This window comes from Mastacembelus armatus, chromosome 14 (genome assembly GCF_900324485.2).
Source record: "Mastacembelus armatus chromosome 14, fMasArm1.2, whole genome shotgun sequence".
NCBI classification, from domain to species: Eukaryota; Metazoa; Chordata; class Actinopteri; order Synbranchiformes; family Mastacembelidae; genus Mastacembelus; species Mastacembelus armatus.
The window spans coordinates 12,457,719-12,728,655 of record NC_046646.1 but is presented as its reverse complement, the minus strand read 5'-3'; the positions used below and the strand labels follow the sequence as shown (position 1 = coordinate 12,728,655).

Below are 270,937 nucleotides of genomic sequence, written 5' to 3'. Positions count from 1 at the left end.
GCTTGAATTTCCTAGTGTAATGTGTTATACATATCTCGAGAGATAATCCTGTAGGGGCTTAACTCAAGGTTAGAGAAATAACACCAACCGCAGCAGCTCCCCTGTGCTAAAAACAAATACTTGACTATTTGACATTTAAGATATCGGTTTTATCTAAAAATACCTTAATCAACATCAGTGAAGTGCTTCCATGAACTGTTGAGCTAACCTGAACCTCCAATTACAGTTACATGAAATTTCCATATAACTGTTACTCTAAGTTAACCTGTGCTAGATTTCAAGAAAAGACTGTAATTAGCCCCAGCCTGTGACTGCTGGCGCCACTCTCCCACGCTCATTTATCTTGGGTCTACCTCCTCCTCATGTTGAATAATTTATCTGTTTAATGGAGGCATGCTCTCATCGCCGGTGTTCCTATGGAATTAATTATGACAGATTAAGCCTGATCAATGAATTAATCCCTATCATTTGGTCTGCCAACTGTGTGTATGTGCTGCAAGTGTGTGTGCATTTGTAATTCATAAGTGTGGTCAAAATTTATTGATACATACAGCCAGCATCCATCATCATCTGCCCTTGACCTTTTTAATAGCCATTGATCTGTTTGCCTGGCATAAATATTTATAGTGAAATCCCTGTCTCTCACAAGTTTTCACACACACACACACACACACCAACAGTCTCAAATCTTATTGCTTATTATCTGCTTGATTAAGCAGCAGTGCAAATGTTATGAACTACAGTACAGTGTTGTGTGCAGCCTATTCTTTTTATAATATAGGTCAGTCCCTACCAGAAGATGGCAGCATAGGCACAAGACACAATGTGGATGAATACAACATATAAGGAAATGTGTACATATTAACCTGAAAATTAACTGTTTCTGGGTCTCTAGAGAGATTATATTACCTACAGAGACTCTCTGTCTAATGTTGCTTTTCACATATAGAGTAATAGTTTTGTAAAAATTTCATCTAAATAATTAGAGGAGAATTTTAAATAGGAATTATTAGGGTATCCCATAGGAATTGTTAATGTGCCATCTTTAATTACTCAAATTAATTTGATGAGTAAATTCAGTCACAGTGTTGAAACCCATCTGATGTGACAGCTTGAGACTCAGGTTAAATGTTGCTAATATGCTTAACTGTGAGAATATAAATAGATTTCTATGGAGGGGTGCCAGTCAAAATGGAGATCAGTGACTTCAGCTATTCTGAAAATGATGAAAACTCATAATAAATAATGAAAATATCAATTAATTTCACAAAATTTTAATTTCTCTGCATGAGATTTCAGATATGTTGCTATCAGAAGAAAGTGAAATCAGAAGTCTAACTTTGTTTTGACCAGGTGATTAAAATTTCTCTCTTTTTTTAGTCAAAAGCAAAGATTCAACATCCATGTCTGAAAGTGCTCGAGGTGCAATCCCTCTTTTAGCCAACTAGCCAAACTTACCCACTTGCATTAAATTGCTGTACTAGTACAAGTTAATTAACAGCAAACCTTTTCTACAACCAGTCAGTTCACCAGCCTTTCTGGCCTTTGCACCTGACTGGTGACGCTTTGTTACATCATAATTAGCCAGGCCCTGACCCATTTCAAAGTCTCTAAGCGTTCCACACCTTTTGTAGGAAGCTGGCCCCATCCCAGTTGCACCACTGCAGGCAACTGTTCTACTCTGACATGACTTTGAAATTGTCCATGTGCATGTGTGGCTTGTGTGCATATACATGTGCAGCCTGTTAGTTGTATTATATCTCTGTTGATATTAGCTGTATTGAAATGAATTCATTTGCCTACCCAGCCTCCTCTGTGCCTTTCTGCCATGTTCCCAATCTTATAGCGCACAGGGTGAAATTAAACACGGCATGCAATCAATATCTGAATTTGAATGTGATCCTGGGAATAAATCAGGTTGAATTATCCTAAACCAAAGCAGGAAACTTTACAATTCGATCAGGTAAAAGGAAAAACATTTTTACATTTGTTGTTTTCATATAATGAAGGTAATAAACCATGATTATTGACCTCAGTCTATTGGCTCGTAGATGTGCATTTGTATTAGTCATTATATCTGAGAACGGCTGCCTGGTCTGCTACAGTTTAAATCTACTGTTATTACTCTGTCATCTTGTACAGGTCTTTTATGGTTTTCTATTACTGCCGCCATGTTATAGCAGCAACGGAGGACACTGTGGACCAGGTGGCTGAATGTGCTGTTTTCAAAAGACTGTGATTCAAAACCAAAGAGAGAGTAGATTTAAAGAAGAAATTCAACAATTTCACATTATAGAAATATAAACCAAAGCAAGTCAATAAACAGAAAAATATGCATGCAAAATCATTTTTATTGCAGGATGTGAGGTAACAACAAAAAGATGGGGGAAGGTCTTATCTATATGGTCTATTTGTATGACAATTTTAAATATGCATTTTGGTCAGAATAACTGCAAAGAGGTGGATCCATCCAGTATCTTAGAATCATAACCACACAACTAATGTGCACAACTAACCCTTTTTCTCATGATGAAACTTAGTAGCCCAAAGGGCAATGCATTGCAAAGGATTGTTTCAGTATTCTGAAGCTCTGCCTAAGCTCTGAGTGCCAGCAGCACAAGCAGCTAATAACATAGGGTGTCTACTTTTTTGTCCTACAAGAAAAACCTTCTGCATGTAGTTTCAGTCAACAAACTCCGAAGTGGAGCCCTAGTCTACATGGACAAAACAGCACACAAAGCCTGGAGAAGGAATCTGAGCATGACCAAATCATTTTAGATGCAACTAGGACAAACACATGAGTGGTACTCCCTGAATATTTTAAGTTGAGCGTGGTAACTCCTGCACATGAGCTAAATACAGGCAAGAAATACGGGCAACAGCGAGGCTTTACACTTTGAGCAATAGCTCACCGTGAGTTAATTTTACAGTGCTATTTTTACACAAAGTGGCAGGATGGTTCTACTGTGCACTCTTTATGACTCACAGTGCAGAGGTAGCAAAAAGTTCACATAAGATACACCTCTATCATCCCCCCTTCCCTAAATTTAGAGAAACCCACAGGCATGTCCATATATTGCACAAATACACTATATATTTTGATAGACGCAAAGAAAATGGACTTCAATTCCCTGTGGCAAAATTTGATTTACTGTTCTATTTAAATGGCCACACTCTTTTAGAGGTTGGTGTTTCCATAGCTAAGCCCAAGGGTGTTTAGATACATCATGCTGTAAAGTAACCAGACATTTAACATGCTGCACAGAAGCTACACTGAGTAAAGGGGGAAAAAAAACTGCACTTAAGTCACCAAAATCACACTCTGCCAATATTTTGATGCTATTTAAATCCTCGTGATCATTCTTTCCATCATGCAAACTTGTCATAACCCAATTTTACTCAAACAAATTCCATCAGTTGTTTTTTACAAGGTGAAGAACAGATTTTGAGAGTTGTCTTCCATGAAATCAGAGGTTCATTTGTTTCCAGTCCTGTTGTAGCGGCATGGATCGGACAGTGACAATACTGCATGGTTGGCTGGTCGATCCACAAATTAGTTCCAAATTGAGACTTCATCGGTTACATGATTGATTTGCATGAACATTTGCACAGATACTGTGGTCAGAGGATGAATCCTGATGACTTTTGTTATCCTGTCTGGTGTTTCCTCTCTTTTCCTCTAGCGCCACCAGGAGGTTGAGGTTTGTGGTTTGACTCCTGTAAAAATGGTTCAGCTATTCAGAAATGTTAAAAACTTTAGTGAATTGTTCATATTGTGGCATCATTATATCATTCTAGCTCGTCCATTACTGCCATTCTTATCAGCCTCTTTGTGTTTAGTCCTAACTAACAAATATTAACATGCCAAAACAGTAAAAAACAACAATAATAATGATGATGAAGAAGAAGAGTTGTCAGTTTGTTGCCAAGTCCAGTATTTCTTGGCCCTGATTGGTCAGTTTGGTAACAAGGTGTTTTCTAATTATGAGCTGCAATGGCGACGTCTTGAGTGAAAACACACAGGACTTTTCAAAAGGGCGACAAACCAATATTGTTATCATGGTAGTAACGGAAAGCACCAGAGAGACCACAAAGAGGCCTCCTTATCAAAACATGGCAACCATGAAGAGCTCAAGTACTGCCGGGGGCGGACACTGACTCGGATGCACCTGAACCAGGGTCACCTGTCCACGGTAACAAAATGGAGCTTCTGGAAAAACCGCTGAAACCAGATCCGCATAACGCTTTTCGACGCATTTCTGGCTTAGATACCGCTGGTTCAAAATGGGCCCGGACACAGACAGACATGGCGCTACTCCATCCAAAGACTTAATGCGTATCCCCCCTCCAGGAAAACCAGGCGCAGACACCCCCACGGGTAAGTAACTATTTAATCTCAATGTTTACTACTGTTGCACTGATGTTTTCTCAGCTGTGAGCAACTTGAACTGCAGTGCTGTGTTGTTGATGGTGTTTGCTGCTGTGCTGACGCTGTGTGCTGCGTCACGTCATGCTGGTGGACAGAGATGTGTGTGTGTGTGTGTGTGTGTTATGTCAAAGAAGAGATGAAGTAAAACCGAAGAGACTTGTTGTATAAGACGTTTGTTGTTGCCAGGTTTGTCTTAGCAGCATCACAGTGTGCTGTGGTAAATCGGTTTCTTGTGGTTTTTGGGGACCGTAAGGGCCTATAGGCTTAGTCAAGACCAGATGACTACAACAAAACAAAGCTTGTCATAAGTTGCTGGACTGCCTGTCTCTCTCTGCTTCAGCTGTAGCATTTACTTGGGTAAGTATATCAAAATCTGATCCGGGCTGGTTCTGCTTGTCTGCCTCCATCATCACAATGGGCTCGGCTTGAAAAAAACAAAAGTAGCGTGACGTGGCCCCTGTGCAGTGCCACAACCTGCTTGATAAAGCATCAGATCTTTGAAGTTTCACACAATTAAGGTAAATCCTAATTGCCAGTTACTTTGATTTGTAATCCTAAAGGCATTTAATGGGCTCATTTAATGGTGCCATGAAGCATGATAGAGTATGGTAATTGGTTTTTATAAGAAGTGCAGAAATCAAGGTGTGCTTCTGGTTTGGGTGGTGCTGCTTATTTGCCAAGCCATTATGTGGCATTAGGAGAAAGTTTTCTACAAAAGAAGTGGAGGAAAGAATGTACCAATCCCAGCTGTAGTCCTTCAGATAAAAATAGACACAGATGCAGTTTTGAAGTGAGATGTTTTGGTGCTGGCAGCTCTTTTTTTTTTTAATGATCATCCCCTGTTGATGATGTGTTTATGTACATCCCTCTTCAAGGGAAAAAAAAAACTAAAAGGTAAAGAAAAAAAAAAGTAATGCAGCTGCCCTTGCAGCTTTTTACAGCTGTGTAAAAAAAAAAAAAAAAAAAAAAAAAAAAGGACATCTCACTCTCCAGTTCTAACAAGGTCGAGCTGTCAGGAAAGAGTGAGGCCGGGGAGCAGAGTCATCCCTCATGCACACGGCAGACGGAGGAGAGAGAGGAACAGTGTGAGACCGAGAAAAGAATGGATATGAGTGAGCAGAAGCGAAGAAGGCGAGATTAGGACAAGTCAGACAGGGAAGACAGAGAAAAGAGACGAGATACTGGAGAACTGGAGCAGGGAGTGGGGGATGAAGGGTGGAGAGGAAAAGAGAGAAGCTGCCTGCCCTACCCTAAAGCAGTGTTGATATGACAGTTGTCTGAGGCCAAATCTGAGGCCAACTCATTCCACTGATAAATGCCTCTGGCTTTACCAACCTTCACACTGAGGGATGCGTGCACACTACTTTTCTCTCTCTGTCTCTTTTTCTATAACTGAGAGAACAACTCTTTCGTAACACTTCAGTTTTAGATAGCCTAAGTTACATCTGAGCTATCATTAGAAATTCCCTACAAAAGGAAGCCATTATTGGCTGATCTGAAACATAATTTATTCTTGTTCAGTGTTCATACACGGCCTTTATCTTCGTGACATTAGCGCGGTTCAGTCATGCTGGCACTCATATGCCTTGCTTATCATTTTTGGGTTGGATTGGATGTATTCAGCTAATGACCAATAAATAAAACTAATTAAGCTTATGATAATGGAATGATAATGCGACATCAATTACCCACTCACTGCACAACTAGGACGCCTTGGTGTTTCACTGACTGAATGGAGAGCAGGGAGAGAGGAGAGAAAGACACCTGAAACCAGTGCTGCCTATTGGCTAACACACATATTATGTCTATGTTATCTCCCTGTGCAATGGCACCATATCAAGCCCCGCAAAATAACAAGGTAATCAATTAAGTTAATCATGCAATTAAGTTAATTAATTGCCTGTATGCCCAGGAGTTTTCTAGGTCTTGTGCTGTGGACTGCATTAGTACACTGGCCGGTGATTTGATTACGGATTTAGTAATGCCATTTGAGGCATAAGTGTGAGCATGGAGTCAAACTGCTTGCTGAGAGCTTCTATCTCCAGATTAACAGTGTAATGGATCTGACTACATCAGTTGTTTGATTCCAATGGATTGAGATCTTTAAGTTAATGTCGTGTTGAGTTTGGGCCCTTTTGATAGTATCTTCATAAAAAAAAAAAAAATAATAATTTCCCTGCATTTGAGTGTGTTTTTGTTTGCTGAGAAGGAAGTAAAGCTAAATTGCTTTGGCATCTAACAGAAAAGTGCATTAGATAGTTTGCTTAGTGGGTGCGGATAAACAGCTGATGGAACCAACGCAGCAGGCCTTTCAAGCCCCACGAATCTATTAGGAAATGTCAATGTTGGGGATGTAGTTTATTTTGCGTAGCCTGTCATTGACTTTGTGAGTTTTTTCTGTTTAAACTCTTGGTCAGATTTAAAAGGTGGTGATCATGCTGTGATAACTATGAAAACTCACTCTGGCAGTCCAGACAAAGACCCTTTATCAAACCTCAACAGAAAAGAAAGAAAGAAAAAAAAATTCCCTGAACATGTACATGTGCAAAACCTGTCCCACATGTAAACAAGCAATTACCAGATTGTGGATTTTGTATGTATTGTTATCAATGATCCCAACAAATACTTCAAAACACAAATACTTCAATAAGGCTTTATTATTCATAGAGATAGATAAGCTTGTCTGATGTTATGAAACACAACTTAAAGATTATAAATAGCACAACATGTGCTAAAGAAAAATTCCAGCCGTACGCTAACACGTTCTTAAACATGCTGCTTATTTTGACACAGAAATAAGTTGTGTCCTTGATTTCATTATGTTGGATTCACTGGCTCAAGAGAACAGAAAATTCTACACTGCAGAAAACCACTTACTGTTTTTTTTTTTTCCCCAGAGTGGATATTTAAGTGTTTTACCTTGAGATACATGAAACCAAAACACTGTTGTGTTTCCATCACTTCAGGGGGCATTACCGTCAATTGCATTAATTCGCTGGAAACATAACCTATTTGCTCTAATCCTTAGACCCAGTGGTCACTCTCAAATGTAATGGTTTTGTGAACGTGTCCCAATAAGGATACGGAGTCCAGATAATATGTCTGCTCATCATGAGCAATTCCAGCCCACATTAAATGCACAATACATTTATTTGTAGTCATTCAGATTTGTCGTCCTCCATTTGACTGCCAGCGATCTTGTGCTGTTTCTTCATGAAATACTGAAGATAAGAGAGACAGTCATTACTGAATTTGTGCTGTATTTGAGCACCGTGCTACTACACCAGACATGTTGGATTTTTTTTTTTCCCAGGGCAAAATGTGTCTCTGTCCCATTTTATTATAATGAATATGTTGACAGTTGAATTAGCATGGTGTCACTGTGGTGGTATGCTTCAGCGACATGGCTGCACAGCTGTCCCACTCTGATAGCACACCACACTCTGTTCAGTGATCATAGTACAGCCAGTGAAACATGTAGGATGGTATGTAGTGAAATAAGCTGACTGTACCTGCATTTAGATTCCACTATTGTTGGGAACGGCTCCTTCTCTCACTGCAATCTATTCACTTCATTCAATTTTTAGGATTCTGAGCACCTTTTTTCATAGTACGAGCGTGGCATTGCCTCATTTCTGCCACCTTTTTTACAGGATTAGCAACACTTAATTTGCTTAGTGCATGACATATACAGGAATATCTACAGTGATGACACCCACATTTTAAGTGACCAAAAGGGTTTTAGAGAGGGTCCTTTAGATGTAAGGGACCATTGTGTGTGATGCAGGGGTGGCTTTCATACAATCAGTAACACATTTTATATCCAGGAATGTTAAGTCCATTTATATATGTCACACACACACAAACATGCAAACACACACACACACACACACACACACACACACACAAATAGTGCTTGAGGCCTGCCTCTAAGTCCTTGTACTGCAGGTAAAGGAAGTAGGGAAAAAATTCTCATTTGAATTGTGTCCCTCTGAGTAAGCCGGAGATGTTCTCCCATCACTCTTAACACATGGCTCCTATTTTTAAACACAGGCACACACACACACACACACACACACACACACACACACACACAGACACAGACTGGAGAGACCTGCTCTTTAATAGGCTCCCCTGGGTTATAATGTTGTTGATTTCCATGCAGAAGACACAAAGATGTACAAATTCACATGGTGAGCACGCACAGACACACTCGGCACACGTGCACACATTCATCCATACATGAACACCGGCAGAACCACAAGCAGCTACTCCTTTCTTTGTCTCTCCTCTCCATACCTCACCTGCGCGCGCACACAATATAGGGTATCTAGACTTCCAACATAATACTGTCAAATTAGTCCTCTAAATGTGGATATCAACCAAAGTCTGAGAGAATTTAAATGGGAATACGATTCCAGAGTCTATTCATTGAATAATAACAGGGGTATTTTAAGTGTGACTGAATAAATCTTTACTTTTTCTTTTATCAGAGGTAAATGAGTTAATAAAGTGGTTTAATGCAAACAGTCAAAATTTTTCTCCTTTTTAGGCACTTTATCTTGTCCAGTCAGCATGCACTTAGTGAGGCGATAAAAAGCAAGTTTATTGTTAGTGTCTGTTTCCTCCCCATCTGATTCATTGCAAGAGATATTTTTATGGGGGAAAAAGTATGTCTGTGCTGGTAAAGGTTGAGTAAGGACACTCATACACCATTATTTTCTGAGTTTAGTATAATGCAATTATGTTGTTGATTATGTACTAAACCTTTAATATATTTTGATGATGATGATGTGCAAATAGTGCAGAGAACATATGGTATGCAGTACTTTTATGTGTGCAGTGTCTTTTTAGCCAAGAGTTTCTTTGACCTTGTGTGTGTTGTTGTAAACATCAGTAATGGTAAGTCCCAAAGAATAACTCAGAGCGTTTTTGACATGATGAAAGAGTGCACTGCACGTTACTAGCATACATATGTATGTCGTATTAAGTCAGGAACATTGACTTTGTATGTCTTCGACAGCAGGTCTGCTGCAAAATATCTGATAAAATAGGTCTATGGGAAACTAGCTGTTTGATCATATATGCATTTGGTATTCATGATTAACAGATTTTCAAAAAAGATAGAAACTATTTTCATTGCTATGCAGTGACATAGCATAATACATATTTATATAGGGTTACTCAAAACACACACAGAATATGTCAATATATTTACATATATATACAATTTGGAAAAACCTTTACAAGATACAATACTGACTGAGCTTAAGAGTCTAAAATCAAATTATGATAAAGTAACAGCATGAAGGGCAGAAAATAATCAATGCACAACTGGACTGAATCAAATGCTCATTAGGACAATTTTGCTTTCAGACATTCCACTGATCAATAATGGGTCTATGATGAAAACTCTAAAAAGAAAAAAAAAAAAAAACTGTGTTAGGAATCTCTGATGTTATAAAATAAAACAGTAAAAATAAACTGAAGCGTGATCACAGATAAACAGACATGACAGCCAAATGCTGTCAGTCAGCTTTGTATATATTCATCAGTTGACTGCAGTATAGTATGAAATGGTCATAATTGACTCTGCTAAGCTTGGATGTTTGTTTTTTTTTTTTTTTTTGTCTGTGCTATTGCTCAGAGTTTACTTGTGGTCACTGGGTTTTAAAGATTTTTACCCAGAAAAGTAATCTATGTTTAAGTTTGGGTGCAAATTGGTGTTACTTTTATCTTTGTCTTTTATCTGATGTTAATATTTTTTAGTTTTTCCTTAAGAAAACCAATTTCCTATCCTCTGGCATCTTCTGCTAAAGCAGAAACTGACAATATATGGTTTTTAGAATCCATTCGAGTGATCTGTTTTCTAATCTTTTATAAAGTTTCTTTTTCTTCCACCTGCCGAATGGAGCGCTACTCCATCAACTGTTTTACCTTGAAGTTTTTAAATTACAAATCAAGTGCTGTTTATTTTTATGTGTGTGTACTCCTTAATGCGGCTTTTGTTGAGTGTCCTTGATGGTTTTACTTTGCACATGTAGCACGCAGGTTTTTATACCAAGTACTAAAACTGTACTCGCTAAATACATGTAGCGGTTGTGATGTGTTTAAAGGAGAGGGAGCAGACAGCAGATGCTTCTATGAGGATGAACGGGTCAGCTGAAAGCTTTACAGCCACAGTCGAACCCTGTTTCTTAAAAGAATGAAACAGATTGTAAGAAACTTTGTTGCTGAAGTTTGGAAATACAGAGCAAAGTCATTATAGCTAGTGAGTGCTTGCAGAGTTACACCAGTCTACGTTACAGAAAGACTTGTCTGTCGCCAAATGGCTCCTGTCTTGCCTTCTCTGACTCTCTCCATGGTGCTGAAATAACCAATCATACTGCCTGTCTTTGTGTCCCTACCCAGTCAAACCTAGTGTCTCTTCCCCTAGTGTTTGTCAATTAATAGAAATTGACCACTGACATTATTGGTGCACCATAATTCGTCTACCTGTTTCTCTTAGGTTTTACTCATAATGGTTGATATATGTTGTAGATGTTTATGGACAGACTCCAAATGAAATATGTTTTTATTTTTGCTGTGCCCCAGACTTCAGGTTTAGTAAGGTTTAGGTGATCTTGTAGGCCAGATGGGGGCACAATTTCCTTGACTTCATTATTGTACAATATTTATCACCCCTGCTGTGACCCTCCCTTAGCCCCCTCTAATTTGCATGTCCCTGAGACAGATGGACAGATGAGGTAATCATTTTTCTCTTCAACTACTTTTACAGGCATCAGGAGGGCTATAAAACACATCAAGACTTGCCTGCAGTCTTGTCATTAGTATTCATATTGCTGAAAGATAGAAAGAAGTTTGGACTGGACTTTTTTTTGCATGTCTGCATGTGTGAAGGGAAGGTTTCATATCACCAGCTCTGTAACATGATTCACTTGTGTTTTAAAGCCACAAAAAACTGACTTCAAGTTATACAGAAACGGTGCAAGCACAAATTCACACAAATATTGTGCTTTTTGCACTAGTACATTATAAATAATTCAATAATAATAACTATTGGCACACAAAAGACAAATTTTAAGATGCTTGGCAATGTTTTATAGGTGATGTTCTTGATCTTTGCTCTATCAGCCAGTGGTTTGAACCTTTGTTTTGGGTCAGAGTTAAAAACATGCTCAAAGTAGTTTTTCTGCAAGTTTTTCACTTGTTTCACCATCTGTCACAGTGGGAACCTCTGCTTCATTTTTTTTTTTTTCTGAAAGTGAATTCCTTTGGTGTTTTAATCCAAAGTTGTGTTCAAATTTGAAGGTCACTCCCTAAAGAAGGCTGTGAATATCAAATTTGAGTTGAGATTTTGCTGTAGAACGTAGAATGAAAAGTCGAAAATGTAATGAAAGGTCAGCGTTTTCCCAGACGGGGTGCCAGTGACTCACAGAGATAAGACATTTGACATCCAAGTATCCCTTTCTCAATTTCTTTCTTCCTTTAAAGTTGAGTCCACCACTTGTGTAGTATGAAAGTGACCCGAATGTTTTAAAAAGGATTAAGTGCTCTCCTTGACAGTAGCATGTCTGTTGTGAGGAAAATGCATATAAACTTGCATTTGGAATATTTTCAAGTTGCAGCCATTTTTCATGGGAATCAAGATTTTTCAAAGAATACAAAAAATGCCATTTGTTACTGTACCCAATGTCCAGTTTATACTTTTTTTGAGTTAATCATGTTTACTGCAAAAATTTGGATTCTGATTGCTAAATATGATAATGTCTATCCACAAAACTGACAGAATGAAAGTAGCCAATGTTTTGATTAGGTAATTACTAGATTGCACAGAAAATTAAGTTCACTTTGATGCTTTTCACCCGTTTGTTGATACAATGTCAGCTTTTCAGTGGAGGAGCAGGATGCCAAATTACATGCTAATTTAGCCATATGGCAGTTTTCAAACTCCTGCATCACAATCGCATGATTAAATTAGCTGTACAGAATGGACATGCTGCAGCTCTTCATGTAAATAAGTGGCAAATATAGTGCTTTTTTTTTACTTATTTTGAACTAAAATGCATGTGATGGTTTGCCCTTGTGGTCTTTATTGATTTTAAGTAATGTTCTATGCTTTTTGATTTACATTTAGCCTTAAATCTAGTTGCTCTGACATTTGCATTTTGATACCTCCCCTGCACTGTGCATAATTATATGTATCGATGTGTGGATTACACGATAATCATCTGCTTGATGCTTTGACATCCTTTTTGCACTTTTGAACTACAGAACTCGAAAAAAAAAAAAAGGAAACTTTGATGTCTGTGTCACTACAGCTGCTGTAAATGTATATATTTTTACTTCGTCATGTTCCCTCGGAAGTATAATTTAGTAACAAATATAGGTTGGTATAGTTATTTATGTACTGATCTTCTTAAAGTAGCTAGAAATTTGTCAAAAGGGCTTCCTTCTTTCTGTCAACTTAAAACCTTTTCATTAAACCATCTAAATTATTCTTGTTTAAAATCACATTTTGAATTTTGCACCTGAATCAAAGTTTTTTTTTTTTTTTTTTCAGTATTAATGCACGCACGCACGCACGCACGCACGCACGCACGCACGCACGCACGCACGCACGCACGCACACACACACAATGCACTCAAATGCATGCACGAAGGTACAATGACACACTGAAACACATAGTTTCACTTTGGCAACTGATCTAAACTGGGCCAAGCAAGGCCTTGGAGGGAGATTGAACCAGGACAGAAAGTACAGCAGCCAAATTGAGACGTGGAGGAGCCAGAGGTCTGATCTGAGTGGGGAAAAACGAAGAAATAGCAAAAAGGTTATAGGGAGAGACTTGTTTGTGTGTGTGTGTGTGTGTGTGTGTGTGGATTGGGGAAAGAATTTGCATTGTATGCCTCTGTAACTAAAACCCTGATGCCTGTACTACTGAAAGTCCCAACACTGGTATTTTATGTACACTACACTGTGTATTCTTATAATAAAGTAAAATCTAGTACTGTTTATGTTTAGACCCCGTCATGGTGCACCTTTTGTTCAGAATTTCAAAGCCATTATTAGATATTGAAAACATTTGAGATCATACATCACTTACTATGCTTCTTATATGTCGCAAGGTTTTGAGTTTTAAACAGGTAAATCAAAGGCACCAATGACTAGACTTGTGGCTGTAAAGTGGTACATTTGTCCTTACATGATGCTGGAGCATGTCCGCTCTCTTGCAGCGTTTGCTGTTTGGATTCTAAACTAGAAGTGTATTACAGACATCAAACAAAAGGTGTTTGCTTTTGGTTGAGCGCAGGATCCCTTTTGGCCCATCTTAATGGTACATCTTTAATAAATATTTATAGGGCACACTGAGGGATATTAAAAAACATGACATGCTAAAATGGCTTTATTCTAGAGGAGACAGAGATGTACAGTATGTTGAAAAGGAAGTGAGAGAAGGCTTTGTTGCTGATGGCAGACTAGCAGATGACTTTGACAAGGGCATGTTTGATAGGTGTCAGTTATAGGCCTATACAAAGGGGGGCAGCTGTGATTCAGGTGATAGAGCAGGTCGGCAATGAACTAAAGGGTTGGTGGTTTGTTCCCTGGCTTCACTAGTCCATGTGTCGAAGTGTCCTTGGGCAAGAGACACTACACCCCAAGTTGCCCCTGGTGGCTGTACTATTGTTGTATGAGTTTATGAGTGATCGTGTGTACGAGTGGGTTAATGGCCAAATACTGCTTTGAGTGCACTTGAGTGGTGAAAAGCACTGTACAAGTACAAGACCATTTACAAAGACTGCTTCCTATGGAAGAGAACTGATGAATGCATTCAGTGATGTTTCCATCAGAATCAGCTATATTGGCCAAGTATGCTGGACACTTAGTGTGCTTTGTAGTGCCAAGAAATTGAATTTAAGCAGAAAACAGCAGAGTCAAAACAAGCTAAATATACACATAAATAAAAACAAATGAATTGTTCAGAGGAAGAATGTCCAAATAAGTATTGTGATATAGTCAAGTACTTACAAATGTACAATTATTGCTCTGTGGACAGAAAGGACAGCACAGTGTTCTGTGGCAGGTGCAGAGGGGACGAGTTCAAGCAGTTTGCATCTAGGATGCAAGAGGTCTGCAGAAATCTTCTGTGCTCTCCTCTTGACCTATGAGGTGTACAGGCGCAGAAAGGACACGTCTGCTGTCCCTTTCCTGATGATGGTGCTGATGTTGGTCGTCCACTTCAGCATGTCCAGCTCCAGGTTGTTGTAACCGCAAGACAAGGCCAGCTGTTTAACCTCCTTCCTGTACTCTGTACTGGCCGACTGTTTCATCTGTAAACTTCAGGATTTTAACAGTGGGGTCCCCTGAGGTGCAGTTGTTGGTGTCTTGGGAGAAGAGCAGGGTTGAGAGCACGCATCCCTGGGGGGCTCCTGTGCTGATTGACTGGGTACTCGATGTAGTTTTCCCTAGCGTCACCTGCTACCTCCTGTCTGTCAGGAAGCTGGTTATTCACTAACAGGTGTAGGCTGGCACAGTGAGCTAGGTGAGTTTGGATTGGAGGATGCCGAGCTGAAGTCCACAAAAAGGACCTGTACACTGGTCCCTGGGGATTGGAGGTGTTGCAGGATGTAATGCAGTGCCATGTTGACTGCATCCTCTACTGACCTGTTTGGCTGGCATACAGACTGCACTGAAATCCTGAAAGAACTTGTTTTAGTCCTACACATACAGCTAGTCTAAGAGACATGATCAATTGTTTCAGTTTTTAAATACATTGACGAGATTTATGATGTGTTTTGATCATCCAGAAAGCAAAATGATATTGAATCTCCCTAGATTTAACATTATAGACATCTTTTAATAAAAAAAAGACATTGATTCTTACATACTTTATGTTCACTAGTCTGATACAAAACAAAAAAAAATTTAATTGAAATGAAACAGATTTAATCAAAAACTTTGTTATATTTCAGTCTTTTGGTTGATATTGCAATACATCAGTGTAACAGAAGTTGTGCTTTATATATGAAAACGTTTTGATTGTATCACAGCACTCAAACACTCAAACCTTTTTTATTATTATGCCTTTAAGGTTTATTTTTAAGAAATTACATAACAAAATAAATTTTCTTTTCTGTGGGTAAAATACCTGTGTGCATCTGTGTACTTTTCTTTTTGATGTAATATGACAAGCATCACTTCACACAGTCAGCCTAACATTAGGAGACAGTCAGTTCCTATAAGGTAAACAACAAAATTTTAGGCTTAAGGTGTGGATTTATGTTTAGTTCAGGGTAAGGGTTGGGTTTAACTATTTAGTGGTTATGGTGAAAGGATAAATCTCCAGGGAATGTATGCAAATCAATGTTCAGTGAAAATGCTGAGTTTTCAGAAATGGTGTTGGAGCACTCTCTCTTGAACCTGTGGTAGTTTGGACATCACTGTCAGACTTCTACAAACAAACAGGAACTCTGTTGATGCAGCAGGTTTTCCACATATAGTACAGGATATCATATGCAATAACACACCAAACCTGATGTCAAACCACAGCTTTAATGAGACACTAAATGTGCAGAGCTGAGCGGAGTGTATCTTTATTGATGTGCATAATTCAGGTTTCCTACTCTACACATTATTTTGTACTCTTTTCATAAGTGCCATCTCTGAACTTGGTAGAAATAGGCATTCCTCTGTGTTATTAATTTTGAAGAATTGAAATTCACATAATGTAGACTCAGATTTTCTATCTTGTCAGATGAGAGGTAAAGAGATTTTATTTTTTTGTGTTTATCGAAACAACGAGCTTGTGTTGCTTATATTCCTATATACTTGTGTATATTTATGTTTTCAGGAAAGAGTTAATCCTCTAGTTATCATGATTCAGATTAATGGGTATGACTAGGAGCCAGTTGAAATAGTTTTGTTGCAGCATAACATCCCACTCACTGTGCTCCATATTTTTGCACAATCTAAAGCAGCCACTGCCATCGTCTTTAAGACATCGTGGTGCTGTGTGGTATTTAATGGCACTTATGACCCTGCAGAATTCATTAATATTAAGATGCAATTCTGATTATGTTTAACATCTGCCTCACATTATAAGATGTGCTCCCAGGTCACAAACCTCTAGGGATACTCTCTCCCATGATGCTAAGAAGACATTTGGCTGATAGAGATGGATTAAATTAAGATCTCTGCTCCATAACAACTAGACTTGAATAAAATATAATTTTCATAATCATAATTTTCATAGTTTTTTAAAAATATACTTTCTACAGTCTAGTGTTGATCGGTGATGCATGCTTCTTCAGGTTCAGTCTTAAGGTTCTCCTAGCCTCCCCCACTGGAGTTGTCTTTTATCTCCTCTATTAATTCCCTTATGTCTGGAGCCCATTACCAAAGCAGTAGTGTCTGTGGGCATCCAGTCAATCACCATTTATGATACTTCCTATTTTGTCTGTCTGTCTGCTGATGACATCTTGGTTTTCATCCCTAAAAACATAATGTGTAAATTCTAGTAAGATCTGTACATAGATGTGTCACAGCCTGGCCATCACAGATGTGTATGCAGTGTCATTGTTCAGACGATTGCACATAAATCTAGTCTAGTACGCTTTGACATGGGCATGAGGGGGCTGAGCGACAGAACCAGCCGTTTAGTACTTTATCTGAGATCTTCTGGGGAGAATTTCCCTCCTCAATAGGTTCCCTCTTCTATGGATGTCTCGGCTTGGCTATTAATCAAGTCATATCAGTGAAATGCCTCAGAAGTTTGCTGAAGCTAAATGCAGTTCATCCATCACATTAGTGAAAGGCTTCATATGTGAGTGATATGGACATTTTTCTTTTTTATCCCTTGTAAATGGTGGACATGATCTATATGCAAAGTCAGGTTCTCCCCACACTTGATTAGTTTGTGAGGTCCAGAAAGAGCGCAGAGGGTTGAAGACAGAGGGTAGAAAAACAGTGAAAAGTGCAGGTGGAATGAGGGTGGAGGAGTGGGCCGGGGACTGGCGGTTGAAAGTAGAGAAAGAGAAAGGTGGAGAGGGGCGGAGGACATAGAAGGAAAGACAGATGGAGAGGCGAGGGGGAGATTGGGTTACTTGCAGATAACATCGCTGTGTGATAGATTCTTGTGGAGACTAAATTGGGCTCGTGGGCTGAGAGGGAATCAGTCTAAGTCCTGAGTGACAGCCAAGGAGAGTGCTTATCAATGACTAGTGAGGGGAAATTGGACATGTCCTGAATGGCCTCATGATAAAGCTGCTCATTTGACTGTGTTTCTTGAACGGCACGCTGCGCAGTAATCGATATTTCTTTTACATCAGTTCAGGATGCACCATTTCATTCTTTGCCTAATCTGTAGTTTGGCTGATGTAGATATTAGTCTGACCATTACAGCTGCACTTTAAAAAATGAAAAGCAACCCCTTATATATGGAGCCTTTGGGTGTAATGTTTTTCTCTTGAGCTTGAGCATAACATATCAAATGCATACTCTAGTTAAGACTCAACAGAGCTTAATAATAATAAGAAGAAGAAGAACAAGAATAAGAACAGCTTGAGATTTTCTTAAATACAGAACACTTAGTAACTTTCTTAATAAGAGTTAAATCTGCTTTTATATCTGCTACTGCTATCAGTCATTTAGCTTAGCACACAAGAGGTTGTCTTATTTTATTAAACTCATATTTGAAGTGTAAAAATGAAATGAAATAGTCTGGGTCATAGCCCCTGGGAAACCACAACCAGTTGAATTTAAATTTTATGTTTTAATTGCTGTGAGTGGTAGGTTCGTATTTACCACCATGAAAGCGGAGTTCTCTCATGTTACTCTTATCAAGAAAATGTATGTATGTTTCCCAAAAAGGCAAGCTATTCCTTTTATAAGGCATCCTGAAATTCATGACAAGGTCACTAGAAAGTCACTGAGGTGGTTCTTGTCTCTGAGGTAGTGCACTTATCCCCACGTTCACCTCGCTCCCCCTCTCTGTCTCTTTCTGTCTGTGCTCACTGTCCTACTAAACTAGCTTTAAAAGCTCCGACCAGATGGTTCAGGAAAATGAATGGCTCTGCCTGTCTATGTGAATGTGTGCATGTGTACACAGTGACAGATTCAGGGTTAAGAGGGACATTAGTGAAAAGTGATTTCGACACCCAGAAATTTCTTAGTCCTTCACCTCGTTCATTCATCTCTATCTCTATATCTATCCTTCACTTATTCAATCTTGCCTTTGCTCTCTATATTTTGCATGAGCATCTATTTAGTTTTCAAGTAGAGTTTTTTAAAATGCTGTCTGGCATGTCTTAGTGCTTTGAAGTAAAATCAACGCTGGGAAGAATGTGAAGGACATAAACACCTACTTTTCCAGGCTGAATGGAAGAAATATAAGCCTCTTCACTTTTCATTGGTTAAGATTTGTCTGGATTTGTTATTTCTGTCATTCTGGGGAAAAAAAGCACTTATTTGCTTTTAAAGGTGCAATGTGTAAAATGCAAAAGATTTAGTGGCATCTAGTGGTGAGAGTTATACCCCACTCTTTCCAGGTGTGAGGGAGGGTACAGTGGTGATTCCCTGTCTAGAAACAGTGTTTGAAATGTCTCTTCTGGGCGGTGCAACATGGCTGCCTCTGTGTAAGGAGACCCGCTCCCTATGTAGCTTTAAAAAGGTTATTATAAGATTAGGGAGATGCAGCAGTTGGTTTTTTCCAGTCCACACACTAATGAAAGCATATTTATGAATACTGTATTCCATTTCTGCTGATAGAACACCCTGAATATTACACATTTGTCTCTTAAGGTTTAATGGTGTTCATTTAGTGTAGTGTAGGTGAAACTGCACAGTAATTGTCATTGTCTTTAATGTTTTCGTAGAGTCAAGAAGAAATTAAACAATTGTGGCCTAATGGATCGGGAGTTGGACTTGTAACCTGAAAATTGCAGGTTCGAGTCTCAGGAAATTGTCGGTGGCTCATAGTGAATAGCCAGCGCCCTGTCCACCTTTAATACCATGACTGAGGTGAGACCCTTGAGCAAGGCAAATGCTCCCCGGGTGCTGCAGCGCTGGCTGCCCACTGCTCTGGGTGTGTGTTCACGGTGTGTGCGTGTGCACTTTGGAATTGGGTTAAATGCAGAGCACAAATTCCAAGTATGGGTCACCATACTTGGCCATATACTATTAAGCAGTTATTGTTTTCACTTAAGGGAAATGAAAACATAATATCTTACATTCATGAAATTTCTTTTGCTCATGTTTAACAGAGGACACTAAAAACTGTACCTCATATTAGACGACTGCCTTTGTGTGTCCCTTACAAATGTATTTGGTAAATAGTGTGTATTGAAACCTTGATGATTGACGTATTGTGATATTTATATGTCCTCTATGCATTACTGAAACTCATGTATTGTATACAAAGTAGAGCCTGTTGTGACTGGAAGAACAATAGTAATTGATTTTTCATCTTATACGTATACACGGAATGGATAAATGATCAAGAGGATTCATATTGCATATTTTTCCTGAGGTAATTCACTTCTCTTCTATGCCACAGACATATTAATCACCTCAAGGAGGGACATACAGCATGATAGTTTCTTAAATTAATAACCTCATGCTATGAAATGGAGCCTTCTGATTAAGCCAAATAAGGGCATAACTCAGTTGCATTTGTTTGCAACTAGTTGCACATGTACTACATATGCACATGCATGTACAAAAAGCTACTACCACTGCTCTATTATATCATTTTTCACTGAGCAGATGAGCATGATGTTAATACTTACTCCGAAACAGTGGGGAGGTGTCGGGCTCAGCAGTCTGCCCCCTTTTTAATAAACAGCACACTGCTGAGCTGTGTGTGTGTCTATCAGCGCATGTGTTTGCATGAAAGAAAGAAAACAAAGGAAAAAAAAAAAGCAGCAGAACAAAAGAATTGGTGGTTTTACAAATTATAGTAACAGTTCTATTGGGTAATTGAATTGGATTAGTTAAAAAATATGAAGACATTTTAATTTTAAATTGTGAACATTATGAACTCAGTGCTGACTTTCTTGTGCTTCTGTGAGAGAACAGCAAGAGCAAAATGATGAAACACTTTATTTGCAATTGTTCCCACAGTCATAAGTATTGTGCTGCATACTGCGAAGAGAAGAGATGAATTCTGAACAAATTCAGCCTTGAACAAAAAAGTACTTTTAAAGTCAGTCAAAAATTGGAGAACTACCATGATTGACTAAGAATGAGTCAGTGCAGTTAAATTGGTGACCATGTGCCAGTCAACTCAGTTATGTTTTTTTTTTTTTTTTTTTTCAAAGATCATGCCCACAACCATAGTTTTTCTGTTTGTTTTTGGAGCTATGGCAAAATGATATTATGTCATTGTTATTGCGTTAGTTCCAGGTGGTAAAAGCTCTTTGTTTTTAAAGACCAAGCCGTAGTCACATGATAAAGATGATTTTGTTTTTATTTAGTATCTATGAGGACATTCAGAAATGATAGCCCATCAGTAATATTCCTTGATTTTGTGTAGAATATGGATAATGTTGGCATTTTCTTTGGTAAATATGATCAATAAACCAGCTATGTGCTTTAAAGCTACTGAGAGAGAGAAAGAAATGTAAACGTGTTGAATTTTCATAATACAGGGTCTGAATTATTTCCCACAAAACTACTGGCTAAAGGTGACATGGTCCCCACACAAACATTATAATTTATACAGACACTTTATGACCTCAGCCTCAGGAAACCAAAGCCTATCATTTATTCAGTGTTATCAGGGGCATAATGACACCTGTACATCTGAGCACAATTCAGTTACTTATTTGCTTGTAAATAGCTTCAGGAATACAAAGCGCTTAATCCTACAGTGGGTTAGCAGTACACATGGTGAAAGGCATTCTGAGGTGAGATGTGTACTGTGAGGTCTTAAGTTATGGTTTTTAATTGAAAATGTTGTGAGATGCTTCTACTCTTTACTTTTCTTCAGCTGATCTTTGTCCCCATAAGACAAACATGGTCTTATTGCTTTATTTCTACAAATGGAAAAAAAAAAGTAGAAACACACTTCTACATATTTATGTTGCCACAGACAGTCGGACAGGACATTGTTTTGCTATCAATCTTTTGGTAAGCATATACTCAATATTTACTGTTGTTTTCTGACAGTATTGCTGCCAGATAAACCTCCTTCCTAGGTTGTTAACAGGATGTTAGTGGTGAGTTGTGTGGAGGTCAGCTGTCACCGTCTACATTCAAGACTTTTAACTGATAATTTAAATGAATTAAATCACTTCTGATTGTTATAGGTAAAATGTATTGTTCTGTTTTAACCCAGTGCAGTATTTAAGAGGCATACTGCTGTGCTGTTTTACTGGAAACACTCAGCATCAGTTTAATTAGTTGTCATTCCCACAATTGCACTAAGATTGCAGTATTTTAACAACCAATGTGGAAATGCATTTCACACCCTGCTAAATGAGCAGACATTTAAAAAAAAAAAAAAAAAAAAACACGGAAGAAAGTTTCCAAATTTAAAAAAAAAAAAAAAGATCAGTTTCATACAGTTTATGTGTACTCTGTGTCAAACTGAGTGCAGTTTGCTGTTATATGGTGTAATACCAAACTTCTATTGGGCAAGATATATGCTGTGTGGAGAAATATTGATCACCTCAACAACAGATCGGTTGACAGTGGCTGACGGACATGAAAGCAGACAGTCAAGGGGCTGCCTGTCAGGGTTCGATGGTGTTTTCTCACAATATGTAACGTCAGCAGCAATTTCCTTGCAACGCCATGGCAACAGCAGAAAAGCATGACTGGTGCTATCTCACTCACAAGCAGGGGGTCTCTTGACAGAGACTGCAGCATTTAGTCAGCTCAAAGAGGATGTGGCATGTTAATCCCTCCTGGTCTGCAACATCTGCTTAATACTGACCCATGTCCCTATACACTGGCAGCAGCCCCTGCCATAACATCTGTTTAAAGGTGACCCTGACCCCTGTGTAGTACCTCGGTGTAAAGTCGTACCTTTCTATCGACATAGATCATTACCTCTGGCCAGACCAGAGGGGGTAGTGTATGTGAGATGAGAATCATGCAGAGTCGGAGCTCAGTGAAAAACATCTGGTTCACAGTGACCCTTTTGCCCCCCACCTCTGATAGAGTTGCACCTTTTTCACCTCTTTTTCATTCTTACAGTGGGTGGTGTCTGCCTGCTGGGTCTCTATACAAGGTGAAATTATTGTTGTCATGAATTTTGAAAACTGTACAATGACTTTAAAATGATCTGCTGCTGTCAGAAGTTCTCCATATTTCTGGTGAGTTTTTCAAAGTAGGTCACAATTAAAAATTGGCTAATATGAGGTCACAAATTTGTAATTTTGTGACATCAAAATGGGTTCTCCATTACTTCTGTTGTATAATTCAAAGTGCCTGTGTTAAGAAAGAAAGAAGTCTGGTAAGAGTAAAAACTAATACACAATCTTAATATATGAATACAAGACAGGAATCATGCAGCCTGGTGACAAAAGTATTACATTCTTTAGGCTCAGATACTTTTAAAGGCATTTAGAAAATGTAATGTGGTATTGAAAAATATCTGAAATCATTCAATTAGGCAGCATAAAAAGTTATTTTAATAAGTGTTTTGGCCAGTGGACTGATTGCTAACACTTTATTCATGATGGGATTCAGCAAAACAAAATTCGAAATACAGCACAGTGTATGTGTGGATGAATAGGGACAAAAATACAGTTCTAATAAGCGATGATACGTCTGCAGCTATTTAATGAGGCACCACCATTCACGCCAACTGAGAACACGCACACCATAACTGACACGGAAGTCTCTTTTAACACTGTGCTTTCTCATCATTTGGAGCTGTGCCCTAAAACACACATACTGGAATCTACAAACCTGAGGCCTTTTTATATCCTCCATTAGTTGAGCAGCAGATATAAATTAGCAGTATCACTGCAGCTATAGCAGTATCCAGTCAAAGGCTGACTAATGCTTTGGCTTCTTCCATAAAGCTCACATTCCACCATGATGTACTCCTACTAAATGGGGGTCTGTGAAAAAAAAAGAGCTTTGTGGTGTTTGGACAGGCGTACAGTGATGTTTTGGTTCTGTGCTGTTATTACTTTAGATGTGAAAAAGCACAGCTGCTTTTAGTTTCTTACCCTGAGTGTCACCTTTTAATGGATATGTTCTCCTACATGAAATGAGCAGCCAAAGAACTTCTGCCATGTTTTGTCAGCTTTACACAGTGCCAGCGCACCAAAAGCTGTGCAAAGAAAATAATAAAACCAATAGGAAAACCATTCTGATAATACGCCTGTTTTCGGTGGTAAATTTGTTAAAGAACAAGGCTGATGATATTCAGTTTTGCATGCAAAGACTAAAATGTGGATCCAGAAACTGGTTTAGCATATTGGGTGACATGTTTCTACCTTATGAAATGCATTGGATACATCTTATTTGAAAAATAAGACTTTAGATGTCTTTAAATTTTACGTTTGTCTAGAAGAAGCAGTCTAGCACATAAGATCTTAAAATGTTCCCTTCTTCTGGGTTAGTACAGCTGACACTTCTGTCCATTGTGTCCACGGTTAATTGTTCTTATATCTGCCATCAAATGTTAATGTGTTCAGGCTCTTTGACAGGTATAATAAATGAACCAGAATTACTGTTTTCCCTCAAGCCCAGCCATTTGAGGCACAGTGACATGTGGTAACACATCTACTTGCAGAGATGAGACACTTAACCTTTAAACAACTGTATATCTGGATTTTATTTAATGTTTTCTCCCACCACATGACAGATGTCTGTATTCACCACATGTCTCCTGGACACGCGCCAGTAAAAGATCTTAACTGGAGGTCACCTGCCTGATCACCTCTGAACTTTGGCCTGAACTTCAGAAGTGTCAAAAAGGTGCTGCTTGAGGAGCTCAGTGTGTTCATGGGCTCATGTGGGGAAAATTCCCTCAAAGTAAAGCCTCTAGACATCAAAGTCTTTTTCTGCCCTTATTCTCTCTGATGGCATCTTGAGGCACAGCAAACGGGTCATGGTGGGTGCACACCTGGACTCTGTGTGAGTGCAGTTGTGTCCACTCATGGTCAGCACAATTACCGAACATCTCTGCTGTCTGTCGCCCTTTGTCCGTCCTTCCAAGCTGAATCATCCTTAAAGGTAAACTGAGATCTTGGTGAAGGGAAGGGAGGAATAGGGAAATGAACTGAAGTTGAGGGGTCTGTGTTGAAGGCAGGTGATATAATGCAGAAGAGCAGCTTCGATGAGAATTGGTAGAGGGGTGGAATCAAGGGAAGGAGGTGACCAGACATGCGGGTAAATGAATCCACATCATAAAGAAGGGGAATGTATTTGCATATGGAGCGGCTGATACCTTCGAGATGGCTCCGGCTCTCACAGCTGGCAGACTGACAGCACTGGGCAGGTGTGAGCCTCGGCACCACGGCTCGTTCAGAAAGTGACACTTAACGAGAGTTTTGCGGGAGTGTGCGCGCGCGCGCGTTTGTGTCCATGTGTGTGCAGCGGGCACCATTCATTTAAAAAGCCCTTTGTGCAGCAGCTTTCAAAAATAGAGATATACTCTATCAGTCCTCTCTCTTTTCCCCAGCACATCCATCTGCGTCTTTCTTTCTAATTGCTATTCCTCTCTCTACAATTTTCCCTCCTTTTCTCCCAAAGTTAAACCAAGGGGCAGGAGAGTGCTTTATCGTCTGAATTGAACGCTTATGCAATTAAATTATTTGAAAACCTTAGGTACTCTATGTGCCTGCACTGATGACTGATTTTAGGACTAATTTCATTGTCTTTGGATCTTAGCTTTGCATCAAGACGTCCTTCACGAACATGTTTAACTTGGGCTATTCATTCTGAAACAGTCTTGCACTGACAAACTTAAATGAATGCATCAATCAGTATTCCCCCTTGCTTCCCATCCTGCTTTATTCCCTTGTCATTTCGCTGCTGGTGACAAAGTAGTAGAATTTAAACAGGCAGCACAAATTGGCAAGTTAAGGGCAATATAATTTGTGATCTCTCATCAATTTAATATAACATTTCCTGTTTTGCTCTGGGGCTTGTTGAACAGCGGTCAGGTTTTACCTTATCAGCAAATCACTTTTTTTTTTTTTTTTTTTGTGCAAGTTGAATTTGAGGTCATTCATTATGTATTTGAATGTTGAGGCGAAATAACCAGATGTTATTCTTTGTGAAAGGAATGCTAAATAATGGCTTCAAAACTTTGAGTAAAGCCGCTTTATCCTCTTTTCATTAAGAAACTTAAAAGCAAATCCAATATTTATTACAAAAAGTAAAATAACTGAGAGCAAGAAAAGATAAATAACTTTAGAAAGCTTGCGTTTGGCAAAAGTTTAAAGCCGTAAAGCTTCTGAGTTTCTCTGTGATTTTGAGGTATTTAGGCTAATTGGAGGTATGTGTTGTTATAGTAATATTTACTTTAACATTACATTTAGGGTGTGATTGGCCATGAAACATCACATTGGCAGGGCTATTGACATACGAAAATACAGTGGTGGGGTTGGGTTTTGTGACAGCTCATTGGACTATGATGCATGGTATTTATTCATCGCATGGCTTCAAATCCATTGTTGTCTTCCATCCCACCTGTCTCTTCCATCTGTCCTGTCTCTACCGTCTAACAAAACTGAAATATAATAAATGAAAAACTTTAAGCAGTTTTGGAAAAGTTTAAACATCATTTTCTCCAGGGAACACAAACACTGGAAATTACTGGCTGCAAAACCTGCTTGACAGTAAGTAAGAATGAGAAAAAAAAAAAAAAAAAAAAAATGCATTAATGCAAAAAAATTCTGTCTGGTCTTCTTCGACCTTCCTGTCCCAGCTCACAAAACTGCTCTGATGGATTGAGTGGTAATTGAGTTTTTCACTGACCCCTCACTTTTCATCAGGAGAATCATCACACCTTAGCTGCAGACGTGCAGTGCTCCTCCAGGTTGTATTTATTCCAGACAGGTGGGCTGATTGCAGCTGCTTTCTTCAGTCTAACATGACATTTTATTGCCATTACTTAATTCCCCCCTCAGTCATCATCTTCTGACTCAGTGAAAAAAGGTGGATACCTCTCGCTCCTGTCTATCAAGCTCAGTTGCATCCCGCTTCTCCCCGTCTCTCGGTTTTCATAATCTCACATCCCTTTTTATGTGCTCCATCTTTTCTTACACTTATGTACATTCTGCACTTGCCTGATGCTGTAGGAACAGAGACGATGAAAGGCACACAGTCAAGATCAAAAGTATTTTCACTTTACCATCACCAGATATAGCTCTATTCTCAACAGGTACCTGAGATCTGATCTAAGGGCTTTTACACTTGATCTCATTGTTGACCTATACAATGAAAGCTCAAGTTTAGGGGTTTACCGTAATGAAATGTAAAGCCATAGGAAAAGTGTAAAACTGAAGAAGATATGCTTATTATTGTGGCTTACATTTTCCTACAAGGTGTCATTGGAATTGGTTTGAGAGGATCATTGCGGATATAAGTGAGGGTTCGTGCATGAAGCGACGCTTGAGAGAAACTTTAAGTTGTCAGCTTCAGAAATTTTTTTTTTTTCTCCTCAAAGTCCACAATCTGCAGGTGTTTTTCCCCCCAGCAACATGGACTTTACTCTTTTCCTCATTTTTTTACTATTACTATTTTATAGACAGCTGAAAGACTCCACACAGTGAACTGAATGGGACCATAATGCCACCACAGAGCACAGTCAGGGGGGCCAAGACACAACATGAATTATTCTTGATAATATAAATTCATGAATGTGTGTGTGTGTGTGTGCGTGCTTGTATGGACACATTTTACTCTGATACCATTCTTGTGAGGACATTTTGGTCAGTCCTCACAACCTTTTGTGGGTTATGACTTGGTTTTAGGGTTAGAATTAGGTTTAGGTTAGGGTTAGGCATTCAGTTGTGATGGTTAGGGTCTAGGGAACGCATTATGTCAATGAATGTCCTCACAACTATAGTGAGACGTGTGTGCGTATTGATCCTTGTGAATTCAGGTGTTTTCAAAGCTGTAGTATTTAGTAACAAAAATAGAATCAGGCTCATACAGATGTTTTGGCAACTATTTATTCAACAATTTTCATTTCATACATAGGAACAAACTAAATTAAATATAATAAATCCCACAGACAATGGGAGAAAAACACCTTTATTATGGTGCTATATATTGAATCAAGTCCTGTCAGTACAGCTTGATATGAAACCCTTTATTTCAACCAAGATACACCAGCAGCTGAACTCATGTGTCTAACTATTAATCCTGATCTTTACTCATTTTTACTGTGGATATTTTGTATTCAGTGAGTGATAGTGCGTTGTAACTCCATCTAAAGACTGATATAAAGATGCTCGGTGCTACAAGATAAACGAGGACAAAAGCATTGACTTGCTTACATACCATAGGCTAAAATTAGATAACACTGTGTATAAACACCTTTTCTATTGTTCCTGAAACTAATGAATATTTGCAGCATATTTCTAAATCTCAGTATTTCAAGTCAGTGATAATATCAAACAGCTTCCTTAGTCTAATATCCCAATGACAGCAAGATGACAGGATTACTGAAGAATCACTGAATAATTTTATTAACATTGTGATAATTTTGAACTCAACAAATACATGGTGTCATACAGGGCCTAGCAGAGTGAGAAGTGCTCGCAAGTCCCCATTTTAAGACAGAAAACAAACAAACAAAAAAGAAATCCCTAAATTAAAAATATTCCTGAGATGCAAAACAAAAGAAACGGATATAAAGAAATTGGGAAGAAAAAAAAAAACAAACATCATTACATGCGATTGTGTCACGTTTCTGTCATCACTGTGACAATATGGAGACTGGGCTGATTGATTCTAGTGCCACTGTTGAAGAGGAACAAAGAAGTGCGCTAAAGCCAAATTGTACAGCAAAGACAGATGAAAGGTCAGAGGAGGAGAGTTCCTCATTTTGACGGGTCACGTCATGCTCTCATGACACTGTCACTTCTGTGCTAAGTAGAATCATTAGAACAAAATGTAAACCAAGACATTAAAAAAAGTAAAATATTTTAGATATATTTATGACTCAAAGTGGGGGCATTACTTTTGTATGCATCCTTTTATAATGAGGGATACAGTTGATATTTTTAATTGACATGGGCCTCTAATTTCCTGAAACTGGGGACAAGTACTAGTGCAAACATGGGGCCAAATGCATGTATGTGCAAGACAGCCTGTAATATTTTGTGAGTAGATTTGCTCCAGTGCACAGTGTTGCAGGATGAATACACAATGCAGCATCAGAGTGTGGAGTTTAGTTTCAGTCACATTGGCTCATCTTTAAAAGGAGAAGGAGGAGGGTGAAGGAACAAACTGGAGGTGCAGAGTCGCAAGGCACAAGTAAACATCTCCTCAGATACTGCATGCATGGATATTCTCATGCAACCCCCCCACGGCCCCCTTTTTTGTAGTTGAATGTACATTGAAATCTTATGATATGATGTTATTTCAGGAATATCAGTGCACTTAACACTGACAGTAGCTTTTGATAAAGTTTGATAAATCTTGTTTTTATTATTATCTGTTTCCTGGAGCGTACACACAGGATATTTGCTGCTGTATGATGACTGCAGATTGCAATCAGCTGAAGCACAATAATCCAACAATTTACAAGAAGTCCTGGAACAGGTCTGGTATAAATCCCCCATAAATTTAACCCAGTACAAATTATTTTAATTACATTCAAATATGTAAAGAAGTTTTTTTTTTTTTTTTGGTTTTTTTTTTGGTTTTTTTCACAGTGAAAGAGGCCAAACTCAGCATACATCAATTTTTTTTTTTCCCCCCTCTGATTTCATGCAGGTCTGTATGTGCCTTTGCCAGCATAAAAGTAGTATGCAATGTAATGCCAACATTACTACAAGTATGTGTGGCTTAATCTATATAAATACATAACCTCAGCTTCACAACACCCACCTTCCAATGAACAAAGTGGGTGTATTTGATGCTGGGACATTATCAAACAGAGACAAATCCAAAAAATGGATCTGTGCTCACTAAAAATGGCGCTGAGTAGTGATAATACTGTCTTGCCGCCAGGATGAAATTAGAGGCCCATGATAGTGGATATTAATTGAACCAATATATGCTAGAAAAGCAAGGAGGCAACAGGTTTAAAGCTTAGTTTCAACCAGCAAGAACAATAAAATACGACTAATAACTGACCCCAAGGTGTAATAGAGCTACCTATAGTCGATTTTGTCATAATAAAATAGTGCATGATGGTATGTGCCAGGCTGTTAAAATAACAAATTAAAGAAGATTCAAGTTTGGTCTAACTATTATAAAAAGCCATTTGCAACAAATTAGCTCATTACTATCATGAACATATATTTACATGTGGTTTTTAGAACGAAAAACAAAAAAAAACCCAAACATTTCACCATCTCTAAGAAATATCCATCAAATTAGTCAGAGTGCATAATTCAGTAAATGGCACCTGTCTCATTTCTAATGCAAAAACCAATTTGTCATTGCAGACCTGTTTATTTGTGAGTGTTCATTTAATAAAAACCAATCAGCCTGTTTCTCTCACCTCAGATTCAATAAATCTGACTACTGTCTTATTATTAAGGTGTATACACAGGCATAACGCAACAGAGAATATGATTGACACTGGCATTGATTGAAGACACAATGAAAAGTAGTAGATAGAAGAAGAAAAAAAAAAAAAAAAAGAAGACACTACGTTATCGTGATCATTTTATCTCTACGCATTTATCATATACACCAGTCTAGAACAGTCCAGTCTGGATCTGCTGAAGGTGTCTGGTGATGCTGAACTGACACCTATGAACGGTATATTGATTGAAGTGAAATGGTAAAATATGGGAAAAGTTTCTGCGTTTTTTTAAAAAAACAAACAAACAATATGTAGTCAAAACATAGAGTGCAACCTGTCATCAGTGGTGATGGGCAAAAACTGAGGTGATTGATCTAATGAGCGCCTAACTTGTAATTCACTCCAGCAGTGCTTGAATTACAGCACATAGAGAAAGACCTTAGTTGCTGACCTTATTTGCATAATGTTGTAAATTGGCCACCGTATTGGAGACAGCTGGGCCCACTATTTTATTGCCCTTGGTAATAATTTGCTCCCTCTTAGTAGATTAGTGCCTTGCCTTAAGGTCTTTTGTTCCAAAGGCCTCAGTGTTTATCGCACTTTCGCAGGAAAGTAAATCAGCCAAATTCCTGCAAACGGATGAAAGACTAATAGCAGTGACATATGAAAAGAAATGGAGGTCATTTACTAGAATGTGTTACGTCTGACTTGGTGTGTGTGAAACTTTCATTGCCTCCAACATAAAGATAATGTTTTTTTAATACGTTTCAATTCTAATTTGCACTTTGAGGATTAGGCGAAGACAGATGCACATTTTCTTCTTTGGACACAATCACATTTTGTCACTGAATTCTGTAATTTAGTTCTTTTTATTTATTTATTCATTTATTTTTGTTTTACTAATCACATTTTTGAAAATACCAAATCCTTCAGATCTGTAACCCCTTTACAGCATCCCACAAACACAAGAAGCCAACTATTCTCCAAAATTAAATTAGAAATAAATTTCATTGTGGTTTTCTCTTAAATAGCTTCAAATTTAAATTAAGCATGAAAAAGAATATAATAAAAATAAAATTATGATAATGTGCATTACTAATGATTAGTCCTCACACATTATATACATGCCTTGTACCAAAACAAAATCCATTTGTTTGTTTTCTAATAGGGATTATGTGATGAAAAATGTAAATAGACAAGGTGGCTAATATACAAATTTGAAGGAATACGGGAGTCCAGAAGTTAACAGCAATTTTCACAATCAACCACATTTTAGCAGACGCAATATACAGCAGGGAGCTTAGAACCATTTCAACGAAAAATATCAGAAACATTTATTTTTATATAAAAACATGATTCAGCTTACATTTTCAAAAGGATGTGCTGTATTTTTCTCCAGAATTGAATCAAATACAGCCTTTGTCATCTTTCTATTACCCATATGAATAGAAGAACCATTTCCAAGGCGCTCTAGTAGTTCGCAAAGTAACACACTTACTCATTGAGAAATGTTTTGTGCTTCTCTATTCGTCTTCAGTTTTTAGGATTGGAAAGGAGGCCCCTGCAGATCTATGACCCAACACACACGCACAGTTTCCCTTTGTTTTTTTTTTCTTTTCTTTTTTTTTTCTTTTTGCTTGAAGACCCCATGAAATAGAACTCAAAGTTCACCTCATGCAGAGTGACTCCGACAAAACTGAAATAAGAAGAGCAGTTAAGCAGTCTGAGAGGTGCGAATGCATATCTGCAGTTCAACTAAATTGTTAGAAACTGGTAGAACAGAAATGTGGAGGTGGCAATACAAACACTAGAATTAGATTTGAGTTAAGCTAATGTCACCACTATTTTTTTTTTATATTAAATAATAATTTGATGGTTGCTTATTTATGAGCTAATAATTGATCAGAAATTTATATACAAACCACTGTGAAAAGCTGCCAGGACCTCAAGCTTACAAGAGGCATAAATTAAAATGACATTACTCAAAGGAAAGACAAAAATTAACACTACAATTCATCTACATACTGTAACCATGTCCTTGTTTTTGTTTCATATCGAGTCCTGATGGGTAATTCTGCAATCCATGGGGTCATTAAACCTCAAAATGTGACAGTGTGACATAAATACAAACAGAAATCTTGAAAGATAAAAGCTAAACTCACTTGAATACAATTTATACAGCTTTTAGAGAGAGGAACTCTTTCTATACACCTGAACCCTTTATGTGAGAAACAATCTACTGTAAGCTGTGAAGAGGACACTGAAGGTGGTGGTGCTAAAACTGCAACCTATACAGTGCAGGAATATACAGACAAAAGTACATAGGGACGGCAGATTTTAGCAAATGGTTGTATATACTGTATCTGATTGACTTTATTTGATGGAATGCTTCATCTAGCATTGTTCATATATTTTTGGTGTATTCTCTGCTCTAAACAATACCACACTACCCTTTATTACCCCTACCCCTAATAATGAAAATTGTATTATACACTTTTTCTGACACACTTTGTTACCGTGTTACACAAAACCTTCTTCTTATCTTACAAGGGTCAACTGTTTAATTACAAGTCTATTTAGAAGGGATGGGGTTGAGGGAGGTGGGTCATCTAAAGGTACCATATTCAGTGTGATAGGGATGTATAAGGCGTAAACAGCACAGATCTTCATTCAAATAATAATAATAAAAAAAATGCAATGCATAATCAAAAGCTGTGAGCTAAGCAATGAAATAATGGTCCAGTTAACCATCTATAAAGCATTTACATTGCTACTGACAGGTGATACATGAAGGCATTGACAGAAGTTCAATGGCGTCTGTATTTTTAGGCACCGTGTTGATGTGAGATACGATATGTGAATGTGTGTGAACAAGGGGGTGGGAATATAGAATGTATTTGGGTGTCTGCTTGGAGGGAAATTGGAGAGAAGATGAACAAGGGGTCATGTAAGAAGCAGTCATGGTAGATAAACAGATTTCAAGAGGAGAAATATGAGAAAAGGGGGCAACTTCAGCAGCTACAGCAAGCTGCCTGTGAAAACCAGCTGCCAAACTGAAAATAAAAGATGTAAGTGACAGAAATGAGCTCAACAAAAGGCGATAAGAAGAAAACACTTGGGGAACTTCTCTGTCTGTGGACAGCCTGCAGGTTCCTCATTGTCACGCAGGGACGGGGGTCAAGAGGTGGAGAAGAAAAGGAGAGACAGAAAGAGCGAAAAAGATACAGAGACCGAAAGAGGGAAAGGGGAAGGAGCGAGCTGCACTGCTCCCTCTGCAGTCTAAATGAAGTATTCTTTCTTTTCTTCCGCATGTGCGTGGTTGCCCTCAGCGTTGATGATGGCTGTGTCGGCGTCGGGCGCATCGTCCGCTCCTTTGGCCTCGTTTGTCAAGTACGTTCCTGAGGAAACGGGGAAAAAAAAACCAAACCTGTATCAAGGAAAACAAATACTGAGCAGCCCTGCATGGTTTTTGCAGCCTGAGGAGAAAAACAGATTTGAAGACATCAGTAATGCTACATTATTCATATTCACAATGATGAGACTGTAGGATAGTACAGGATATGTAAACACAGCACAGTAAGAGTGTACAGACTTGTAAATAAGCACAGAATCATTTTGCTCATTTTGTTTGCATCTTTTTCTTTAGCAGAGCTCTGACTGTATTAGCCACTAATGCCATATATTGTGTTTTTTCAGAATTAACCGGCCTGCTCGGAAATGTCATCAGTTTGCTTTTGAGTGGTTCTATGTATTTGGTTTTGCGTGCAGAGCCCTTAATACTTTGGAGGGTGTAAAAAGGAAGTCAGTCAGTTCTTGGCCGTAAGGGATACAACTTGCTTTATTAATTTTGGATACATTTGTTTATTTTGGGAATTTGACTTAATTAGAATTACAAATTAGCTATTAGCAGCTTGGTTTGCAAAGTACCCATAATCTGTGTTAAGATTTGAGTGAGTTAAGACTGAGAACAGGAGTGCAATTTGTGTGTGCAATAATGTCATTACCCCAATATAATATTATTATATTAAATAATTATTTAACATTTTTGGATTGTTTTGGAAAAGAAGAAGAAAATTCTAACCCAATGTGTGATTTGTGCACTGCAGTAATTGCATCCTAATGCACCACACATCAGAGGCACATGTCCATCATTGCTTCCTGTGTGTGCAAGACTCTGCCTTCATTCTTTGTTCAAAACCTTCAGGTTTGTCGTGCACTTGTAACTTGGGAATTGGGGATAGACACCGATTTCTAAGGGGAACACATAGGACATGCTTCTCTAGGTTTGTGAGCCTTGAGAGACTCAGGTGTGGTCCACTGTGGTTTTACCTTTATGCCTGGCCAGGTATCTTCCCAGGACAATGATTAAACACAAGGTGACAAAGACCACTACAGCCACCACTCCTCCGATCAAGGCGTGGTCAGTGCTGTGCTGCCCCAGGGCATTGGGATCTGAGGAAAGACAGAAAGAGCGAAACAAAGAGAGCAGGTGAAGGCATTGTTTAGGTGAGGGCAGAGGAACAGCAAAAGGCAGCCAATACAAAACAGTGCAAGGAGGAACGGTAGGTTATTTCTATCTTGTCCGTGCTCTAATGATTGTTTTACGCTGCTGCCATTCGTCTCTCCTTTTACATCATGCAATCTGAGCAGAGCTGCCTGGCTCTGAGAATAATAAAACAGAGACACAGAGAGGAAAAGAGATGTGCACCACTTTGACACAAAGAGCGGCTGTAGGCAGCGACACATTCACCCTGCTAAATGATGGAAAAAGAATGAAAGAGAGACTTGGGGAAAAAGACGTGAATAATTCAGGACCACCCCCACGGTGCCGCAGGAGTCCCCAACATGCAGACCGGGGCAGCAATGGAAGACTAGTACACAGTAAATAAATCATCACATGGAAAATAAAAAGGAAAGATCAATCTTTTTCTCTGTCTTGGCGATGGAGGATTGTTGTTAGGAAAATGAATTAGGTGTCAGAGAGTTGTTACACATCCTCAGCTTTTGGAAAAGCAGTACAACTGATGGTCAAGTCATGAAAGAGTGAAGAATCTGAATGATGAGCCTGTTTGCGAAACCTCATGCAAAAACCCATCAAAGGGTTCTTCTTCTTTCAACAGTAGCTTATTTCCTTTATTCACCTCGACTTTTCCAAAAAGTCTGCCTTGCAGCCTGTTCAAGGTAAGGATGTGCTACTGACAGTGTGGACACTCTATAGGTGAATTTAAAAAGTTGACATTGACAGCGCTGGGGGAGATGGTTAATGGAATATCTGTATTATTTATATCAGTGAGGAATTAGCACTGATTTCGATCTCCTCCTCTGAGTGCCAGGGCATGCCATACACAACCATGTCACTTTCTGTGTGTGTGTGCGTGTGTGTGTGTTTGTGTGTGTGTCTGGACTCATAACTAAAATATGGCAATGTCAGAGAGGGGTGAGTGGTTATAGAAGGCTAGTTTAGACATACAGTGCACGTCATACATTGACACTGTTTCTCTTCAGTATTCTCCTTTTCTTTCTCTGTCCGCCCATGTGGCCAAATTGAACAGCTGGCTTGCTCTCGCTCCATAACTCTCCATCGTCTGAGTGACCAGGCCGTCACACTTCGCTGCCTCCCAGTGGACAAACGCGCACACACACACACACACACACACACACACACACACACACACACACACACACACACACACACACACACACACACCAACAAGAACGCTCATACACACAGATGTGTGTAGCATGGTTTCACTGTGCTGCAGTTCTGCTTGGTCAGTGGACCAGAGAGTAGAGGAATGTTCCCCTGGCACGGCCCAGCAGGGCAAGGACTCTGGCGTTTAGTTACACACATGGCTGTGTCTCTTCACCTCTATCTGTCAGGACAGGGAATGTTTTTTTACCATCATATACACGCACCGTCTGACTGCTGCGCTTCAGTCCGGCTGTCACATCCCAGTGCAACCACAAACATGCCATGACGTACAGCCGTATGTCTGTCTACAGTTTGCTGCACACATTGGCCATCCAATATGTTTGTGTCAAATCTACGTGGCTGGGTTGTAATCAAATTCCCATGGCACTTCCAGAACATGTCTGGTCTTGTGCTCTTGCTCTGAAAAGGTTGTAGCTTCCTTCTTTGTGAAGGACAGCTACTGAGGAGAGTCGGTTATATGTATATGTCACAATAGTGGATCTATCAGTGTCACAAGTATCTGTATGTCGTGTAGGATAATACACTTCTCTTTCACTGATTTGTTCCACAGCTCATTCTCCTAAACATTGCTGAAACACCTTCTTATTGTAAATACTATTGTTTTCTAATAGGCTTCCGAACTTTCAAACAATTGAGCTGGACCGTGGGTAATGTAGGCACCAGCGATCTCGTTTATCAATGCATGCACAGACTAAATGTTCAAAGTGGCATATGCACAATTTCAGATACTGCACAATGATAAATCTCATCTGTTCTATATCCATATGCACATGCAGGTGTAGGCTCATATAACGCTACATACAGAAAAGCCTTAAAAATGCTAAATATGGACAGCCACACTCCTTTGAATGTCTTGTTTCCTTGTTGTGGAATAAAGTATCAATGGAAAAAATGCATTTGCTAAGGTGTCATCAGAGGCATGTGGACAGACTGATGGACACAGGCTGTGTCATTCCAGTGATCCTACCTGCTTATGTTGTGTTATCCATTGTGTTTCAGTTTTTCTGTTACTTCCACGCTTCATTGCTGCCATACAAGTGGTTTCTACGAGACCGCAAGTGATGTGGTGTGCACAAATCCTCATGGGCTCCCCACTGTGCACCCATGGGGGGATTGTATGAAATGAAGTTGTGGCTGTTGTCAGCACAAAAGTGTGGAGACAAGAGAGTGACATGATTTTTGCAACGTGTTGGGGAAATAAAAGATTTACAGAACACAAACTAGATATTTGACACAAACCACTTGAATGTCATTTATCAAAACATAAATAGCAGGAGCAGTAGTATACAATATAGCCACTATTACATATTTGATACTGGAGTTGTGGTTTGGATGTCTATAATTTAGGAGTCTCTTTGTCTGCAATTACTGTATACTTGCCACCCAGTAGGAATTTGTTGTACACCTTGTCAGGATCAGTACACACATCTTCAAGCACAAGTAGAAACTGACAAAATCACTTTTTTTTTTTTTTTCACAGAAATGAGCATGTGATCGGTTGATAAATAATTAAGCCCCAGGTTTTGTTAAGGATGAAGAATGCACAGTCAAAAAAACAATAACTGGTTCTTTTGCATCCTTTTTGATCTTTTAAAACAACCCATCATGAGTACAGTACTACATCAGCATAGGGTTTACAAGCCAATATATTTTGTGTTTTTTTTTTTTTTTTTTTCCCTCAGCAGTTTAGGCTGTTCCATGAACTTACTCATGAAGCAGCAGAAGCTTGTGACCTAAAGACATATAACTTACAAAGTGTAAATGCAGTTAACTCGAGTGTTTTGGCCTTTAAGTGCAAAACATGGTTTACCTAGTGTGTTCTTACGCATTCTGTTCTAGTCCACTGCTACTCCCAGAAATGCAGCAAGGGCATACAAAGACACAGAGAAAGGAAATGGAAAAAATAGAGATTGATGGACAGGGAAAGGCTAAAATTTCAGCTGGAAAAAGACAGAAAAAGACAAAAAAACACAAGAAGGAAAGGAATCTAGAGTGGAGAGTTATACATTTTTACGGCTCCAGAACGCATTATCTTTTAATAAGAGCACATACATTCCTCTCTGTGTGATTTAATATGAGAGCGTGGCAGAGCAAACTCCTCTTTTAATATTTATAACACTCTCCTTGTCGTCTGGCCTTGTGAGTTTGGCTTGTTTAATAAATTAGAGGGGTTCAGGGCTTCTGTGAGCCACTGCTTGACTGGACTGAACCAAAAGTGCTGCTCTCAAACTGCCCCACTAATTTCTAATCTGATCTGTTTCACTGATGCTGGCTCAATATGAGTTTACTGTGAAAGGACAGTGATAATGTGTGGGTTTTTAAGGGCGTATAATGGTGGAAGATGGAAATAATATAGTTATGTTATCTGCTCAGATTAAATTATGTAATTACAGTGTCACATTTCTGAAATAATGTGTCAAAAGAAAAACATGCATGCAGCATGTTTTAGATCAGACTTCCAAAGTGATTCACTGTTCACCATTCATCACGTGAATGTGACTAAACAATTTTTAGTACTTGATAGATCCCAAAAAGGTGGTACACAGATTTGAAAATTATGTGCAAAGGAACATTATTAGTTCAAGCAAAAGCTCAAATATTCCATCAAGTACTCAGCTGGAGAGAAATAATGAGCATACAAGAGAAGTCTGCCCCCTGCTTCATTCGCTTCCATTTCATACCAGCCTGATCTGACCTTAATTTCTTCAGAATCATACATTAAGTGATGAACTCTAATTTCTTCATTTCCCGCATAAAAATGTGAATGGGAAATTAAATATCCAAAAAAGGGAGCTGACTATCATGGGTGAGCGATTGAAGGACCTAAAGGTTTGACTCGGTTGGTGTGGTTAATTGAAGATGGTACTGCTTGTTAAAAAGGCATCTTCCCTAATGTCTTCATGTAATATGTGTCCTTATCTCATTCTGCAAACACCATATATACAGCTTCTCTTTGCCCTGACAGTATATCATCCTCTGCACTGCCTTTCATCTAAAGTTGAAATCTTTTAAATGAAAAATCTCTATTGATCAGATGCCCTTGAACTCAGCAAGCAAGTCAAGTTGTATTTACATACTGGAGCTCAACATACATCTCTGTGTCTCCCCCCTTTTCTCCTTGGTATTAAATTTGTTATTATTAAAATTCATGCCCTAAAGGCATCTTTTTCTTCTTTTGGATTATTCTTTTTCCTCTTTATCTGACATATAACTCTGTGAAGCAATGGTTTGAGTTGCTCAGATCAATATAGCAGCAGCTTAAGCATGAGCTTATTGAACTGCACTGTCCTTGCATGTTCTGTTTTTTGAAAACAGTGTATACAGTAATATCTTTTGTCGCTACGGTATTTTAAGGGTGTACCTGAGATCATCATTACGTGAAACATAAAGGCTATGGATTAGTTCCTTTGCTGCGACGGTAGGTACAACTTGCACAAAAGAATGAGTGTGTCTCCAAACAGAGAAAGCAAGCGGTGAAAGGTGCCTGCAGACTTTGCTTGTTGAATGAGTCAATTAAACCCAACTTTTTGGCTGAGACTGGAAATTCACCAATCTGCATCTAATACTTGCTGTACTGCCAAGATGAAAGAATCCCTGGAGGCTGTAGCAGAGGGCTGAGAGACACATGTGCGTACACTTGAAGAATGCAAGCGTCGTGCATGTGAGAGTTGGAATGGCAGAAATGAAAAGACGTCACAGAGACACGTGTGTGTTTGTGTGCCCTTGCGCATTAATGCTTGCTAGGTCAGAGTGAATTAATTAGATTCTGAAAACAAATTACTTCTGCTAATCATTCAATAAAGCTCACATGTTGACTTGGATGCTATCTTGAATATTCAACTACTTCCTTCTGTATTCCAGACATGGAAAGAAATTGTGGTCAGCAGGGTAACAGCATGAAGTTATAAGCAAAGCAAGATAATTAATCATATGAATTAATTAAGTCTCATGCAAGAATCAATCTATCAAAGCAGCGCTATGTTCTGCAAAATCCATAACCTCTTCAAAACAGTAATAAAATACAACAAAGAACAAGCCAATGAGATAACATCATTTCGACACCTCTGGTAACTTAATCAAGACCGTATTGCTGCTGCTTTTCAGATATTTTCTGTCTTTACCTACATTATGCTGCCTTGTGAGCCACATTGTGTGAGTCAGGTGCAGAATAAAAGCAGCAAAAACAGTAGCGCACACAGAAATGAGTGATGATGTAGGAAGCAAGATGGCACAACAACAATCCCCTGAGGGAGACATGCAGAAATATGAAAATTGGAGTGAAAAACCTTCATGGTCACAAATGAAAATTAGACTGTTTATGTGCATGTATGTCTTTGGATGTGGGTGCTTCTTCAAGATTGAAAGTGTCCTTTGCCATTGAGATTTAATGAATAGAAGGGCTATTACATGTAATTCATAACACTAGCCCCAGGATGTAATGATTTCTTTTTTTCTGTTCTACGCTTTATTCCAAATTGTTGCTATAATTCTTTCCTAAAGCGAGTTAATACGACAGGTCATCAATAAGCTCACTCTGCAATAAGTGGAAAGACCTTTGCATTATGTTTTAATTTCTCCTGTGTGCCTCAGCTTTATGGTCTAAAATGTGATGAGTGAAAGGGAAGAGAGAAGAGAAGATGGTCAACTGTTCAATATTTAACCGTTCCCCCACCCTCTGGGGATGCTGTAGCCTGAATCTAACCTTTCTGGTTTAAACACACCAACCAAACAGGTCACTTGCCCTCAAGAAAATATGTCTTTTGCTCATCACATGGTTTAACCTATAACCTCCATTTAAAGCAAGATCAATAGCAATATAATAAAAAAAGTTACAAATCTCTCCAAGGAACGAAAATGATCCCTTTAGTTATTGAGTTTGTCCTTGGCCTAACGCTGCTCAGATAGGTGAATCTAGGGTAAGAGACGTAAAGTATTACCTGTGGAGTGTCCTTTTAATTCTTACATCATTCGCTGCAGCAATAAAACTGGAGTCACTGAAATTTCAACAGTCTTACCTAAATTTAAAAAGCATATAATATTATAAGGAGTTCGGTTGATCTCTGTCTTAAGTGTGTTTATCTTGGCATTACCTTTAGCTAATTTAGTCTCTGCCGTAGCTTTTCTTAAAGCTTGGTTCCTTCTCAACAGTTAGGTGTTAGATGTGCTGTCAGCTGTCTAAATCCTCACAGCCTGTTTTTGTTCAATGAGAGTTGAAAAACATTCTGTCAAAATTGGTATTTATTGCAAATATACATTAAAAATGAGGAGGGTTTATCACAGGTCAAGCATTTTAGCTCTGAAACACTAGATAAAATAAATTCCTTGTGAAAGACCTTAATTAGACAACATGTTAAATTCGACAGATGATCTTACAGCTTTGTGGTTTCACAGTAACAACATCTGCTGTCAGTGATCAATTTTCTCAAACTCTTCAGAGGTACTGTATAGCCAAGATGATTTTTCTGTTTTTGTTTTTTGCAGACATTTGATCTTCAGGCAATTAGAAGTAAATTCTTAAGTACATGCATGTCATTAATGTTACCTAGAACAAACAGCTCATTTTACAGTAGTGGGATGATTGAGCCAGTCTCAGTTGGCTCAAGTCTCAGCGTAAGATTGAGCCCGTTTTAATGTTATTATTCATATGCAGCTTTTTGGGTCGCGCTCACTTGAAAAGGGAGAAAGCTTTGGCTAATCCCAACTTTTGAACCTTGACCAATCCCTTGCCTCCACTTTTGAATTCTCTTCAAGTGTGTAGTCGCTGCTATCAACTTCAAGAGGAGATGAAAGATCTTTTATATTTCGCTTTAAAGTACTAATCACAAAAATCATTATGGTTATGCCTTCCCATGGTAATGTCCACCTGTCCCTGGTGACAGCTAAAGCTCATCTAACAACCAGCCTTCTAGTTTAAGACAATTTAACATGAAGAAGTTTTGGTATACACTTTAATTAAGAGTCTTTAATTTGCCACTGAATTTAATTAATCTTATTTTGTTCATTACTTAAATCCTCTGTAGGCAGGTTGATGGTGATTGTTTTAGTTTTTCCCCATCTTCTCCACAAGCAGAGACACCAGGCATTAATAATTGCTGTCTTCTCAGCAGTGGGTCCTTTATCTGTGGCAGTATCAAGCTTCAGGAGTTAGGGGTGGCCACACAAAATGCTGGCTATGAGTAGCGAATAGTAAATATTTGAAACACCAAAAGAAACTCTTGTGCATGTTTCCACCTTTCACCTTCACAAGGTCAAAGCTAATGTGGAAGCCATAAAAAAAAAAAAAAAAAACACTTGGCAAATTTTAGAGAACTCTGTGGTGGTGGGGGGGAAGCAAACGTGTTCATGAAAGGGGGTCTGATGACATTGCACAGACCTCTGATACTTAGTGAAAGAGTTATTATAGCCATTAAGGCCGGCTGGGCTATTGAAGCAGTATGTGTGTTAGGCATACCTGCCAGCACTTCATTAATAAAGTGAATCATAGACTGCAGTTACACATTACTCCTTTATATAGTATCGCTGGAAAAACAGGAATTTTGTGCGTATCTGTGCACTAGCTGCACTCCAAAGGTCAAGTTAGAATTAAAGGCATGGGTTACTGTCAGATTTGCATTTCCCATTTTCCCACTGAGTCTACAATATGAAATATTTATTCTCCAGTGTTTCTATGAGGAGAATAAATGCTTACACTAAATGGTACATTATTGTATTGGCCACTAAAACTTACTGCCACAATCTCAGCAAAGTCACAAAAAAGTATTAGTATGAAAAGATAGTGTAAAATAACTTCACACCTTTTGGTAAATACAAAATATTAAATTCTTTTAACTACTGAGAAGAGAGCCGCTTACTCCTTTCTACGTACAGATGCTCTGGCAGTTATTTTCGGCTCTTTAGCCACTTCACGTCATGGAAACATCTTGTTGGTGCTTTTAAGGCTGTTAGTTGGCATCTTTGAAAACAGGTGAGCTCCTCAATTACTGCATCTGCATCTTAGTCTCTACAGCTGTTCACTTTTTTTTTTTTTCTGGCCTAAATGCCTCTAAATGTTAATGCATGAGTAATGTGGTAGTATCACACGTTTACACAGCTCTGTGCCATACAGTTCACAGAGCTTAATTCACTGACCACTTGGTTCATATTTAGTCAAAAACAGACCAATCGTTAACCGTTTTTAATTTTTGTATGAAATTATCATTTGACATTTTTATTCAATTTGAATTTATTACAATTAATATTAAGGGTATCTAATGCTGAATTATTATAGCACCCAGTCTTTTGAAAGCCAAATTTTCCCCAGGGCCTAATGATGGGTTTTACCTTATATTTTTCTTCCTGCTTTCCCACTGGCCTGTGGTAGTTGAGGTAGCTAAATGAGCTTGTTAAGATCAAAGCCAAACAGGCCTCTCTCTCCAGCCTGAAAAAGCGTTAGTTTTAGAGGAGCTCAATTATGACAACACTGAACATCTGGGAGATTTAGGAAACACATAATCTTAGAATAATTCTTATCAAAAGGGGGAAAAAAAAGCTTACAGACTTACCTACAGACTTAATTGAAAGCTACGCTACTGTTTTCCACCTTTCTTTTTTTTTTTACATTTTGTAGGTAAATACAGTTATATCTCAAATGTGTAAATTAGCACGTGCATTCATCTGGTAACATCTGGACTTTTTAAGGAAGCTTAAGCTACTTTCCACTGCAAATAGTTGACAACATTGCTTTTCTCACTGTGGCTTCGAGGTTGTATTAGCTGCTGGAAGATGTTGCATTGGTTTAGCAAATTCCTGATTCCTGAATTAATTGATAGCTTGGATGAAGGTTGAAGGGCTGAGCAGAGCATAATTGGAGCAGGGAGAGGGAGGCATGGGTGAAATAAAGTGGTTTGCTTTTAAGAGTCATGCTAGTGCAAGGTTTATTTTCTATAGACAATATTTAAAGAAATTTGTTTTCACTGGTACTTCTGTTTTTGTTTTCTTCATGTGTCACTGAAGGAAACAAGAAGTGAATCTCCTCAAGGGCTTAAAGAAATCACATATGTACACTATCCTATTGCACCTGACATCTTAATGTCTTTTAGGCCAAATTTTCAAGCTTCTTTTTTCTACAATGAATAATACACTTTGTACTAAACTTAGTTATTTCAAATTAGTGATTTATTAATTTCTGATTTGAAGTAGGTGGGCTCAGCTGGGAAATGGGGTTAGGGCATCCATTCAAAGAAAAATAATAACTTGTGCTTATAGAGCCCCTCTTGTAACAGCACACTGTGTAATTGGTATATCTGCTTATAGAAATATGCATTAGCCTTAGTTGTGTGTGTGTAGTATGTTCAGGTTGGAGAAATCTAAGGGTGAAGAGGAAAGATGCAAAATGAGTGTAAGACAGGAGAAGAGAGAAAGGTGCACCTTAAAGAGCTCATCAGATGTATTTCGTGCTAATAGTCTGCATATAGGCTCTAGTGCTGAACCTACAGTGTGTATTTCCTCTGCTAGACAACTTTATTAAAAAGGCAAAATGTCATGGGGCTGGTACACCTCCACAGTTGTTTGCTTTCATCCAGAGCCCGTGAAAAGACGTGGTAATAAATCAAGTAGACGCATGAAAGCAGATAGTGTAGTATCCCATGGCTGGGGATGCAGTGAAGGAGTCTGATATTTAGATTCCCTGAAGATACACTGAGAGACTCAGCTCCTCTTGTGTCTCTGCACTACACAAACAGACATCAGAGAAGAACTGAGACAAGCTGATGAGGAATATCCAGAAATGTGTGGAAGCCTGTTATTTAACAGGGTCTTCGGAGAGATGTGAGGGTAGAAGAGAACAAGCGTGTGAGGGAAAATTTAAACAAAAGCTTAAACAGAAAGCAAAGCAGAGGAAAGGTAGAAAGGGAGTCAAGATTCCTGAAGGACTTTAAAGATGGTAATTTAGAGAAAGCAGCGGTGATGAGAGGAAATTATTCTGAATGAATGGGACTGTAGAGCACCATGAAGTGGAGAGGAATAGAGAGCAGAAGCAAAAAAGCAGAGACAAGACAGAAGGTAAACTCTGCTATGTCTATATAGGGAGAGACCAGACACGTAAATGAAAATGAATGAAACTGCACAGGGGAACAGTTGAAAAAGAATGCAGAGAATTTGAGACAAAGACAAGAGAGCAGTGTTTCATAGCTCGTATTGATGTTATTTCAGTTTAATGTGATGTTGAATTAAATGCTTATGGCTCACACTCCTTTGCAAGGAAATATACAAGAATTAAATTTATCAAATAGAAAAGAACATAAATATAAACTGTCAGTTTACACAATCATCTTAAAAACATATAAGTACAAATACAACTTCTAGAAACCATGATTGAGATGATGAATGGGTGAGCAAGCTCCTTTGCATACAGCACATTACTTTTAAATTGGCATGTCGCTCAAAAAACTCTGATTGACATACTACTCTACTGTAGCAGACATTGTGCCCTGTCAGCGTTACTGTTGCAGTGTTGAAGCATATAGGGACAGATTTCACTAGAAAATCTGCAATTCAACCAAACAGTTTTCACTTTTTGCCAAGTAGGCCTTTGTCCATCTGTAAAATACTTTGTGTAATGAAGTCGTGGCAGAGTTCCCTTTGTTTCATACCACCCCCAGTCACTTGGGCACAGGATAGAAAGTGCAGGTTGTGTTGGTTATGTTTCATCAAGAACATTAACAAATTTCAGCAGCAGAGCTCATAATTCATTAGAGGTGCAAAGCATTTAGGGGAAAGACTTAAATATCCTTTAGAGATACAGTGGGTACGGAAAGTATTCAGACCCCTTTAAATGTTTCACTCTTTGTGTCATTGCAGCCATTTGCCAAAATCCAAAAAGTTCATTTTATTTCTCATTAATGTACACTCAGCACCCCATCTTGACAGAAAAAAACAGAAATGTAGAAATTTTTGCAAATTTATTAAAAAAGAAAAACAGAAATATCACACGGTCATAAGTATTCAGACCCTGTGCTCAGGATTGAGTAGAAGCACCCTTTTGAGCTAGTACAGCCATGAGTCTTCTTGGGAATGATGCAACAAGTGTTTCACACCTGGATTTGGGGGTCCTCTGCCACTCTTCCTTGCAGATCCTCTCCAGTTCTGTCAGGTTGGATGGTGAACGTTGGTGGACAGCCATTTTCAGGTCTCTCCAGAGATGCTCAATTGGGTTTAGGTCAGGGCTCTGGCTGGGCCAGTCAAGAACGGTCACAGAGTTGTTCCGAAGCCACTCCTTTGTTATTTTAGCTGTGTGCTTAGGGTCATTGTCCTGTTGAAAGGTGAACCTTCGGCCCAGTCTGAGGTCCTGAGCACTCTGGAAGAGGTTTTCTTCCAGGATATCTCTGTACTTGGTCGCATTCATCTTTCCTTCAGTGCAACCAGTCGTCCTGTCCCTGCAGCTGAAAAACACCCCCACAACATGATGCTCCCACCACCATGTTTCACTGTAGGGATTGTATTGGGCAGGTGATGAGCAGTGCCTGGTTTTCTCCACTCATACCGCTTGGAATTTACGCCAAAAAGTTCAATCTTGGTCTCATCAGACCAGAGAATCTTATTTCTCATAGTCTGGGAGTCCTTCATGTGTTTTTTGGCAAACTCTATGCAGGCTTTCATGTGTCTTGCACTGAGGAGAGGCTTCCGTCGGGCCACTCTGCCATAAAGCCCCGACTGGTGGAGGGCTGCAGTGATAGTTGACTTTGTGGAACTTTCTCCCATCTCCCTACTGCATCTCTGGAGCTCAGCCACAGTGATCTTTGGGTTCTTCTTTACCTCTCTCACCAAGGCTCTTCTCCCACGATTGCTCAGTTTGGCTGGACGGCCAGGTCTAGGAAGAGTTCTGGTCGTCCCAAACTTTTTCCATTTGAGGATTATGGAGGCCACTGTGCTCTTAGGAACCTTGAGTGCTGCAGAAATTCTTTTGTAACCTTGGCCAGATCTGTGCCTTGCCACAATTCTGTCTCTGAGCTCCTTGGGCAGTTCCTTCGACCTCATGATTCTCATTTGCTCTGACATGCACTGTGAGCTGTAAGGTCTTATATAGACAGGTGTGTGCCTTTCCTAATCAAGTCCAATCAGTTTAATTAAACACAGCTGGACTCCAATGAAGGAGCAGAACCATCTCAAGGAGGATCAGAAGAAATGGACAGCATGTGAGTTAAATATGAGTGTCACTGCAAAGGGTCTGAATACTTATGACCATGTGATATTTCAGTTTTTCTTTTTTAATAAATTTGCAAAAATTTCTACATTTCTGTTTTTTTCTGTCAAGATGGGGTGCTGAGTGTACATTAATGAGAAATAAAATTAACTTTTTTGATTTTGGCAAATGGCTGCAATGACACAAAGAGTGAAACATTTAAAGGGGTCTGAATACTTTCCGTACCCACTGTAAAAGCTAAATTCTATCTACTGCTGTTTATTTGGGTCAGAATAATACTAAAACATCCCTTTTCTTAGCCATACATTGGTTCAGGAGCCTTATTTCTTTCATATATAAAATCCCACCTGCATGTTCTTCCTCTGTCCCATGAGTCTCCTCTTAGTTGGATATGCCAAAGTGCCTACATAGAGAGGCCTCATTTAATTCAAAAAGGCACGTTTAAATGCAGAACCAGTACAATTTGACATGGTGCAGCACTTCCAGAGGAGGGCATCTTCAACACATTCTCAAAGCAGCTCAACAGATTGACAATAGGGAGTCATGTCAGCCATTTGAAAACACAATCTCAATGTTTTGGTCACTATCAGCTAGTGACGATAGGGGGATAATTGGGGCAAAGATAGTCTAGCAAATGGAAAACAGCATGCAATAGAAGACAACATAATATTTTGGGCAAAAACCAGTCATGTTTTGTTGAGGTCACCGCAATGGACAATCTGCACTCAATTAAACAGAACAGATAAAACTTTTGTGCAGCCTAGTTCTCATTCTCACTTGTGAATGAATACTGAGTCACTGTGATTCCACAAGGTCTACATTGCTCCTTCGAACGGCCCAAGAAAAACGGCCCAAGAACCTGATGGCCAAATAGCTATGTTGGCAAACCATGTATGCTATTCAAGTTCAAAAGCTGACCTTTGTTGCACGTGTTTCCCACCTGTGTCTCTGCTTTCACCGTCTCCTGTTCACCTCTCTGTGACCAACTGCATAATACAGGCATTAAAAGCCAAAGTAGCACACACACACACACACACACACACGTGCGCATGCACAGTCAAAACTTATATTCTCTGGTACCTCCCTGCAAGTTTTTCAGGAGAAACCTAACGTTTTTTTCACGCCTACGTTTGTCCACACCTGATTAGATGCAGAAACTCCCATAAATAGTGGAGCATCTTTTCTAGGGTAAAACGCTGGTCCACTGTTTAACAACCAAGACAAAATATGCATTGTTCCATCAGGTTCTGATATTTGACAATAGTCCACACTCTTCTTTCCAGTACCTTGGCATATGCTTTATTTATTTATTTATTTATGTATGTATGTATGTATGTATGTATGTATGTATGTATGTGTATCCCCAGTTGATGTCAGCAGTACTTCTACCCAGTTGAAAACATATTTCTAGTGTCCACATCTTGGGTTGCTGCCATGGCAGGCACCGGTGACCTTCTGGCTACAGCTTGGGGCAGCTGCCTACATAACAGCCCACTCAAATATCATGTCCCCAGTCCTGTTTAGGATGTAACAGATATTCCTCCAGAGGTACTCAGTTGGCTGTTTATTAGGTCTGCCAAGCTGGAAATAGAATGCATTTGTTTAATCTAGGTGTACCTAATCAGAACCTGACATGAGTGTACTGACTGATACTGGTATCGCATCATGTCCCACATCAATTTTGGCTTCTTCCTCTTCTGAAAAATGGCATTCATCCTCCAAGAAGCCAGTTACTGTAGCACAGGGTTTCCATATCAGGGCCTCCACCTTTGTCTGCCATCAGACTGGCAGCACAGTAAATCACTACACCTAACCTTGGAATGGTGGGCCCATACTGTGGGATTTGTGAGCTAAGAAATCTTTTTGCCATGACAAGATGTTTGAAATTTAGTGAGACATTAGCACTACTATTGGGGCTTTGGTGTCCAGAAAAGCCAAAGAAGTTTTGTATGGATGACATTGCTGCTACAAGATAAAAAATACGATTGTAAACTTTAAATTCATAGCCATAACTCTCCATGTTGACAACCTCTGCATGAATGAGAGATGCTTGAATTTTGGGATAGCCCTAGCATTTTATGGCTCCATTTCTGTTTCAGCCTTATTATAGATGACATTCTATTATTCATATTTTATAGTATAATGCTAATAGGATTATAACAACTATAACAACAGCATTCATACTCTTCGTACATCTCTAAAAATATCAAATATGCAGTATGTAAAGTGTGAAAATGAGATTTTTTTCCTCTAAGATTTAAAACGGCATTAGGAGTCATGATGAGACATCTCCAGTGGCCAGACATTTTGAGTTCAGGACATGACATTTGCTTCTTTGAGGTTTCAGGGCACAGAAGTACTGAAGTCTTTGAAATGCCAAGGGGATGGAGCATTTGAACAGTGAGACTCTGACCTAGTGTGTGTCTTACAGACAAATCCGAATATGGCCCTTAATGTAAAAAACACAAAATAAGTTAATTACAATGAACATTTAAGTCATCCATCAAAATGACACACGCTGTGCGTTTATGGTCCGAACAACTGGGAAGAATTTTATCCTGTGAATGTTTGGTAGTAGATATTTTTACACTTTTTTTCCCCCCCGTGTCTGAATGTGTCCACATGTGACAGGATATTTAAAGTTTGAGCCAGTGAAGTAGCTGAGAGATAAGTAATAGGACAGAGGAGGTATGAAAGTAGGAGGGAAGTGTGAATATACGGTAGCATGCTGAAGGGTTTTTTGGAAATACGTGGGGTGGTACTGTACCTCTGTTGCCACTGACCGTGCGGTCTGAGACGTGGGTGCCTAATAGAGCAGTAGGATCTGGAGGGATGGGATGTAGGGAGGGAGTGGTGGATGGAGGCAGGGTGGTGGGGGCGTCTGGTGGAGGGCACAGACAGACACATATACACAAAAATAATACACGAACAGCAACAAAAAATGAATTTACATGGCGGCAGTTAGATACTTTTGAAAGAGCAACGCAAACTGGTCAAAGGCAAAACATTAGATAGTAATGGGAAACATAGAAGGGTATAATAATGACTCAAAGCATAAACATAAACATCAAATTGCTGAAAACATGCTTTCGAAAGTACAATAATGATGATAAGTTCAGTCACAAATCATACAGGACGTTAATCTAAGCATTGATGGTCCATTCTAACTAGTTTAGAAAGGAGGGCACAGACACCTATACTTACATGTATACTGTATATTGGTGAATATGTAACTTATGACTAAATGTTTTACTGTGTAGTTTATGAACCTGAAATGGCCCTTCATCACTTTAAAATTGGGATACTGTCAGATTTAAAAGTTAAGACACTTTACCATCCACATGATTAAATAACTGCCTATTATGTACTTTGGTGTAACAGCTGTTTAGTATATACTAAATGCTACAGCCTTTTCTCTCTGTTGGTGGAAGTAGCCTCTTGCTTTATGTTAGGTAAAAAAGCTAAATGCAAAAAGTACTTAAAAGGTGATGGAAGAGAAATGTTGCAGCATGACACCTTCACACTGTTAGCAGTCCCAAAGGTCCTCTGCCTTTTCCTTGGCATTATGATTATGTTCTGTCTTTAAATGTGTCATTTACATAGCGAGAGAACAGGATTAACCTCGAATCTGCTAATGCTGGCTGATATCTGTGAAGACGGATCCTGTACTGAGAACCACTCGACATATGAAATGGAAGAAAGCTGGATAATACCAAATGAACAAACGATCTGTGCCAGTTATCCATGTTCGCGAGGGTGACTTAGGGAAAAAAGCCATCATTATCATGATCTGTTTCTCACTTCTCACTCCGGGGAAATTGTAAAAGTGCTTTATCCAAGCCAGTGTCTCTCACTGTCACATGTTAAAGTAACAAAAAACCGGGACTGAGACGCTGTGTGCCAAAGTTAATGAGGTTACACCACCACCTTGGCTTTTATGTTTATGTCATTCTGCTTTTTATACTGAGCTAGAAGTTTTTAATTGGCTGTGGTATGCTTTCTCAGGGCCAACTGTCCTGCGTGTCTTGGTGACATTTCAGCCTTAGCGTGAATCACTAAGCAGCTAAGTGCATGTCTTCGGGAAAGAGGGAAGAAAGAGGAAACCATTAAAAAGGTATTTTCCAAGAATTATGGCAGCAATTGTGAAAGGCTAAAAGGTGTGCTAATCACTAATGAAGGGTAGGAACAGACTGGCTGCCATTTCAAAAGAACAAGTAATGAATTTGGCTAGGACTCTTTGACCCTCCCATGCCCAATTACCTTTTTTTTGTGGCGTAGAATTTGTCAGTTTAATAACATCACTGTCATTACATGCATTGGTTATTCTTGTTGTTACATTTAACTGGCATTTTGAAGAAATCGTTGAGCGCACACAGACACCATGGCACTGTGGGAAAGGCACACTAATTAAACCTCCCAAAACTATGCATTTGCAATTAGGTAAGGGGTTAATAGGGGATGAAAAAGCAAATACAGCCTATCACAAATACAGCAGTTGAGGAAACCTTTAAGATTTAAGTAATGAACAGACTTGATTATCTATTTGAGCGAACTATATTATTAAAGCGACCCTAATCAGTATGCAGACATGGGTCGGCAACACTGCATAGCCTTCGCACAGATTTGAATTCCAAGTTCTCTATGCTGAGCTGTTTTGTGGCTATGAATGCAAATAGCTGTAACGTAAATGATTTATTTTTACCTAAATGTCTTAGTGTATCACTGTGTTTGGGATGTCTTTACAATAGCTACTGTGTGGGATGAGTATAAAATCAATTTTGAATAACTGTATAATTTTACCTTGTCCTTACTGTTTTAATTTTACCGAGCACACACGACTAAGCTCTCAAATTAAAATATCTTTCATTTGGAAGATGACTGTACATTTATATGACATTTACAGTCTTATTATGATACATGGCTCTAATAAAGCATTTGACTGGCCATATCATTTGTGGAATGAGCTGGCTCAAGTCAAGATCCTTCTGGGAGTTTATTGTTGGAGAAATAAGTGACCTATACGCATTATTTCGGTTTTGTAATCAACAGTCCACCCTAGGGGGCATGGACAGTGAGTGCACATGGTTCTGTTGAAGCTCATATTAAGCTTTCCGTATTAACATGATCACAAGGGTCCACACAGAGTAAATTTCATCATCTGCCCATCTGCACTCAGCTGATACTTTGTCTGCAACAACGAATTGGGAATGCGTGAGCCATTTATGATGAAATTTAGCATTTGAAGCATTTTGATTTTGTAATGTTTGCTGAATGGAGGTTTTTATCTGTTGCTTTGAGCTGTTGTGTTGGCCGCAACCAGCAGAAAACACTTCACATCTAGTTATTACTATAATCAAATCAGATATTCAAGAACATACAAACAAAAATAAACAGAGAAAAATACTGTTGCTCTGGTATACCTGAAAGGTTTATTTTGCTCATGTTTTTCATTACATTAGCTCTGCTTTTAAATAAGGAAGAAAATGAAAACTTCCCAAATTGCATGTAGTAATAATAATAATGTGATATTTTGATAGGGAAATTGTGTTTTGCTTCAAACTGAATGGTCTCTCTTCCTGAAAACTACAGTACCTCTCTTTTTGTCCCTCATCACACAGTAAATTCTCAAAACAGAGGGAAAATAGACGTGTCTCTGCTCTTTTTTTAAGCATTATTACTTAATGCCAAGAGACAAACGACAATGGAGAAACAGAAGTGAGGAAGAGCTATCTGTTTTCCCTGACACCTGAGTCCCTTTATCCTTCACCTCCTCTGGCGTTACTAGGAATTACTTATCCTTCCTGGTGATATTCCTGACAACGCAGCACTAAATTCTGCCTCCCTCACACATTTCGCTCCTGGTGGATGTCTGCATGAATGTGTGGAGGATCTGGGGCGCAGGTTTATTTAAGGAAAGGCGTTGGTGGCATTTGTGTCACCTGAGGCCCTTATTCCCCCTGTGAGAGATGGTACCACTAATCACTCTTAGCATTGATATAGTATGCAGATCAGGAGGTATTATAATCCTGGTTTTCCAATGTAGTTAGATGCATATGCCTGTGTCATAGTTTGTACTGTTTATACGTGGCATTATTGGTGTCCAAGGCATCTTCCTCTTTTTTCTGACCCTTTTGTCTGTCAGTAGTGTCAGGTGATTAAGAGTTCTCTCTGTTTTACTTTTGGAGAATTAAACGTGATTACCCAGTTATCAGTATTCCAATGAACTCACCATAGACATAGAGTACATATTCAGCACTGCTGGTCCCTAGGTGGTTGCTGGCTTCACAGCGGTAGGTGCCATTGTCTGTCTTGTTGAGTGAAGTAAAGGTGAGCTCCCTCCCCTCCACAATCATCCTCTCCAGGTCAGGAAGGTCACTCCCATCCTTTGTCCACATCACAGGATCTGGCCTGGGAGGTGAGCGGATATAAAAGAGAAACAAGACAACAGACATTTACCTTTGTGAAGCATGACAGAAAAAGCTGACATCATTTGATATAAAATTAGAGTGACTTACGAGGGGTTTCCTTTGGACACACACTCCAGTTTTAAGTACTGACCCTCCTGAGGAACTCCAAGGGAGTGGATAATTTCTACCCGGGGAGCATCTAGGACAAACAGAGAGGACTCAAAGTGATGGTGAATGATATCATCTCATTAAGTCAGATTTCCTATAATTTCAAAATATAACAAAACTATAATCAAGATGTCACCTTGTGACAGATCTTGATTGAATGTAACATGATAATACTGCAAGAAAAATTATCAAGATTAAAAAATAATACATGAAGATTTTCATGGATGATACATTTTTCAAGTTTTCCCAGACCAGCCTGATGCAGTGCATGATGAAAACGCATGTAAATGCAATGTAAAGATGGAAATAATGGAAACACCACAAGAAAAACTCTAAAACAATAGAATTCTAAACACTGCTAAAGATGACAGCTAATGCTACTCTGCAGCAATAAAAGCCCAGTTTTCAAAGGCCATTTTGGTCCTCCCTCTTTAACATATAATTTTTATTTATTTATGTTTTTTTTTTTTTGTTTTTTTTGTTTTTTTTTACAGTGTGTCCACATGCACACTCGTACACGTGAGTGTTTGCATGTCTTTGTGTGTGCACTCACAGTGGACCTCCAGGACTTCAGTGGCCTGCTGTGGTGTCTGTGTGAGTGCCACATGGTCCACTCTGCAGGTGTAGGCCACTCCATCATCATTTCTGTCCACAAGCAGCTGCAGAGAGCTCCGTACTGTGAATGTCTTCCCACTTGCATTCACCTCTTTAGCACCTTTGGAGAGAGTTGCATACTGTCACTGATGCAGCACATTTATCTTGCAAGGTGTGACGGCCACATATCAACTTGATGCCCTTGTCTTCAACAGTTCTCTTAATCTCTGCTTTACAGCCACAGAAAGATGACATCAGAGTCTTCTAGGCCCATAAGGTAATGAAACAAGTACCAAAAAACCACTAACTTTACCCTGGTACTGGTTATACACTATCTTACAATACTACACAATTCTGAAAACTACAACAGTAGGGTGCTGAGTAAGTTAAAGGGATTAAGTAAAAGTTTAATAAGGGATTTTTTTTTTTTAGGCCTACATAACATATTATGGTCCCTTATGTGCGATTAGATTGAGTGAAATTAAAATGCCACTCAATACCAGTGATTGAGGTAACAATTTTACCATTTACCATTTTGTTAAACTTCTGTGTGGGCATACAGTAGCTGCTACAGTTATAGAATCAACTGCCTAATTTCTTTAAAGTTGATGTTCTGTGTGCTTGTTAGACTTCTCCCTGATCTATGAATCCATTATGCTTCCTTTGTGTCTGTATGTGTTAAGTACTGCTGGGGATTTATGCTTATTTTTTCTCATACAAATTCTAATGTATAAAAGTCAAAGGAATGAATAATCAAACCAAAAAAGTCCAGTTCTAGACATGTTTTTGCAAGCATGCTGACTTTGCAGGACTATTCAGTACCACATATGGGAAGATGTACTGCAACTGCACTCAGGCACACAGGTTTTACTTGTCCATCCATCCATTAGCAATCTGATTATCCTGTAGGGGCTGTAGCTGAAGCCAGGTGACATTGGACGAGAGGTGGTGTTGCACCCCGGACAGGTTGCCAGTCTGTCACAGGACTTGACACGTAGAGACTGACCGACAGCCATTCACACTCACATCCTACACCTACGGGCAATCAACCGAACCTCCATGTCTTTGGAGTGTGGGAGGAAGTCGGAGTACCTGGAGGAAACCAACTCTTTGCTCTCAAATTACCATGACATTAACATCATAGTCTAACAATCCTCACCAAGAAGCCACTTGATTTTCCATGAGTTTAAAAGTATTCTGGAGAAATGCACTGGTCTCGTGAGAATATACTTTCATTTTCAACTCACTCTCTTCACTCTTGATGCTCTGTGGCATACTGTTCTCTGTGTACCTACATGACTCACACATTGTTATCACACATTACCAAGCTGCTGCTTTGCTATGTCTACATGGTCAGTTTCGGTCAGGGCTTTAAAAGAATCCAGCTTTCTCACCTCCTGCTTGTGACTCTTTGAATGTAATGTGTATGTTTACGCTGCAGGTCTTCTTAACCACCTATGGCCTGACCTGCCATCTCTCCCTGCCCTGCACCTTTCTAGGCTCCACTGCTCCCACACAATGTTTAAATCTCACCAAATCCTTTCATGCACTTCACTTCGGTCTCTCCCTGCAAACCTTCTACCTGACAACTGCTTCCAAGCCTCATGGGGACAAAAACATCACAAGGCCCAATCAGACATTTGGCATTAACTTCACTCAGCTTTGTAGCATTAGCATTAGTATCGTTATGCACAGTCCTCATCTGGACAATCTGTTCTCAGAGCTATTCATTCCACACCTGCCTTATAATCACAACCAAGCAGCTCATCCACCTGTCTATGCCCATCAACACTCCAGTCATTGCCAGAGCAGTGGCGAACTCCTCTAACACAGCTTTCTCAAATTATCTACTTGATGTCCTGAAATTTGGCATTTTCCCTGATCACCTGATTTTCAGTTTTGCTTAATTTGCCTCCCCAGTGATATATAACCCTAGATAAGCCAAATGTGTTTGATTGAAGTGCCATGATCAGCCTGAAGGACAGCAATCTGCAGCTTTGCCATGTTGGTGTCCTTGAAATCTTATTGGCTAGTAATCTGGGATGTCATCATCCCAGACGCCTAGTAGGTAAGTAATTGGAAGGTCCCAGTTAACTCCCACAATACCGACTTCCTCTGTTCCTGTCAAGCTGTTCTGACTGAGTACACTGTGCGCTGTCCATATGGCCAAAGTGACAGTCCAGACCTAGACTAACATGACACCTTGCAGATGTGTCATGAATTCTTGCTTTTTTCACATTGTTAGTAGCTGAGGAAAAAAGTATGACTATTCCTACCTCTTTACCATCCTCTATTGTCCTCTATAGTGCACAAAGTCATACATAAACATTCAGTAACTGTGGCTGCATTCAGGTAGCAGATGACATTTGACAGTGTTTGTCATGAAGCCTACACGTATGATGTATATGTAAACTCAGAAGCTGTTAAATATGCATCATGTAATGCAAATGACCATCCACTTGCAGACGAGACACTCACACCTAAGCCACTGGTCTTGCACAACTCACCAGTGACAGATTTACTTTAACCTACTGGCTTACAACGTAATTGGTTATACGTATCCACCTCCAAGCAGATATATTTTTTTAACACGTTCTTCTTCTCAGTCACATCTGTCCAACCAGCCCCCTGGGGGTAGTTAGTATGTTCACACCATACCAGCAGCAAATATTTTAAATCATATCAAGCCTGTTCATTCACACTCCTACAAGGGGTGAGGGTGGGGTCACTACTATATTCAGCTGTCCAGTCTTATCTCTGCATTCAGGTGCTGCCCTGCTTTGTAAAATCATGTCCCTCGTCTTCTGTATTCTCATTGTAGCAAATTCAAAGAAGCCTCAGTGTATGCACAATCTCTCTGGCGTGTTGGCTGCCTTTGTTTGTATCTCCTAAAGAGACTGTTTACGCTCCATAAGCCTCCCACCCCACTGTCTCCTCTCCCTCTCCGTTCTGCCAATCAACTATTCCTCTCAGTCACTTCCCCCCAACTGAGGCAATGAGCCCGCCTCCCCTAGAGATGAATGAGTGACAGGTCTGCAGTGTTAGTAACATCCATCCAGCCAACAGGAGAGATGGAAAATGGCTGATTATTTCCACAAAGAAGAAACTGCAGGAGACAAAGGAGAGTGAGAAACAGGACAGTGCATTTCTAATATCTTGTCATGGTGTAGCAGTTGCAAACCTTCTTCTAGTGTCTCTATTTGTTTTGCCTTGTTATCTCATATTGCCTCTCTCTGCCTCTTTGTGTCAGTCTTTTTCTTTCTGCCTGCAGCCCCAGAAGGTTTACCAAAAATCACTCTTACCCTGCTCTTCTTTGTGTCTTTCCTCTGGTCTCCTGTTAATATTTGTGGTATTGCTGAGTTTAGTTTTGGGGTTAATGAATAGCCAGCCGCTTTACCTTAACTACACTGCCTTGAGGAGATGAGTCATATTAGTGTTCCTGAATTGTTTTATATTTCCTAATTTGCACCTAAGAAATGTTCAATTATCCACTAATTTATCTGTTAAATAAAATCACCCCTATTTCAAAAAGGTTTACTTTTTTTTTTTTTTTTAACCTGGCAGCTGTTTCTATTTCTTCTGTGTTTTCACCTTAGTGCAAATTTGAAAAGATGATTAAAAAATCTCAATGTAACATATTATAATGGCTCTACCTGAATACACTGAATGATTAATCTTCACTTGGACAGTTTGATGGTGCTCATATGCCAATCACGACCAAAATTTAAGTACTTCAATCAATGTGATAGACACTCAGAAATGCCCCTGTCACGGCTAACCTAATGTTCAGTCTCTCCTTTACTTTTCTATTTAACGATAATAATAAATAGAAAAGTAAAGGAGACCAAAACACTATATTACTTTTCAAATTTTGTTCATAATATTTCTGTCTCAGAGGTTCTTTATTGTAAAAGAAGACTACAAAAGAAATAGAGAAACTCACTTTCTATATAATTTTCCCATGTGATTTAAGTGTCCAGATCCATTTGGATTTGAATGGACTGTGATTGCCTCTGTGGGGGATTCATGATAAGAGTACTACAAAGTTCATTAATGTCATTATTTGGTCCGAAGTTTCTGAGATCCATTTTGAGAACATAACAGTTTTCCAACAGCAAGGTATACCTCATCATTAAAGTGTGTCAATCTGCATGGCTTGAGCGCTGTGATGGAAAAAAAAAAAAGGAGTTGGTGTGAGTTTGTGTGCGTGTGTGTGTGGGTTAGGGTAGGTATAATTGGTCTATAAATATCTTATCACATTTTAGGCACAGCTAAAAGGTGCAGAGATATCTCTTCTGTTAAGACTCAGGCTTGTCAATCAAAAAGCTCATCTGGCCAGTCTCAGACCACATGTGCTGTATATGCAAGTGTGCAAATACAAGTTACAAAAAGATGCTTTATACATACATATATACATACAAATATATATATGCTCGTAGTTTTGTCAGCAATTAGGTTTTTACAGGGGCGGGCTGCTAACTCGACACCCAACCCTTGCTTGTAGCGGGCAGACACAATCAGCCTTCACCAGGTTCTAGTGAGAAGGGCTTCTCAAATCATACTGTCATTAAATCTCATGGCTTCCTTGCACAGATTATTTGTCAGTCTACTCAATGTAAATTGCCTTTTTCAGTATTTATTTTTTTTAGAGTAGATTGCAGAGTTTTTGGGGATGATTTTGATATGATCAGACATATAGCTGAAATAAATGAATGAAAGAACAAGACAGCTTGCCACAGCTTTTCTGGGTTACATACTCCAATTGGAGGATAGCATTAGCAGAAAAAGAGAAATACTAACAAATTATTTTTTAGTTTATGCTTGTAATTGTAAACTAACAAGCCATGGCCTTATTCCAGTCTTTTAGTTCTCACTTGTCATGTGTGTTTTAAACCATTTATGTATTTCTGTAATAGGTTAAATAAAACCCATCCTGCCATATTATGCTGTGGTACCTCTCCTCCACACACAGCCTGGCAGTATTTGCCTGTGACTGCAGCACACTGTGGGCTGGTGCTCAGAGCTCTGCATCATTGGTATGAGCCAAGACAGAGGCTTGGAGGATTAGAAATGGAAATGACAGGCGTAAAAATGTGAGAATCTGACCCTTTTATGCCATTTCACACAAGAGACGGACAAACCAAGAAAAGAAGATGGAGGGATACACAACGGAGACAGAGGAGGACTGTTGGGAGGGGTGCAGAGCTGACTAATCTTGGCAGCGTGGGTCAGAGGGCTGACTCAACATAACCAGAGCCGCATCCCATCTGAGATTTAAAAACAATTTGCTTAAGCAAGAACAATGTTAATTCGTCTGTGGGCGAGGGGGAGGATAATGAAAATATACTGTAGCACAAAACGCTTGTGTTATTACAGTAAAGTTCATGATGAAAAAAAACAGAAAAAAAGAATATGTTGCCAGATCAGTACCTGTGTTTTCCTTTGTCTGTCAGATATGCTGCAAACCAATATGTTTGACAGAACTGTAGAAACAAGGACCGCTAATACACAAGAGGCTCTAGCTCTAGCCAGGTGTGGAGATCATAATACAGTGCCCTCCACCATCTTCTCACTTATTTTAGCTACCATCTAATGATCAGGGAGCTCAGTCTGTTGGCAGCCTGTAGGCGTCCTTCCCTGTCTGAACTGTCTTAGCAGCTTACCAGCACTTTTAAATGTTAAGGAGAGTTTCTATCAGTGCCTGGTGGACCTGTATGATTATATTCTTTGTAACACGAAACTCCCTGAGCATCCATAACTAGTGTCTGCTGTGGATTTATGAAGATGGTTTTCTGTTCCAAAAAAATAGAGGTCTGGTTAGTCTCTGTGCCTTGGCATTTAAGACTGGACAGGTGCTCAACCTCCAGGATGTTACTCTTAATGGGTGTAGACAGTAGGTGAGGCAATCTGATCTCCTATTTTTTTTTTTTTTTACACCACAGCGCTCAAGTCGGTGTCTGTTAAGCTGATTGCACATTCCAGTGCAGCCAAGACAAGAGAAGAAAGTAAAGATATTCATGTTCGACATAGTTCTGCTGTTGTGGTTGAAGAGTTTGACAAAAGCAGATTTAGCCTAAAGTATTGATGCTACAGTGTAAACAACATATGTAAACCTCATCTGATCCAGGTGCTTTTGAAGTTAATTAATATTCTAACCAGATAGATTTCCAGTGATCTTGTTTCAGGCATGTGCTTGTATGTGTGTGTTTTCACACATGCAGATACTTGTGTTTGTGCCGCACATGTACACAGGATAGAGAGGGTGAATACGCATTTGTCTGTGTGTGACTTGAGCATCTTTTATTCATGCCACTGTGACTTGCAGGGCCCATCTTGAAATTACATCTTTAATGGTCATTGATCCACTCCACCCCAGGGAGCTGGATAGTATAAAAGTAGTCCCATCACAGGCTTTTTAAGTAGTGTGCAAGGTTGTCTAACACTGCCGAATTGACTGAATTTTTTTTTTTTTTTTTTTAACTAGAAAACTTCTTTAAATTCCTCAACTTAATGCTTTTTTTAGTGTTCACAATGTCACCAGCAGTCGCATCAAATTCAACATCATCCTCTTTGAAATAAGCTCCAGGAACGACTGGCTCTTCACTCTCCCCTAAAGCCCTTTTCAGAGCAAACCTTAGAATAATGATGGCCAACTTATTCTGTCCTCTCTCGCACTAGTCAAGCACAATTACTCATAAATGAAGAAACAGCCAGCACTATTCAAAAGGTTGCCCAGTCACTGCACAGACCTGAGTGATAGCATATTGAAAAGTCAGCAGACAACGACCTAAAAGAGTGCAAACAGCAGTATGTCTGCAGTAATAGTTCCTTGTCCTTGACTAACAAGTTTGACAACAGAATAGGGATGTGGCCGCAAGCAAATTTGAATCAAATCTCTGTTTTTTTTTCCCTTAAGCCCCCTTGGAATAGAGCTATCGTGTAACATGATGAAGCAATAACCTCTACAGTTTAGGTCAGAGAGTATGATAATACTAGTCCGATACCGAACATCTCCACCCTTATTTGAAATAAATATTCATTTCATCTCTGCCTTGCTTGGTCTCCACACAGCTCCCTCTGGTTCAGTGGTGTGTAAACAAGTGCTACATGTGGTGATATTGGCAGAGGTCTCTCTGGGTTACGGTGTGTAACTGAGATAGAAATATATCATTACTGGGTGGGGACTGAGGGGATCTGAGGGACAAAGAGACTGAGAAATAAGAATATTGGATTCCATTCCGTGCACACAAGTTTATGTCCTTACAAGCAGGCTGTCTGCTCCATCTGTCTGTTTTGCTCACACGCACATACACACGTGCAGATGTGCACGCACTTAGCATAGGGTGTCCGTTAACTGCATACGTATGGGTGATGGACTGCTCCAGTGGCTCTGCTGGTAATATAATCTTCTCAATTCCCATAGATCCCACACCAATATGTCGCAATTGTCATTTATTCCCAGCATGGCCGCCCACAATCAGATGCCTTTTCACAGTGAACACACTGAACTTCGACAGGTTCAGGGTGACGGACCCTGACGACTTCAACTGAAGACTTTGAGTACACTCACAGACAGCTTCACATTCATACATATGTTGTATTAAAACACACTGTCCTTTGTTTTTGTTTGCTTTCATATTTATTTTTTTTTCGGCTGTATTAAACATGGAAAGAAAGTCAGACTAACTTAAGAGTGCCTTGCTGGGTTGGATTTGTTTTCTCCATTTAAATACAACACACAGTTATACATACATTTACTGTATACACAAAGTCAGAAAGACTATATGCAGATAATGATTCACGCTTTTTTATTACTACAAAAAAAATTGCGCCTATAAGGGGTAGAGATGTGTTTTTGGTGTGATAAAGTAGAGCGAAATGTGTAAATGTGTATGTGTCAATCATAATCTCAAGAACAGACTTTCTCCTGAAGCAAACAAGTGCTGAATGTGCCTGACAAATACATCACACTGAGCACTGAACTGCTAATTAAAAACAGACACCTTCTTGTCAGGAAAGACATGGTATTTATCGAGCGATCAATGTTTCCTTCGCCTTTAAAATCCAACAGGCATTTCAACATTCATATAACATTTTTTTATAGTATTTCTAGTGGTATAGTACAAAAATAATCTTAACCATTGAAGAAAAGATGTATGTACATGTTTATGGATTTGGCTTGTTCAGAGGTGACCTGTTGTGATGTTAAAAGTCAGATTGGTAATTTGATTATGCTCCGAGGAAGTCTGAATAAACATGATGACATAGACTCAATATCATCTCCCAGCTACAGTTAATTAAATTGAAAGATAACAGTGATATCTGCTTAGACCTATGTGGAAAAGCAGCATTGATTTGGATTTATCTGCTTGCTAATCTGGACCAATGGAAACCTTAATGTGAGATAGTAGGCTGAGCTGTCTGGGCTCAAGTTTGGAAAGAAAGGGTGTAATGGCAGACTGAGAGAGCTTTTCACTGAATTCAGTCAGGGCTGAAATATCACCCCTGATAGAAAGTCTTGACCAATCCAATAGCAGATCTGATGAGAAACCGCTAATCTGACATTTGTATAAAGTCTCAAGGTTTGGCTTTCTGTTCTGGGACAATGTTCAGATTTCTTTTACAAAAACAAAAATAAATACAATAATTCCTTTACACACACACACACACACACACACACACACACACACACACACATATATTTGTACTTTTTTAATGAATACATTCATTGACAATGCATTCTCTAGCAGTTTACCCATTACAACTAAATACCTAACTCACTTTCTCAGCCTAACTTCAACCTAATTCTAGCCTCAAACTGGTCCTCACAAAAATAGATGAACAAGTCGACACACACATTTATATATGCACAGGCACACATTTACACAGGAGGGCAAACCTGAAACTGAACACATTTTACTTTCTGGGTAAAGAACTACAACCTTGTCACAGTGAATAATATGTAGATATAAAACTGTACAAGGCCCAAATTAAAGATAGTCGTGTGCCAAGTTGAGGAGAGAATTATAGCAGCTGACCTTAATGAGAAAGCATATCCTCTTGAGACTACCTCCACTTCAAACTGCCGAGGATATATCTGACTACCTGTTAACTTTCTGTGGTAAATTATAAGAACCTAATGTCCTGGCTAAGTTTTCATTTGCCTTACAGGGAGCTTTCATCTCCGTAATGGGCCACTGGGAGACGCAATAATTACCCGTAGAGGCCCAATAAGCCTGTAAGGAAAAATACTCAGTCTGCTAATTAGTGTATATTCTGTTTCTCTACACTTCATGTTCCTCAGAAGGGCAACAAGGGGAAATATAAAGTGGAGTGACAAACTACTTTTATACATTACAAAAATGGACCGATTTGTCAAATTGCAAAAATGCAGGAAAAAAAGCATTTGACGTACTGCCCTCACAAATCACACGTTAAATCACTGAAAGATGTATAAAATTATAGTATTCAGGATATATAAATGTGGTAAACGTTTTAGAGCATAAAGTGTACAGTAGCGCATTTAACTTTAGTAAATGATATACAAGCAAAAAAAACCCAGTCACTGTTAATGAGTCATTAGGATGGGGAACTATGAGCAGTTAGAATACTGATTCAGTGCTGTTTGGGTGATTAAAACCTCTCTGTTACTATTGTAGTCAAACCTTCTATTTCAAAAGGAGTTATGTAAAAAAACAATATGTAGCACGTCACTTTTAAGTATAGGAATAAATGCACACCAGGTGGATAACGGACGTAGTCAGTGTTGTCAGTGCTACCAGAGAAGCTACAAAAGAACTTATAGCAGAAAGAAAAGTATTAATTTGTAGAGTTAAAAAGCAAAACTCTTGCATGCAAAAATGATGTTTGTGGTTTGTTAATCCTTTGTATAAACTGCCTGTGTTATGCATCCCAAATGCTTCTTATGAAGGGAATTTTACTTCGTTTAATTGGGCATTTAGGATGTGCAACACCTGGCTGCTTGTTATTCTCATTACTGAGTTTCAGTGATGTGTTGGGTTATACAAAGATTTTCAGTTCTTGACAATGTCTTTCCCGTCATTTGCATTGTATTTTTTGTCAGTTAAGTAAATCTGTGACCCATCTCTTTGTTTACACATGCAGTCATTTAAATTACAAAAGGGTGATTTGCATTTTGTTATCTGCCTTCAATTTGCTTTTGAAACAACACAGAAAGCTGTAAAAGTTCTATAACCACGCTGATGGTCTTTGACAGTCTGTCCCACGGGGTTCTGCCTCCTATTTGATCCAGACCTGCATCTGTTTCTGTTTTCCTCAAAAACCAAATTTCATCAGTACCAAGCTCTCTTTTCTTCAATATCAATACCATCAAGCAGAACAGAACAAGAGCAGGGTGGAAATGTGTAGTAGTCAGTATGTTTTAGAAAAGCACTCCTATAATGGGTGGTGGGTTAATATACTGGTCTCGGGCCAGAGACATGCTGAATCTGCTCTACTAGAAACAACTTGATCAGAAAAAAATGTGATAACTAGTATTTTTTTTTTTGTAGTATCTGACAACACAGTGGAAATGGGGATGAAAGAGACAAATAGTGGACCTAATTGAATAGCTTCTTTCAAATGTAATCTTGGTACTAAAACCAGTATACAGTCTTTCTGTAACAAGATGACTAATGGCATAGGATGATTGAAATGTGTCTTTAAAAAACTATTTTGAACCAGCAAGCAACTGAAGTACTTCATTAAGAAAATTCTAACAACACATACTTAGTTCAATTTTTAGAAACATCTTTGTTTCTAAAAATAAATCATGTTTTGAAAAACCAAAACCTAAGTGGTATAAGATCACGAACTTGACGATGTTAAAAATAAACCATTATGTGACTTATTGCGTAATAAATGTTAGATAATGTATCTGATCTTATCATAATTTCCTCATCCAATGTCACTGTCATTCTGAAACTGTTGACATTGTGTCTGTGTGTTGTTGTTTTTACATAGATGTGAATGCAGATACAGATGTTACATACCTTTGACTTCCTTTTCATTCCTGAACCAGCGCAGGTCAGCGGCGGGCTTGCTGCCCTGAGTGATGCAGGTCAGAGTGACGTGGTCCCCCTCCAAGGCAGGCTTTGTCAGGCCGTCGATCTCTGGCTTCTCTGGTACTCCTGGAGGATAGAACGGAAATCACGACGATGGAACCAATTCACACGCAGCGGTATGTCATTATATAACAATAATATAATTATGCCTTATTGGAAATTCTCCTCAAGCTTGCCCTCCTGCAGGGAGATTAGAGCGCACTTTACAGAGCAGCATTTTTAAGCAGTATTCTTCTCATGGGAGGTTTCTTGCTGACACTTGCTGGATGGTTTCTAACCAGTGGGCTCTTTAAAGATTGGCCCACATGAATTTCAAAGAGAAATACTTCCTAACATATATTTAGTGGTACCTAACCATGCAGATAATTTTGATTTTCTTTGGCCGGGTTGTGAGACATCTCTCTTCACCTCAAAAACAAAAGGGATAAATGGAGTTATATTAAAATTGAAAAACTTACATTTAAAAATTTCAACAGCAGTGTGCTCCACAAACCGGGGTGGGAAAATCTTTGCACGCATATCTTTTCACTGGAACTGCTTTCCACTACAGAAATAACATCTTTGCCAAAAGAAAACCAAAAATATCTACGTGGCTGAAGGTATAGGATGAGAAATATGTTTTTTGATTGTGTTGTATTTACGTGTTGGTAATTAATTAATTACTAGGTGGGAAATACTGGTCTTTCCTATAATGAGAGTTCTGAGAGTGTAGTGTGTGCCCTTCTAATGTCAATGGGCAATATGTCTGCCTCAGGCCGAGTGACTGAAAGGTCTGTCAGTCAATGTCATTGACCAACTCTGGCCTTGTGTGTCTCGCTGCCTCTTGCTCGACTTATTACCAGAGTCAAAGGTCCTTCTGTTTTCTCTGGACCCACCAGTATTTGCATTAAGGTTTTTTTTTTTAAAGCAATAGTGCTGTCGAGTGACAAACAGGTTACAACCTTGAAATCATTATAGATAGGATTATTCATGCATTTATACATTAACGTTCAAAAGAAAAATCATTCTGTTAACTCAAAAGGTGATTAGTTTGCATCGCTCTGCCTTAGTGAGTCCAGTTCATCCATAGTCACCATTATCGATTTGAATCCAGTACATTTATTTTATCAAATTCAGCAAATATCTCGTTATGGTTCGTTTGCAATACACTTGGTGTGGGGGCTGAAAACTCACAATCTTGTGTTTGTGCACAACCTGAGCTCTGTAAATGGTCAACAAACAAAACTATTCCAATAAATCATCTTCCATTCGTGCTTGTGTGTGGTGCAACAGGAACAAGAGCAGAGATATATCTGCTCAAGGCCACACATTGTCATGAAGAAGAGATGACAAGTCAAGAAAGAGAATGGTACAATGGTAGTTACTTCTGTCATATTTTTGTGTCAGGTTAAATGACCTGTTCCTGGTCTTAATTTCACCATATTTCTCTGTTGGACAGCTAGCCTAGTTCGTCAAACGACATTTTTAAGAACAACAGCAACTCATTAATGTCCAAATGACTCCACAGACTCCACATTATTTGGGCCAGCAAAACACATTTGCTTCATTAATTCTCTCATTTCTCGGCATTCCACATCAGATAAATAAATTGTGGAAAGTTGAGAAATAATGAAACCTAGATGTTTGTTTTGCTTGCACAGAAAGCTACAAATGATGTACAAATGAATTAAACCACTCTGGAGCGATTTGAGTGTTAATGGGGTGATGACATAATAGGCCTATGCTTAAATTTTTAAGACACAAATTTTTATTTATGTATGAGGCATTGTGCAGAATAGGCTTGGGCAGCAGTGTTAATGCATTACAATTCTACCTACCTAACTAAGTTGTTTACTCAGTAAAAGACTTTCTGATAGAAAAGCTTGGTCGGCCTTATTGCTGCATGCTGCTTCTCTTGAGTGAATTAGAGAGCGGCCCACCCACTTACAAACAGCTTATGTTGAACTTCTAAATGGTAATGTCAGTGTACAGTACATGCATGTAATTGTTTGTCACTGCGTGGTAGTCCCCCCCCCCCCCCCCTCACCGTCCTATTTTATACTAGCCCCAGGAAGTTGCATGCAGAATACAAAGCACAAGTTGTGGTGGTTATGTTTTGTCATAAATTTTAATGGACCATGTGAATTCTCAGCAGCATATAGGGGAACCACTGCCATACTTCTGATTGAATAAATTGCATTCGCTATCCTAACAATAGCTGCTGCTTGGAAAATACCGTGTGCAGTGAGCTCTCCTTCATCTAGCTGAACACTATACATGTCATATTCAGTGTGCATGTGTTTCTGTTTCAATTGGTTCCATGCATTATTTTTAAGGGTATAAAGTGCCAGTGTCACTATATCTCGCTAAGTATTGCGGTGCACGCGTATGTGAATGAGTACATGTGGCTTGACTCAGAAAAGTGTATGATGACTTTTCTCCCAGACTGAACGAGAGCAGATCAAATACAATGTTCATCTTATACAGTCACGTTCCCTCTGGGTGGCTAGTGGCTGCAAAGCTTTAATCCTTCCCTCTGTTTGTGTGTAAGTGTAGAGCATTGTGGGTGTGTGTTTCTCTGCTCATTTGTGCATCACGGATTTGTCTGTGCTGTGGTGTGTGCGTGTGGGTGTGTGGGTGTGTGTGTGTGTATGTACGACTGGTTAAGCATGACCAACAGTGTTTTTAAGACATGAAAAAGAAAGAGGGCTTGGTTTCTTATTCGTGGAAAGAAACAAATAATATCACTTGAGATGTTTTTAGACCCAAAATCAAAGGTAGTTCACAGTAACTGAACTTTTGTGTTGTGTTTTTTTTTTTTTTAGTACGTCTGAACTGAAGCCTTAACTTGTCTTGCATTTTTAGTCAAGCTAGAAGCATTGCTCTCTGGATGGTGGTGTCAGTCCTATTGGTTCATCCCACTTTGGTCCAGAAATATCTATTGAATGGATTCAAGCTAAAGACATTACTTTGTACGTGGTGCAGACTCTTTCTTTATTAATATTACTCTATTAATACACCCTATTAATATTTACACACCCTAGAATTAATATTTGAATCAGTTATTTATTATTTATAAATGTTTATTTATAATATAATCTCAATGGGTTATTGTGATAATCACAACATTTTGAGAAGATTTAAATGTGAAGCTCATAATATTGCATCTTTATTTAAGAGTTTGATATTTTGACTAAATGATTTTCAATATTTTCTTGTGTTCATGCCCACCATTCACTGTCCTGAAACACTTTCAGATAAACCAGGCCATAGCCAGACCATTTTTGGATGTTTATTAAATCTTCCCGTTTCCTGGCTTGCACCATTAACTATTGTTCATTATTGCAAAATAATTTTCTCCATATCCTTATTGAGCAGTAGCCTTTAATGTCTTTAATTCTCACAATGCTTGTTAACACAGAGAGCCTGGCTAATGGTCCTGGAGTGCACTAGCGTATCTATTAACATTAACGAAAACTAATTGGCAAGATAATAAGCCCAGTGGCAGGAAATGAGACAATGTTTTCCGTGGGAAGATGATCATAACACAAACATTACTAAAGGGAGAGAGTCATTTTTATTTGTCTCTACTTGCTTGTGCTTTACAGATGCAGGAATAAGCAACAGGCTACTTCTATCTATAGCTTACCTTTGCCAAGGTATTATAATTTTCTAGATTTGTCACTATAGCAATAATTTGCTTTCAAATGAGTCCTTTTTCAAATGAGTCTACACACAATGGAATAAACATGCAGATAGAATAACTATAGTAGTAGTAGTAGTAGTAGTAGGGCTTTTGTGTGATTGCACATGCAAAATTTAGCAAAAAAAGTAAATCGCAAAGCTTAGGATCTGCATAAAAATGGCTCACTTTTTCCAACTATTCCTCAAAACTTGGACCAAAGAAAGGTGTTTAGACTGAGAAACAATAGTTTGTTATTAGAGTTATGTTACAACATATCCACGATTGAATTTCTTTTAATCAAGAGCTAAAATGTTGATTTTTAGAGCCTGTACTTACCTAGAACAGTCAGGTAAGCTTTGGCTGTTCTGACCGGCATGGTGAAGAGAGAACAGGTGTACATGCCTTCATCAGACAGCGTGACGTCACTGATACTGATGGTCAGCTCTGACCACGATGCACGTACCAGCTCAATCCTGTTGTCCCTCAAAGCTGCACAGAAAAACACACACAGTCAGAATATTAATGCATAGTTCTAACATTTTATATGGTTTATGTGGTTTGTGACTGTTTCTCTTGTGCTTTTTTTTTCATTTGGTAGAAGTATCTTAGGTTTTGTTTTGCATTAATAGCTTCTCATCTGTATTGTACATTATGGAAAATCAACGTGTAGACATTGGCATCTACTCTATGTATTTTATTTGTATTGTAGTACATTATGGACACAGTCAAATAGAAAGCAAGCGTGATGGAGTGGAAAAGGCACAATGAGAAAGAGCAGCAGGAAACCACAAAACAGAAAAGAGAGAGCACTAGTCTCTTCATATTTTGCTGTTCTTTTTATAGTAGGCAAGAAAACAGCAACAGCATGACATCTGAACTTTTCATGAATTAGTCTTAACCAACAGTAACAATGTGAACAAGCCTAGAAAAAAGTTTGACCTTGAAAATAAAAGTGTCTCAAGCCAATCATTCTATGTACTTATAGTACTGCCGTCAAATATGGATAAACAAATCTTTATTTGTGGTATTATTTACAAATGTTATAACCACACCCACTGGTACACAAGCATATGTAATATTGCACATTACCTTTTAAATGCTAAACTTGGTGATGTGTTCTGGTTAATACCAGTGCCAATATACGTAAGATCTATTTTCATTTTCACCACTTTGATATAAAAATAGCACTTGGGATATAGTCAAAGCCATGGTGTGTAATGTAAATAATGTGTATAAATAATGTGAATGAATGTATCTCAAACACATAGCAAAGTGACCTCAAAAACTGAACTTTTTATTGAACTCAAGTCACATTCGTTTGTACCATACTCTGCTGCAAGCCATCATAGACATTTTACTTATATGAAAATGTAATCTTCCAAAAGACATAACGGGAATGGAAATCAATACTGCAATAACAGGCTGAGAAAGAGGCCTAATGAGTTTGGCAAGATGTGAGAGTTGAAATGGATTCGCTGATATTGGATGGCCAGTTGAAGACTTTATACTTTAAATCTGTCAGACAGTGGGGGCATGTACTACAGCTTTCAGAATGTGACACCATGAAAATGACACAGTTTGTGCGTGCTGAGCCCAAAGGTACATTATGAGAAACCCAAACAGCGCAAAAGTCTGGTTTCTACTTTAAGAAGACTTATTCTAAATGTATTCTCTTTCTTCAGACCTTACAACAGCAGCTGACTTTGATTTCCTTCTCCTTCAAAGTGACTTGGAGTACATCTCACACAAATGCAGCGTGTATGTGCATTTACTTGTTTGACTGTGCATGACCAGGTCCAGCAGAAAAAATGCATGATTATCTGTGTATATGTTCAGATGTTTATGTTTAATATTCTTAGTGTGGCCACACATGAAAGAATATTCTTATCCTAATTGTGAGAAATCATGGTAAATGCAGAGCGCTCTAGTTCTGTAACCTCTCTACAAAGATAAAGAAGAGTAAAGGCCATTAGACAGTCTGTTTGTAGAGAACTTTAAAGAGTGGCTGCCTGAATGGTGAGAAATGAAACCCAATATACTTAAGTATTGAAACTGTGTTTTGACATCCTAAAGCCCACATTGGAAAAACAATTTTTCTTTCCCAAATACCTTGATCTTCTCTAACCCACATGAAACATGCAACCTTTTCTCGTTGCATACCTTAATCGTTTTTTTTCCTGTATATCACACACTAGATCAATTAAAAATCCATAAAAATGTTTTACAAAAATATGAAATTTGTTATTTAACAATGATTTCAATCACACCAGGAAAGCTGAACAGGCATCACTTTCAAATGTGACTCATGCCAATTGTGTTGCCAGAGTCTTGAGCGATAAATCAATGCCAACTGCTGCTGTGTTAACTGTGTTTTACCCACTTACAGTTGTAATTTCTCAATCACCAGTAAATGTCTAGCTTTAAAGGTGGCTGTCAGAGGAGGTGTGAGGCACATGAACGGCAATCTTTGTACAGCTTCTAGGTATGCATGCTGCAGTGATCAAAGAACTGACAAAAAAAAAAAGTGAAAATGTCAGTGAGCACACTATCTCATGTCATTTGCTGTGCCAAAGGATGGATAGCGTTGGCTTGCAGGTACCAGGCTAAACCCCTACAGTAAACGGCAGTCAGGTTGTAATCAGTTTGGCTAAACGACAGATGCTCTCGCTCATTTATTACCGGGTTTGTTCTGTCCCTTAACGTTCTTCGCAACACCAGCTATCTCTACATGCTGTGTATTGTGTCTGAGCAGGCATGACACATTGATATGAGCACATGACATATCTTTAGGGCTAGCACTGCTGACGGTAAATTTCACTTTCTTTGTGTGTGTGTGTGTGTGTGTGTGTGTGTTTGAGCACACATAGACATCAATGCAAGACTACTGAATTCATTTTAGTGTAATGCACTGCCAGTTCAGCTAATGGCGAGAGCTGTCCTGAATAGTTATGCTTCATGTCGAATGTATACGCTCGATTCTATACAAGTTGTCTCATCGTAGAATAAATTGGGACACAGAACAGATTATTTTGATTGATTCCAGACATAGATTCTCTTTGCCTCTGTATATCTTTCTGTCGTTCTGTCAGTTTCTCAGCTTCTCTCCTTCCTCCCACCCTAAGACCTCATTCTGTCGACTCAGGCAGCTCCGCTAACCTGTGAATGTGTACAAGTTAAACAATGCTTCAGTTCAACTGTTGTCTTATTTGCTTTGGGCGAGGAAGTATGTGTAGGCAAATGTCAGAATATGCATTTGCTGTTGCTGGCTTGCTAGCTGTCGTGATGCAACTCTACTTTCTCTCTACCCTCTCAACTGCAGCCTCTTTGTGAGAAGCTGTGTATGTGAGATTGAGGGACACAGATAGACTGATAGCTCTTTAAAAAGTATATAGAATATTCTGTATATTTTGTTGGTCTGTTTCAGTTAGTTATGAGAACATGGCAACAGGGACTTGATGACATTGCTTTCACATTTATAATGAGAGTTACCTAACTGTAAAGCAACTCTGCTGAATCAATTTTATGGTAATATCAAAACTTCCAGTCAACCATCACCTGTATGATACAGCTCTGAACACAGATAATAACATATATCAAATACTCCATGTTTATTGAATCTCGGGAGGTCTTTTGGCTGTGAATCTGGATTTAGTAATCCAATCATGCGTCAGTGGTTACAGGCAGAGATACGGATAGTTTAGACGAGAAAAGGAATCATCCTGATCCAGCTGGAAGGGCGGATTCAGGCTGGATTTAGAAATTTGACAGATAAAACATATAAATATGAAATCCTGATATGAGCGGTATGGATCCTATAACAGTAGGTATATACTGAAAAAAAAAAAAACTAGTTTATATACAGTAGCTTATGTGTCTATCTTCATTTAAATTGGACATACACATTTAAACGATTAGTTTAAAAATTGAAAACATGATTTTCTTTGCAGACATAGACCTTAAAGTTAATGTTGGAGATTCTAAAGGCATATTATATTCAATAAAACAAAAAGCAGTGAACAGACACATATAGTGCAACTATTAAATGTGGAACAAACTACAGTCCACCTCCAATTTTCCTCAATTTTTCCCCACCATTATTTTCCTCTCATTTTTCTTCTCTCTAGCAATGCAACCTCCAGTCCCTTATTCTCTGCCCACTAAAAGGTTGGATATTGACAGAGAGACTAGAGGAGAGGAATGTATCCTTTGCTATTTGTCTGTAAAGGTGCTGCAGCTGCCTGCCATCCATTAGAGACCATTAGTGCAGACAGTCCTGAATGTGTTCATGGAGGACGGCATTCTTGTCAACATCAAAGAGTGGCAGATTTGTATTCCACAATAACTACTTACTGAGTGTACAACCATGTTTTTTGCTCATTTAGCCTTAGTCTGTGTGTCCCTGTGAATATACAAAGAGAGACAGAAACCAAAGCTGCACTTGTCAGCATCAAAGTTTGATTTGTTTCTGCAACAAATGGTCAAATACACCTCTGTCAATTTTGCTGCTTGTTAAGTGCACAGAGCTTACAGTTTTTGTGTGTGTGAGGGACACACTAAGGTAGGGAGATAGTTGGATTTCATACATTTGATTGCCTTGGCATAAGCAGAACACAGGAACCTTAAGCTATTACAACTGAATGAGTTTGTCAAAGCAGATGCAGTTTGATATTTATAAACCCAGATGTGGCGTGAAGATTTTTCATTTAATTATAAGTGCATGTGATTTCGGCTCAGAGGAGCAGTTCTCCTGAATGCAGCCATGACCAGCCAGATAACAGAGAGTAAATGGCCATAACACCAAAGCCGCAGCATTCTCAGTTCACCAAACAGTATATTCAGGAGGGGGAATGAACAGAGTGGGAAATGTCAGCTGTCTCTTCATAAAGAAATCTGTAGAGGATGGGAAGAAAGGCACGTCTTTAGAAAAAGAGAACTGAGACAGAGAAAAGCTGCAGAGAGGTCAAAGATGTCTCGTTACTTTTAAATTAGAAGTGACATTTTTATTCTCAAGGAAGATGCTCAGTCAGCTGGTGAAACATTCTTATTAAAATGTGAAAGGATACCAACATGTTGTTCATGATGTTAACGTTTATGTACTGCGTATATAAAATCTTTGAAATGTACAGACAGTAATATAAATACACCATCTACAGTAAGATCCTTTCTTTTATTATTGTTTTTGAGTCAGTATTTCTGTATATATAATAAGTTATTAGTTTAGTTTTGGTCCATAATTTCCTAATAATTTGAAACACTTTTCCTAGAAAGAACTATGTAATTTAATACTAATTATATGGCAAATAGAGACACTGTTTAATTGCTACACTTTTCATTAATTAATCCAGCTAATTGCTAACCAGTGCGCAGGAGATGGGCTGAACATCCAATCATGCAAACTTTCATCTGCAGGCAAGCAAAAGGTTGAGCCTACTATATGGATCAGTGAGTTATTTACTTAGGATTAAATTGGGTTTCTCCTTCGTTTTTGAGAAAATTCATATTTTACTACAAATATACAACATCCAAGGAAATTATTAGGAAATTGTAGATCCATTAAATAAAGTGTTCAAGGTTTGATGTGTATTATTTAGAGTGATCTAGTGACAGAAATGGAATATTGCATTCATAAATATACCAACTGTTGCATTTTCTTAATCTTAGAATGAGCCTTTTAAATCTATATAGGGAGCTGGTCTCCTTTCATAAGGGCAGCCACAGTGCAACACCATGTTTCTACAGTAGCCCAGAATGGACAAACCAAACACTGGCTCTAGACAGGGAATTGTGTTTTGTTTTCAAGGTGATGGCCACTGTATCTGGAAATGGGTGGGGTGTGAAGTGGTGAGCTCACAATTCTTGCCTATGTCGCTAACTCTTTCATAGTCTACACATTGCACCTTTAAAGTTTTCTCCACTAAATATAAGGTTGGATGTGTCACATTAAAGCTGCACAGAGCAAATTTAGTCAGGTCTGTTTGTTTGCCGTTTCATCACATTTATGGTATGCAGTTAAATGGTAACATGGACATGGCTGTAGTATTTACTGAAGTGAGAGACAGAGAGTATGGTTTTTAATTGAACATGGGACAGTGCCATTTACGGCATCTGTTGCCTAAAAAGCAATACATCAGTGAGTTTTTTACTGTTTTTGAGTCTTGATTCTCTTTCTTCACATGCAGTTTGTATCTACATCAAAAATATACTGGTACACTTGCATGCTTCATCCCATTTGAAGCATTTATTTTGAAAAGCCTATTGTAGTCTGCTCTTGGCACTATGGCTGTTTTGCTGATTCTGGCAGATGTGCTGCAGTGTGTTCTGTTTGCTGTCAGAACCTCAGCTGAACTGCAGGCTCAGCAACAGCAACCTCTTTTCCCAGGAAATTTCCCATTTTCCTTTTTCACAACATCCATGTTTGCAAATATATATATATATTTTTTCCTTCAACACCCTACAATCCGGGACCGTGTCATGTGAATGCAACACTATAACACAATCACAAAGACATTATGACACAACAACCTCTATTTCTCTCCCCATTCCTAACCAAACTTCTTAACTGAGCATCCAGATCTGACTATGACCAGTGCTGATCGCCGTACATGCTGTATTTTGTTTTCATTGTGATTATCCAATGACACAACAAAGGGCTGAAATGCCGCCCAACAAATGATCAGACTTAACATTTACAACAATTGCTCTGTGAACCCAACAATCATTATCATACACAGCTGATGGCCAGAGCACAGAGCTACATACTCTGCATGTCTATGTGGTCCATGCCCATAAATGCTGTACTGTGTACAAACAGACATGCAGCACATATCAACATATCTAAATTGTCTGCATATCTATGTTTTCATCTATCATTGGAAACAGCATGTGGGTAAACATGGCGTGTGCATGTGTGTATAAAAGGTAATTACATTTGTATATCAAGGATGTGTTTATTTAAAGGCATACATGAAAGTCATGATTATAAAACTGTCTCATTTTAACTCACACTTTGATGCCCTTTCCTCTCCTATCTGTCCCACTGCCCTCCCCTCCCTCCCCATCCCTTTATCTATCCAGGGTCAGTATGTAATAGTATAGAACCTTGGCAGCTGTTTGCTCATTCAAGTGACACAGTTTTCTAATGAGAAAAGTGCAAATTTCAGAAAATACATTCAGCCGCCTGTGTCTGGTTGTGACAGTTCTCTTTCCCTTGTCAACAACTCGTCTGGGGGAACTTGAGTTTTGTCTCTGCATGTATGTGTGTGTGTGAGCGAGGTAGACAAGCAAACAGAATGCAATGTTTATTGAGGAGCTTAATGTATATTCTGTATCTCAACCGTTCCTCAACCTCCATTACCTATTGTACCTTTCTGAGGCAAACTGGCTTTTTAAAATGTAAAATGTGCCTCATTCCATACAATTATAGGCTTGTGGAGATTTTTCCTGTGACAGAAATGATTTTCTTTCATCAGTTACTACTGCCATGCTGAGTTCAGTGGGACACCTCCAACAGCCCTAGTTTATTAAGTTCTTGTGAGAAGCGGGTCAGTGAGGAGACAATTCTTGCCTATGAAAACCATATTGTATTTTGCAGAGAAATACATTTTCTTCCCACAACTCAAAAGTAAAATAACTGGTATCTTGGTATATATGTAGGCACACATGCTACAGCTTTTGAAAGAAAGTAGACAATGTTTGCAGAGCCGCATATCGATTAATTCCACCTCATAAACTATTCTTAAATTCTAGTTTTGCTACTTCTTCTTCCTAAACCTGTGCTCCAGAAAGAATAAGCCTGCCACTAAGTGTGAGCTAATTATTCCCATTTCCCTCAGGTAGTTTTCTCTGCACCTACTAGATGATAAGTGGCTCTTCTAATAAAGGCAGTAATAACTATTGCTTCATTTGACAGTGTAGACTCTTTCTCACCCTAACCTGCTTTCTGCTTTTACAGCAGTAGAAACAAAGCTGACATTTGCCTGACATCAGTTTCTCTGATCCACAAGTGAAACACACACACACACACACACAAACACACACACACACACAGTGACATCTATATAGATCTCTGCTTTTAATTATACTTGTCTGCACCTCTAAATACAATGCAAACACAAGGCTTTTTTTTTTTTTTTTAAATCAATTGCTGAATGTTAAACATGCAGACAGGTGACAAAGAAGACGCACAATGCTCAAGGTCAAAGAAAAAGTTTGCCTGTGTCTTTCAGAGATGGTAACTGCGTCTGAGAGCTCTCATAAAATGCCTCCTTAATTCCTCTCTCTTATCCCACCAAGGCCTACATTCCGTCTCCCCTTTTTCCTCTTTTTCTTTCTCTGATGTTTTATGGTCCTTGTCTTGGAGAGAGGGGACTTGTTAGGGATCTTTGGAGATTTACAGTCAAGTTTTTTCTATCAGAGAGAACACCGTACCAATCTTCAGGCCGATATGAAAGGATGTTTCATAGAGGCACTCTTCCAGGAAATAAAAAAAAAAGACAGCTGTCTCAAAAGTTTAACTTTCTTAAGATTAAGTTTTGAGAGAAAGTTCTGCTATCTGTTTAATAAAAAGTCTGTCAGGCATTTCTTATTATGTTATTTACTTTGGAAAACTTTTAAAAGCCTATCCTCTAAATTGCTCAGGCACAGATACTCTGAATGCATCAAAGCTTTCTTGGTTGCATACTGGGGAGGTGGAATGCTTGGCATTCCACAGGCACACACGTATATGTGCACTTACACGCGTACACACACACACAAACACGCTCGCACAACCACAAACAGCCAGCAAATTGATTCAGACAGCTGAATATTTGACATCTGAGGACCCAAATAGTTTCATATTCAGCTGCTCGGGGGCCTAAAAACGAGCAGTTGGCTCTTAGCTGTTCACCCATAACACTAATCTTAATGTTTAAACAGATTCAATCAATCTGCAGATGGTACAGCGTAGGCAGAGATGTCCACCACAGGTACAGTAGGAACTTTGGTAATTTTGCAAACATCAAAATATTATCAAATGTCCTTAAAAAAACTCCAGAGACTGTGCTGCTTTTACATACATACATACAGATAAGCTATACTGGACTAATGTACTCACTGAGCTCAGACTGAGGTGAAATTGACTGTCACTGTGACATTTTTGTGGTCAGTGTGTCTTTTCCATGAAACAGCCTGAGCAGCAAGACCAATCTAACTCAAGATCATAAATGTAGCATGAAAGTTTATCATTATCTGGCAACATTTTGCAACATTAAACACACATTTTGTTAGAATGATGTAACACTACAGTCCTTATTAATCAGTAATGACAAATTCTAATGGCAGTACTATACAAACACTACAGTACAATGCACAAGACATTGGTTTAAATTAAATGAATCATGCATGAGGTCATGTAGTTGGTATGTGGAAGGATTATTAGTTATTAGCCTGAAAACATGGTTACTGATTAACCCAAACAGCAAATATTATGTTAATTTAAATGCAGTTTGTTAAATGAATATTTCAATTCATTCAACAATGAGACTTTAGTTCCAGTGACAACAAGGTGAACAGCTGCCAGTACATGTGAATGCTCGACCAGTCTTGAAATGATTTCCTAATGTCAGAAAGTGTGTCAAGCCTTAATAAAAATAAACCAAAGACAAAGCTGAGCTATGACCACAAAGAAAAGCAAGATATGTCTTAGTGTTTTATCCTGCACAGCTCTTAGATTTTCTCAGGTATGAATAAAATGACCTGCACCCAAATGCCACATTGTTAAATAAAACAGATGTTAAGTGCCGACACCTCTACCTAAGAAATATGTGCAGAATCTTTTGTGTTCATTAGTCACATTTTAAACTATAAAGGCTATGATGTTTCAGGTTTACCAAATGTGTGTTGTATGCAAATACTTGATGATGTTTATGAGGACAGATAAACCACATTCCTGTCAGACTCCAGAAGGCAGGGGTGGACACATAATTACAGAGAAGAAAAAGGTAATGGAGGTTGAAAATGAAAATACAGATGTAGGTGTCGGAAAAGAAATACAATGGAAAGGGGTTAGCAAATTACAGTAACCGTATTGAGTAGATGATTTTCATGTCATTCCTTAGTCCACTAAATATGCCTGAAAATGTAGCCTGGAAAGTAATTACACATAAGTCCTTTCTAGTATGGGAATATGAATAAATTGTAATTATGCCTTATTGCAAAATTTCTCCGTCCAGGAAATAAAGCTATTATCAAGTCTTGAATTACGTAAAACCAAAAGAGCAATGTGTAAAGAGATATTAGCCTCTTTTGAATCTTATAAAAGAGAGAATCCCTCTTGCCCAGTGCTCATCTCTTTTTCTCGCAGTCGAAGCACAGCTTAAGTCCCTCAGTGATAAGTGATGGAAAGGACAAAATTGGCTACTTTTGGGACAATGACTTATTTGAAATTCAAACAACTCTTCACAGCCGTCTCACCACCTTCGAGAGGACTGGAGACAAGAGGAGTCTCTTTCATCCGACTAAATGTCTTAGAGGTGAGTCTCAGCCCTGACATTAAACAACAACAGCCGTGAAACCGGCACCACTCAAAGGAGTGTAATGGAGTCAGTTGCTGCGTTTGTCTTTGAAACAGCAATGTGTTTATGCTAATGACCTGAGGCTGATTTTTTTTTTTTTTTTTTTTTTTTCTGGAGGATGTAAGCGACACTATGTAATATGACATACACATGCAGGCACGTGCACAAACAATATGTTAAAGAAATCAACTAATGTTTTTTCAGATAAGTGTCCACATATATACATGTTTGAAACATTCTTCTCTTCTGTGTGATTATACATGAAAATGTATATATTTTTTTATTTATCATCTTTTCAGTTAGTCTGCAAAAAAGATAGGGAGAAGAAGACAAAATTAGAACTATTAGAGTTGATATCGTGGTCGTGGCTCATTTTCCAGTTCAAAGTTCTCCACTGACTTTTCAATAAAGCATCTGAATAAGTTAACGACTCAACCAGTAACCTGAAATTAAGTACGTGTTGAACTTTATATAAATAATTTCTTGCTTGTTGGTAAAAAGAACAAATACAGATATTTTTCTAACTAATTGTAACGGAACAAAGTATGCATAAACCTGGCAACACTGGGGTTGTATTGTGCACTTGCCCTAATCTCCATCTTCTTCTTCCCAACAGGCAGCAAGGAAAATTAATCTGAAACCTACTGTGCTCAAAGGCGCTTGCAGCTGAGACATCTTTCCTTTCTCACACTGCCAGTGGCACTTTGGAAGCACTCACCATCTCAGTGCTCCCATCAGCATGTGAATCTGAATTTGCCACGTTCAGCAAGACAACTCCCAAAGCATACACACAACACACGCTCCTAAACACACAGTCAACCCAAAACAGCAACGCAATTCTGGGGTCTCAGTAGTATCCTTTTGCTTTTCTGATAATAAGAGTCCTTGGCTGCTTTTTCATTTCCAATCTCACAGCTCTGCATCGGACATGCCATGAAATAGACCCCCAAGCCCGACCCCTGGTGTGATATGGAATAACCTGCCGAGAACATTGGCTGTTGAATTTGAAGTTCAATGCAGCTTTTTACTGCTGCACCTTCTGAAAAAAAAAAAAAAAAATGTAGGAAAGTGACAATACACACTGAAATGCATGCAATCACTTAAAGTACTGTATGCAAACATTCATATGCAAACAAACGCATACACATGGCACACACACACACACACACACACACACACACACAAATGACCATGCAGCCCAGGGGAAGAAGGATAACGGAAGAAGACTGTGTAAATCCCATATGTGCTTAATCCAGACACTTACAAGAGAGTGTGATTCATACTCTATTACACTCGACTAATAGAACTGAGAGACACACAGGGCACAATCATTTCGGCTGAGATGAACCAACAAAATAACACCCATGAATCCTCTTTATAGGGACTTTACTGAAGAGGCTGTGAAAGGTCAGGAATAAACCCTTTGTAATTATTAGACATTAAAAGGTGCCACACCCATTGTGCTTGTGTGTATTTGTTAGTGTGTTAGTGTATGAATGTGCATTACTGTGTCTGTGAATGTGTGCAAAGATAACAAGAGTTTGTGTCCATTTAATGGAAGGAATTTCTCTGCAGGACTGTGCAGGTCTGCAGTATATAAACTGTTTATTATACAGAGCTTGGAGTTTTCTGAAGATCACACTAGTCTCAGGCTATTATTTTAGGAAGTGGTGTGTGAGGTTGAGGAGGTTGTTGAAGTTCTATATCACAAAAGTCCTTGCTTAAGTTTATATAATATAATGCATATTAATACTTTTATACTTTGCGCTTAACTTATGATGCAAACATATTGCAAAAAGTACCCACATCTGAGCTATTTATTTGAACTGAATAAATACATTTTAACTAGTAGATTATTTTGACTTTCTCACTTGTAAAAAGCAAAATCCTTCCCACTGGGCACAATCGCAGTATTCAACTGACATCTCCACCTGTTCGTTTTATATAATTTCAGATTGAGTCAGTATTGTTGGCTTTTTAGGGACCACTCTGCTCCACCTTACCTTTCTAAGAGAAAGTGCTTAAGGTCTGTGCACATGAGATGCCAGAAAATATAAATCAGTGTTAGCAGTCACCAAAGCTACAGCAGCATGCTCCTTGTACTCCTGCTGATCTCGAATCCCAATCAAATTACAATTGTGTTTATCTATTTCTGTCCTGTTTTAGACAACACAAGTAAAAACAAGACACCACTAAGTGTTTTCCTTAGCAGAGGGATCTGTGTGTGTGCATGTGCGTGTGCGTGTGTGTGTGTGCGTGTGCGTGTGCGTGTGCGTGTGCGTGTAGGGTTGAGGGGTGGAAAATATTCCATGCATCCCCAGAGGAACTTTTTTAAGCCTATATAAAAAGTAGCATCTATGCGTGTGTGTAGCCATTTCTGTGTAGTGTGAATGCACTTGCTGTGAAAACAGAGTACCGACAGGAAAACACAGACATAAAATGTAGGACAGACGCTATGAGACAACAAAGACACCAACTTACTTAACAGACATACAGGAATAGAGGTTGCTCTTCAACTTAAAGAATCCAGTTTTTGTGGGCTTTCTCAACCACTATAAACTTAACACAAGGGCATATTTTGTAAGACAACATCTGTCGTGTGGTTGCTGTTTGTCAATTTCAGGCTCACCTTTCTTGTCCCCAAAAAAGAGGGTCTGCTGTGCTGGGTTTGACCACTGGAGGGAGGTGTTGTCATTATATTCCACACGGCAGGTCAGGTTTGCTGTCCCACCCTCTGTCACCGTCACGTTCTGTACCAGAGGGTACTGACCGCTGATGCCTGCAACATGACAAATAACAGAAATGTGTAAGAGCAGATGCATCAGGAGGATATATGTAGAATGGCCAGCCGCTACTGTGTTAAAAGTTGGACCCTGACATGGAACACACAGGGGGCATTTAGCCTGCAGTACCAACCTAGAAACCTCAGCTACGCAGGGAAGACCAATTAAAAAACATTCTCTGTGGACTTGTGTGTATGTTGGTGTGTGTAATTCCTGCATCCAATAAGAATTATGAAGACAAATTAAATTATACTGTAATTCTATGTGACCTCTAATCCAAGTAGAGCTAGTTTTCAGCATCATGGACAGGTCGCCTTTGTCATAGCTGCCTGACAAAGTTCAGAACTTTGGACATTTCACATTGTTGCGTGTTTGTGTGTGTGTGTGTGTGTGTGTGTGTGTGTGTGTGTGTGTGTGTGTGTGAGGGATGCTGAGGGAGCAAGTAAACGAGTAAATAATAATAACCATAGATCTATCCCTGTCCCCATCTCCTGAAGACAGCTTTTAAAGACTGTGTGAATAACAGCTTAGGTAAAAAAAAAAAAAAAAAAAAAAATTCATCCTCAGCTAACTCTTACGCCATCATCCCCCAAGGAAAGGATCATAAAACTGGAAAAAAAGACAAACATACATAAGAAAAGAGAAATCTTTTAAGCAAAATTTAGAAATATGAGTTTTTAAATACCACAACTTCCATTTTTTTGTGTGTGGTTGTGTTTGATATTTTTGTATTCGAACTCTGTGATACCGTGTTGGACTCACATTCAACACGGGAAATTTCAGCACCTAATTTAGTGTTTTCCTTACTCGAGTTAATGATTACACTGGAAAGATAAACAAACCCTCAAAGAGAGCTTGTCTACTGTATTAGCTGTTGAGGCAAGCCCCATCACAGTAAGACCTGTGGTGAAGGACATGTTGAGAGGAGAGGAGATGAAGGAAGGAGAGGTAAGTCAAGGAGCACGGGTCATTTCCAGTGTTGATTAAGGCCTCCTGAGGTTAATCATGCGTGTGAGAGATAGAGAGGGAAGAGGAGGGAAAATGGACGAAAAATGGATCTGAGCTATGGGAGGCTAGGAATATGTTTTATTCATGAAAGTTTTGCATGAGGCATGATCTGCCAACGATTTACCATTCTCCTGCGCCTGCCCTCGCTTTCTTTATGACTTCCTCTCTTTAAATCACTTACTTTTTCTCATTTTTCTCACTTACTCAGTTGGGCGACATACAACCCACTGTGATACATTTTATTTCTTTTGTGCCGGCCACAAAGGGAAGTTAATGGTTTACCACCATGCTGAATGGTAGCAGTGATGATGTTTGAGTGAGGGTCTGCACAATTGGATGTAGTGTATAATTTTAGTTTATTGCAGCAATGGATGTGTAACTGCAAAATGTCATTGAAAATGGAGATGTTCCTGGGACATGCTCTCATGTTGTATTGTCAGTTTTACTCTGGTGACTGAAAATATAATCTGCTGGTTTGTTCTTCAAATCATCTGCTAACAAACAAAAAAATTGATATTTGAGCAATTTAGGAAGATGCTATGCATTACATTACATGTTCTGAAAAATGTAAGATGTAAAAAACAGATTGAAAGTTTTTTTTAAACTTTGCAGTGCCATTTACAAAATGCAGGTGTCACATGTGAGACCACGCGTTATTTATAAACATAAGTATACTCATCAATACGAAGGCGAAATATTTTGAAATATTAAAGTTTCTGTTTGCCCTTCTTTCTCTTTCTTTTCTCCTCTTGCCTCCGCCCCTCTCTTGTGGTACAAGTGCCTACAAAAAGTTACAATAGTCCGGGGATGCCTCTGCCTAAGCCCTGCATCAGTGTCTGGTGCTACACGTCCAGTGGGATTGAAAGGGCCACAGGGGCCACACTGATGGGTATATTAGAACAGTGCAGTGCTCTGTGTGCCTAATTGGCCAGTGGAGTAGGTTCTTCCATTCACCCCTCTGGCCACCCAGACCTGATTTAAATGTATCTCCTGAGGGAAAGAGGCAGCAGTTCTCTCTTGATTTCCATGTCTAAATTTAGGTCCTTCCCTCACTTCAGCTCCACTCTTTCTCCTACTTTTGGTTTCTTGCACTTTCCAGTTCACATGCGTTCCACTCAATTCACTTCTCAGTGTTCCTCTGTCTTTCTGTTGCGTTTTCCCCTCTAGTTGATCCTTGAAGGTTGGCATTTCCACTTTCTTTGTCTCTCCTTTTTATACTCTCTCTGTCACCTGGTGCTCTCCAGCCTCTCAAATTTATCTTGATCCTACCACCTTTTTTGTGCTCACATGTGCTATATCGCTTATAGAAAGGGTCAGTTTAATTGCCCTCCATTTTGACTGACATGCCGAAGCTAAGCCAGGTCAACAGTGTTCTCATCTACATGTCATTAACATAATGAAATTAGCCTTGCTTTATTTGGCATAAATTGGATAGCATATACTGTATGTCACCATGAATGGCATATACTATAGAGCAGTACTCATTTGAGATGGTGGCTATTGTAATGTGGGTTACAGCTGCCTTGAAACAAATAGCAAATCATTATTTTTCTAGAGGCACTAAAGCAGGGCTCATTCCCATGCTTTACCCACCACACAGCTGTCTGTCTAGATGAGCTGAATCTTGAGGTTTTAATGGGACCACTCAGTAACCTCCTTCCACCAGTGTAAATGCTGGATAATAATCAAGGCGGGCTGCAAAGCTTCCCCACAGTATTTTTGGACTTCTGCCTTTCACCACACAATGTATTGCATCCAGTTTGTTTTGAAAGACCAAAATATTACGTATCCCAAAAGTATCTACCTCTGTGGCCAATAAGATATTCACAGGATACACAGGCGTATTCAGACACGCAGTACCTGTTGCCAAAGCAAACTACCGGACAAATAATACTGATAAGAGTATCCTGGATGCTTTCTGTCTGCTTTCTGACATGACCTTTCAAGCAAGAGCAGCTGAAGCTACCAACCTTTCTTATTTAGGCATTCAAGGAGCAGAGAAAAAGAGAGAAATGCAGGGAGACAGACGGACAGCCTGGAGCTACTGACCTTTATACCAGGACTGGAGCTCAACTGAGCTGTAGAGCTATGATGTATGGCTGGGAATACATGATTACAGAACGGACAGCTGATCAGCTGTGTCACCTTTTAAGCTTTTTGAACATAACTGAGAAAGGTAAACATGGGATCAGATTACAACAAATTTCAATGTGAATTCCAATTTATCACAACTTGGAAGTGATTTTTAGAGTAATAGTCATCATTTTTTGTTCTGTTGAAATTAAAACACTAAACCAATTCTGTCAAATCTTTCTAAAACAGTGGCGTTGCAACAAACAAACAGACAATCTCAGACACTTTAACCACATTAACAATAACCGAAATGATCGTTATATAAAAAAGCTGTGCACTGCACATACTCTGAGCTTGAAAGTTGGTCTACAAATGTGGTGAATGTTTGCAAAGCACAGTTTGGGTCATAACTTTTTTTTTTTTTGGTCACTTGTTTTCTCTTCCTTCACTAGTTTGGCAGGGTTTGTTTAAAACCTGTCTGATTGCCTGACAGCTCGTATTTCCTGCCCTGTGTGAAGCCTTCTCACTGATGGGAGCTCTGCTGCTGAAAAGATAAAACATTGTAGATATATTGGGAGTTCTAATAGGATTGTACAATGTTAGGATTGATGGCAAAAACAACCAAAATAATACCCGGCTTCTAACACACCCGTATTAGCCTTTCAATAATGAAGCTTGATGACAATTTTTGTTTGTACTAGAACAAGAACTGCACTGCCTCATAAAAGAATATTTCATTATGACTGTTTCTTATTGCATTATATTGTTTATATTAACTGTGTGAGCATTTCAAATTGGATATAGGTACAATAGCACATCTGTATCTTAGACAATGATGGCGTGAAGGCTTACTGTTTAAAAAGCATCCCACTCAGAAGGTCATAAATGAGGTGGAGAAGGTTACAGAGGACAGCTTTGCCATGACCAGTAAGTGTCATACACAAGTGTCTGCGCAACTACACTGGGCACACAAGCTACTCAGAGTGTCAGGCTGCAGGGTGGCAGAGTGATTGGAAAGACAGCACAGGGTCAAGAGTTTGATCATCTCAGGAGATGCTGTGAATTCATCAAGCAGCCACGTATCCTGTCACAGCGTCCTTGGGCAAGAAAACGTTTGTCCAACCTGGTTGAGAGCACCAGCAAAAAAAAAAAAAAAAAGCACTGTAACCTCCAGGCAGGATTTTTTTTTTTTTTTTTTTTTTTGTGAAACAACCAATTTTAGCTGATAATATGGGACACAAAATGTTGTTAGTAACTTCCTGGAAGAGAAGCTAACATATCAGACAAGTGCATCAACACTCGCTGCCCTCGCTCTGGGACTCTTCCTCCCACTGTGAAAGTTTTCACACAAAATCCTCCCTTTTTCTCAGGAACATGTCATATACTCAATCCTGTTTCTTTCTCTCTCACTATGACCTTTTTCACGCCTTCTATCAACATGGATCCCAAATCCATGTTGCATCTCAAATGTGATTTATCAACATTTCATAACGCTATTACACCTGGCATGAAAAATGAGCCTCTAGTATTCATGTTGAAATTAAATTGCACGTTCCTATGGGGAGGAAAAAAAAAACCATTGCAGTGTGGGAAAACCATATATCAGTCTTTTTAAACAAGAAAGCAATAGGGGACTTAGAGCAGAGTATGTAATTTATTTTTTTATTTTATTTTATTTATTTAAACCTCCAGAAAGCAGAGGAGGAAGTGAAGACTGGCTTGACACCTGGAAAGAGTCAGACCTTCATGTCTGAGCAAGCCAGCTGTCATATATCTACTAGTCTTTTGCAAGTTATAATATTTTGTGCAGCAGGTATAAAAATAAAATTAACTACATTTTGTTTGGGTGACTATATTTGCACTGCAGTAACTAAAAATACTTTCAATTTATATGTTATGTATCAAGGGATATATGCATTTTGTCCATTGAAAAAAGTCAAAGCTTTATGGAGAAATTGTTTGAATATCAATCTGTCCCTATCTTCTTTTTCTTTTTTGCCCCAACAGATATTGTCTACTTCGTATGAATTGTTTTCTGATATTTTTTTATTTTGTAGAAAATACTGGAACTAACAGCTAACAATCAAAGCACTGTGTCTGTGCACAAATGGTTATGTCATAGATTGTATTCATAGATGCCATGAATTTAAACTATTGCTTAGTAAAAATGAGTTTAAAAAAACTTTAGTGATCTTTAATAAATGAACTTTATTAATTAGATAAATTTATATAAGTCACATAATTATTATGCAAATTGCAATAAGTGGGTTATGTACGTTCATTCTTGTTCTTGTAACTGAAGTGATGAAACCTGTTTTTCCGCTTTTTTACTTTTGTGTTTCCGAGTGAACTGTTTATTCATTTTCGTGTGTGTGTTTGTGTATGTGCATGTGTGTGTGTGCACATTTCATAACTGAACTTGCTCTTCTGACAGTGATAAGATTCCTGCTGTGAGTAAATTGAATGCAACCCCTGCAGAGGGTGGAGCTACCTTTGTATTCAGTGCTGGCTTACAACCACCTCAGGACAGTTATTTCTGATCAGCAGATATGAAATTAATTATCCGGCACTAGAGAGGCTGGCTATGGCAGCGCTGTTGTCATTAACATGCAGTAATTAGACTGGGCAGCTGTTGGTGCTGCCATCACAAACTTGACGCCCAACTTAACCCCTGGAGTCAGATCAACAAAATATCACCTACTTCTCCATGGTGCTATTAGGTGTTATGTTTAAACATAGCGGGGAGTGACAAAGAGAGGACAGTCTGGTATGAGCCACAAGCTGTCAGAGGGTTCGTTTTGGCTTGTTTTTTGAGATGGGGGGGGGGGTGCTTCCAGTAGCATCTGGGGTGTGAAAGGTGTTAACAGACGTTGTTAGGGTTCTGACAAAACATCCAGGAAAGAATTTCTCCAATGATAGCACCTTTCTGTGTCTACAAAGCTGTACAAGAAACAAACATGCCAAGAGTTTCTCTGTTTTGTTGCTGAGGAAAAACTGCTGCAGCTGAACTTTTCTGTAATATTGCTCTTCCGAAGCCAATCCTATATATCATGCTTTAAAAAAAAAAAAAAAAACACACACACTAATTTCAAATTGGTGACCAGACATGCTCCTAGACACCAATATCCTTTGCCCAGTATTCCTGCCCTTGATTCGGCCACATCAATTTAAAGGGCAGAGATATAAACCTCTGCCCAATCTCTGTGTGTAAGCTGTCTGAGTCGCTCAGTCCAAAATGGCCAGGGATCTCACTATCCTTTCTAAGCCAAGGGCAGGCATCTCATGGTTTTATGACAGAGGTAAACCTAGCCTTCATAAATACTTCATACACTGCTTTCTTTCAGCTGGCAAAAGCAAGCAGAGGAAGCTGGGAGCAAAGGGGAGTTAGGTAAGGACAGAAGTACATATTTTAGCAGATAAGTGAAAGCAAGATAAGTCTGAGTAAACCAGTGCAAGAGTAAAAGAACAATATCTCAAATGCTTCCTTTTCATCAAAAAGGACCAGTAGATGCTGAGTAGACATTCAGGAAATAGACACTCAAATTAGGTTGCCCTAATTTATGCATTAAACATAAGCAGACGTACAGTAAGTGCATTCTGTGTGCTTTGTTCACAATCACTCACATGAATGCTCTATGTAAGTGCAGAAACTGTGTTGCCGATGTGAAGTGCTGGCTCAAAATGAACAGCAAAATATACAGTCAGTGTTATTTTTGGCTCATCTTTTTCAGACATGGCAAAAATGTAGTCTCATTTGTTCTATTTTCATCGTTACAAGGACACAGTATACAGTATGAAGTCTAAAATATTCAATGCTATTCCTTCTATAAAGCCAAGCAATGGCAGAGAAATATTAGCAAAAAGGTGGGAAGCGTGCACATCTTTTTTTTTATTAAAGCAATATTAGCAGTCACCCACATGCTTCCTGGCTTAGTATGTTTTGTAAATTAAATGTCATAAAAGTATAAGGTCAGGGAAATCAGATTTATTGTGGCTATCAAACGTATGCGAAGGAGAACTGTGCTCAACTTATGCTGCCTTCCTCACTGAAAGCAATTTATTTCTTGTGCTTTCATACCGGGTGAGAGCAGGATGATCTCAGGCTAGGGCGGCATTCATGAGGGAAATCAGACTAATCACTGCTGCCACCAAAAACTCCCAAATTCCCCAAATCAACATGACACAGTGTGATTTTCTAATGTGTGGTGATGTCTTGACAGATACTGTTCATTTAAGAGTGATCTGGGGAAATGCTTCGCGCCCCATGGGAGATCTGCAAGATTCACTGAGCAGAAAGTGCTAGTTTTAAAAACAGCTCTTATCATTTGGCTCATGTGTCAGAATTGCTTTGCCGCATTGCTCATTTACCACCGTTTCCAGTCAGGGCCCACAGTAGCAGGGTTGACACTGAAGATCTCATCTCAAAGCTAAGCTCACTCTGGCAGAATGGTCAAACCCAGCATGAGTACATTTGAGTACATAATTTGAGGAACTCATAACTTGCGTGACAACTGAAAGTGATGAAAGTGTGGGCTATGTATTTTAAATGCGCTGCAATCCCGTTATTGTCCCTCTAACAGTTCTGCAGAATATGGTTAAAAATAAATAAAACTTCAGAGCCATTGCAACAGCATAGGTCTTCATGCTGTGTGTTCTGCGCAAATATGCTGTACAGGTGCCATTTATCTGTGTGTTGTGTTTAATGAGGTTCTTTTTTGTATTCATTTGGGCCCCTGACAGTGACGCCATTATGTTGTCACATTTTCTAAAAACAGCCCTGATTTAATTTTCCACCAGTAAGGAATATGTTGATGAACTGGTACTGTGAGGTGAACCGAGCCTTTATCTGCCCACTGATCAGCATGAATCTTATCTGGTTGGTTATGTTTTCCTACCAGTAGCCTCATTACAATGGTGAGAGTGGCAGGGATGAGACATGTGCTTGACTCTAATCTACACATTCTCTGTTTCTCTATTAAGAGTGCAATAGATTTCCTATACTGTCACATTAAGAAAGAAAAGGATGAGAGGCAGGTTAGGGTGGTTTTTAAAGAGAGGATGGGGTCACCAGTGAATCAGACGAAGATCTTACAATCAAATATATGCAGCTGGATGTTGGCCCGCAGAAAGATGGTTTCAATTAATTATGCATTCATACGCAGCATGAAATCGAGAAAAAAGACTGTGTAGTGATGAGTAGTGGGAAAAATGTGATATTGATGCTATTACTACCACTACTGCTGCTGAGGAAGATGATGAGGTGGGGGGAGAGGAAGGATAAGTAAACAGGAGGCAGAGTTGTAAGGACATACCAAATCTATGACTCTGCAACAGGCAGACTTTGGAAAATGACAAACCTTACTTTGAAAATTTCAATTTACTTTTCTGTATGAAATGTGTTTCAGCAACAGCTGTGTCAGCGCAAATCATTGCAGATATTAAACAGAAAACCAGCTACCTAATATGAGTCAGACTCTCTCGAATCAACCTTTTTTTTTAAAAATATGAGCCAGGAAGCAATACTGGCTCCACTGGATGAGCATGTACAGAAAGAGTATAGATTTTATGAAAATAGAAAATTATGTGAAAAAGCATTTACCCAAGCATTTGGATACATATTAGGCACATTTAGGTCTGTTTATGTTTATGTTTATGATATGTTTATCTACAGGTTTTGGCTGAGATTATGATTGTTGATATTCCTTAAAACAATTGGATTTATATGTATGGTATTGGTATGGCATGGTAAATTTGTATGGTATTTTTTTAGGTATACCCCCCCCTAAATTGAAGCCTCTCCTCTTTTCTGACTTATCACATCTTTGCTCTGGAACTGACCACATTCACCACAGGTGCCTCTGTAATCATTTAGTCAAACTAAACAGAAGGGAACTAAAGTCATGGTTGACTAAATTCTTAGTTTCTGAGAGCCATATTTACTGAAGCACACTGCAGAATGAAATCAGGTTATCTCCTCTCAAATAAATACTGCTTCTCTTCTCTGACTCCCTCTGATCTGTGATCCATTCTTGCTGCCATAGCACAGACACTTCGAAGACTTTGATCATTGTAATTTACTGCTACCTTTCCAGTGCCTGGCAATATCTCATAATTAAACACCCAGTTATTAATCTTGTGACCTTGGACTATACTCTTCAGTCTTCATAACCTTAAATAATTTTCTATCGAATATGGAAAAACAATCTATGATTATTGCCACTAAGATGAGCTTTATGTTGTAGTAGTGCTACTATTTTAAAACCGGAAAACACATTCTAATCCCAAGCAAATCATTTTGTCAGAGTAATGTTTTCCAGTGTCTGGGTAAACAGCGCGGAGTGTAGTTTAGTGCGTTTATCAAAACACACTGAAAATCCCATTAAAATAAAAGAGTGTATTTGAAAGCTGAAATACAATTTTAAATTATTGGATGATAAAAACCTTAAAAAAAAGTCAGTCCCCTAAAAAAAAAAAAAAAATTTAAAAAAACATTAAAACATCAGCAAGTTAATTCGATAAATAAAGTAAACTCAAGTTTCACTTTTCCTATGTTAGGTCTATAAGGCTGAGGCACAGCAGGGTAATTGCAGCCAAAACTCACCTCGAACTTTGCCTTTTGAAGCCATCACTGGAATCCCCAAATAGACAAGAAGAGTTGGAAGGACAGCAAAAGAAGCAGCCGCCAGAAAACAAAGACAAAGAGAGAAGACAGAGCAACTGATTAGATAACTGTAGGAAGCACAGTGTACCTATATCAGTCTTGTATATGCAGAAAGAGCAGTGTCTCTATCTTGACTGCCCCCCCCCAACCAACCCCAATTGTTCAACCATGAAAGCGAATGTCCCGATTTACATGTAGCTCATCAGCAAATTGAGACCTTATAGTGTGGCATCTTTTTAATTAGTCGCATCACACCATCTAGATCATGCAAAGAAGCTTGTTGCTTTCTAATGAGCTTGCAAAAGACCCATAGGGAAACAGACATACTATAGATATCATGCTGTTGATTGGTGAATGCTGGTTTTCAAGTGGAAATTACAGACTTCATGGAAATTTTACAGTAGCTGATCATGTTTTTATCTGATGCCTACAGTAGATGTTAATATGCAGCTCTTTTATGTGCATATGCAGGATATGCAGTAGTGATATGTGTGTCTGTGTATATACGTGTATATGCTTGGTCCAGACAGTCATACAAGTACACACTGGTACACCATCATATTAGGTTTGTGAATGAAAGACAGGACAGTCGTGTAGCACAGAACATGCTAAAATATGGGAGTTTTAAATGAACAGTAAAAACCCTATAGGCCTTATATATAGTGCTGTGTATAAAAAGTGAGGACCTAACCAATAACAAAAGTGTCACCTCTGAAACACCTTTTCAGTAAAAACAGAGGAGAGCCAAATAAACACCGATTGTCTGTTAGTTTGCATGTGTGCCTGTGTATCTGCGTGTGTACCCCGAGGGAATGACTCTTATGCTTCACACACACTGCTTTGCTAAATTGATGGATCTATTGGAATGCCTCCAGTGAGCCTGAAAACCTGTATAGCTCTAAGAGACAGCGCCTAAAAAAAGAATAAGACAGAAAGAACAAAGAGGATCTAACTGTGGGTACTGGGTCTGCAGGTTATAAAAATGATTACGCTTCCTTTCCGATTACAGATTTTTATAAATCTCCCTGTGCACAACAAATACAGAATTCTCTGTTTTGGTTGGCCAACATACTAGGTTCATTAGATTTAATAGGTCTAAACTCATTGTCAGGGAGAAGTGAAGTCTAATCCTGAAAACATACCCACAGACATAAACCAGCTGCTAGACACTGACCACTATTTTGACTCTCCCTCTCTGACACACACATTGTTTTGTTTGTATTTGAGTGCCATTAAATCCTCATAGCCAATTTTCAGTGGCTGATGGAGATGAATATGTTTTGTTAGTGCTATTTCACAGCTTGCCATGGTGCAAGATAGGCAGAGTGAGGAAGTGATAAAGTGAAAGAGGAAAAACTGATGGTGTATTGTAATTTGTGCTGAATTTTTAAATTTAATTTGCACTCATTCTTGGTCTTTGGCATCATGGTGTGTTCGGCGTTGACCACAGTGGGCAATTGAGGGTGGAACAAATAGCAAAAACAATAATTTTAATTTAACAAAATTCTTGCAATCACAAATCTGTTTCTCACACAGACACAAACAAACAAACACACACACACACACACACACACAGGCAGCCGTGTAAATTTCACACCTTGCTGCTATGTCACCGGTTAAGAGGAAGAGGGACCAATAGAGAAACAGGGCAGTGAATGTCACATCTCTACCAGTACTGCTTTCTACATGAGACTGATGGCTTTGTGAAATATTCCCTCAGCAATGCCTGACCTCGCTCTATTCCTGCCTTTCATCCCTGCTGTCAAGGTATGAGCTCCCTGTCACAACTGTGGCTCTGTGATCTCTCCCAGTCAATACCCATGAAAAAAAAAAAAAAAGACATTCAGGAGACGAAAAAAAACATATACGATTTTATAACCATTCACTCTTATCAACAACGGAATAGAGGGAAAGGGGAAGACAAACAGCAAAGAAAAGAGAAAAATGACGGAAGCCTTATTCACTTCACTCTCTGCACTTGTATCTCTGAGTATTACAGTTACCAGGCAACCAACACAACAGTTCGGCAAGACCTGGCAAACCTGAAATTGAATAAAACACTTTTCATTCCAGTCTCTTATTCCCCCATTTTGCCATGCCATGAGCAGAGAGTATTCCTAATCAGGTACACAATGACCACCTCTCACATCCTGTCAATATATCTGATTGGACAGAAATCACCAAAGACACATAAGACACTGGCAAATTTTCTTTTTACGATGCTGCATTTTCACCCAGCACTTTCTTATGGTGTTCCTCCTCACTATTGTATCAGCACTAAATATTGGACTTACTATACATTCAACAGGTGGTGACTTTGGCTCTGTTTGTTTCTTTGGGCTGTTTAACTAGGCAGTTGATTGCTCACATGATAGACATATGAAATTGATAATCGGATTATATTGATTCTTATTTGCTGTGGGTTAATTTACATTTGTAGTAGCTTAAATGTGCAAATAACAGTTTATTGTGAATGTTACATGCACTTTAAAAACACAATCTGAAAGCAAATTGACTGAAAATCTTCATTACTATAACTTATTTTGTTTATATAACTGGTCATCCTGAATACCCTGTGATTAATACCTCGCTTTCTAGATAAACACTGAGTATTTTGTTTGTCTGTGCATCTAAACCTTTTCAGTTTTTTTTTTTTTACCAGGCTTAAAGCTATTGGTCTAAGTATCATGTGTATGCAAACACACGCTCACACTTCGCTTCATCTAAGAGACTGAAAAGTGAGTGACGGTGTGGTAGTGGATCAGAAAAGCTCCGAGTTGTAAGGAGGTTGTTCTCTTTCTTTGTAACCATCAGCAGGGAGCCGTCATAAATAAACTGTGTGATAGTTCATACACACGCCGCCTACTGTGACACGCGCACACACATACACACAAACATAGCAGTGATCATAGTATCCCTTTAGGGTGTAAGTCTCCTGGGAGGACACGTGTTCTGCTGCAACAACCTTCCTGTTTACCTCCTCCTTCTCCACTCTTATGCTCATTCAGGAGTTTGTCTCACCTTCCTTTTCAAACTCACTCTACCTCCCTATTAACCCTTTCCTGACCTGTATCTTTCTCTCCCCTTCTGTATTTCCTTCTCCCCTCGGGCTACCTTTTTCACAGTGGCAGATATATTCAGCACCTGACATGCAGTGAAAAGCCTATGGAGATCGATGTGTGCGGCGTGCCTCTCTGAGCTGTCGCATGGCATGATGGAGAGTTTAGCTTATCTTTCGTACAGCAGCAGCTGTTTTGCCTTATGTTTGATGTACTCCAGACCCTTGGAATCTAACCAATATTCCAACGGTGAGCAGATTGCCGTAAAACCTTAACACACTCTTTGTCACCTTATGACTTGGCTGTTCATGGAGCCATCAATCCATGCATACAAACATAAGCGTAAAAACACTCAAGAAGATATACACTGCGAAGCATACTCCTAGTAAGTCCTACACACGTTTGTGACTATTTTGATTTCAAGAGAATAGTCATCATAAAAATAGCTCTGAATGAATAACAAGACAATGTATGTAAATCTAATGTGATTTAGCTGCAAATGTATTTAAATCTTATTTGATGTAGCATAGCTTTTGCTAAGGGCCGCAATTCATCTCAGGGTAATAAAGGAGATAGTAAACAGTGTTAATAGATGGAATCAGGCTTACTTAACTCAGCTTATTGCCACCACACTGCCTGCTTTATTAGATCTGTCTACCATGTCCTTGTTTTCTCACATTACAGGGAGACACACATCTGTTTGTTTTGTCATTTAATCTAGCATATTTGATTTCCACTCCTTAACACAATTACACATACATACCCTGCCCATGGTAGAATCATCTGCTCATAAAAGCCAGAAACCCATAACACACACACACACACACACACAAGTGCACAGCCACACAAGCACATGAGAGATCATACATGCACATGCTTCGCAACGTGTTTCATCCAAGCTAATGATGGTTTACAGTGGTGAATTTATAGAAAGTACCTTCAGATTTAACAGCAAAGTTTTCTATTTACTTATCAAAAACAAAGTGATCTTTTTGTATGTACTGTATAGATTTGTACAGTACTAGATTGTTGTTGCCATGGTTACAATAATAGCAGGCTTAGGCCCCAAACCTAGGTTTGGGTTAAAATAACTAGTCACTGGAGTCGTAACATTGACTAGTGGTTTACATTAGGGAACAGCTGTACCTCATTTAAAAGTTCTATGTTTTGTCACTTTTTGTACGTCACCAACATCGCCTGACTTTTGCGTTTGGGAGGATGGTGTTGATGTTAAGCAGTTTCTGGCCTAACAGTAGTTTCCATTTGCCTCTTGTGATGCATAATTATGGGAGTGATAACAACTGATAATGGCTGTTTAATGAGGTGATAACATTCAAAGTGGGTGATCAAACACTGTGAAGCTGACCGAGCAAAATGGCAGCTTATTTGCAACCATGTTTTTTTTTTCTTTTCTTTCCTTTTTTTTTTTGAGGAAGCGTGACTGTAAGTTTCACAATGTTTTTTTATGGTGTTCCATAAAAAAATGTATTTAAGGTGCATAATGATGTTATCTTTACAAAGTACAGATGATAGAAAATAGTGAATGACAATGGCATTATAACATGATCATGAATCCATCAAAGCTACTGAAAAGTTTAACTACTGATATGGCGTTAAGCACATTACTGCTATGGTTATTGGCAGCATAATAGTTGTAGGCCACAACTACATTTAAACTGTGATGCAGATTTCCGTGCAACATCTGCCACTCAGTTACTGTAGAAACAACTTTATTTGCCATGGGTTGGCAGATGTTCTTATTTATTAGTGAACCACTGCTAATTCACAAATACTGGCAGCGAAGATTGGGAAAATCTAAATTAATCATAAGTATAACAAAAGGCATCTGTATCCACTTAAATTTTTAAACTAGTCTTGGCTGAGCTTCCCCAGCGTTCTCTTGTGTTTTAGTGCAGGTACTATGGTATAATCTTAACATAGTCAATAGTATATTAGGAAGAGGGCTCCGTGAAAGTGGTGATTTTGATGTCAGGACACATCTCTTCAAAATGTTCTATAAGAAATGTCACAATATGCACAGCTGCAAGCACACGCAACACAACTACAGTAATCAACGGGTACCCGCTCACCAGACACTCTGTACATAACAACACATGTAATTCTACAAAATGCATCGGCAAATCTAACAGGATTTATTCACAGAATGCACACCCACGCTGCCATATATCACGCCGTCCCACACATGACAGCAGACCTCATCAGAAACAAGTGACACTACACAGTATGTACTGCACAGGATGCTGTCCTGATCTTATCCCCTTGGTTAACATACTTTCATCTATCATGTTAATTAACTGGGATGCTGTTAGAGAGCTTGGAAGTATCAGGCTGTGGATGCAACACAGTTCTGAGATACTAAACATCATACATTTGACATCCCACATGGCAAAATTGAAGTTATCTTAAAGATTTAACCCTAAAAACTGAAGCTTTCTTTAAAAACTGTAGACTTTGAAGAACAGCTAAAACCAAGAGCTGTATTGAGTGTATCATCGCTGACACTGTAGAAATTACTGAAGGATCTTTGATTTTCTCTCCATTTCTCCTTGCACATCGATATGTGAATTTTTGCATGGAATTCCAAGCTTATGTGTTAATAGCTATTATTTAACTTTACTCTAGTATGTTAGTTTTTAAAAACTGACAAGACAGGAGCGTCAAACCCATCTCATTAATCGTTCTGAGACCCACTGGGGTTAAGCTATGGCAGTGACCTATCACAGAATTGTTCAGTCCAGTCTTATCATATTACTCTGAGTAATATAGTAAGCTGTGTTTTTATTCATCACGTGCAGTGGATAGTGTAGAGAGGCAAAGAGGATCAGACCAGAAGAAAAAAGATGAAAGACAAGTGTAGTTTTGAATATGGTCAGCTCATAAAATCTGCCCTTTGACCGCAAAATAACAGATACGGGAACATGCATGCAGCTACACAGGCACACACAGCTAATAAAACTTTGCCCTTTAAAGCCTTAGAGAAATTCCCCCAGGGCTCAAAAAGCACATTTCAGTTTCCACAAAACACCCAAGGGATATTGAAATAATGAATCTCCCCAACAAGAAAAGTCAAACAGGAATTGTTATAGGATAATGGACGCACCTGCACACACACACACACACACACACACACACACACACACACACACACGCACACACACTGCACACTGTCAAATAGGTACAGCCATTAGATGATGGACAGTCTAGGTATAGCCTATAACTCAGCAGATGCTTTTTGTTTCCACAGCTTCTTCAATGAATAGTTTAGAAGGTGAAGTTATATTGTGATAGATGCCTAGGGGGTAACAAATGGCTTCCTCTAGACACAGCTTTGAAGTGGATGCGTATGCCTGCCTGGTCACCAACCTGTAATCTCCAGCCATTCGTCACAGGGTGAAGGGACAGGAGATTTCCAAGGAAAACTTTCAGATAATACAAGGTTCATTTTTTACCCTGTGCAGAGGTCAAATTCCTACAGGATAAGGAGTTATGTGACAGTAATGTTTTTTTTTTTAGCTCTGGGTGCTGTTTTTAATTTAAATATATGGATTTTTATATATTTTTGTGAGATTTTCTATTTTGTGGCTTTATCCTTACTGTTAGTTGAGATCATGTTGAGGAGGGAAGCTTTTATCCTCAGTGGAGAGGAACACATGGTGCTTGGAAAATGCCTCCTCCCCTTGATGGTGAGACTTTGATCAAAAATGTGTCATAGCATTTTGCTCGAGCTGAATTATTCAAAGGTCAGTGAACAAAGGCATGTTTGTGCTGTGTAGCATTACAAAGGCTAGAATGATAGTAAATTGGCAAAGTGTTCACTGTGTCTCTGTGGGGAGCTGACCGTTGAGCCTTACCCTCAAGGGACCATTTGGCATCAAACAGTGCAAGCTCCCTGTGATTGTTAGCACTTCAGTCATCGCAAGGCTGTTACCTCATATTTTCAAACCATCACCTTTATATCCCTTTCTATTTAGAGCATTGTATTTTTCTGGCTTTGCAGCAGTTTGAGAAGAGAATAGACTTCCGACAGGGGGGACTGAAAACCTGGGACCTGTGTGGCTGTGGAGACCTAATGAATGTTTCATGTATATGTGTGTGTTCCTGTGTGTGTGTCTTAAGAATCTGTCAGTTTTTTCAAAGCAAAATATTGCGTGCCCTCATGCACGTTTACATGCCGTGATGTGTGTGTGGAGTGCAGCAGTGCAAAGGGTCTTTGTAATAATGGCAACAGGCAACCTCTAGGGCATCAGGACTGCAGCCTGTCTCTGTGGGCAACAGTTCACTGGCTCTAAAGCTATAAAAGGATAAGGGGAAGAAAAGGGGCACTAAGACATGCATGGATTCATCCTACTTTCAAAACTATGACTACATTTCTCTCTTTTTCCTTGAATTCTTCTCCCTTTTATTGCTATATCTGCAGCTTTGTTTTGTTTTATTTTCCCCAAAACAATCCACAATACACCATATGCATTTCTATTCCTGGGTGGACCAGCAGGACAGTGGAGCAGGAAGGAAAAGGTGGATTACAGCAGAGGTAGAAGAAAATGGCTGTTTGCATGAGTGTTAGCATGTGGCTTATGTAGTTGGTAAAGTATTCATTGCACCTGAATAGCTTGCATTATTCATAGAGCGTTTCTTATGAAAGACTCAAGGAAGTGTGTGACAAAACGTAACAATACACACATCAGGGAAAGAAGTTCAGTGCAGTTTCTAATGAGGCCTTTCTAGTGAAGCCAGTGGTCTTGCAGGTTCTCCAATGGGAGCTAAGCCAACTCCAGCTAACCAGGTCAGTCAGACCCCTTTCAAGGATCCTCTGCTCTGACATCTCCTGCTCCTGCTTCTTATTTATATATGTGATGTGATATGTGATCTATATTACATAGATCAGTACAGGACATTCTCGTTTCACACTCCCACTGCATTATGAAAGTGTTATTCTGCAGCAAAAACTGTTACTTCCAGTAATTATATTCACTTGTGATTCAGCTAATGTATAGGATTGCAGCTGTGGATCTAACAAATAGCTGTTCACTCCCCCCACTAATTGAATTGCACACATTTCCGTACAAGCCCAGTGTTAAATGTATAATATGATGTATTCAGACTGAAAGCAGGAAATAGTTCCCCCACTCAACTAAAGTTATGTCAGTGTTTATATTTCCATGAAAATCTGCTCATTCTGTTACTTCTATTGCTTTTACCTGCCCATTGATTTACGGATGTTAGTCTGTGTTTTGTAATGTTTTTCCTTGCCTCCTTGCCTCCCACCTAATGCTGTCCATCTGTTTTGTCCTTTATATTTTGTGATTGTGTGGGTGTGCTCGCCTCCTGCCAAGCTGGCCTGGTGAGAGTCCTCTCAGGTCATCCTTGTAATAAGAATTTCTTTTTCTCTCACCCATCTAATCGGACGTACGTCCGTTCAAACGTATTCAGCTTTGAAATCTTTTAGAAACAAGGCATTTTGAGTTTTGTATTATGTCTATCCTGTCCCTAATACCTTCTGAAGCAGTCATTCAGCATATATATTTCTGTCTATATGCCAATTAATCTGAAAACCAATCTGCATTTGTTAAATGAAGCTCTAAGTGTGTGATGTGATAAATGACACAAAGCTCCTGTGGTACAAACAAAAATTGCATGTATGTTAATGAGCAATTTACTTTTCTTGCCAAAAACTGATTCAGTTCATTTGAAAAAAGTGATATTCAGGTAGTGACACACATTGCTTCACCCATTACCTTTCACCCAAGGTTAGGAGACATGAATAAATCCCATTTCATGCCTCAGCTTATATTTGCAGAACAAAAGAAAAACTGTGTTCAATTACCAAAGACAAATTTGAACTCATCTGGGTCATTTTGAACAAACTGAACTGGAACTAATTCCTTCCGAGGGTTACAATTGAACTAAATAAATAAATAAAATGGGTACTTGTTTGCTTTTTTCACTATCAAATTATAGTTGACCTCAACATGCTCCTTTTATAGCTGTCCACAGGCACGAGCCCATGGGAGCTGTATCAGGATAGGGGGGAGGTGAAAAGAGGGAGGTGGACACAGCAGCACTAAACTGTGACACAATGTACATAAACCAGCTTATTATACTTTTTTTTTTTTAAATTCCACATTCCTGTCACTGTTACGACCTTTATATTATTTCCTGACTATCCTAGCTTTCATTTATTCCAACTCTCTTTTACTTTTCTGTCTCCCTGTCTTTCTCACCCATTACAAAGGTGTAAATTGGACACAGATAATTGAACATTACTATCCTGGGAGGTAGCTGGCGCCATCTGTTAAATGTCCGCCCCCAACATCACAGTGCACCACACAATGCACCCAAACATCCCAATGCACCATGCTGCACATTTGTGTGGGCATGCACGTGTTTCTGCAGTGTTTGGGTAGAGACTTCTCTCTTTCTTCGGTTCACCGGTCCCTGAATACATTGCGTACAGGTACTGCACTCACTTTTACAAATGTATTTTGTCCACTTTGGTGGCTGTGTAGGAAGAACATAATTTGTAAATCATTTGGTCCACTGACATTAGATGCAGATGGTGTATTAGAACAATATTAGACTAAATCGTTTTATTACGCAACAAAGCATTCGAGAGGTGGAAGTCGCCCACACGCTAACAGTTACTACAACAAAAATGATGTGTTCTGTAGTAGTGTGGTGCTATGTAAGTCTGATATAATGTAGTGTGCATGTGCTGTTAGTGACTTGTACAAGTCATAAAGAGCAAATATGGTCTGCTTAAGTTTTACTATAAGTGAAGCTTTTTATTTTATTTCATTGATAAGATGATGTGAAATTGCTTGGTCTTTGTACTGTCCTTGCACTTTTAGCTACAGCTTGCTGCATTTATGGGTAACACCAGTTGCCCGCTTGTTTAATGACTAGTCTAATTTATTACTGAAAGGTTTACATATAGGAAATACTGAGCGTCTACTGCATCCTATAAGATTCCCAACAAAAACCCAATTATTGGCTGTGTCTGGATTACGATGATGGGTAATTCACACAAATAATGATGGAGATTGTGTATGTGAATTTCTTGAAAGCCTTAATAGTCTCTCTCTTTCTCACACACATCTCACACATGCACGCCGACACACACACACACACGGTTGATTAGCAGTTGGCATTTTGTCTTGGCTATGTGCTAAATGAGAGCAGCAACATTACCATCTCAAAGATGCTCTCCTCGTCTAGTTAATGGTCAGGACACAATGGCTCCTCAAATGCTTGATGGATCATTGAAGGATTATGCCATTTGGCTTCGTGCCTTCATGCTCACTTCATGTGTGGGTACGCGTGTGTCCGTGTGTGAGTGCATGTGTGTGTGTGTGTGTGTTAAATGGGAAGACAGAGAGATCCTGTATCCTGTAGGTGTGCACTCCTACGAACCTCTCAATGGGAGCAATAATGTCAAGGAGCTGCAATGTCATATCCATCAGAGCTGACTTTCTGTCAGGGCCAGACAAAGGTGTTGACACCACACAGTGAGTGAGGAAACCATTCAAATGTCAGTTACCTGACACACAGCCATGCTCTCATAGATGGGTGGTAACCAGTGATTGTCAGCTGGTAACTCAGGAAAAAGGCCACTGCATATATAAAGTTCAAGAGGAGCAATCCACTGAGATTTAATGAATGAATATGTTTTCATCCTGTGAGGCAAGTATTCAGTTGGTACAATCACACCTGTCAACTCTGGCAAATCAACACTTATAGAAATGATGCGGCTATCGCTGAAGCGCCGTGGTCATCAGGAGACACATTCAGATTGCTCAGTCAGGTATGAGTCTGTCAAACCTCACTGCTATTGCAGTATCTAATAAAAAGTTATACTTCAGCTATTTTTGAGAGAATTTAACTAGGAAGCTTCACGCCTCTACCTGCAAAATTTCACATACTTCCCACATATCCTCTTTGCACTTTGTCAAAAAAAAGTACAGTGTTCTATGTCATCACCACAATTCATTAGCAGACTGTGTAGCATCTGCTTTTATTTAGTTGTTTATAGTTAATTGAAAATTCATCAAGAGGTTCTTTAAATAAACAAAAGAAGAAGGTTATGTTGAGTTGTAGGCAATCAGCTGACTCATTTTACTGTAGTCTATTGACAGTCAATTTAAATCACTTTTTAAAGCTAACAGTAAAATCAGAGGCATTTAAATAGCTACTGTATACTTGAATTTGCATAAAATTATAAAGATTTGTGGAATGGGAGTTTCTCCTGACTGTATCCCCTGTGTTCCTCAAGTCTCAGTCCTGGGCACCATCAGCTTTGTCATATTGATTACTGTCTGATATTTTCATGTCCCCCTAGAAAATGCCACTGATATTCCAGCAGCATTGAATTCTCAATTTTCTGAGACCTAATCTGACATTTTGGCTTCACTAGCCAACATCTGGCTGACATAGCTGGAGTCACAGTCCAAAGTCCCAACCTCGACAAATCTGGTGCACATATTCCCAAACAACTTTTGGTGTCCCCATCTACAACTTTAATTGTCACATATTTGCAATAGGGACCCTAACTCCCCAGGTATTAGTCAAGTTTCCTTTGTCTTCTAGGCTCTTGAAATAATATTATCATCTTGCATAATACCTCGATGGCAATTCTTGTTGTTCATCATAAAAAATGTATTGCTCCAGAGAATTTTTTATAGCAACCATTTAATCATGTTCTCAAATACATTCTTTGTGTTGTTCCTTATATTCATCAATTTACTCCAGCCTACAAAGTTCCTTCGTGTATTGTATTTAATGATAGGTTATTCTATTCTATTCTATTGACACGTTTCTTCCAGTGTTGTACACTGAGGTTATTTATGTTGTAAGTCTCTCATTGCCTAAAATGTAATCTAGATATAATTTTATTTTATGTGTGGAATGTTATAATAGAAATAGACAGGTTCTTATCAACATCCCCCATTTGGTTAAAACTATTGCAGTGTACTGTATATAATCATTTAAACAAATGTCAAGACTGATACATTTTCTGGTGAATTGTATGGATGCAAAAAAAAAAAAACAGTCAAGAGCTTCTCAGATGAAGAGTTAAAAAAAAATCAGAAAGAAAGTATTTATGATTTTCTACCTTCCTGTTAAGACTGTGTATGAACACAGTCTTACTCCATTTATTCATTTTCTCTCAATTTGTTTTTTTTTTTAGCATGCTCCCATCAGTTCAGGTCAATAAACATGATTACTTCTTGCAGGCTTTTCTTTTAACTTTGGGGAAATTTCAGATCTTTTTGCATGCTAACATTATAAGATGATAATGTTTTTCCTGCTAAAGGCAAGAAGTCAACCTCCTACTTCCAAATACAATATATAAACTTCAAACCATACAGAGTACTTGATTTGTTCACTTGAAATAATAAGAAAGAAAAATGAAAAACAGTGCCTAACCAAGATGGATGCAATGTTTGTATTATAATTTTACACCTACGATATATCCTAAAAATCCTTCTTAAAGACACATGGCAGAAAAAGAAGAGCAGAAAGAGCAGGACACTTGCTAATATGAAACTGCTTAAAAAGGCTGCTAATGACTTATATGTTGAAAGCATATATGTTAGTATACTCAGGCTTTTTTACATATAGCTATAAATCTCCCTTACCCAATGATACTGGCAAGTGTATTTGTAAAAAAAAAAAAAGAGGCATGAAAACAAAAAAGTCTACAAAACAAATATCTGTGTTTCACTTATAACATAATTGTATTTTTAGATTTAGAAATTTTTAGAGCTTAATATCAGCCATTTAATATGTGGCACATTTGCAGCTGAATTAAATACTACAGTGTGCATAAAACATCTTCTAACTTGAGAGAGGTGTACCTGTTTGCATGCAAGCCTAAACTGATGATTGGAAGTCCGTCCAAACAGAGGAAAATAGTGAGGAAATTATGTGTTTAATGTCGTTAAATGTCTGACTTCTGTTGACATTTTCCAGCACATCCCTAAAATGTCTTCGATATAGCCAAATGACTTTATAATACCAAGGAAATAAAGGGCAGAGCAAATGACATATGTGGTTAATCACTGATTAAATGAGCTGTAAAATAGAAACATGACAAAAGTTTCTGACATTTTTTTTCCATGGTGCAAAACATAAAGAGCGGAAGGCCAATTGAGGATAATCAGTAGAAAAAAAACCCCCCTTTCATTAATCATGCAGATATGCAGTGTCTAATGACTATAGATTATCCTCTGTATGTTACAAAGGAAAGATAGTGCCCCTTTTAAAGTGACAATGAAATCACTGTCAACGTTTTCAATACATAATGATGTACAAGAAGTGTTTTATTTTGGAGGACAATGATTTACCGATAACCAACTAGGCAATTACAAGCGTTTTGCAGTGTAGTGAAATATTTAAAATAGTACACTTTTATTAGTTTCACTAGTGTCAAAACAAAATTCAATTTAATTTGACGTGAGAGTGATCTAAAGAACACTGAAGAATCTTTCTAGGATGTGTGCATTAGTGACACTGTGAAACTTAATTGACCATTAGTTAAAATACTCATTCTCTCCAGTTATGCAATTAAGACGGTTGGTACCCATGTTTAAAACATAAAGCCACCTGTTCTCAGCTAGCTTCTGCTCTGGTTTTATATTTTAGATCTAATACATATTAAAATATAATATAAGTAATCCAAGACACACTCCATGCTGGTAACAATCTGTTAATTCTGTTACAGTTTGCCAGCAGTCCAAAATTTGATTTAACTGTTAGTTGATAAGGTAATACAGTATTTCTCCCCTAAGGATATCAGCTTGAAAAAAAAAAAATCAACTTAAAAAATCAATTACACACATTAAAGGTCTTTTGTTTGCCCTTCGTCTTCCTTCACTATGGGATAGGCTGTTTCTCACAAATTAACACCTAGTGAAAATATCCAGACACCTAGCTGCACATGGCTCCATTTTGTTTTGCCTCCTTAACCTAATTACCCAGATACATTTCCAAGTGCTAAATGTTATTGTTAACAGTAATCCTTTGATTTATAGCTAGGAATCAGAGAGTATACTGCAAATTTGATGATATAGAAAAATATGAAAGGTCATTTTGCTGCAGTAAGGTCAAGATGTTTAATTTAATTCCTGCAGACTTTGTGGCTTTTACATATTTCAAAGGCAACAATAGTCATTGTGGTTCTCCACCACTGAGCAGACAAATAGGCTACCTGTGGAGAGACAAACACTGACTGCTTTGACATTTATAGTGCTGTCGTTCTGATAGAAGGACAACTGGAGGCCATGATCAAATATCTTTCCTGTTTTAATGGGATGTAGTATCCTCCTACATCAGCACACTTCCACTTAGACCCATCAGCACACTTCCACTTAGACCCGCCTGTTAGTCTCACATGGCTGCTCTTTCCTCCTCTAGGAGAAACTCTGTAAAACACAAGATGTTTATTTAGGGGAATATGCACATGCATGTGAATTCATGTGTGGCAAATGCACACACATGCACATGAATGTAGACAGACATTTATACGTGGAGAGACAGAGACTCATTATCCCTGAGTCCATTTGTGTCTGAGATGCAGCAGTGTTGTTGAAAACTGATGTTTTTCGTTGGATCGTACCAGATTCTGGTGAAATTATGAAAAATGACATGACTATACTGTGCTGTTGCACATAAAATAGAGGCAAAGTTTAAAACATCCGATCAGCACTAAGCGTTGCTCATGCACTACTACAATAAATGTTGCTATTAAATAATTCTGCAAAATGCTGAATGAATCTTAGCCATGGAAGTACCCAAAACAGCCTTTAGTATTTAGTCTGTGCTTTCTGATTGATGTGGTTTGCGTCAGTGGCATTGTTTGCTTCGTGCTTTAGAGTGGCTGGCATGAGGCTGTACAAATCTGCTATAAAAACAAATTTAAAAAAGAACCACATAAATAACTGTAAACACTTAAGTCTTTTTGTATCTGTTGCACAAAATGTTCAATGCCAGATTGTCTTCAGCATGCACTGTAAATGCAGAGAAAATCCTGCCTATGAGTTGTATTGATTCCAGAGCTCTGTTCCACTGTGTGTATACAAATGCTCCAGTGTGTATTTGTGTGGAAATGTGATTATTTATATTGTGTGTTTGCGCGTGCGTTTGTGTGTGAGTGTGTGTGACCTCTGCATCGATCACCTACTTTGTTCCAATTATCAGTAAGGGTATGTGGCCTAATACTGCAATTCACACAAGCATTAGAGCAACAGAGGCAACTGAATCTGAGAATGGAGGCTTAGAAGAGCAGGAGGAAGAAGGGGCGGAGGATGCAGACCTGAGGGAGAGGAGGGAACAACAAGAAAACAAATATTTTTGCTTCTTTCTATGCATCTTTTTTTAATGGAGGACAGATCCATGGGCTGTTTCTACACTCTGAATCTTACCACCCTTACCTTTTTTGGTTAGATGTCAAGACACATCAGGACTGCATCCTGGACTGCATCCAAAGCATCCATCTTCAGTCTACTTATAGAACATGTTTTGATTTAGGACTTCAACATTTTTTCTCAGCCATATGCTATATATATATATATATATAATATCATAAATAACTAGATTCAAAATAATTTGACCATTTTTTGTGACAGAGCAAAGATAGAAATGATTCCAGTCATTTCTAAAAGGTCTTAAATCTTACTGATGACTGAGTTAATTATCCTCAGGTCATTGGCTACAGCCACATATCCTGAAATTAACAAGAATTAGAGATGGTGGATCTTACAGTTCTAATTTTAAAACACTATTTTGAGGTTACAGTGCTCCCAGGCCTTTACCAAATGGATCTGAAATGAATTACAAAATAACACAACTCAGAGTTCCTTAAATGGCGTCTATATTCTTGCCACTAAACATGTGCTTTTAATGTTTCATGTGCATGTACACATGCTGACTGGCTTTTTCTCTATTTGCCCACCCACAGTGTGGATTAAAAGATTTAGTGTTGCTACTGATTGATTTTCTTATTCTCATTCTATACACACTCTAGTCTGTATGATTGTGTGTGTTGAGTGTATGGAAGTGCCTTACTACAGGTTGGAGGTCATCATCATGGACACACAGAGCATTTATTGATCACTTTCCCAGTTATCTTAGCAGTTCAGGACAACTTGTAGGACTGTGGAGGATCTTAACCTAAATCATTATTGCAGGTTATCACTTGGTGGCTAATCTCAAGTATTATGCAACCTATCAAAGAAAGGGTATGGGGGAATACAAATAGGTAGAGACCTAATGCTAGAGACAAAAAAAAGAGATGCATTTTTGTCAATTTGTGTATGTGTGTTTGCTAGTGTGGATGAAAATCTCTCTTGTGGTTTGGGCCACATTGTTTGATTCCACTGATTCCACAGTAAGAGTCGCCGGGGGCTTGTTGCCAAGGTTCAGCCAATTGAATTAGGGATTTGCCATTCCCTCCTCAGTCCAACCCTCCTGACCATTTCCTGTTTCTAGAGATCCCCGAGGACCCTTCCTCTCCATTCAGCTGTGGACTGTAATTGTATTTAGGATGCCTGTGCAGAGCCCAGTGGAATACACCACAAGGAGAGGGAGAGAGACAAAGAGAGATAGAAAGATAGTGAAAGGATGACTAAACAGGACGGGGGGAAATAAAAAAGAAGGAGATGAATAAAGAAAGGAGGAAATTTTTAAAGATGGATGTCCACAGAGGGGAGGACTAGTCGTGGGGGGCAGAGATAGATAGACTATCCACCCATCCAAATGGAACACAAGGTCATTGTTCTCATTAGGTTTCCAAGCCTGAATAACCGAGGATGGTTGGAGACAGTTTGGTGTAAGTACTGCAGTTCTCATGCTATAAAGTGGGAATCTAATAGGCTATTATATCCAAAGACATTAGTGTGGGAGCAAAATAATTTTCCTTCAGACCTCCCAATTTCAAAGCAGCCATGGTAGTGCATCTCATAGCAACTATTATATTAGTATATAGCATTAAAATAGCCCAATTGCACCTCCCTAGGACACAAGCATGTCTTCCACTACAATCAAAACAGGTACTTTAACTTCTGAAGGTTTTCTCCCATATCCACCAGAAGAGTTGCATTTAATGCAGTGCATTTTGATAAAATGTTAACTGCCTTCCACTGCTTGGTATTGCAAAAGGCTATACTGTATATGTTCATAGTTTTTTTTTTTTTTTTTTTTGGCATTATAATGGCATTCAACACACAGCACCATTATGTGTCTTAGAGCTAAGGCATAATCAACTGCCTCATATTGCTTTCTATCAAAGCTAAAATGATAAACACAACATGAATCAAGGGCTTACTGGATTTCCCAAGTGAGGTCAAAATAATAAACTTATATTAGAGTCCTCTTTTACAAATCCTTGTGATCCAAGATAAGTAGCTTCACGAAAATGTATAGCATATTTATTATGGAGTAAAGTTCAGTTATTGATCCCCACTTAAAATATGAAGAGAGCAAATTGAGTAAATTGGATAAACTATACACAATTATTATAGCCTTATACATCTCAATGTCCGTCTGCCCACATTCTCATCCTTTTCAATAGCCAATAACCTACAAATTTATTTTGTTCATTGTGCTCTGGTAATACTCCAGACTTTTGCTTGAGACATGCACACATTATTTCAAGCTGGCTAGTCAACAGAGCTGCTCTCCTTCATAATATAAACCCTTCTTACTCTGTCACCGCTGTCCGCCAAATATTCTGTCAAAATTAATCTGAGATGAAGATTGTACTGCTTTTTTATACGTTTAACACAATGAAGTAGTAGTTTCTAAGGTCTGGAGGGAGGTGGCAAGCTCACTAATCTAAATAATGAATGAACCATATTTCGTTAGGTTCAACTAATATTCATTGAGCTTATCAAGATTTAAATTGTCTCAGGCTTTTTCAGACAATGTGAATTGTGAATATGGGAGAGTAATAGAGTAAATGTAACTCATGCCACCCACTTTTGACCTCGGAAAATACCCAGCTAATGTTGAGAGGGGCAATAGATTAATTTATACACGGTTCAGACAAATTTCACAGTTAGCAAGTGTCTTTTCAGATGAGAAAGCAACAGCCACGCAGCCTGAGCATCAATAATAATGTTCACAGTTGTTGCACATCAGATAATTCTGAATGCTTAGCAACTTAATGCTGCTGTCTGCTCTTGTTTGACTGACATATCTGCCAGACAATGCAGCTAAGTGCATTTTGATTGGAGCACATTGTTCAGCTCTGACTCAGATTGTCACCTTCAGCTACAGCTGGAGAGGAGATCCAACATGACAGGCTAAGAGACAGAAGTTCACACTTGCTGAAATAATTTATTCAAAACTTAGTGTGTAAGTAGCTCCCAACACAATGATGTATTGTATCACTATCACTATGACACATTTTATCACACACTTCTGTTCACACCATAGAATTTGTGATTTTTAAAATTCAATAACTGCAGCTGTGTGCCTGTCTATGTCCCCATTTCTATGACTCTGTGTGTGTGTCCAGCTCCCCTGGCTTGCATCCAATGGGACCATAAAGCTTTCTTTGGTTGTGCCCAACAGTTTTGTCTGACATGTGTTGGTCAGGGTCTGTCCTTCTGTTGCGCCGCTTGGATCAAAGGGGGAAGCTACTCCACCCATCTGTGTCACATTTAATTTATCACAGACACGACAGGCCTTACTTGCCTTGATGGTGAGGGCATAACACACACACAGAGCAGAGAGAAAGCAGAGACGTAAAATGGCAGCTGATGATACTGTACAATGTGCTGAATCAGGTAAACTGGTGATTAACAAAGAGAAGAATATGGCATCAATCTACAGATGCAACAACCAAAGGTGAAAGCATATGTCCTTCCACAGCTACCCCTGTTGCTCCAGTTCATTCTCTCTCCTCTAAAGATGAGAGCCCTCCTTGGTCTTACTTTGATGACCAGGTGCTGGGCAGGTGGTGTGAAGTGGCAGGAGGTAGCTCTGCATGTGTGTCTATCTATTTGTGTTTGTGTGTGTGTGTGTTGGTGCGACAGAGGAAAATCCATCCCCACAGTAATGAGAGAGCTGCCAACTGCTCTTCCATCTGGCATTGAGAAAACTTTCTCTTTCTCTCTTACCTCCTTCCTTTCTCACCCCCTACACTTTTCATCATCTGTTCATTTGCGTCTACTTCGGTATCATCAGTTTTGACATTTTCAGATGATGTAAACACCCGACTACCCACACGCACTTCATCCTAACCCAACACATTAGACCTCAGAAATTCAAGCTTACACCTCCCACTGAATTTGAAATCTGTACACCGGCTACTTCCGAATGGAGCCAATTGGCAAAAACATCTGGTTACGAAATATTTGTGGTTCAGACATTATGTACTGTTGTTGTGTTTGCATGGGCATTTACCTTGCATGCCTTTTTACTGAATATTCAAAATTCAATTTAAGAAAAAAAAAAACCCAAAATAAGTAAAAACCTTTTCTGCTAAGCTCTATAGTAAGTCCCATAGCTCTATAGTAAGTCCAAATGCAGTAGCAGAAATCTCCAGATACTATGGATTAACGTTGTTGCTATTACAAGTTCAGCGCGATTATAGAGGGAATGGCAATAAAGATTAAAGGGTCATTGTTTCCAGTACTTACACCAAAACTGCTTCTTGGCCGTATGAATGCTTTCCCTTTCAGAACATTGGCTCCCTGCAGTCAACCGGAAGCTTGCACTAAAGCAAAGCATCATTATGAATGCTGATGCAGAGGGATTACAGTGCATTTGTTGAACTCTTCCACAAACAAAACCAAGAGGCTACAAAATAAAGGCACAGACTTTGTGCTAAGCCAGTCTTGTTTGTTAGAATTTAGGGTTCTGCCAGTTTTCACAATATAAAACCACAGGGAGTTTAGGAGTCACTGGACACACACAGTTCAATGAATGAATGCTGTAAAAACACAACCAAACTTCCCTGGAAGGCAAAACTATAATGTTAGTTGCAGTTTGCTGCAATGCAACAGAAATATAGTATATAGCCTACATTTAACTGATGTAGATATACTTCATATTAGTTATCTTTTTCTCTTGAATGTCATGTAAACCATATATCATAGAAAGTTTATGCAGTCATTAATGGCTTTAATTCAATTCTATGACTAGCACAGCTGTTTGGCAGATAAAAGAGAAAGACTATGACTGACTGAAAGGTTAATGATTATATTCCACTTCATCCAATCCTCTATTGCACTGTGTGCTACACCTACAGTATAATAAAGGCAATGGCACATAACCCAGCACTTTGCTAATGCTAGGACCACAGTGTATCTTCAGAAAATGGCTCAAAGGATAGAAATCATTCCCCTGCAGTACTGAATACATACCACTCTCCCAGACGCTATTTCCTCAACACATACCTGCTGTCTTGCTGTATATGTCTGTCCCATGCATGCACACACAGGCAGTCAAACATGCTTGTATACAACACACATTAATTGACTTTCCAGCTTCTTTCTAGGCATTTTGAGTGACAGGGGCTGCCAGGGGAGATGGGTAATGATGAGGCATCTGGCAAATGGGCTGATGGGTAATGAGGGACTCGGTGCTGGCAGCTGATGGTTAGATGCTGAATTAAACACCATCTACTGTGTGTTAACCATGCTATATACTGTACATTCAGCATTCTCATCTCAGTCTCTAAATGTGACATTGTCAATATAGGAAAAACTTGGAACATCAAAACAACTTTTGTGCCACTTTTTGCATTCCTCTATTGTATGAATAGTCCATCAGCCTCTCTCTATTTGAACAGAAGTGTTTTTATATTACTTTTCTTGCAGCATATTCTACTAGGTTATGCTAATCACTGCTTACTCTGAAACGGATCTGTACAGTAAGCTCCAATACTTGTGACTGTGTGAATTAGTTGCTTACTTAAGTGACATAGCTCTGGCATCACTGCTGCTGCTGAAATGCAAATTGCACTCACAGCACAGGGTTTTCCCTGTTTGATTTTTTTATACCATCAATCCCACTAACAAATATATGATTTAGGGTTTTCGAAGCCACTGTCAATGAATGGTGTACAGTGCAATTACTGTTTGATCTAAATGATGTTTATTTTGTATACTTGACTTACACAGTTTGCATGCAGCACTCATTCAGACAGTGTGCAGAACTTTTCATTTTGAAAAGCCTATTTGACCCCCTATTTCATTATCTGTTCATTGCCCTCCTTTTCTATGTTGAATCACAGCTATTTACCACATTCAACAAATGCAACCATTGTTAATATCAACATCTAACAATTTTACTAACAGAATTTTTCAAGCTGCTTAATATCATCAGTATAGGTTATTAATGGTGGTTCGTTGTAAATACAAAAAAGGCTTATTATTTCAATAATGGGGTCTGAACAAAAACAGCCCTGCACAGTGCTAGAATTATTGAAATCACCTTTATGGCTTTAAAACTTTAATGTCTCTATAGCTACACTACATTCTGGCTGTGGATCAGGCATTATAGAAGGTTGTCCACTAACTGAAAGGTCAGTGGTTTGATCCCTGGCTTCTCTAGGTTATGTGCCAAAGTGTCCTTGAGCAAGACGCTGAATCCCAAGATGCCCCCGGTGGCTGGTGTATGAGTGTGTGAACGATTGTGTGTGTGAATGGGTTAATGTGCAAATACTGTACTGTACACTCAAGTGCTTTGAGTGCACTTGAGTGTAGGAAAGTGCTGTATAAGCCCATTTACATTTAAAGCATCTTTTTATATGTACACCTTCAGTGGTGGGATGTGGCGTTAACACAAAACATTTTTAACTTGAACATCTCTCTTGGGTATGGGGGATTCGCTTTTAGCTGACTTCTACTCTATCCTCCCTGGGACACTGGGATACAGAGAAGCCAAGTACAAAGAACATTACCATTTGGCAGTGTGTACCCCAGGATTTTTGGTCTACATGAGCAGATTACATATCATATGAGAAGACAGTGGATATTAACATTATTGACTGTAGGCCTAAGCTCTACAGTATGATAAATGATTCTCTGACTCATGCTATGTGAGTTTGTGTGTGAGAGCACATAAACCTAGCTGAACACATACTGCACAATCTCTCCCAAGGTCAGACTGTTATGCAGACTGATGGCAATGATGCAAACATTTATTAAAACATTTGAAATACTTTTTAAATAATTATATTATAATTTATTTTGTTTGTTTGAGAGTTTTTGGTTATTCTGTAGTTTGAGTCAAAAATACTATATAGTGCAGTTGAAATGTTGTACACATAATTATTTGAATCTGTGCCTGCACTGGTGGGATAAGTACAGGTGGGTAACTGCTCCAAAACAGAAGGAGAATTTACTGTTTAGCTCTTTACACACTGGTCCTATCCAACACTATAGCAAGCCAGTTAAACTGGCAGCACAGGACTAATATTGGACCTTTTCATTGGACTGAACTTTATAGTGGTGGATGGTAAGATCTTATGAGGTACCACAAGGTGTATTTCTGCAGTCCTTGGGTAGTTAAAGAGATAAAAGGGTGGTGGCTGTTCCTGTCTTGGGGTTTTAGAGACAGTGGCAGACATTGTCCATTTGGGATGCCATTAGAGTGATGTAGCACTGAGCTTTCTGCTGACAATAGCAGGGACCTTATATGTTCTCTGTTTATTATTGGCCATTACAGATATTTACTGCAGCCACCATCAATGGCTTGACCCCTGAAAGCTTCCCACTAACCTCTAACTCCTAACTAACTATGGTCCTGTCTCCACAGAACACCTCTTTTTAAGATACCACTGTTAAACAGATGTTCTGGGCTATTTTCTACTAGTCAGGAGACTAGTCACACAGTATTAGACAAATCATGTTTTTACTTAGAAGTCTACAGTTGGTTGTTTGACACTTTGAGCGTACTCACAGGCTTAGGTTTCAGCATTCGCAAAAACATTTAACAGGGACTTGTTTCCTTGCTAATTTTTATGCCTGTAGGTGCAACCTCCTGGCAGCTGTACACCTTATGGTAGATATAACAAGCAAACAGCTTTCTGTTTACTTGTTATGATAACCTTTGGGTTAAGGGAAATACAGTCCTAATCTTTCTCTCTGTATGTACTGCATATTTAAGTAAATTATTATGTCAAGTAAGTTTTTTTAGTCTTGTGCTCTTTAACGGTACATCCTAAGGGACAGACAATACAGTTCAACAACATTAAGTTCATCGATGAACTGTTTTTCTTTTTTTCTTATCTCACATAATTCATGAATGGGGTTAAAGAGACACTCTGTTAATGGGTTATTTCAGAAAACCTCTAAACGTCAGCTGACAAAATGTGCAGCCTGTACAATGCCCCGGGGAAGTTCAGTCATTTTTGATATAATGTATAGCTTTAGCTGTGCAAACTTCTGTCTATAACAGGGTCAACAAGCAATGGTAAAGTCTGGCAGCTAATTATTCTGCTTCTAAAATAAGACTTTGCATATGTTGAATGTCTGTGTTGCACTATTTAATGTTGCCTTACTTGGTTATACAAAATACATTATGCATCACGATTCCATATGGAAATCCAAGTGGAAAAGGAGGAATAATGACAATAGATATGTAGCTCCTAGAGTTAATTCATAAAAGTAGGTGCAGTTCTTGGTATTTATAGACTTATGATGTATTTAGGATATCTCATTAAAATTCTGTTGGTGATTTTTATGGTTATGAATGTGGTAGGCAGGTGAAGGCAGGAATACAAAGATTGAGTGAGTCTTAGCACTTTATTCCAGAACAATAAAAATGGCATAATTAGTAACTGAATAGAAGAAATCGAGAGTGATGAAGCAGATATTGGTATTGGCAGTGGCACAATGGATGCCAAAAACTTGTGAGAGTGAAATAGAAGTTTTCTATCACAAACACAATTTCTTTGAGAATCACCAAGGAAAAAATATAATTTTGGCTTCGATTTTAGCTCCTGAGGAATAAATTATATTTAAGCAGCATCACTAATGTCTAGGCATCTGTGAGGCAAAGATGCTTTGATCAAGTAGGACACAAATAGATGTGTTCAAGGGGAGTGGAACCAAGTCAGATAACAGAGTTGTGTCAGAGGACAGGAAATTGTGCACTTACCTGTTGATGAAACAATAGTGGTCAGGTAACAGCCAGGCGAGCGGGGAGAGGAAATGAGACAAGAAATGAGTATGGATTACTGTTCAAAACACATGTCAAAGTAATTAACTTTTACTTTTTTTGCTACATTAAAACGCCACTGCAGTCATGTTTATGATTATTCATTCATTGTAGATATGTTGCCGCTGTTAGAGGGAATAACCCTCTGACGTCACCCGGCAGTGTTGGGTTAAAATGTGTGCGCTTGTGTGTGTGTGTGTGTGTGTGTGTGTGTGTGTGTGTTTGGAGAAAAAACATATAGAAGTCTAACCTGTCTCTCATTAAGTGAAACTCAGTACTGGACTCTAACAAGAAGAAAGAAAGAAGCAAAAAAAAACAAAAAAAAAAAAACAAAACACAATCACAGGGTGGCAAGAGGGGAAAAGAGTCAAATGCTGGGACACCAAACTGCTGTGACAACGCAGCCTTGATTGGTTTCTTTTATTGACTGGAATGTGTCATAAGCTGGCAACAGCTGTTGTGTTTAAGTCCATTAGTTTTTGGGGAATAAAACATCTTAAATGAATTATGTTGTGTAAATGACTTGCTGATCTCCCCTGGATTCAAGAGGAGAAGGCTGATAATCCACTCCGCCTCTCCCTTTCTTCACTCTTTCTCCCTTTGTTTACACTAAGCTGTGCCCCCAGAGGAAGGATAAGAGGGTTTAGCGAGGGGCTGCTGCGTGATGTCACATACACACGCACGAGCATGTGTGGATACACACATTTGTGAAAGAGAATAAATTATAATGTCAGTATAATTAAAGAATAAAAGAGGAAAATGAGTTTTCGGAAAATGCTGTTTTGCAGGGAGCTTCACTACAGGTGAAGCCAATTAAAAAAAACAAAGAAATCTTTACATATACATCTTGTTAACAACAAACATTTCTGCTACCAAGTAATTCTCTCTGTGCTGATTACTCTAAAGGACTGCCATCAGCAACCTTTTTGCCAGTGCACCTCAACTCTATTTCATCTGGTGAGAAATAGCCCAGCTTAGCGCGTAATGCCATTTCCTTTTGTCTCACAGAAATATCGAAAGGGTGAGTGATCCTAGCCAGTTTAGTGAAGGGATCAAGTATAGATCCCTATATACTAAGAGCACACTGTCTGCTTTTAAACTAGCTTTACTCACTGCCAACGCCATGGTCTAAGGTGGTATGCTGGTGATTTGGAGGATACACATGTGGTAGGTGCAGCCTATTTATAAAGCCGGACATTACTTCCAAAACAACAGCGGCCAGCAGGACGACTGGACACAAAAACCTTTGATTGGACTCTTTCCTAGTAGTTGGCACCTCTGCTGCCATCATCAAAAATGTATTTATATAGGACTTGTGTTGACCATGTATGCAAACAGTGCGCTATGTCTGTGTGTCAGCTCTTCTTCCCCACTGTGAGAGCAGAGAGACAGACACATTACAAGGAGAAAAAACAGCTCTCATTAAGGACCCTCTGCAGGGTGAACCGCAGGAGCAGGGACGTGACTGAAGAACCCTTGGCTGAAATGTTACTTTCAATGTGAGGCATATTTAATAGTTGTAAAAACTGGAGAATCAACATTTATGATCAAAAGTAGTCTGTTGCACCAGATTCCAAATCTCCCCAGGGAATAGGCTCCTAGCAAAAGCCAGAGGAAAATAACCCCAGAACTCCTGTGCCCTTTTATGTTAAACCTAAACATTTTAAGTGAGATAAGTTCATCCAGTGCCGAGCAAGTGAACTGATGTGCATCATTTTTGTTTTTAACGTTTAAGTCAAGACCATAATAATATAAGAAAACTAGTGTACAAACAATTAAGGCTGCAAAAATGATATGATTTCACATACAGTGGACAATGTAGCAGATTTTGTGCAGAAGGTGCAATATTCAGCAGTTTAATAGTAGTCTGTCCACTGGCTAGATACCTTTTTTAAAAATGTTGTTGCTATGCCAAACTTAAACCAAAAAAGTTCTGTTTTAAAACAGCAGTGCTGGTCTCAAATTGCAGTGGTGCCTGTAGCTCATTAATATTGGAAAGTGTTGGTACTTATGTTTTGAAATGAAGTATTAAAGCTCAGTAAAAATATGGCATTCATTAAATAATGACTCCCATATTGATGTTCTGAAACATCTGTTGTGTTTGTTCATTGAGCCTGAAGTTTGGTATTGAGTGTAATCAATAGCTTTCTAATTAGTAATCAACCAAGGGACAGCTGTTAGTCACTTAAAAAGCAAATACAATATAACCACCAGATGCTTTATTGTGTGTGTGTGTGAGCATCTGCATGTGCACTGTAAGCAATGCAGTTCTTCCATTTTATTTGGCGGTGTGTTTCAATTTTACACAAGTAAATTTGCCAATGTCTAGGGCTACTAGTGCTCCCAGTGCTACAGGGGAGAACTTAGCACTGGTAGCCTACTAAATAGGCTGCACTCAGGCTCATTGTTCCACTTTTGTTATTTAGCACTTTTCCACTTTTGTTATTTAGCGGGTGAGAAAATAAAAATGTTTTAAGTAAGATCGCCACAAATTGTTTTCCGCTCACTTGCTCAGCACATTAAACAGCATTAGTGATGTAGTGACAGCCTTAATTCTTTCAGAATTACATGTGTCTTTTACTGCTGCATACACAATACACTTCAAAAGATGTTTCAGCCCAAGACTAAAGGTTTACAAGGACTGAAAGTCTTAATCATGTACTGTAAGGGTAGTATTTAAGGTCTCAAAGACAAAATAAGATTCTGTCCATCGTTATGTGCGAAAATCAGGGTAAGCAGAGGATCTACTGTAACTGCCTCTCTATATACAGTACAACAGTACTTTAGCACATAACTTTTATTGCGTATTTCTTGATATTCCTCAGACAATCACAATTACCCAGTTCCTCAGTGGCCCTTCTGGGTGCACAGAGGTAACGTGTATAAAAATGTTACAATTGTTCTGTCCAGATGCCTCAGCTGAACTAAATGAAACACAAATTAGTAATTTTATATAAATGTGTTGACCTTACGACACAAAAGGATGCACATAAATTCACCGAGATATACCCACCCACTCCACTACTCTTAAAATATGTGCATTCATGCAAGCAAACAATCACACAATAACTATGATCAACATTATCAGTTGAAGCTGCTACTTAAATAACCAAAGCTATTCTCTAATTTGTCCCAGCTTTTGTGATGAAAAGGAAATACATACAAAAATAAGAATGGTAGCTTTAATCTCTTTCTACAAATAATTGGAAATCTGTCAGTAATAGGAACTAATGTCATGGCAAGGCTGCATGTGTCTGAAACCACTGTGAAAGTAGTGGCACTACTATACTGTACATTACACACAGAAATCAATATCTCTTCATATAAAAATAGCATGGCCAGTTATGAAAACATTATTAGTCTAATGAAGATTGATTTCTAATGTCTAAATAAGATTTAGCCTCAGTGTATGAGATGCTATATCAGAAGACAAAATGGGCACCAACAAAGATTTCATGAGGACTTTTTCATTCTTGGACTTGAGTTTTGTGTACAGATGGGACTGCCTGTTAGATTTCTCATTCATACTTGCAGTGACTTTCAGCAGAGTAACCTGCCAATATCTGAGCCGAGCTAAAGAGAATCAATTAAATCGAAGATTTGTTGTTCTACATTTAGAATGTGGTGAGTCAAAAGGCACATTACATATTCCCATTTTCTCAGAAGGAAGTCTCTCTGGAATACCCAGCTTTCCAACACTCAAACTGTCAAATAACACAATGCAACTTTTGAGATCTCAAAGATGATGAAATCCATTTAAGCATTGTCTTTTTCATCAGCCTGTAGCTGTACCCAGTGATGCACCTCAGTTAACTATTCCTAATGGTTAATGGCTTGAATGAGTCCATTTATCCTCTGATTCGTGTCCTTCTGTCTGCCAGCATCAAATCTACCATCATTACCTCCCATTACAGCCACTGCTGACATTAGTAGCTGGTATACAGCAGCTATCTAATTACATTAAGAGTTTATGTAATTACAATCCTGAAAGACTCAATTTAATGGAGGGGTGGGGAAACATGATTTGTTGTGATGAGGAATACATACTGAAACTTTCAAAGTCATTCACGAAAAACACAAACCAAGTGGTATTTGTGGATATAACAAAAAGTTGGGTGCTTTTGGCGCATGCATTTAAGGACTTTCCATCTTGCTATACTGCTTATCTTCACACCAAAAGTTTTAGGCACAAGAATTGAATCAAAGCTTGAGAGGAATCGTAAAATACAGGCTCAGTCAGCCTTGACCATTTTCCATGAAAAAAAGTATTTAATCAGCCATTAAGTCAGATTATTTTACTTTTTAAAAGAGTGGCCATTATGGATTTACTTTCTTGTACTTTTTTTTTTTTTTTACTGATTTCTACCTTTTTTTGATTTAATTTGTTTGACTGAGGTTGTATCATCAAAGTAACTCACACCCCCCTTTTTGAATATTGTCATTTTTGTTTTGTTTGATGTTAGTTATACAGAATATTTCCACTTAATGACATGTAAGAAAACATTAGGAAATCTGATTATTCAAGTTGATTTCTAATTATATTGATTCCTTAATGACTTTTTTATCAAGCAAAAATGTCAAATATAGATATAGCTTCACTTAAAAGATGGAAACATTTAAAGGTTCAATTTGTAATTTTTATGGTGATCTATTAGCAGAAAATGAATATTGCATTCATAAAAATTAATTACTAGAAAATACCAATGGTTACATTTTTGTTTGTTAGAATGAGCCTTTTAAATTTATTTAGTGAGTGGGCCTCCTTTCATGGAGGCAGCCATGTTGCACCACCATGTTTCTGCAGCAGTCTTAGAGAGACAAACCAAACACTCGCTCTAGATGGGGAATCATGTTTTGTTTTTAAGGTGGCAGCCACTGTACCCTTGCTTGGAAACAGGAGGGTGGCTCATGAGGGGTGCTCAGTAGGTTATATTCCACAATTTTATCACTAGATGCCACTGAATCTTTAACATTTTACACATTGCAACTTTAATGCTTCACATCACAAACAAGAAGTAAAAGTGTTTGTTTTTGCCTTTTGCTTTGCACTATTTGTGATCCATTGAAAAAGAATTTGTATTGAGTGGCACAGAAGAATGCACGGGTGCACTTAGACCTGCCTGTAGGCTAGTTGTAGTTATACTGTGGCATCAGTTTTTCCAGTGCATGAACTATATTTATCTCAGCAGGTACGTAGCATTCAGGTGCACTTTATTCTGAAGATAGAACAGACATGCCCCTTCACACAGGATCATATGCTACACATGCACACATACAAGCCCACTTGTCTTCTTTCCATCCTTTGTGTCTGCAAAGAGTTCTAACTGATGAATTAAAAATACCTCAGAGTGAAGGAATGTTTAACCATACCCATTTGCACCATACAAATGCCAATCAAAATAATGGAAGCATTTGATTTAAGGTTTGTTATAGGTGCTAGTTTCCTTTGTGAGTCCAAACTGAAATGTAGTAATTAGTGTCTGTGTTGCAGTCATGGTACACAGGAAGGGGTTGGTAAAATGACATATTGAGACACAGCAGGGAACCCTGCCTCTTTTTCTTAGAGAAGGAACAGTTTTTGACCTTGTTTGTGTTACTGTGAATGGAATAGGTATATTTTTATTTCAGACTTACAGCTGCTGATGTACCTATAATACAATGCTGGGTGATATTTGAAAAGATTTTCTAGTATAAAGATTTACACAGCTGTGAAAGGTCACAGCATGGTGTCACACACCGAAGTACCTTAAACGTATCTTGTGTGACCTATTGTTTGGATTTTGACTTTGCACCCTAACTCCCTATTCGGTCGGCTGTGATGTTCTTTGCTTGCACTCAACAAATTGTCATCTTTTAAACAACTGTGTAAGAAAACAAATTCATATTGAGCATAGAATTATACAAGACATACAGGAAAAGTGAAAGTGGTTTGGGGGGCCCTATTACATGCTCTATACTCAAACTTAATATTTGATGATTGATGATTTGAATCATAGATTGGGGGGGGACTAAGCACTGTGTGTGTTTTGTCTATCATTTATTCATCTTTATTATTTTATTTTTCGAGCCTAAAAAGCATCCGGCAAACTTTTACAATGTCCAGCAGCGTTAATGAGAAACATTTCTTTTTAAGATATGTGAACATTGTTACAATCAGTAGGGGGGGAGATGCTCATCGAATACCTCCTGCCCCAACAAATCATATGAACATAAAATACACTATCACACAAGCAGGTAACTAGATGCGGCCTGTGTTTACAGCATGAATAACAGCATGTGCAAACGAGAGACACAGAAAGAGAAAGCTGTGCTGCGCTCATGCGGTGGTGTTAATGTGAGAATGGGTTTGAGATTGTGTGAGGCTGTGTGCAGCTTATGCAGGGTGACTCAGCAAGAGCTTAATGAAGGAACAAAGAAAGGAACAATACGCATCTCAAACTGAAAAGCTGTCATGACCTAGCTTCACCTCTGTTTTTCTGCAGTTTGTGTATGAACTGTTAAGTGTGAGAGAGACAAAAAGAAGAAAATAAAAACACGAGGGATGGAGCATTCTTGCCCTGAGTCCATTATCAGTTTCCATTTCCTTCCCATCATTCTTGCCTTTTAGTACCATTTCTTCCAACTGGATTCTCTGTGGTGATGTGCTTTCACCCATATCTCTCTCTGTTTCACCTTGGCCATAGTGCTTTTTCCTCTCAATTTTCTGCATCCACAACCTCTTTGGCCCTCTACCCCCCCTACCTCAGACAAGACAAGCATCTCAGTGCCTTGTCTGTTCAATATTTCACCACTGGCGGGAGGATGTTTTATTTACCGTGCCTGGGAAACCTGCAGTGACTCAATCACAACAGAGAGGCACTGCACAATACAGTAGCTGGAGAGTGGAGGTCAGGGGGTTAGAGCTGGAAGATCCAAAGTAAGAAAAGACAACCACTGTGTTGTCCAAGGGGTTGTGTATTTTGTACACAGTGTGTGTCACTGTGTGTGTATGTGTGTATGAGTCATAGCAGTCAAACAGAGAGGACAAAGCAAAACAACATCACAATTAACGGAGCAAGAAAGACCAGTTCCAGTATCACAGAAGTAGAGGTCTGTGTGTGTGTGTGTGTGTGTGTGTGTGTGTCTATGTATGTGTATGAGTGAGCGAGCGTAGAGACATAACTCCACCCCCATGCTGAGCACACAAATCAGAAGCTTCTATTCATATCAATTCCCACTGTGTTATTCTCCCATCTCCCATCTATAAAAGAGGTATCCATTGTAGAGAAATATCAGTTCATTATATGAACACAAATGTGGAGCTGCAGCGTCTGCTAGTTGGGAATTATCAGTGGAAGTGTTTAGGGTCAGGCATACACAGACATTTCCAGTAATTGGCAGCATTTACAATAAATGTCACCTTTCAAACAAAAGGAAGAGTGACTATTTTATTCTGTGAAATCACCACATTTGTTACTATAGTTACAGCAGCACAATAATCACTAACTGAGACACTGTGAATAGTGACTGATTTGCATTTTTCTGAAACTGACAAAAAGTTTATCAGAACAATGAAGAAAGCAACAAATCAAATGTGATAAAAAAAAAAAAAATCAGTGTGTGCATGAAAAGAGAAATAGGATTTGGTAAAGCTGTAAGGCTGGCAAGAGTGAAAACCTTTTGTAACTGACTCAACAGATTACTTTGAAAAGGTAGGGAGAGGATGGAAAGCAGGTAGAGGGAAGAAAATGCACCACGGGAGAGGCAGATCTGGAGGATTATCTACTGTATAAGTGGCCTTTCGTTCAGACACCTCATCATAATGATGCTCTCAGGCTGTGTTAGTGTTAAATCCCTAAATTAACTGTGTGTAATTCGATGTGTAAACGTAACCTGCTTTCACCTAAAATGACTGACAGTTTTTCTATTTAAGGGACTCACAGAAGAAAATAACTAAATCTGAGTTGTGATGTAAATTATTTTTTTACATTAGTGATGTCTGAGGACATGGAGTAAAACAGACTATATTGCTGCTTTTATTTTTAGTTATTATATTATTATAATATTTGTACCTGTCTAAGTCACTCATACATACACATTGGTCGATGCACATTTTGCATTGTTTAAAATATATTTGCTCTCATATCTCAAACTAAAACAGAAAAGGGCACATGAGAAGAGAATAGAGCAAAACATTTTCATCCTCAGTATTTAAAAGGCAAACTGCTTACATGAATCTCTTAGTGGAAGTGATGCAGTTTTGCATCCTAGGTTTAGGTTTAAACTAGGCTGTATATTTAATGCTTTCACACAAGTTAAAAAATTGCATCAATCACAGCTCGATTCAAGTTATTAAATATGATTATTTGTTACACAGACTGGTAAGCATCATAAATGTTTCCACTTTGGAAAAGCAGTTGAAATACATTACAAATTTGATGTAAGATTTGAAAATTATTGTCTATATCCAATATTTTTGCAGATTTAAAACTGGTGGATTCATTGTACTAAACAATCCACAAGTGTTCAGTAGGAATCAGAAATGGATTTTCATTGCTTTGAAGAGGGTTACAGTACTGGCATATACATTTGCCACATCACATTTTGGCCTGTTTTTTTGGTCTTTACAATTAAGTGTTCCTGATCTCAAACTGAACTAACAGGCTTTTGAAATGTTCGGCAACCACAAGAGCCTCCACAGTGACTTTATGATGCCTCCTACAATAATCTTTTTATACCTGTGGGGGTCAGGAGACCCTCTTATCTCTTGCACAGATACAAGATGCTCTGGGAAATTATGAAAAATCAAAGCATTATCGTGAGTCAATCAGGGCAAGGCCTCTTGGATTAGTATGAGTCACCTGGCCCATGCAGGGAGAAGACATCAATTACTGTTTGGAGCCTAAGAAGAAAATACTTTTTATGGCCATGTCTCGATATCAAGGCCTTTGTGCTTTTGCCCTGTCCAGACACATTCCGTCCAACTAATTACTGAGCCTATTGAGCTGAACGAAAGGGAAGAAGAAAAAAAAAAAAACCTCGTCTGGCTAAGGACGTTTATAAGCCACCGACGCTCAACACACCGGCGATAATATGTGGGCCAAAATTACACAACTGTGTATGTCCAGCACTGATTACAAAACCTTGCAAAGTGTAGAGTACTTCAGAGGGAACCACATTGTTTTTCACTTTTGTTGGAGAGTGACTAAAGTGGACATTGACATTGCATTGCATTAAGGAATCTTAAAGTACTTCTTACAGAAACATACAAATGCCTATTGCACAAACCAAAGGCAGGCTCTTATTTGTGACTTGGACTTGAAAATTTAACTGTGTTGAAATAAGATAAAACATACTCATAATACAGTGACAATTAGAAATCAAGCAGTGTCTCTGATAATGGCCTGTTTCAATTAAATGCTTGGATTTCTCTCCACTTGAGGTACACTAAATAAGAGTCATGAACACTGTGTAGGAACTATTAAGATACTTATCACTAGCATAGAAAATCTGAGAGTAATCAGTGGTTTAAATGACCTCTTTTAGAGAGCTGATAAACAGTGAGGCCTGCTTCAAATGTGCAACAGAAAGCAAAAAAAGGAAAAAAGGCTACTAATGAGATCAAAGTGGAGAGCTGTTTCCTCCCAGCTTGATTCATTTATGACACCCTACAGTCTATGTGTGATATGATTACAAAGAGCTAGCCACATGTCACAAATTAGCTACTGACATGCCTGAAATTAGCCTTTGTTCTGCAGTGAACCACAATGACTCTGAGTAATTGGGAGACTATGATGCAGGACGAGGGAAGTGATGAGTATAAGGGTCTTGCACGAGACAGAGATGAGTGAGAGAATTCACATTCTTGGTTTTAATCACCAGGAAAACAATCATTCAACGTTTCAGAGGCACAATTTCTGCATAAAACCACACATTAGAAACAAATTAACCTAATAAATACAGCTTATTATTTTATCCATGTGTTATTTCTTCTTCTCCTTTAATGTATAATAAAAGAAGGATAAGGGCAGGGATGGAGAGTGCAGAGCAATCATTAAGCATTTTGCTTACAGATATAAACTAAGAGATAATGAGGATATGCATACTGAGAATATAGTAACAGTACATGCTTTATATCACACAGCTTATATAGTAAATATGGAGATGAGACATGGAAAAAGTACGTAGTTGAATGTGAAGATAAACACAGCTTCTCTGCTGTAATCATACTGCAAACATGACACTGGAAAGCAAAGCACAAACCTTGAGGTATAGAGCTCTAGAAGAAATTTGTGCATCCATCCATCCATCCATTTTCTATACCCGCTTTTTCCTGAAAGCCAGGGTCACGGGGATCTGCTGGAGCCTATCCCAGCTCTCTCTCGGGTGAAAGGCAGGGGTACACCCTGGACAGGTCGAAATTTGTGCGTCATCATGTAAAAACACGGGACAGGCCAACTCTGCATTTAGTACTAACTAGAAAATCAGAGCGGAGCCCCAACTGGTTGATTTCATCCTCTTTGCACCTAAATGTCTTTGCACTGTCTGCTTGTATTTTTGCACCTATCAGCAGGATGCACAAGTAATTTATTCCACTTTGTCTTTCAAAAAACAAATTTAAAAGGTTACTAGAATATTTTTCCTTGTCTGACATTACAATTGTTCTGAGTTTGTCTCGTTTTCAGGCAACTTGATTGGTACCTTCTCTTGTGAGCCACTTTGTTAAACTCATGAGCAGTACTCCCAGGACAACAAGGGTACTTGCCAGAGGAGACTGGGAGTATTGTTCCAGAGGCAGCAAATTAGAAAATCAGCCTTTTCTGTGAGAGCAGCAACTCTGCAGAAATCTCTACTTATGGAAACAGGGTGTACAAGTGTATAACACACAGCTTATACAAAATCAAGCTATGGTTAAAATCTAGTCAGACAGTTACAATGAAGGTGTTTTTACAGATTCACTTATTTGTAGTGTTTTGTATTGTGTATTTGTACTAGTTTAACAAAGTGCTATGTTACATCTTCTCCAGTCTTATCTCACTTATTTTTATTTTAACTTTATTTTGTGGAAAATTCTTTTGACCATTTGCCATTTTCAGTTGGGTTGGGACTGCAGCATATTTACACTATTAACATTTAACTTCAGTGTGTGCTGTCTCATTGAAATATTAAAAATAAACACAAACAATAAACCAACCCATGTATTCAGATGTGCAACGCAGGATGCAGCAGAAATGCTTTTTTTTTCTACAAGCACAGAAAGAATGACAGTTTCCAACTCTAGAAGTGGTTTGTTAAACTGAACCTGTCTTAAAAACGACATAAACAAGATTCATTCGACTTCTGTTTGGTTGAATTACAAATGTTGCACCGTTGATATGATCGTAATCAGTCATAAAGTAGTGCCCTCCAGGTTGTGAATGAAATTAAGCTATCCAACCGCCAAGATAAAGCTGTTTGCCAAAGCATGTAGCCATTCCCCCTGTACTATTATATATGGTGCTCAGAGCTATGTTTGTAGTCCTGATGGTTTGTAAACTGCTGGGTATTGACCCACAGGGTTTGCTTTTCTATGCCATATCAGGATGGGTCATGAGAAACTGGGCCCCTGGAACAGACATGTTAAAAGCCCCTTTATCTCCTATATATGTCAGAGTAACCAAGTGATTTGTAGTCAGGTTGTGGTTGCTATGTGTCCTTTTGTATGTTTGGTGTTTTTTCAGTCATTTTGTGCCCATTTTCACTCATTTTGCATCTCTTCATAGTCATTTTGCACCTAGATTTACTTGTTTTGTGTCTGTGTTTTGATGTTTTTCAGATTTTGGTTGTCATTCTTGGGGTTGTTTTCACACTCTCAGTGTCAGTTTTTAGTGGTTTTATATCCCTTTGTAGCTGTTTTTTTTCACTGTATAGTTTTATTGTCTGTAAACCTTCTACTGGAGAGGTTAACAGTCCCTGTCATGGTTCTCCTCTAGGGCCCCCTGATGCCTTTGGCCCCCACTGGCCTGTGCCCAGTAGGCCTGTTCAGGAATCAGTCCATGCGCATCATGCGTTTAATTGCTGTCTACTAACACTCATGCACAGTACAAGACGGTGCAGTTCTCACTATGCATTAGAAAACAGACTGTTACTACATTTATTACCAGGTATTGTCTCAGCTCTGATATCACATGTGAAACAACAAACTGACCTTTCTGAACTCTGCAGCTGCCTTAAAAGAACAAGTTGAATCTGATATCAAGCTGTACTGGAAACCTACAAATACAAACTAGTGCAACCTTTTTGGCTTACACCAGCCACTGGAACAATAACTGAGAGCAATCCAGACCTTACGGCATCCGGGTGGACAATGTGTCTACAAAAAGAGACAGACGACAGGGAACGCAGTCACATCAAACAGGTTTTGGGATCCTGCTGTTACCCTGACTGGGCTTTTATCAAAACAGCAACAATACCCAAAACGAACAAGCAGACCAACAGGGAAAATGGATCACAACATGACACAGGGCTACTCTTTCATCCTGTATAGCAAACAAGCTAAGGCTGACTGTTGCTATCCACAGTGTCCCACTGCAGGAAACACTAACAGATAAACATGTTATGCAGCAATAGATGTCAGAAAGTATTTACAGCTGGCTTTAACACACATAATCCCTGCCATACTCTTGCCCTTTAAGAAGATTTTTGTGTGTGTGTATCAGTTACAGTTAACAGGCCCTTAAATATCTTAATCTGTCAACAGTCAGTAGCACCTGCGAGACTAAAAACACTTTTGAGGATTACAACATACATAGAAATGATCAATGTTTGGAAACAGAAATTGAAAAGGCCATATACAGTACAGTACATTAAACTCAAAGAGCTCTCACTAAAAGAAGAGAAGGGACTAAACATTATGTGTCCGCTGAAAACAACATATTCATAAAATGTTTACCTCAGTAATGCTACTTTGTGATTTAGAACAAAACACATAAAAGAGTAATGTACTTAAACTCTCAAAAGAACAACAGTAAATATCAGGCAAAGGCCTCTTTCTATAGACTTAGCCACTCTGCTCTGAGCGTTTATACATGGATTAGTTTATCGCAGAGGTGGAAGAGATGGAAATTTCTCTACTGAAAGCCTTTGTAGGCTATTGTACAATAATTCAATACTTCCCTAAGACCACTTGCTGTTCTTCTACTGGAAATATTGGCTCTCCTGCTATTATGTCACAATCAGCATGATTTTGCTTTGTCCATATGCTAAATGAAACAAACGCTGGTAAATTTTGAAAGCACAATACTTTCTGACAAAAATACAAGAATAATGGTGTGGCTCAGATGTTATTACATCGAGGACAGTGAAACCAGTTAAAGTGGGTATAAAGGTCATTCGGAACTTGCTGATAAAATGACCTATCAGACTCAGAATCAGCCAGCTGAAAACTCGAATGTGAACTGTCTATTTAGCTTTAAATCATGACACCTCTGCTGAAAAACAGCAATGGCAGTCTTCTAATTTTAAAGTGAAACTGAAAAATCTTGAAGAACAAAATAAGAATTATGTTGCACCTCACTTAATGCCATGTGAAGGACATTAGTGAATTAGGTTTTTAACTCCCTGACTTCGTCCACTTCAGCACTATGTTTTAGCTTTTATTATTGTCCTGTACTTTCCACTCATGGTCACAGTAATGACCACTCTGTAGAAGTTTCTCTGTTCACTGTTAGCAGCTCACTAGTGCTGCAGGTGCTAACTTGAACTGAGCCATTGAGAGAAAAATTTCCAGCTAAATGCACATTCATTCATTCGTGACTGCATTCCATTGCTGCGACAGAGGTGGAGTGAGCTAGGGTCGCTGGTTTTGAGAGGGGTTTTCAGCAGGGCTGCAGGCAGGAGAGGGATGCTGTGAGAGGACTGATGGGGGCACAGAGCCCCTAATGCACTTCCTTTTAAATATGAAGCTGCACATTAAGCTTTCATAAGCTTCCCACTGCTCCTCTTATCTGGCAAAGTAGCGAGCCAAACTGCATCCGTGAGTAAAGACAATCTTGCTTACATTCCACACACACACACACACACACACACACACACACACACACACGCACACATACAATGGATATAGGCATGTTTTATGAATTTTTAATACTGCACTGTTGTAGGTGGTTAGGGTTAGATTTTGCAAATACTATATATATATATGTATATATATATATATATATATATATACATATATATATATATATATATATATACTTTTTTTTTTTTAAGCCTGACATGCTAAAATCTGCAAGGGTACTAGACTAATAAATAACAAGGCACTGATACATCTATGTTTTCAGAATTGCATCTGGCTTCCCCAGAAACATCGCAATACTAAGATAACCAAAATCCATCTGGCAAACTTCCTCAAGATAAAAATATGTGTTTTTAGGGCGTACTATAACTTATGAGGCTCTTAAAATTATTTACAGATTAACAAGTGCCACTTGCCCACTGCACAGCAGACTTGATTCGTAATTTCAATTATCGCTTTAGCTTAAGAAGGTAGGCCTAAGTAGGATGAGTGTTAGAGTCTTATAATGTTTATATATAATTATATATAAAACAGATGAAAGCTTTCACTGTATACTTATTACTCGGTTTAGTTTCAAGAAACACACTGTGGAAGTGTTCTTTTTGCCAAGGACTTAAGCCCCCTAAAAAATATAACAGTTTATTTTTACCTTTTTCCATCAGTGATGCTTTCAGTATAGGTGTCACTCCAAATAGTGGGTATTTCATTTTGGAATGAGATTCTTTTTTCACACCTTCTGAGAATTGAGGTCGTTCAAGAGAATCAAATATTAAACGCACTGAAAGGCATCGCGCTTTTTTCACGTTGCACATTCTATTTGTTTACAGAGAATGAAATAACATACTGGCAGCATTCATTTCTTTTCAGCGGGCGTTTTTCAGGGTCAGAGGTTCAGTCAGCTGAGTCTTCAGAATTCATAAGCGCTTCACTAGCAGGGCAAAGAAACCCTGGAGATTTTGAAGTATTGATTTGGACACCAGCTAAGAGAGAAGTAGATAGACACACACACAGGGAGTTTTAGTTCACTACTGATGTCAATATTTTTAAAGAGGAATAGTACAGCAAATAAATTTCAGATATATTTACAGATAGATTCGGTTGCTGTTTAGAGGAAAGGAAATCTTTGTGTAGTTTTTATGTGTAAACATGTTAATTTAATGGACTTTTACATGCTGGATAAATTACTAACTTTAAAAAAAAAATCTGGAATCTAATTTAGATAAATTTTACCATTTTGAAGTTTTTTTTTTTTTTTTTTTACAAACTCATGGCTCAAAAAGGGCTTTTATAGAATGGCAATTGCCAAATAGAAAACAAGGGTCAAATTTATTGTGCTATTATATTCTATATCCTATAATCTTCTTCACTATTCATTACCAAAAGGACAGTTTGCCATGTACAGACATGTATAGAATAAATATTCTTAAACCTAGTGGGAGGCCATATGGTGTGAGCATTTCTAATTATTTAAAAATGCTGATATTAAAATCAGGTTGTTTCATTTTGTTTAAAGCTTCAGAAGTAACTACAACAAACAAATTTCATTACAGAAATATAATAAATCATCAGTACTGGACACCTAGTTTAATATGCAAAAATGTTTTAATAAACATGTTTTCAGTTTGGAAGTGTATTGGTGTGTCAGCGATAGTGTGATGTGTAGCAGGTGCGCATGGACATACTGTGTGCATGTTTGTACAGACAGGTTAGCAAAAGAGTGTGTATTCTCAGTGCAGACAGCATCCAAGAAACACCCTAATCCTGTAAGTCCAGACATGGAGCTTGTGGCACGAACACACTGCCACTGCTGCAGTACACCTCATGTCTCTCGCTGGTTTTCACTGAGTCTCTGTACTCTTGTTTTATTCATGGTCCTTCTGGAAAGGAGAAACACAAGATCAGGTGTCTGTGTGTGCATGTGTGTATATTTGTGTGCCTATGTGTGCATAAGTGTGTTCACTCTCGTGCCTTTTTGAATCACCAGAGGAAAAAAATCCCTGCTTTCTGAAAATGTACTGAATAATCAATGGTCAAAATCTTTGAAGAATAAACATGGATTTTGCAAAAGGTTTCTGTATCCCCAACCAACATATACAGTACAACCCAGCCAATCTCCACCACTGCCACACAAACACCTTCAAACGGCACAACTCAAGTCAACCCACAACTCAGCTGGTGACCGCTCTCCACATTACAGTCTGTTATTTTATTTGTTTGATTCAAAACTTTTTAGACCTGTTTCAAAATTGCCATTTTAGCCAAAATCTTAGAAGTGGTCTTGTCAAAATTGCTGTTCATTATTATTATTAATATGTTTCATAAATTCCAGTTAGGTTTCCGTTCTGTCACACCTCTGAAACAACCTTGATTAAGGTGCCCTTCCTCTATTAACTACTAACAAATGATACTAGTAATTGTGCAGTTTTAATTCTGCTTGATCTTAGCTCAGTTTTTTAAAACAATTGATTGTGCAATTTTGTTAGATCACCTTGAAAAAATGATTGGCCTCAGGGATACTGGCTGGTTTAGATTGTACTTTGTAAAAGAGCACTTACTCTGTAATCATTAAAAGTGGCTCCTCTTCAGTGTGTCTTTTAAATTGTGTCATTCCCCAGGATTCCGTTTTTGGCCCCATTTTATTCTCTGTTTTCACGCATCCACTAAGATATATTATCTGCCAACATACTGTATTATTCATTATTGTTATTATGGATGAAACCCAGATCCATGCCCAATTAAAAACTGTAAAAAAGGTAACCTATCTCAGCTAATGTCATTCAGAAATCAAATGCTGGATGTCCAAAAATTTCCTCCCTGTTTGTAAATGACTAACCAGCAGCCAGAAAGCTGGGTGTATTCTTGGACAGTGAGCTCTCCTTTGATAAACAAGTCATGTGTCTAATCAGACTTCCTTCAGCTAAGAAATACTTCAAAAATCAGGTCTTTCCGCTCCTCGTGACTTTGAGAATGTCATACACACATGTATATCATCATGCCTTGAATGTTGTAAGTGTGTTCAAAATTAAGCCAATGAACAATCTAGTACCCGCAGTTAGTACAACATGTAGTTGCTAGAAACAAATTGACAGAGTAGACTAAAGAGCCGATCAGCTCTGGAACTCCCTGCTGGATGACCTGAGACTTAAATCACATCCTATTTAAATCATCCTAATTTCATAGTTGTTTTGCTTTGATTTCCAACAGATTATTTTCTAATAATCAAATGGATTATTTTACCCCTTTTTTAATGTGGTGAATTGCTTTATCTTTATCCAAAGAGCATTTTGAAACTCTCTGAATGGAAAGGGCTTTATAAATTAAGTTCAATTTCATCATCATCATTATTATTATTTACTGCAACAACTGTCATTGTTTCAAATAACAACTCCACTGTTTTAAATGCCCTGTTTTAAGTCTTTCAGCACCATTGTTTCCTGTGGTGCTGGGTGATTGCGCTGGTGTTAACTCAAAGTGTTGCTACATCACTTTGAAGGAGAAAAACAGAGAGGCCATGGTGGCATGGACAGGACAACACATAGAAAGATGGGGAAAGAAACCGAAATGAACAAAGACAGAAAAAGGCGCAGAGAAAGAATAGAGGAATCAGAGGGAGGTGGAGGGAGATGTGGAAAAAGAATGAGCAAGCGAGCGGGGAAGGGATAGAGAGGTCCCTACTGAGCAGTGGCTGTTGAGTGAATTTATTTGAGCTGTGGCCTCTCAAGTGAATCCCCTGAATGGGAGTAAATAGACAGCAGGCACTACAAGGCGGCCTTGCCTCACATCAGCTGGTGAATGTAAGAGAGGAGGAGGAGGATGGCAACAATACAAGGGAGCTAACAGGTTCGCAGACAGTGGAGACTTAACAGCACAACACAAAAACAATATGGCAGTGCACAGGATAGAAACACGAGTTATTTTGTCACGATTAAAGCAGAAGCAACACACCAACGAGCATTAAAGAGCACCTTTACAGAGTGGACAACTCTAGATATATATTCAACAAGGTGGTTGTTGTTACAAATCTGCATTTGTCAGTTGATCATGAGACCGCAGCCAATCACTTGATTTTCTAAAATATGGATCAGTGTACCAAAGCAGCAAAGATATGCATTGCTTATTATGTTTCCATCAGTGAACAGTAACTGCTCTCATCATATAAAATGCAGTGCTGAGCATCGTAATTATCTACAGTAATGACTCTGAAAGCTGAAAGACAAACAGAAAAGGCCTTAGAAGAAGCATGTCTATCAGTGGCATCATAACAATAGTTCTCTTATAAGTCAGAAAAACTGGTTCGATTGTTTAACAGCTATATGAACAGCTCTCTCTCTCTCTCTCTCTGTCTCTCTCTCTCTCTCTTTCTATCTCACTCTCTCTCTCTCTCTCTCTCTCTATATATATATATATATATATATTTGTGTTGTCTTGGTAAATTTCCCTCCTGATGCTATTGTTTTCATTTCTGCCTTGCTGCCTTGCCTCTCTGCCCCTGTCTACTAGCTGTACGTAAAGGTAGTCTGTACAAGGTGGCTGTCCACAGCTCTGTGACTAAGTGACTGGCAGTGATAAGCGACGGCTCCTTTCTCTTTCAGTTTCTGTGTGCACGAGTGAATGAAGAAGGCTATATGTGTGGCCGTATTCAGACTTTTGCTCTCTGTGTCTCTGTTTCTGCTTCCTTTTATCTGTCTACCAACATTCAAACATCCACAATGAAAAAAAAAACAACCTAAAGCTGAAATCTGAAATAGCAGGGGCAAATAAAATACACCCACAAGTTCTTTCACTCTTCGTAACAGCACCTTTCTACAAAACATAACAGAAATCATAAGCTAGGATGCCACTGTGTAATCCCTGTCTATGCATATTAGCCTGAGTGCAAATTATAAATAACTATGTGAAAGATGACCGCTGGATGACACCATAGCGAAACCCAATGAATATGTTATCTGTCAGGAAATACAGCATGTAAGGCTAGCTCAGTTTGTATATACGTGTGTGTGTGTTTCTGTAAACACAGTGTTTATGTCAGCAAGTGTCTGGTCCTGTGTCAGCTGGCACCGACAAGCATGGCATTAGGATTTTCAGATTTAGCTAATCTCAGAGCAGCCATTCTTTCTAGTTGCCACTTCAGCAGTACAGCAACACAGTGGAGCTTCAGAGCTACCTACTCAGGCACAGAGCGTCTTTTTGTGCATGTGGAACAGAGTTATACTGTATGTATGATGAAAAATAAGAGGCACAACAAGTGTATGTGTGTGTGTTTGTATTTAATTGCTTTAGGGCAGTGTGTGCCCTGGCTAGTGGACAGTGCCTTGCATAGCCATCTCATCTATCTTCGTCAGAGTCATTGTCTCAGACAGCTGTTTCACAGCCCAACACTCACAGAAGACTTTGCTCACCCACCTGCTCTCCCATCACTCAGACACACACGCACACGCACACACACACACACACACACACACACACACACACACACACACACACACAGGCACAGAATAGCTATTTGTTCTACAGTACCAATGCAACAGCCCCCTGAGCCAACAGTCCTCCTCACGTAGTCCTAGCTCTTATTTCTTTAAACCTTCTTGCATTTGATAATCTAATCTTAATTATATAAGCAGGACTGTTAATGAGAACATAAACACTTTCTTTTTTATTTCTTATAAGAATATACTAGGCTCCTCAGTTAAAGTCACCTTCCACTTGCACAGTCTATGTCCCTCGTCCTGCACCAGTACAGTAATAAAGTCTCAGGATATAACCTGGAGCCTCTGTTGCCTCCACTGTTTTTGCTCTGTCTCATACTGTATATGACTTATCAGTGTTGTGCTGACACTACCAAAACAGGGTAATCTTGGCTATTAGGCCACACAATATGAGAAAATTACTGTACGAAAAATCAATTTGGAGAGAACAAAAAGGGGTAAATGTTGGCATGTGTGCCTGAATCCTCAGAGAGAAAGTGAGGGAGTGTAAAGAGTAGGCATGGTATATAACATTTGTTGGATAAAGATTAGTGTGGGTCTTTAAGTGTCGAATAAAGACACTGAATAAAGAATTATGCGAGTCAGTGGATTAAGGCCCAGCAGCCAGACGGGCAAACTGAGATTAGCCCACACTTAAAGGTCACATTGCTTTACAGGAAAGAGGGACCATCCCTGGGAGGGAAGAAACTACCCTGGAAACATAATCCATGACATTTTTTCCCCCCCCTCGATGGTAGCTCAGCATGTGAATGTCATTTTTAAAACATATTTGAAAAACATGAAATATTCAAAGTTAAATGCTAGTGAGGCTGATCTGTTATCTTGCGATTTAAAAAATGATGTTAAGTTAGCTAAGCTGAGATGGAAGTGAGTGACAGCTCCCGTTTACTTCTTTCTCTGTGCCCACTATTTACTCTAATTAGATAGTGGTCCTAGAAACTCTCTTTCTCCAGGCTATGGCTACCTTTAGTCACATTATACAATTTTATGATTGCAGAAAATCATGCAAACGCAACTCATGGTATATAGAATGCTGTCAAGTTGACTTTTCTCTTGCATAGGTAGAAGATTTGTCTTGCTGAAACAGTTAATGACTGCTTCACCAGATAGACTGCTTGAATTGGTAATACGGACAGCTTAGTCTGTCATTTTATAATGCCGGTCATTTATTTAAAAAAAATTCCACTGGCAAGGGAATTGAGTTTGCTAATTATCTAGGATTTTCCTCCATGTGCTGTTTTTTAATAACTGCATCTTTAAGCATCCCTGACAGATGCTGACAATTTCTTCTCATGCCTGGCTGCTCAGATTTATTTTTTTAGCCATCATTCCAATTTGGGATCTTTTTTATTTTCCAATCAACACAATAATTTACATGCTCAAGTCGCGCAGGCTCATTCTGTTAATGTCACAGTATATAAGATATAGTAGGTAAAGTAGTTTTTTGACAATTTGGACTCCGGGTGTCATTTACACAATGATGCCCTCGTGAAACATGGTAATTACAGATGTGAACAAGTGAAAGGGTGACAGGCAAACAAAACCACATCATAGTTTCACTGGTGTCACCAGAATCCTCCATAGTATTGTCACCTTGTTCCACCTATACTAACTTAAATTCAAATCAATTCAATCATTCTTCATTGATAATATCAGAAATGCATTTTCTTGGGATGCATTCTCTTTACAGCATGCTACCTAATTTACTCACAGAAAATCTTCAGTCTTCTGAGAATTAAAAGTGACTTGAGTCCACTGCTTAGTGGAACACCAGAGCTTTTTGGTTTAACTCACATTGAAGCATTTGAAAACCACTTGGTTCCCTGCAGATAAGTAGAACTTGTCAAAATGATTGTGCTGTCTCGTGGATATTATCACAGTTTTGAGACTCACCTCATGCAACAAAAGCATCCAGTGTGTGTGTGTGTGTGCGTGTGTGTGCGTGCGTGCATTTTCTAACAGAAGTACATCAATCAGGTAAAACACAAATGGAAGTTGTTTTTGACAATAATGCCTCCTCTAAATACGTATGAATATGAAGCAAATGAAGAATTTTCTTGAACTTTGTTTCATGTGGACTCTGCTTTATGAAAACACAATGACATTATCAGCATCAGAGACAGAAGAGAAGGACATCTACTGAATAGAGATTATTGTTCACAAATACAGCTGTTCACAGGTGTTTCATCACTGATGAAATGCTTCAGATAGCAGTTTAAATGACACAGTCTCTGAATAAAAGGCATTTTCTTAGAACATGTTGAAATGATGAATGAGAGTCTTATGTCTATATCAGCTAGAAACAAATGTATTGTCCTTTCTGTGGGACTGTGTCCTTCACTAGGAAAACCATCTATCACTGCTAACGTACCCTTAGCAAGGACATGGTGAATGATCAGGAAATATAGAACAACCAAAGGGGAAGGTGGTGACATGGCGCAGATGCCTTCTCCTGATCTTCGAGCAAAATGGAGTGCATGTGTGGAGTGCACCCATACAGCATCTGCAAAATCCTAGACCACAAAACCAAAGGCATACTGACAAGAATGCAAAAACATAATGTGCCCCAGCAGTAAAGCTAAATTTATGGACACTAAGCTTGAGGGAAATTTCTTTCCTGGACAAAAAGCTATGGATGTACCATGGAAAGGTCCACCCATAAGTTAATTGCACCTTAGAGATGGGACTGGCCAGTGTGGTAGGACTGCCTGGTGATGTGCTTCTGCAAACATGTTGTCATTATGTTTTAAGTTGAATGGCTGATGCATGTTCCTTCACTTCTCTTTATTAGAATTCAAGTAGGACCTGCTTCTGGGCAAGAGTGTTTTTAAAAGCTGGAGAGCATAGCATTTTCAAGGCCCAATTTCATGGATTCTCTACAGTGCATTAATGCAGATCTCTGCTTCTTTTGCTGACAGACAAAATAAACAAAATGTGAAGGAATCTGTTGCTATAGTCAGAAACGGGCAGGGGATAATGGTGTCCTCTTTGAGACTACTGGTCTTAAACCAGTCTCAGCTGCCATAAGAAAGAGAATGCTAGGTTAGAGTACAAATGGTGTTTTATGTGTGGTACAGAGAGGCATTTATAGGTCCTTTCAGACTGAACCAGCACAGTGTATGCATTTTTCAGGATGCTGTAGCTCAAACATCAAGTAAGACAAAACCTGTGTGAAATGGAACTGCCCCCAGGTAAAATGGATGTATTCTCATTTTGTTTTCCCCTCTCTGTTCTCCCATCTCACTCTAACCCATGACTTATTCTGTCTATCATGTTCCTCTTTTCTTCAACTTTTCATCCTCAGCCTTATTCTGATTTCTGATATCCATCATCAGTGTGAAAATTAACATACGTTTTCGCCATGTGGAGATTTTTACCAGTACCGGCGATGCACAGTAAAGCCATGTTTTCATGACTTGGTGCCCATTTTGTTTGTGTCTATTGTGCTAGCTGTGCTTATGGAAATGCATATGCATACCAAGAGGAATGAGGGCAAAGTAATGATCATTTAACCAACTACAGAGGGCCAAACCTTATCAGGTTGTGACCAACTGACCAACTGGACTAGTAAGTCACGTTAACCTAGTATAGTGCAGCAGAATATGATGCACAGTTTTTAATGGAATAACAATTTAAGTAAGGCCACACAAGAAAAAAAAAAAAAAAGTAATGTACAGAGCAGCTGAGTGTGTTTTTATAATGGACTGTACCTTTACATCCACCATCTACCAATAGGCCAGTCAATGAATTGAAAAAATCAGCGCTAAAGATAGATGTATGATTTTAGTTTCAATCAGACCACTAGTGTGACTTCAAGCCAGACAATTACTGTACAGATTTAGTCAGAGAAGAGTCAATTACTCTTTAGACAACATTTAGAAAAAGTTATGGTCACATACACACACTAGAATCCTAATATTTACTGTGAATGTGTAATTAATTTAATGTAATTGAAGTTACATACTGCATACTAGAGTTCATAAATGTTGACATACTGAGTTAAATGACTTACTGCTTTATAAGTATATACACTTTTATGTTCTGTTCAGCTCTAATAATAAAATGGTTGGACAGTACAATAGTTAAGATGTATTTACTTAATACACATCACAGTAATGGGTTCTGCAAGAAAAAGGAGAACAGACAGAGTGAGTGATAGAAGGACGGAAAGTGCAAGAGAGAGAATTATATCTCACGAGAGATGAGAGGAATGCATTTCGTGCCCCAGAACAGATGTGAAAGAGGATAGAGGAGAATATAACTGAAAATCGGTTGAAGTGCAGCACTTTGAGGAGTGCTGACTATAGATAATTATACATTATGCATGCTAATGTAAAGAGTATGGAGTATGTACTGTACTTCCATGGCTATTGCAGAGTTAGAAAAGGACATTAAAAGCTTACACGCACATTGGATAGACACCATTTTACGCAACATGATAACTTGATTTTTTTTTTTTTTTTTTTTTTCTTGGTTGCCATTGTGCTGTGTAATGGTCTGCAATTAGCTGAGAATATATACTGTGTAGCTATGATAAGACAGGCTGTTCTTTTTCCCATTGCAGATTGTCACATGCATACACACGTGCATGCACACACACAAAAGCATAGAAGCAAATAACACAGAGACACACACAGTGGGAAGCCCCTGGTGGATCTAATTGAAGAGATTAGATGTTATCCTGTTATATCCCAGGCAATTTCAGCCCATAGCCAAAAGTAATGCCTGAGAATTCAAGGGTTACAGCAACCTCCACACACAGCATAGCCGTTCCCTTGGAAACAACAGTAAGACTGTCTACAACAACCTGCCTAATAAACTCCCTTGTTTCTTAAAACCATTTCTCTCTCAATTTATTACGTCGTGAAATTTATTACATATTAGACCTTTATCTTAGAAAAAGTTTCATTCTCAGTAGAAATGCCATAATAAAAAAATGCCAGAACTTTACCATTAAAGGATTCATAGCTTAAGACAGAAGAACAAACACTAGCTTGGGTTTGATTCTCCCATGGACTGTGGTAGCGACCAATACTTAACAAGACGTCAAATCTGTATCTGAAACATCTGAAAAATATTATTTTAAGCAGAACAAAGGTGAGGCGGAAAGAAACAAGCAGTGAAAAAAAAAAAAAAAAAGAATTTTAAAGACCACTAGAGTCACATATCTGTGCCACGCTGTGCTCTCTCGGCAGGACCGGATTTTAATTAGAGTCTAAAATGTGTCCACTAGTAATGATTACCTCATGTTTAACACTAATGACTCCACTGAGGCAAACATGTTGTATGTGTGCGGCTGTTTGTGCATGTCTGTGGCTGTTGTTGTGACCATATGCATGACGAGCAAAGTGGGGGTACTTCACGCATGTACCCATGACCTCTGCATAAAGATAAACTGCTGGAAGGAGGAACTCCAGGGAGGACAATTAATACGGGGAGCTGTGGTGGACAAAACATGGGTTCATACTAAAAGTGCATGTGTGTTATTACTGTAAATGAGATATTTGAAATATGCTTACAGATACACTACAGATTATCCATTCAAGTAATTTATTTTCTTTACTACATCTGTGTAGGGGGCATGAAAATATCTTTAAACACATAGCCACTCAGCAAGGGACGACCTAAATGCTATCCCATGTGCCTCATAGGAGGTTAAATTTAATCTGTGCACATATCCTGGGAAAAAAGGGAATCAAATGACCAATTAGGGTAATGTTTGCACCCTAATGCTCTTATTTGCGTGCTGCAATAACAAAGGTTACAATACCCTTGACACTACGTATGCATACACAAAAACACTCTTACAGCGCCCACGCTGCAGGGTTCTGTTTGTTTACACAAGTGTTCCGCTTCACCTTCATACACCCTCGTCACTCTTCCATGTCCTGTTACGTCTCTTTGCACCCTGCCTCCTCACCGTATGTTTTTCATGTGTAGATTTTTTTGTCAGTGTGTACTTTTTAAAACTTTTTTGAAAAATAAATTAGTAGTTTATGGCATGATTGAAAAGAAAAATTGCCTTTCTGCCATTACTGCCTAATTGGCTGACTACTACTGTCACCTAAAGTGTTTGTAGGATTCAATGGCATTTACTGGAGAAAGATAATCAAGTTAGAAAAAAAAAAAGTAACCATTGGCCTTTTTCACCATTCACCCATGTTGCCTCTTTTGGTCCAATGCATCTCAGAATTTATGCTGAGGGTATGTTTGTTTTACAGTCCATGACAAATCAAATTACTTAAAAAAAAGATAATGGCAGGTTTTACTTTGGGTAAACTGTTACTGTGTGCAACGTAATCTCAGCAAATCAGTTTGTTTTTTTCTTTTTCAGTGTCACTTCAGAGCAAATTTGGATTGAAGAAAAGTCTTTTAACAGTGAATCAACCTCCTTAGTTCAAATGGTTGATTTAAATGGACACACACAACACAAACAAACAGAAAGGGTACAGTACAATGAAATATAGATAGAAATTTACTGTAGTAACAGCCAGGAGTGAGAACTAAGCACATTTGCTCAGGTGCTCTACTTACGAACAATTCTGGGGTACCCTACTTGAGTATTTTCCATTTTCTGCTGCTTTGGATTTCATCTTCACCACAGTACATTTCAGAGGCATATTGTACTTATTACTCAATTATCTGACAACTTCAGTCACTTTCCACAATCAAATTTTATTAATCCCCAATGGAAAATTCACAAGCTGCACAGCACTATGTAAAATGCCTCTAATTATTAGTTTATAAGGTGGTTAAAATCAACATTAAAGTGATGTACACAATAATACATCAATATACTGTGAAATGTACCATTCTGTATACTGAGTAGTATTACTGGAACATGTACTTCAAATATTATGTACTTATCTTCATAAAATTCCAAACTTCATAAACTGAGTGAAATGAGTTATATAATTCCCTGCCATAAGAGTAAAATAATTAATTAAAATAACACCAGATGAAATTCAGAATTGTAAAATAAACTCAAATAAAACCATTGTTCCAGATTAAGAAGAATTATACTTAATAATAAACTTAGTTCTTATTATTTACTGGTAAATAAGTGTTACTATTTATAAGTTCAGCTGAGTAGATATAAGTTTAGTTAAGCTATCAGTCTGGTCTGTAATGAGGGCCAAAAGGCATAAAAATCCATCACCGTCATGGCAAATGCTATGATTATTAGTGATGCTGCTCATCAGGGATCTCATTGCCTTACCGAGAATGATTGGTTCTGTCTGGCAGGGAGTTCCATGCCTGTGTGTGTGTGCGTGTGTGTGTGAGTGGGAGGTAAAGTGTTGCTGAGGTTTTCTTGTGATTAATACTCCTGTTTGCTACTGACTCTCCCTCCTCAGCCCCTTCTCAGTCCAAGGTTAGTTTGAATCTTGGATGATTCCATAAGAATATTGGAACATTAATACACTATGACGCTACACTGACAAACCCATGAGCTTGTATCTTTAAGTAATTATATACTAAATTGTAAAGTTTTCGGCAAGTGGTGACAGTTCATGTAAAGCGGCGCTTAAAAATGATCAGCTTCCAATAACTCAATCTGCACATTGCACAGAGCACCAATGAACAGTGTTGTCATGTTCTATTAGCAAAAAATTATATTATCTGTTTTGATTTTCAACTAGCGATGTACTCTTTTCTTCTTTCTGACCTGGATTGTCTACAAAATAGAAAAAATACATTCATATTTATAGTACACATTCACTTACGCACCACACACAGCATTATGCACAGACCATCCAATGATTTAACAGACTATAACTCAATTGACCTATACTGTCACGCATGAATGTCTCAAGGTTAATTGCTATAGCATGTGTCAGTTCCAGACCCTTTAACTGTGGCTAATAAACACTTGGGAAGGAGAGATAATATCCAATACCTGATGGTGTAGAACAAAAGTGACAATTTAGTTTGACACCATTTTTCAGACATTTTATTTCATCAGTCAGTATGTTCAACAGCCCACAGTACCATCATTTTGTACAGTCTTCAAAATGAGATTCAGCTTTCTTCAGTAACAGCAAGCTCAATGTGAACCTGCAGTCCAACATCTGAGCCAGTCCACTGCTACCAGGTCAAAGTTATGAATATTTATTGCAACAGCACTAAATGTTCTCAAAAATGATTCAACTGCACCAAATGAGCTCTTTCTTTCCCCTAAAATAAGGAAATAATTGCTACGAGTCCATGCTGTGTTAGCATGTTAAGTTATTTTTCAGGATAAAATGCTGTATTTTCAAGTCATGCCAGACTATTGATCCATTATCACTCTTACATACGTATATACTGTACATACATACATAGGTACGTTTTGTTTTTACCACTTGTACGAGCTGTTTTTCTCTTTTAACACAATGAAACTGCTGTAATGCTAATAAGCAGTATAGGTTGCTAGACTTTCACTCTTTCACTGTAAATGACCTCTTTAGCATTCAGAATACAGTGAGCTTCATAATGATAAGTGAGAAATTGTCAATGACAGACTAAGTATAAGCGTGAGACCCCTGTGCCCTATACCGTAGCTACACGGGTGTCACTACAGTTCATATTAAGTAAATAGCCTGAACAAATGCTTAAAAATCATAGTCATAAGAGACAAGCCCCAAATTACTGTCCTAAAACATAATCAGGAGTTTAATCTAAATATGACTGCAATATCCCCCAAAATGCTGCCGCTTGCATTAATTACCCGGCAATTAAGTTGCCTATCATCATCCGTCATCTGTCACACCGGGTTGTATTTTTTTCCGCCACATTATCATGTAAATTAACAACTCTTCAATCAATTAACACACTGATACTTCTCAGTTAGTGCTTTAGATCATCAGAGATAATAAGAATTATTATAAACCACAATAGACTAGTGTCATCTTTGACAGCCGAGGCATTTAAATGTTCTCTCCCAGCTGGATCTTAAGCCTTCCTCAATATTATCAAAAATAAATGTCTACTTAAGGTATACATTCAACTAAGTGCCTATCATCATTACATACGCACATCTGTAAAACTTGCTGTTAGGCACTCTTAATGAGTGCTTACCTCTGCACACACACACTCAGCACAAATACTTTTCAAACTCCTGACAGACTCCATGCAGTGTCGCACTCAGTTACTGTGCAGAGCAAATTGAAGAGAGATACATATTTTCCCCTGAGGTTTCAACTATGTTTATCTCTTCTTTTCTCCTTCCCTTTCTACCCTTCTCCCCCCATCGTCCCTATCTCTATATTTCTGCCTGATGACAGCTTGATTATGCAGAAACTGTAGGAAAGACGAGAGGTTGAGAATAAATTGATATTAATAACTGTGATTTGGCTGGCAGCGTCTTGCCCAGCTATTTTCACATTTTGTTTATATTTGTGACATCATTCAGAAAAATGAACACTTGCTGACTTTAAGAGAAAAGGGGATTCAAGAATAAAATTGCAGTTGTGCATGATAATCAGGGCTAATTTTCTCAGCAGTTCACATCCGAACAATGATTTAAATTAATACATACCACTAGAGGATTGACTTGAATGGATTCACTGACATGCCACACATTGAGACAGGCACACAAAGGTACCCATTTGAAGAAAGCCTGACTCTTGATCCCTATTAAAATGAACAATTACATGGTAGGGCAGTGTCTTTCAACTAGGCTGTAGTTTATTGGCATTTGAACCAAACGAGCGATCTGGCTGGTGGGTCATAAGTGCGAGGATCAGAGGGGCAGAGAGAAAGGAAGTTGCTACATAAATATTGCATAAAGTGAGCAAGAGATGATAGAGAGAGACAGGCCACCCTGACCTAATACATCATGTCTTGCTCTTTTTGTTGGTTTCTGTCTAAACACGGTGTCTGAAAGTATGCCCCAGTTTGAGCCGCTACACTGTGAATACCTGCACCAAGTAAATATGACACATCATTATTTGTAGCTGAGCTTTTCTACCAATAAGTCACCCTGTAAACTTTTCTCAATGATACAAAGGCAGCATGAAGCATTCACAGGATACATATCTCACAAATAAACAGACACATAAAGCTGTACAAAATAAGACTAATAATAATAATGATAATAATAATAATACATGAAATCTTACTAACAAAAGCCAAAACAAAGGGCCTCAACACTGAGTTAAACAGAAGCTTAGTGCACGGCAGGTAATTAAGAAAACAAATGGGTTTAGCAGCATGCCCCATTTCCAAGACATTTCACTGAATTTTAGTATGCCAACAGCCTTACACAAAAACACTTGGAAAGAATAACACAGAGGATAAGCACATCACTGCGGCTGCTGCACACATCTATATCTTCATAATCAACGACTCGCGCACACACACACACACCCACACACCCACAGTACCATATATGCACAGCAGAATGTAAATGAGTAGATAAGATGATAAATACTGAGAGAACGGAGGTGTCATTAATCTTTGAGGAGATGAGGTGTAGTAATTAAGGTTGCTGACACATGGCAGACTCCCATAGGGAGGCTGTGACAGAGTCAGACAGGGGAACAGCAAGCCTCTCTACCCGTGCCCAACACCCTCTTGGTGGGGCGCCGAGGTGAACCTTCACTGTCTGGCAGCGTGGCTGGCGTGCTGCCTCTGCTCTCGGCTCTCCTCGCCCTCCCATCATCATAATGAATATTTGAATTTCCGCAGCCCTTTTCCATAACCTATTTTGACATTTCCTACAGTTAACACTGCAGTTCTCCAGAAACAGCAACAGCTTAACAGAGGTATGGGAAAAATTTTAAATATGCAGCACAAAAATGCCCCTGTGCTATGAGGAAATAATGTAGCACACAGGGCAATAAAACAGCCAGTGACACTTGACAGATGACATAATAAAGATATATAAATTGCTTCCACAGACAAACCCCAAAGCAATGAAAGAATATATTGTATATGTTACTCTTCTTTTATGGTCGACAACTGAAAATGTTTTGGCATAATTCTCCATACGTACACTGAGAAGAAAAAGTCTGAGGAGTTTTAGCTCAGCTTGAATGAGGACAAATTGTGTTTGGCTAAAAACATCTCTCTCTAGAATGATCTTTACCGTAGTTCTCCACTTTTTTTCCATCAATAAATATTCATGTGATTACCTCTCACTGACTAGAAAACAAACAGATGCAGACAAGGGCTTTCCAAACTAAACTACAGATGCACACATCTGCCCAGACATACTGGAGATAAATATGTAGACACTTGGTTTTGGATTTGTATGTCTCTTTGCATCTTTAAAAAATATTTCATCCTCTCACACAAACACTGCACAAAACTCGTTTCGCATGACATTTTGACATGGTTGTGCCAAAAGCAACAGAATGTTATATAGTATAAATAGAGATTTTCTGTTCTTTGCTAAGATGACAAAGCTGAAAATGGAAAGAAACTTTAGACTATTCTAAACCGAGTCCTGCCACCCTTCTAGATGCCCTTGAGTATGTGTTCCTTCTTTAGCATCTAGATTCTTTGTCAAGTGTACCATTATGAATTATCCAATATTCAGTGCATCTTTATGTCTGCAGTATCACCACCTGACAAGCTGGCATGAAACATGATCCATCACTCATCATGTGATTAGAAAGTTGTGTATTCATACAAAGAAAAAAAAAATAAATAAATAAACTGCAGTAATTAGTATTTAAAGCCATAGAATTGATTTAATTAACTCCCTTATATATTTTTTGGTCCAGCACAGCTTTATTTGTCATTCTGTTATCTTTCAGACAAGCACAGTGGCTGAAATGCAGAGAGCAGCATTAGTCCGTATTCTGTCAGAGCATTTCTGTGAGTCTCAATGCAACAAGCATACTATTATAATATAACAATATTATAATTAATATAATTATAATATAATTGGAACTCTCACAACTGCATGAGCCAGTTAATGGCTTGAAGGTCTCAAGTAATTTGGGTCTATAATAATTCACATACTGCAAATTAACAGTGCAAAATAGATTTGAGTACACTCAACACTGTTTTCACTGGACGCTTGTGATTGACATATGAAATATGATTTGTGCTTCTTATAAACTAAACAAGTGTGGCTTGTTATTCACTGGATAAATGCACACAGTGCCAACACAGCATCAAAAGTGCCTGCTGGAGTCCACTCAAACACACAAAATAATCTGCATGTTTTTACTGGCGCTACTGTGTGTTGATTGGCAAATGCTTTGCTTGAGTTATTCAGTGATGTCTGCTTGTCAGCAAAGAAAACGTTGTATTTTTTTGTTGTATTATCAAGCTCGACACAACAAAAACAGTCTGGCTTTGAGAAGGAGCGCTGCTGCAGTACACTTTATTTCATATTTCTCACAGGTGAAGCTATGCCTTCCATCATATTAAGCTCATATTGAGGTGTCTGAATTCACTGTAATGGCACATTTAAGTGCTAAATAGACTAAAACTTTAGTTCTAGTTATAGTCAGCATGGGCCTTATTTTACCACATGCCTGATTTATTGTATTCATTACAGCTTCATAATTTTGAACGAAGTCATTAACACCAATACTTCCTCCCACCTAGACTACTCTAACTCCTTACTGAAAGCTATGTAGAAATTATTATAGCCTTATGACTGCAGCGTCTTCAAACGCTGTTGAATTTCTCAGTTGTGTCATCTAAACTATTGAACAGCCTCCCTTAAAATTTCAGGAATGACCTCGCGGTTGAAAAAAAGCTTTCTGACAATTTCTGCGACAAAGGCCATAATGGAAGCTGTGCTTTCATTCTCGTCTGAAGGGTTTCACACTCTCATTCAACAGTCGTGAAGCTTGACCTGATACCTAATATTAGCATTACTTTCTACATACAGCTTTTTAAAAGTAGCTGATGTCGAAGTGAGAACTTGCAAACCCGCCTGTGACTTCATACTTTATATGCGTTGATAGCGTAATATTACTGACAGGCACCATTGATGACTGCAGCCAGCCGTTTCAAATATTATCACCCAGTTAAATGGCTTTTATCAGCTGTTATCACGCCCATAATTATGCTTCAGTACTGGCAAACTGCACGGATCAGTAATGTTGTACAAAGAGAGACAAAGTCAGGGTGAGAAGGTCAGGGCAGGCCAATGGGCATCAAACACAGGAGACGGCCGTTTGTTTCCCGTTTCTATTATGTTACTTTAGTGTATTTAAATTTGGCAATCTTCCCCAAACAAATAGATTTCTGAGATACATCTACCTCAGTTCTCTATTATCTGCCGTGAATATCTATTTAAGGTTTCTCCAAATTCATAGCATTATGTGCATGTACTAAATTGCTAAGAATTAGTACCATACTTAATGTATTTATTTCACAGTTTCTAAACTTTTTATTTAATTGAAAATACTTTATGTAGGAATCATAGTGACTGTATTACACTATTATTCAGGTCTTTTATCTGCATCCATTAAGCCATTAGAAAAAAAAGTATTTTTTTTCTACATAGAGAAGTAAAGAGTGCATTTACATCAATTTATAGCCAAAGATGCAATTCTATGAAACCTTTCCAAACATTTTCTTTCCAAAGGTATGGCATCAACACACAAAACACATAAATGATTCATATAAATGCAACATAGCAGTACTGTGCATATGAAATCTCCCTGAATTTAAAGAGTTACCATGTCACTTCCAGGTAATTTTTTTATCACTAGATAGATTGACTGACTAGCGTGAATAAGCTGAACTTCAGATGTAAGAGAACATGATAGACTGCAGACACCAGAAACAAGAGTACACTGTCTAATGAGAACAGACCTACCATTCCAGTAAACATGCCACAATCCCCCTGCCCCACGTCACTAGTTTCATGGTTAGAGAAATTCCATCTATCATAATTACATGGATGTGTGCCTATATTGATCTGACGTTAGTCAGGCAAGACTGACAGTGAGCAGCGAAATTAAAATAGATGTGTGAGTACCACACATGAGCTAAGGGACTTACACTCCATTTTGGCTGAGCAGCTCACAAGTCTTCTAGCCTTTAAGTGTCATTTTGATAGATCTCTCTCCCTCTCTCTCTTGCACACACACACTGATTCATTGGTATATATAACCTGACATACAGTAGAGATATAGTGCATAATAGATATTACACAACTGTACAGATTTATTTATTGATTGATTTTTGTGCATTTAACTCCAGTGCAGCTACACCTCAGCTGCAAAACTAGCGAATAAAACCAGAGCTGCTAGAGAATTCCTACTGTGACTTTGTTTTCATCCTTTTCTTAATTACCTAATTTATCATTATCCTTATTACTCCGAAACTGCGTCTGCACCTTTGCCACACTCTCGCGTGCATCTTCCTAGTTAGTTTCTACCACAACAGATTTAGATTTGCAGTAATCTATGTTTGTTATATTTTAATTCAACTGCTCTCTTCATTTTCGTCTCATATTTGCTTCGTTCTATCATACCTCCTTCCCATCTCTCTCACCTTGGTGAAATAGCTGAAACCTTAATGGTCCCTAATGATATTCTCAAAAAGAGTAAGAAGAGGGTTGTACTGTATGGTGAGTGCAGACAGATAAGTGAAGAAGAGGTGAGGAAAAACAGTGGAGGGAAAGGGCTCCTGGAAAAAATGTGCTGATGGGATTGAAGTAAATGTGAAGGAGGAGATGAGATACAGGTTAGAGGGGAAAAGCGGTAAAAGGGGAATGGTACAAGCTTGGGAAATAAGATTGGTCTGTTGGACAAACAGAAACAGTGTGACTGAGAAAGGGTGATAAAAGAAATACTGTACATACCAAAGAACAAGACAACTATAATAGTTGTATATGACCCATAAAAGGATCCAAAGGCTGAAATTGAAGCTTTTCAGTGGTTTGGTGCAGCCGTGTTCAGCTACACTGCTCCTTTGCAACATGAGGCAGGAGAGACGAACCACTTGTTGTTCCCCAAGTGTTAATGTGTTACCATCCAAACAGATAGGCAACAGCCAGCTGGCCGGACATGGCGGGATCATTACACCCAGCTTTCACCTCAGCAGCATATTGATGGCTGGGAGAGACAAACAAAGTGTAAATGCACCAGGTGTACAGTATGCGTGATCACACATTGCCTGCTGGCCAAAGCACACACACATGAATGCATCACGTTTCTGTTCCTGTGCACCCGCACAGAAGAGGAGACACAAAGTCAAAATTAATTGTGTAAATTAATTGTGTATTCATCATCTGCCAGATTACAGCTTAGTGGGGATGACCGCAGGAGAGAGAGAGGGAAAACCAGAAAGGGAGACGAGAAGGAGAGAAGGAGCGAAGGAGTAAGCAAGTGGGGTATGTCTCTGTCCATCTTTCATCTCCCAGTTATCAGTGGACATTGGCTTATTTAGTATGGGAGTCACACACAGGCATAGCCAGGGAGGAAACAGGGAGAAGGAATAAGAGCCTATTTTTAAACTGCGTTTTGGGGTAGGTGTTCTGTAGCAGTGCAATAAAACCACATAAGAGTTTCTAACCAGATATCGTAAAATAATATGGAGTTTGAAATTAGAAAAAAAAAAACAAAGAAAATGAGCAGGGACCTGAAAAAGTTAAAGAATTAAGAGTGGATAAAAAAAGAAAAGGCTGTGGATTCGGGGTTTTTACAAGAGCCAATATGATCTGGGTCAATACAATATCATTTGAATACAGAATGCTTTGTCCAAAAGGTCTATGCACAGACTCACATGGTCCTACAGGGGGACAATGATGAAAATGATTTGAGATCATGTAAAAACTAGCCAGTTTAGTCACACACCCTTAGACACACGAAGTGAAAAAAGGGAGAAAGTGAATGAAAAAGCACAGGCAGAAAAAAATGGCCTTTGACAAATTCAATTTGCAAGGGCCAGAGTCAGTGCATGCAGACAGGCATACATTAGAATTACTCATATGACAGAGCAGCCCATCCATCACACACACCTACGAGAGAATGTAGAGGAGAAGAGAGGAAGGAGCTGAGTGTAAACGAGAACAGTGGTGGAAACAATGCATCTAAAAAAGTGAATGAACGATGACTTTATGTCTTACTTCTGCTTTGAGGACAGTCTCTCTGTAATCTGTCATCTCATCGAACTGTCTTTGTACGTCTGCAGATATGGAAATTTATGTCCATATGACAGAGCGTGTTTGTTACCAATGACTTCAGGGGGAGAGCAAGATTATTAGAGCTATTGTTTTGTGAAGGACAAAGCCGAAGGTTGCAATCCAGTGTGTCTCCACCTTCCTATGCCTTCTGGGGAAGATAGTGACGTAACAGGCAGGGATGGATGCAGTCTGAAATGTATTTTACTGTATATTGCCATGTAGGTCACTACTCCCTAGACAAGCTTTCATTTTTATTTCTCCTTCTCTCCTTCTTATGCCTCACTCATAACTCGGGTTCAAAAAGAAGATATGTGTGCTTCACTTTAACACCTCCACAGTAGACCCAGAAGATGAACATTAGGGAAATCTAAAGGGCTTTACACACCGTTGTTGACTCACGCAGTAAAAATCCAACATTCAGCATACACATTTAGGTCTTTCACCTTTAAAACCTTAATATAGTTAATGCTGTGGAAATATCTATTATTCCAAATTTATCACATCTACGTATGTAGCAGGTGTGCAATTCTAACATGAGCATATCAAAAAATGGAGGGATGTCCTACATAAATATGATAAACTGAAAAATGGGAATAAAGGAGTCTCTCTAAAATAGCCCTGTTTTAAACAATAGCCTCCGCAGTTGAGACAGAGAGAATTTATGGTATGTTTTGTTTCTTCTTTCAATTTTTTTTTCCTTCATGTCCTTTGTTCCCACTCCCATGATGATGTACACTATCGTCATAGTTACCTAACGCTCTACTTCACAGTGAGCACAGACCAAAAAAAGCTCACCATGAGTGTGCTCCCTGGGGTTTGCATGCGTGCATTTCTGTGTGTACAGTATGTGAATTCATGTGTGCATCTATCCTGTGAGTTAATTTTTAACCCCTACCCTACTTTTGCTGTGGTTCTCCTCCTTCTCCTCCTCCTCTTCCTCTGCTGTGTAACTCCTCATCCAGTGACAATCTGGTATATTTTTGTAATTTGTTTGCCAGTTCATATATTTAACAAGACTATTTCCCCAAAATCTGTTGTGCCATTTTATTTGATTTTGCAAATAATTAATGGATGCATGTTGCATTTAGGGAGACAGAAAAAGAAGCAGAAAAAACACTTACTTTACTCTGTGTGCTGTTCTGTATGCTCTTGAATCAACTGCAGTCAATACATACACACAAATGTAGACAGACACACACTTCCCAGTGGGTGAGATTGCTTGGACACCCAAATGTCAAGGCCCTCAGAGTTCAAAAACCATCACATTGTTTCTAAACCAGTCTTCAAATGAATCCTGATAGAAGTCACTAATGCAATCAACCTTTTAGCCTCAATCCCAAACCTCCATTCTCCATGCGGGGCAATGTGGGCTCCAATGGGGCAGAGGACGGCAACATCCCCCCTTAACGAGTCATGAGACTGCACAAAGATAAAAATCAATAGAAAAACCATGTACAAGCCCACGCACCCTTGTGCTGTTATAGCTGAGGACAATTGTTAAACTTTCGATCATTTTTCTACCCATAACCCTTTCCTTAACCTCAACTATTAAATGCTTTCTCCTCAACCTATCTCTAACCCCATCAGACTGCTAGCCTTTTTCTTTTAAATCAAAGCCTGGTAAATGTTGCTCACAAGTGTCTATTTCTGGGTTCTCTGATCTTGAAGTGACACAGGATACTTTGGACTCAGGGATGTGGAGCAGGCCTCTACATTAAGATCTGCCTGCTTGGTGTCATTGTTGTGTTTGAATGGCATGTTTATTGGCTTTCACTTAGTCCACAGTAAATCCTCCCAGGAGAGTCTCTGCCCCCTGCAGGTCAAACTCATATCAGCGGTGTGTTTGAACTCAGGTCTGTACAAAAGAAACTGAGAAACCAGCACTGCTTATGGGCTGATACTGATATCAAGACAATTCACATGAATGTTTATCTTTAAAAACTGATATTCTCCAGAGTTGGGATATAACGATTTCAGAGTTTTACACCACATCAGAACACTAGGGTCTCATAGTATAGACAGACTAATAAGAGACACACATTGAAAATGTACTGTGAAACAAACACAACATAAAAAGCATCAAGTGAAACCAAATGATACTGTAGCTCTGCTCCTGTAAAGCAGCAAGCTCAGCCAATTCTCTTGTCCAATGTAATATCTCCTCCAAGAGTTATGAAGTGTCTTTTTTAATGCATGTGTGTGTTGGAAAGAGAGAGAAAGCAAAACAATCTACAGTACCACATGTATTTTTGGGTGTGTTTCTCATCAGTGTGTTTTTTGTGCTAGTGGGCCCCAGAATGATCTAATACAGGCGCTGGGTTTTCAATTTGTGGTGTTTCTCAAGCCTATATTTAACAGCAACAAAGCCAGGACCCCAGACCACAGTTCCCTCCCACTCAATCTAACTCAATTTTACATCCACCAAAAGACTCTACTTTTATCTGCAGCAGTTCATCTGGGACACATATGGGGACCTTTCTGGAAAATAAATGAGTGGTGAAATAGGGTCTATACCCCTCCCTCTCTGTCTCTGGTACACAATGATTTTATATCCAAAGATATAAAAACACTGTGATTTTATATCCAGAGAAATAAAGCAGCCAAGTTCTTTTTCATAACAAGTGCAGAATAAAAATAGAGGCTAAACTAACCTTAAATCACACAGTTCTGTGCTTCAGTTTAAGGTATGTTAAAAATCACAGTAGTAAAAAAGGAAATCTGACCTATTACAGGTGTCTTATAATTTGATAGTACATTTAAGATCTGATGTTTAATTTCCCACTCATCACACGCTTTAAGATGTTTCCTATATAGCAATACTGCACTCATGCTTTTTTACAATCTTTGGATAGGGATAAATAAGCATTAGTGCACTCTCTTATCATGTGGTGACTGTTCTTTTTTTATTTATTTGTAGTAAATTGAGGATTTAAGTTTTTTTTAATGCATTCTACCTGATGTCCTTATGTTGTTTCTCTGAAGACACATAAAAATAAGCCAGTGAAGATTTTAAATGTGTGTCTCTGTGTGTTTGTGTTTTAATTTCACCAGTTTGTACCACATCAAGCTTGAAATTCATGCCATTTATTTCTTGTTCTTTCATATCATTTTGATTGACATGTATGCAAATGTTATATGCTGTTGCTTTGATGTTTCTGTTTTTGCTCCTTCTACAACAATAAAGCTTAGCAAATGAATGAAACTGAAATACTTGGCAAGTACAGCAGGATATGATAGGAGACAGAAAGAGTGTGTGTGTGTGTGTATGTGTGCGTGTTTCTGTGTGATTAACTATTGTGTTCACCAGTGACCTCACCGGGACATTGTTGTAACTACTGTGCCTGCCAACTAGCAATGTGTCATGACTTAAATGTGTGTCCTAATGTATATAGTACTCCCAGACCCTGGTAATACCCATGTTTGCGTTGGCTATTAGAGCAGTGAACACTGCATTGTGGGTTTCTCAGCTGTGATATTGCTGGCTCCTTCCCGTAGCTTGTGGTTAGCGTCAGAGATACAATAACAGCAGCATGGCTATGTTCATGCACACACTTTTCCTTCTCTCTGTCTGATTCTCCTTTTGCACATCCCCTCCCTGAGCCACGCACACACACAAACACTATCTCCCATTTCTAGACACACCTCACCCTATGCACTGCAGAGAGCAGGGTAACCCTATCTACACACACCTATTGGCTCAAGGAACCAAGAATTCAATCACGGTGTTCACATGCTCATAAAGGTCTGTGAAAGGAAGAATGAGTCTGCACGGTGTGCGTTCATGTAATGTGTTAAAGTATCACAATTCCTCCTGATTTACATACTGATTTAAGCGTAGCCCACTACACTTAATGAGCTGATTTTAATTTGCACATTGATGCATGAGCTTACTCAACTATTAAGCAAAATTTACATTTCATTAAAACTGACTGAATTTGAGTATGTTAGTTACTTTTGAGTTTGGACTTCATATGACTTTATTTTATTGCTCCCCCACCCACCCCCCAACCACTTTTTACAAGGGGTATTTACAATAGTTTTCTTTTCTAGTTCATCTGGCGCCTTAGTGTTTGCCTATCCAGCCACAGATTTAGGTCTGTTTGATGTGCTTCTTGGTGTTTTGGTAGAGCCCAGACGAGCCAACTGCTCCATGGGCTTATGTCTTTCCAATAACCCGAGGGTTGTGTGGGTTTGCCTGTATGTGTGTGTTTGTATTCCCAATCTAATGTGGCATCTAAAGGGATGTGACAGCTCCTGGTGTCTGCAAAGGGGGGCTAGGTTAGTCCTGAGCCAGTGTGGAGGTTGTTTACACCCCAGAACACACATCACACACGAAAGGAAGGAGGGAAGGCAGAACTGGCACTGAGGGTAATGAGAACTGACAGCATTCAAGTCTGTTCTTTGTTTCTAGGATGGTATCTTCTGTTCATAAGAAACAAAGTTCATAAAAATGTGCAGGTCTGTTCTTGAGTATTTCATTGACTTTTGAACGCAGTGTTTGCTCACTGAGCTGTGTCTAGGGTTCTATAAATGCAAATAGTGGCTCCATCCTAGGAGAGAAGTTACTCTGTCACCAGTCAGAAACCAGAAAAAACAACCTACATACACATACACAAAAAAAAAAAAAAAATACTATATACAACTTTCCAAGCATTAAAACCTTATATATATGTGTGTAGTAGCAGATCATAAAACCTGTAGAAAATGCCACTTTGCCACAAGTTTAACTGTGTTCAGTTAATGCATTGCTGATAATAATCATTTCTTTTCACTCTTTCATTCTTTTTTATTTTATGATGAGCCAAACCAGTAGTTTATTACCAGTAACCACTTAAAGAAAGAAAAAACAGAAGGGTGGTCTCCTTTACAGGGACAGACATGCGTCTCAAACATGTGGTGTTGTGTTAATACAGACCAGATGCATGTGTTGTGCTGAAGCACAAGTTCAGCGCACCACAACCTTTTTGTGGATCGTTGGCTCCCCTGCTGTATGATCCAATCAAAGTGCACCAAGATGGGACAAGAGTTTTCGCTTTTGCTGAGGGTTCATCTGTTACTATTTCTGTAGTCAGACTTGCTCTGCATGATCAAAAGTCTGGGTGCTTAATGTTTTACCAGAGACAGTTTGTGTGTGTATGTGTGCGCACCAGGAAAATGTTCCGTATTTATGGGAGTGCTTGTGTGCCTATGAGTCAGTGTAAAAAAGTAAATGGATGACATTGGGAGAGGCTGCTCTGCTTATGTGTTGGAGGAGAACTAAAGGGCAGAATGAGGTTATGCAGGATTGGCTGACTGCAGTCCAACAGCTTCATTAAATGAGAGGAAGGGCAGATAGAAAGTCCACAAAAATACACAATAACATCAACTAAACATGCATGTTTTTTTTTCTTAGAGAGTAAGTGTGCGATAGTATCAGTTAACGGGCCACTGCCAATATGTGAAGGGTCTGATCTATCTTGATCTCCCACCCTTTTTTACACAGGGAAACCATTAAAGTGAAAACATTCTCACTTTCATTTTGCTGTTGGTTTCCTTCTGCTCTCGATGCCACCTTTCAAAATATCTGTTGCTTTTTATTTTGTCCGTAGGTTTTAGCTTATTGTTCAGTGTGCCCTAGCATCAAGGACAGTTATTCACATAATATCTCAAATATCTGCAGAAAGTAAATAAACAAGAGCTACTGTGAGCTCAGAGGGAGAGAAGAGTCATTCCTGCTGGGCGAGGAGGGCAGCCAACTAGTGAATGATTTGCTCATCTCAAACTTCAATAATGTAAGACAACAGGCAGTGCCAGCCACTTCCTAATTTTGTCCCTCTGTCCCAAAGCAGAGTAATCAGCATCTATGATGTGAAGAACGAGCTACAGCCATTTAAAAAAAAAAAAAAAAAAAAAAAGGCACATTAATGACAGCATGAAGGGAAATACTGCATTTGTAAGCATCAACCTTGAGTTTAGAGTACTGTAATATCTACTGTCTCTAAGGTTAAGGCAGTGCCAGTGAGTCACCTGTACGTAAACAGAGAGGTAATAGTCAGATGTGGCAGTCCACAGCCAAAACTCAAATTCCTATCAAACAACTGTAATATGGCAGTGAAAAGATACTGTCTGGGTCAGGGTTTATCTGAGGCACTGAGTTAGTGTTAGGAATAGGCTCAGTTTTGGTCCATGATTGGAATCTTGCACTGTCTACATTAGATAAGTGGCCTGAACTGAGCTCACCTTTGGGTTGGGTGTAGAGTCAGTTGGGAGAGCTCGTGTCAATGCTCAGTGTAATCGCAAAATTGTTTTTGTAGTTGTTTGGAGAACTGATGCTTAAACTCCTTTCATACAAAATGATACTGTGGACATAGGAGAGCTGACAGATCCCCAGAGTTAGGAAGCTCTGTTTGGCTCCATATAGAATTTTAGAATTTGGAGCCTTTTACTTTGAGACACAATAATTAGTTCTGTTTGTAAAGACCTAATAGGTGGAAATTTATGTAGTTTAGCAACTCATTTATTAAGCACATTATGCAAATTAAGTCAGACACAATTTTCCAATTTAAATACCTGAGGCACAGCCAGAGTCAACAGTCTCAAAGTAACAGACAGCCAAGGAGAGAGGGTGAGGCTGTGATTCCCAACTGTACCAGCCACTTACCCAACAACAAGTCACAGGAGAATAACTAATAATAAAAACTCATTGATAAAATACATAAACCTAAAAATGGTTTACAGAAGTATTTTCAATATTTTCTCATTGTGCTCTTCTATTACTCAATAATACTAAAGGTCATGTATGTGTGGTCCAGATGGCAGATGAAATGTGACTGCATTAATACTGTGATAAACCTGTGCCTACAATTGTCTTTGTTCAGAGATGAATGAGTTTTTTTTGTATGATATTTTCACCTATAACTGAAAAAAAGGAAGCAGAACTTATACTATAGCACTAAAACTGTTGTAAGAGAAAGGACAGCTGATGTCAGAAAATAGCAGAGATTTCTACTGTAATGATGTAAAGCATGGCCTGGATAAAAATGTGTATTGAACAATACTGATGTGGCTCCCAGCAGTAGGTGGGTTTTTACGTAGTTATCAGTAGTCCATCTTGTGTTTAAAACAACAGATCCCATGAGCACAGGAACGAAAATGTTGCAGCTACAACGTTTCTGGTGATTCAGAGTGGCGATAAAACTCACTGCCTTTGAAATTGTCACAGAATCTAATTCATTCCAAGGGCTGATTAGGATGGCATGTCTCAACTAGACAGAATAGCACACAGCGGCTGCCTCCTGGCATGTAACACTGTTGCGATTAATGTTACCTCCTAACTATGTATTGTTATATTAAAATTATAACATAGCTTCAGGTTGGCATAACTGAAAACCCTGGATATCTTTTACATGCACATCTTGAAACCGATCATTTTGATATACACCAAACCTGCAATGACAAGATCCTGTACAGAAGATGTTTACTTCCATGAACAGGCAAATAGATTCTTGAAAACACATGAAAAAAGGAAGAGAACTATGTATTTCTTATTTGTTGCTTTTGGGCAGACATACTGGCAGTAAGAGAAATGTAAGAAGGGCCTCGTAGGATTTACAGGGGCTTATTTGGAGCTGAGATGTCAAACCTTGTGTTGGAAAATATTGCTTGGTGATCTCCCTGGTTAACCCATGTTCAAAGGACCAAAATTGACTCACCCATTTCTAGTGAAAATGTATCTGAGATGGCTGTCAGCTACAAAACTTGCCAGGACTGCTTAACCTTTAAAAAAAAATCCTACCTAGCATTGTTTGGACAGACCTGTTTTAAAATTCTTCATGGGAGCCAAGAGTAAGATTAACTATTGGTAGGCACACACACACACACACACACACACACACACACACACACACACACACAAAGTCAAGATTTAATGGCGTTCTTATAAAGTTTCTAAAATGGGCACAATGTGGACTTGTCATTATTGCTCAAATAAACAATGTGAATGCGTTTCCATCACTCACAGATCCGTAGTACTTCAAGGTAGAAGGTTTCACAAAACCTTGTTGACTCACCTAGAGAGACAGAGATAGAGAGGAAAGCAAAGAGAATGGGGAAAAATAGAAAAAATATTTATCACTTTAAAGCATCAAATTATAATCATTTCACATAATACATTTCCTCTCTGAAATTACTGTTTTAACTGTATTGCATGCAATACAATATGATAATTTATTCTTACCATTACAAATTTATTGAGGCATATTTTAACAGAGGCATCATGTATGTTCATTAAACACAACAATTAGATATTCTTTCCTTCATAAACCCTGAAGGAGGATCAGAGGAAAGAATATCTGTCTTTTTTCTGCTGAGTGACTGATTGAGATTATAGAGGGGGTGGAAACTCTTGTTTATTAGGAAGGAGAGGATGCATGTGTGTGTTTTTCTGTATATGTGCTTCCATAGATGTGTTTGAGAGTGTAAGTGGGTGGATGAGATTCTGGCATCTTGCGAAATGTTGTGCGACGCGGGTCAGTGTCAGCCTTCACTGGCAGCTCTGTTTCTATGTTGTATGTTTATTGTGTTCGAGTGCATTTGCATCTACTGATGATGAATTGTTCGATGTGTAAATGGCAAGTCTAATAAGGCCATTAATTTACATTTCTTGATAGCTTAGCTCCAGTTGCTATATAAAAGAATGGTTTATGTGTATGTGGCTGTGAGGGAGTCAAAGAAAGAGACAGGGAGGAAAAAGGTAAGCATGGACAGCGAGTGAAAGTGAACAGGTAATGAGCCCTGGTCTGAAGTCAGAAGCAAAGTAGAGGCTCATCTCCTCCAATCACATGATAGCAAAGCCAATGAGGCACAAAGAGGGATCCTTAAGAAACTACACTATAGCTTTTGTGCCAACCAGGAGCTCGCACATTATCTTGGGTCATTGACATAAAATCTAGCATTAGACAGTCAAACTCACATCAGTGAACAAAGTGATCTTTAGCAGGTAGAAAATAGTTACTTTTCTTCAGTAAACTAATTAATGCCTCTGTGAATTGACTTTATGTCATCATGAGCAAACAGCGCGTCGCAGCTCGCCCTGCTGGTACTGCTGCGATGCAACAGCTACCTGCTGCAGGAAGTCGAACACTGTGTACGGAGGAGCGCGTCCTGAGGTGCACAGCTGCACTGACACGGATAAAGACGCTCTAATGTGTTAATTGATGCTTTACCTATCAAGATGCATCTGGAGCCATTGCTGATGAGATGGAACTGAGTGTGTGTCTGCGTGCGTGTAGGGAGATCGCGCATGTGCAAGAGCACCCAGCTCTAACGTTTGACCACATGATCCATAAATTTTAAATATTAAAAGTAAGATTGTTACCATATCAGTTTTATCATTCCCATTCTTTCAGGTTAAGTACTGTAACTGATATGGTACATATTCTTTATAGAACATTTATTACACACACTAATAAAACCCAGCTTCTCCATGTTTGCCCTACTTGTGTGTATTTATGCAGTGAAGATATTGCTATCACTAATTGCACAGACTCTCTGTTGTCAAACACACCCACAGCTTCATCTGCTCAAGAAAGAGCCAAAATGTCATGTATTTGTGCAAGCACAACCTCAGAGCAGCCTCATGGTTCCTTGTAAATCCTCATGATAAAAATGACCACAGCATAGAGGCAGAGAGACGAGAATTAGATTAGAAAAAGAAATAAAAACTGCTGCAAAATGATTCTTCTTTTGATTGTTATCATAACAGCCCTTGTATTATTGCTCGGATTACTCATGCTTAGCAGTTTGTGTCTATTTTCTTCTTTGTGATTTTCCAGGCCTGGTTGGAAGTGTGTGAGTAGTACAGTTTGCATTACGGTTCGGTTTAAGATACTAATTAATCAGACAAGGTGTGGCATAGTTCTCCAGTCAAGTGTATGAACAGTTGATAATGAAGTAAGTGAATCAGAGAATTGTCAGACTTCTACTGTCCACCCTTGTTCAAATGACAATTTAAATGTAATGTAACACTAGAAGACATTGATACTTTTGTGACATTTTGAGCTGGCTGTTTTTCTCTCAGGCAGCACAGTGGATGAGTGGTTAACACTGTTCCCTCACAGCAAGAAGGCCCCAGTTTGCAACCCAGCAGGGACCTTTCTGTGTGGAGTTTGCATGTTCTACCTGTGCTTGTGTGGGTTTTCTCCAGGTACTCTGGTTTCCTCCCACAGTCCAAAAACATGTATGTCAGGTTGATTGGTGACTCTAAATTGCCCATAGGAGTGAGTGTGAGTGTGTGAGGTTGTTTGTCTCTATGTGGCCCTGTGATGGACTGGTGACCTGTCCAGGGTGGACCCCTGCCTTTCACCCAAAGAGAGCTGGGACAGGCTCCAGCTGATCCCTGTGATCCTGGTTAAGAATAAGCAGGTAGAGATAATGGCTGGATGGATGTTTTTCTCTTTGCTTCTTTCCCATTTTTATGAAAGCTGTTAAAACAGATGAAGCAAAAGTGCTGAAGAGTTGGTAATATAAGGTACCAAGACAGACTGTTAGAAGAATACATCTTTCCCATTCAGTCTGTGAGGCCATGTGGTTAGAACATGTTCAGCAAACTGGGTCTTTGTACAGAGATTTCTTTTAACATAATTCCCTTTTCTCTCCCTCTCTTTCTCTATTTCTACATTTCCAAGTTGTTCCAAAAAGGCACAGTTCAAAACACACAGTGGCTTTGCAACATCACACATTCCTTTATGTTCATATGGTCAGTAGTTACGTGCCAAATAATAATTTGTCCTTAACAACCAAGAATACTATAGTTTGCAGTTGCTGTAACAGGACAGCCTGGTGTTGCTATCTGCTGCTGTTTCAGTAAACCGCCACGTCTTGACTTTTCTTTAATAATCTTTGGACGGTGTATAAGGTTACACTGCAGGAAGATGACGAATCTTGTGATGCTATTTAAATGTATAAGAAATATAATGAAACTGAAATGTGAAGTCTGTTGGAACAGAGGCGGTATGGTTTATCCTTTCACTAATTTAACAATTACAGTATATCTTTTATTTCTGCTATATTTTGTGGGAGGACAGTGTGTTTCAGCAGGAGGTGTAAAATTTGAATGATGTGTAATGAGATTGTTGTACAGATCAATATAACTCTAGTTTTTTTTATTAAACATGTATAAATATGTAGGTTCATTTGTCTTTTGAGAACAGAAGTTGCTGCACCAGTCATCATTTATTCTATTTTAAAGGAGATCTGCAATGCATAACTGCAGATCTTAAGACTTGCAGTACAACAGTTGCTGTTGGTATTCAGATTCTGTTCTATGCAGCAATCTAAAGTGAAGGTCTATAGAGGTGGCCTCAGGTAGTCATCAAATTCCGTTTATTCATTTGATAATTTTCTCTGTCTGCTTCTGTTAGATTTTTTATGCTACATTTAAAGTAATACCAACTATTTGACTCGCAGGTCGAGATTTTTCATAATACCAATGCGCCTTAAAAAAAGGCAAGCTTTTCTACATAAGCTTCGTCGAGAAAAGCATGTTCGAAGATATTTGTCTTCCTGTCTTAGAAAAACTGGCACTCACCCCAAATTATTGCATTATTTAAAGAGTAATGTGACACCCACAGTATCTGGAAAGTATTGTGTCACTGTCCTGTCTATTTAAAACTTGCAAGCCTGCCAGCAACACTGATGGATGCAGTCAGTAACCACACCCAACACTGTATTCTCTGCATCCTGCAATACCTCTGCAGTAGGGAAAAAAAGTTTAACCACTGGAAATGATTTTCAGGAAGTGTAAATCTTCGATAAATGAAAAGTAGAATTGCAGAGTTTTTCGATAAGCGGGTTTGTTAAGAGATTCTAACACGTTTTGGACTTTTTGTTAAGATATCATCTTCTCTGCCAAAAACACACTTTTTTCTCTGGAACCTAAAAGAAACCTGGGCTTTGCATATTGTGGCAAGGCTCAGTAAGCATTTTCTTGGTTCTGGTGCCATGTAAAGTCGGCTGTGCAATGGATGAGCTTAAATGGCTGGTAAAAGCCTATTCGCAAGGTTTTGAAAGCATTTGAGAGTTGGAAAATCATGCCAAAAACAATCCTTCTGCCAGGCTCAATTGATTCTCACTGGATGTTTTCCAAACTATAATCTTGTAGTGAAAATAGACCTCGTTTGACTTAGTCTGTCTACTGTATGTGAAAGTGAGAGCTAACTACTGAAAGCCAAATATGATCAATCAAGAACCCATCTATATTTACTGAATTTAAAACTGCCTCTTTGAACCCAGTTATTAAAGGTCTGCCATTGTTAAACTCGGGACCTGACATTGCAGGATATCACTGCATATTACATTACATCCTCAAAGACTCATGCTGTTTAGACTGGGTATTGCATTATCAAGAGCCACATCAGTGATGGCTCATTGAGTTATGTGTAACTTCTGCCAGCTGCTGCAGATGACCAAGTGTTTTTAACATTGATTGTGACTGTGTGTTCCTGGATCTGACAGAAATAACAAAAGCACATCGATAGTGGAGAAAGGTGTACATTAAGTAAATATTGCAGTACATGAGCCGTGACCAGTGCATAAAAATGTCCCTGCTACTTTGAATTAAGAACAAAATGCCATGTAATGCCAGTAAAATTCAGCACTTGGCAACTAAATTGTTGGGTCATCACTATCAACCCTGATATTTCAACAGATACATTTTCATGATCAATCTCAATAATGGGATATCTCAGTTACTGTGCATATAAGGTAGTTGGCAGCGTTTTGAAACAAATTAATTGCAAATGGATCTAAAATGTTCTTTGCAGTTTTAAAAATATATTTATATATTTTTACTTGGAGCGACAAATCCACAACATCTAATTACAGGGCAGAACTTGATTAAAGATTTTCTGACCACTAGAATTTGTCCAAATGATCGATATTATAATGCATTAATACATAGTCTGCATATTTCTAATCTCATAACCAAGACTCCAGTTACCACTGGAGACATCCAGCATCCTGTTAAAGGTCAGTTTGTCTCATTCCTACATTGACTTGTTTGTGAGCAAACTGATAAAGTGATGGTGTACAATCACAAAATCAACATTCACTATAAAATGTATGTAATCCATCCATCCATCTGTTGTCTACTGCCTGTTCTTCCAAGGTCGCACGCAATCAACTCTGTCAGCTGACTGGGTGAGAGGCAGGTACACCCTGGACAGGTCACCAGTCTATCACACAGCTGACACATAAAGACAAACACTCACATTCACACTCACAAGCAATTTAAAGTCACCAATTAAACCAACCTTTCACGCTAACATGTCTTTGGACTGTGGGAGAAAACTGGAGTACCCAGAGAAAACCCAGGCAGACACAGGGACAACATGCAAACTCCACACAGAAAGGTCCCAAATTCAAACAGGATTCAGAAATGTAAACACGTTCTTCTAAATACTTATGAATACTGCTTCCCAAGCATTTCAGTTCCTTCTCACGTATCTGTGTCTGCACACACCCACATGATGTATGTTGAGCCATCTGCACATATGTAATATGTTACACTGTGTCTAAAAGTCTTGGTTAATTTAGATCTCACTGTCTGTGGAAGCAGCCTGCAAACCTCGGCTCTACTCCAATCAACTCTGTCTGCAGCCAAAGACTAAACTCTTGTCAGTTTCCACACTTTGTAGTTCACTTAGTGCTTCTCTGCTCTTCACCTCAAAACCCTCATCCCTTTCACGCTAACATACAACCACTGCAAAATAAGTTAAAGCCCTGATTTGAAGTTAAAAGAAAAATGGGTCAGCAAACCAAATGTTTATGGTTTCTTTCAATTCATTTTTCTCATTAAAGTGCTTTGCTAATAACACAGCACAGTTAAAGTTGCACTTTCAACCTAAAGCAAAATGTAAATATTGCACTGGATACTAACAAGCCACAGTTTCATTCCATAAAACAAACACTTTGGAGGACTAATATGAAGTCACTAAAAAAAGTTCTCTCTCACTTTATTTTCCTTGATATTTTGTTGTACTAACATTGATATATATTTTAACATTTCACTGAAGCATATGCTATAAGATTTGAGTGGACATGAAAGAGGGAGAGGGAGACATTTTTTAAATGGTAAACACGGTTATACAGCGATGCATTCCTTTCCGCATGCCCCTTGAATTTATCTATTAGCTTATGGTTTGGACTCTACTTAGAGGTTTTAAACAATTTTTACTGACTGTGCTGTGCAGAGAAAAACAGGAAATGACACACTGATAAATTATGCGAATCCTGTGATCATGCCGAGCACACAGGGCCTCAGATGTTACATTCATGAGTAAGATTAGTGCTACAACCCTGCACAAGGCCACTTACTCTTCTGTGCATTGTCAAACAAGCTTTTCTACATCCTCATTAATGTTCTTAATTCATGATTTACAATTTATCATGGAAACAAATCATGTGCCTACTGCTGCTTCTCCTGTTTTTTATGTTTCAAAATCAAACGCAAGCCTACTGTATTTAACAAACCGGAAGATATCAGAATCTGAAATTAGTAAGGAATTAAACAGCCGGAGGAAACAAGCAAGGAAACTAAATCATCTGTGGTGACTTGAAAACTCCTAAGCAATAAAAGATTTTTTTTTTACCAAAGCACAGCTGTGACTGAAAGACTAAGTTTCCATTTACAGAAAATGTATGGAAATAATCAAGTCTAGACAATGGAGGAAGAACACTTATGAGAATCTGAATCAGTATTTTGTTCCAACAAAGATGAAATACCCTCTGACTTTCTGTGGTGACACACCTCTGTAAAAGAGTCATTTCTTCCTCGATCTCTCTAAAAATATTCTGCGTGGCTTCGGCTTGAAAATGAGCTCATCTACCATCATCTGCCTACATCTTCATGCTGCTATCAACTTACTGTGAAAAGGAATTTACTGCACTGAATATCGCTAGATATGACTTCTTCCTATGACTTTTATTATTATGTGTATAAATCCAAGACAGTCACCACTGTGCTGTGAGTAATTGTTAGAGTAGTTTAGAAGTCGTTTAAAAAAAAACGTTTAATGTAAATCTGCTTGCGGCTTGTTATTTGCAGTCAGGTTGAAATCCCACTTAGTTTAAAACTGTAGATGCAGGACATTTGTAGAAAGCCAACCTCACGACTGCCTGACAGGCTCTTCATACCAGAAATAAATCTGAGGTCTGAAAATCAACGCATTCAGCTTCTGTTTTAGATCACTGCTGCACTGAATTAATTTAGCTCCAATTAAACCACTAACACACACATAGAAAAACACTCGTTCCCTCCACTTTCACACACACAGCACAGGCACAGCTATAGACGTTTAAACGGTGAGTGCTGGGTTACTGATAACAGCTCTAATATATTTCTAATGAGGCACCTGCCAGGCTGTAGAGCTGCTAATTTACTGGTAGATTCAGTTGAACAGCTAGACTCTCTTCAGCTCAGCCGGGGGACATGGACACATAGACAGAAAGGGAGGGTGAGTGAAAATTTATAAAAATTTTATTGTAGAGATAATAAAACGACAATTAGATCGAATAAACAAAAGAAAATAATTTGTACCAAGGTGTACTTCACCGATGTGACCTGCATTAACTGCCATGGAGCACTGCAGGATCCTCATTCAACAAGCATGCAACGTACGGCAACACACAAACACCACTGAGCTACATTTTCATCTGATGATATGAAAATATGATCTGAATTCAGATACTTTACCGAGATAATCCCACCACAAATTTGCATTTTTTTTAAAAATAAATACCCTTTAAAGGTGCAATGTAATTTCTCATGTGAACTTTGCAAAACAGGCAAGCAGGTGGGGAGGCAAAAATGTTGAAAGAATAAAAGGCAGGTATAGACAACCTGTATTTACTGTTCAGGTGAAATGAGCGAAAAACATCATTTTTAATGACTGTTTCTTTAGATGCATCAGTTACCGCAACAGGTTGCTTAAAGAGAATCATCTGAAAGGTTACTTGCTGAAAGTGTTCCCAACGTCTAGAGGCATAAAAACCTCCTCACCATCAATGAGCGGAAAGAGCCAAGACAGGTGGGAAGAGAGCACATGACACTTCTTCACTTAAGCTGTGTGGAAGTTTACATGTTTGCTTCATAGTGTCTCAGCCCCATGAGCACTACTTTTTATAAGCGTATACACACTGTGCTGACTGCATTTGCACCTGGATGACTCTGGCTGACATCCAATTGCGATTTAAGCCAGCCAACATCTGCCCAACACGATCTCATTACAGCGCATGCTGCATTAATGTGCAGTTTTCTTCGCTCATGTATCCAAACACAGTTTGTACTGCCAAGATTAAACCTTCCAGTTCCCAATGCTGCATCTTCCTGGCCTTTAATTGTTATGCTAAACTTTATTTCGACCTCAAGGCATACTGTACTAAAGAATTTCTTCTTCTTTCCCTTTAAATACAAGGCTCAAATCTGCACCTTAATTTAGTGCATTTGTCTGTGCTTGAGAAGAAGAGAGGAACAGAGCAAATGCAGAAAGAGCAAGAGTAGGAGATATGTTGCTGTACCCAGTGAGGTGACAGCAGGTCGCTTAAGAATTGATGAGCAAAGAGGGGACATGTTTCACTGAGACAATTCCTGCTGTGATACATGTCCTCTATGATGACTTCCTGTCATCAATATCATTACATCCCGCTGAGGTGAGTTGACAAAGGTATCTGGTCTGTATCTGTACTGCACAGTACTTTGCCAAGACTCAGTGTGCACAGAGTTGAAAGTGTGGAACGTGTGTTTGTGTAGGCATGAGAGGATTTTGTGGGAACGATACAGTGAATTATTCATTTTGCAGTAGACTTTTTCTTTATCTATGACACATCTGTAAATGTCTTGCTTGCTGGTTGGTTGGACTCTGCTGTTTATTACGTCAGCTGAGGTTGTTGTTTTATTGTACCCTATGAACAAAATTCACTTAAGATTATTTAAGTTCATCTATCTTTATTATAAAAAAGAGAAAAAAACACAAGAAGTCATAACATCACCTTAAATTCAAGCTACAGAAAAAAAAAAAAAAAAAAGTGACTAAGAAAGTGAAGGCCTCCAAAGAGAGAAATATTTTCTAAACAAGTTTTCTAAATCAATGTAGACAGTCTTAAATGTCTTTTAGGATTTTAGTTTTTTTAACAGGTTAAAATATCAACAACAAAGATGACCCAGAACTAATGAAGAGGCAAAGTAAAAACAAAAACAATGCAAAGCAGAAACATTCATAGTGAGAAATGCTTCCTGGTTGCCTCTCAGGCAAAAAAAAAAAAAAAAAGGAACAGTTGTATAAACCTCCCTACAATGTGTCAAAATATCCTATCAGCAGGCACTCTGTGATCTAGCAAATCATATTTCATTGGTTGACTGAAAGAGAGCTATTCCAATACCCCACCGCTGTCCTGTCAAATCACAGGATACTCGCCAGTGACAAGAACCACTGGCTGGAAACCAGTGAATCAAACTCAAATCTAATACCTCAGACACAAATGCAATCACAGCTAAAGAAAAGAGCCTATTGAGGATCCTCAGCGGCTAGCATGTGTAAAGAATGAATATTTCCGTGAGAATTTCAGACTCCAAGTCTGGCACAAGAGCTGTGAGGAAAGTGATGATAAGTGAAGCTAAGTGGCATAAGTAAAAACAATAGCACAGAAAAGGTGAGAGATGATTTGACATTATCCCATTCTCAACATTCTCTGATCTTCTTAGCATTTCTTGCGCAACCTCATTGTCTCCACTACTCTCTCCACAGATTTAATGGCTTTTCATTAGGAGAATATAGATTAGACAGAGAGAAAATGGAGCGTTACTGGAAATGCAGACAACATTAAATGTATATTTAAATTATTAATTAGCATCCTGCTAAGAAATGACAAACTAGTGAGCATGTCAAAGCAAATCAAAATAAATAACAAGACTCTACAGCATATGGTCAGGGCTGACAGTGGAATTAAGTTCACATGCATTTGATCACTAAGGAAAGTCTAGTTTTAACCCAGTGATTTGCAGCAATTTTCACTGAACTTGACAAGATACACACGTTTCCCCACAGCACATGACATTATCCTCGGATACTGCAAGGCTTTTGATTTAGGTACAACTCTAGTCTGACCATTCGTGCAAATCCTGTCTATTGTTGAAACTGTGTCTTGCAGTAGTTGTTGCACTGACATCTTGTGAATGCCCTGTAAACACAAAGTGGCCACACTAATCTGATATATAGCTGCAGTGCTTATACAAGGAACCTTTTTTTTTTTATTATCACACAAAACAACTGGCCAACAAACAACGATCTTATATCAACAACAAACAACAAACAATGATCTTATACCTGACAGTGAAACTGCAACAGAAAAACAGCTCACATGGACTCACATGGACTCACATGGACTCACATGGACCTCTACCTGGACCCTTTAAGATCATTTAAGTAGAGGACAATACAGTTAACGAGCATGATAAATGCTGAGTCTAAATAGTAGGGAGACTAAAAGTGTATATCTAACCTCCACCTGCTTCTTCCAGTCTTCAGTAACCATGGAAACAGTGAGATTTTAAAGGAGAAAGGTGGTTGAACTAGGAAGAATGAACTCCTGTACAGTGCAGGTGAATGGGTGGACAGATGCATCAAATTATTATAATACGGAGTGCACAACTGTATGTACTGCATTTAACAACACATCACAGCCTTAGTCATCACTCAGGAAATGTTTGTTGGTAAAACTTTTGATAAGTTAAAGGACATTATACAGTGAGAACTAAAATGTCAACTGCCGATAGTGATTCACTTGTGCTCATTCAGGGTGGACAATGGCAAAACAGACAGCTGAGGAGATGAAATAATAATATGTGGATTTGACAGCAGAAGGCTTTTGACTTGGCCTTTAAAATACCATCTCTCTCAGCATTAAAGTTACCAGCTATTAATATTTCACCTTTGAAGAAACAGGTCCAAACTACTGAATTTTTTGGGATCTAAAACCTGATATAGTGCTTCATAATATATCTTTTATTTGCGAAAAGCAGTTGTTCTTTTAGCTCATTTAATGCTAAAAAAAAAACACTACACCACTATACTATGTGGACAGATGGGAAGATATGTTGCTGTACATCAATCTTTGTTTATGCTTTTCTGCCTTTTGACCTGCCTTTGTTTTTCCTGTTTCTATCTATTATTCATATTGGTCTGATAGCTTAGCATAACTTTCTCTTCTAATAATCTAGAATTACTCATCCTGTTAACCTGACTCATAAAAATTGTTTTTGTTTGTCAGTGGCAACGATGCTTCCATTTACATTTTAGCAATCTTGCCAGTGTTCTCATCCAGAGCAATTAAAATGAGTGCAGTGGTATTTACCAGTAAACAGGATGTAATGTAACAATCTTTTGCACCATAACCTCTGTTGAGCTTCCAATCAGAAACCTCATTTGAGTGTTGAAAAACATTGATGTGCCATCTTACAAATGATTACCAATGAGAACATGAAGCCACACATCATCAGGTACATCAAAAAACAGATACCTGACTTGAATGTTAGAGTGCCATTGTGTGTGACGGTAATAAGGGATAGGGTTTGGTGTCTTATTCAAAGAGACTTTTATTTGAGACTCTGATCTTCGAGGTACGGAAAATGATTTGCATCCGCCCAGCTGCCCTCCTGCCCAGAATCAACACTGCTTTGCTTACAAGCATCAAATGATCTAATGCAGTGGTTTCTAATCTTTTCCTACTGTCAAAATGAAGATGCCAACTCATCAACCATGCATAACAATTTGACTGAGAAAGAAAAAAAAAAACTCTGACAAAAGAGACTAGTCAATTTGTGTGCCAGAAATATTACTGGCTCATAAATGATCTCACACCCAGTCACATTTATCCTGCCTGAACCACATATTACTAAGCCCATCGCTCACAGATGAATTGTTTAAGCTGGTATTGATAAAGAATATTGACTGAACAGACACATCCCACTCTGCAGTTTAGATGCAACATCAATTATCACCACTCATGAGCATACATAACATGATAAAGAACACTGAGCCACCAGGGAAAACCAAACCAGACAGGTCTATTTCCACTAGATATTCCTATGGTATTTCTGCCGCTTCCATGTAAAGGTCTTGTAAACAATGAAAGGCAAAAAAAATCAAGGCATTAACACCAAACTCAACCAAAGATAATAGCTGTAAACGTTCCCATTTCAAGGTTAGCTGGGTACCGTTTGCTTCTGTAAGTCATCCATTACTGTTTGGATTATCAGAAGTAGAGTAGCTGATTGGTAATTAGTGTTTACTTTACCACATATCCATAATGGTAAGTGGCATATTTAGCAAAAGGCCCAAGTCTTCATCATATTTTAAATACATTTAATAACACCACAGCTTAGTTGACAATAAGTGCATTTAGGAATTACTGTAATTATTGTGTGCTTGTAAACCCATAAAGAGCCCTTCAAACAATAGGCCTGCATAGATGTTACTGATTATAGCAAAAAAGAGAAACAACAGGTATACAATGACATTTTCAACTTTAGCCTCTCTTGTGGAAAGAGATAAAACCTACAATTGGTCACAAAATAGCACCTGACATGATCCACCACTTACAACAGTCTACAGTGTGATAACACCCATCCTGTCTTCAACACCAGCAGGTATGGCCCTCCTATATTCCCCATTGTACGGTCATTTGTTGTTGAATGAAATGTTAAGAGCATGCAGCAAAGCCAGAGAAGGTCAGTGGTTCTGCAATGATGATGTAAGAGCCCGAATCATCAAGGAGACTACAGAGTTTCAAAAGACTGATGATTCTCTTTAAGTGTGTAATAATAATATCAGGACTTCAACTTTTAAAAAGACACATCTGCATAGATAATGTCTTAACATAATACAATGGGCTATCACAGGGACTGTACTTAAATAAATTATTTGCTAACTAAAATGGCTTTAAAAATAGAGTGAGAAAGAGTACATTGGATTTTCATTCATCGGGAGTAATTCATGTAGCAGAAACCTGGTCTTGTATCAGAAACTGAGAGGCAATTGGCCTGGAACTCAGAATATATAAGCTTTCTAATTCAGCCATGTAACGTACTTATCTCTATAGCAGGAACATGCTGTAAGCAGTGTGTGTGTGTGTGTGTGTGTGTGTGTGGATGTATGTGCATATATGTGTGTGTGTATGAATAGGCCAAATTCCATTTCAGAGTTGTGCCTTCCAAATGGTTTGCTGATTAAGGCATTTAAAGAAAATTAGCCCCACTGCCACCATAAATCTCTCCACTTTTCTTCAATGAATACTGCATATCTCACATTTCATTTCTTATTTGCATATGAAAAGCGACACCTTCACTTTTACTACCTCTACACTGCAGAACCTGAATCGCAATTGAGTACACTAGGGTGTGAAAACACTGAAGTTGTGATATGTATTGCAGTTTGTGTCAACATCTGCATATCAATTTATACCAGAAACTCAACTTGGAGTTTGAAGTGGACCAGCTCATTCGAAGCTTGGTGGCCCTTCCCTCTGATTACAAAGTTAATGTGCATCAGCAGATGACAGTTATGACGCTACGCCAGATCATCCATATGGACTTAGCACTATCATTCATCATTTCAGTGGCTAATAAAATACAGTATGATGCTAAATGAGAGTAGGAAAGAATTATCAACTGAAGACAACACAGCCACTTTTTGTTTGATGAATATTTGGCTTTTTGGGAATAAACAATCATGCCTCAGATGGCTGCTGAGGGAGGATGGAGGAAAAGAGCAACTTCTTTATGACGTTCACAAAGGCCCTAACTTAATGGAAGTTTGAATTACCATTTAAATAGGATTTTTTTTTGGGGGGGGGAGGGGAGGCATCATAGAGAAAGATAAATTACATTGTAAACAATGTCAGAACAGTTTAATGACACATATGAAATGAAAGTACACACCCCATGCTTTCGTAGCTATTGAGTGATATAGAGAGTGAACTGCATAAATAACGAGGCAGCCCGAGGAAAAAAAAGCAACTAGGCAGACTTGTTGTCTCTGGCTGGGCCTGCACTTTTAATTGACTTGAATAAAAAACTCAATTACAGCATTCTGGCCACCGGAGGGAGAGAGAGCAAGCAAAGGAGAGAGTTTGAGGAGGACAAGGGGGAGGGAAGGAAGCAGAAAGAAAAGTGAATGAAGCATGAGAGAGGAATGGAGGAGTTATTGGGTCAGAATGGCACCTCAGGGGGGAATCGGGACAGCAGACAAGCTTTTTTACAGGCCAGTCTGTCTATGGAAATTACACCTCACTGAAAGGTGGAAGAAAAGAGACTAAAAAAGGAAAGAGGAAGAAGGTAAAGTGCTTTGTCAGTACCTTCTAAGCTATTTTATGCATTTATTGTCATCTGTTATTCCACAGAGGCCCACTGAGATACTGATTGAAGGTGAGGGGCATTGAATCAAGTGAAATCAGTAAGCACTCCCACACAGCTGAGGCGCTGATTTAGCTTCCACAGAAGTCGACAGGCTTCGTACTAGGAGAGTATTAAAGCGAAGAGCTTGAATAGATAAGAAGGCAACAGAACAAACGGTGAATGTGATGCAAGGAACAAGAAACTGAAGATTCTTTGTAAAAAGAAACATCCCCAGCACCGCACATTGATACTGTCAGATTGATAAAGCATGACTGATGGTGGGACTATTGGCAGATTGGTGCGTGTGTCTCCCTGTGTGAAAGAGAACAATCATTATTACATTTTTTATGTGAAGGTGTGCTGTAGTGGTGGGTGTGGTGCTGGTAGTGTCAGTGGATGTTGTGGAAGTGTGAATTTTCTAGATATCCCCGAATCAGAAAACAACAGATTCATTGTCAGCCTACAGCAGTCAATGCAATGTTTGTGGACAATGAGCCAATATTTCCGCCTTGTGTGTGTTTGTAAGTGTATGTGTGTGTGTGTGTGTGTGTGTGTGTGTGTGCGTGTGTGTGTGTAGACAGCAAGCTGTTGTTCCTATGGTTGTGTGTTATTGATTAGTCATCTCTGTGGGCAATAGGAGCTGTTATCAGGCCTGACATGGAGACAGACGGGGGTGGATGATGCATGGGACGGGAAAACTGTTCAGACGCAAAGATAATGGAGCTACACACATTCGCCGATACATACACACACATGCTTTAAAGATGAACGGGCACACACTGGCACATGCTCCCACAGATTCTTGCACACACAATAGGCCTATTACACAACTGAGTGCAAATGTATTGGCAGCGATAGATTTGTTTTCAGCACCATGGACAGCACACTAAATCTTGAGCAATGCCAGCACACCGTGCATATGGCTAATGATTATCTATTGCCGCGCCCACAACTATAATCAACCATTACTCATGGAAGTTAAGTGTAGATGCCCTCAAGAATCACACTAAATTTATCAAGTGAACCTAAGAAGTGGAGATGAAATTGAATGTTAAATGAAATAAAGTCCATACTGTGACCGGGTCTTCTCACAACCATGGCGCTTGTACTCACCTATGAAAGAAAGAGAAAAGGGGAGAGAGTGAGGTCAGAGTCAAAAAATTACTGCACATACTTTACTGTGTGTAAATGATGGGTATTTTAGGAATGCAGCAGTTTAATACATTTAAACGTAGGTCTGTTTCCTGTTAACACACTGCATTTCAACAATCCACTTAAAGAGAGCGTGACACAACTACACACACACACTCTACTGTATTAACACAATTGCATTTGGCGATTGTTTGCTACGTAGCACTTAACACACGTACACACAAATGATTTGCAAACAGAAACTCCACAAGTTAATTCTCCACTGCTTGCAGCTCCACTAAATTAAGCTGAAGAAAAAAAAGAGACTGTAATGAAAGTTATAGTAATATAATATCTAGGCCCTACTAAATTTGGTTAATCGGTTTGTTTTATGTAACATCACAGTCTATAAATGAAAAACTAATGTTTTAAGAGTTGGTAAATGTTTGAACAATAATCACACAATCATAATGAGGTTTTTCCAATATGATCCAGCGCCAAAAAAAACTTAAGATGTAAGTTACGTCTTTTTTATCATACAGCTGCTCACTGAGAACAGAGTAAGTTATGAGTAAATGTCAGCTGTGGAACTGTCTGTCCACGAGATGCCAACTATGAGCACATAGAGAATAAATTGTCATGGCCTGCACTCTACAATCCTTTCCTTCTCCACAGGGACAGGTAGACTCAGGTTTTTCCCACTGAACTGTGAAAATACACAGAGGTCAAGCTTTCCAACATGTCCTCTACTCTCTTTGATGACATGGACAGGGTTAGGCCACAGACCAGATACAGAGAAAGAGATCCATGAAAAGAATCTCCATAGCAACTTTCAGTACAAACTGGTAAAAACATGTCATATTTGGACATTTTGTAAAGTTGCAGTATTTCAGTGTTATGTGAGAAAACGGCATTTAGAGAGTAACTACATAATATGTTTTCCCAAAGCATCGCTCATGGTCAGTAATAATATTAATTGGTGCCATGTGGCCACTGTGTATACGGTCATTTAGAATCTCTTAATCATATTGTATTTCACAAAAAAAAAATTGTTTTCGAAAACTGATATAAGTTACAAAAAACAACAAAACAGTTTGTTCTAGTATAAACTAGAAATTAACATTAATATTTATCTCAGTGTCTGGAGGAAATGATAATGATCATAAGCTTAACTTTAATTGTGCACTTGTTATTCTCAGTGCTTTGCATGGTAACAAGTCAGGAGGATGGGTCATTGCTCAGTATACAAGCTAATAAAACACATCAGTTAAACCAAGAAGTCATGCCAACTTATAACAGTGCAACAAAAATTGTCTATTGTTTAGTTTAAAGGGATAAGTGTGAATGAGTTGTGAACTCATGAAAGCCCTATTAAAGTAAACAGAGGAGCTGAACACATTCTTCTGGATAGCACAACCTTCCACATTCCTTGGTGAGGGACCCTCTGTAGGGATCGATACACCCAGATAGAAAAGCCTGCTAATAACACAGGGTTGAGTTGAGGTAAAGCTTCCCTGATTAAAAACACAAACCAAAAACAAATTACACATATTTGCCTACGGTAAAAACAAGTTTCATTCCAACACCCTGCTCCAACACAGCCATTATAATTATGCAACTAATTGAATATTACTGAAGTTATTAGTTAAGCTATGTTTACTTACAAAACTTGTCTCTCAGACAAGATTATTATTTAAATACAGTGAAATTAATTTCAGTTGGAAACTGTCAAATGTCTTAAAATCAACCGAAACATACTAGTATATACGTTTATGATATCTACTAATACAAGCACATGTAGTATTAAGTATCTTGTGTATCTACTTGAATTATTACATCATGAAAGAATAAAATCTATCTTAGGAAGCTTCTTTGGCAGTGCCTGTAACATGCACCATGCATCTTTTTTTTGTTTGTTTTTTTTTCTTTTCCTCTGGTTAAAAAACACATTCTCATACTATAACTTCTTGAATAGACATTACACTAAGCCTTGTCCTTAGGTACAGCAAAATGAATGTTAACATCAACTGTCCTTATTGGACTGTAGGTGTGGCACAGAAATACTGCTAATCTTCACTCTGCTAACATTTCCTGTCTCAGTGCTGTTAAGATATTATGAGTTTGTTTCTGTGCCCAAATCTGACACCCTAATGTACTTATATACTGTACTTTCACCTTCTTTCCGTCAGTAGCATCTACTCTGCTGCTGTTAAAGCATTCCCTCACCCTTATCATGAAAGAAAGAGACACCTTTCTGCCTGTTGGCTCTTATTTTAATAGGGAGTCACAGCTTGTTGATTTGGGGCTGACTGAATGCAGGCTGAGTCATTAGCACCTTCAATGTTTCTTTCACTCTTAAGCTACAACAACATTTAAGTCAAATTGTATCTCAGTGTTTTCAGACAAAAGAGCAGAAATATAACCATCTAAACAAGTCTGAATTGCAATAAACAGGAAGATCATTAAAGAGGTAAGAATATAAGATGCAAAGAAAATCATATAAAAGCAGGATAGATTTTTTTTTTTTAAATGACCAACCTACCAAAGTAAACTGTATTTCTGATATAATAGCTATAATGTCAAAGGCGAGTTCAAATACTCAGTCTGACTATAGGCTTATTCCTAAATGTTATTTTGCACATCACTGAATATAATTTCTGCCAGTCCAATATGTAATCAATAGAAAAACAGAGGGCCTGTTGCGACCTGCTGTTTATTGAATTCTTATTTTATTTATTAATTCAGTGTCTGTGACTCTCAACAAATGCCAATTAGGGGAGAAGGCTGGAAAGTGCTGATGCTCTAACATAACCCTTCTCTTTTTAGTAGGCTAGACATTCTTGCAAAGGGACAAGACAGAGCATGTACATATGCAAACAAACAATGAGAGAGACAGACGGAGCAGAAGAAAACAGAAAGGAGACACTGAACTGGGTGTTTATATTTGAGCATGAACATATACTTAAATGATGAAATGGTGCATAAGAATCCATCACAGACTGACACTGAACTGACCCCATGTTCTCCTCTTATTATAGAAAAAAACCACAAAGGTGAATAAAAGAAAACAAATCTTTAAAGCATTATTGTCCAAAAACAAGAATCATTTTGCTCAATGTAAACAGTTTAACAGAAAACAATTTAAACAGATCCAAATCCAAACAATCCAAATGTTCTTTATACTAATGATAAATTTATCTGGCAGTACATTAATTCGTCTGATTTCATAAGCACTTACATGTGCATGCACATGTGCCAAATTTTACTTCAATAATTAGTTGGAATTGTGAGCAAGATATTGTATAACCCTATTTTATATCATGCCCACAAATCAATAGGGAGTCTGTTTTTGTTGTTCGCTCTGTTATTTATTGTCCCTTAGAAATGTTGACTCACCAATCTTATTGACCAGGAAAGGGTGTGTGTCTGTGTGTCTGTGTGTCTGTGTGTCTGTGTGTCTGTGTGTCAATGAAGCAAGGAAAAAACACAGGGAAAGCAATAGCCTGGCCATTGTATTCCTCTGAGAGATGTCTCTTGTTTTGCCATCTTTCATCCTATGTTTATTCTGACTACTCATCCCTAACAAGGTATGAAGTACACCAATGAGAGGTGATGAAAGGATGTGAGTGACAATCGAGGTCAGATGCACAAAACAACACAGTCATTCTACTGGGAAGGGCCCAGATGCGACAGGGCAGCAGGTCATGAGCCAAGTCACCTCCATGGACAGTAAACACAATGCCTATGCTGCCTGCGTAGCAATAACCCTGAACTCTGACCGTTACACCATACGGTGGGCGAACCTGTGGCCTCTAACAGCATGGGTGCTAATGGGACAGACTGTGTTAGTCAAAATACATTAGCAGGGGCATCAAGGTCAAAAAGTCACCCATTGAAAGAAGTTGTTTTGTGTGTCTTCTGGCCCTTCATAGGGAGTGACACCTAAGTATCTAGAGAATCTCATAGTGAAGTGCTGCTGTTATATAAATAAAGTAAATGCTGCTTTGTAAGTAAGGTCCATCCATAAAATACACACCTTACTGTGTGTATATGTGTGACAGTGATTGCACATATTCAGACGTGAGCATGGTGATTTTCTTTTCCACCTCTTTTCTCATCTTTACTTCGCTAGCATACCTATATTTTTCTATTTGTTTGTGGACATTTTCTCAGAGTTCGCTCTGATGGAAAATGCAATCTTGTCTCATTCCTTTACTTTTCCTTGTGCTCTTTTTTCTGACTAATATAAATTCTGTTAGTATGTTTGTATGGGATGAGAGATGAAAATGATTTTGTGGAGAGGAAGAAAGATGGCAATGGAAGGGAGGGAGTGGGCGATAAAAAAATGGCAGAGGATAGAAAATCGATGAGAGATGAAATATATCAGAACTCCTGGAGCAAGGTCAAGAGGATATGATCTCTCACGACACACAGTTGTGCCTCACTGAGCCGAAGGGAGCCGGCGAGATGGAGAGAGGAGGGAGACAAAGAGCGGGTGGATGAGGGAAAGGGGGAGTCGCTAAGAAAGAGAAACGAGGGCAGGGGGCAAGACAGACATACAACTTTTCTTGAGAGAAGCCACTGTCCATTTATCAAAAAACACCAACCCACTCAAAGCCTGTGTTTGTCCATAGGAACAAGAGTACACTTACCGAAAGCAGTGGACATGCAATTTGCTGATGTCGGCACAGTATGGTTGGTTTAGAATGTGGAAATTAATCTTCCTTCAGTCAACTTTCTTCCCACGCTAACTAATTCAACAGCTAAGTAGCTAAAGGGGCAGCAGGCTGTGTCTCCACCCCAGGTCCGAGTCCTGTTTCCATATGCACAGACCATTAGAGCCCCACTCTCACCTCCTACAGAGAGTAGGGCCAGATAACATCTGTCTACAGCTACCTCCCTGCAAACACTCAACAAATTAAAGAGCCATTAGCACTCAGGCTTGGTGGGTGATGTGTGGGTCAGCATTACCATTTGTTTTGTGCTTATTTCATAGATTAGTGCCATTTTTATGGTACATGCACTGATGCACTGGGATGTGTTATTCATACATTCATCCACATACTCACCGACAATAACATATGTGTTTATTGCCATGTAACCTTTATATTCTCGCTCCACTCAGTTAGACACACCCCCACCATGTATCATTCATTAGTCGCCCCAGTCTCCATCATACAATTTTAATTCATAATAAGGACAGAAGTAGGTCATTTGACAAACATGTCACATCTGCTCCAATCAACTCTGCAGCTCCTTTTAGCATCAGTGTTTCATCCCTGTTTAACACGAGGACAGAGGTACAGTAGCAATGTGTGAACCAAACCTGGAATAAAGGGAGATGTTGTCTGTGATGATGTTGCACAAGCATCTCAGAGGTTCAACTCTACTGAGGATGCTGTTATTACAGATAGCAGTGAAACATGAAGTGAAACATAGACATCGTTATAGCAGATGCAGTCTCAATTATCCCATGATGTATACTGTTGTGTACAAAAAAAGAATTATCATCACAAAGCATCGAGGATCATTAGAGGATCATTATAGCAATATCATCATGACAAACAAAAGCCTTTAACTGTCAGACATAATAGTGGAGATTAGACACTCACAACATGGGCTTGCTGCTTAAGCTCAGTTATTGTCTGTGTGTATAGGCTACTATTTAAAACATTCACACTTCACACTTCAGATACAAATATTATTTAGTGATATTTCCCAGAGTTTAGCAAAAGTTTTTCCTAAAAGATTTCTTGTGCTTTTGCAATTATTTGCACTTATTTTCCAATCTTTGCGTGTAAATATACAAACATAAAAGCTCTAGATAAAAAAAAAATGTTTAGGAAGATCATTAAGAGTTGGAAAGTGAAACAGTAAGGCCAGATGAGGTGCAGACTCTCAGAGTGAGCCAGGTGACAGCTGGGGCCCTTGAGGTGTCCCATATCACTGACCCAGGGGAGGCAAAGTGTCTGCTGTCTCCAGAGTGCCCCACACGCCAGGCTGTCTGTTAACCAAATGGCGACTGCCCAGAACGCACACATGCACAGTTTAGCAATTGATCAGTAGTCCTAATTGTAGATTGTTTATACATTTGTACATAGTAAATTCAATTTCTATGAAACTTTTAATGTACAATAACAAACGCAGTAGATTTAAAAAGGAGATGCACATGACCAATACAAGAAGAAGAAACACTGGCTTGATCTTTATTTATGGAAGTCTATATATTGTCATTCACACATTTACGATCTTGTATAACGAAGTGAATTGTTTGGAAGACGTGTGTGTGTGTTTGTGTAGTGTTATATATTTGTGTTTAAGGGTATTTAGTAGTGTACTTCTGCTTCCCTGTAGAGAGATAAATCCTGTAGCCACTGAGCTTTGAACGCATCCACCACTGGAGACTACATGCTGGCTTTTCAAATCCCCATGTCCAACAAGAGTCTCTTGCTCTGCTTCCATATCGTTCACAGCCATTAATTTGGAGCTGGAGCTGTAAACAGTAACATAGCATACTGACTGCAGCATGAGTTTTAAACCGTCAAAGGAATTATCAATGCATGTGGGGTGTTTTCTCCACAACAAGGATTTTGTGAAATCAGCAATGACGCTGTCACCAGTGTGATACCGGCTAGAGGAAGATGACAACCAGCAGAGCAGGTCTTGCTTCAACTTAATATTCTAGAGTCTGAGGGCTACTAAGAAAACAGTTTTGCAACCAGTCTATTCAGCATCTGATTTACTAAGACAGCAGTTCATTGCACAGTCAGCTCCTGGACTGTGCCTGGTACTGAACCTCTGGGATGTACAGAGCGAAGGAGAGGAAGGATCTGTATATGATCACTAAGCTCAGGAAAGAAAACAGAACTAGTGAGCTTAGCTGCAAAATATTAACTTTGGCTGTTCAACTCCACCTGAGAAAAATTACCATTAACTGAGATCGTTCTCATAAAATTAGCATACTGTAATCTTGATCATATGTCCAGTTTGTAATAGCGCTGACTGATAAATCATATTTTCATTCTCATTATATGAACATGCACAATAAACACCTTGCAAAAGACTGAAACAAGAAATAAGAAAAATCATCATAAATCAGCTTTGTTGAAGACACTGTAAGAACAGCTGAACCAATCGTGAGTCCTTCCCTGTAAGTAGCCAGCAAGCATTTAGCACCAGAACAAACGCACCAGTGACTGATGCAGGTTGAGAGGACTGTTTACTAGTTGGAACTAGTTTATGGTGTATGGGAACACTGTGTGTCTGAACAATGATAAATTAAGTGTCTTTTGCCCGTGTTGTGCTGTAAGCTTTTTTTTTAGAGTTCCAGGTCCACATGTCAGACTTAGGACCCAGATTACCAGAGTAAAAGGACGGTGGGTAGTCATTTACTAAGCAGCTACAGTCTGTCAATGATACTATATTGTTGATTATTCCGAACAGTAACTGTACCTGTACTGTACCTCTTAAAGCAGAAGGACATAGGAACTGTACAGATAAAATACACATTTAAAATTTTAACACAATTCATATAGTCATTGCAATATTGAACGAAACTATTACACATCACATCCTTGTATCGTGCAGGCCTAACTCAGACATTAGGAGGCAGTAAAAACTTGATTGAAAGATAAGTTAAATATAAGTTTAATGAATACAAATAACAATACCTCCTCTACTATTCTTCTTCATTACAGTAATCACGTATCGTTTACATTGCATTAATAAGTGCCTAATGTCTCCATTTTGGTTTCTGAAAGTCAGGGGTTTGTTATATAAACTTATATTTCCAAATTTATTTTCCTTATAACAACCTCATTTGTGGCGCTTGTAAATCCCATCTGTGCCATGTATAACTGGATTAAATGTTCACTTGAAACAAGAAATAAAGCAAAAATATAGAGATTTCCACTTCAATTATGCTTTCTGCTATGCATCCTCATTTATTGCTGCTAGATTGTAAAGTGACAGTTATTGCCTAAACAAAAGAAAACAGCTCTTATCCTGCAGACACTGAACACCACTTCTGCAAACTACAGTGGGTCTTGATCAAGATGAGGAGAGGAAAGGAAAGGAAAGGAAAGGAAAGGAAAGGAAAGGAAAGGAAAGGAAAGGAGGTACACTCAGACAACCACTGTCTCTTCCAATTATTGTTACAAGTACAATATTTATCCATGCCTCAGCGCCCAACAAGACAAACACTGGAAGTCATTCCCTCGCCCTCTCTTTCTCTCCCTGTCTCACTCAGTCACTAAGGTGTGCGTTCTTGCAATCAAGCTATGTTGAAAAGAAAGCTGCCCACTTAAGCAAAACAAAGTAAACAAGATACTGTCCCTGCATGCCACAGCATGCATCACATATTCCTCTTAGAGGGTGAATGCAGCCTGTGTTAATTGAGGGGTAAGCGCCTTTGAAAGTGGCACAATTAAGTTTTGTGCTTCATAAAATCTTTCTTATCAACAGCTTCAAATGTAAAAAAACAAAACAATTACGGCTTCACTTGATGACAGGAACCAGGATTATGAGCGCTAATGAGTACAATCAGCAACACTTGAACCATCTGCAAGTGTTTGTGCACATGGCTGCTTCTGTGGGTGTATGTGTTTGGAATTTTTTGCCGTCTCTGCACCGAGTTTGTGGTGCTGTGTAGGATGATAGTATATGTAGTAGTGTTACCAGCTTCTGATTATTTTATTGATTTATCTGTTCATTAATCAGTTTACTTGGTCTGTAAAATGTCAGGAAATGCTGAAAAATAGCTTTTGCAGTGTACCAGAGAAATATTTTTTCCACCCAATGCAGCAAAAATATTAATATTCTCACTATTAATTTACATTTTTGGTTAATATATCACTTGAATAACTAACCGATAAACTAAACTTGGATACGTTTTCTTCCAGCCAATCAATCAGTTCTTTGCGTGTATGTATATTAATATCATTTTGAATCCTGTATGGGCTTTGCTGATGTTTTCAGTCACGTGCCATTTACTGTTTCGAGCGTGTATATGAGATGTAGTGCATCACATTATGTTACGGTCCCATCTACTCTGCTCTCACTGTGTTGTCAAAACCCATTACAGACATCGGATTCTTGCTGATGCAGTTGCGTTTATGCCTGAATTAAAAGTCATGTCTATCTGCTTTAGACCATCTGCGGCACTGAAACAGCATACTGCTGAACAACAAGAGCACCTGAGAATATTCAGGGATTGATTATCTGAAGGAGATTAAAAAAAAAATACAGCCAGTGTACATTGTGATGAGCTAGCCAACTTCCAGTACAGCTTTAGCATAAATCCATGTTCAGGGCATTAACAACCTGTAAAAAAAAAAAAAAAAAATCATATCATCATACCAGCAACACATTTTCTCCTCCAAACAAGAACAATCAAATCCCTTAGCTGATCTCGCCTTTGTTCCCCTTTTAGTAGTGACAAGCCTAGACGGCAGAGGGAGGTGGATAGAGGAAGGGGAGCTGCCTCCCTGTGTCCTATTTGTAGCGGTTGCCAGACTCTATAAAATCCCCCTCTAGTTGTGGAGAATATGTCGCCCACCCACTGACAGCCTCCTCAGCTTGACACACTCTGCATTGCCAGTGGGAGATAGTGGAAAGAGATATCCAACCTAGCTGGGTTAATCCTGTTACACAGCTATGTAGAGACCACAATCTCACCTTGAAAACACATACATGCATGGGGTTTTCATGTTTTAAACCCAACCTGTTCACAGTGCAAGTCTTACAAGTGTTGAGTTAGTGCATTGTTTCATTTTCCACCAATAAGTTCTCTAATAGGGCCTCATTTATCCCTTCAGAGGAAGATTAGTTGCCATGGTATGCAGTTATCTAAAACATACACAGAGGGCATTTTGAGTGAGTGAGGCCAGATTATCAAATACATACATAGAAATTTATCACTGAAAATGTTCTGATGCAAATACATCAATCTCTTTAAAGTTATGTCTGCTTTATTAATAAAAATGCTAATTAAAATTCAGGAACTGTCTTCTCTAAACCTGTGATGTATTCAACCTCTTAAAATTGGCTGCAAGTTAGACATTAATATTCTTCAAGCACATGTTTTTATATTGAAAAGGAATGAAGTCTATTTAGAAAAGCAAGTGAGTTGGAAACAAAAATTAATGGGGAGAAAGTGACCATACACATACAATGAATTTCAATTACTTTCGTCTGCTGTCTAAGCTCAGACACAAGCTCTGGTGTGGAAACCAAGACACATTCAGCTATAAATATTTACACAGGAAACTAAAAATGTATACTAGTAAGAGTGTGATGAAAAATACTCTCATCATAAACCCACAACTATAATAATCACATTTGAGCCAACTCACAATATGAAGTATATTAAGAAGTAACTTAAGATGATTTGAAATTCAGTTCAAGGTGTTGTCTGCTCTGCTTCTACAGACAGAAGTTGTCATGTGTATAATCTGCGGGCAGGGTCTTGGTTTTCTGTAACTTTTATTTCAGTGCGTGAATCTGTGTCACCCACCCAGTCCAGCTTCATGATGAGTCTCACAACCAGCACTCTAACATACCTGAATCTTTCCGTTTCCTTTCACCAGTCTAAAATGGACAGCAAGCACAGACCTACAAGCCTCTTCACCACATGCACATTCTTTTCTTGTTCCGCGCTTTACTGCTGTGCTGTGTGTGACCCTGTGCAAAAAACTTCTCCTTGCGGTTTACAAAAGAAACAACACACTCCTGCTGCACGTTCCCGACAGTGCTGAGGGCTTAGCATGTGACTGGGCCTCACACTGCTGTGAGCAGTAAACCAGTCAAACTTTGGGCCAGCAAAAGAGAAGTGCACTTAAAAATGTGTTTCCATTAGTCACATAGCAACAGCAGCCACCATCGACTGTGCTTCCCAAAACCATTTGTTAAAAAAGGGAGGTTACTGGAGTGAAAAAGGGACAAATCTGCTTTGCCTTTGAAAACCTTCCACATTTTGCTTTTACTTGACATTTCTGTAACATTTTGCAGTCGTTCTTGCAACCCCCTACTCAGCTCAATAGTCCAATGTCCTTTGTCATCATGGTTATACAAAAACAAGTTGCTTGGGCTTAGAGAAAGACTGTGGCTCGGGTTAAAATAGTCCTGTGTTGGTCAATCACCAATATATACAGGCATCTCTATGCAGATTTGTTATGTCATTATCAATGATTACTATAGTTCCTGTCATAATTAACTCAGACACTCCATATACTGCATAAGATTCGACATGGCTGGTTAATGAAGCTAAACATATGCATTAAAATAAAAGAAAAAAAGCTGAGATTCATTGAAATCTTATCTTAGCCCTTTAACCAGAAGTGGAGGTGCACAGTGTCAGCTTCTTGTCACTCTGTCAGCTAGCCTAGTGTCCCACTCCATGTTAACATGCAAGTCCCTATCCAATAGGCATTAACATGCAGGGCTAGCAGCTACTAGGTGGGCCTGAGCAGAGCCCAAGGCAGGTGGCAGATAGTCAATGTGCATGCTCCTAAATCATTTATGTAGCTGGGTGGAAGGGACTGAGTGTGTGTGTTTGTGTGCGTAAGGAAAAAAAAAGAAGGGTGAGGCTTCTATTGATGTGACAATATAAAAATAGAACAAATAAGTGAGAGTGTGCACTGGATGAAATACTATCCCCATATCCTTTGTGGGATTCCATGAGTGGATAGAATTCACACTTATATTCCTTATTACCATGTGGGTTCCCTGGATGGAGCATGAAAAAGAAATGTGGGAACAGAAAAGGAGGAAAGGAACCCGAGCGTGGAGGGTGGAGTGGGAAAGGACTGTACGCTGATGGGATTGGAAAGATGAGAAGGAAGAGGGAAGGTGAAACTGACATTCTTGAGAAGGGGCAGGCCATGTAGGCAAGGATTTGTTAATGAATTAGTATGCATGGCTGGTACCACACAATGACCTCAGGCAAGGAGCTGACATGCCATAGACACTAGACTGAAACTAACACTAACACCACAAATTATTACCTTTTCATTATGGAAATTAGCCTTTCCTTCTCATTCCTCCCACTCTGTCTCTGTCTTGCTTCTCTCACCTGCTCTTTTTCTATTCCTCACATCTCCCCACTTGCTCTGGTATATTGGAGAAAGAATGGTGTTGACTCTGAAAAGCAATTACCTGTCATTTACCTGTCTTTCTCTCCCTCTGATAATGAATTTCAAGTGAAAGGTGAAATCATTATCTTTTTTCTTACAAAATCAAAGCTGTGGGCGGGGACAGCGCCTGTCAAAATATGTGGTGAGCCATATGGGATTAAAGGATTCTCTGTAACACATACACCCACGCACAGTGAACACACATAAACAGTACAAAGTTGATCTTTGAACTGCATTTGCATTATCCGAGACTGTGGCAGCAAAGTCGTCTTTGTGCAGCCTGATGGCCTGTGTGATCTGAGAGTTTAGCTTTAGATCTGGCAGTGAAACTCATCTAGAAGTACAGTAGATGTACTTGAGCTGGTTGTCTGTGCTCTGCTAACTATGAGACAACAATATGACCGTTTTTACCTGTCAAGACACTGGATCAGCTTATACAATGCACAATTTAGAAGCTTGAACCATTTTCAAGCAAGGTTAAGGATTTAAGAGGAGATAATAAAAGTGGTTGCTCCAGTTCTGGAGTTTGCCACAAAAGGGGCTGTGAATCCAGTGCAGCAGACAGACATGCTGTAAGTGCCTCGACTGACCTCCTTTAGAAAGACAAGCTTTACAACCTATGCTAGACACAATTATTGATCTAAATATAGTATTCCACCAACACAGAATATAAAACAGGGGAAAGTTCTCTTAAACTACTAAACCACAACTTAATTAAATAAATATGGATTAATTTAACAACAACAGATATTTGAGAAACCAAGAGGCTTAAAGTGTAACAATAAAGATAATTAGATGTTCCACCAGGAAAAAACTAAAAAAAAAATCCCTACAACACTGGGTAGTCACAAACTGTATAATGCGGCTTTAAGTTTCCTGAAGGGGTTAATTTACAATAGACAACAGATGAAAAGAGTGGCAGCTATTAAAACATGTAGTATGTGAAGAAATGTCTTATTCTAACTGTGCCTCACCCATGTCTACACCACTCTTCACATCTTTTATTGTCCAATTTTGTTTTATTGACTGACTGCACTGAGTCCAACCCTGTATTGTCTTCCCTTTAAAAAAAACAAAAACTTCTAGTTTGCACCCATAGTCATTTTGCTCCAGAGAAGACATGCCAGTGGCAAAGAAGACACATAGAAAAGTCTTATCTGCATAAATGTTTTCCTTCCAGGACTAAACTGCTGAAACACTTTTGTTATGTAATGTTTCAGACAGTCCAGGGAAAATTTAAAACTAGAGAGAATTATATGGAAGAAAAACAATGAGAATTATGTAAACTGTGTTGAATTGCTCTAATGTTGGTTCAAAACAGAATTATGGTTTGTGTTAGTCCAAAAAAAAACCACAAAAAACTCCCATCTCATCCCTGCTTCTTGTTGTCTGTATGCTTTTATTTACCTCTTTGTTTTATGTGACTGTGCTTTCTAACTGTGACTAGTGTGTAGCTGGGCATGTTGGGTAAGCTTACACAGAAGGTAATTGCTTGATGTGAAAATAAAACAGGAAGATAGGGAAGAGAACGGAAAAAGATGAGCTGAGTAAGGACAAGGATAAGCACAGGAAGCAACAGGGAGACAATGAAATGGGAGGTGAGAAGTATGTAAGTGTCAAGAAAAGAAAGGATGCTCATTGCTTGTTGCAGGTTCCTCCCTGCAGCGCCTCCAGGAAAATGATTTTTTGCAAGGAGCACAGAAACATTTTTAAAATTAAAAGTCTTGCATATGGACCTCAGTCTGTAAAATGGTGGGTAATGGTGCAAGTAGTGAGTAAAAGGTCGGGGAAAAAAAAAAAGAAATTTGAATTTATTTCAGGATTTGCATTTTGCACAACTTATCTGTCATGACATTCCCAGCTTTTAAACTCTGATGATCCTGATATACCGTCACATCCATACATTAACTATTTTCTGTGTGTGTGTTTGACTGTATATGTCCATGTATGTGAATATGAAATGGTGCATGCTCCACTTAGCGTCAAGAGCATGATGCCTCTGTCGATATCCAATCACTGTGAAAAACGACTTTGTGCAAACTAAAAGTGAACCCCAGGGAGCATCAGACATTTATCTGGGGCTAACAGACTTCCTCAGAGAGGGCCGGGAACGCACCCACAGAAATGAGGCTTCAAGAGATTTTCTTAACATGGAAAAAATATGAAAATTCACATGGCTGCTATCCATGCCCCTGTCCCTCCCACTTTCATTCATGCTTCTACTGTTAGTTTGTGCAGTAGAGTATCCTGTATATGGCTCCATAAAATGAGATTCAGAATTTGATAGTCCCATCTGGTCTGGCAAAATGTCACCATTCTACAATAAATGTCACTTCTACAAAAAAAAAACATTTTATTTATTTATTTTTATTGTTTATTTATTACAACTTGCAATCAGCAGGCTCATAATTGTACATATAAAGCAGGAAATGTAGTTTGTTTATCCGACATTATTTTTAGTTTTTATCTGACTGTCCCTTTCACTGCGTCCACAGATAAAATGAGATGCATGTTGAAATCTGAACACCTGATCCAGGCTAGGCTCTTCCATCTCAGGCTGACTGGAAAATTTTGCATTACACACCAAAACCGTATTGTTGATTTTTTTATGTACAGTACTTGTCATTGAAAACAAAGTGTGTTGATCATATCAATCATGGCACAGTTAGCATGTATCAACATAGACAGCACTCTCAGACCTGTTTCACACATTTTTTTTTTTTTTGCTTATGTGAATGTTTACAGTATGTAATAATGTGTTAGCTGGAAAAAAAGGCAAATCTACCTCTTACTTTATTACTTTAAGTAATCTTACTCATATTTTCTCTACCCTCTTTTCAAGCCCAAATTCCTTTTGTCTGCCTTTCTCATGCCCCATTTTTCCACCAGTAAAAGTTGATATTATGCAAATACTCACTAATGCTAATGTTTGAAGGCTGGCACAGGCCTTGTTTGCATATGGCAGCACACTCACCCAGTGAAAGCGTGTGACATGCTGACCCTGGTCAGGTTGCCAGGGGAACCCCCCACACCCACACACAAAGACACACAACCGCAACTGCACACTGCTTTTACCTTCTCTACAATGCTGGTTGGTTCCAATGTGCTGCACTAATTCCCCGAGCAGGGTTCACAACTTCATCTAGTGAACCATGTGAAGTTTGCCCCTAGCCTGCAAGGACATCGTCCTGTGATCCAATGGGCACAAAATGACAGTGGTAGTGGGCTACTTTTGTGTCCATCACAGCCACTTAGCTCTGCTTTTGAAATGAAAATAATGTAGTTGGATTAGTAGCAACAGTGGGCCCAGTCCTCTTTTAGCTAATTTCTACAATAGAATGATGAAGTATGTTAAGCTTCTCTTCCTCTTTCTACCGTCTAAATAAAGACGTATTTCCATGTTTCAAAGGACCACTATTCTTTTCCTAGTGACATGTAGACAAACGCATGTAAACACACATTTGCAGCACAGTCAGAGAGAGAAGTTTGTGACAATGATACATGAAAGCATGGATGGGTAGGCAGCATCGTTTATATGTATGCACCACACTTTCAGGAAAACACACACACATGCACACGCACACGCACACACACAAACTATCCATTTTCCCGAACAGAACAATGGCTGACAGGGATGGATGTTCTGGATTCTAGCTGCTTAAGGATTACGTGAATGCGTCTTCTCAGCACATGATAAGCCAGTAAGACGTTTTCTTGGACAGCCCATTCAGGGCTGCTGGAATGCAACTTTCAAGAATCCTCTTCCAGACAGAGCATCTATACATATATCAAAATTGACACTTGTACAAATTTGCTGAGAAAATAAAAAGAAAGAATGAAAGACTGGTGGTACAGAATGAGAGAGGGAGGAGTGGCATGGGTGGTTATGCTTTATAGTCAAGCTGGTTTTCCACATGTCTGAATACTAGGATTCAGAAGCCACAACAGCAGGTCGTGCCGCCTCTGTCTAGTTTTTTTTCTGTTTATGTATGCCAACACAAATGGAAACCAAGCACTTTTTTTTTATAACAGCCTGACATCTCTATACACTGATATTTTCTCCCCCACATTATCTGAACCCATGTCAGGCATTCATACAATCTTTCCCTATCTTTTCACTCCCACATCCTTTCTGTTTTGCTGTCATTACTTGACACAGTCTCTTCCACCATTATGCTTCTCTTTTAGCAAAATTCAACTTAATGATCATGCCTACACAAAGAAAGATTTCGACCGATATATCCTGTTCATAAAAGAACTTGTTAGAATAAAGTCTGTTTAATGATTTTAAACATTTGACTTGAGAAGACGGACTCACTGACTGATTCTGATCAGAGCCAGTCAGAATATTAACTACAAATGACTCAACTGGCTCTTAACATTAGTGCTAGTCATTCACCATTGTTCTACCATTACACTAGTCATGAATGAGGCTATGCAAACCAACCTTCACACTGTGGTCATAAAAACTGTCTGGTGCCACAAAAGTAGAGATACCGGTTTATGGCAAGAACAAAAGGTAGTTTGAAAAAGGCTTCTAGTACTGCAGGATTTGGTAAATGCGTTAAAAGACAGATCAGCTTTGGATTGACCAGTTCTTAGGACATTAAATTAATAATTCATCAGTGATTAAAATATATACATACTCTTCAGTAACTTGCACAGCAGAAAACAGCAGGAAAAGTAGAGTGTATGACAACAGGCAACTACAGGGGCCCAAAGCTCAAAACAAAGCGAAGAAAAGAAAGTCCCCCAGTAAAAGCTAATGAGAGAGACAGGAGATACAAACAAATGAAGCCAAACACATTTGCAAATCAACAACACAGAGTACTGGCATACTGGAGGTGTGTTTGTGCTGTATGTGGTGTATTGTTACACTGCTTGGCTCTACATGAATACTCAACCTATCCGTACATTAGAGAATTTAGAGACAAGTGCAAATTATTTAAATGATAGCTAATTCTGTTTACATAATAAGACTCTGTACATTATTGGCTTATATTAAAAATATCAACTGAACATACTGGATACAATGATAATGGCTTTAAATGTGACATGCAATAAGCTAAAAATACCTTATCAAAATGCAAAACATACTTGACAGAGGAACAAGAAAGACTGGAGTGGATCTGTCTCCTTTAAATTCTGTGTTACAAGCAGGGAAACACTGAGCCAGCTATATTTGTATTCTACACACACGTCCATAGACACGTACTCACAAACTCACACACACACATCTTTTGTTTGAGAGTGGGTGATGGGCATTTACCCCTTGGAAGGCTTTTTACAGTCCCCCCAACATGTGTTCACACCATTTATAGCTGCATATATTAAAGTATGCATACATTAAAATTTTATATTTATATTGTAACATTTATGGTTGAATCTCCTTATTTTCAACAAGCAATAATTGTATTTATGTAGAAAATTTAGTTGAAAGGACCAGATTTAAGAGGTGTAGTGTCTAAGTACAGCCCATTGGCCTTACTTGCTCTTCATCATGGTAGATGCCCGTAAGTCCTTCTTCGACACGCCATGTAAATGAATTTCACAGATTCATTAGCCCTGGCAATCAAGGTTAATCAGCTCATTGTTTAGTAAAGAACAATTTTAGAGAGCATCCAAGTGATGAAGAATTCCAAACATCATTCTCAAATGCTTGAGCAATCAGTAAAAAACATGGCATAGGTCTAAACTTTTAAACAAGCAATAAAAACCTTTTGGAAACTGTTTCCTAAGCTCCAAAATCTAGAAAGTGAGATGTTGATAGCAGCTTTAATTTAGTTATCTGATTATGCTCTAGGGAAGTTACAATTATTATGGGTATGGCTGCAGGCATTTACTATGACTTGATATTGCCAACGACTCAATGGTCGTGTATCATCTGTAGCATCCATTTATTATTTGCATGTCTAATTCGAGACTGCCGCATATGCACTTTTTCCATTCTCTCCACCATATTTCTTGTTTATGAGTTTCCTTTCATTAGAGTGGCTTTTTAATTACTGTTCCCTTTCTCTTTATGGCCTTTTTTTTCTTTTCTTTTTTATCAAAGTACTTCTTTGATAGTTTTATAAGTTGCACCAGTGGTTGTGTGGTAAGCAGATTAATAGGAGAGTACTGTCATTAAAATGGTAATGTGTAGACTTGGGCGAGATGCTGAAAGCAATAATACTCCACTTGATTAATGAGACTCTAAAGCAGGAGCATGCACAATAAATGTACACACGTACACAAAAAAAACCTATACTGAGCTTACTTTTATAAAACAAACCTTTTTATTTTGCACTTTTTATAGCTTTAAGTAATTTTGTGCACTTTTTCGTAAATACAACATAATGTTCTGTCGTACAGTATTTCATGATTGGTTTATTTCTCACATGTTTTAAAATAAATTAAATGGTAAACAGACTGCATTTAAAGCCCTTTAAATTTTGCCTCCAAGTCTCTCTCTCTCTCTCTCACACACACACACACACCAACAGCAAACTACCCTGCAAGGTGCTCGCAGCGTGAGTAATTTAGGGTTCAGCATTATGCCCAAGAACACTTCGACGTGTGGACAGATGGCATTAAACATCCAACTGCCAGCTATGCAATCAGACTCCTCAATATTGTAAAAATCCAGTCTTGCTTTAGAAAGTAAATAAATGCATTATTTAAAAGACTATGGCACAGGACATTAATTTGACTGCATCATAAACACAAAGCATTTTAGTCTATTTTATTCCATTACCCATAACAATGGTCACCAAGCCTGGCCATGCAGAGGACTAGCACAAAGACAGAGAGAGAGAGGTACAGACATATGTACACAAACAGGCACACAAAGATACAAACCAGCACAATTGGTCTGGAGAAGGCATTATGCGATGCAATTGTGAATGGTTTTTAAATGAAACCTAGAACTGTCTGTCTGCCATTTGCAACTCGTGGTATCCAACCACAAAGACAGAGAGTGGGTGAAAACAAAAACAAAACAAGGACAGAAAGGGAGCAGAGAATAAAGAGTTGGGAGAGGTTTTGATGAATAAAAAAGGAAAAATTACCGACTGTCTGACTGACTGCCACATTTGGTTTTCCACACTGTGATGACATCACTAAAATTGCATTTTGAAATAACAAACCTTACTTTAGCTTTGGAAACCTTGGGTGACAGTTTAGATGTGTTGTTCACAAAATGCAGAGATCCTAACCCATAAAGATCACATTCTGTGATGCTTGTAAATGTAAAAAAAGTGCCTGTTTGCTCTATCACAGCCCCCCTATGGAAACACTTTTACAACCCATGAACTCGGCGCAGCTGAGCTTGTTTAAGTTCTGTCAGTAACAGAGGCTGTAGGAAACTGTAAATGAGGTAACATACAGTGCTACTTTCTGCCACACAACAGGGACTAATAAGCAGCAGCAACTTGTATGTGTTTGAGTATGCGGCTTTATGATTCGCTGTCCCTGTGTATCTATACGTCATCACAGCAGCTTATAGGAAACAAATAATGATGGGCAGTGACAGAAACTGAATACTTAAAGGTCTGAATTCATGATTTCTCCCAGGCTCCCAGCATTCAAACAAATATGCACAGCCAGGTCCGTTCAAAGTGCGTCTGTAGGAATAAATCCAGCTCCTGGACTACTGTGCTATATACAACACGGCACTCTGTGGGGTAAGCCCACACACACTTTGATGTGTGTGCTCTACCTGATTCTCTCTAGCACGCATTTAGTACACACATATTATGGTGCTGGGTATCATTTAATCTACTGCATTATATGAATTTATAGAGCTTGGGTCGAAATGAAGTCAAACATGCTCAAACATACATTTTTCATGCATGCATGCACACAAACACACACCTCTGGGGCCAGCCACTGGGACGGAGTTGAGCCATTTCATCCAGAGTGGCGCCAGGGGAACGTAGTCTTTGATCATTTAATAGGTCTGGCCCCTGACAGACAGCACTTGCTTCGTCAGGCTGTCAGGGGGCCAAAGCTGACCCTGCAGACCCATTTTGGCTCTGGCCGGCTGCATGCTGAGAGGCTGGAAAACAGAAAATCTAGAGCCTCAAAGCTTCTGTCCCTGTCACTACTGGTCATTATTTAACCATTCACAAGCAGTTTTCACATCATCAGCAACAACAAACACATACAGAGACAGACAGAGAGAGGAACTAAGTCAAATCCATTAGTTTTCTGCTGGTCCTGAATCATTTATTTACATGTCTTGTGCAGCAGTGGAATTTCATTGATTGGTGGCATAGACATATAAACAAACATAAACAAAGCTATAACACAAATCCTGTGTGCTGGCATATTGTTACTTTGCACTATATGGTGCCGTAGGCTAGAAGTCATGCTGCATTTGAGGCACAACAAAAATAGGATGTGACTAAAAGAAAGCCAAACAATACCAGCCTCCAAACCACAACAGTGCCTGTAGCAAGAGAAAATGACAGCATGTCTAAGCACTTACACACATGCACCCAACATACACACACAGTGCCCCCCCCCCCCCCCCCCCCCCCCCACACACACACACACACACACACACACACATGAAACAAACTGTGAAAGCTGAGGGAAGGAGGGTGGAGAGTACGACGCAACATCAGCAAATATGCCACAGCATGGCGTATGAGTTACACATGACCTTGGTTAAAAAGGTGCTTGCCTATATATGTGTGAGAGCCACACTGATTACATCTGACCTGGAGGTGACACTGACATGGGCTGAATTCAGAAATACTCACAATATCTAGCTTTAACATGTGCAGCAACCTGTGCCCCTCATGCCTCTGTTTGGTGCATGGTATATACTGTGTGTAAAACAGGTGTGTGTGGTGATTGGTTGATTGCTGTTATTCAGAGTTAGAACTGTTATGGTCTCTTCCCTTGTAAGCACCAACTACGTGACACATTGCTGTCAGAACAAGCAAGGAGCATGCATAATTGTAAAGCCAGGTCATCTCGGAGTCAAATCTAACATGTGGCCTTTAGTTGTACTGCCTTAATTTTGCCAAAGTAATCGCTTATGACGCTAATGCACGTCTTCACCATGTCACTGTTGGTGAGAGAAGGGAAACAGGATAGAAGATATCCACTAAACACAAATGGCTTTGAAGTAAATTAGTTTTCTTTTGTTACAATGCAGTAAAACACTGAAAGTAGATTATTTTGTTTTTCTTTTTTAAAGCCTACATTGTGGTTACATCCTTCAAATGCTCACTGTGCAGGTATGACTTGACAGTGCCTAATTTTTATTTTATTTTTATTTTTTTATTTCTCAGAGGTGTGATCTAATATAAGGCTGACACTGTATGCAGAATCCTGCAGAATGCATATGCATATACAATTAAATATGCATGGACACATTAATTAAAAATGCATAAGTATATGGATAAATCAGGCTAATGACAGTTATCTGCACTGGCACGGGTGATGTATTGAAAACAAAACACTGCAGCTTTTGAAAGCTTTGCCAAAACACCCTGGACCAAAGCAAACGTGATACAAACCCAAACCAATCCAAATGACAATCTGACATATGGGCTGTTCATCTCCTGCTTTACTAGATCAACACAGATTGGACTAATGTATCACCATAATCCTCACAACACTGAATCCGAACTGCTGCCTTGTCCAACAGTAAAATGATCTTTTTCTGGCATGTGGAAAACTGTCACACTTTGATTTCAGGTTTGTCTTGGCTTGGATTGTCCACAGCAAAAGAAGCACAGAACAACCTGTTCTTGTATTAAATCATACTCTGTGAGTTTCACCGTTAATGCCTCACTGCTACAGATGGATTATGTGTGAAAATCCAGTTGGGGGGTGGGAAGAGGTGCTGAAGGATGGCGTGGGTGTATTCATTACAGTAAACTGCAGAAGCAACTTTCTAATGAATGCTGAGGTATGTTTTTTTTTTTTTTTTTTTTTTTTTGTGCATACGCTGCTGTGTAGGTGTAAGTGTACAGTATGTGCATGTGCGATAACAGAAGAGCAAAGGGCCACTGCATCATAATAATAAGGTTTCTATGGGGCAGAAAAGTTTAAAAAATACACTCTTGCCCACAGTTTCTGAGGGGCCCCTTGTTACTCATGCATGACCGGTCCATAATGCACTTCTGTGCTTTCACTCACCGTTGGCAGGACAACAGAATTACTGAGAAAAGGACTTGGAAAGGCAGGATTTGCCAAAACTGTGGGAAGAGCCAGATTCCTTTATACCACAAAAGATGGAGAAAGAACAGCTCACACTCTGTAATACATACATTGAGCGCCGTTAAAAGTATTATCTTTGATTATATCACTTTCTTTCTGTGAGCCTGATGCAGTAATGACAATATTTTTCCACTTGGATTGCATGCAAATCATTTGCACATAAAAAGGCTTGGTTGAATTAAAAACACTAGGTTAAGATAAAATTGTATTTTCAGTATGGAACAAAGAAAACAATGGAAAATGTACCTGCGAGTCATATGCTTTGAACTACGTATGAATGCGTGTATGTCTGTAGGGGTGTGCGCGCACCCAAGTATCCAACTCTGGCTGAGCATTGATCGGTCTGGCTCCCTGCAAAGAAGATGTGAGCAGACAACTAATGGAAGAGCTAGCCTCAATTAGCCCACTGACTGATGGAAAATGTGATTTCATTTAGTTGTCGCTACAGACACTGTAAACAAGTCATGTTTCCCCTGCAGGAGACAGAGCAAAAGCAAAACAGACACACATACACACACACACACACACACACACACAGAGAGAGGGAGGAACAAAGTCAGAAGAATGTGGGATTCCTTGCAGCTGTTCAGTAGCTTATAATATTTACATCACTGTCTGTTGTGAAAGTTTTATGCAGGCTCGTTATAGCCAGCGTCCAATGAGGCACACAATAGCCCTCTAACCAGCGTTGTGTTGAATTAATAGTATTATTTTTATCCAAACACAAGAGTGGAAGATAGTAAGACCTCTTTTTTCACCCACCTTAAACTTTTGTTCCTTCTAGCACAAAACACCACAAAACATGTGACAAAGCTTTGTTAAAATCCAAGCATGGCTGTGAAAAGTGCAGTGTCCTTCCCTGTAAAATGTGCTTTTTAGTCGTTAAGTAGCCCTTACAGTTTAATGATAAGGCTGGGTATTAAAGTGTTCTTTAAAACTTTTTTCCTTCTTTGGCACCTGTATTATATGATAAAAAAACACAAGCAACGGGTTGGCAGAGTTTGAATATTTTTTTGACTGAATAAACTGAGTCTTTTACATTAAAACTAGCGCTTTATTTTTAATTTATCACAAACTTAAGCAATTACCTATCTTTGGCTAGCTGTTTCATTACAGTGCCAAAGGAGGTTAGGAAAAGTTCAGCCACAAAGACTGTATTCACAGATTTTCCACACTATCAGCTGTCTGTCCAACACAACCCGGTTGTTTTCTCCACCTATGCTCCGAACCAAACCTCTTCCAAATGTCAGTATTGTGTTGCTATGACATATACACCCCGTCACCGTCACAAGCTCTTAATGACAAATATTAAAGGAATAATTGACTATAGAATTTACAATAACCTAAAATGCAGTCTGGGATACTAAATTCCTTAATATAATTTCATACCCTATTCCAAGTGGCCTCAGCAGAAGACGTGTGTGCTTTCTTTCCTATCTCAGTCCGTGTGCTAGGGACAGACAGCAGATATGCGTCTTGTGATCTAAGATTATGACTGGAAGACACAGAAATGCTTAGGTCAGAAATAATCGGAGCCCTCTGACAGATGCGGCATATAACTGTCATTTGGATGCACATAACCTTTATGCAGTTGAATTGCCCTTGCAGTGCGATAAAGCTGAAGTCTCACTTCATTCAGAGATAGAGAGAGAGAGAGAAAGAGAGTGTAAAGGACACAGGGAATGAAACGCAAACGAACTTAGCTGGCTAGTGTAACACTTTTCATCACTACAGCCTGGGTGCATTCTGCTGGAAACAGAGCGCTGTATGTATGGTTCTGAAGAGAGGAAATTATATGTCATGGTCTATAAAGCAGGCGCTTCATATGTTTTCAGAGACAGTATCCTTGTGGCTTAGATCATGGTACAGTAGATGTATAATGTACAACACTAAGTTATGATGATATCATCTCTTTTTGAGCCATTTTATTTCTCTGCTGTGTGACTAGAGGGATCAAGCTACTTTAAGGATAGAGTTTCCTAAATTCCACTCCCATATTTTTGCTAAAGCAGAGAGTCAAAATAGAACTGGAGAAACATGATTGTAGCGCAGGCCAGTGACATTTTTATCTCGCTGGTGCCTATATGATATTTTAAGGATCTTGTGCGAACATGAGTGGAGTGCATGACTGCACTAAAGTGTAGGTATGAGGTGCAATAACAGCTAGTCAGCAATGATCAGTTTCCTTTGTCTTTCACTGAGGCCAAACACCTTTCAACAATTCCTTATTCTAACCTCAACAACAACAGTACCATCTATATCCTGTGCAGTATGCTTCCATCAGGACTATCGTAAAGTGACCCCACAGCAGACTCTTACTTGACCTGTGCACGTCATCAACTCCCAGCAGCTGCTGACACTGACCTGCTGAGATGTGTCATGTAACGCTCATTCATCTGATGGATAAGTAGTTACTGTGCTTTCCTCTCTCGCAGGCCAACACAAGGGTATCCAGATAATAACTGATCCGGATTAAATCGAAGGAAAGTCATAGGAAAATCCCATTATACAGTAACTGTTAACATGCCTAATTACCCAGTATATGCCTTAATTTCTGGACACCAAATTTGAATTATTGTTGTCACAGCCTAAAAAACAATATGATACCACAGCTTCACTGCTGGGTCCAAATTCTCCATGGATATCAGTAAAGCAACACAAACTTCACCTACAATATGAGGGCTGCTGCACCCAAACGTTAATGTCTGACAAGGACATCAGCATAAATGTATCCAAACTTCACTTGCCTCTTTAATTTGGTCACAGGATCTGCATTGCCATTGGTATGCAGTTTCCGCTGCACCGCAAAACTCAGTGGTGCTTGTTAAAACACTTTTCATATCTATGCAAGTGCGATGAATGGTGTCTGACAAGGGCGCTTGTCTGCCAATTGGAGTATTCTCATAAAGGAAGCACCCTGCCAAGATGAAAGCCTTGGGTGATGCTGGAGAGTGAGGTGTCGGTGGTACGAGAGAAATGAAACATCCAGACAGGATTGAGAGAGAGCGGAGGAGTAGAAGGAGCTGCATAAAGAAAAAGATAAACTTCAAGCAAAAAAAGTAGGAATGAAAACTCAGCTTCCTTTTCAGATTGAAGAAACATAGGTAAAGACAGTACAGGGGGCATTTGCATTTCTATTCGGAGGCCCATCTAATAAAAAAAATTTTAAAAAAAACAGGGAAAGTAAAGTTAGCAACAAAACCTATGTATGTGTACTATTATCATCTATAATTATCTACAAAACATGTTCATGTGAAGCATCGTTTCTTGAATAGCTTGTGTATGACTGCTGTTCTTTATTTGGCTCTGTTACACAGATGGATTGTGCTATTTTTTCTGCTGCACTCTGTTTTTCTTTTTTATTATTATTTTTCCAAATTCTCTGGGTTAATCTGTCTCTGTTTCAAACTCCTGTCTGTATATGGTGGAGGAGCAGATGTGATATGGGAATTTCTCTGTTCTCGCCCACATCCTTCTAATTTTCTCATTCCCCTCACGATCAACCCACGTACACACACACATACACACACACACTCGCAAAAGTTCTGCTGTTACCATCCTCCCTGTCTCATCTTATCGCAGTGATGAGGTGGCCAGTAACATGTAACAGCCAAACCACGACTACAACATATAGCCTCCAAACAACCTTCCCCTAGTGTGTTTTCTGGCATCTTTGTCAATTTGAACTTTTTTCCTCGTACCTTTTGCTTTTCTATTATCTCATCTATCAAGGGCGGTCTTGAATTACAAGTACCCACTGGATATCAGGAGAACTGCTGAGACTTAAGGGATTATGCTATTCATTTTGCTAATCAAGCTGGAAAGGGATGAAAGCATTCCAAGCACTTCAGGCAGCGTTTCTGTTTGGTATAACATCAGAATTTAAAAGGCCTAATTTGATACAAATTAGCAAATAAATGTATACTTAGTTGCTTCATAAGTGCATTCAGAAGTAGTCTCTGGTATTTCTTACTTTAAGCCTTCCTTACAGGAATGTATAATATCTGCTTTAAACTGCACCTTCCTGTGCATCACTGAGCACAGCTTACTTTTAACAGGAAAAGTGTCATTTATTCTAGTGTTATATTTTTCCATTTATAGGAGGGACACATTGTTATAAGCAGCAATATCTCTTTTTGAACATAAGGAACCCAGATGTGTGAGAAGAAAGTGCAGGTGCCACCATGACCAACCCCATGACAGGGGCACGTGTTCTTTAGACTGATATAATATAATGTTGTACTAATTTATTTCATTTTTACTTATAATTAGCTACATTTTTAAAATACATTTTAACAAAACTGCTATCAGATAAGAAAAACACTGTCATCACTAAATATATTTTCTCATGAGGATATGCAGTTTAAAAGTATAGGTTTACTACTGGCAGAAAAATTCTTACTATTTCATATTTTGGTGAAATGATTTCTTGTTGGCATGTGCAATATGATATGGAGCAATACTCTGTATTGCAGGGTATAACACTGCACTGCAATAGTGTATTTATATGGAAATGCTCCATCTTCAACAGAAAATATTACCTGGTGTACCATGTCTGGATTATGTCCTGTTTTCCTAGAATCTAATTAGATCTTTCTTAATAAATGATTGCATATTCAGAGGAGATTCAAATGTCACTCTTAAGTGACCTTAGCTCCACCATCATTATTCCTATTGGGGTAAAAGGTGGCTCCAGGATTACGGCCAATGAAGGTCACCTCTCTCAAACAAGCTGGGCTAGGACCAGCTGGAAATACTACAGTCTAAAGACCGCTCATTTTTGGTTAGAGGCTCACTTTTAATAAGGTCAGGAGGATTAGGGTGACCAGTGCATTACAACAAGGGCTTAGGATCAGTGGTTAGTCCTGGAGAGTAGGCTTCAATTTACCAGCTCAGTGCAACTGTGGTTAACACTGTCTCATTATTACTGCTGCGCCTGGAGATTTTGGGTCTATCTCTTCAATAATAGCTCATATATGCAGCTCTCTCGCTGTGTGTGCGTACATGTGTGTGTGGCTACATGTGTGCGTATGTGTGTGCACGTGGGTACGTGTGTGTATGTGTGTGTGTGTGTGTGTGTGGGTGTGTGTGTGAAACAAGCCGTGCAAAGTGACCACTGGTGTGAGGATTTGTGTGTGTCTGTGGTTATGATTTATAATTTGCTATTCTGATGTCTCCATTTATCATCTTCTTGTCCTCTCTCCTCCTCTATCCATCTCAACTTCAGAGCAGCATGATAATGTCGCTTTGAGGGCGCTTCTCAGAGGATTAGCAGAGATTAGCATTAGCTGGTCCATTTGAACTGGATACACATACAGTAGCATTAACATATTGGCAAACTAGTCTGGGACTGGAGCCATAGCATGAATTTGCAAAGAGAGATAAGGAAGCAGTAAGAATAAGAAATCTACAGTTGTAAGTGTAAATCAAGAAATAAAATCACAGAAAAAAGTGACTTAAATCATCTACACAAAATGAGTTTGATAACTGTACCAAAATCTTGCTATACAAAAGTCTTAGGATCCTTAATTTGAACTTTGATCTCTGTATTCTGCATTTTGTGTTACTCCTCTTATTTGGATATATAATAGTCAGATGATGTGAACTGTTAGAAGAACGCTACCAGGAACAATAGGAGCAATTTTCTAAAACAATTATACTGACACATTTTTCAATTAACTGCCAAAAAGTTATTTTTGAAATGTCATACAACCTAAAAATAAATTACTGCTGCCAAAAGCCAGAACAAGCCAAGGTTACAACTGAAATCCAATATCAAAAGTAATCCAGCTGTGTTAAGTTCACTTCTCAGGTAGAAAATTATAAAATGCCATAGGAATAAGGCGCTGACTAGCAGTGTGAAAGTTATGTAAGCATTAAAATGTGGCGCTATGCTGCGGAACTGACAAAGCCATAGTGGTTCAAAGCACACAAGTGGTGCTGCAAAACCCCACATCATGGACTGAATTGTTATGTTAAGCACATGAATGCACAATTTTGGCATCACTCACAGCTCACTAATGAGTCTTAACTGGATTCTAACTGCAAGAGAAATCAGACCCACTTCAAATGGTGGAAGCTTTTGACTTACGTGTAAAGGAGAATGATGGACTGAGTAACTGAGTGCACTGTGAGACAAACACTAATGAGGAAGATAAAGGAGGAATTGAGTTAACTGTTTCCCATTTTTAATGATAAGAGATGAGAAGAGACAAAGAGGCAGTGTAAAGAAAAGGCAGACCACTCCGCTTTCCAACGGAATGCATCTGCTGTATGTCTAACTTGTCTACTTGTTGTTTTGCAAAGCACAATGCCTGCTCTGCCCAAGCAGAGCAAAGTGAGAGAAAAGCAAATAGCTCTAAGACAGGCAGTGAAATTACCCGTAATTGGAGACCATTTAAAGACATAATAACTTCTTTGTTTCCTCAGCAGGAGGTTCAGGGCTGGGGAAGCTTTTTGATTAGAACTGGAGATGAGTTAGCTATAAAACTACTGAGCCAGACCTAAGCCCAATTCATGCAGCGTGCGTCTACATGTGTTCAATCTGTCTGCCAAAATGCAAAAAATTAATTCATTTATAATTCTGGAGGAGGCAAGATTATTGAAGTCCAGTGTCAGTTCATCAGGGACCAGCTGAAGATATCTCATCACACATATTCTCACATGAAGCAGCAGGAAGAGGCAAACAGGCTTGTAAAATCTCAGGGCATCACTGCTAAACACCAACTTACAAAAAATTCAAATGGAGCATGAAAATATGTATTAAAATCCAGCTGGAAACATGCCACAGCATCTTTAACAAAGATGTGTGCGCAGTAGCAAATTGTCACCGTTCCACTGAGTTGGATAGTGGAAGTAAGCTTAGGGGTGTGTGCCACTTAGGGTGGGGGGGAACAATGTTGTGTAGCTTATAATGGATTTGCAATGTGGCAAACAGAGACAGATGGTGGAGGGGGCCTGTGTGTTTCTCCATGCTATGTGTTTGCTAGCTTGGACATACACACGCGTGCAAACACACACACTGTGCACAGCAAAATGTGTGTGGAGAAGAAATCCCTAAGGCACATTATGAATGCTGCCGCTCGCTCACCCAAGCCAAGGGTCTCAGTTCATTTGGTTTTTAACTGTTATAAATTGTCTCACTTGACTCCATCTTCCCTCCCCTCTACAACAGGCCTGGAGCAATCTCTACACAGTGAGCAGCCAGACTCCAAACTTCGAACCAATATAGGATTTTGGAATACTCAAAAACAGGATCCATACAGATCTATGAAATACAGATAACACTGAGCCCTTTTCAAAAGGAAATGTCATACAGTATAACAGCAATAAGGGCAAAGCCAATATTGCATATATACAGTACATATATATGTGTTTGAATATATAATTATACCTGAATGCCAAATCAACAAGGAAGCATACAGTGCAACAGTGAAGCATCTTCTTCTAAATGATATACACACACACAATATATATATATATATATATATATATATATATATATATATATATATATATATACATACACATACACAATATATATATATTGTGTATGTGTGTGTGTGTTTGTGTATCTGTGTTAGGTACTTGTGGTGTGAAACCTCTTCAATTGGATGAAATTTCACACCTTAGGTTCTCAAAAGTAATCGTTTAATTATAGCCTTTAAATATAATGTGTGTACCCTCACACAGAAACCAATGCACATACATACACACAATCTTATGATGCTATTATACAATCCTCCATTTGCTCCCCTCTAAAGCCCTATTGTTCTGGACATTACCACTTGCCTGAGCAATAAGAACTGAAACAACACAGCAGTAAAAACTGCTTTGATTTACAATGTGCACTAACCACAGTAGAAGGACCAGTTCAATTTCAGTTTAAGACAACATCAGTGGATTCCAACTGCATAATTTCACTACATTAGATGTGTTTATGTGTTCATGCAAAAGAGTGTCTAATAGCTTTCAAAGACCGAATTAAGATGTGGGGGGGACCCTCAAGCTGATGATTAGACAAGGGACTAGAAAGTGACTTCTGGTAATAATATGAACACACACACACACACACATACACACACATACGCGTATATATATATACACACACAAACACAAGCTCACACAGAAAGTCAATTAACACGAACATGTGTCTTTGGGGAATTATATTTCAATTAGCTTTAGCTACTTCTAGGCTTCCTTTGAGACCTCAGTGCTGAAACAAGTCCACAGATGTGTATTTGTGAATGTGGTAAATCCTGTTTTTCAATTAGTATCATGCCATAATTCTATATTGTCACTGTATAAGTGCATGTTAAGCATTTAAACAGTAAATCAATATTTTGCATTATATTAAACAACCATAACATTAAAGTGAAGTATATACATGGAATAACCTCTCCAGGTAAAGCAAACATAGCTACATTTTGATGTTGATTTAAAAGAAAATGATAGGAATGAGAAATGTGTATGCAGAATAGCATCAACAGGAAATACACACTGTCATTAAATCATTAAATGGTGCAGCTCATTGTAAGGATTACTTACTATGGAATAGCAGCAGTGGTCTGGGGAAATATAAATAGTGACTGGAGGAGCACCTGTGGGATTTTCTGTGAATATGGGTTCATTTCCTGTTTATGATCTGACTGGACGTTGGACCTTTGGCTATATGCGTGGAGTATGCAGTTTGACAAGAAATAAGTGATTGCTTGGCATTTCAATCCCAAATTTCAGGGCTTAGAAATAGCAGTACCGTCTCCCTTCCTCACTTAGTTTTTTGCTGTAATTCCAACCTTTTCCAACATATTCCCTTTATTCCGTCAACCCTGATTTGACTGAAAAATATGAATGTGTAAGTAGACAGAGTTTTTTCTGGTTCATAAAAACAGCAGCAATAAAATCAAAAAAGGCCACAATTCTAAGATTCAACCCATGTTTAGCCTAAACTATCGGAGCAAATATAGTCCATGACAACAAAAGATCCGTCTGCTGTTTTCTCACACTGCTCTGTCTTTACACTGCTGGGCTTGTGTGTGAACAAATGTGCGATGTGTATCTGCGCGAGGGTGTATGTTTTCGGTGTACACATGCAATATGGCTCTGTGTGTAAGAATGTCTCTGTACACAATATGGGGCTACTTTGCTTTGGCTGAATTCATTTCTGTCAAGAACAGACACACAGTCCCCAAACAATATCGACATTGGGGCAGGAGAGTTGAGGGAGTAGGCAGTGCGAGAGAAGGGAGAGTCACAGCTGTCCATATCTTTATCTCTCTTGAAGAAAATGATTACTGTAACATGTACTACCAAGTCTCCAGACTCTAGTCCTTGGAGAATTGTATGAAAAGGAGCTGTCAGATGAAAGGGCACAAAACATAAAAAGAACATTATCTAGGCTAAAAGTTGTTAAGACAGGGACGATCCATGAACTTGTACACGTTAGGTTCAAGCTGAAGCGCATGTTAAATTATTATTGATAATTATTATTATTATTCCATGTGTTTGCTTATTTGCATGTATGTGTATGTGTGTGTGTCTGGGTGATTGTGTGTGTGTGTGTGTGTGTGGAAGAAATCCCTAGTGTGAGAGAGGGGTAAAAAAATAATGCCATTATCTTGGATTTTCTTTAATTTCTCTTATTCTTCAGTTTTAACCTTCTTTTACCTTTTCCTGGTCTGGGTGAAAGATTAGGCCAACTGTATGAAGAGTTTTAATCCAAAAAGGTTGATTGTGTTTGTGTCTCGTTATTCCAGAGTGTTTGAGATTAGTGACACATGGCTTGTCAAAGACTGGAGCTTCAGATTAGCCACTCACTAATCCTTTGGAATGCAGTGCTAATACAGACATCACGTATGCATGCACGCATACACACAGTCTTTTCCAACATACGTGCATTGTTTTTAATTTCTATGGGTAGATTATATCTAAACTCTGATGTCTAATGCAAACAAAAGAAGCCAAGCATCCTAGACGTTCGCTTGTCAGTCAAGATGGTACTAGATAAATGGACCAAAGTGGTAATCCTGACAATCCCCACGTTTCTTTATGAGAATGATGCATCATATCGAATCTGTGCTCGCAGGGCAGAGCGACCTCCTGATTCAAGCTCATCATAAAAATGAACCTCTGTAAGGATGTTTGCTTTGTTGTTTCTGCATTTGAACATTTGTGAAGATATTCTTTACTTATTTCATTATCTCGATCATATAAAGTCTGACGTTGCTAAATGCCCATTAGTTCTTATTTTGACTTGTACACATAAAAAGCTACAGATTAACTTTAAAGAAAAGCCCCATCAGCTGATATGTTAGCTGAGCTTGCATACTTCTTTCACCTACAGGGAGGTGCAAAGCCGCTGTATGCTACTGCTGCCGCCACTGTAGCCGAGTGCACCTGTGGGCTCATATTCTCACCATTTTCCATGGAACGTTGCATTTGATCTCTTCTTTCTCTCGCTTTGGGCTGCTTTGAAATTACATTTTCCCTAAGAGTTATGAATCACAGCCCTGATGCAAAAATAAACATCTCCATTTATTTAACACTGAGTCGCTACAAAGATGTTTATTAGTGGATTAGCAGCGCGGTTGATATTTTCTGCATTTGTATCAGGGAAGTTTACAGCATCAGCACGGTATAATTCTATTTGATAATACCTACACACTTATTATTGTTATTAACTTATTATTTAGGTTGGATTACCACCTTAGAAATGAGATATGATCGTCAATTGAGGTCTGAGCACTTGACTGTACTTGGATTTTGTTATAATGCATCATTTCCATCACACAGCCTATTATTCTGGAGTATTTATTCTATTTTCAGGAGATACTTGCCAGGATCTGTACAGCTTTATAGTGAAAAATTCAGTAACACGATTGACTGCTTTAGGCTCCAATGATGTGTGTGTGAGTGTGCATGAGTGTTTGTGTGTGTGTGTGTGTGTGTGCGAGCGCACGTGTGTGTGTGTGCCCACACAATGGGCTGAGCAGTAAAACTGGAAGTTATATATGAAACCTCAGGAGCTGGCACATTATCAGACCATATTCTCAGGAGACACAATCTTCATATCAGTGTGTTCAAACATGCAGACAGACTGGATCTTGCCTCTCTCACCAAATCTGTGCCTTTTAGGGATATTTATTTTACAGCATTACCAAATAATTATATTTTGAAGTGAATATTTTCTTGGTACAATCTTCACCTTTCCATCATGGGATGGTATAGTAAAACAATAATATTTGATCTGGCTGACATTGCAGAATGTGCTGGACACTTTCGTACACCAGAATGTACTAGCTTACTGATATGAAAAAGAGGTGGAACTGTAGGATCATTTTAAGTGTTTATGGAGCAGTTCTGCAGAGGCACATTTCTACAGTGCCAAAAGCTTGTAAGCTTCGAATCATACCACGTTCCCCTCCAGCCACCTCCTCCTTTCTGTTTTAACTTTTTTAACACCTGGACTAACAAAAGACTGGCTTTGATCATGGGAAATCCCTTGGCAGACCAGCAATGAATCCACAGTGGAGCTCAGTGTGTGTCTGTGTGATGCACATAGAGCCAGTGCTGCTCTTCTCAGTACTGAAGTTTCATAGCTTTGGTACTGCACAGACCACCTCGCATGTCCTAGCCATCAAAGCGCAGCCATGAAAATGAATACATCGCAAACACACAGAAGTGGGAGGGAGAGTGCAAGTGCGCAAGAAAAGAGAGAACATCTTGTTTCTCCCATGTAATCAGTGGGTCTGCAAACACACACGCACACACACACACACACACACACACACACACAAGGCCGCTTGTTATCAGAAGCTTTCCCACGCTGCTGTGGTACAAAGCTCCACACCAGGATGGGAGGATAAAGCGAGGGAGGAATGGACGGAAGTACAGAGGGATGGAGGGTCAGCCTTCAGCAGCTTAGACTCACTGTGGGGATAAACACATCCCTCAGTGGGGGTTTGTATTTAGGCTAGCAAGATCAGAGTTCAAGAACAGACAGACTACCAGGCAGGCCGATTGACAGGAAACAGAGGGAGCAGCGGAGATAAACAGGCATCCAAACAGCAAACAACCAGAGCACATATCACACACTTTAGTTGAGAAAACTGCTCATTCCTCCTCCACACCTCTCCTTCCCACATTGCTCTTACATCAACTCCTCTATTCTAGAACAGCTCCCTCTTTCTCTGTTGCTCTCTGCCTCTATCTCCCTTCGCCTGCCGCTCAGCCCCGAGCTCTTACGTAAGAGGCCCATTTGCATAACAGGCTGTTTTCTCTGGCTCCAGCATGGGCACATGAGACACACTGGATAATATGTTAACAACTCAGCCTGTTGGTAAACAACAACCTCCATCACAACACTTCACATTCGCACTATATATCATGCAGGTCTAGTCGGTGACAGAGATTCAGTGTCTCTGGATCTCTCATGCCAGCTGGCACCGGGACAGAGGGGCTGAAACAGCTGTCATTTACAGAGCGCGCGGATATGGCTTCAGCTAGATAGACTTCATTCAGGAGGAGGCTGACCTGCCTGCTGTGTGGAACCTATACAATAATAGGTCTTGCACCAAGAGATGACTGTTGAAATCAAGCAGCCTAGCATTATCCTCTTCAGGCTTAGGGAGAGAGAAAGAGACTGATGCGAGTGTGTGTGTGGTGGGGAGCAGCACATGAAATGTGTATGTCTTTGGCTCGTCAAACGTAAGCCTTACAAACATGGCGCAGATTTACGAGAACATATGCAAATACACACTTATAATGAGTGGTCTGCCCTTATGAGAATAAAGAGGGAAAGAAAGGCTCTGGAACGTCAATAAGTGCAAGTTGTCAGATATATCAGATACCCTGAGATACCTCATTACATACCAATTCATTAAGTCAAGAATGGCCTTAATCATGTCTGGTTATTAAGGAAGGACTGCTCTCACTCTCAGATGCACACACACACACACACATGCATATACTTCAAAGAAACAACAACAAATGATCAAGGGAATCAAGCTCAAATGATCTCTCATTTGGGATTTCTCATTTACTCAGGTGGAAAACAGCCTGTTGAAGTCAAGATGGTGATAATTTTGTCTTTCATTTGAATATGTTTGTTATCCAATCCAATGCTAAATACTCTGAGAGGAGAATTTGATGATTTGGAGAGGGGAATAAAGTGGGCCACAAAACCGAAGCTCAGTGTGGCATATGTGACCAAGCATGTTCGACTGACAGTTTGTTCCAGAGTAAATCCATCACCCTCCTGCCACTGTTACATGCAATATGAATGTACCAGTCCACAACATAAAGAAGGTGTGTTCTATCTTTAACTTCTCATATGTACTGCAATACTAGGTTGCAGATCAGATTTGTTAAAAGTGGAACCATCCTGAAAGGCAGTGGTGAAGTAGCTTTTGTACTGAATAAAATATTAATCCTCAAAATAGGAGCCATAACACAAGGTCATCCAATGCGGTGTTCCATCTTGAAGCATAATGAATCACACTTGCATTGACTGATTTGATCAAAACCATCAAACAACTGGTGACCCATAATTCACATCTCCTTTTCATCCAAGATATTAGATTCTCTGTATCCTCTGCTGCTGTTATTCACACATTTATCTGTTTAAGACAATTCTAGATTAGAAATATAAAGCATTGACAAAATCTTAAAGTCCTATATGGTAATGCTGTGTCAGAAAAATATATATTTATTTAAATGGTATGCAGTTTCACTGTTTATTTTTTTCTGGTTCTGATTAGATGTGTGTGTGCCTATAAAACACACAGCAGCATCTTACAGACAGACGCGCAATTTACTGTGCCCTTGACCCCCCAGAGTGTTTACAGTCAGCTCCTCCTAAACACCACTGACAGTTGTTTATGGTATATTTATCACTTGCTCCCGATATCAGAATAAACACTGAAATAGAGTTGGTTTCAGCCACGTTAGGGTTGGAAAATCACCGGATCTGTGTACTAAATATCTGCTATATGATGCGTAATCTGAGAGGAGGACCGAGGTTATTATTATTTCAAATAATCTTTGGAATTTAAGGGAGAACACTGTCATGACAATCAGACCTGCACTGCTGTTCCTTCAACTCGTTTAAAACTGCTGATAAGAGCCTCCTTCAAACATACAGAGGCACCCGACAGACCAGAGCTGACTGTGCGCACTAACCACACACCCTACACCTGCACAGAGGAAACGTGAGTCAAAATCACCAAAGCAAAGAAGAAAATACGCTTGAATCGAAATGCTCTGTCTGACTGCGAGTTTCTAATGTTGCTTTAATCAGCAGCATCAAACGCTTCGGTGCGTAAAACGCTCCCAGTGTCTCCGTGACTCATCCAAGTGCTGCAAGTCAAAACCAACCGCGGGGCTGTTTATTTCGTGTTGACGTGTGTCTTCCTAGCACCGTAACACAAGACCGTGGACGCACCAGCCCGTGTGGCTTTACAGGGGTGCTCGGGTCGTGTGCCGGGCATACAATTACGGAAATAAGATTCCCCTCATTCCTGAACATTAACATCCAACATTTCCCGACTGTTACAGGACAAGCTCGCTCCTCTATGTCTCACATCACGCACGCTTGCAGACATACGCACACACATTCAACGCACGTACACACATGCGCAAGCACAGGCGCAGGCACACATGTACATGAGCACGCGAAACCCCTGTTTGGAGAAGAGGCTCCGCATCTCTCTGCCTAGACCCGCATGTGACCGCGCGTCCTGCCCTTTCATTATCTTGACCTGCCGCTGGCCAGTAACATGCGCGCACACACATAACGCAAATCCACATCCACAAGATCACGTACGCAGCACTCGTCCCAGGCTCACCTTTCAGAAGAATCCCGTAAATAGTGTAGAGAGTGAAAATCAAATGACTCTTGAGATTCATCCTGTCTTCTCTTTTTTTTTTTATTCTCTTGCCTTCCGCGTTAATTTCTCCTAACCGTCTCTCCCCACTGGACCTCTCAACGGACCGGACGGCTTTGTCAGCTATCCAGGTGGACTTAGGAGTGCGTCTTTTTGTGCGTCCCTGGAAAAAGGGGTTAACACAGCCGACTTCACGACCCGCAAGACTGTGTTGCCTTTGAAAACCGAAATGCTCTCGCTTCTCAGAAACAAATTTGTGGATATTTTCAGGGGCGCACCACAGGTTCAGTTTACGGGACTCAGCAGTGAACCTCACAGACTAAGAGCAGTCGTCCTCCCGTAACAGAGTAGATGCTGCCGTTGCTGCACTAGATACTGTCTGCCCCGCTTTAGTCTGCTGTGGCGCACAGTCCACAGTGCAGGGAACACGAGTGGATTGTTTGAGTCCCGCCCCCACGGTTTTGACAGACATAAAAGGTGAACCAATCACGACGACCCTAAACTAAGCGAGGTTATGGAGGGAGGGTGGGGGGGTCAGCATATGAGACACACTGCAAGAAATATTCATTTCACAGTACTGTTGTGACTTTCGCGCTGTTACAATACAGATTTCTGAAATTGTGGCACAATCCCAGAAAACTGTTTTGGGAAAATGAGACTACTCCCTTTCAGTGACAGAACTTCAGTTTTCTTAGTTTGCACAGTTAAAAATAAAATCATATACAGATGCATATTTATACACAGACATTAAAACACTAAAACCCTGCAGCGTCTGAAGGTGAAACTGTACAAACAGCTCTCCTTAAAAGCCAAAGTCACAGTTTATGTGTTAAAGCTAAAATATCTGCAGCAGTGAGAAAGATGAGCTGCTGTGGAAGGTTATGTTGAAGCTGCTGCAGAAACGAAAATTTAAAAAAAAAAGTATCTGAGTGTGATTTTTGATTGTAATGAATGAATTAGGGTGTGAAATCCAGGTCTTCTATGATGTTGTTCTGTCTCAAATGGACTTCAGATCCGGCTATGACCTGAGAGACTAGCTGATCATTTTTTGCAGTGTGTGAGTAGAATGGGCTCAGAATTCAAAAGAGAAGAAGAGCACACAGACATGCTACTGGGTGTGGAGCTGCCCTTCCACATGGCGTGGATAACTTATATGTTTCATTGCTTGCTGCTCTGTTCATAGTGATGATCCAGGTTAGAGGGCTGTGAAGTATTAAGGTTGACAACTGCCTGAGCTTTGGAGATTGCCTTGCAGAGGACAATCAGCAGGGTGCAGAGACGAGGTGGGATGTGATGGGACAAGGTGGTGTAAAGGTGTGAGGGAGAGGGGGTACAAAAAAAAAAAACAGAGAGTAAGCCTGAAATAGAGAGAGAAAGTGTAGTGTAGGTAAAGCAGTCTATACTCTATGGCTGCAGTATGTGATGTTTGCTTCAATTATTTGTATGCTTTTTCTGCCTCTAGCTGCCATGTTTGTTTATAAAATTACAAGTGGGCTGGGCTGAGGAACAGAATTCGGAAATTAGCTGACAGTACTTTGTCACCACCATTTATCACACAAACAGGTTAAGAAGCCATGGATTTATTTTTTATTAAATAAGAAGTTGCCATTTTGTATAAATGACAATGTTTAACGGGAAGCATAGTGTTTAGCATTGTTGCCTCACAGCAAAAATGATTGTGGTTCAAAACCTGGAAGGGGCCGTTCTGTGTGGAGTTTTTCTCTGTGTACTCCGGTTTCCTCCCACAGTCCAAAAACATGTATGTCAGGTTGATTGGTGACTCTAAATTGCCCATAGGAGTGAGTGTGAGTGTGTGAGGTTGTTCATCATCTGCTGACCTGTCCAGGGTGTACCCCTGCCTTTCAGCCAAAGAGAGCTGGGATAGGCTCCAGCAGATCCCCGTGAGCCTGAATAAGAATAAGTGAGTATAGATAATGGATGGACAATGTTTAAAATAAATTCCAGTGGAGTTTGGAAGACCTGTGTGTGTGTGTGTGTGTGTGTGCGCGTGTGTGTGTGCGTGTGTGTGTGTGCGTGTGTGTGTAGAACGTGCTTAATTTATTCAGGATTACTCATAACTTGCATTAACTTTTGGCTGTGTGTTGTCATTCATGCTAACACCCATACATATAAAGAACACGTGCAGAGACACAGATACTATGGAGTCCTTCTGTAAAAGATTTTAAGCTGTTTGTAGAAACTGTTGTATAAATAGACTTGACTCAGCTGGTCAAGCCTCGTGATTTCATTTTGGGTCAGTTGACTTTAAAAGAGGGTGCTGTACACCTTGTAATGGCTCATTTCCCGCTCTCAAAATCGGTGTGCACCATCACTAGAGGCATAGCAAGTAACCACAGGGTCTTCTCTAAGTGTTTGGATCTAGGAGAGAGGCCAGCCAGTGGACTGATAGAAACAGCACATTCAAGTTTCCGCCTCACCTGGGATTGTCTGGGTGCTCCAGATGGCAGATAGACCAGTCTCCTTCTCCCTCTCTCTCTCACACACACACATGCACATGTTCTGCCACTAATGCACACCCTTCTCTCAGAGTTTCAAGTAACCACCACCTGCTCCTGGCTGAGACCATTGTTCAGTGGGCCACCTAATGTAGGCTGACACATGTTGCCAAGCGGACGGCCGAGCACTTTGGCTTCGATTAAACAAGGCGGGGCACAACAAAAATGGACGTACCTTTTACACACTGAAGTTCTCCCTCATTCATGTCTGAGTGTGTGATCACTAGACATATTTTATGATCTCTGTACGAAGTAAATCACAATGTGAAATATAGAAATAAATAATAAATTGGAAACAATGAAAATCAACAAAGGCATCATGCAGGCCTGTCATGAATGCTTTTGTAATTTCTTATTTGCATCACAGAAGGAGAATTGTGCAATGTATTTGTATTCAGGCACACATAAAACAAATACCTGTACAGTGTGTTTATCAAACATGCTTAAATTTGGTTTCCTGAAATGTAAAGATGTGTTCACGTACAGATTAATCATGAAATGAGATTCACATTTTAATCACAGGAAGTAATCATCCACCACAGTAAACTGAAGAATGTGGTGCAATATGGAGATGCAATTGTCTGTGGTAAGACTGGTAAGGAAAAAGAAAAAAAAACAGTTTTGAATATTTCACATTATGTCTACTTCACACTTTTCTTGGACTCATGACATCTGTTAATAACATACATTTTACAAGTTTGTGGTGTGACATCTGGAAGTGTGTGGGTGTTGTTGCCAGAATTTTGGGGGGCTTGGAGCGTCCTCTTTTCTGCAGCACTCTCCTGCCATCCATTTTTTATTTTCCTGCTGCCTGCTTTTGACTCTCCGCTTAAAGCAAAAACGCATCACCTGGTAGATGAGGATGTCCCACTGATCTGGGGCAGGTTATAAGCATGAAATGACTGAATCTGATATCAAATCACAGCTTTTTAAGGATTGCCAGAGCTTATCACGTTAGTGTGATAATGATAATGATGCTTCTAGCTAAGTTTATTCACATATGTGCAGTTTAGTATAGAATATATGTTACCACTTACTGTGTAGTCACTACACATGCCAAATATGGGAAATTAGATACACCCAGTACTTAAAGAGAAGGAAAAAGCACACTGATAGGTTATGCTCCTGCACAGATGGCAGCCTGTGAAAAAGGAAATAGTATGAATTACCCAGCATCTACTATTAGCTAGTGGTGACTACCCAGAATGGAGGTATAACTTTGGTATGATACAGGCATCTTCTCCTGCAGACACCTTAGTGTTTTTCCTCCCACTGTTTGCAGCATAAAGTAAATGACCTTTCCCTCAGATTTTGGCAACCATGAAGTGCCACAGCAACCAGAGCTTTTGCAAGCCTGCCATACCACAAGGGGAGACTGTCCGCCAAATATAACCAGATCCAAAGCTCAGCGGCGGTGTTGAGATTAGAGTGGCACATCAATTGTTTCAGTACCACTCACTCGGAAAGTGTTCCTAGACCAAACTCTGAATACAAAGACAGTAGGGACTGCCCTGTTGGTAATGAGAATGGCAACATTCCACATCCATTCAGAAGTGAAAAAAGCTGTGCAGACACTGCGTCTGGATAACACTCATTCCCACACTTGAACTTTTAAAAAAGTGTCTCTTCTTATAGAGTATCTGTTTTATTTGAGTATCACTGTTTGATTCGTAGTATTTGTAGATACCTGGTCTTGAGACATGAAATAAAAAATATATTAGTTGTTTTGCTTCAACCTCATATCTGAACTCACCTATTCAGGAACAGAACATTTACTATTACTGGCCCTAAGACTATATGCTTATTGGCCGCAGGCTGTAAAAGACTATATTGGTGGTCTAGGATTGTGAATACTTTACTTCTTGCTCAAAGTGATATCCTCAGTATTAACTCAGTCTTTGCTCCTTTCTTACTGTTTAAAAAAAAAAAAACCTGTGGTTGTTGCCATAAATCAGTCCCGTGTGCTGACTGTGATAATGGGATATATGTACATAACGATAGTACAATTTGCCACCAGTATGACAGGCTATTCAGGCTATATATTTTTATTTTTTCAAACACACTGAATTATCTTTCATACTATTCACAGTGATGAAAACATCATAACATTGAGTAAAACCCAAATACCTTTGTATAGCTGAGCGGTCAGGGGGTTAAAGGCAGGCTCTCTGTGGATTTCAAGCATTATTGTCAGTGCATGTCAAGCACGCTTTGCGGCCCACTGGAGTTCCATGTGGTCATCATATCCCTTATGTCTGTCTTCCACCACACAGGTAATTTAGTCCTGCAGCTCTTCTGATCCCTTAACCATTTCTATGCTGGTGTCTTTGTTAAACACTGAGGCATCCAAAGGTGATATACTTTACATGAAAATGTAAAGTTTTGGCCAAGGGGGAGCGGACAAGCAGAATGGTTTCAGGACCACTGTTCCCAGTGAGTTTAGTACAAGCACCAGTCAAGTCTGGAACTATAAGCCATAGTCTGAAATCAATATGAAGTTAGTCTGATGTTACTTATCAGGATAATGTCGCATGTCTGTGTTTTCTGCTCTGATTAGCTCAGACCCGCAGAATTTTATTACAGAAAGAGCCATTGAAGGAAGAACAGAAATTATGTCTGGTGCTGTATTTACTGTTGTACTGTGCAATATGAATTCTAATTTCACACTCTGTGGATGAATAACTTGTAGTTATAGAGTGGAAATTGAAGAATCGAAGTACAGTTTAATACAATGCAAACTGAACAGCAGTACCAGCTGAGTTATTAATGATCAGTGAGTGATGTTTGATGATATTTGATAGTGTGTCCACTCTGCAAAATGGTCATTTTAAGAATGTAGCTGCTTCCTTAATGGTGACCTAATGAATGCTACTGGATTCAGTGTTCTGATGAAAATTCTTGCCTGACTTTTATACATGCCATTTTTTGGACCATAGCACATGCACATCAGAGTTCTTGCCTGGCCAGCTTGCCTGCACACATTAAAATAATAACTCTCCTGGAGTTTTAATTGTTGTGAAACTAATGGCTCGGATTTAATAGGAGTTTGTGATGTCTGTTTTTAACAGTCTTGTAGCAGCTTTTTTTTGTTATGTTTGTGGGGCAACGCATGTCATGTAACCTGCAATTTCAACTGTGGCAGCTACACCAAAATCACCACACAACATGGTGCTGTTCTTGCTTTGTGTTGTCCAAACAGGCAGCTTGCCAGCATGGGAGAGGCTTAATTTTAAAGATGGCTATAAGCCAATCAGCAGCTTTCAACTGCTTTCCTCTTGTATGAAACAAATAATTAAACATTAATTCTGTTGTCTCTCACATTCATTATTATGATCTGTCACGTATTGTTTCTTACATTCACTACTACTCTCCTTCATATGCACTAATAATTTTCTTACATGTTCACTCACCCACACACATTGGTTCTCTCTTTAACCAATATCATGATTGCTCCTACTCGTTCCATCTTATGTTGAGCTCTGTAGATACGCTTAATGTAAAAACAAATTTAGTTTACATTTCAAGGGAAATCCAACTGAAACTTTGGGATATTATTTTCAATAGTCTACGAATTCAGTAAATTAAAAATGTTGACAATTTAAATTTCATAATTTTTGTTTTCTGCTTGTTTTCTTGTAGTAGCAGGATAATGACCATGTTACTTGTCCATCTCTCTGAAGTGTAAGCAGTGTGTGTGTGTGTGTGTGTGTGTGTGTGTGTTTATGTGTGTGCAGGCTTCAATTTGATTCATAAGTGTGAACTTCGAAAGGTCAGGTTCCTCTTCCTGTATGCTTTGTTGCCTGTGAAATGTCACATAATGTCTTGTTGGTAGTTCAACATAGCTTGTGTGCATCAGTAATTTCAGAGACAGCATCACTTGTGTCAGTGTCAGTTGATTTTTTTCATACTAAAATTTGCACATTCAAACCAGATTGTAGAAAGGCATAGAGAGGTCGTGTAAACTGTGCTGGAAAGCTTGTTCCAAGTCCCAATCGATATAAAAATAACCTAATTCAGTTATACAGTGTGTAGTATTACAAACATATTATTACTAATCTGTGCTCAGCTATAATTAAATACTAGACTGATCACTGTGGTCTTTCTTCTTCTTATTACACAACATCTGAAATGGCTGAGGCCTTTTGCAACATCTTTATCCCTTTTCTGTGAGCAAAAAAAAAGGAAGGCTGAGTTTCATTTGTTTACACAGAATGAGCATTGAAGGACAAAGCATGATGTGCCTATTAGTTAAGGCTGGAGCCTATTTTAGCATTTATTTTTGGTTTTCAGTCTTCCTCTGCCTGTCATTTTGTATGTTATCTTTTTGGCCTACCTGTATGTCTCTCTATGTGCTTGGACACAGTACATTATTTGATTCAGTCAAATCCAGCAGTGGTCTAGAGGGAAGTAGCCAGAGCTGAATACACACCAACTGTTTCCTGGCAGGCCGATATAAATTATTAGCCAGTCCATTTAAGTACATTTCCATGTTTGATTGCCATATTCATCTAGGCAGCTCCAGTGATGCCAAATCAGTGGGAGTAAAGCTAAGATCAAGTGCTAAAAACAGGCTCCTGATGCTTCATTTTTTCAACCACACTCTGTGAAGATGGCAAAAAAAAAAAAAAAACAAAAAAAACTGATTAAGGCAGCTGAAAGAGGAAATTCTGGATGTAATATGAATAGTTATATTATTTATATGAAAATAAATGAATAGAAATAGCTATTTGGTGCATTATCTATGGAAGAAAAAAGAGAATTCAATTTACTAAGTAGACGTGCAGGATTCACAAGCAATTAGGAAGTCTAATTCATAAATTAAATATGTAATTCAAATAAAAAAAACTCTGCAAACACTTTAAAAGGAAGTTCTGGCATTACAATTAGAGCACATTCATGAAATATCAATCACAGAATTTAGGAAAACTGTAGTTATTGATTCAGAAATATTTAACTTTTGAGTATCTTTACAGTACAGACTAACACACACACACACACACACACACATACACACTAATATGGTCCATCATTTGTCATTTATTTGTAATATGAGTGTGACTGTCCACAGCTGAGGTATCTAGTTGGGCCAGAGACATCTCACTCATGCAGAACCACACAAATAGCATGTGCATGCAAACATGCCCACAAGTGCTATACACATATGAACATACACTGAGCCCAAGTGTAGACCGAAACCCAACAGACCAGAACTAGCACAGATTTTGTGATGATTCACTGGAGTGGTAGGCTTTCAGCACATACACACACAGACAGCAACCACACACATACACACTCTCTCTCTCTTACTCACTAGCTCTAGCCCCTAGGTATGGGAAGGCTCACGAAATTGAGTTCACGGTGGTCGCTTAGCAATGTTGAGCAGAGGGTGTGCTATCAGGCCAAATTGTTCCGGTTCCTCTTGGCTCCCCTCAATTCCGTTTGAGTGTTCAGCAGTGGAACGACGGCACAGTGATCTGGCGGCACTGACATTTAGAAAGGAGGAATGGGAAAAATAAAAGGCCAAAAGTGAGAATTTATCAGCCTCTCACATAAGAAAAGCTGTAACATGGACAAAAAGAAAACATAGCAAGTCTTTCCTCTTTAAAGAAAATGAATGGAATTAGTTTATTTGATAAGAACTCCTGTTTCTAGATAAAATCTAACTTTATCTGAACTTTATCTTGATTTTAGGCAACAGCAAAGCTGAGAGAGACGGTGACATGTTTAATAGAAATAGCAAATGTCTTAAGTCGAAAACTTTAAAGTGAAACTTTCAACCAAAACTTGGTCACATATGGCCGTACACTCACATACAAATGCTCACACAGTTTAAAAGCCCTGAAGTGTACTTGACTAATTAGCAGATACCATTTTCCAAACCTCACTCTCAGCACTTTTGTACCATTTTCTTGTTTTAATTCATTTGATCTTACGGCTACAGAGGTAAGTGTAGTAAAATGGGTAATTTGGCACCTCATATATTCTTACTTCATCTCATACTGAAGAACAAAAATTACAGGTACTATTTGATTGTTCAGGAGGTGGGGGCAAAGCTGTGTGTACAATCTGCTAAATTCTTGGCTAAATGTACAATCTTGTCTAAATTACCTATCACTCCCTAATGTCACGTTCATACTCTCTGGCAAAAGGACAATGTATGAGAAGAGCAATAAAATTTGTAGCTTTTACCCATACACAGATGCTAGTATATGTGTGCATATTTTTATTACTGCTGCAGGCTGCTGGAAGCCTTAACTACTACTGATCCAGATGTTTCGAGCCACTTGTATCTTACTGACTGCGGCCCTTGAAAAAGAGTATTCATGCAACATTGGAGCAGAAAACACACAAAACTTCATTATTATTTATTGCAAAATTCAGTGTCTAAATAATCCTTTTTTCTATTTGGCACATCAGTGAGGAATGAACACACAGGATCGCATTACTTTCTGTTCTTCTCTTCTCTTCAGACATTGGCTGAGAAACTTTGGGTTGAGCAAGCAACAAACATGAATTTAATTTTGCAGCCTGCAGAATATCACAAAAATCATCCTAAACATATTTTCCTCAGATAGAGAATCTACAGAGTGAAAATGCCACAATATAATGTTGGTACTAGACATCTTGGGTTGTGGGAACCAATATAGATCTAAGAAGTCTGTCATCTTCATTTAAATTATCTCTTGCAGAAGCTGAGTGATTCAATACTATCGCTGACATCGACTGAAGATTTAGCTGTTGGTTTTACTTTAGAAATAATTGGGTTCATTTGTCATTCATCAGTCAGTAAACTTGTCATGGTGATAAAAAGAGGCCAATTGATATATCAAGTCACCAGATCTTAAGCTGTTGACAAGTGCACTCACCTCTCACTTTTAAAGTTAGATGACTCTGTGGCAACTTCATGTGACATGCAGCTGGTTTGTCAGTTATTAGTCTCACATAGTCATAGAAAATGAAAGAAATCAAAGTAACGTTTGAAAAGAAGAGGTCTTTAAATGTGATGTTCCTGATAGAGTAGACGTATGGCAAAACAGTAAGTACTAACAATCAATGTGTTCTCAGCAGAAATGTAATAAAGTATTCATAAATATGTAATATTAATGTGCTGTATAGTCTCTGAGAAATTCCAACAATTCCATTTTCTTAACCTTAAAATAAGCCTTTCCAGTCTACATAGGGAGCGGGTCTCCTTTCATGGAGGCAGCCATGTTGCACCACCATGTTTCTACAGTTGCCCAGAACAGACAAACAAAGGTGACAGCCACCGTACTGTCCCGCGTTCCTGCAAACTGGCGGGGCTGGATTTGAGGTATGTTGAGAAGGTTGCATTCTGCAATCTCACCACTAGATGCTGCTAAATATTTCACATTTTACACATTGCACCTTTAACTATGGATAACTTTGGACTGACAACTCTCACATTTTTTAAAAATAATGCATTACTTATACAAAAGCATAACACAATAACTCTTTGATCAAAATGTATATTTGTAAAATACCGACATTAAAAAAAGCATACATACAGTATCTCTAATGTATTCATCAATTTACAGTTCCGAAAATCAAGCTGCAGCTGACAAAACATTTCAGTTCAAAGCCAACTCAATAAGCAAGTAGAATTTCATAGACACAAAGTAAAGAATATGTGCTGCTGTCTTCTTATGTGGGCCTTTCATTACATTGAGTTTTGGCTTCATGAAACATGCTGTCGTCAGTTGGAAAGTCATTATTTGTTGTTTTATGGTCCATTCATCATTGGCTCAGTCAGGATGTGGACTTCGAAAAGCTGCCAGCACTCCTACCTCTGTGTTGTTTTTCTCTACCAACCACCACAGCTGTTTATGCCAGCGAACCTTTGCAAGCCACTATTTTTAATTCACCCTTCCTTCTGCTTCCTAATTCATTAGTAGTGCTCTGTTGCTATTGATTAGGATTCTAACTTTAACCAATCACAGTTCATGTATGCCAGCTGGTCCACACCAACCTGCCTGCCTACGTGGACAACTGAAGGAGCTGAGTCTATTCAAAACTGATCCAGTGACCTTTTTTCAGACCAGTAAGCACAATAACAGACTGCATGAGCTGTCACTTAAAAATACTAGCGCTTTTCAATGTGGGTGTTACCACCCTATTAAAGCAAATACACAGCTGATCTATGCCGCACTGTGCTCCAGAGCTCATTTTCCTCAACAAAAGCGGCATTAGTATTACTGTTTGATGACAGTGAAGTGATTATTTGGCAAAGCCTTTCAGCACTTCTGTGCTAAATATTTCTTTCTTACAAGGCTGCATTTGCATCTCCAAGTGTAGTCTGTAATTAATAAATTCATTCAATATCTTATCACTGTTTGTTTGGTTATCAAAAAAAAAAAACATTATTACAGCTATCATAAAATGTGAGGATACATGTATATTACAGTCAATTATTTGCCTAATTCATTTCTTGATTAATTACATTCATTGCATAATACCATGTAATTATAAGCCCTTTTTTCCTTCTAGACAGAAGGAAAAAAGGGAAGGAAAAACGTACCTTAAGTAATCAATAATAATCAAAAGCTACTCGAATTCATCCCCAAAGTGAGACATGTGATCTGCTGTGTGTATATATATATATATATATATATATATATTTTTTTTTTTTTTTCTAAATTGAATTTATAGTAGTTTGTGTTTTCTAGCAGACACAGCAACATCCAGAAAAGCATCTTCCTCATCTACCCCCTCTACTTCAAGGTAAACCCCTACTGACTTTAAAGCTACTGGGAAAAAATGTGACTACTCCAAAGTACAGTTTTGTCAATCCTAGCAGATGGAGAAAAGTGACTGATGTTAAGCTAAAGGCTATCCAAGCTGAATGAGTTGGCCTCACTGGCTGTGAGTTTTGGTGCCATAAATTCTAAGGTGAGCAAGCTTAAGTCAGCACTCTAGTGTAATTCCACTACTTAAGGCAACCTCACGTCAATTCTGCAATCACTCCAACTCGAGATGGTGGACCTAGAGAAGATGAACAGAAAATATTGATTCATGTGGTCACCTCAGCTAAAGAAGTCAAGGATTTCTTCAGCTCAGTGATAGCAGTACACAGGAGGACATTTGAGAGACACCAGCTCTCGTGTCCCAAAGGATGTGCAACATGTGTTTAATTTTTGTCTTTTGACTCAACTCAGTCTGGTTGAAAACTGGTCACATCTAAGATTTTCCCTGAGTTTGGACTTTACAGATAAGATTTTATTACAGTTCTCCAACTCCATTTACAGTGTAGGCTGTTCAAAGTCAAGGTTGTTTTGTCATGTTAAGGTCAGATGTTCTTCCTCAGCGGGCTAATTACAATATTAATGAATAATTTCTTTCTGGGTTACATTAAAATAGCTGTGTATGAGACTGTTCTCTGCCTTAGCATAACTTATAAATTCTGAATCTGTCTCTTTTTGTTTTTGTTCTCTGCTACTTTTTGTTTTCTTGCCATCAAAGGTGTTATTTCAATGAGCTTATTTTGGGGAATTATCTATGAACTGTGGTTCTCTATTGCTAGGCAAGCAATTTATGCTTTTTACTCTGTAAAAGTAAGAAAGTATGTATTTTCTGAGTGTTGTTTGTGGTTCCTGTATCAGTTTAGGGGAACTGCTGATTATTTCTCACAGTAGCACCAGTACTGTAAGCTTACACTGTTATTAGAACATATGCAGATTTAGGAACTGCACCTATGATTAAAGAAAAAGGTCAAGTAGGGTAAGTTGAATTACAGTAAATAGGCTTTAGGCACTTCCCTCTCCATGATGTGGGAATGGCTGTGACAGCGCCCAGCAACAGTTTTGGTTTCAAGTGATCTTGCACTGCTCATTATCCTAAAACAAGAGTTGAGAAGAAAAAGAAAATTATTGCTCTTGAGTCCATCCGGCCTCATTCTGCCACCATTACTGGTTTGTAGTTGTGTGGAGTTTTTGGATATTGTCTGTTTGTGTGTGTTCAACATACACTACAACATTATGGATACCATCCCACCACCATGCACACATTCTTCATATTTCCATTCCTTTTATTTATTTTATGTCCTTATCTAATTAGATTTAATTACACCATTGTCTTTGGTGCATTTGTTAATTTTTGTCATTCTCTTATTATAGTTTCAAATGTACAGGTGTCCTTATCTCCTGATAGTGTTGAAACAGTCTAAAATGTTTCCTGTGAGTGACTGTGTGATCAGTCTTATTCTACAATATTGCACAATCAACTAAATATCTACTAAAAAGTCAACAGTCCATGAACAACAAATCTTTCTGTAAAACATACACACATGCTTACTTAGATGTAAAAGTACCCCACATCCTCCGCTTCCCATCAATCTGCACCCTTATTGTTGTGTGTCTCAGCTACCTTTATTACCACATGAGATGTTAGGTCTAAAAAAATGTAGCAGTGACACCAAACTCTGCATAAGCCTCTTCTATTTGACGGCGTCAGTGCATTGTAGCTGCATAATTTTACCATATTGGATGTGTTAAGAAATGACAGTCTCATGGACGAGAGTTTCTAATAGTTTAAAAGACCAAACTAAGACATTGAGGCTGGTGATTAGACAAAGTGCAGAAAATCCAGGTTTAGTCTGAGGTTGTGAAAATTGTGAGCTGGATAAATGGGTTAATGCATTTATTAATTCATTTATACATTAATAAGCAGGCACACGGTGTAGGCAAGTGATATTTTGAGTAGCTGGTCGTTGTGGCAAAGTTTTGTTATTCTGTAGCCTACTCATCTGACTCATGTAAACCCACTGCCGCCTGTGTTCTGCAACGGGCTCACTAATTAGCAAGGGCCCTTTTTGCTATAGCTGTGTAAGTAGAAAACCCTTTCTGCATCTGTAAACTTCAGAAGCCCTACATTCATTCATTTTTCTATTTTTTTTAAATTGTAATTCATTGCTTTCAAGTTTATGGATTCACATCACGTGTCTTTTAACTTATATTTAGAACGGTTCTGTATATCTTGTACAATGATCAACGATACCTGCAGAGAACAATAAGATACTACATTTCACAAAATGATCACAATGCAGCAGGCTCAAATGATATGAAAGAAAGTTTTATACAAGAGTTAAGAGCTTGAAGTGTTTAAAAAGTTGCCTCTGCTGGAAGAAGAAGAAGACCGATGAGGGGGCTGTGTGTAAATCAAGAGTAGGGATAGTTAAAGTATGGTTGATTGGATATAGGCACGCGTCAGCTGGCTTGTTTAGGACTACAGAGTTCTGAAATAAGAAAAAAAGGGCTAGTCTGGGAATGGTAACTCAGGGGAGTGACCTTATCTAGGCTTGCCTGTTTAGACCAAACACACTGTCAGCACCTTTTTTAGTCACAGTGCTGTCAGCCTAACCAGTATTGAATTGAGAATCTGAGCCACAACAAATCTGGAAAAGGGAAGAAACACTAATACAACTCAGAAAGAAAAAAAAACAGAAAGACTATCTTTGTAGTTACAGGCTGTGCAAGCACATGGTCATTCACAACACACCTCTGCCCTCCTTTTTCACTCCATAAAGGCACAGTACCTGATAGATTTACACTGAACGTTGGTATTAGATGTCAACATCATCTGCTGCAATATAGGCCAATATGATTTGTAGAGATTAAGGGTGTGGTAGGATAATGTTTAAATTGTCTGTAAATGTTATATTTCATTGGAGACAGACCCTTCATACAGTTTAAACACAGCTGGATCAAGAAAATTAAATCCATGCTTGAAATCTTTCTAAAATCTTAAGCATCCCATTCTGCCTAAACCAGGACTATATAAGCTGTAAATGGTGCTGCTTTTGTCCTTTCAGCCAGTGGCTTTGAATTGCTATACTAGCTGTGGGAGGATAAGTTGCTTCATGTGGGCTGGGAATGAAATAGAGAAATAACGCTAACATTATTTAACCCTTTCAACTCTGGGCCTATTTTTTAGAACTCTGCTCGAAAATTTCATACCCATAATGAAATGAGTATGTCTCTGCAACCACAAGTTCTATTTGAATATCTTTGGTATCATATTAAGGGGAACACTTCTGAGATTTGTTCAGATGTGTAAATATCAGTACATGTGTTTTGTCTTTTACATGTGCTGTTGTTCAGAATCTGGAGAGTCTCTGCTTTCATTTGAGGTGTGTATATTGCACGAAGTGCTGTAGCATTAGAGCTGGAAATGTGGCGAGTGGGTTGATGCAGTGGTGCTGTGTTGAGTTTGAGATTTAGTAATTCATTTAGTTGTCATTTGAGTTGTGTTTGGGGCATGTAAAAAAGGTTTCCTATAGCCCAGGCTCTGCTGTTTAATTTGATGTACAACGTTGCTGTATTCTTTTGGGATTAGTGCATTGTTTCACGCTGTGTTTGCTAACTGCTCCTCCAAGTCCCCCAACTGAGGGACGCTCGCACTTAATACACAGTTGCCAGTAGATGTAGCTAAATGATGTGTGATATTTATTTTTTTAAAATTTTGCATATAAACTGATTATTGTTTAATGAGGTAAAGTGCTTTGGCATGGTAAAAGAAATGTCTTGTATTTCTTGGCGTGATCCCATCCTTTCTTTCCAACCTTTATCCATCACTTTTTAAAATGACTTTCATATCCTCATTTACTGTTTGCTCTTTAAGCTGAGGAAATGTGCTGTATGTGTGTGTAATCAAGAAAAAGATGCAATGAATGAAGCTTTGTGTCTCAACTCGAATGTGAGAAGGTGAAAGGAAAGGACATGAAGTGTTAAACCTCTCTTTCTTCTCTCTGATCTCTGGTGGGAAGCCAAAATGAAATTACTTCTTCCTGCAATATCACCAATCTGACTCAGCACTATCTTATTGTTTTTTCTCTTCACTCCTATTGCTCTCTAGTCTCCCATTAGTATTATCCTTTACCTCCTCTTCTGCAGCAGTACTGTGCATGGCTAATGAATTCAGCATAAGGTCCTAGGTTTATCTGTTATTTTCTACTCCCATAGTTGCTCTCCCCATACTCCATTGCTTATGTTTTCTCCCCACGTGTTTTGTGCTGTTGATGGGCCATAGAGAAGTCATTAATTCCCAACACAGAGGAGAGTGGGACTGAAGCATTCACAGCTCCGCATCCGTCTGATCCCTCAGCCAAAAGAAAAATATCCCCATGAGCCACAGCTCTTGCATGTGTGTGTGTTTTTGTGTGAATGAGAGAGAGGGAGGGACAGAGAGAGAGATACCATATAAGAGAAAGAGAGAGAGAGAGTGCTGGTTAATCCAACGCACAGGTATTGCTCCAAAGTTAGTGTCTTTGAGATAAACTGACAGCTAACTCATCACACTTGATAAGAAAGACACGTAGGATTTTTGGCCATCTGAAGGTGTCCTAGACCCTAAAACCCTATAGTATCGGTTAAATCTCATTATTGTGCATGGTCACATAGAGCACAGTGTAAATGTGCTGGGTTTACTTAGCATTTTTACTTTGCTGGTCTGTTAGACAGAGAAGCAGAACATTTCAGTAGTTGATGCTATGTTATCCAAACAGTCGAAACAAATGGTGATGCTGTCCGTGTCTGTTACATTAAATTGTCTATAGCTGCTTTATAGGAGAGAATTAAGGTAAAGTACTCCAGTGTCAGCAGGTAGTGGAGCCATCACAAAAAGTGAAAACAAAACAAACACAAATGCAGCCATACTTTTATCACCATGCTGTAAAATCCTACAATGACTGCACAATTCCTGTCTCAAGCCTATTCATTCTAGTCATTCTGCCCCTCTACCACTCTCCGTCTGCCCACCAGATGTCCTCTGACGTTTCCTCTGTTTCCCAGTCACATGACTCCCAGATCCACTTGCTCCTGTTTCTCTTTTCCAGCCAGTGGACATTCCCCACCTACTGACACACCTGTTCCCTTTTCTGTCCCTCGTTCCCCTGCAACTTTATCTGCCCTTTTCCCCCAGTGAGTTGCGAGGTTGTTGAGTTCTTCGTGCTCTGCAGACTTTTGTTGCCATTAATAGTGGAGATGCCAGTCTCGTCAACATAGCTGTTTCCATTCTTGACCCTTCCAGCCTGCAAGCTTTTGTTTTCTCCCTGTCCTGCCTGCTAACCTTGTAGAAAAATTAGCTGTTAACTTAGATTAATTCAGAGGATGGCCTGAATGTGCTATAGCCCTGAGCTTTTGTCAGTAAAAGAACACTGGAGTAGGGTGGCTAGTTTCTCTACACAAAAGCCAAACACAAAAGCTTATGCTGTAGTTACTTGATGTCGGCTTCTCTTGCACCCATCTCAGGGGAAAAGCTGCTGATGGATGATTATATTTTGCTAGATAAATGGATGAAAGAACAGTATGCAGGAAACATATCACTAATTCTTAGGAATTATAAACAAATGAAGAAGACATTTTGTTCCAGTACATGGCTTTGTTCATGTACTGAGACTCTACTAAGAATCTGTGATGAGGGGTTTTTCTCATCATAAACTTCTAAGCCTGATCACCTGTGACTAAAGGACTCACTTTCACAGACCAGGCAGTGCATCCACTTAACTGTGCCACATTACATTTCATTGTTTTTTGTATCTGGTGGCAGTTTTTGTGCAATGGCGTTACTTCACTGGATCCCCAGTGGCACTGTTTTTAAAAAACATAACTGCAATGTATGGTACACAGAAGAGACAATTTCCTGAGCTTCATTTATGCCAAAATATAGAGACAGTAGCTTTAAACTTTTGGGGTGCTGCAGGGGTGTTGTGACAGTTCTTGCCAATATTTAAACGTGGCAAGCACTTGCCTCGGGCTGCCCTTGGATCATTTATAAATCTGATGATAATAAAATATAAGAATATTTTCAGCTGCTTTCAGTTCACTATGGAAGACATTATTTACTTATTCTTAAATGTCCATGCCTGATTTAGTCTGCAGTTACACTGGCTAATACAGTCTAATATTTTCAATCCTTTTCTTTTTGTGATGCTGCTGCTTCTTTCTTCTATATGCCTGGTGCTGTGTGAGAACCAGCATCACTATAATTGTCATCACATAGCCGAAAGCACTGCTTACTTACTCATCACCCCTGAAAAAAATCTCACTGTTCTTTCTCTCTTGTTATATTTTATATACGTCATGTTGTGTTTTGTGCAATTTCTAATTTTTTACTGTACCAAGGCTTTGGTTGCTTGTTAATCATATCATGTTTCATGCAGCAGCTATTTTTCCAATGCATTTGCTGCCTCTCTCTAGTGCTGCTAAATGCTTACATGTGGGTGACTTCATGGTTCATGTGAGATTGCACTGCCTAACAACTGTCAGCCACACACAGCAGCTTGCATTTTTTTCAGTTCTGACCGGAATCATTATTATGAGGTTTAGCTGTTTGATACCAATCCAAAATCAACTCTTAGCCCCAGATTTCCCATTCAATGCTCATTTGATAGAGTAAAATGTTGCATGTGGTTCAAGCTGAAGACAAATCTATTTGCTTTGCATTTTTTAAGCACTTTGAGATTTTCATTGGGCAGCGAGAAGTTACAGGAAGGTTAGGAGCGTTGCAAATATTTTCTTTTGCCAGATTTCTCCATGACCTCTTTTGTCAAACTTGTCTGATCTTGCACGCTGACAGCTAATCATCAAATAAGGAATTCAGAAACTCTGTGAAAAACTGTAAATGAGAAACCGTAACATGTTATTACTTCACACCACTATGCAGTTTTTGTAACCTTTGACTTATAAGTAATCTCATCTCTGAACCTTTCAGCCTCACTGTCTCAACAAATCACTTTTTAAGACTGTGGCAGTGGTGGGAATGTCTAGACCCAAATATACAATAAACCTTGGGTTTATGACAGAGGTCCAGATGATGATGGGCTTGAAGGGTTCCTGGATGCTGACAAACTTTCTGGCCATCAAGTTCACTGAGTTTACAGGCCCTCTCTGCACTATTAACACACACACATTTGTGCACACAGGCTCAGAGGGGGGGAAAAACACCAAAATTTGTTTAGTGAGGAGCTGCTGCTTTCACACAGCAGTGGAATGAAAAAGCCTTGCTTGCTGCAATGCACAAGCATAAAATACAATTCAGATTTTAGATGACAAAATCATTCAATGATTCATGAATTCTCTGAGTTTAATATGAATAAATAAGCTGATATTAATTGGCATGCTTTGTTGTTTGCCAGGCTTTAGGTTCTTTGTGGATACTACAAAGGTTTGAAAAAGTCATTAATTTTCCATGCTGCAGTAAAAACATCTAGGTGTTTTGTTAACAAATGAAAACCTAGGCTGCTGCTTGGTTTATTATTGCTCAATCATTTGCATTCCTTTGGAGTGTCATTATTATTGAGGTTTGCAATCTTTGGTCCAGCAGGTAAAGACAAATAAAGCCATGGGTCATTACAAATCAGCATGAAATTAGGCTGGATTCACACAGGCATTTGATAAAACAGTGCAGAGGTCAGGCTGTGTTACTTCTTTCGTGTCCCTATGAAACAATGAATTAATGTCTGAGGAGTCCAGGTGGAGAAATGGATTTATATACTTAAAGCTGATTACGGTAAAATCACAGGACAGTTTGGTGTGAAATACTCACAGGCAGAATTTTACCACTTTGTAAAACTGTCTTATCTCTGGACTTGATGGTCTCGACGTACAGTGAACAACAGAAATACAGCGTTATAAAATAATCACTACCAGAAGCGCAGCTTGCATGTATGTGATTGGTCAGTGCTGTGTCTTGCTGCTTGGCATCATGCTATGTTGTAGAAAGGGTTGAGTTTTTTTTTTTCGGAAAAACTTGGGACAGTCCCACCCTCAGTGCCCCTTCGCTGTGTCACTGCACTTCCCACATTTAAATGAATGTATGACTATGTTTTTCACCAGTGAAGGCCAGTGTGAAAATGACCTTAGAGTTTGTTGTACCTTTACTGTCTGAAGTGTAAAAGAGCTGCCATACCATTGATTCTAGATCTAGAATATCATTCTATAAAAACCAATGTCATATTATACTAATTTAACTCCAAATGGCCAAGAGTAATTGCACAGAAATATGTGGTCTATTAGTATCCTAGCATATGGCAAGTATGATGAATTCTATCTATTTTTTAAATGTTCTTTTGCGCAGTCTTTTCAGACTGTGTTTTGTCTGATGGTTGTGATTCATTTTGATTATGAGCTGAAGTTCATTTAAAACCAAATTATTGAGTACATACTTATCATATTGGATAAACCTGAGCAATGACATTAGGGTTTATTCAGATGGAGGTTTTGAAAGCAGTGTATTTACTTATTTATTCATTCTAGGACACAGCTGTGGCGAGGCTGTGTTATTATTTTGCTGTGTGGTATGAGGCAAATGTGTTTCAAGTATCCTAAATTTGAGAAGATGCAGTGTGGACCACCTGTTTGACTACAACAAGGAACCCAATGGCTGTCAAAGGGTCTGGGGAAACCAATCTGTGTTCCCCTCCTTTTCATTGCAGGCTTTCACAACTCTTCTCAGGCAGTACGATCCCCATAACGGTAATGTCAGCGAACATGTTGTCAGCCAGCTAAGACTGTCAGCCTGTTTGTTTGAGCTTGAGCACCTGTGGTTGGAAGACAGTTTTGGGCATGCTGTGGGGAAATATGACTTCCGTCTGTTAGAAAACGGACTTGTTACTTTTCTACAGCTGTGAGTTTTTTACTTGGTGTTTCTTTTTACTGTTATAGCTTAATAGTAGCCAACCATAGCAAACAAAGATGTAAGTACTTATTAGAACAATTTTAGGAGCACTTTGCCATCCTCCTTCCAGTACTGCACTTACACCTGCATACAACTACTACATCTATGTCCACGAATTTCAGATGCTAGTAAAAATACGTGTTTAAAAAATATATTTGTGTCCATGTATGGATTTATTAAGGGTACACATTATTATATATGTAATGGGTTCACCTGGGTACAAACACAGAGATTTGATTCTAATGAAAGTATATACATAACAGGGAAAGATTATATTCTGTAAAACAACTAAAAAAAAAAAAAAAACATGAGGTCCAAACCATCCAGCATGCTGTTCATTACATGGACGAGCTTTGGGAACTGGGGTTCAAAAATAGATGAGATCATCATAACCCAGGATGGATGAAAGAAACAAAGAAATGAGATTCAAAGAGAATAATGAGGTGGTAGGGAGGTTTTAACTGGAGAGCAAAAAAAAAAAAAAAAAAAAAAAAAAGGGCAGAGATTGCTAAAACTGTGTTATATAAAAAGTCATGTCTGCCTCACTGCTTAATGGCACAGTGAACATAGATGTAACTGATTACTGTTATCAGTGGACAGGCAGTTACTGTAACACAGATAATGGCAGCCATATAATACACTGCTTTGCGATATACTGTTAGACTGATGGAAACAGACTGATAGAAAACTCAGGAGTGAGGGAAAGAAAAAGAGAGAAATCAATGGGAGATAACAGTCTAAAATGAGTATTGAGACAAAGGAGAAGAGACAGAGACAGAGGAGAGCGATGAGGAGGTTCTAATAATATAATGGTGTATCCATATATCAGCGTTGTCCTTTGGAGAGAGGTTTGATCTTTCCTCACATGCCTTCAGCCTGCTCTGTTATCCATATTTTCTTCGCCAGCACACTTTCATCTTGTGCAGTTTATTATCAATATCCACCTATTCTGCTCATATGACATCCATTCATCTCTCCTCACCTATTCTTACCCTCTTCGCCCCATTTCACTCTTTGGCTCTCAGCAATCACCTGTCCCCACCCGTCCTAAATCAAGTCCCTCTCATCTATCACCCCACTCTTCACTAGCTTCATCCTTTTTTTTTTGACTTTCTCATTCATTCTCCACTGTGCTCTCTGTCTCCAACTGAGCAGAACAGATCAGAGCAACACTGTCCCTGCTGTGGTCACAGGCTAATGACGAGAGGCTCTGAGCCAGACAAGAACCCATTACCATAAAGGAAGGAAGAGAGGATGATATCCCTATTAAGAGATATGCATTCACATATTCACACAGGCGCAAATGGACAATCATGCATGTGTACGCATAGTCACTGTCATGCTCGCAGGGCAGAATCGAGTAAGCACGCACATACATGCACAAAGTCAGACAAATGCAGACATTGATAAGACTGTGACATTTAATGTTTCTGTGTGACTCACATCGCCTGAAAGCCCAAGCTTCGGCTGTAAATCTTTGGACTTTTTGTAGCTCTCTGTTTTGTTTAGTGGACATCTGGGAGCAAACACACGCACACCCACACGCACACACACATATGCTCACACCGCCTCATAAAGCTTTACAGTTATTATGATGGAAATTGCACAGGCAGAGTGAAGGCAGTGACTGAATTAGGATCTGTATTATTCAGACTTAAACATGCATTTCCTTTGTCTGCACTCTACTCTTGACAACGACTATTACATTTTGACAATGAACATTAGGCACATGGATAAAATAAATTACAAACATGAGAACAAGGAAAATGGATGGCAATTAACTCCTTTTAACTAATAGGAAACACATTCATGAAGTCATAACATGTTTTTATTAAAGGCATAGCAAATTTGGATCATTGATTTCTTACTATTGCATTCTCTTATACTGGCACTTATTTTACCTCTAAATTGAAGCCTTTTTGCCAGAAGGTTCAGTAGCTTAGCTTTGTGCTGTGTGAAATCATATCTCAGACACCAGTAGAAATCAAGGCTGGCTTAGAAGACCCATTGCACACTGGATATCCATTACCAAATGTAATATAGCGCTGACATATACAGCCCTTGTTCAAGACTTGACACTGAATATGTTTAATGTTAATCCACTGGCACCACATTTTCATTATGCACATTATTCCTCTTATCACGCAAAACCCAGGTCTGCGATGATAGATCTTGTAGAAATACACAGTATATACTAGTAGTATTACTAGTAGTACACGTACCTGCAAACAGGTTAAAATATCTCTGTGATTAAAAGCAGTGACGTGTGATGAGAGTTAAAAGAACAAAAGTCATCACCATTGTATACTACTGGGTTGTAGAATTCTAATATGGTTACTACTGTATGTAGAAATCCTGCAGTTTCACTGATGTCAGTGCTCACCTATTCATATCAGTCAGTCTGTTGGTGGGATAATTATGGATGTCTCATATCAGCACATTCAGGCTGAGATCAAATGTGGGTTTGTCCTTTATTAAAACATCTGTCTTGAAAGGGCTGTAAAGTATTTTAGCTACTAACATAAACCTAGTATATAGTATCATCAAAAGCAGTGCATTAGCAAACGTTTTATATTCACTTATTGTTGTGCAGATTTGAAACTTGGTCAGTTTGAGGTTAAAATGAATATTTGAGGCACATTTAATTGCCATTTTAGATTATATGACATTGTCACTGATGCAAAATGAAAGAGCTCACAGCATCTATCTTCTACATTAGCAGCTACAGTTAGACAGTCCCTATTACCAGCCATTGTCCAACTGAGGTTTTATGAAGTTAAGGAGTTCACAGGTGATATTTATACCCATTAATGCCATGAATAAAGCAAAAAAATTGAATCTTCCAGCTCACTTGTGGTGAGCCACCCACTGATCAAGCAGTGTGTCAGCAAGAAAGTCTATGAAAGTCTGCAAAATACAGACATCCAATAAGTGGCTTTACTGAGCAGTAGTTTACTTTGAAATTTAGGAGAAAGAAATGATGATGCCAGTGTTGAATTGTTGAGTAAACTATGTATTAACTGCTTTTTAGAGTAACAAGTATGTTTAACTGCATAGGAACAGCAGTAAAACTGGGGTATTTGGATAATCAGACAAATAACAGAAAGCTCTGGGCCCCAGTAACACATCTCCATGGAAAGTGAGTGTGTATTCAAAGAAGAATATTGAACACAAATGCAAAGAGTCACCAGAGCCGTGGCTGGCAGCTCATCACTTTCACACGCCTGGCTGCCATCCCAGTGTTAGAAGCATTACCAAAGACCCGCCACAATCAAATTACTGGGAACACACAGCATGGTAACATCAGTCCCTGAGTGACTACTACACCCTGTATTCTGGTGATTCTAGCTGTGAGATACCCCCCCACACACACCTCCCACCTTGTGACAGAAGCTGAGCAGAACCCTCTTTTATTACTAACCTCAAAACTAGCCTTTAATCTGAACATGTTTGGGTCCTGCAGATAGTGAGAACCATAGACTTGATCAATTAAAATGAATTGACAGACAATCTTTCTTACAGTTATTTACTGCAACCGATTCATAACAGATGTTTTCTTTTGTGACTGGATGGGAGAGTAATCAAACCATGAATGCGTTAATACTAAGTCCTTGTAATGGCATGGTATTTAAAAGGCTTTTGGTTGCAATCACGTTATTAAGCAACCACTCAAGTTTTAGCTACCCATATGAATTTATTGCATTAAATGAACCTTTACACAATGTTATTCCATCCGATGATAAGTTGTCTTGAGAAATCAGAAGAAGAGCTTCTTTTGGGAGCAAAATGATTGCGCTGACTTCTCCCACTGTCAGCTGGGATTGGCTCCAGCCCCCCAAACAACCCTCTAGAGTGTAACCAGTATAACTAATGGATGGCTTAAAGTTGAGTTGAGCTGAAGCAAGTAAGAGCTTTTAAGGAAGTATTAGTTCCTTTGCAAGAATTAAACAGCACAATAACATGACATGGATTGTAAGTCAAGATCATACAGCTTAGACTCTTTTATCGCTTATAGCCCCATAGCAGGGCACAATCACAATCACTTACTCCACTTCGAGTCACAGCCCTTACCACCTCCATCTTTTCATCCCTCCCCCACATCACACAAGTGTGGAATAATAATTGCTTCCACTAAAAAAAAAAAAGCCCTTATTTTTTCAGATTTATGCAATGAAATTACAACTGATTAGTCACAAGCACAGGTCACATTATTTTCTGCCTTCATAACCCGCTATATACTAGTGCATATACATATGCATGTGTACACACACACACACACACACATATATATATATATATATATATATATATATATAATTAGGATGTTAAGACTTTCCCTGCATAAATGGACCTGTTTAAGTGAAACAGAAGTAATAACATCTTAAATGTAATGGTAAGAATTCCGATTAGATTTACCAGTATGATAAGATAGAGATTAAGGCTGAGGATGTAACAGTGAGGGACAATAATTACCAATGTGTCTATAAAATAAACAGAAGGCAATACAGCAAGTGTGTGTGTGCATGTGTATGTATGCAGAATGAATTTTGTTTTGTAATTTATAGCACCAGCTCAGCCTTACACTATTGTGTGTGTTCAGCTTGTATATTTCTGTGTGTGTATGTGTGTGTGTGTGTGTGTGTGTGTGTGTGTGTGTGTGTGTGTGCGTGCAGCAGTTCCCAGCTGTGTTTTTGAACGGGCTGACTCCATTGTGTGGTACTTTCCTGGCCATGCTTGATGTAGCCTGAGCGAAGCTGGCTCGGTGTAAATTGATAGGAGAGCAGAACAGAGGTTTACTAAATTTCTCCAAGTAAACACTGCAATAATTTTCATGTATCACTTCAAACCAAAATGAACTGGGACTGCTGAAGATCATTAGGCTCTACTCAGTCGTAGCTTGTGGATTCTGACAGCACATTCAACAAAACAAGCAGCGCAGTGATTGGTAAATACACAACCCAATGCTCCTGAGCACAGGATATCAAACCTATTTGGCTCAGAGTTTGAGAATTTTAATGGGCTCTCAGAACTTCCTACTCTACCCCCTCTTGGCTAAAACTTCTTCCCCCAAAATAGCTTTTTTGTTATGCCAACAGATTCTTGTTGACATGCAAATTTTTTTAATGTTAAGGAATTGAAAGGGGATCTAAGATGTTGCAGAAGTCATAGCATGATTGTGTATGCTTTGGGTGGGTTTCTTTCTCTATAAGACTGCCTGAAATGAAGGAATGATGGTTCCTAATTAGCACATTTTAATCTTGCAGATTTATTCTACTTGTGCACTTGGAAAAAAAGTATAAAACTAAAATGTTCTGAAATTACTGTTTCTTTAGAAGACCTTAAATTTACCTAATTATTGCAGCAATGCTCAGAAAATGAGATAAAATTTTGCATTTCAAACAAATTAATTTGATTTATAGTAAATGCACGTTGCTTTACAGCCACATAACTAAGAATATACAGCAATGTGATGCAGAAAAATAAGATACAAAATCACAGTTACTTAAAAGTTAAATAGAATTTTTGAGTGTTGATCAGACATCGGTCTTCAGCCTCCTACTCTGCTCTTTCTCACACACAAATCCATGCACACACATCCACAGAGGTCAACAGTGATAAACCAGCAGATCAACTCAGGCAGAGCCTCAGGATGTATTTTAGCAGACTGGGCCACTTTATTTCTCTGATCAACCCAAGAGAGGAACTAGGCAACGCAGTCTATTAAAGGCATTCACCTGGTTTGAATCATTGAAAGTGTGGATGCCATATGTGCGATTACAATAATTAGGATTAAAATACTGAATATGCAAACTGAACAAAAGTTATGCATGTAACACATGATCAGACTAATACTGCACACGTTTTTTTCTTGAAGGGCATATGTGAAAGATTTAATGGCATCTAGTGGTGAGATTGTAGAATGCAACCTTTTGAGCACTCCTCACACCCCACCTTCCATTTCTTGTCACAAGGGGGGGTATGGTGGCTGTCACCTTTAAAACAAAACGTCATTCCACGTCGTTCCCTGTCTAGAGCCAGTATTTGGTTTGTCTGTTCTGGGCTACTGTACATGGGCTACATGGTGACACAACATGGCTTCCTCCGTGAAAGGAGACCCAACCATGTATATTTAAAAAGCTTATTATAATATTAAGAAAATGCAGTGACTGGTATTTTCAATTGATTACACACTAATGACTTCATCTTTTTGAACATTATATTACATTTCTGCTAATATATTGCTATAAATATCACAAACTGAACCTTTAAACTAAGGTAACAAAGCTTTGAGTCACAGGTGGGTACTCTGTAGGGAAAGTAAGGCCTGGTATTAAATGTTTGAGTGCAATCGACCATCTTTCAAATCCCAGACTTTTTGCCCTGTCAGTGTAACTGAGAGCTCTTGTTTCATAATTAATGATAACTTGTTAAAATTCTCTTATGATGAGTTTTGTTAATCTGACTCTCATCCTGAATTATCATTGCACGCCACTTCATGATTCAGTGTTAAATGTTTGTAATGATGCCAAAGCAGAGGATATTGTGTTCAAATTAAATAGAACCCATACTGATAATTGCACATGTGACACAAGCATCCTTATTTCAGCGATCACCTGAATCCCAGTGAGCTGCTGGTTTTCTTTTTTTACATTTCACATTCTTATACTTTCTCACCTGTGTTTGCACTACCAAGGAAGTACTTACTGTGGCTGAGAGGCTGTTTTTATTAGTTTTAGACAATGGAAAGACAGTTGGCACTGCATCAGATTTTAGTTTTACCTTGTACTTGGACTGTTGAGAGAATTACTTTCAGTATAGTGATCACTGCACCAAGGACATAGATTTGGTCTTAACATTGGTATTGACACATCTCATCCCTGTGTGTGTGTGTTTGTGTGTGTGTGTGTGTGTGTGTGTTGACAATGTCTTTCACACTGGAAAGATTGGTAATATTAGGTGGCTAGCAGGTTTTTAATTTAATTCAATCCAGTTACTCCAGGTAGTGTACTACCTGGTCTATTACACACACTGGATGGTGAAAAAATGTCTGATGTCTTTTTTCTTTATTGGTGACATATCGACATTACAAAGGACGAGATGAGCATGTACAAAATTACTTTCTGTGTGCTGTGGAGTGAGGACAATACAGGGAAAGGATTAAGTCATCTGAAAAACTAAATTTTTGCTCATGCTTGAGGTGTGGACCGACGCTGCTGATAATCTTACTCCTCCGTGTCGGGGAGTGAATATGCACCTTGCTAGATGAAGCCTCAGGGAGGGCACATGGACATGATCTAAAATGACTTTACTTCAAAGATAATGCAAACGAGTTTGCTCAATTATCAGTAGGGACATTTCTGCCCTCCCCTCTGCCCCTACAGTCCAGATACAAAACTCTGTCCTTCTGGTGTGTTTCCACTATACTGTGGATATTGCAGTCAGATGTAACATACTTTGGTACTTTCTTTTTTCACACCCACCAGCTAGACACTTCATGAGTTGACAAACTGGTCAGTTCTGGTCAAAAATATGATTCAAAGTCTGTCCGGTCAGAAATGCTTATTTAACATCTGTCCTTACAAGCAAAATATTATATATTACAATGTGATAATAATGCAGTCAGAGTATTACTTCAGAGAATTGTGAAAAATATCCCAAAGCATGCATGCTTTAGCAAATGACTGTCATTAACACAAGACGGGGAGATATTTGTCCTAATACTGGTGAGACATTGGTTTGGTCCTTTGAGCAAGAGCTGAAGCTTGTAGGAAAACACACCCAGTCTTTGCAAAGTTAAAAAAAGAAAAAAACACACACACACACACAATGTTACAGTGATACTATTTAACTATTAAGAACACCCATGATACATGTGACCATCATCAGTAAACACAAACTATGTGCCTTCTTTTGTTTGCCTGTGTTATTCATTCTAGTAGCCATGAATTCTAATAGAAATGCATGTCTTAGTGTGTGTGTTGCATCAGTCTGGCCTTGTTTGATCACAGAATATCAGATTAAATATCCTCCTTATGGTACCTGAGATGGAAAAGTCCTTCATCATTGTTTGTTTCAATTGAAATCTAAAGGGAAGTCTGTGTTAGACACACACACCCTGTTTTGTGGTAACACATTTTTGGGTTAGTGAATTATACATCTTCTGCAGAGTTTGGAGAACAGCATTTTCCCTTTGGTACAGTATTAATTGAGCATAGGAGGAGGGACTCTCCAAGGGCTACTGAAAATAGCCATCTTAAGGTGCAAAATAACAACACATGCTGCTGCCGGATGTCTCTGTAAAACTATAAGTATTCAGATGTATTTTGTCATTAATATGGACATATTTAGCTAAATTAACATGGAGTTCACATCAAGAATAACCTCAGTTAACAATACAATAATCTTCCTCCGAACACTCGCGCACACCATTCCCAGCCTGTTGCAATAAAGTGCACTAATGTTCTTTTCTATTCATAAACACTGAAAAAGTCCTAGGATATCAAATTTCCATCCTTTTTTTACACAGTGTGAATCTCAATGTAAGCCATGCTTCACAAAAATAGAACTGAATGAAAAGGGCAGGATCCATTTAGATAAATTTGAATTCTTCCTCTTTATTAGTTTTATCTCAAGTGTAATAATGCATTCAGGGGCAAGTGGAGTCAGGCTAAGGGAAGATTAGTAGCATCTGTCAGGGATCCCTATACAAAAACAGAACCCAGAAGCCTGTGCGTAAGCACATCACACACTTAGATAAACACCTGAAGTATTCAATGGGTATGTCAAAATAAAATTTCATGCTGAGGCAGAAAGTAGCATCTTAAATAAGTTGCCGTAACTGTTGAACAATGAAAACAAAAATTTGTGTAGTCAAGTACAATCACGACAACTAGTGTAGGTGAAAGATCATCTCAATTTAGTTTTGCTTATCAATCAGTTTGTGTGTGTTCGAGTGGTGGACACTACACACAGGAGGTATGTTTTTTTTTTTGTTGTTGTTTTTTTTTTAAAATTAGTTTAATCACCCAGAACTTCACAACCTCAGGTACACGTTACAATACCTCATCTACATACTGTTCTGGCTGTAAATTCATTTCATTGCTTTAGCCAGTATCTGATAATGTTAACATACATAATGAAGGGAATCCACAGGAGCGCTCTGACACACGCTCATGCATGTTTAAACAAGCACATATGCGGAGTCATAGAAATATATGAAGAAAAGAAAATATTGCACATTATTTATGTCTTTGTCTTTCTCTCAAAAACACAAATGTATGCGAGTGTGCACATACACATGCTAATACTCACTCACAGACACTCAGAAACTCAGGACATTAGATAGAGTCAGCCAGGGATGGTGCTATAAATTACAAAATGCAACTCCTGCTTATCTCAACATTGATTAAAAGGGGAAAACTGGCCCTGAATACTATCTAGAGCCCAAAATGGTTAGAAATGAATAAATCATAGCTCTTATCCCGAACAGCAGAAGGAGAAAATGAGCAATATCCTAGAAAGCTTTAATTTTTTTCCCAGCGTAAATATGAAGGGTTGTTTAGTGAATTCTAAACAGATGCTTACCTGATTGGAATTTGATGCACAGCAGCAAAGGTGGAGTTAAAGGGAATCACACGTTAAAATATAGCCTTTAATTCCACAACAGAGTCATTTAAAAGTACTGTAGACAGTACATCTAAAAATACACTGGCTGTGTATTTTGACACATACTTGAGAATCAAAACCCAGATAAAAGGCACTGAGAATGATAAACATTTGTTGCATGCATGAATTCAATATATTTCAAGGCGTTTGCGTGATCTAAACTGATAAGCATTGAGTAAGCATATATCTAGGTTTTGCTTAAGTATGTTTGGCACATTGATACTCTAGTATATACCATGTATCATAGTATTATGCAATAGCAGGCTGCATATTTTGAAGTAGGCTAGTTGAAATAGTTAATCAGCCCAGAATATAGATTGGTTTATTTTTATCTCTCTCATTTGCAGGCATGAATTGGACAAATGGCTCTTTCTGTTTCTCAAATGATGGAATGAATCGGCCTATTTAAAATGTAGGTTATAGCCATTGCTCTGATTAATGAACTCAAGAAAAAAAAAAAAGGTAAATGCATGTCTTCATATCGGACCCAGCTGAAATATCCCACCCCTGAGAGAACAGAGCTTTACCTTTTGAAATGCGAAGAGCTCAAATAAACAAGCACAAGCACATCACACAGCTTCACCCTGGTGTACTCTGATTCCCAGTAGTATGTGTTGTGCGAGAAATATAATGTTTTGCACTGCTGCTCTTTTATCTTTCTTGTACAACAACCGAATCTTTATTCTCCTCCTTGCCTCTTTGTTGGTTGAAGAGGATTGATAGAATGAAGTGGAAAAAGAAGAAGTTCAAGTCTAAGAGTCCGACAGTACAGATTATTGTAAGCAAAGTAAGAAAATTATCAAATTGATGGAGGAGAGGTATCAAAAACAGAACATCTATGGATGGAAAATAAAAAAGTATCATTTGTCTTTATGTGCCTATAGGATTTTTCTAAATATTCCATTTGAGGTACCTTTCTGTGAAAGAAGAGTAGAAGATCTAACAGTTTATTTCATCCATTGTCGCTCCTATCACATTGACCATTATGCTGTCAGCACATTTTGCTTCAGTCTTTCCTACACATTCCCACTTTAATCCCTAACAGGCAGAGAAATAGGCTAAACTGACTCTCAAGATAATAATTTCCGACCGTAAGTGATTACAGTATTTTTTTTAGATGATAAAATGATTCAAACACATTGGGAATCAATCAATCAATCAATAAATCAAGGCTGTGTCCTCTCAAGTGCATAATAATGTGTCCCATTTAAATCCTGTTATTTTGTAGGATGATCAGTGCCTGACTCCACTCCACCGAATCCCAAGGTAGCAATTTTTTTTTCCTTCCCCAGAAATATAATCCAGCATGACTCTTCCCATTGTGCGCTAGTTTTTGCAGCTGCTTGAGGTTTTGCAATCCATTCTCTGTAGCAACCCTTCCATTTTTCTTTCTGGACAAGCTCTCCTTCATCAGTGGGAATAGAATCTTTGTTTCAGGACTGCAGTTCTCCATTCAGTGTCATTTGTACTTATTTTTGTAAAAACATGGTTTTATCACTGGTACAGAAGACGACAGACTGTGCTTTGCATGGGATCCTTAATAGTATGATTTTAGGAACCTTGCAAGCTAAATGAAACCTGGGTAGTGCAGTCTTTATGACAAAGTTCAACTTCACAACCAATATGAATCCTATATAGCCAAGACTATTGTCAGTAAAGAGCCTTTGAAAAGAGCTGAATACTAATAACCACAGGAGGAAAGCAGTACATATATATTAGCAGTACACACACATATGTATATATGTGTATATATATATATATATATATATATATATATATAAAATTCAGATTGTAAACTTGTAATGAAGGAATTAGAAAAGGGGGCCACAGTAGTGTGGTGGTTAGCACCTTTACCTCACAGCAAGAAGTTTCATGGTTTGAGTACCGTTAAACTAATAAGCCTTTCTGTATCGAGTTTGCTTGTTCTCCATATATGAGGGGGCTTTATCCAGGTGCTGTGGTTTCATGCAGCTTGGGGTTCGGTTAATTGGTGACTCTAAATTGCCTATAGGTGTGAATGTGAGTGTGACTGATTGTCTATGTGTCAACCCTGTGATACACTGGTGATCAGTCCAGGGCATACCCAGCCTCTTGTCCAATATCAGCTAGAATTGGCTCCAGCCCCTCTGCAGCACTGAATTGGACTAAGCGGCATAGAGAATGGATGGAATGGAGAAAACAGATTTAAAATTTCTCAAAAAACACACAGTATTGAAGGCATTTCTGAAATGATTTTATAAAGCTATGTGCAATAGCCAGGAGCCTGGCTGGGAATAGGCCATTTAAATCACAGCTGCCTTCTCACTGCATGCTCAGAAACTATACTCACCCTAAGTTCTTCAAAGACGTGTTCAGACTGAACAGCAAGTGAATTTCAGAAACAATGTGATTGCATACAAGGTCAACTGTTAGATGTGAGTACACACAAACAGAAGGGAAAAAAAGATATCCCAGAGAAAATCATTTTTACAAGAATTGGAGTTCCTGGCAAGATTTAAAATCAGTTTGAGCTGTCCATAGCAACCACATACATGATCTGCTGTCAGCTTGCCAGCTGTCTCTGCTGACACGTCGACTCACTGTGGCCAATAAACAAGGGCAGTGGGCATAAATCTGTTTATTAGCTACCATTGGTTCCTCTATTTTACTACCAGTTTCAGTCAGCTTTGCTGTGTAGAGACATGGTGCGTTAAGTCTGCAGTGACTCTGCAGTGATGTCCAGTTCATGCTCACTTGTCAAATAACAGTACAAGAACTATTTTGTTGAGGGAAAAAAAAAGAAACTTCTATTGTAATATGAGTTCACATCTTTGCGTTCACCCTGAGACATGAAACAGACATCTGGAGGACGAGGGCATCAGGGATGTCTGGACCTTTTCCTCTGTCTTCAGGCTTCACAGTTTCGGTGTATGTGTGTACCCATGTTTGTGTGTGTGTGTTTACAGATGTGAAGGCTTAGCAGGGTACTGACCACCTGGTGCTTGACTGGCATGTTTTCTGCACAGCAGGTAGCATGGGCACTTCTCCAGAGGCGTCATTACACAACCTCATTCCTGTTTCATAGTCTCTAAGTTCACTTGCAACTTTTTGTTGCTTTATTTACTTGATGGTTAAAGACATTATCTTGAATCAAGTGGCCTTTAAAAGAACAATAATAATCACTGCTCCCATAAATACATTTTAAACAGTGAATAGTTTTTTCTAACAATAAAATATAATAATAGTTCAATAAGTCCTATGTGTGTGTTTTTTACTAAGACAGTGTTGTATATGTGTAAAAAAAACCCATATTTAAGACCTAAAAGTCTGAGTGCAACATGTATTAATGTGAAGGTGAAGACAAAGGTGTCTGTCACTGTGTGTGAGATTGTGCTTGTCCTTATAAGTGCATGTGTGTGAGTGAGTGAGTGTGTGCGTGTGTGTGTGTTATAAACCCTTAAGCCATGAGAGCTTATAGTTTCGAGGGCCCAGCCTCTCCAATTAAAACACGTTAAAGGCAGAATTCTCTTTACTTCTCTCCGCAGGGAACTGACAGCTAAGGCTTGTCTAGTTTCTCACTCTACCCAGAGTAATAATTACCCAAGATAATTACTTTCCTTTCTCAAGCAATTAATGCCAATTCCAGGGGCGATGGTTTGGGACTCAGGCATGGACTGAGGTTATGCGCAGGCTTAGAAATTAACAGCAGGAAGTGTGTTTTTTACTGTCTTTATTAAGCACTTTGAGACATGAAACCATGCTGTACCGAACTGTAAAACAGAGAAAAACCTGAACAGAATGAAGGTAATTGGAACAGATGTCTATATGACAGCATTTATTTTTCACCCTCTTTGAATCCTGTTTCCACTTCTTCTCTGGTTATCCAGTCAGGCAGACTTGTAAGTGAAGTCTAAAATGACTAATTGCAAAGTTGTGTACATGAGAACAGTAAAGTAAAAATAAACAATCAGCTGTGCTTTTTAAATCCAGTCATATTGTAGCAAATACACAGGTATGCAAAAATCTCTGATCCATCTCTGATTATGATTGTGTTTTCTATGAATGACTGAAACAACCCTTCTGACAACAACACATGGACCATCATTCAAATAAGTGGGATCACGATCAAAGACATACATGAATTTTTGTGATTATGCTGTGTGTGTGTGTGTGTGTGTGTGTGTGTGTGTGTGTGTGTGTGTGTTTTGCCTATATGCACAACTGTGAATAAGTGAAGCTGATAGCTGTCACATGCAGCTGTCACCCTAGGCGTAGTGCCCACACAATGGTGCCAGTGTCTCATCATGGGGTATGTAAAACATTGTGAGAGTGACCCACACTCACAGCCATTCATTTTTTTTCTCTTGGAGTTATGCAGCACCGCAGATAAAAAGACACACAGCAGGGAAAGATGAACACTTCTCAGTGTACGACAACAGATCTTTTCATCTGATTATTCTTATTTTTGTTCCCTTATGAGATGGGGTGTTAATAGTGTAGCAGGTACAGTAGATGAGCAAGGCATAGGTTTGGTCAGTGCTGCACAGACATCTAGAAATTGTGATTCACATAAGAGTAGCAGTAAGGCTAGTTTTATTTAGAAATATTTAGTAAGATACACTGTTTGTTTCTTTTTGTCTATACTGATGATGAAGTTATGTTTTTATATTAAAAACAGCCAATGACCAATATTCTCGAGAGATTGTACAGGCAAGGACCCATAGAGTAATGCACAGTGTTAATTCCTCAATCAGACCATTAACTGATATGATCAAAATGTACAGTTCATAGTAATAAAGTTCAAAGCCAGCAATAAGACAATATGACTTTTGTATTGTACGAAGGATATGTCAAAATGTGATGATTATTAAAAATATTCAAGCTTATCATCAAATCATTGTCTACTTTATGTAAAATAGTGCAACTTCTGTCAGTTGTTATAAACCGTTCATAACCTATTTGCTATATGCACTGTGGGACAACACAAAAAGAAATAAAACAAATTTCTTTTTGTAAATCACATTAGCAGACATCATCTAGTGTGTAAACAACAGACATAAAGCAAAAATTGTCTAAAATCTTACAGACTAAAGAGTAAATAAATAAGTCCTTATTTAAAAGCAAGATACAATCTGCATTACTAGTGTCATTTGGAGATAATGTTGTAGTCATTTCTATGTATATGATATTGTATATTGGCAAATCATTAGTTGTATCTAGTTGTGACAGCAGATTCAACAGTGCCACAAATAACTACAGCCACCAAACATACCACAGGGTTGAATCAACACCCCAATGCCAGACGCTGAGACAATCACTTTATGTTAGTTAAAAACATTCCCATGAATGACTATGTTCACGTATGGCAAGGAAAGAAAGAAAGGGTATGCTGTTGAGAGAGGTGGCATTTAAATTGCATAGTTGTTATTGTTTATATCCCAATACCAATACCACACTACGTGCAAATGACAGAGTAGGAGTGTCACCTTTAGCGTGAGTAAGAAACAATACCTGTAATAGCTCATTGTATTCATGATAAATACAACAAGCCCATCTTTTTAGGCTGTTTTTGGCTGCCATGAACAGATAATGTGCTTGTTAAATATTCATCTAATTACTGTAGATGAGGAGCCTTTCTTGTGCCGTGAGGTGACATTTCAAATGCCAGTCAATAAATCCTCAAAGCTAACCAATTCCATTTTAGTTCAGGTTCAAACAGAGCAGCTGAACATTTAAATGATCCCCACAGTAAACTGCGGTTGAATCTCAATGTGCTCAACAAAAAACCGCAGCAGGTGTTTGTTTCAATGCTTTTAAATGACCATGACACAACACTATGTGATGGTGGAAATAGTGGACACTGAGGCGGAATGGATTTGAGAAAGGAATGGGAGAGGTCTACAAAGGAGGGGATGAAGAGACTGGAATGAGGATGGGTGGAAGTAGGGATGAGCCAGGATTATAGACTGAAAAAAACAAAGGGGAAGAGAGGCCTGGCTGAGAAAAGTAACACAAACAGTTGCAAGTAGGCTTAACATGTGAAACGAGTCATGGCCCTGGTCCTAAACCTGTAAATAATTTAATTTTATAATGCGGAAGAGGTCCTCCACGGGAATTGCTGACTCTCAGAAGCAAAATCAAAACTGGCATGACAAATGTAGCACTACAAAACCTCTTGAGGTTGAGGTGGTGATAAAGCATGTAGATTGAAGGACTCACCTGTGTGTGTCACAAGATACTACACCACCTACTAACTACTTCTAACACAAATATCAACTTGCTTCTCTTTCTGCTTGTTTATAGTATCACATGGAGTACATCCTTTTATTGAAACTACTTCACTCCTTCAGTCATTTCTGTCCTGAAACATGCAGCCTTTGATATAACATTTATAGAGAATACCTGCATCTCTGTGCTGCATCCCTGTCAAATGTTTTGTATGTTTTTAAGCCAGGAACAGGAACTTTAATGAGATAAAGTGACGGAAGATGAAAGAGCAAGGATGAAAACAGCATGTGGGAGTGACCAGTGAGGTTTCTACTGATTTTTTTTCATCAATTCTGAGCTGGATCCGTTTAGATCATTTTTGCGTTGGGTCATTTTTTCTGCAGCTAATGGGTTGTTATTAGCACTGCACCACCCAGTGGCTCAGAGTGGCCTCAGGCTTACAGCATGAAGCGGTCTCATTACCCATTTCTGCTCTATGATCGCTCTGTTTTCTGTCTGGTAAACAACACTCATATTGGAAAAAAAAAAAAAAATCACTTAAAAATACTCGACATTATTCTAAGTTTCTCATTTACATTCAGCTCAGTTTTTAAGCCACCACAGTGTCTTTTTGGCCCTGACATTTCTCTCAATGAAGCCCTGTGATTTTAGGTCCTGTGGTGTTGTTTCCATTAGCTGGGTTCATCTGCATACGGTTAATAAATTGCCTTGCTCACTGCCCCCTGACTTCTTGAAAAACTTGACATTTAAGGAGTATTCTTTCTATTTTAACGAATACAGGGGATCATTGCATTATTCCTCGTCTCTCCAGTTTTCACCAGTTAACTTGCATAAAAACAGCTGAAATTGCTATGATCGCTTGTTGAGAATATTCAAACTTTAGACTTTATCAGACCATGTTTATCACATGCATATATAATAAACACACAAATACAAACATATTAGCACACAGACACAAGCACCACCGAGAATATGTGTCCATCATTTCCCAATCTGGCTTTAAAATGGAGATAGTTCATCCCTTTCTAGCCCTATCTCTACTCTTTCTTTTCAAAGACGAGAACGTAAAGTCGTTCATAAAGCAGACTGATGGCTAACAATTGACGTGCCAATCCTGTCTAGACAGCAACTCTTCATCCAATTATATTGGAAATACAAACATGATGGCAACAACAATGGCAGGATTACCAACACCATAAAAAGTAGAGGAAGAAGTGGAGGAAGACAAGTGATGAGGATGAAAGTGACAAAGGAAGATAGATGGCGACAAGCCTGGACTGAGGAAGACATGACGGTATCAACCGTGAGATATATGGATTTTATTTAACGAGAGGTGCGAAATACAAATAACCGTAGCGTCTTGTCATGGTGCCGCTGAGCGTGCGTCAGTGAGACGACACTTGAGTTCATGTGTGTGGCAAAGAAAACATCAATATGAAGACAATAACACACATACAGAAACTCTCTCTCTCTCTCTCTCTCTCTCTCACACACACACACACACACACACACACACACACTCATTCAATTTGCTGGTGTTGTACGTCTAAAGATGGATGAGCAGAAGAATGAGCTGTCAGTAGAATTTAGTTAACTCAGATTTTCTAAAAGTAATCTTTGATCAACATTATGACCATCTTTTAACAAGTATTTTAGCTTTGCTTTACTGTATCTACACCAGAGGCTTATTTGTTTTATGTCAAACTTCAAAAGATGTTTGTTTTTTTTTTTGCAGTGTTCTATGAAAAGATCCAAAAATACAACAGCTTGCGAAGCTTCAGCCTCCCAAACCTTGGTTCATGTTTGTGTTGTCTCTTCAGTGTTTGATTTTTAAAGAAAATATCACTTTAATACAATGTTATTTTGCAAGTGGAATGAAAGCTCGTAGTGACTAGGGCTTTTCTCAACAGCACATAAATGCAGCATAACAGACAGTGTGACAAAATAAACAACTGCAAATATGACATTTGAAAAATAAATAATTTCAAATGACTTCTACACTAAAAAAAATGATTATAACCTAGACACACTGAACCAACAGATGGACAGGGAAGAAACTATTCCCCATTAGATTTCAGTAACAAACATAAAACTAAATCAGCGGACACAGTTTCTCATTCATATATTAGTTCAAATTCAGAATTTTTTTCAGTCATGTTCTCATGAATGAAATAGTTCTGTACCCAGCAGTGGTTACATTTCCAAAATACCATCCCAATCTGCTGTATTTTACATTCATTTAATAATGTCCTTCAGGATCTATAGTAGAAAGAAAGATTTTTCATTTGACATTCTACAATGCAATTAAAACCAAATCTGGACTGAAATGTAAGAAGGCAGCTTTGTGATGTGTAGTGGGTTTGCAAAGGTTTTATTTGGTGGTGGTTGCTGTTGGAATAAAAAATGTTGACGTAATGTCTGATGACCAGCTCCACAAATAGGCATCCTGCCAGACAGTTAAAGATGATATGTGGATAGATCAACGTCCTTTTAAAGGTTTGCACTGGCTCACACCAGCCTGCAATTCTATTGCTCAGATGTGTGAATGTCAGGAGGAGCAGAGTGCATGTGCCTGCACTTTTGTATGTGTGTGTGTGTGTATTTATGTCCACTATTTCTCCATCCCTTGCCTTATTTACTTAGCCCCTCAGATGTGTAGAGTGTTGACTTGGAGCTTATGAGAGACATGTCCTTCGTTCCTCTCTTCATTTGGCTCAAAATGTAAGCCACCTTGCTAGTGTCCCTGGAGGTCGTATCGCCAGGTGTTTGGCCATTTTTTGCCTCAATCTTCCAGTATTCCACTAGTCTGCCTGTGTCGCTCTGTGATCTACAGTACAGTCCAGGCTTCATTTCAACTTTCCCTCTATTGGTTGATGCAGCTTCCTCCACAGTTCAGTTTTACTTGTTTGGTTTTGCCCAGCAACTCTGCAGCAGTCTTTAGATCCATTTGCTGATAAAGGTCAGTGTGTTCTTACAGATGACTCTTCTGTTTTTATCTGTAGTAGAGATGGTAAATCTGAAAATACAAAGCATTCAACCCTGCTTTTACCTGTCTCTGCAGCTCCCTGCTTTTCACTGAGTAATACCTCATTTCTAAGCATGCTGGGTCTGTGTTTGCAAAGTCTTGGATAGTCTTTTTTCACACTGATGCTAAAGTCTTGTGTTAAGCTGGTTGCTATGGCTCTGAAATTAATGAGACTCTGGTTGTCTTCTGAATTATGTTCTTCTAAGGAGCAGAGCTGCATCCACAACACTGCCTGTACTAGGGTAAGGCACATGAAAGCAGACAGAAAACAACTGTGGCTTAGTCATCTGATGTGATAGAAATGGTGGTGGTGGGCGATACCACACAGTTTGATTTAGATCCAATAGATGTGCAAGATCAATGCTGATATTGATAATTTTTACTGTTGAAAGCAGCTAATCAACTCTCATGTCAGGTGGATCATCTGATTTATGAGGTGACTGCGTTATTACCAGGCTACTGCTGAACATCTTTTAATCACCACCAAATAATGCAGTGTCATAACCTACTTCACCTAAGCTACTCTATAACTGAAAAACAAAACTGGCTGATATGAAATTTATTTATTTTTTTAAATCTGACTTATAGATGGAAAAATGGTATTTGCTGTTTCTCAGCAAAGGGTAAACTATACTCACACAGCATAAAAAAGGTCTAATATGGTGTTTTGGACTTGATTTAGATTTTAAAACAATCTGTATGTTAGCCCTGAGTTTTTCTGCCCTCTTACAGTTTGTAGCCCATTATTATTAGCATTATCTATTAGTGACGGGTTAGGTTTGAATTAGTTTTTGGCTCTGTTCCTCCCTCATCTTTTTTTTTCAGCCTTAGCTTTCTCTATGTTTCTGTCTCCACAGTTTCTTCCTGAGTTTCATTTTCTTCTCTGAGCTGAGCTGATTTAAAGTAAATGCGAAGGTAAAATGCTAAAAACTGAACAAAATGGTTACACTTATGTAAATTTAATTTAGGCCAACTTGAGGTTGATATCTAACTATACTTGTGAATTCATTTGACAGGTTACTATTTTCAATTAAGATGCCATGCCTTTCCACTGAGTTCAACGTCACTCTGTGATGCATGAAAACAGCTCCTGCAGTATTTAGTCTACCAGCTGTTCAGACACGAAGGGTGTGTTTAAGTCCTGCGTAGCATAAGTGTGGTGTTCTTATATAGATGCAGTGTTACTGCTGAAATCAAAAGGAGCAAATCATGTTACTAATGTAGGAAATCTTATCTAAGTTTAGTGAGTTGCACACAATGCAAACCAATGTAGTGCACATCTTCATACCACTAATAATTATTTTACAGTGTTCTGGCACAAAGTGTTCACACAGGTTCATGCATTCTTTGATAAGTGACATTAATTTATGATATTAATTAGGTGAAGCATTAGCACTTTGGTGCTGAATTTTGAAGGAAGTAATGCAGTGTTGGTTCTAAAGACATTGTGCTGATATTAACATGATCTTTGGCTTACTGCTTTTTAATTAATAAATCTTTTTCCACTGCCCTCAAAAATAAATAAAGAAATAAATCAAAAGTCTGCTGTAAAAGTGGCAGGCATTAGAATTTGGGAAAGATCAGCATGCCAATAAAGTCTTTCTGCATTTTAATTAGGACCGGATCATTAATGAGTCATCTGAAACTGCACACTCCGAATGAACATCTCCTTTTTAAAATGTGGCACTGGCTGCCTCTAAGGCCAGTGTGCTAATAGAAAAGTTAATTACATCAGAGGCATTCACGTTAATGTATGTACTTTGACAGAAGCGATATAATAAAAGGTTAGAGGAGTGTGTTCCAGTCCCCTGATAGCAGACACATTTAATTGCTTTGTCTTGGGTTCTACAGTCAGTCATCTTGACAATGTTGTAAAATACAGTTGTATATTAATCATGAATAGCTTGTTAAGCTTTGTTAAAACAGAAAGCATAGCTTTGACTTCACATAATAATTTGACCAGAGTGTTATATTATATGTGTATGGATTGGACTTGTATATATGGCCAGAGTTGATATTGAGGCTTTGGGCTGAGGCCTATATGCATAAAATGTGCAGATCAACATAAAGAGAGCACACAGAGCAAGCAGTGATGATAATTTCTCCCCACCTGCCATGGATAGGGCAATGAACTGATGATATGTTGGAATAATATGTGTGGTGGGGTGTTATATTTTATATGCTGTAATAATTTTATTGTTCCAACTGTAAGGATTGGATATTGTCTGTCTGTTCTGTGACAGATGGCATCTCCTGGGATAATTGCACAATGATTGGCAGCTGTAGCATTTTGCTACGATGCAAAATGCTGTGCCCATACATGTCCCTTTATGGGCCTTACAGCAAGGAGGTTCTGGGTTCAAATACTGCTCAACCTGTGTAGAGTTTGCATGCTCCCCTAATGTCTCTGTTGGTTTTCTCTGGGTCCTCTGGTTTCCTCCCAAAGTCCAAAGACTTGCCGATTGGTGTTAGGTTAATTGGTGACTCTAAATTGCCCATAAAGTGTGAGTGGTGGTCTGTCTCTATGTGTCAGCCCGGTGATAGACTAGTGATCTGTCCAGGGTGTACCCCACCTTTCACCCAATGTCATCTGGGATCAGCAACAGCCACCGTGAATGCAGGATAAGCAGTGTAAATTATGGATAATGGATGGAAGCACCGATGTCCCCATACTTATTGACAGAGTATTGAAAAAAATAAATAAGTAGGGCTGTGCCACCGGTGTACAATAATGCAAGGGAATAAATCAAAGGAAGTATAACTGCTATATATGATTTATAGTAAGGCATGCAAAATCACCTTCATTTTCAGTTAATACAACAAAATTTTGCCCCCAAAAAATAAAAAATAAAATAATATTATTTCATCATTTTAAAAAAATACAATACAAGTTGCTTGTAATGCTAACATTTGTACAAAATGTACTGTAAAGGCTTGTGCAAGGAACTAAAACTTGAATCCTTAAAATGAGGGGGAAAACGTAACTGTTCCAATATATCATCCTGACTCATACTTCATCCCATAAACAACTGAGGGTCCTTGAAGAATGGTCCAATATGCTCCTGGACACACTTCGGCTGCTGTATTAAAGAAACAACCGAGGAGGAGTGGAGGTGTTGTGAGCATTGCCTTAAAGCCTCTTAAATATGATATTGTTACAGTAGCTGTATATCTTCAAAGATTCTGGTTCTGGGTCATACAGTAGAACTGTTACGCTGGCATGACCTGTGGTTAAAACTGTGCACACATCATGTCAATGCTGAGGTGCAAATTGTTATAAAGATTCAGCAAAGATTACAGTTGAGTTTTCAATCCTAAATGTCTAATGTTAATTCAGTCCTAGGTTTCTTGTCATGGTTGTCATGGTTCTAATGATTTGTTTGAACATTTATTTTTATGTTTGCTTTTGAAAGCTTATCCATGCAATGTGTTTCATATGCAGTAACATTTAATTAAAGTGTGTGTAATTCAGTCATAAATATAAAAAGACTCAAGCCAGCAAGGGAAGAATTGTGAAAATGTTATTTATTGAGTATGATGGTTATTGGTTATTTCAAGTCACAGTCACAGGGAAAACATACAAACTAAAAATAGAAAGACTGAACAAGATTCAAAACCATAACCTTCTTGCTGTGTTGCGACAGTGCTAACCAATGCACCTCTGTGCCGCCCTGGTCTTTAATATATTTTGAGAACATAGATTCGATTCAGTTTTTTTGATTTGATTTTAAGACTCAATATAGTCTTTAAATGTAATACGGTAAAGTTCATTCAAAGAAAAAATATTAGGTTTTCAGTTCAGTGGAGCTGTATAAAATAGAGGGTTTAGTTGTTTAGTGGTTTGTGGTTTGTTTCCAAAAGAAACATGCTGATATGAAATATGTGTAAACAGTGTTTGAAAGCAAAGATGAAACAACACCAACAAGAAGATGGATTGTGCAGATGCAGGCAGAGCAGAGAGAAGTCCCTGACCATAGCAAAACCACTCAGAGATCTACTACTCAGGACAGATGGCTTGGCCAAAGTGGTGTCTTTTACCTTTTCTCACATTAATGCAACAACCCATCTATTCATCCATCCATCCATCCATCCATCCATCAATTATTTATACCATTTATCCTGTAGATGGTGACATTGTGCAAGAGGCAGGGTACACCCTGCACAGATCTAATGCAGAACCCCCCCCCCATTGTCCTCTCTGGCAGTTTCTGCCATCCCCACTCACTAAACTCCCTTGTGCCATTGCTCTGGTGGTGCTTTCCAGCCACCGGCTTCAGCCATGTTCCACTGCCAGCTGACACCTCACTCTGCGACAGCTAAGTCTATTTCCCGTGATCATCTCTGGCTGCCTGTTCCTCCCTTTAAGTAGCCAGATCATCACGGGGAAATCAAACTCAGCTGCTCCAACCTAGTCCAGGGGCAGACTCCACTGCCACGTTGGATTTAGGCTGCATTAAACATTACATTCTATAAAGTCCACTTTTTTGTCAGATCTAGTCTATTTATTATTGGTAGTTCATATTCATGTTTGTAAGTGACATATATCTGACTGTAAGTGAACAATTTGAGATCTAACTGACACCCATGCAGATTTTACTGACGTGCATACTGAATAACATCATTTGTGCAACACTCAAATCGCATAATTTCCACAAAAACTGCTTGGTTACGGTTAGCACTGCGGTGCAGCGATTACTACTGTTGCCGTTCCAGGATTAAACCTTCCATCCTTTTTTTTCTATGTGGTGTTTACATGTTACCTCCTAGATTTCCACAAGTTGCTCTGTCTCGGTCTGTAAGGTGCCAACACTGAATGACAGACCACATATACATGTGCAGACAAGTGAGGCGTTAAAAAAACAAACAAACACACATTTGGATCTGATCGTTCTGTAAGTGGTTGCACAGTCAGATATGAGATATGAATTGCATCTAGACCTATTTATGCAAGTGGCCCAAACTCTAATTTGGTTTGTTCAGACTTCTACTTCAACATGGGATCAGCATTCTGTGCAGGTAGACTAACTAATATTACCTTACTTTTGTATTTCTTTATAATACATCTTTATATGTATGGCTCTCGTTGTGGAATTTAATACTTAAATCACTTGGAGCCTTTTTCAGCAATATGAGCAAGAGCTTTTTTTTTTTTTTTTTGTTTGTTTCATTTTACAAAAGCAACATAATCCTAAAGAAGAAAAATGCCAATGCTGGATGTAAATCAGTGTATCCCTGTTTAAGATGATAACAGAGCTTACTGAAATGACAATGTGGGACTCTTTGCTCTAAGAAATATAATATCTTAGGGGAACAATGTGGAACACTTTCTAAGCCTTTATGTGAGTGTGTATAGCCTGACCACAGCCCTGTCAGTGGCAGTAGATTGGGTCGTGGTTCGAGCAGAAAGCTCTCTCCGCTGAGCAGACAAATAGGGAGGAGCACAGATGGATGGGTACGGTGGACAGATAGTGAACCAGATTAATCATCTCATCATGTGTGATTAAATTTGAACTCAGCACCATTGGCAAGTAAAACAATGAACCAGACACCCCATTGACAGGTCAATATGTTTACACTGATAGATGTGCTCTCATACACTAACACAAACACACTGACTTTTTTGACTCAATCATCACCACTGAAAAAAAAAAACTTGGATAGACAGGATCTACAACTTCTCAGTTTTATGTTGTAATGCAAGACAGCAGCTGGTGAAGGACATTTTTTGTTGTAGTTGAAGCAGGATGATGCTCAGCTGGTGATTTTACCCCCTGATCTACACTGTTCAGTGTCAGAGTATGCTGGGAGAAGATCTCAGTTTAAATATCTAGTATTATGTCTGATATAATAGTTCCTTTTAACATGAGCAGGGAAATATTACATAGCTGGTTGATTACTATCTTAAGAGGAGAAATGATACCCAGGTTACCTTTGCCAAGGGTTCCTAGAGGATTTTCCCATCTACACTTTATTTGTGTAGACTAGAAATGCTGGTGGATAAATCACCCTTAGCTGCAGAATCAACTGATCTGACTTTGATAATTTTGTTTGATTTAAGGTTGTGTATGGCTACCTTGTATTTATTCTGATGTTACAAATTGTTCAAGCCAATGCATTATTGGTCGGCTCATTTGGAAAATTTGGTTACATGTGTAAAAATCATGTTGGCTTTTGACAGCGGAAGTCATTGTGAGACTTCACTTGCACTCTGATAAAATGCACTCGTTTAGCAGTTAAATAAGTGTGATCTGATACAACTTCCTACAGTGATTCCTGCTTAATGAAAGTGATGTTCAGTTTTTGTTGAAACTGTTTTACAGAGGTGTTTCTATATAATCTAGTAAAGGTAACGATCTTGGCGGTTCCAAACTTCTTCCATTTCACAATTACTGAGGCCACTTTGTTTGCAGGAACACTCAAAGCTTTGGAAATGGTTTCATATCCTTGCCCGGATTTATCTCTCCACAGTTTTATCGTGGAGGTCTAGAGAGAGTTCCTTGGACTCCATGCCTTGGTTTTTATCCTGACATGCAGGACAGGTGTGTGTCCAATCAATTAAATTTGCCACAGCTGGACTCCAGTCAAGTTCTAGACACATCTGAAGAAAAATTAAAGCAAATAGGGTGCACCTGAGCACAATTTGGACTGCCAGAGAGAAGAGTCTGAAAAAATGAGAGATTTTTATATTTTGATTCATAAAAACAATAAATAGTAAATTGTACAAATAGTGAAGGGGTCTGAATACTTTCTGAAGTCGACTGTATAGGCTACCATTCCTTCATTTTTGGAGCTGGAACTGACTCCTATAGACACCCAGTGTGTGCAAATTTTTGAGAAGTTTACTTGTATGAAGGACAGAACATCAGTAGAATGCCTTTCACAGTAGAGTGATGACCAGCTCAGTTTCTAATGGTCCTTCTCATATAGTACTTCAATAGGCCCATCCTTTGTCTGGCAGGAATCAAAATGCACAGGGGAGGAATACAGGGCGAAAACAATGGTGTGTCACCTCATGGCTGCAGAATAAAAAAGAGAGATGCTTTGTGTTGCTCTCTTTTTCAAACGCACAGGTGTTCTGGCAAACAACTCAAAGTGTGTGTGTGTGTGTGTGTGTGTGTGTGTGTGTGCATGTGTGTGTGTGTGTGTTTACCCACTCACCTTTACTGTCCTCTTCTGAACTGCCCTTGATCACTGAAACAAACTGCGTCATCAAAAAATGGACACATCAAAACGAGTGTTTGCAAAGTTGTGAGAAATGCTCTCTGGGGATCTGGTGACTTTTGTGTTGTTCAGGGTCCTGTGGAAAAAAAGACATGGAGGTGGCAGGAGAGCTCCACTGTCAGTCTCAAGGAGATAAAGGGAAGGCTTTATCACAGGAATGCACTTCACCATGGCTCTCCCTGTTATAACCTGCACTCAAGTCATCTTTTGTAGATTCAGGCTACAGTATGCAGTATAGAGAGGCTTATGTTTTTATATATGGTTTGATTGTCTAGTGAATGTTCTGTCTTTACAAAAGGGCACTGTGTAAACACTGACTTTTACTCCAGACTTTATAAAATAATTCTACAGCATGGCAAAGATTTCTCATCTCGTGTGGTACCAATTACGGAGTTCATGATGTGTTTTTGGTAAAGCTGAAAATCTCATCATGTTGTTATGCCACTTAAAGCCTCTGTTAAGCAAGACTACTTTAAACTGAGATTAAATTAGTTTTGCTTTATGTTAATTATTAAAAATGATATGCTCCTGCAGATCCCTGTGACCCTAAAGAGGACTAAGCAGGTACAGATAATGGATGGATGGATCCACCAACACACAAGTTTTGTGAGTAGTCTATCTGATCTTTTATTGCGCATGACTAAAAACCACATTTCGTTACTTTCTGAGTTACATCTTTTGACATACACTAAAAAAAGATTTCTTGATTGAAGACATTTTATACCAATCCTGAATGAGACTTTAGGATCAGTGCAGGCTGCACTTTTACAATTATTCCAGTGTCTTGCTTGTGTGGCAAAAGTGGTTGGCAGTGGTGTTTTTTTTTTTCTTTTCTGTCTTTCTCTGTCTATTTTTTTTTTCTTTTTGTTAAAATAATGTAGTAATAATAGTGGCCTGCTACTCAGCTGACATTAAGCGAAATTGACTGAGATGGAATTCATTTAGATTGCTATCATTCAGGATTAACAAATGTGAGGAAATTGTGGGTTATTACTGTGCATAAAAGGCAAAAAGAGTTCATTTATCAGCAGGAATCCTGAGTCCTCAAAAAGCCCCATCACCAACAAAGTAGATGAAAATTTACCATATTATTTGGGTGTCTGTGTGTGTGGGTATATGTGTGTCTTTCAACCTGTCTGTATTGCTATTTGAATGCCTGTTGTTGTATTCAGTACCATTAGCATTTCCAGCTATTTCATTCAGATGTTTCTTTTTTCAAATGATCTATCAAATCATTCACTCATATACCTGATCACTTAGACAGCAATCATCTCAAGTTAAGTTGGTTTCAGGGAAATTTGCGGCACCAATATTGGACAGATATCCCACTGACACACACTTGAATTGGAAACCACAGCTACTGACAATTTTAAAACACTACCAACCTCTAATTACCTCCATCACTAGCAGGTTAGAGTAACTAGTCTAATGAGGATATAAATATATTTAACACACACTGGGGGGACTCATTTCCTGCTGCTAGACTCAGCAGAACTATTTAATGATATCCATTAGATCACTTGGATTTTTAAGTACCTTTTCATGGGTTTTATGGTTATTGATTACCATTAAATATGAACCGACCAATATACTCTATAAGCAACATCACATCACAGTAGAATTTTGTGTCATCCTGCTCCACCAGAGTGAAAAGAAACATGATTTGAGAAACAAAAATAAACTACAACATTTAAAAAGTCAGCAACCATTTTTTCTTATGGTTTCCAAGTGACAAAAACTATAAAATGAACAACAATTATGCAAGCAATAATGGAAATCATGCCAAAATCTGGCATGATATTCTTCTGTAATACTGCAGCATGACTGGGTCACAGTCATTTGACCCATTGGTTGCTAACATAAGATGAGAGAAAGTTTTGAGCTGGGAAAACTTCAACAATGTCATCTCAGGTCATTATTTCCTCCAGGAAAGTGACTTTTGACTTCCTCAACAAAACCATATTCGAGCTGTAAACCTGCGTGGACTCTTTATTCTGATATCTTGATATTGCTTGTAATATTATTAGATGCCAAGAATGTTAATGCTTTGCTAAGTCATCAATACATTAAGAAACTAATTTCCAATTTTTCATGAGCTTGAAAATGAAAATGTTCACCATTGAGCTGACCATGTAGTATATCCAATAGGCAAAGTGTTATTTCTCTGCTTAGGTCAGTGTTGGTGCACCACAGTGATTCTGATCAATTCGCTGTCAGAAATATTCATTTCATAACAGATGCCAGTGGTCAGGGATTTCACTTGCTGTGCACTGCACTGTGCATATTAACAGTAGTACATGTTTGACATAAAATGATGGTGATAAGCCAGGTAAGCTCTAACTGCCTGAGGCAGCAACAGTCCCCAAGCATCATTCAACCATAAATCTGTAAAAACTGTAAAACAGTTTTAACTATAAAAATTAGATTGGTGATATAACATCTTACAAATGTAGTTATCAATATAATTGTCATCTCAGTTTGTTTTCCACGTATAAATCATTGTATTTGTATTTATTTGAGAGATTTTGTAGTCTATAGCTTTAATCACAATATACAGATAATAACAGTTTGATTTAAGTGATTGTTTCATATCCTGATTAATAATCACTGTAATGCTGGGTGTAGTCTCATTAAAATTCATTACAACATTATTACATATTTATACCCTGTTAGTGGTAGCTAAATGTCAGTTTACCTTACATTTTGACAGTGTCTGTGATGTATTGAACTGACAAACAACTCTAACATGAGCTGTATAAGAATTTTAAATGACAAAATACATCTGAACAAAAATATACGTTTAATTCTATGATATTTCCATCTTATTTCTTTTTATGCATAAAAGCTTCTCTTTCTCATTTTTATTATTATTATTATTATTATTATTAATCTTATTATTATTATTATTATTATTATTATTATTATAGGCTTGTTTTCTAAGCACAGTTAGTGGAGCTTGGAAGCAAAGCAAAGAAAAAAATTCATGAGCGTGCTTAGTGAAGGTAAACCTTTTCAGAGCTTCTGTAATTTCCATGTGAATAGCGTACCTCTTAGCAAGGTGAGCCATCGCACAAAGTAAAGAGGTCTAGAGTGCTTCAAGGTTGATGCTGAATTGAAGCATACTGTATTTTGCAATATTTTAAAAATTACTTACATAAATGTTCCATCCCTGTGGGGGCTCTGAAACAGTAGGAGTTCGAGTTCTTTAAAACCAAAAAGCACTTCAGAGGGTTCTTGCTCACAGAAAGTCATAGTTTAGACAGACAGAAAGCAGTGTGTATAGTGTACATGATTTTATGCTTTCTCTTCCTCTGACCATGAGACCAACCAAATTTCAAATGAAATACACATGAATGTTTATCATAACACTTGAATCTCTTTTACAGGCTTTGAATCAGTAACATGATAAATGAGCTGAAGGTGAAAGTTTGGTGCTCTATTAGAAAAGAACACAAGCATTTATCAATACACAGGCAGCACTTATTCAAAATCAGATCTCAACACTGATTTTAACAATATCACTACACGTTTTTGCCATATTGTGCTTATTGCACTGATCCATAACAACAACTTATTTCTATATGGCAAATCATCAAACAAATTAGTACTTGCAATCACGATGCAACTTATTTACGAACATGTGCACAAAGATCAAGGTCAGAAAAAGTAGTGTCACTTACTTCAAAATGTACAAAGGTGGGGTATACTAGCCTGTAGAGAATACTGTACTAAACTAGTGCAAGGCTGATACTAACCCAATTAGCACTATACTTTAAAGTTATGTTGTGACTGCTGTTCCTGATGAGCAGTGTATGAATATTCCAGTCAGTGTGCCATTTTGATTAATTCATTACCATCTGTGACAACCAGCTGGCAAACAACCTCTGTCCTTTATTTGGAGATCCTATGGAGAGGACTGAGTTGCCTAAAAATTGTACATTCCACTAAAACCCAGGATGAGAGAGGACAGTATATACATCAGGAAGATCAAACTATTTGGCTGGATGTAGATTTATTTTTGCACTCTTAATATTTTAGGAGAAGGTCATTTATTACTAAATATGACAGAGGATAAATTTGTTTTGCAACTACTTTCCTGGTTAAGCAGAAGAAGCATTGAGGCCCCCACCCTGAATTTTCCACAAGGCGTGTCATTAATAACTCACTCTGCTTTCTCCATCATTTCTGTTGCAACACCACTCCTCTGTGCATGTTTATCATGTCACTGAATGTAGTTCTGAAGGACAGCACAGCTTACCACCCAGGGAAATAAATAAGCCATTACTTCAAGTGATGCTAAACTGGCCTCTCTCAATGTAATATGGTCCCAGAGATATTTGTTTCTGTGTGGCCATATTGTGTGTGTGCGTGTGTGTGTGTGTGTGTGGGTGAGAGAGAGTGGGGAGGAGAGAGGGAGAAAGAGAGAATGAGTAGAGGAGAGAGAGAGTACATGCGTGTGGGCTGTTATGTGTATATGTGTGTTAGTGTATGACTGATCTGAAGATTTGGAGGGAAACCCAAGCAGACAGGGATGGCATTTGTTGCATGAGAGAGGGGGGTTGTATTGCTTCTGACAGCCACTGTTATGGCACACACACGCACACACACATTTATATCCAAATACTAGAATACCACACACAAATGCCACACCAACACACACACACATACACACAGTATGCAAACTACATTGCCTGTGGCTTTTTAGATGCCCCCCCGGGCTTTTCCTGTCCATCTGTGGTGACAGAATGTCCACTCTGCCCCCTACAACTTGAGCAGAGCCGTGCAGAACCACACACACACACACACATATAGGAACACCATATACAAGCTCTACAGAGACTCACCACTTCCCTGCAGAAAAACAGCATGGCTCTTGTTTGACTAATTGACAGCATTCCAGACAACTAAACAAACAAGCCTTGTTGCAGTGAACTCAGTGGCACGTTTATCTTGCAACACCTATGCCCTTCTGTATAACTTATGTGGACACATACAAAGTGAACTTTTTGTGAGGGTTAGAGAAGATAACAGGCTTTATTTTAATTAGTTTTCACATGTCATCACTACCACCCACAATAAATGGACTCATGTTAATTTCATTTGTGCACAGTTGGCGATGAACAAGAAAAAAAAGTCAATAATGATAAAAAATTGTATAATGTGGTATTTTACTAGAGATGCAATATTTTGTGGAAATGCAAATGCAACATGCTTCCCTTAGTGAAAGATTTTATGAAATTTAAAGGTAGATATGAGCTCATGTCATTTAATGAACAGAAAGTTAAATTCTGAAATTATTCAGGGTCTTAAAAATCAGCTTTGTTTCCACTCAGGAAGTGCACTCAGGAACCAAATAACATTTTTACAAAATTTGTTATAAACAAAATTAATATCTTCATCACTTCATCAAGGACATCATTATTTAGAACTAATAGTACATTTCAGCCTCAATCCAGACAAAACTGAGACTGAAGCTCCTTAATGTTTTGATAAACATGTGAATCACGTCACTGATGCAAAAAAGTTGCATTTTCTACACCAGCCCCCAATTATGTGGGCATGCTGTTACTAATAAGCTTTAATTGGTTAATTGCCTTCTTGTTTGTGTGAATTAATAATAACTTAGAATGTCACCTTGTGCAATTGTGTTGCTGTAAAAGCAGTTTTAGTGGGCCCCTAAATGACCTGAACTACAGGTCAAATGAGCTTATCCCAGGGACAATGGCACTTTTAGCAGTTTCTTCACTCTCAGATACTTAGTGGCTCTAAAAGGTTTTCGTGTGAACCTCAGCAAAGAGATTGCAGGCCACAATGTGTATGTGATTAAAAAATGGAAAGGCATCAAAAACAGAGCACAAAACAGACACTGCAACAAATTCTTATGGACCAGTACCACAAATACATGTACTTTAATGTTCATTTAGCATGTTGAAATAAACCAAATGCTGAAAACAATATTCATAGTAATAGTGAATGTATCATTTTATTTATTATCCCCATCACGTAGCAGTTTGTTATCTGAGGCAGATGTTCAGATAAAATCACCTGTCTTACAGGCAGATTCATCTAAAAGAGAATTTTATTTAGGACACCTTTGCTTGGCAAAAGTGTACATGTGTTCCGAATTGACTGATCAAACTGAAATCTAAAAGCATGTTTCCAACTTCTGCAATATACATGAGAATGAATAATTTATGCTGCTGTACAGCTTCAATCAAGGAAATGAGATGAGCAAAGCCCTGATCATTACAGGGATGGCTTTACATCAAAGCCTCATAATGTGTGCGTGTGTGTGTGTCTTTGTAAATTCATACTCGTAGTCTTTGTGCGTGATTGACCCAGAGATTAATGCAAATTATATGCTAGAATTGTATGGAACTATTGATGATGGAGGTGAAAGTGTACATTATTGGTCTGTAAAACCAAAGTGTTTGACTTGTTCTGTAAAGTACTATTAGGGCATGTGTGTCATTGTACCTCAGACAGTCTGGATGTTATGATGAGAACTAACTGTACAGACAATCTATCATATCATAAGGAAATGGGATTTTTTTTTCTTTTTGGCCAGATATTTTGCAGTTGGATGGGAGTAATTTCCAAGATAGATAAAAATAAATGTCACAAATGTTTTTGATGCCGCTCTCATTAAATTGGTGTAGGCAACTGAACACATAACCTTCAAACAACTGATCCCATTTAATTTAATTGGCATTCAAGAGCAGCAGTTTGGTGAACAAGCCTATTTTGGATCAGCTCAACAGAAATCTCATCATGCAAAGTACATAAAATATATTGTTTCACGTCATGCTCCAGAATGACAGAATTGTAGAATGTACCTTCTGATCTGATGCCCCTGTTGATGGTACATTATAATTTGTCAGTGCCTTCCACAACAGTCCTAAGAATAAAAGCATGTACTGATCAGACACTGCTTTGGTTAAGGTTTGGTTGAAAAAGAAACCTTGGTTGTTTGTCAGTAGGAAACAGGACAATTGTCTGCCGTGTTTGCGGTCATTAGCTTCAGGTCAACTTAACACTACATAATTGCACGGAATAAGGATTGTCATTTTTGGTCTTTATCTTTCACTGTGTAATGGTGCTAGGAAGGGATTGATTCACAGCATAGAATATGAGTATTATATTGAGATAGACTTGAAAAATCCATATCTAATCAGTTTTGGGTGCAGCACATGTCTGCATGACATTTTTCATGTGTACTGCATAGATCTAAATTTTAATTTGTACTCTCTCTCCACCTACTCACCCACCACTACCACAAATAACAGTAACCTATCTGACCACAGTCTATTGCCTTCTCCTTGCTGTCTAAACATGATTGTGACACCATGTGAAAGGCTATAGGGGATCACTTGAGATGTGTTTTTGCTTCACACAGATGGATATATGCTGAGATAGAAATAGAGAGAGAGAGACAGATGAGACCCACAAGCTTGACTCTTCACAAACATCAGCAACATTTTCAGAAGCCTTTGGAGCTCTTGGGTGATGAGGAGAATAGGCCTGTTATTGGGCACCACAGCCAGTCTCAGCTGTTTCTACCTGAGAGATGCTAAATCCATCCTTTCTGCCTCCCACTGCCTATTTCACTGGAAATAAGGTCATGCTCTTTTTGAATGTCTTCCAGGTTGATGTTCACTATTTTCAATACCTGATCTAATTGGAGTGCCTCTATTGCAATCACTGATTCTGCAAGATGTTGAACAGTACCTCAAGGGCTGAAACTTGATATAACACTTGCGATGTATGAAAAAAAAAAAAATCTGTGCACTGCTGTGAAACAGTTGCAAAACAAAAGGAAAATGAATGAGCAGTAATCAAGCAAGAGCTATTTATCAGTGATTCACTTTTACTGTATTTATGGGCCTGATCCCCTATAATGAAGTGTGTAGGCAAGCCAAATAAGACTTTTCTCATCCTCCACTTTTCACATCCTCTTAACTGCTTTCTACTCTCATCTCCATCGTATTATCTCCATATCCCTCCCCTCAGCTGTGTGCAGAGTCACATTAAATATAAATAGAGAGAAATGATGGGCAGAGAAATCTAATTGTTTAGACACCATATTGAATTTTAGAGGTCTCTATTGAATTAATAGGGTATGATTTCATCGTTAAAAATTCATGATGATACTGTGAGGATGTTGGTTTTAATTCTGTGAGAACCGACAGGCGGGGCTGGTGGACGCACGCAGGGACAGAATATAATACAGTACATAAAAAAGATAAAACATTTCTGACCTTATTTAACTCTTGAACAAGTACTGTCAAGGGACAGTTGAAAATAAAACCCAGTGCAGTGCGGGGGGTAATCAAAACCAATCCTGTCAATCAGTAGAAGTTCACTTTAAAACACAGCTCTCATACTGTACAAAGACAAGCACTGTAACATGCATAAAAGATCAATTTTTGTGATCTTATCGGTGCAACATCTCCGTATGAGTACACACACAAACACGGATTCACATTCATACTGTCTCAGATGTAAGAGAGACTTGTAGCCTTTCTTCTATTCCTTTAGGAAAGGATTGCAGGCAGCAGTTCCTATTTATCAGACTGCCAGCCATCTGAAATCAAATTTCCCCTGAAGACACCATGAAATTACAGATATTTTCTCTCCCAGTCCACCTCCCTGCCAAAGCCCACAGGATAAATATCACAACTCTAAGCCTTTCAAGCTGCTATAAGCTGGCATGCTGATGACATTCTGACCAGGCCTGTGTTTCTCCCCAAAGCCTCTCTCTAAGTCACACATGCAAACACACACACATACACTGTGTCCAGAGTTTGTCCCTTCTCCATCTCCCTCTAGCCCCTCTCCTAGTGACAGGCTTAGCAGTGCAGTGATCCATGGTACTACCCGCCTGTTTATCCAGGCTAAGTGCTCTTTGCTGTGCCACTCCACTTTTCTCTGTTGTCTCAGGACCTGTTTGATTGATAAATATTGCAACCGGCAGGCAGTGCCAGCCTCTGACCTCAAGATAATGGAAATAGTTTGGGAAGTATAGGACAAAGGGTTAACCGCTAAAATTTTCTCACCATCAGCTTCAGTATGCTTCAGAAAAGACATGATAGGTAAGTTGGATGGAATTAGGGTAATTCACTCTTTAGTCAGGTCCATGTTGAGTGCTTAAATGCCTTAAATGTCCGCAGTAAACTAAAGATGATTTACTGATGGACTTTTGTGTGCACGTTTGCCTGTGGGTTTGTGAAAAGCCCATTCTATTTCCTGTAGAAATGCCAGATAAAACATTGGGTATCTTGTGACTGCATGTGCATGTTGGATTTTCAACCTATCTTCTTCTTCTCCTTTCGGCTGCTCCCTTCAGGGGTCGCCACAGCGAATCATCTGCCTCCATTTAACCCTATCCTCTGTATCCTCCTCACACACACCAACTATCCTCATGTCCTCCTTCACTACATCCAAGAACCTCCTCTTTGGTCTTCCTCTAGGCCTCCTTCCTGGCAGCTCTAACCTCAGCATCCTTTTACCAATATATTCAGTGTCCCTCCTCTGAACATGTCCAAACCATCTCAATCTGGCTTCCCTGGCTTCTTCTCCATAACATCTAACATGAGCTGTCCCTCTGATGTCCTCATTCCTGATCCTATCCATCCTCGTCACTCCCAGAGAGAACCTCAACATCTTCAGCTCTGCTACCTCCAGCTCTGCCTCCTGTCTTTTCTCAGTGCCACTGTCTCTAAACCAGACAACATTGCTGGTCTCACCACTGTCTTGTCCACCTTTTCTTTCATTCTTGCTGACACTCTTTTGTCACACATCAGACCTGACACTTTCCTCCACCCATTCCAACCTGCTCTCACTATAGATGACAATGTCATCTACAAACATCATGGTCCAAGGAGATTCCTGTCTAACCTCATCAGCCTGTCCATCACCACAGCAAACAAGAAGGGGTTCAAAGCTGATCCTTGGTGCAGTCCCACCTCCACCTTGAACTCCTCTGTCAGCCCTACAACACACCTCACCACTGTCTTACAGCTCTCATACATGTCCTGCACCACTCGAACATACTTCTCTGCCACTCCAGACTTCTTTATACAAAACCACAGCTCCTTTCTCGGCACCCTGTCATACACTTTTTCCAAAACTACAAAGACACAATGCAGCTCCTTCTGGCCTTCTCTGTACTTCTCCATCAGCATTCTCAAAGTAAATATTGCATCTGTGGTTCTCTTTCTTGGCATAAAACCATACTGCTGCTCACAGATGCTCACTTCTGACCTCAGCCTAGCCTCCACTACTCTTTCCCATAACTTCATTGTGTGACTCATCAGCTTTATTCCTCTGTAGTTTCCACAACTCTGCACGTCTCCCTTGTTCTTAAAGATGGGCACCAGTACACTTCTCCTCCATTCCTCAGGCATCCTCTCACTCTCCATAATCTTGTTAAGTAGTCCAGTCAAAAACTCTACTGCCACCTCTCCTAAACACTTCCATACCTCCATAGGTATGTTGTCAGCACCAACTGGCAGTACCAGCCTCTGACCTCAAGATAATGGAAATAGTTTGGGAAGTATAGGATGAAAGGTTAACCGCTAAAATGAGTACATCAGAGGGACAGCTCATGTTAGATGTTTTGGAGAAAAAGCCAGGGATGGTTGAGATGGATTGAGATTGAGATGGTCTGGACATTTCAATGTCCAAACCAAGATTGATAGGTAATTCAACCTATCAATCCTGAGTAATCACAGACAGTTTACCTAAATGACTTGTAAGACTGAAGTGTGAAATTAACCAATGTCCAGAATCCATGATAGGACAATAACCGGGTGCAGGTTTAGGCCCAATAATTAACATTTGCTACCATTTTCTATGCATGTCGCATTTTAGCTGTTTTATTACGTCTCCATTCTTAAAATTTTCTAAGAGCACACATGATGGTCTCACTATTCAGAAAGTAATGGAAACCAGTGGCACCTAAATAAAACCCCAGTTTCAAAAATCTAAAACAGTGGAACAAGCATTAATGTGTAAAAAATATCCAAACTCATTATAAAAAGTAGGCCATGCCACTGCATTAGATTTATTGTTATGTCAACATAGCCAATGGCCAAACTAGGCATGTACATAAAAACATAGTTAGTAGACTGCTGCTTGACCACTGACCACTGTGGGCGTTAACGTGCTGCCTTGCTGGGTATTTTTTTATTTATCGTGGCTCATGGGCTGCTGTCAAGTGTTGTTTTTAGAGTCATTACATAATTATTGTGCATGATTTTGATGTCAGATGGTCGATTGTCAGTGACCAGCCACAGGAGCACGCCTCCTGACAGCGCATCAGCCACTCTCTCATCACTCCTGTCATTTGCTGAAGCTAAATATTCTGTCACCCAGCATTCAGGAGTTTACAAACCTTTGAGAAGGTTTCTCCTGTATGTCAGCTATTAAACTAAGATTTTGAAATAGAATAACTGTGAAACACAATGTTGTAGCAATTTTCCCATCCATCTTTTCCATTATCTATACGAAGACAATCTCACCTGACACTGGGTGAGAGGCGGGAGGGATCGCCGGTCTGTCACAGGACTGACATATAGAGACAAACATTCACATTCACAGGCAATTTAGAGTCCCCATTTAGCCTGACCCAAAACTGCATTTCTGTGGACTGTGAGAGGAAACTGGAGCATGTGGAGAAAACCCTTACAGGCACAGGAAGAACTCCACATAGAAATGCCCCAGGGTGTGTGGGTTTGAACCTAGAACGTTCTTGTTGTGAGGTGCCATTGCTAAGCACTGCACCACTGTGCCACCACAGCGAAAAGGAACCAATGAAGAACAAATTAATTATGACAGAAATTAATCATGGAACCAGAAACAGGCCCAGATTTCTCACTCAGTAATTAGAGGTGGTGAGAGCTTAATGATGCCTCTCTCTTTCTCTCTCCTTTCTTGAGGCTTCTTGAAACTTGATTGCCAAGTCATCATCTGACTGGTTAAATAAC

General features: G+C 38.8%; 1 protein-coding gene and 1 long non-coding RNA gene across 4 annotated transcripts; one reads left to right on the top strand and one right to left on the bottom strand.

Annotated features, from left to right (window-relative positions):
• Positions 1-30,375: 30,375 nt before the first annotated feature.
• cadm2a (cell adhesion molecule 2a) lies at positions 30,376-213,029 on the bottom strand. Of its 3 annotated transcripts, none has more exons than XM_026329353.1 (11): positions 212,589-213,029; positions 159,837-159,887; positions 82,094-82,243; positions 69,248-69,400; positions 65,176-65,313; positions 54,123-54,284; positions 53,510-53,600; positions 53,224-53,402; positions 49,762-49,875; positions 34,432-34,554; positions 30,376-33,500 (listed from the first exon to the last, which is right to left on the bottom strand). In XM_026329353.1, the coding sequence occupies exons 1-11, from the start codon at positions 212,647-212,649 to the stop codon at positions 33,382-33,384; spliced, it is 1,341 nt and encodes a 446-aa protein (XP_026185138.1). In that variant the 5' UTR covers positions 212,650-213,029; the 3' UTR covers positions 30,376-33,381. The 3 variants fall into 3 exon arrangements, with proteins under 3 accessions (XP_026185138.1, XP_026185139.1, XP_026185140.1); XM_026329354.1 differs by lacking the exon at positions 159,837-159,887 and adding an exon at positions 91,930-91,956; XM_026329355.1 differs by lacking the exon at positions 159,837-159,887.
• On the top strand, positions 65,270-80,409 carry LOC113143589 (uncharacterized). The gene is made up of 3 exons (XR_003297048.1): positions 65,270-65,363; positions 79,355-79,422; positions 80,081-80,409. It is a non-coding gene; the product is annotated as an uncharacterized LOC113143589 (long non-coding RNA).
• Positions 213,030-270,937: the final 57,908 nt, after the last annotated feature.

What these genes read in the sequence shown, in the direction of transcription:
- cadm2a (XM_026329353.1), bottom strand. Translation starts at nt 212,649, where the DNA reads ATGAATCTCAAGAGTCATTTGATTTTCACTCTCTACACTATTTACGGG. An exon ending in GTGTCCAAAGGAAACCCCTC is followed by an intron (nt 53,403 to 53,509) that starts GTAAGTCACTCT and finishes CTCACCTCCCAG; the next exon opens with GCCAGATCCTGTGATGTGGA. An exon ending in ATATGTACTCTATGTCTATG is followed by an intron (nt 49,876 to 53,223) that starts GTGAGTTCATTG and finishes GCCCTCCACCAG; the next exon opens with ACGCCCCCACCACCCTGCCT.